At 47.0% G+C, this 286,126-nt stretch overlaps 12 protein-coding genes, 1 long non-coding RNA gene and 1 other non-coding gene across 33 annotated transcripts in view; 6 read left to right on the top strand and 8 right to left on the bottom strand.

The window, feature by feature from the left end:
* wdcp (WD repeat and coiled coil containing) overlaps window positions 1-3,589 on the bottom strand; it is a 4,957-nt gene extending 1,368 nt beyond the window's left edge. Inside the window, exons 1-2 of one of the 3 annotated variants that reach the window (XM_064340744.1) lie at window positions 3,442-3,589; window positions 883-2,786 (exon numbers count right to left, since the gene is read on the bottom strand). In XM_064340744.1, the coding sequence (XP_064196814.1) occupies window positions 883-2,730 (1,848 nt within the window). In that variant the 5' untranslated portion in view covers window positions 2,731-2,786; window positions 3,442-3,589. Of the gene's footprint in view, window positions 1-882 lie in introns of all 3 variants that reach the window. The other 2 variants (XM_064340743.1, XM_064340742.1) reach the window with 2 other exon arrangements.
* A 2,150-nt stretch (window positions 3,590-5,739) lies between these two features.
* Window positions 5,740-20,306, top strand: fkbp1b (FKBP prolyl isomerase 1B). The gene is made up of 4 exons (XM_064340741.1): window positions 5,740-5,983; window positions 11,020-11,067; window positions 17,255-17,367; window positions 17,896-20,306. The coding sequence occupies exons 1-4, from the start codon at window positions 5,947-5,949 to the stop codon at window positions 18,022-18,024; spliced, it is 327 nt and encodes a 108-aa protein (XP_064196811.1). The 5' UTR covers window positions 5,740-5,946; the 3' UTR covers window positions 18,025-20,306.
* Window positions 20,307-20,661: 355 nt separating this feature from the next.
* trnal-uaa (transfer RNA leucine (anticodon UAA)) lies at window positions 20,662-20,744 on the bottom strand. Its single transcript has one exon. It is a non-coding gene; the product is annotated as a tRNA-Leu (tRNA).
* Window positions 20,745-22,389: 1,645 nt separating this feature from the next.
* Window positions 22,390-36,665, top strand: mmut (methylmalonyl CoA mutase). Of its 3 annotated transcripts, none has more exons than XM_064340740.1 (13): window positions 22,390-22,477; window positions 23,128-23,569; window positions 24,345-24,712; window positions 25,164-25,321; window positions 25,955-26,126; window positions 26,506-26,754; window positions 26,968-27,079; window positions 28,967-29,082; window positions 29,946-30,061; window positions 30,780-30,911; window positions 33,395-33,542; window positions 34,009-34,176; window positions 35,884-36,665. In XM_064340740.1, the coding sequence occupies exons 1-13, from the start codon at window positions 22,412-22,414 to the stop codon at window positions 36,010-36,012; spliced, it is 2,376 nt and encodes a 791-aa protein (XP_064196810.1). In that variant the 5' UTR covers window positions 22,390-22,411; the 3' UTR covers window positions 36,013-36,665. The 3 variants fall into 3 exon arrangements, 2 of the variants coding, with proteins under 2 accessions (XP_064196810.1, XP_064196809.1); XR_010330710.1 differs by lacking the exon at window positions 22,390-22,477 and having other exon boundaries at window positions 23,109-23,569; window positions 35,884-36,458; window positions 36,513-36,665; XM_064340739.1 differs by lacking the exon at window positions 22,390-22,477 and having other exon boundaries at window positions 23,109-23,569.
* A 1,068-nt stretch (window positions 36,666-37,733) lies between these two features.
* Window positions 37,734-50,808, bottom strand: opn8b (opsin 8, group member b). The gene is made up of 4 exons (XM_064340733.1): window positions 49,330-50,808; window positions 44,302-44,595; window positions 41,112-41,437; window positions 37,734-39,300 (listed from the first exon to the last, which is right to left on the bottom strand). Exons 1-4 carry the CDS (start codon window positions 49,400-49,402, stop codon window positions 38,851-38,853), a joined length of 1,143 nt encoding a protein of 380 aa, XP_064196803.1. The 5' UTR covers window positions 49,403-50,808; the 3' UTR covers window positions 37,734-38,850.
* Window positions 50,809-63,446: 12,638 nt separating this feature from the next.
* LOC135257704 (zinc finger protein 227-like) lies at window positions 63,447-207,932 on the bottom strand. 4 transcript variants are annotated; one of them, XM_064340736.1, is made up of 7 exons: window positions 207,516-207,932; window positions 94,272-94,423; window positions 79,137-79,275; window positions 74,107-74,182; window positions 65,680-65,820; window positions 65,432-65,572; window positions 63,447-65,034 (listed from the first exon to the last, which is right to left on the bottom strand). In XM_064340736.1, the coding sequence occupies exons 5-7, from the start codon at window positions 65,717-65,719 to the stop codon at window positions 64,301-64,303; spliced, it is 915 nt and encodes a 304-aa protein (XP_064196806.1). In that variant the 5' UTR covers window positions 65,720-65,820; window positions 74,107-74,182; window positions 79,137-79,275; window positions 94,272-94,423; window positions 207,516-207,932; the 3' UTR covers window positions 63,447-64,300. The 4 variants fall into 4 exon arrangements, with proteins under 4 accessions (XP_064196806.1, XP_064196804.1, XP_064196808.1 ...); XM_064340734.1 differs by lacking the exon at window positions 74,107-74,182; XM_064340738.1 differs by lacking the exons at window positions 74,107-74,182; window positions 79,137-79,275.
* On the top strand, window positions 147,397-203,449 carry LOC135257702 (runt-related transcription factor 2-like). 7 transcript variants are annotated; one of them, XM_064340729.1, is made up of 8 exons: window positions 147,403-147,804; window positions 148,061-148,198; window positions 173,601-173,857; window positions 178,396-178,552; window positions 185,074-185,178; window positions 193,195-193,371; window positions 194,751-194,912; window positions 199,411-203,449. In XM_064340729.1, exons 2-8 carry the CDS (start codon window positions 148,141-148,143, stop codon window positions 199,893-199,895), a joined length of 1,401 nt encoding a protein of 466 aa, XP_064196799.1. In that variant the 5' UTR covers window positions 147,403-147,804; window positions 148,061-148,140; the 3' UTR covers window positions 199,896-203,449. The 7 variants fall into 7 exon arrangements, with proteins under 7 accessions (XP_064196800.1, XP_064196802.1, XP_064196801.1 ...); XM_064340728.1 differs by having other exon boundaries at window positions 147,404-147,800; window positions 199,408-203,449; XM_064340726.1 differs by having other exon boundaries at window positions 147,404-147,804; window positions 148,066-148,198; window positions 199,408-203,449.
* Window positions 207,933-216,183: 8,251 nt separating the features above from the next.
* Window positions 216,184-236,089, bottom strand: LOC135257694 (chloride intracellular channel protein 5-like). Of its 2 annotated transcripts, none has more exons than XM_064340712.1 (6): window positions 235,143-236,089; window positions 221,798-221,907; window positions 221,221-221,346; window positions 219,400-219,506; window positions 218,447-218,628; window positions 216,184-218,166 (listed from the first exon to the last, which is right to left on the bottom strand). In XM_064340712.1, the coding sequence occupies exons 1-6, from the start codon at window positions 236,043-236,045 to the stop codon at window positions 218,002-218,004; spliced, it is 1,593 nt and encodes a 530-aa protein (XP_064196782.1). In that variant the 5' UTR covers window positions 236,046-236,089; the 3' UTR covers window positions 216,184-218,001. The 2 variants fall into 2 exon arrangements, with proteins under 2 accessions (XP_064196782.1, XP_064196783.1); XM_064340713.1 differs by lacking the exon at window positions 235,143-236,089 and adding an exon at window positions 226,288-226,632.
* A 1,560-nt stretch (window positions 236,090-237,649) lies between these two features.
* Window positions 237,650-242,833, top strand: enpp4 (ectonucleotide pyrophosphatase/phosphodiesterase 4). The gene is made up of 4 exons (XM_064340718.1): window positions 237,650-237,835; window positions 239,170-240,067; window positions 240,781-240,951; window positions 241,317-242,833. Exons 2-4 carry the CDS (start codon window positions 239,230-239,232, stop codon window positions 241,685-241,687), a joined length of 1,380 nt encoding a protein of 459 aa, XP_064196788.1. The 5' UTR covers window positions 237,650-237,835; window positions 239,170-239,229; the 3' UTR covers window positions 241,688-242,833.
* Window positions 242,834-243,775: 942 nt separating this feature from the next.
* enpp5 (ectonucleotide pyrophosphatase/phosphodiesterase 5) lies at window positions 243,776-262,917 on the bottom strand. Of its 3 annotated transcripts, none has more exons than XM_064340714.1 (4): window positions 262,780-262,917; window positions 247,266-248,120; window positions 246,814-246,990; window positions 243,776-246,591 (listed from the first exon to the last, which is right to left on the bottom strand). In XM_064340714.1, exons 2-4 carry the CDS (start codon window positions 248,098-248,100, stop codon window positions 246,194-246,196), a joined length of 1,410 nt encoding a protein of 469 aa, XP_064196784.1. In that variant the 5' UTR covers window positions 248,101-248,120; window positions 262,780-262,917; the 3' UTR covers window positions 243,776-246,193. The 3 variants fall into 3 exon arrangements, with proteins under 3 accessions (XP_064196784.1, XP_064196786.1, XP_064196787.1); XM_064340716.1 differs by lacking the exon at window positions 262,780-262,917 and adding an exon at window positions 249,260-249,411; XM_064340717.1 differs by lacking the exon at window positions 262,780-262,917 and adding an exon at window positions 248,828-249,199.
* Window positions 249,823-258,932, top strand: fam167ab (family with sequence similarity 167 member Ab). 2 transcript variants are annotated; one of them, XM_064340724.1, is made up of 4 exons: window positions 249,823-249,868; window positions 255,612-256,410; window positions 257,585-257,866; window positions 257,903-258,932. In XM_064340724.1, the coding sequence occupies exons 2-3, from the start codon at window positions 256,051-256,053 to the stop codon at window positions 257,846-257,848; spliced, it is 624 nt and encodes a 207-aa protein (XP_064196794.1). In that variant the 5' UTR covers window positions 249,823-249,868; window positions 255,612-256,050; the 3' UTR covers window positions 257,849-257,866; window positions 257,903-258,932. The 2 variants fall into 2 exon arrangements, with proteins under 2 accessions (XP_064196794.1, XP_064196793.1); XM_064340723.1 differs by lacking the exon at window positions 249,823-249,868 and adding an exon at window positions 250,725-251,049.
* On the top strand, window positions 261,730-266,045 carry LOC135257698 (transport and Golgi organization protein 1 homolog). Of its 2 annotated transcripts, XM_064340721.1 has the most exons (12): window positions 261,738-261,988; window positions 262,270-262,301; window positions 262,410-262,548; window positions 262,847-262,917; window positions 263,198-263,329; window positions 263,477-263,564; window positions 264,154-264,292; window positions 264,821-264,941; window positions 265,041-265,076; window positions 265,220-265,284; window positions 265,664-265,764; window positions 265,847-266,045. In XM_064340721.1, the coding sequence occupies exons 1-12, from the start codon at window positions 261,865-261,867 to the stop codon at window positions 266,011-266,013; spliced, it is 1,215 nt and encodes a 404-aa protein (XP_064196791.1). In that variant the 5' UTR covers window positions 261,738-261,864; the 3' UTR covers window positions 266,014-266,045. The 2 variants fall into 2 exon arrangements, with proteins under 2 accessions (XP_064196792.1, XP_064196791.1); XM_064340722.1 differs by lacking the exon at window positions 263,198-263,329 and having other exon boundaries at window positions 261,730-261,988.
* A 197-nt stretch (window positions 266,046-266,242) lies between these two features.
* Window positions 266,243-266,713, bottom strand: LOC135257701 (uncharacterized). The gene is made up of 3 exons (XR_010330709.1): window positions 266,603-266,713; window positions 266,405-266,554; window positions 266,243-266,355 (listed from the first exon to the last, which is right to left on the bottom strand). It is a non-coding gene; the product is annotated as an uncharacterized LOC135257701 (long non-coding RNA).
* Window positions 266,714-267,084: 371 nt separating this feature from the next.
* On the bottom strand, window positions 267,085-278,932 carry ccm2 (CCM2 scaffold protein). Of its 2 annotated transcripts, none has more exons than XM_064340719.1 (10): window positions 278,553-278,932; window positions 274,223-274,399; window positions 273,263-273,346; window positions 272,683-272,866; window positions 271,409-271,545; window positions 270,887-271,022; window positions 270,551-270,608; window positions 270,201-270,345; window positions 269,767-269,905; window positions 267,085-269,479 (listed from the first exon to the last, which is right to left on the bottom strand). In XM_064340719.1, exons 1-10 carry the CDS (start codon window positions 278,580-278,582, stop codon window positions 269,199-269,201), a joined length of 1,371 nt encoding a protein of 456 aa, XP_064196789.1. In that variant the 5' UTR covers window positions 278,583-278,932; the 3' UTR covers window positions 267,085-269,198. The 2 variants fall into 2 exon arrangements, with proteins under 2 accessions (XP_064196789.1, XP_064196790.1); XM_064340720.1 differs by lacking the exon at window positions 278,553-278,932 and adding an exon at window positions 276,310-276,467.
* Window positions 278,933-286,126: the final 7,194 nt, after the last annotated feature.

Raw genomic sequence — 286,126 nt, 5'->3', positions numbered from 1 at the left:
GGAGAGGGGAAGGGGAGAGTGGGAGGGGGAGGAAGGAAGAGGGGAGAGAGAGAGGGGAGAAGGGGGGAGAGAGGGGGAGCAGGGGGAAGAAAGGGAGAGAGACAGGGGAGGGGGGGGAAGAGAGAGATGAACCAACTTTATGTTTTAGCACAGGTATTAAGTTACAGCAGGCAAAGACAGGTACAAATGTCTGCCAAGGCAACGGAACGCACACCACACGAGATCGGTCGCTGTTAGCAACCGCGGTTTGCGTGCACGAAACAGAGGTCAGTCCCCCCTACCCCCCAGGACCAGAGAACGAGGTCAGCGGTGTCAAAATAATCCGACAGCTGCTGGCATCATCACTTCAGTAAACCCCAGGAAAAAAAATGCTAACCATCGTCTCTCCGAGCCCACCAACCGTTACATTTAAAACTACACATACATCACTTTAAAAATACAGACTGTTTGGATATGCCTATACATTTCAGACATCACCAGCATCATGTTTAATCTACAGATTTAAATCTCACTACTGGCTTTCTAATCAGATGGCTATTGATCAAGCCGTTTATACAGCGATCAGTTTGCCGTTAATTTAATTAATATTGTACCATTTCCTCAAGAGAATTATTTCAGCAGATTATGAGGTGTCACAAACATTCTGTGACAACATACGACGGATCAGTGGGGAAAACAGCACACCTGGACTTTCTCAGGCTTGGTCATAGTTTCTGAACCTTTGAAGAATTTTTCCAAGTTCATAGTCAGTGTTCTAGAACTTGGTGAATCACCAGTAGAGATTGTTCCATCAGCACTAGAATGTTCAGTTAAGAACTTTCTAATCACACATTTGCGATTTTACAACTTCAGTGGTTAAGGGCTTGTAAGACAGACGGGTACCTGGCAGGAGACGATGACGTAGGGGGCCTCTGCGCGGGACGGGTAGCAGCTGGAGGCCCTCCTCCCGTTCAGGACGTAGTCTTGGATTTTGGATACGCGCTGCTGCATCTCTGCGAAGCGGGCGAATATCCGCTCCGTGTCCTGGGTGTGCTGCTCTGCGGGACGGTCTGCGGGCGCGAACCGCGGGGAACCGCACCGGCTGGACTCCCGGCTCCCCGGGCCACGCCCGCCCACCAGCAGGCCGGCCACGCCCCCGCCGGGCTCCGCGGACAAGGTTTCCACGGCGATGGAGGAGGTGCTGGAGGAGACGCGGTCGGAGAAGTCGGTCAGGCTGACGGTGGGGCTGGGCTCCTCCTCGCTCTGCACCTCCTCTATCAGCCTCCTCCTCCCTACTAGGGGGGGCGCCAGCGCCCCGCTCGGCAGCACCAGCTCCGTAATCCCCCCGAAACGCTCCCCCCTGGAGACGTTCTCCGAGCCCCTCCGGGCCCCGGGGAAGCTGAAGCTGGGGTAGTGCGGATTTTGCGCAGGCAGCTGGCCGGACGCCTCGTCGTCGTACTCCAGGTCCCTGGTGAGCAGGCGGACCACGTACTTGTCGGTGCTGGAGGAGGGCAGGAAGGCGGAGTCACTGGCCTTCTGCTGCCCCACCATGAGGAGGAGCCGGCGGTCGCCAAGGAAACGCATGCCCTTCGGCCTCTCGTTCTTCTGCAGCTGGATCTGCTGCAGCTTGGGCATGGTCGCCGCGGATACGGCGTACACCAGCACCACGCTGCAGGTGTTGGACGCCACGGCGACGGCGCGGCCGCTGGGGTCCAGGGCGATGATGTCGGGCACCAGGATGCCGGGCACGGCCAGCCTCCGGGAGGTGGTGGCCTTGCGGTCGAAGGTCACCACGATCAGGTGGGAGGAGTCCTGGCCGGAGCCCGTTAGCGTGTCGCGGGGCCGCAGGTAGAGCAGCGGGCTGGGGTCGGACCGCCGGTGCCGGCCCAGGACGTGCGTCAGGTCCACCAGCCCGGAGGGCGAGGACGCCCGGAGACTGGACAGCAGGGACCGGTCCGAGTCCGCGGAGCGCCGTCGCGAATCCGATGCGGGGTCCTCCTCCACCGTCAGCGCCACGGGCCGGCGGGACGGCACGTCGAACGTCATGCCCGCGTTCAGCCCGCAGATCCTGTCCAGCGGCAGCTCGGTCGCCGCGGCGACCTGCGCCTCGCCCACGGACTCCAGCGCGCACACGTAGCCGCCCACGTCGAACACGGGGCAGAGGCCGCAGGGGGCCAGCGTCCGCTCCGCGTCGTTCCACGCGTAGCAGTGCAGCGCGGTTCCCACGGCGACCACCAGCCGCGCGCCGTCCCCCGTCCAGCAGGCGCAGTGGACCAGGCCGCCGCCGCGGATCTCTGCGCGGACGCGCTGGGCGTCGCCGCGCACGGACCAGAGCACGGACGCGTCGCGGCGCGTGAGCAGGGCCAGCGCGTCGGCCCTGGGGTGCCAGACGCAGCCCTGCGCCAGCAGCGGGAACGGCTCGCCCAGCTCACACGTCTGCGTGCACAGCAGCTTGCTCTGCTCCGCCGTGCTCAGCTGCAGCTGCCACACCGTCACGTGCTTCTTGTGCTGCAGGGCGAGCAGCGCCGGGGAATCCGCGCAGCACAGCGGTCCCCAGCGCAAGCCCAGCACGTGCTCGAACTGCCCGATGACGTTGGTGTCGCCGAACTGGGGCTCCGCGCCGTCGGCGCACTGGAAAGACGTGAGGCACACCTGCTTGCCGTCCGTCCAGGCGATGCCGTGCACGGGGTGAATCGCCTGCTGCAGCGTGTTCAATCCCGTCCTCGGCAGCTTCACTTTTCCCAGATCCATACTTCACCAAAGAGAGCCACGCGGTGCGGGGAACATCGCCTTTAACTCGCGTTAATCTGCGCAATTAAACCACACACGTGCAGATCACAGAAAACATCGTCAGCGCGAGCGGCTGTCTCCTTGGTTGTGAAGAGTGCACCGACAGCCATCGCGCTCTAAGAATAAAGTAAAGCTTCTTTTCTCCTTGTATCTTGGCTACTTAATCCTATGGGCAAGTGAGTGCTGAAACAAGGCCAAACTCAAGTGCAATCTGATTAGGCTTGAATGACCCGATTAATAATTTTAAACGTTCTTTGTGGATATTTATAGGTGGGATCCACCGCTAAATATTAACCTCAAGAGACGTGGCAGCGGAAAGAAATGTTTTTCTTTCAGGGATACGTTTAAAATAGACAAAATAGCTAAATAATTTACTGAAATCACTCTTCTCTAATTCAGAATCGGATTATTACATAATACGACTAAATGCAGTCCGCTAACGTTACCTGTTCATCACATGCACGACATCTGTTTAACTGATATGTAATACGTGCATTATGCTATAAACTCGAGTTGCCGAAATACCCACTAGCTAGATGGGCAAAGGCATACCCATTATTCTGAATTAGCTAGCCTAGCTAGTAAAACCGGTAGTAAACTGTCGAGATAAATGTTAGTTTACAGAATTTGACTGTAGTAAAGCTACCGAATCCATTAGAGCGCTGTATATACCTCGGCATTTAATTAACTACTTGTAGTACACTACACCTGTCGGATAAACTTTCTCACGCAGTACCGTGTACTGTTTCAAAGCGTCCCTCGTTTCGAATGCATTTTCCCGGGGGTGAAAGTTAGCGTCGGGCCGGAAAACGGAAGTATTACCTTTGGCCATTGTGGGACATTGTAGTTTTTTTTTTTTTTTTTTTTTTTAAATAATTAAGTTAATTTCGTATATGAACACTAGAGGGCGGACAAACACAGCGAACGTAACAGTTTATCACAAAACTGGCATCACATGGAAAGAAAAAACAGATTATATTCTTCACATACATAGACTCTTAGAAAAAAATAGTTCTGTAAGGGTTATTTGGTTTGTCTTCATATGGGAACCCTTTTTACTCCAATATGGAACCCTCTATTGTAGGTGTGAAAAGTGAGAAACCTCCTAGATTGAGCCATTTTGCCCAGCATAGAACCCTTGAGCTAGATAAGGGTTCCTCTATGGGAGACACAGATGAGCCTTTTGGAACCCTTTCTTCTGAAAGTGTAGCTCTTAATGTACTTGGCAAATACAGCATATACTGTATCAGACGGGCAGGCCTGCACTGGTGCTTGTGATTTGACAGAGCCAGTGCAGACAGCGAGAGCCACAGAAGGGCTGGAGATCACTCTGAGAGGAGTCGCAGGTGCGAATGGCGGCTGACCAATCAGAGTGCCTTCCAACCACCTTGCGCACTGCTGCCATGGCGACTGCCCATTGGTACCACGCAGGTCTGCACTGTATGAGACTGAACTAACCAGTCTGAACATCAGAGGAAAAAAAGCACTGAGCGCTCCAAGCACAGCACTTCGCCAAGATGGCCGACAACCAAAAGCTCCCTGTTGCCCGTCACCTGTCGCATGTCGCCCGTGGAACCTTCAGCGCCTGGGGCCCACATTCCCCCTGCGGCCGGCCAATCAGACGGCTGCCCCTCTGAAATGCGACAGGCAGGCCAGAGCTGGTCGAACCGCAGGAGCTGAGGGGTGACTACAGGGATACATCACCATTATATCCAATAAATCTTTATTATTATTATTATTATTATTTATTACCATACTTTTAGCCTCAGTTTTAAATTCCATTTTAAAATCTATGACCACTGAAATAATATGTTCCTCTAGTGTCAATCAACAACCTACAACAAAATATGGAGCCCCCCTTCACACCCACTCAGTATTTCGTCAATGTTCTGTCTTAGCAGGCCCATAGTACCATGCGTGTAAAATATCTGAAAAGACTGGCGGGAAAAAAAAGCTGTGAAACGCTTGAATTTCACAGAAAGTTTTAATAAAATTAATATATGATCAAAGTCCTGTAATATAATTTGGGTGTCTGGCCTTCTTCCTGAGCTGCTGAGATCGAATGCAGTCTTGCAGCTCAGACGGTACTTAGAGCTAATCAATACTTATCAGATGCCAGCCTGTAATATTATAATGGACTTGTACTCCTTTGAGGAATTAACTGTGTAAGGTAAAACGATACTTAAAAATTAGTAAGGGACAGAAACGGAATGTATATTTAGAAAAAAAAAAAATTTTAATTAATGAAAAAAAAAGTTTATTTGCGTCAAATGTAATGCGCAATAGCGTGGGACGTTCTTGCTGTAATGATAACCTGGATTGGGTTTCCCTTTCAGCCAATCACCTGACTCCTGCCACTGAGTTGGGCGGGGAAGGAACCGTTCCAAAATAAGAACGCACAGAAACGCGGATAGTGGTATCACCATTTGCCAACCGCACTGATTTTGTTTATAGGGTTGAGATAGGAGTAAAATAGCTCAAACCACTAACAAATTCAGATACACTCCGATAGGCTTAAACACCCGCCATTTACAGTAATCCATAAGGTTTTTGACGATGTAGATAGACTTCGCAGAAGTGAGCTTTATAGCAGAGATACGCACAGTCTTAACGAGATGCATCGTTGACGCATTACTTCAGTCCGTGTCCTGAGAACGTATATACGTTTTCACCAAAAATCTCGATGTTTTGCATAAAAGGTTGAGAAAACAAACAGAATAGCGTTTCATTGCAGTGTAGTACAATGTGACGGATACGTGTAACCCCCCCCGCCACCTATTTTTTGTTCGAATTAGGTGGTTTATTAAAATTTAACACAATGCAAGTTTGGCCAGGTGCGAGTTACAATTTAGCAGCTGTAAATATGACTGGCGGACTACAGTTGGAAAGCGGGGCAGTAAGCTGAGGACGGAATTGGGGAGGGAGATAGTCTTCGCGCAATGTAACTGAGCCGATCTTGGCTCTAGAGTACAATACTGTCAGTAGTCGAGGGGAGGGGGGGCTAGCAGTAGCTGGCTCCGTCAGTAGTGGAGAGAGAGGGTTGGCTGTAGCAGGCTAATTTTCCAGCATATAGTACATTAGTGTTATCAAGCTAGATACAGTTGCGATCTAGCCCATTCTGTCCCATTTTCGGCAAAAAATCAGCTAGCTAGCTAGATACCGTTACTTCAAGTACTAATGGGTGTGGAGGTTGAGACCATATCTCCCGGAGACGGTAAGGTGTAACGCTAGTGTTGAATTAACTAGCAGGTTGTTCGTTATCCAGATTTCACAGGCACTGCTCGATAAACTTGGATATTTGACTGGATATCGAGGTTTCTTAGCCATCTCGCTTACAACTGCCTTACTGGATCTATCTGACGAATGGTTCAATTGCTTTCTAACAACTGAGCTAGACTAAAGCCGGGGAATTATTTGTCTCCTACATTACTAGCATATTAACTTAAATGTAATAGTCCGTTCAGATATGCTACTTCTGCAGGCTGCAGACTGCAAACGAGCATGTCAATCTAGCGCTGGCTAGTTTGGAGTAGTTGTCACTATGCTACCTAGCTATCCATACTATCAGCTAGCTACGAAGCGGCACTGCGATTAAGTTGCTAGATCTAATGGTAATGCATCAAACAGACGTTTTGTTGCTTTTCAGGAACTTGGCTGTTAGCATGTTGCCCAGTTTACCTCAACTAATAGCCATTGGTATCGGTTTTGTGCATGTCCAGTAATTATGCTAGTCAGTTTACCAGATGCCTTGCGTACGTGGAGCGTAATTTAGACCTAGTACCAGCAGAAGCGTTAGTCAAGCTAGCAGCCAACTCGGGGTTACGTGGCGAACATTGCTTGTTAGTCTAGCTAACAACATGGGTGTATTCTCTTTAGTTATAATTAGACGAGTTTTATGTGGATTAGTTTAAGATTATTTTACATTTCCAAAACCGTATCCCTGTCTGGTGATTCATAGCCGGTGTTTAAATGTGTGAGCTGGGTGGTTTGGACACGGTTTTATTGCTAGCCTACATTAGCATGTGTTTGTTACAGTTGCTCGCTGTTTAAATCTGTGGCTGGCTGGCTGGCTGGCGAGCACGCCGTGTGCGCTAAATCTAAAAAAAAAACTGCATGCGAAGTTTGATACAGGGGTCTGATTCAGAGCCGTTGTATTCATTTAGCAACTCCGTTATATCCACGAACTTTAATGTTGGCTATCTAAGTTTGTCGGTAGTTACATTAGTCTACTTCAAACGAGCATAATCTTACACGTTTTACGCTGTTGATCCGCTCCAAATGCAGAATCAAGGCGATTTGGGAGTCTGTGGTGTTTAACCGCTTGCTTCTGCCTGGGTTTCTAGAAGTTTCGTGCCAAGTGGTAATTACCTGGTGTAACGTATTGGTTTTGGGCTTGTAACTAATTGCCAAGGCAATGATTATAGCTACTAAAGCAATTTCTCCCGTTTTAACAGCGTAGCTGTCAGAGGGTGCTTCACGTTTATTTGGCACCAGTTGGTGATTGTATTTAATCCCCGCCACAAATATTTATATTAAATTGATTAGTGTACACAGGTTACCACACTGCATGCGTAGACTTCTCTTCGAAGACAGTGTTCTCTCGGGCAGTGCCTCCAAACTGTTAATTCTTTTGTCTTTGCTAATGACTGCGCGGTTGTTCACTGTCTTCTGTGTCCAGAACGGAACGGAAAACTGACCCCGTTTGGCTATGAAACGCCCACGCATTACCTGGCCTGTCACCAAGCCTGCTTGCGCCGTTTTTTTAAATGATGACTATTTTTTACCATAATTGTTCGGATAAGCAGGAAGCCAGAAATCGTTTCGCCTTCTCTTCGCGTAGTTTTTACGGCCAGACTCTCAAACTTCTAATCTTTTTTCGAGGGGAAGCATTTTTTTAAGCGGGTCACATTTGAGTGGCCTAATTATATCGGAGCCACGTGGGATTCACGAGATTTGCGTTGGCGTGCCAAGCGCAAAAGTAGCCTACAACGCGCCCAGTTTGCATAGCTTAGACTTTTTGAACGGGCCCAGGTAAACAGGACATAGACCAGATGAGCTCGATTCGTGCACCTGAGAGTTGTGTAGAGGTGCAGGGTCCTCATTACTGCTGTTTCTGTCGCTACTGTTAGGAAAATGAGTAGACCATGTACTCTCTGACGCTAAGATCCAGTACACACCACCCTGTGGCCACTCTTGACTCCAGCTGCAGAACACTAGACTAATGTTAAGTGTTCAATCAACTCTGACGAGTTTGAGTCCAGTTAGGACCATGTGTACTCCACTGGAGTAAAAAATCATCATAATTATTTTACACAGGGGTGTGTCCAATGGGGTGGCCTGGGTGGCTCTGGCCACCTCTGGAATTTGATTGGCCACTCTATATTTCCACCAAAAATAGCGCATTATCATTGGCTAATATAACTGTTGCCCATAGTGTCCCAAGCCCCCCTACTGTCTCTGTGACCCCCCCCGGCCACCCCATGAAGAAAATTCTGGTAACAACGCTGTGTTCTCTGGCCAGTGCATTGCTTTACGTTTGGCAAACTGTCTCATCCAGGCCGCCTAAATGAGCTGTGAGCCGTGTTGCAGGAACGGAACTGAATATCCCTGGCAGAGCCAGGAGCAGGCTAACGGGATCATCACATAGGACCGTGTATTCGGGATTAAATGTTATTTAAAAATCAGATGTGTTCTGTTTAAAGGTTGACTCACCGAGAGAGAGGCAGCTGTCACAATTATTATTATTATTATTATTGTTTGTTGTTGTTACGGTCCGAATGGGTAAATGTGAAAATGACGTGTTGAGATTGACAGGTGCAGGAAAACACGGTCTGGGTTTGAATAGGCCACGCTGGCCCAGTGAAAGTGCTTTTTATTTTTATTTCCTTTTACACCAGGGGGGTCTGGAGCCCCCCCCCCCCCCCTCCCCCATGGCATTCCTCTCTCTGACTCACGTTCTCATTCCTGGTACACCCCCCACCCCGTCCCACACACACAGATACACACGCACATATACACACCACACACACAGATACACACGCACATATACACACCACACACACACACAGATACACACGCACATATACACACACACACACACAGATACACACGCACATATACACACCACACACACACACTGAATTTGTGTCACAGTTCGAGTCAAGCTCTTTTCAGGAGCGTTGCCGCGGTACAACGTTTGTTAGAACGTGGTGCTGAATTTGTATTTTGGGCCGCTGCGCTACTTCCTGGCTACATTTTGGGCATCTTGCACAGCTTTATATTTAGTGTACGATCCATTTATACAGCTGGATATTTACTTAGGCAAACCAGGTTAAGTGCCTCGCTCCAGGGTACTGAAACAGCACCCTTACCCCCCCAGCCTTACAAGCCCTGTTCCCTACCCACTCTAATCCACTGGTACCCTGCCATAGCTAGCTAGCTACAGCGACTGTCAAAAGGGTGATGGTCATCTTGCCTTGTAACTCGAGAGAATATTAAAAAGTTAACTTTTTTTGTTTGTCTCTTGTCTGTATTCAGTATTAAGCATCACATGCAGCACAGGATATGAGTAAAAGTGTGTTTCGTTCGAGACACGGCCTGACTGCTTCGCTTTATGGCCTTCTGGTGCTGCTGTGGAACTGCTCAGAATGCTGCAAGTGATATAACTTACTGAATAATGGCGTCTTGCTGGGGAGTTATTCTCTCTCTCTCTCTCTCTCTCTCCCTCTCTCCCACACACACATATTGATTAATCCAGGATTAAATTCTCTGCCCCCCTCCCCCCCCCAAAGAATCCTGCCCACGTGAGAATGTGATAAGACGGAGATTCGGAGGCGGGGGGTGTAGATGGGAGGTGTTGGTGTGATTTTATGGGAGCCGTTTCCGCAGAGTCTTCCTGTTTAACAAAACAAGTTCGCAGAATAGTCCAAATCGCACTGCATTCACAATCAGACATTTACATATATATGCATTTACATATATGTGCATTTATAAATATATACATTTACATATATACGCATTTACATATATACACATTTACATATATACACATTTACATATATACGCATTTACATATATACACATTTACATATATATGCATCTACATAACGCCTTTACGTTCAAGCAGTTACATTTACATTTATGTTTAGGCGGCTATATTCACACTTATACATTTACATTTAGAAAGTTACATTTGCATTTATATTTACCCATTTACATTTACATGTGCGCATTTAGCAGATGCTGTTATGGTGATTGATATGCACAGGCGCTGGAAAAAGGTTTGGGCCACAGGGCGCTGGTGCTGACACGTCTGAGTCACAGCCTGGGGGGGGGGTGAACACCAGCCCCCAGCCAAACGCTGGTACATATCACCTGTGGCTGGTCCGTTTATCTGATCTACCAGCCACTACCAGGCAGGTGACCACCCGTCACTTGGAGGTCCTGTTCTATTCTAAATATCTTGTCGTCTGGAAAAACGGCGAAATTGGCAGGTGAATTTTGGGATGCACCCGCCCCTGTGGCCAGTAGGGTTAGTTTCTTCCCCTGGTCTCTCTTTCTCCCTCTCTTCTCCCCAGTCTGTCTGTCTCTCTTTTCCAGCTTTTCTCTCTCTCTCATTTCCTTTCCCTCAGTCTTTCTTTCTCTCTCCCTCTCGCTGTCTCTCTCTCTCTCTTTCTCCCTCTCACTGCAGTAATGGTAGGTCTGTATTAGTTGTGTCATACGGTGTAGTGCTAACAGAGAGTAAAATGATGTTGTCTCTAATGAGATGTCGTCAGGAAGCCAAGTAACCAGTAGGTTCACGGGTTCAAATCCTTGGCTTGCTTAAATCACTTAAATGGGGCGACATAGCTCAGGAGGTAAGACCGATTGTCTGGCAGTCGGAGGGTTGCCGGTTCAAACCCCGCCCTGGGCGTGTCGAAGTGTCCTTGAGCAAGACACCTCATCCCTAACTGCTCTGGCGAATGAGAGGCATCAATTGTAAAACGTTTGGATAAAAGCGCTATATAAATGCAGTCCATTTACCATTTACCACTCCCCCCCCCCCCTCTGAAGAGACAAAGCCTGCTGTATGTAGAAGCAGTGCTTCTTTGGCATGGCGTCAGTAGCTCTCTGGCTTCATAAAGAGATAAAAATGCTAAATGTATGTAACCTGAGTAAGCACATGAGTGTGTAACAGGATACATTGCAGGATACAGGATGTCCGTACGGAACGGTATTTGTTGCTAACTTTGACCGTTCTCCTTAAAACAGGGAGGACGTTTCCAAAGAAAGGACAGACGTGTGTGGTGCATTACACAGGTAAGACCAGTGATTCATGTCCTGTGCCCAATCTCTTCTTTTTCTGGTGGGGGGGGGGGGGGGGGGGGGGGGAGGGGTGGGGGTTAGAGCAGGGGGCGAGGGGAGCAGGGTGGTGGGGTTACTAGGGAAGCCGCTCAGACTGAGGTAAGCTTCCCTCTGCAGCGCGTTCTCACACTGCTGTATGTGGGGTTTTGGGAGCGGCCTGTCCTAACCGCAGAGGTAATTCTGGGTAAGTGCATTAGGGATTAATGCTGCGAGTTTCACAGCTGCAGTGCTCAGAGGTGTGGGCTCCAGCAGAATTTCTGCTTGCGTTAGTGGAACGTTCTGGAAACGTCCGCTGCGCGTTCCCTACCTTTTTCTTTTTTTTTTTTTCCCCTCTTTTTTTTCTCTCTCCTCGGTCTTGTTTTTTCAGTTTTTTTTTTTTTTTTTGTTCTGTCCTGGGCACGGAATGTTGGGGTGGGGATCCGGACGTCTGCTGGGTAAATAAACAGAGATTATCGCTCTCGGTTTCCGTGGAAACGAGGCGATGGGCGGGGCCGCTGTCGTTTCCTCAGAGGCTGGCCGTGGCGGACAGGAAGTGGAGACGTCTGGATTCCGCCGTGTCTGAGTGTGCAGGAAATGTGTACAGGAAGTTCAGTGTGTAGCGCTCCATTACAAAGGGCATCATCACAAAGCAGCTTCACAGAGCTCTGGGCCTGACCCCCCCCCCCCCCAGGCCTGGGGCGACGGTGGCACACTTGCTTGTTTTCTGTGTGATGCGTAACCCAGGACCCAGGTGACGTACAGGTGTATCCGGGCGTGGCCAGGTAGAGTGAGTGCGAGTGGGACAGGCCTCTGTGCGGGACGTCCTGCTGTGTCGCACCCCCGCCGTGTCAGTCAGACTGATCCAGCTCTTCAGTCCCCCTCACCTCCCTCCCTTTCTCTCCCTCCCTCTTTCTCCCCTTTCTCTCTCACTCCCTCCCTCTTTCTCTCTCCCTCTCTAGAGTGAGAGAGGGACACAGCTGGGCTGAGACAGGGAGAGAGAGTCAGAGAGAGAGAGAGACAGAGAGAGAGAGTCAGAGAGAGAGAGAGAGACAGAGCGAGAGACAGAGAGAGATTCAGAGAGAGAGAGAGAGACGGAGAGAGAGATTCAGAGTGAAAGTGAGAGAGACGGAGAGAGAGATTCAGAGTGAAAGTGAGAGAGCAGAGACGGAGAGAGAGAGAGAGAGACAGGAGAGCGAGTAGAGAGAGAGAGACAGAGACAGAGAGAGAGAGTCAGAGAGAGAGAGACGGAGAGAGAGATTCAGAGTGAAAGTGAGAGAGGCACACATGCTGAACTGCTGAATCGACCCCACGGCACTTTGATTTATGCCTGGGGTTAATTTTACTTCACACTGTAGTCACCCCCCCCCCCACCTCGGTCAGAGGAGGGTCATCTCTCGCTCCCGGGACGTGTGCTGATGCAGGCTGGGGTGGGTGGGGTGGGGCAGGGTCTGTCCCGTTGGGGTGGTGGGGTGTGGGGTTGCCTATATTAAGCAGCTAGCTCCGTGCTGCAGCAGCGTGAGAGGGCTCTATATTAAGGCCTGGGCTGCAGCGGCGCTGACCCTGTTAGCGGAGCGCTAACACAGAATCCGGCCCCCTTGGCCCCCCGCCACTTTCCCACAGCAGGTGCGCCTCTAATTCCCTCTCTCCCCGGAGGAAGACTCAGTTAACCCTCTGATGAGCAGGCTTTATTTGGAATGTTTTTTTTTTCTTTCTTAACGTTCTAAGCCGAGTGTTCTAGAACTCCGTTCCTTTCGGTCGCCAGCGGCGGCGATTGTGACATCAGCATCGGAATGTTCGGTTTAGAACGTTTTAATCACACACGTGATCCTGTGCATTACCGGGGTTAAAGATGTCAGACGTATGCCAGCCTGCTGATTGTGCTTCACAATGAGGGGAGAAGGGGTACTGCAGGGTCTGGCCAGAAATTTAAACAATCACCACACGGGTAGCCTTGATTGACCGCCATTTAGACCTGTCAACACTGATAATTGGTCTTTCCTTGGGGTTTCTCTTATGTGGAGCAAAAAGCATCCTATTGACAATTCAAACTGTTTTATTATATAATCTATATAACAGCTTAGTTTGTCCTGCACTTGGACCCACAATACGAGCAAACCAACTTTAACAGGCCATTATTTAGTCCATAAATTAACACAAATAAGTAACCGTAGTTGACCCTTGTTAGGGTAAACCCTAGCTGGCTGCACTCGTTAGATGGACACCTGCTCCGAGCAGAGAACAGATGGATTAGCCTTGGCTTACTTCAGCAGGACAGATCCTGTTTTAGCAGCAGGGGAAAGCCACACGGCTCAATTAAAATTTCTCCCGGCTGATCTCGCTGCCATAAATGCCAGCGCGGCGGCTGATGGCGAAGGATCAGCCCTTTTGTCAGCCCGCGCCGCTGATGGAAGTGACCCCCCGAGCTCCAGAGCGGCGGGAATCTCAGACAGCGGCGACCATTGTTGGGGGGCGAGAGTTTACGGGCGCCGTGACAACCGATCCCATCGGCTCGCGCTGATGATGTCAGTTCTAAAAAGGAACAGAGCCCCTGTCTGGCATTTAAGGGGGTGAGTTCGCCTCCCCCCCCCCCCTCCCCTTCATGTGCTCAGCCCAACACCTCCATGTCATTACTGGCCTTTATTTAACCCCCTTTACATTACCACAGTGCGTACGAGACGCTGTGGGGGATTTGCTCTGTGTTAATAAAGTGGTGTGAAATGTCATAGCAAAAGCCGGTGTAAATCTGCTTAGTTTTTGTTTTTAAAAAATGCTGCTAGCAGTTTTAATCTGTGTGTATTTTAATGTGGGTTGATTAATTAGCAAGCCGTTAGCTGTTGCTGTTTTACTGGAAGGAAGTCTGTGTTGCGGTGCAGTTACCCTTTCCTGACTGAAAGGCTGTAAATATACCAACGGCATTAGCTACACTCCTTTAAAAAAAATAAACGAATGCTCGGCTTGTTCATGAATGATTACATAAAGGATACATAAATCAATAAAAATGAGTAAACATTAAATATTTAAATCTGGCGGGGGGGGGAGGGGAGGGGGAGTAGAACAGGCTTTGGTATTAATTTTGTAATAATATTGCTGAATTTGTTGTTAAAAAGGCCGGTGCTGTACTGTATTTTTGGGCGGGTTATAGACGGACCCGGCCTGCGTGCGTTATCGCGTTTCACGGGAGTCTGGTGGGGTCAGGTTCACCCTCCGGGCCGGATACAGTAAACTGCTGTAAAAATAGCAGCTTCTGCTGGCAGCTTCAGATAGAGTCAGTTTCACTGAGAGAGTTCGAACTGTGAGAGCACAGCGGGAGGACTGCAGTGTTACAGTGTTGCACTACACCGTTCCGTTACCTTACATTACATTGTTACTTTACGTTTCACTGCATTACGTTGCGTTACATCATGTTCCATTATATTGTCACCTTACATCATGTTACGTTACATTGCACTACATTACATTGCGTTGCGTTACATTATGTTGTTACATTACTGTGTTACATTACACTGTTACATTACATTATTTTCATGTAGCCGAAACCCTTGTTTAGAGTGGTTTACAGTGTGGGTGAAGTGTAACCGTGTTCACTTGATTACTATGGACATTCAGTGCCCGATCTGGCTAACAGCATTTCCAGTCCAGCAAGTATAGACTTTCAGTCATGTGGAGAGGGAGAAGAAATGTGTAAAAGAACAACAAAAGCACATTGTAGAAGCGCACAGGAGTAGATTTACGTAGCATAGCAGTTTTTAACTTTTGTTTTTGTAATTTAGTTTTTCCTCTTTGTAGGGCTTTAAAATTTTTCAGAGCGTTAGCTAACATTAGCTAACGGTCCTGGTGAACAGAGAAACGTTTGAGTTACTCTATGTACAGTATGACTGGCCCTATTGTGTGCATAAATGCCTTCTTAAGGAATCATATTTCATAGGAGAAAGGATGCTTCATAACCCGAGTACAGGAAATAAAACACAGTGAAGGTACACGTGTCTGATCGATGGTGTGGGATCGATGCTCCTGAGCACAGGATGCTGGTTTTGCAGTCTCTCATTGCACTGTGCTTTCAGGAGCTTAGTTTAATCAATTTTACACCATCATCTTCACCCCCCCCCCCCCTTAATTTCTCTTGCCACTTCACTTTCACCGACTCCCCCCTCAAACCTCCACCAAACCTCCAGACCCCCCCGAAAATCTTAAGAAATTGGTTGGGAGACTGGAATGGTTGCTCAGCTCCTTCATTGTGACAATAAATTGTGTCAAAAGGCTGAATGTTTTATAGAGCATTTGATTGTTCAGACAATTATTCATCGAGTAAATAAAGCAAAAATAATTGATAGAGTTGTGGCTCTAGTCTGCTCTTCCCAAACCCTTTCTTAATCTTGCCTAAAATTAAAAGTTTGAAGAATAACAAACAGCTAAGTGTTTGAATGTGGATAAGTAGGTAGTGCTGAGCTGTGGCCTAATTCTTGTTCCAGTACCAGAAAAAAAAAAAAAACTCAAATCCTGGCCTGGAATTTATTAAAACCTCCTGCTTACGGCCTCCGGAATGTCTTTGGGTCAGAGCGTGGACGTTACTGGCCCGGATTTAACCGTCTGAAAAACACAGATCCCAAAAAGGCTCTTATGTAAAGTCCCGCTCTTTCAGCTGTAGTGCCTCAGCGGGGTACATGCAGGCTATTCGGCGCCAGGTTTCGTAAGCCAGTTCAGTTCCGTTTTTCTTTTTTTTTTGTTTGTTCTTTTTTTTAACATCCTGGTCCAATTAGGGATTTCTGCTCTGACAGCAGTACTCTAGGCGACGGCTGACCCACATACCCACAGAACCAGGCGATGGTTTCGGCTCCCGGACCACTTCTCACTTGCTGGTGGTTCACGAGGATGTGAGCTCGCTTTCGAATGGCCTTCCTGTCTCTGGGGGAGCATCGAGTACGACTCTAGTAAACCGAAAATCCCTGAAACAAATTTTAAAAGATTAATTCCAAAAACCTCTGACACCAGTGTTTGATGCGAGATGTATTGCATCTCAGAAAATATGTAGTCTTCTGGCTTTCACTGTGGGCTACTGGACAGTTTTCACTCTGTGAACAGACAACAGTACATGCGTTTTCTTAGTTTCAGGGATTTTAAGTAAATCATCCTGAGCTGTGCTGCCTGTAGATTCAGCCTGAGCTGGTCTACCTATAGATTCAGCCTGAGCTGTGCTGCCTGTATATTCTGCCTCAGCTGTGCTGCCTGTAGATTCAGCCTCAGCTGTGCTGCCTGTATATTCAGCCTCAGCTGTGCTGCCTGTAGATTCAGCCTCAGCTGTGCTGCTTGTATATTCAGCCTTAGCTGTGCTACCTGTAGATTCTGCCTCAGCTGTGCTACCTGTAAATTCAGACTCAGCTGTGCTGCCTGTATATTCAGGCCTGAGCTGTGCTGCCTGTATATTCAGGCCTGAGCTGTGCTGCCTGTAGATTCAGCCTGAGCTGTCCGTGGTGCTGAAGTGTTTGGAAGACAGCAGAATTTAATATCCTACCTGGAATATTTAATATCATCCCTGGCTTGCTTAATGCTGTACTGGAATCTTTAATAGCGTACTTTGATTATTTAATATCGTATCTTGTTTTCTGCGGTCCTGCTTCTTCTCTTGGAATATGATTAAATATGATGATATTATATTTACTCTGCGTTGTGTATTACCGTGGGTAGATTTATTAGGATTTTTTATTATAGGGATTCCACATCTTTTTTGGGAAACTCATTCTAATTCAAACTGCCCCCCCCCCCCCATTTCACAACCCCTTAATTCTTTAATCAGGTGCCATGGAAACTTTTATTTTATTCTATGCCTTTTAGAAACTATTTTAAATGACTGTGCGTTTAGTTTCTGAATCATACGTATTCATTTATTTTCCTTTTTAATTTTGTTGTATTTAATGTGCACATTTGGCGCACTTGTAAAAGAGTACTCCTGCTTTCAATGTGCCTCAGAGTTTAAATAAAGGAAATTCACTCCTGCCTGCTGGTTTGTTTTTAATCTTACAGATGAAACAGTAACAGTAATGCCTCTCCCCTTTTATTGTGTTCTGTTGTGTTTCTAAAGCAGACCGACGGGATGGTTTCTTGTAACCATGACAAAAAAATGTTTGCTGGTGTTGAAATGGAAGGAATTTTATTTTTCCTTCGCCAGGCATGTTGCAGAACGGGAAGAAATTTGATTCGTCGAGAGACAGAAACAAGCCCTTCAAATTCAAGATGGGCCGACAGGAAGTGATCAAAGGCTGGGAGGAAGGAGTCACACAGGTAAGGGGGGGGGGGGCTGGGGTGTGCTACCTGACTGGGCCTCGACGGCAGGGAACGCGTTTGGGTTCGGGTTCAGGTCGGCATGTCTGTTGTTATTTTAAGAATTTATGATCTGGGAAAAAACCATAGACACATTAATGCATGGGTGTCCGGTCTTATCCAGAAAGGGCCGGCGTGGGTGCAGGTTTTTGTATTAGCCTTGCACTACAAACCCTGATTCTCTATTCAGGTTAGCCCTGTTTAATGTGGGATTTTGGGTAAGATGTTCTCTGTGCAGGTTTTCCCAGTTTAATGTGGGATTGTGGGTAAGATGTTCTCTGTGCAGGTTTGCCCAGTTTAATGTGGGATTGTGGGTAAAATGTTCTCTGTGGTTTAAATACTGCAGGTGCTTCTGTGGTTTGAGGTATGAAGCTGAGTGAAAAGCACAGAGTCAGCGAATCTGTTTATTGTTCCAGAAACAGGCTAAAGGTGCCCATTTGTGTTTGTGTGTGTGTGTGCTCGTACACGCGTGTGTGTATGTGTCCCCAGATGAGCCTGGGACAGAGGGCTAAGATCACCTGCACACCAGACATGGCTTACGGGGCCACAGGTCACCCCGGGGTCATCCCGCCCAACGCCACCCTCATATTCGACGTGGAGCTCCTGAAACTCGAGTGAAGACTCCCAGAGAGGGGGAGTGGCCATCCCTGCCCCGCCCCCGGCCCCTCCCTGCCTGACTCCGCCCCTGACCCCACCCTCTGTCCACTCCCCCGAATGATTTCAGCATCTTAAACCTCTTTCTTAACCAATCCTCTGCTTTGCTGCCAACTGTGCCAGTTAGACGCCTTTTTACATACTGATACCACCATATGGCTTCCTATTTACCATGTTTATATCTTACACAAAAAATGTTTGATCTTTGTTGCTTTTCATTTTTAAGTTGTACATTTTTATTGAATCTGCAAAATAGCTGGATCCCTATATATATATATATATATATATATATATATATATATATATATATATATATATATATATATAAATATGAGTATTTACTGAGGTGTAGGCTGCTGCCAGGCTGTTGTGAGTGCAAGTAGGACTTGTGTACAGTATTCTCTGTTTGAATGGGCATTAAGAACCCCTGTCTGCATTGGTGCTTTTTTTCCCAGTGAGCTGAGCTGTGCTGAGTGTTTGCCGCGTTTCGCTCGTTTAGCACGTTTCTCTCTCTCTTACCGCTGGCGGCGAGGTGCGGCGCAGTCTCCCTGCATGCTGACGGGCGCCTCAGCCCAGAGCCCGCCTCGCGCAGTCCTCCGCTCTTAATTTGAAAAAGTTGGGCGCGTGTGTGTGGTGTCTTGCCCTTTGACCTTTGAAAGGGTGCCGTGTGGAGAGAAGCCTGTTCTGCTGAACTCTCCTGCTGAAAACGGCAACCAGTGTTCCCAACTTTTCTGCACTAAAAAATATTTAATTAAACTAGTCCCCCCCCCACCCCGCCCCCTAACCCCGCAGAAGTTGCTTACTGTTACTTACAGATGTTCCTGGGGGTTTGGACTGCAGGGAAAATTAGTCATGTTCTGCATGCTCCATTTTGGATTTTTGGGCGCTCTGGTTATTGCATAAATGAAATGCACGTTAGATTTTTAAAATTATTTTCTTTTGCTTACTTGGGTAGTAAATCCTAGTAATGGAGGCAAAGTACTATGTGTAGACAGGTCTTGGATTCTAGTTCTGGCAACATAAATTGGCAGGTTTGGTGACACTGATCAGTGTCTCTGTGCTGTGGGCTTTACCTGCAGCCCTTTCTCAGGTGTGTGTGGCTCCGCCCCCTACAGGGTTACACAGGTAAAAAAAGTGAGCCAATGAAAGATGTGCTTTTCCAGTTTTTTTTTTCCTCTGTGACTTTTAAAAATTCTCACAGTTGGAAGCACGTAGTACTTCACTTTACACAATGCAACATTAACACGCTAGCATGTGTAATGCTGCACAGAAAAACGGCGTGCACTATACATTAATTCATCATGCCGAACTAGCCATTACCCAGTCAAAAATCACACACTCGTCTTAGGTGGCCATTTTGCCTTCTGCAAGGCGTGGTGCATCATAAACAGCTCAATTTTTGGGTTATTCCATTGGGTTTATTCTAGAATGTTCACAGTGTGCTTCACTGGAAGCTACCCACTTAAAATCCCAGAAATGTCTAAGTATTTTTGTAATGAATATGGAGAATGAAGCACAATAATTGTTTTCTCTCATTAATAAACGTGTAGAGTTGAGGACGAGACAGAAATTCTGCACGTTTTACATTAGCACGACCACTTTCGTCCTAAGAATTTTAATCCGTTTGAAGTTTGAGCGATCTCACCTGGCGCGTCACCTGTGTTTACAAAACTGTACTCTCAAAAAGTGTCACGAGCCTTTTCCAAAGGAAGATGTTCTGAAACTCATCGCTGAAAAGCAAAACATAAAGAAAAGAAGACTCCAAAGAGTGATCATATTAATATATGTCTTGGTTTGATACATAAAAAAATACATTTATGTCCTGTTTTATTTTCCCTCTGGCTCATTACCTCTGAAATTTAGTGTCTGTTACCCATATCCCATCATGCACTGCGGCTTTCCAATGTCCAAGCACTGCTCTGACTTGTAGCCTCTAATTTTCTGATCAATGACTCAAGGATGAAATGACTTTTTACCGACAGCGCTCACTGACAGCTGTAAATCTGTTCGGTTCTCTATGTGGTCCTGTTTGGAGGCGGCGCCAGGAATGCTGGGTAAAACTGGTGCACCATGGGAAACCTGGATGTGGCTGAACAATAATCTTCTCCTCAGTCAGCTTTTACTGGCAGTGGAGATCTCCTGGCCTGCACTTTTACAGTTGTCACCAAAGGCATGCCACAGCTGTATTCACAAACATTGTATGAAAATAAATAAATGATTTATGAGGAATGACTTTAACATTAAAACTGGTGTATGGTGGATTTTTTAAATGCATGTCTTGGAGCAGGAAGAAGTGTTAAAAAAAGTTTGTGTTAACCCACTTGTGCAAAATACAGCATATATACAATTGCGGCAAACCAGACCTTTTTTTTAACATGCAGGAACAGGTTTGTTTTTAGATTGACACTTTTTATTACGCTCAAAGTCATTGAGCAGCCAGTTTTCGACAATGACCAGACTTTCAATTAACTGCAATATCCAGCACAACTGGTCAGTGTCTTTTATTTTTTTTACATTTGAGGCATGTAGCTTACATAACATTAACAGCATTTAGCAGACGCTCTTATCAAGAGTGACTTACACAACTTTTTACAAAGAGATTACCAGGAGTGGGGTTCGAACCCACGCGGACATACGTCCATTGGATCTTAAGTCCAACGCCTTAACCACTCGGCCATCCTGGTACACACAGGATGCTGACAGCCTTATCCAGAATGACTTGTAATTAGTGCACACTAAAGCCTTTTACATGCTCTACGCAAAGACCGCCACAGATTTGGGACATAAGCAGGCTCTCTACTTATATACTATGCGTGCTTTTACCTTTTTGTTTTCCCCTTGCCTGTTACAATCTGCTAATCCACAAGATGGCAGTCTAGGCTTGTCTGGCAGGAGTAACCTTGGTGCTGAGCATTTTATTTAACGGCTACCGTGGATGAACGCTTGCTGTATACAATGCAGTCTATAAGTATTTGGACACTGTCACCACTTTTGCTGGCTTGGCTCTGTACTCTAGCATTTGAAAAAAAAGTGCTTTCATTTCAGAGTATTTATATCCATGTTAGGTGATCCATGTAGGAATTACATCCCTTTATATATGTAGTCCCTTTGTTTTAGTGGAGCAAAAGTAATTGGACAATTGCCTGCTCAGCTGTTGCTTGCCCAACTACATCAGTTAATAAAAAAAGAAAGCTAACAAAAGGTCTAGAGTTGATTTTAGGTTTGGAATTTGCATTTGGAGTGTGTTGGCTGTTGTCTCTCAACATGAGGACCAAAACAGTGTCAATGCCAGAGGAAAGCGGGCCACAGTGAGGCTGAACATCAGAACAAATAAGAGACGCAGCCAAAAGACTTGGTGTGTCAAAAGCAACTGATTTATTTGTGGGTAGGAAGCAAGACTACCTTGGCGAGCTCAGCAATAGCAAACAGCCTGGTAGGCCAAGGAAGACCTCACTGCTGAATGACCAAAGAATACCAAAGACTACACCAGCTTAACCTGAAGTGGTTCACTATAAGATGCAAATCACTGGTAAGGCTCAAGAACAAAATGTACATAAAATAGAATTTTGGAGCATTAACCTGTATTAATCTGGGTGTTAACCAGTACACATACAGTACATGTATATATGCTTGCACGTTTGTATACAGGCATGTATACATCTTCTATGGGGCGACATAGCTCAGGAGGTAAGAGCGCTTGTCTGGCAATTGGAGGGTTGCCGGTTCAATCCCCCACCCCGGGCATGTCGAAGTGTCCCTGAGCAAGACACCTAACCCCTAATTTCTCTGGTGAATGTGAGGCATCAATTGTAAAGCGCTTTGGATAAAAGCACTATATAAATGCAGTCCGTTTATCATCTGTGCATGATGTGTCGTGCTTGGTGTGTGTACATACAGATAAACACTTTTTATTCAGTTTCCAGGGGCAAAAAGGTTTCCACTCAATATGGCTTGACAAGAAGAATGAAAACGCATTTGAAATATACGTGACGGTTTTTCTGCAATTCAAACTAGGCCACACCTCCATCTGGTGGCGAAGCTAGAACGTTACATACGCGGCTAATGCTAGTAGAGTGGTTGTGACAATGGTCATACTCTGTTGTACGGCACACTGTGTGTTGTGTTATACAGTCAGCCTTTACAGACGATGTGTACATATTCAACGTATCTAGCTAACAATACCTGCGTTTCATATAAATCCCTCCTGAACGAGGTGGCACCATCGAGATATGGCACCAATAACACAAAAATAAACACTAAATCGAACATTTCCTGTTCCTCCTAGTTCAGAGGTCAAGGTTCAAAAATTCCGTTATCTCGTCTGTGATTGGTGAACAGCAGGTGTGTTCGTATGCGATTGGTAGTTGGGTTTACACCTACTCCTCCACAACTGTATACGGGAGCAAACAAACGCAAGGTCAGGATAGAGACTTTTTTCTTATCCTAGCGTCTTAATTCAATAGACAACTAATTTTTATCAGATCACATAAGTTATTAATAGACCCACATACCAGAAAAACTATTAAAAGTCATCGATAGTTTCTTATGAGTTTATGTTCGCTTGCTACAAAATCAGTGTTGTGGCTAGCGCTAACAATTGTTTTAGTACACGTCTCTCCCTTTTTGAAACATTGCCTTAACCAGCGGCTATTTTTGTTATATATTTACACCGATGTCTTAGCATTTCTCGTAAAGTCAATTTGGTCATTTGGCTAATCTGGTCAGCCACCTGAGTTAGCTAACGTTCAGCCAAGCGTAAGAAGTAAATATTTACCAAGCCGACCAAGTACAGGTACAATTCTAATTGTGCCATGTATAAAATGTTAGCCAGCGTACCTGAACTTGACCGTGTCTCTAAAATTTTGCTTCAATTTTCCCATAAGTATTCGCGTGCTTTGCATGCACTAAAATATGATATATGTCATTGCCAAATAGTTAGATTGCATGCTTTCTTTCACACATAGTTGTACTTCACTGTCTGTTTTTTTCCCTTTCCCAAATTAAAAGTGTGCGTCCAACCTGGCAAGCTTGCCGAATTATCTGCACTGCGTTTTCCACAATTTACAGTTGCATGTCAAGGTGAGCGGAGTTGCACGACGCCAGTTCGCCATGCTGACAGCACGGAGTGCCTACGCGGCCCTGGCTGCCAAGCAGCTGCTTAGACCGGCCGGTGCTTCACCTGTGTCGGACGGGCATGTACGTCGGTTCGGGACGGCACCACCTTCGCGACCGAAAGAGCTGCACCCCAAATGGGCCGACTTGGCCAAGAAACAGCTGAAAGGGAAAAACCCCGAAGACCTGATCTGGCGCACCCCCGAGGGTATATCGATCAAGCCCGTCTACACGCGCAGCGACTCCGAGGCGGTGGCCGATGAACTGCCGGGCGTTTTCCCTTTCACGCGCGGCCCATATCCCACCATGTACACCTACAGACCGTGGACCATCAGACAGTATGCCGGCTTCAGCACCGTGGAGGAGAGCAACAAGTTTTACAAGGACAATATCAAAGGTATATCTCACTGTGGGTCATCGCGTGGGTTCATAAAACGGTGGTCGATTTGGGGGTCCCTGGGGGGTCCTCATCCAAAGTAAGGGGAATATTTTCATTCTTTGTGCCCTTATTTTTAGGTGTCTTAGACGGCTAAACTGTGTCTGATGTGCGACCCAATGGTAATAATGTCTATAACTATATGATTATATAATTCTAGCAAGCAGCTCTGGCCATTGTACGTTGCTGTCATCATGAGCGACAGTTGTTTTTTTGGTTGTCCCCATAATGAGTGACTGTAACTACAGGTGTTTCTCAGAACGAGTGGCTGTGACTACGGTGTTTTTCTTATAACGAGCAACTGTACCTGCAGGTGTTTGTCTTAACGAGTGACTACCTAGTGGTAACAGCAGGTGTTTTCTCATAGCGAGCGACGGTAACTCTGGTGTTCCTCATAGCGAGCGACGGTAACGATGGTGTTCCTCATAGCGAGCGGCGGTAACGATGGTGTTCCTCATAGCGAGCGACGGTAACTCTGGTATTCCTCATAGCGAGCGACGGTAACTCTATAGCGAGCGACGGTAACGATGGTGTTCCTCATAGCGAGCGAGGGTAACGGCAGGTGTTCCTCATAGCGAGCGAGGGTAACGGCTGGTGTTCCTCATAGCGAGCGACGGTAACGGCAGGTGTTCCTCATAGCGAGCGGCGGTAACTCTGGTGTTCCTCATAGCGAGCGGCGGTAACTCTGGTGTTCCTCATAGCGAGCGGCGGTAATGGCGGGTGTTCTGTTCCGCAGCTGGGCAGCAGGGCCTGTCGGTGGCCTTCGACCTGCCCACGCACCGCGGCTACGACTCGGACAACCCCAGGGTGCACGGCGACGTGGGCATGGCGGGCGTGGCCATCGACACGGTGGAGGACACCAAGCTGCTGTTCGACGGCATCCCGCTGGAGAAGATGTCCGTCTCCATGACGATGAACGGGGCAGTCATCCCCATCTTGGCCATGTTCATCGTGACGGGGCAGGAGCAGGGCGTTCCCCTGGAGAAGCTGACGGGCACCATCCAGAACGACATCCTGAAGGAGTTCATGGTGCGGAACACCTACATCTTCCCGCCCGAGCCCTCCATGCACGCCATCGCTGACATCTTCGCCTACACCTCCAAGGTACCGCCTCCAGCTGTCTGCAGCAGTGTTCTCATAAGGCCTTTACCTCCACCTGCCTGGGGACCCCCACCCTGATAAAACTGTTAATTCTGCACACATTTATCCAGCACCCACTACAGACTACAGTACACCGGCTATTAAACACACTAGTAACTGTAAGCATTTTGAAACTGTGATGTCATTATTATCTCATGGATTTCTATCTGACCTGTCTCAATATTAAATACAATATACCTGACTATACTGATTTAAGAATTCCAAGAATTGCAAAAATGTGTAAGTCAGTCTATTATTTGAAAGCCGAAAGTACGTCTTTATGAAATCTAGAAATATAAATGGGATGTGAAATGGAATGGGGCGTTTGTAAGAATGGGATATTTTGGCGTTGTTGCTTGTGAGCTTGTGAGCTCGGGGAGCTGGTTTTTGGGGTAACGCCTGTGTCCTTCTCCAGCACATGCCCAAGTTTAACTCCATCTCCATCAGCGGGTACCACCTGCAGGAGGCTGGCGCCGACGCCATCCTGGAGCTGGCCTACACCATCGCCAACGGCCTGGAGTACTGCCGCACCGGCCTGAAGGCGGGGCTCTCCATCGACGAGTTCGCCCCCAGGTAACCCGGCCCGCGCGCGGGTGTGTGAGGGGCGTGGCGGGGCGTGGCGTGGCGGGGTGAGGCGTCAGCGTCGTCTGTCTGAACACGTGGCGTTGTTACTGGAGCTGCCGTTCCCCAGGGCATCGGGTAAAAATATGCATATTCAGGCGAGTTCCCCGTACTCTTCACGGTCATCCGTTAATGTGGCTTGTTGCCGTGGAAATTGTCGGGAGCGAAATGGACGCGGTAGATTGTGGGAAGGTTTCTCCTGCTGTAACACAGGAGTAATTTAAGTTACGTTTATACAGCACTGTTTTCCGTCTCAAGGTGCTTTTAGGAAAAGGGGTGAGCTCCCCTCAGTTGCTCCGAAACCCGGGTCTGACTGGGAGGGGAGGCGTTCAGGCTGACTGGGAGGGGAGGCGTTCAGGCTGACTGGGAGGGGAGGCGTTCAGGCTGACTGGGAGGGGAGGCGTTCAGGCTGACTGGGAGGGGAGGCGTTCAGGCTGACTGGGAGGGGAGGCGTTCAGGCTGACTGGGAGGGGAGGTGTCCAGGCTGACTGGGAGGGGAGGCGTTCAGGGTGACTGGGAGGGGAGGCGTTCAGGCTGACTGGGAGGGGAGGCGTTCAGGCTGTGGTTTTCTCGCTGTGCGTTCAGGCTGTCCTTCTTCTGGGGCATCGGGATGAACTTCTACATGGAGATCGCCAAGCTGCGGGCCGCCAGGAAACTCTGGGCCACTCTGATCAAGGAGAAGTTTCAGCCCAAAAACTCCAAATCCCTGCTGCTCAGGACACACTGCCAGACCTCGGGCTGGTCCCTCACCGAGCAGGTGTGTGTGTGAGAGTGTGTGTGTGTGTGAGAGAGAGAGTGTGTGTGTGTGCGTGAGACAGTGTGTGTGTGTGTGTGTGTGTGTGAGAGAGAGTGTGTGTGTGTGTGTGTGTGTGTGTGTGAGAGAGTGTGTGTGTGTGAGAGAGAGTGTCTGTGTGTGTGTGTGTGTGAGAGAGTGTGTGTGTGTGTACGCCTGTGTGTGTGTGTGTGTCTGTGCACGTGTGTGTGTGTGTGTGTGAGTGTGTGCGTGTGTGTATGCGTGTGTGTGTGTGTGTGTGTGAGTGCGTGCATGCCTGTGGATAAAGTGAGTTTTTATAGATGTTTATTCCTAAGTTGTTGGAGCAGAGAGAAGCTCTGATTGGTGGTCTCCTCGGCCGTAGGACCCGTACAACAACGTGATCCGCACGGTGATCGAGGCCATGGCCGCCGTGTTCGGGGGAACGCAGTCCCTGCACACCAACTCCTTCGACGAGGCGCTGGGCCTGCCCACCATCAAGAGCGCCCGCATCGCCCGCAACACGCAGATCATCATCCAGGAGGAGTCCGGCATCCCCAAGGTGGCTGACCCCTGGGGGGGGTCCCACATGATGGAGTCCCTCACCACCGACGTGCACAACGCCGCCCTCGAGGTAAACACACCTGCCCCACACCTGTCCTCAGGTAAACTGCTTCACACACCTGCCCTCAAGGGGGTCCATGCTCGTATTCGGGCCCTGCAGTACTCGGTCTGTAGCCTGCAGCGTTTTACAGGCACTTAAATTTCGGGGGATGGGACCTTCAGGAGACTGAGCTGGGGGGGGGGGGGTGCGGGGTCTGATGCTCTGTCTGTCCGTCCCGCGCAGTTCATCAGCGAGATCGAGGCGATGGGGGGCATGGCGCGGGCCGTGGCCGAGGGGATCCCCAAACTCCGCATCGAGGAGTGCGCCGCCCGCCGACAGGCCCGCATCGACTCAGGTACCCGCCTCTGGCTCCGCCTCCACCTCCTCTATGTGTACGTGTGTGGGCGGGACCTCTTCACGGCTCCGCCTCCACCTCCTCTACGTGTACGTGTGTGGGTGGGGCCTCTTCACGGCTCCGCCTCCACCTCCTCTATGTGTACGTGTGTGGGCGGGACCTCTTCAAGTCTCCGCCTCCTTTCAGCAGCCCTGCACAGCGACACCTTAATCCTTCTCTGTTTGGCCTGGCTTAACATTTGCACGGGTCTAAATTAATGTTAGACTCAGCTTAAAGTTCCCTTATAGAGATGTAAAGTTTGGGCTAGACTTACAGCTCTTGTACACGTGTAAAGGTGCGTGCACACACACACACACACATACATACACACACACACACACACACACACACACACACATACACACACACACACACACACACACACACACAGACAGACAGACGGACTAGCTGGAGACAGGCACTCTCTCCAGGTGGATGGTTAAGGTTTGAAATAATTCAGGGCTCAGGTCGTTCAGTCAGCACGTTTTTTAATGTAAACTGAATTAAAATGCAGATTTATGCAATTGAGTCTTATGTAAGGGAAGTCCAGCGTGCCTCTCTGACTCGAAAGCCCAGAGCCTATCGACGTCGTTCCTCTCTGGAATAAACTGCATTTTCATGGTTCAGGGGTTGCTGAGGTCTGTCGGGGGAAATCTGGTGCGCTGGTTTTGGGCCCATCAAAAAGAGAAAAATCGTTTTTAGATTGATTTGACCCACGCAGCTGAATGCTTTGTGGCTTCGCCGCTGTGTGAATGAGTCCTGCTGTAGCTCAGGTCCAGAGTCATTTCTGGCGCTGTGATGGGATTCTGCTGCATGCAGCACTGCAGTGGCCCTCTGGGGCCAGCAGGGGGCGCCCTAGCTCAGTGGGCCGGTGTGGTGTGGAGTTGGGCGCACTGCTCAAGTGAGTTTGATCTTTCTGTGCAGATGCCCCCCCTGAGCCCCCCCCCCCCCCCGCCAGCAGACACCCCTCCCTCCCCCCTGCCAGCGGGGGTCGCGTGGTTCACCACGCGCCACTGCGCCGCTCGCTGGCTTCCCCGTGCCCTCCCGCCGTCCGTCCGTCCCCCCCCTCCGCTCCAGCCGGGCAGAGGCCCAATCAAAGCAGCTCTCCTGGACCCCCTCACCCCCCCGCCTTGTTTTGTCATTAATCTCCAGACGGGGGTCAGCTGGTGCCGCGGTTCCCCTCCTTTCCCCACGTGTTGCCACCGCCGCTGCTGGCGGATTAGCGATGGCGGGAGGGAGGAAGTCCGCCAGTCACGCGCGGCGTACTGCCGTTCGCGCTCCGCCTGGCTCCGAGCTCCGAAAGGGCCCTGTTGTGTAATGGCTTGTCATGGGACAGGAAAGGAAAATGGCCGTCTGCAGTGCGTGCTAGGCTAATTAGCGCTAAGTGTGATTACACACGGGAGCCGCCTTCTGTAGCATGTAGTCCAGGCTAATTAGCGCTATCTCTGTTTATGGGTTGGAGCTGTGCTCTGTAGCATGTAGTGGTGGCCAATTTGCACTAACTCTGATTACTATTACTATTATTATTAGTGGGAGCAGCCTTCTGTAGGAGGATGTGCAGGCTGATTAGCGCTAGCCGTGATTACAGGGTTGAGTAGTGCTCTGTAGGAAGTGCTCTTCTTTCACAAGCACTAATTTGCGCCGTCCTTATTCCACGTTTCTGTTCTCATGCCTGTTCACTTGTCTTTGTAATTTAAGTGGTTCATTTTTCAGAGTATTCAACTCAATCCCCTGAATGTTAATTACAATTTTTATTCGGCCGGTGCTTTTCCTGTTCATGTCGCAGCCGCTCTCATGCTCGCAGTTGCTCGAAGGGCTCTTAGCATTGCCGGTGTTTTGTGCTTCCAGGGTCAGAGGTCATTGTAGGGGTAAACAAATATCGGCTGGAGAAGGAGGAGTCCGTGGACGTCCTGGCGATCGACAACACCGCGGTTCGCAACAAGCAGATCGAGAAACTGAAAAGGGTGAGCATCCTCTGTTTGATGCCCTGAGTGTCTGTGATGCCCTGAGTGTCTGTGACCCCCTGAGTGTCTGTGACCCCCTGAGTGTCTGTGACGCCCTGAGTGTCTGTGATGCCCTGAGTGTCTGTGACCCCCTGAGTGTCTGTGACCCCCTGAGTGTCTGTGACGCCCTGAGTGTCTGTGATGCCCTGAGTGTCTGTGATTAGCCTGAGTGTCTGTGATTGCCTGAGTGTCTGTGATGGCCTGAGTGTCTGTGATGCCCTGAGTGTCTGTGATTAGCCTGAGTGTCTGTGATTGCCTGAGTGTCTGTGATGGCCTGAGTGTCTGTGATGCCCTGAGTGTCTGTGATGGCCTGAGTGTCTGTGATGGCCTGAGTGTCTGTGATTGCCTGAGTGTCTGTGATGCCCTGAGTGTCTGTGATGGCCTGAGTTTCTGTGATTAGCCTGAGTGTCTGTGATGGCCTGAGTGTCTGTGATGCCCTGAGTGTTTCTAAAGAACGCTGGGCCCTGAGGGAAATGGCAAATGATTTACTCCTTTTGATTTTTAATTTCCTCATCCTAGTATGTGCACGTGTACCAACCCCCAAGAGAATGTTAGGGTTAGGGTTAGTCCTGCTGGAACAGGTGCTGTTCCTCTGGTAAAGAATGGGTCAGGAATGTTTTTACCTCTGTCAGCTGTGCTGCTTTAATGCTGCACCCTGCGAAAAGAGAGGGAGACCTGTGTTTCTCTGTTTCTCAGGTGAGAGAGACCTGTGTTTCTCTGTTTCTCAGGTGAGAGAGACCTGTGTTTCTCTGTTTCTCAGGTGAGAGAGACCTGTGTTTCTCTGTTTCTCAGGTGAGAGAGACCTGTGTTTCTCTGTTTCTCAGGTGAGAGAGACTCGAGACAGCGAGGCGGCGAAGAAGTGTCTCTCGGCCATCGAGGAATGCGCTCGCACTCGCCATGGCAACCTGCTAGCGCTGGCGGTGGAGGCAGCTCGGGCCAGGTGAGGTGTGGTAAGGGGTGGTTTGGTGTGCGTGGTTTGGTGTGGTGTGGTGTGATGAGGTGGGGGGTGTGGTGTGGTGTGTCGTGAGGGGTGTGGTTTGGTGTGGCGTGATGCAGTTTGGTGTGGTGTGGTGTAGTGTGGTTTGGTTGTGGTGTGGTGTGATAATGTGTGGTGAGGTGTGGTGGGGTGTGATGAGGTGTGGTAAGGGGTGGTGAGGTGTGTTGTGTGGTGAGGTATAGTCATGGGTGGTGTGGTGTGGTGTGATGAGGTGTGGTAAAGGGTGGTGTGGTGTGGGGTGGTGTGATAATGTGTGGTAAGGGGTGGTGTGGTGGGGTGTGATGAGGTGTGGTAAGGGGTGGTGAGGTGTGGTGTGTGGTGAGGTATAGTCATAGGTGGTGGGGTGTGGTGTGATAATGTGTGGTGAGGTGTGGTGTGGTGGGGTGTGGGTGGATAGAGGGGTTGTCTGTAATGGTGTGAGGTGTGGTGTGGTGAGGGTCTGGTGGTTTGTGTGATAATGTGTGGTGAGGTGTGGTGTGTGGTGAGGTATAGTCATGGGTGGTGGGGTGTGGTGTGATAATGTGTGGTAAGGGGTGGTGTGGTGGGGTGTGGTAAGGTGTGGTAAGGGGTGGTGTGGTCTGGTTTGATGTGATAATGTGTGGTAAGGGGTGGTGTGGTGGGGTGTGGCCGGACTGAGCGGTCGGCGATCCCCTGGCTGCAGGTGTTCCGTTGGCGAGATCACCGACGCCATGAAGGCGGTGTTTGGCGAGCACAAGGCCAGCACGCGCATGGTCAGCGGGGCGTACCGCAGCGAGTTCGGGGAGCACCAGGAGATCACCAGCGCCCTCAACAGGTGAGCCGGGACACCGCAGGCACAACATGGCCGCCTCTCCGTCCGTCCTCCCCCGCTTCTCTCTCCCATCTTCTCCATCCTTTGGTCTTCTCCCCTCTCCTTCGTCCTGGTCTTTTCGTTCCTCTTGTGTGGGAGGATGTGGGGGGTTGATTGACAGCTGGTAAATGGAAGTGGTGAGGTGCGATTAAGCTGTAATCACAGTTATCTCCCCTGAATCAGGTCAGGTGTGAACAGGGACGTAGCCGCCATTGAGGTTCACTGAGGTCATTGTCCATTTCCAAAGCCTCTATGTGATTTAATTCTTAAGGGACAACATCAGTTGCGACTCATTTACGATGGGGAAGTGAACATTCCTTAATATTTTGTCAAATTGAAGCCTGATCTAGAGCCACATGTACAGCGTTTACATCTGAATGCATCCACAGTTAAATGAAGAAAAGGAAAACCTAAAACTAAAAGGAACCTCGCCCTGGCCCAGTCTCTTGACCTCTGTATTTTTGAGGTCCTGGTTACACCCCTGTGTGTGAAGGGGGAAGTGGGTCCCAGGTTTGATGCCAAAACCGGGGAAATCAGAAGGGGATATGGTTATTGGGTCGTCTTGACTGAGACCATCCAATGATCAAGCTCTTCACCCGTCCAGCTGGTTCTTATTTTTTCTGCAAGTTGTCATGGTTACCGATGGTATATAACTCCGGGCCCGATTTACTAAGACCTTAGACCTTTACCGTGCGGAAAACCTTTTAGTGCACTTAAAACCAATAACATCACCAATGACTGCTGCAGAACGAAAAAAAATTGGTCATGTTACTGGTTTTGTGTGTCCCAAAATGTTTCATGCATGCTGAAGCTCTTAGTACTAGAAGAGCCAGTGTAGAAGTTAAAATGATTTGACTGCTGTAGAGCACAGCTGAGGCTGAAGACTGGAGAGCACAGCTGAGGCTGCAGACTGGAGAGCAGAGCTGAGGCTGAAAGGCTGTAGAGCTTAGCTGGGGCTGAAGACTGGAGAACACAGCTGAGGCTGAAGACTGTTTAGCACAGCTGAGGCTGAAGGCTGGAGAGCACAGCTGAGGCTGAAAGCTGGAGAGCACAGCTGAGGCTGAAGGTTGTTTAGCACAGCTGAGGCTGAAGACTGGAGAGCACAGCTAAGGATGCAGACTGGAGAGCACAGCTGAGGCTGAAAGGCTGTAGAGCTCAGCTGATGCTGAAGACTGGAGAGCACAGCTGAGGCTGAAAGCTGGAGAGCACGGCTGCGGCTCAAGCAGTGGAGCACAGCTGAGGCTGAAGCAGTGGAGCATGGCTGAGGCTGAAGGCTGTTTAGCACAGCTGAGGCTGAAGACTGGAGAGCACAGCTGAGGCTGAAAGCCAGAGAGCACAACTGAGGCTGAAAGCTGGAGAGCACAGCTGAGGCTTAAAGCTGGAGAGCACGGCTGAGGCTGAAGACTGGAGAGCACAGCTGAGGATGAAGACTGGAGAGCACAGCTGAGGCTGAAAGCTGGAGAGCACGGCTGAGGCTTAAAGCTGGAGAGCATGGCTGAGGCTGAAAACTGGAGAGCACAGCTGAGGATGCAGACTGGAGAGCACAGCTGAGGCTGAAGACTGGAGAGCACAGCTGAGGCTGAAGACTGGAGAGCACAGCTGAGGCTGAAAGCTGGAGAGCACGGCTGAGGCTCTGGGGCTGAGGTTTACTCCACCAGGGTTAGAAGTGATGAAAGCTACACATGAGCTTCTCCACTCTGCTTTCCTAAAATGAATAAAGTGGCTGGTGAAAGCTCTGCTTCGTTCTGCCGCTTGGTTTGATAGGGTGCATACGGGGAGGCGAGTGGCTCATTACTGTGCGATTAGCATAGCATTGTGCGCTCATTCGGGAGGGGAGATTTCTGCGGCTAAATCAGGCAGCCGCCGCCGCCGCCATTCCTGGTGAATGAATAAATGGATGAGCTGAAGGGAGAGAAAGTGCGCTGCCTTTCTCCCTGTGTTTAACCCCTTTGCGCAGATGCCACGTCTGGCCAATCCTCGTCCATTTAGTGGGTGTTCTATTTTAGGCTTTAACTCTCCAGATGTGAGCATTGCAGAGACTTGGAACCAAAAGGCTTAAATGAGGCAAGACAGTCATACCATTTAAAAATATGAATTTAGATGAGATTAAATTCCTTATTCATAAAGCTAGAAGTAAAAGTGCCACAAATGCAATTATCTTGGCGAAAATGCAAAAACGAAGTGGTTTTCCTTCAGTTTGAAATGAAATACTGAGAGATCGCATATGTATTACAGGTAAAACTATACGTGTCCTGGAACTGTACGTGTCCTCTAAGTTAGCATGTTCAGCTGCGGACCCTGTTAGCGTAGCGTGCTTGGTCAGTAGGTGGTGAAATAAAGGCTAATCAGCATTAGCATAAAATCAATTTAATGTGATGTAATGTGCAGGGTGTTAAAGCCAGTGGTGTGTCCATTAAATACTCACTACATGCTGCTGTCTCTCCTAGAGTCGTGGAGTTTAAGAAGCAGGAGGGCAGAAACCCTCGCCTCCTAGTGGCCAAGATGGGACAGGACGGGCACGACAGGGGCGCCAAAGTCATTGCCACGGGCTTCGCTGACCTGGGGTTCGACGTGGACATTGGCCCCCTTTTCCAGGTGTGTGTGTGTGTGTGTGTGAGTGAGTTTGTGTATAACTGTGTGTGTGTGTGTGTGTGTGTAACTCTGTGTGTAACTGTGTGTGTGTGTGTATAACTGTGTGTGTGTAACTCTGTGTGTAACTGTGTGTGTGTGTAACTGTGTAACTGTGTGTGTGTGTGTGTGTGTGTAACTCTGTGTGTGTGTGTAACTCTGTGTGTAACTGTGTGTGTGTGTAACTGTGTGTAACTCTGTGTGTAATGCACAGACTCCGCTGGAGGTGGCGCAGCAGGCTGTAGATGCTGATGTGCACTGTGTGTAACTCTGTGTGTAATGCACAGACTCCCCTGGAGGTGGCGCAGCAGGCTGTAGATGCTGATGTGCACTGTGTGTAACTCTGTGTGTAATGCACAGACTCCCCTGGAGGTGGCGCAGCAGGCTGTAGATGCTGATGTGCACTGTGTGTAACTCTGTGTGTAATGCACAGACTCCCCTGGAGGTGGCGCAGCAGGCTGTGGATGCTGATGTGCACTGTGTGGGGATCAGCACCCTTGCCGCTGGACACAAGACCCTCGTCCCCGAGCTCATCAAGGAGCTCCGCAACCTCAACCGGCCCGACATCCTGGTCATCTGCGGGGGCGTCATCCCTCCCCAGGTAACGCGCTTTAATTAGCCCAGGTAACGAGCTTTAATCAGCCCAGGTAACGCGCTTTAATCAGCCCAGGTAACGCTCTTTAATCAGCCCAGGTAACGCTCTTTAATCAGCCCAGGTAACGAGCTTTAATCAGCCCAGGTAACGCTCTTTAATCAGTCCAGGTAACGCTCTTTAATCAGCCCAGGTAATGCTCTTTATTCAGCCCAGGTAACGCTCTTTATTCAGCCCAGGTAACAAGCTTTAATCAGCCCAGGTAACGCTCTTTAATCAGCCCAGGTAACAAGCTTTAATCAGCCCAGGTAACGTGCTTTAATCAGCCCAGGTAACGCTCTTTAATCAGGCCAGGTAACAAGCTTTAATCAGCCCAGGTAACAAGCTTTAATCAGCCCAGGTAACGAGCGTTAATCAGCCCAGGTAACGCTCTTTAATCAGCCCAGGCAATGCTCTTTAATCAGCCCAGGTAATGCTCTTTAATCAGCCCAGGTAACGAGCTTTAATCAGCCCAGGTAATGCTCTTTAATCAGCCCAGGTAATGCTCTTTAATCAGCCCAGGTAACATGCCTTAGGTAATGTGCTTCAGTGAACCTGCATGACAACTAGTAGTAATAATAGTAGCAGCAGCATACTCAGTAGTATTAATATTATTACCATTGTGGGTGACTCTGACAGTTCAGTCTTGTTGCTAACAGAAAGTGGTCCTCAGTGGGCGGGGTTGGGCTGCTCTGATTGGTGTACTGCTGGCTGTTGGCATGGTGAGGGGGTGGGAGGGCCAGTGACCTTCCTTAGCTCCAGGGGTGACTCACGGCGATCAGGTGACCAGGTGTCTGGTTCTCACCCTCCAGGTGTAAGGTTCCATCAGCTCTTAATTGGGCCTGATTGCCATTCCAGCTTCTGCTGAATTTAGCATCAGTTTTAGACTAATTGGGTAAGAGTGTCGGGTTTATTTATGTTTGAAAAGGAATGTGAAGATTTTCCATTAGTGTTTCTAAGCAACCCTGTGTTAATGAGGGCTAGATCTCCAGTGGTCTCATTTTAATCGAGATTTTGCGAGAACAGGATTAGAATAGACATTTGATTTAATAAATAAAACATTTGATTTTATTGTGAGAGAGTTCTTATATTAATATCCAAAGGGTTATTATGGGATGCCATTGCACATCAACCACTTTATTGAGTGAGGTGTGATGGAAGAACTTCTGAAGGGTTTCTGAGTCACACAGCAGCTCCCCCCCCCCGGCTCAGCCCCAGGCGGTCCTCTCCTCTCCTCTCCTCTCCTCTCCTCTCCTCTCCTCTCCTCTCCTCTCCTCTCCCTCTCTCCTCTCCTCTCCTCTCCTCTCCTCTCCTCTCCTCTCCTCTCCTCTCCTCCTCTCCGGTCGACCACGAACGCAGAGGTCCGGCACGGTGAAGCGGCACAGCGACCGCGGCGTGGGAGAGTTCCGGGGGCGCGCCACCTCCTGGCCCAGTGTTCCGGGCCTTTCCGCTCCGTCGTTCCGGCTCCCGGGCTAATCCCGTTCGGCTTCGGGGAGCAGAGCTGCTCTGATTGGTCCACGGGGCAAATGGCAAGGGGGCGCGCGGGTAGCTCTGTGTGATTTGGGGCTCGGGGGGTCATCGAGCAGTGCCCAGTCCCCCATGGCGATAGCTCGTGTGTGTGTGTGTGTGTGTCTGCGTGTGCGTGACGGACGTGTGTGTCCTCTGGGTGCGTTTCAGGATTACGAGTTCCTGTATGAAGAGGGGGTCTGCTGCATCTTCGGCCCCGGGACCCGCATCCCCCAGGCGGCCGTCGAGGTGATCGACAACATCGAGAGGAGCCTGGAGAAGAACCAACAGACCATCTGAGAGGGCGGTCATTTTACAGACCGATCTGAGACCGCGGCGATTTCACAGAGTGTCAGAGACGGCGACCATTTTAAAAGCATCGAGTTTCGCCTCTCACCTGTTGCAAAAAGGATCACACATCACAGAATCCAGGCCTACAGCACTTCACTAATGATGCTGCATATTATGATTTCTCCAAGTTTCATACGTAGGAAATAGGCCTATCAATAGTGCCTGTTGATTTATTTAAATAAAATTTAAAAAAAAATTTTTTAATGTAACATCTGGTTGAAATGTAAATCTACGTGAGTTGAGTGAAATGTATTTCAAGCTGTCGAATCTTTTTTGGTTTTGGCTGGTTTATAAATAGTTGATTAAAAGAACTTTATTGGGGGGGGGGGTCTGTTCTGAGATGGTGGGACAGATTGGGATGAGGCCATCGTATGGCTGTTACAGACAGAACCGCTGTTTAAAGTGTTCTTGATTGTTTCAGGAAAAAAAAAAAATTGTATTGTTTCAAGCAAATGCGGTCACATCACATGAAACCTAAATTGTGTCCTTCAGTTTTACTGTCTAGAGGGGGCCAGGGTTTACCATCAATAAAATAATGTTCTAAGATTGGCTTTTTTTCTTCAAGAAGCTACTGAATAAATTACCGGTGTGTTTAAGACTTACCAGTAATTCTGCTGTTTTATTTTCCAGATTGTGTTTTTCCACACACGGTGTTCTGTGTCAGTGAAATGACCGATTTGGGGTTTTGTGCCCAAATCCTTTCGGCTTTAAAAGCCGTGTGTTTTCTAGGCCGTGGAGTGGAACGTCCCATTTAAACCGGGATTTTAAAAAAAAATCCTGTCTTCCCGTCTGAGCGGGCCTAGTTTGAAGACCTCCTTGTTTTGAAAGCTGAGCGGGCGAAACGCTCGAGTCGCCCCGAACCCTTGAGCCGGTGGCGGGTCGCGGAAGCGGACGCAGCGGGCGACCCCTGGATAAAGGTCGGGGGGGTTCTTTTTTTTAATGTTAAAAAGGCCGGCTGCAGTCGACGTCTCGTTTTGTTGACCTTCTCGCTCGCTCGCTCGCTCGCTCGGCCGTTGTGGTAACACCGGGCCTGTCAGAAATGATCCGTTTTAATCCTTTATTTATTTCCCCCGATGGTGCGCCGCGCCGCGCCGCAGACTTCTACATTTTGCTCATTAGCGCGCCGGGACTTTTCCCTGGCGTCCTGCGATGTGGGGAACGTACTCTACATGGCCAAAAGTATGTGGACACCTGACATCCATCGTCTCATCCCGAAATTATGGGGGTTAATATGGAGTTGATCCATCCTTCTTCAACCTCCACTCTTCTGGGAAGGCTTTATGCTAGTTGTTTGGAGCGCTGCTGCAGGGATTTGCTTCCATTCAGCCAGAAGAGCTTTGGTGAGGTCAGGCATTGATTGGGCGATTACGCCTGGCTCACAGTTGGCTTTCCAGTTGATCCCAAAGGTAGGATGGGGTGGAGGTCAACTAGACTCTGCTTTCATGTTTCACTAGACTATGTCATGGGGGTGACATAGCTCAGGAGGTAAGACCGATTGTCTGGCAGTCGGAGGGTTGCCGGTTCAAACCCCGCCCTGGGCATGTCCTTGAGCAAGACCCCTAACCCCCAACTGCTCTGGCGAATGAGAGGCATCAATTTTAAAGCACTTTGGATGAAAGCGCTATATAAATGCAGTCCATTTACCATTTCACATCAAAACAGACACCAGGTTTAATAATATAATTTATTAAACATACAAAAATACAGGACATCATCTACAGAATAATCTAACCGAGGAAGCTAACTAGGAGGAGGTATGATGGTTTGTATGCATGTGCTTGTATGTGTGCGTGTGCACACGTGTTCTTTTGTCACTTTGTGGAACAAAGGCAACTTATCTTGTCTGATGTCAACAAATTTGCTTTGTAAAATAAAAATGTTGTGATATGTTATTACTAGGCTGATGTTGCACGAAGACAAACGGAATTACTTCCAATTTTCCATTGTAGGCTGAAACTAGTGGTGGATCACCACAATGGAGACTGTGACATCGTCATGTCCTGGAGCCAAGCCAAGAACTAAGCAGCTCCATTACTTTGCTAATTTTGTGTCAATGCCTGTGTTAAACCGTCTCTAGAAGTCTGTCCCACCCTGATTTTAACTGTCTGTCAAGCCTTAACTCAGACCCACAGGCTCTTACCCCCTGATTGAATAACTCTGATACAAACCCATGTGACATAAAACGCAAAAACACTCACAACACACACTTTTATACACCGTGTATTTGGAGGCACAGACACATGTGGAGTGTACAGGAATACAGCCTTCACACTTATCATAAGTATCAGGACAGAAGGGGAGATGGGACAATGCATCTTGTAAAAACCACAGTGACTGCAGTACAGACCACAAAGAGCAATGCATGCAGTCACAGATACGAAAACTTAAATATCTAAAACATCTAGTAGAACACTAAAAAGGAAATAAAGGCTGATCTTGTTAAATTGATGTCAGCAATCAAGTCAGTTTTTCTTTTCAGAACTGGACTGCCACAAGACGATATTAGCTGGAGAGGTAACTGCAGGATGCTGTACTGGGGGTGGGGGGGTGGGGGGGGGTGGGGTGGACTGTATTTGCACAGAAGCCCAGATTTGGTGCTGCACCCTTAAAGGGTCCCCGTGTGATGAGCAGACAGGGAGAGTTCTTGTGAGGACCGTCCTCTCTTCCTGTCTCTCTGTCCTGACCCCGTCCCTGCTCTGCCCCCACCCCAAAATCCAGGAAGAGAGTTGATGAACCGGGGGGGGGGGGGGGGGGGTTGGGGGGGACCAGGTCTGTCTGTCAGTGACGTCACAGTCTCCTGTTTCCGGGTCCTTCCGGGCGGCGTGCCGACTGGGCGATGGCGGCCGGCGCCAGGCTGGAAAAGTCTGCTCTGCTCTCCTCGGTGTCGCCGCAGGGGGGCAGGAGGCGCCCCCCCCCGTTCTGGTCGCGCGGGGCGACGCCCCGGTCGCGCGTGGCGTAGGGGCGGTGGTGGTCGTCGGCGCCGTACTCGTCGTCCCGGTCCGCCAGCGCGTCGGCCTGCCGGCACGCCCACAACAGGCTGCGCACCTCGGTCCGGAAGGTGTTGCTGAACAGGTAGTACACCAGCGGGTTGAAGACAGTGGACGACTTGGCGAAGAGGCAGGGCAGCAGCGCCACCACGGCGGGGAGGGCGTCGCCGGGGTGGAACGCCGACCACAGGCTCACCGCCGAGTACGGTGTCCAGCTGCCGACAAACCCCGCGCTCACCAGCACCGCGATCTGACAGAAACATTTTTAAAATGTCATTTTTTTATTTTATTTTTTTTGGGGGGCTTTTTCAGCTTTACTGGACAGGACAGTGTAGAGAGACAGGAAGAACAGGGGAAGAGAGAGGGAGAGACGAACAGGGTAAGAGAGAAGGAGAGACGTGTGACAAAGGGTCGCACAGTCGGGACTCGAACCACCAACGTGCTCATGGCATTGGACGTCTCAGCACACATGGACACCGAAAATTTTAATTCTGGATGGAAGTTCTATAAAACAGGCGAATAAATGAATAAACGGTTGAGGAATTTAGTGAAAATGTTTCATGAAATTACAAATAAATAAGCTTAGGTCTAGCTGAACAAAGCAAATGTAAAATTTATTTAATACATGGATAGAAATATGTTCTATACGACCATGGGAATAAATAATATAATGTGTGAGGAATTTTATGAAATTTTCATGAATTGCTTAGGCTATCAAAGTTGAATAAATGCAAAATTTAAATTATTTTAATTGACATGGATAGGCAATCATTTTTCTATTGCAACCATGGCAAAATAAATTAATATGAATGTGTTTGAGGAAATTTATGATTAAAAAATGTTTTCACTGGAAAAATTGCAAAATACATAAGGCTATAGGCTTATGTCATAAGCTGAACAAAATGCAAACAATGTAAAAATTTTATTTTTTAATTTACATGGATAGGCACGTTTCTATAACAACCATGGTGAAATAAATTAGTATAAATGTGTTTGAGGAAATTTATGATTAAAAAATGTTTTCACTAGAAAGCTATAGCTATAGGCTTATGTCCAAAAGCTGAAAAAAAAAAGCTAAAATATTTTAGCTTTTGAAGAAAGCCTCCTTTGGCAACCCTAACCCTAACCCTAACCCTAACCCTAACCAACCCTAACCCTAACCCTAACCCTAACCCTAACCCTAACCAACCCTAACCCTAACCCTAACCCTAACCAACCCTAACCCTAACCCTAACCCTAACCAACCCTAACCCTAACCCTAACCAACCCAACCCTAACCAACCCTAACCCTAACCAACCCTAACACCTAACCCTAACCCTAACCCTAACCAACCCTAACCCTAACCCTAACCCTAACACCCTAACCCTAACCCTAACCAACCCTAACCCTAACCCTAACCAACCCTAACCCTAACCCTAACCACTAACCCAACCCTAACCCTAACCTAACCCTAACCCTAACCTACCAACCTAACCCTAACCCTAACCAACCCTAACCTAACCAACCCTAACCAACCAACCCTAACCCTAACCCTAACCAACCCTACCCTAACCCTAACCCTAACCAACCCTAACCAACCCTAACCTAACCAACCCTAACCCTAACCCTAACCAACCCTAACCAACCCTAACCCTAACCCTAACCAACCCTAACCCTAACCCTAACCAACCCTAACCCTAACCCTAACCCTAACCAACCCTAACCCTAACCCTAACCAACCCTAACCCTAACCAACCCTAACCCTAACCCTAACCAACCCTAACCCTAACCAAACCTAACCCTAACCCTAACCAACCCTAACCCTAACCCTAACCCCTAACCCCTAACCCTAAACCCTAAACCCTAACCCTAACCAACCCTAACCCTAACCCTAACCCTAACCAACCCTAACCCTAACCCTAACCCTAACCCTAACCCTAACCAACCCTAACCCTAACCCTAACCCTAACCAACCCTAACCCTAACCCTAACCCTACCCTAACCCTAACCCTAACCCTAACCCTAACCCTAACCCTTTTAGCGTGAGCACACGTGAGCGAGCGCGCCGGCGGGACACTCACGAGCACCAGTTTGCGCTGGGTGCGGACGACGTTGGGGATGCGGCCGCTGTTGTTGATGGACCTGTAGGCCAGCCGCAGCTTCAGCGCCAGGCCGAAGTAGCAGGCGATGATGACGGCGGCGGGGAGGACCAGGACCAGGGAGAACACGGCGAAGACGAAGGAGGGACCGTGCCGCCCCAGGTCGCCCCAGGCCAGCGTGCAGGACGTCCCGAAGGGCTCCGGCCCGTACTGCCCCCACCCCAGCAGGGGCAGCAGCGCCCACAGCAACCCGTACAGCCACGTGCACGCCACCAGCACGTGCACGCTCCTCTTGCTGATCTTCTCCTCTGTGGAGAAATGAAACGTGTGAAAAACACGGTTCACAACGCTGAACACAAAACCACACACAGAAACACGCTAAGCACCAAAACCACACACAGAAACACGCTAAGCACCAAAACCACACACAGAAACACGCTAAGCACCAAAACCACACACAGAAACACCAACCACACACGCAAACACCAAAACACACACAAAAACCAGTAAACTACCAGAGACACACAAACAACCAACCACCAGAAACACCTTATTTTGCACACAAAGCTCAACAGAACATGCTAACACCAAAACAACAAACACAAAACCGCAACACCAAAAACAACAGAAACACGCTAAGCTCCAACACTACACACAGAGACACACTAAACACCAACGGCACTCACAAATCAACACTTAATATTTTATGTGTCTTCACACAGCTCATACATGTCACTAATCACCGGACAAACTTTTTAGGTCGGCTAGATTACATTACATTGGGTCATGAAAACATAAAAATATTAACAACCTTAATTGTTCAAGAGATGCAATGTACACTCACATGGAGCCTCTGCTCTAGGTTAAGATGTGAGATGTGTGTGCCCTAATTAATTATTAAATAACCCATCGTGCATTTGGTTTGACACCTGCATTTCTGGGTATTTCTTGCAGCAGTCCACCACCAGAATATTTAATTGCAGTGTATCTTTATGAATCTCACAGGAGGAAATTCACATTGTTAGAATTAATTAAGTGAGAAAACAAAAGAGTAAGAAAAGGACCAAAGACTGGCTGCACACATTTAAATGCTTTTCATGATTTCCAGACAGAAATAGCTAACAAAGGAAATAAAAATTAACTTTGTTGGAATAACCAGCAAACAAGCTGCAATTAATTTGCATATGCTAATGCACAAATTAAATTGAACAATTTTATATTTGCTTCGTCTGGGCCCTCCCAAATTAAGAGACGAGATGGAGCCCCCCACTTAGGGGTGTCCCCTTCTTCCCATGTGTGAGCCCCCCCCCCCCCCCCCACTGTGAACCCCCTAGGCTTCAAACCCCTTTCATTATTTAACACTTTCATGCACAGTGTCCACTACAGTGGACAGGGCTTTCAAAGTCTATTTTTGCCCGGTCAAACACATATCTGATCTCCAGATGGCAGATTCCTTGGACCTTTGCCAAAATTTTGATATGCTCCACATTGCTCCATAAAATGCTCTATATTGTTACATTTGATTGGCTATTCTAGTTTTGATACATTGAAGCTCAAAATGGTGGGAGGTGGTGGAAACGTTCAAAGTACCTCAATATAACTGCATATGAACCAGCTCTGTTCTTCTATTCCTAGAGAACAGAGCAGGTTAAAAAACATATTCTTGTAAGGTAAGATACAAGGAGCACTTTAAAATAAAAAATGACTTTAGTTCTTATATTGCGTATCAGAAACCTTCTGTCCACTCTAGTGGACATCATGCATTATTAGTCTGGATGTGTGTCCAATGTTTTCAACAACCTTTCACATGTCCTTAAAAAGTAATAATAACAATAATAATAATAATAATAATAATGATAATAATATTCCACCTGACCACTGTACACAAGGCATCATAGATAATTCGACATTCACAGATAACGCTCTTTGTGTGGAGTGCGATTAGCGTTGCACGCATCGTGGCTCGGAGCAGGGGTACAGGCGGGGGGGGGGGGGGGGGCTTTCGTACGAATGGCCAGGACATCATACGCAGCTGCTCCCCCACCACCCCCACACCCCCACCCCCCTCCCATGTTCCATTGATTGAGGTCCAGAGCAGCTGACACCTGCAGATTATTATTCCGATGTTACCTTTGGCTCAGGCCTCAGAAACGCCCGGGCGCTGGGACTCGGGCTCGAGCGCCAGTTTGGAGAAACATAAATACGGTCTCGCCGTTTCACCTTCAGGAACCTTCCGGGCTTTCTTGACAGCGCGTTGGCATTGGTACTCCGAAATAGCTCCACAAAGCCGCCCCCCACCCACCCCACCACTTATTTCCATTGCCCCCCAACCCCCCCACACCTATTTCCACTGCCCCCCCCCTGCCCCGCACCACCAGTGAAGCACTGGAGCAGAAAAGATCAGGGGCCGGTTACTTGATTGAATTGGACCGAGAACACAATTTTTTTTTTTCAGTTGATGACAACGCTTACTGTGTCAGGCTCAAGGTCGGCAGTGAACTTTCTTGGAAGTTTGGGAGACCTGGGGGGAATGGGGAAGTGGGGGGGAGTATGGCTTGGTGGGGGTCAGGATAATTTCACCCCTCTTCTGCAGGTCTATCAGAAATGATAACACACAGTTCACCTGAGCGCACGCCTTCCGCGCCGCCTCTTTAATCGCAGACCATCTCGCCTTCCTTCCACCGGCGGTAACCTGGCAACTAGCAGTGGGACTGCACACATGCCTGGGGGGCTTAATGGGGGAAGCTCACTTGTGGCCCCCTTTGCACACTTAGAGCTCCCAAGTGTTCACTCATTGGTAGAGAATAAGGAAGTGTTCACTCATTGGTAGAGAATAAGGAAGTGCTCACTCATTGGTAGGGAATAAGGAAGTGTTCACTCATTGGTAGAGAATAAGGAAGTGCTCACTCACTTGTAGGAAATAAGGAAGTGCTCACTCATTGGTAGGGAATAAGGAAGTGTTCACTCATTGGTAGAGAATAAGGAAGTGCTCACTCATTGGTAGGGAATAAGGAAGTGTTCACTCATTGGTAGAGAATAAGGAAGTGCTCACTCATTGGTAGGGAATAAGGAAGTGCTCGTTCATTGGTAGGGAATAAGGAAGTGTTCACTCATTGGTAGGGAATAAGGAAGTGCTCACTCATTGGTAGGCATTAAGGAAGGGTTCACTCACTGGGAGACTGCACACTCAGGGACACGATGAACCGCACCACGGCCATGACGGCGAGGGTGGCGATGCTGGCGACGCCGAAGAGGAATCCCATCAGGCCGTAGTACAGGCAGGCGGGGTGCCCCCCCACCCAGCGGTGGCTCCAGGACGAGGCGATGGCCAGGGGGTACATGGTGAGCGCCGCGCCCAGGTCCGTCACCGCCAGGTTCACGCTCAGCAGCTCCGGGGGCTTCATGTATCTCCGCCTCTTAAATGCCGTGATGAGGACCAGCACGTTCCCCACCAACGTCAACATGGCTGAGCGGGGGGGGGGGGGGGGGGAGACACGCCAGGAGCAGTCATTACACTGGGAGTAAACCAGGAGTAGCATTTACACTGCACAAACCCAGAGTAACCACACTGTGAGTAAACCAGGAGTAGCATTTACACTGCACAAACCCAGAGTAACCACACTGTGAGTAAACCAGGAGTAGCATTTACACTGCACAAACCCAGAGTAACCACGCTGTGAGTAAACCAGGAGTAGCATTTACACTGCACAACAGAGTAACGCTGTGATAACCAGAGTAGCATACCGGCACACCAGTAACAATGTGAGTAAACCAGGAGTAGCATTTACACTGCACAAACCCAGGTAACCACTGGAACAGAGTAGCATTACACTGCAACCGAGTAACCACGAGTAACCAGGAGTAGCATTTACACTGCACAAACCTCGAGTACAACGTGATACCAAGTAGATTTAACTGCACACCAGAGTACCACGTGAGTAAACCAGGAGTAGCATTTACACTGCACAAACCCAGAGTAACCACGCTGTGAGTAAACCAGGAGTAGCATTTACACAGAAGTGCAGAGCATACGTCATGTAGAGTTCGGTTAGCAGAACACCGGCTGTGTAAGTGGACAAATAGAGCTACATGGACACAAATCGGCACTGACGATCGGGAAGTGATGTGTGGACCAGTTTCCTGGCAAAATAAAAAAAAAGCAAAATAATGAACTGATGTGCAGCTATTTTCATCATCGAATGTTCTCATCCCCTTGTGTTCCTGCAGGAATGGCTGCTTGCAATGCCCGCTCTATGTGGTCATTTAGGGCTAACTATCCACGCACCACACAATTCAGCTTCTAAGTGATTTTTTATTTTTTTTTTGGTTTAGTTTTTGAAAGCAATTTCAGTTGTGCAGCATTCACAGGATGCAAATCGTTTTATTTTTTGTGTTTTTTTTTTGATACAACTGACCTCTGGTGCCCAGATTCATGATTGCTTATAACCCTCTCCCGCCCAGTTTGTGATTGCTTCTGCCACTACCCCCCCCCCCCCCGTTCATTCTTGTTCAGGACCTCAAAAATGCCAGACCTGGCTCTGTGCGCTTGTAAAAAGCTCTGATGCGCAGGTAACCGTTGGCCGCTGTTTTTCCGCGGTCTTTATAGCACCATGCATGCCTACGTGTGTCTGGGGCCTTTAGATATGTATCAGTGTGTGCACAGCTGGAGCTAAAAGCCGTTCACACAGGCTTGGTTTTGAAAAGCCTGTGTGAACACCCAGTTCACCATTTAGCTGAGGCTGTTATTCAGGGCGAGTTACACAGCGTATACATTTTTTGCAAACCGTTTCATAGAGCTGAATCTATACCAAAGCCATGCAGATTGTGTGCTTTTGCTGAAGGGCATGACAGCAGTGTCCCAACTGGGAATCAAACCCGCATCCCCCGCATTCCGAACCGTTACTCCACACTGTTGCGCAACAACGGCTGATAAAGGCACCCGCCAAAAACTGATACCCTACAGATTTGCATAATCAAAAAAACATCATCAACATAATTTAACCTCAGTCCACTTTCGTCCACCCTATTCAGAGAGAGACAAACACATTGAGATATCAAGGCCCCAAACAGGCCCCCACTGGTGGCTACTCAGAAGATAATCACAACCTTTAGCAGTTTCAAAGAGGCCGGGTGCAAATAAAGCATGCTAACATTCTTTAATAAATCAGCCAATAAAGATGTGCAACAATACACATATGTGCTATGAAAACACTAGAATAAACAGTGCATTCGTACCTCACACATACTAAACCAGCACAATTCCAGAGCACACTTCACTACATGCTTCTTTGAGTTCTTCAGACAAAGAAAACTGGTCTTCTGTTTGTACTTAATGTCTCACATTATTCTGTTGAATGCTTAAAACTGTTAGGCACTAATAAACGCAAGTTTTAAAAAATACACTCCCGAGATGCAATGTATAGCCACCTCCCACACACACCCCCCCCCACCCACACACAGTGACCTATGACCTCTAGCGTGTGTGACACAACTTAACTACGTTATGAAAGTGCATTATAACTCAGGATGAATAGACGTGACGTGTACTACTTACTGACGCAAGCAAATACATTAAATAAAAACATAAATAAATTAACCTCTGAAATGAATGAGATGAAATACTTGGATTCAATGCTAATACGACTTATGGCCACTCAAATATAATTATAAGAGATGCGCACAACCTTCTGCATGAAAGCATATTCATATGCTGAGTACGATCAGCTGGATTATGGGACACACACACACACACACACACAAAAAAGCTATTATCAGTAAGCCCCTACCAGACACAAACAAGCCCTTACAGATGAAAATTTAGATTGTGCCGGGGTTTAAATAACCTGGCGTACGCACACACAAACATACGCAAACGTACACACACTCACACACACTTATTTCACGATTGGAAATGATGAATCCATAAGATTGAATCAATCAAATGTTTTACATCCATGACTCAGCTGCAGCCAATGTGCACACACCCCCGCACCCCCAACCCCCCCAACCCGCCCCCCCCCCCAAATATATCTCTAAGTATGTACATACGGTACTGTGGAAAAATCAGAGCCCATCCTTTCTTCTATCTACTCTCCAGTGAAAACAATCATTAAGTTCAAGTTATTTATTTTTTTCAGTGTCAGAAAATAATGCAGCAAACATACAGTATATTCATCAGAAAAATGATACAAAAACCTCCACGGCCATGTGCAACATCAAATCTTTCACAATTCAGTGTGTCTACCCCTCACCTTTGCTACTTCTTTCACTCTTTTGTTGAGCTGGGTTTCTCAAGGAAATCTGCAGGAATACATTTCTGTGCCTTTTGTGAAGACCTCCACAAGCGCTGTATTGGAAGGCGGTCGCATTTTCTTCTTCTCTCGATCCAATCCAAGGAAACCCCAGGCCTGTTCAGCGAAGATGAGGTCCTGAGACCACCAGCAGCGCAATCATCTCAGCGACGTGCCCAAGGTCATTATCTTGCCGCAGAATGAATCTGCTCCCAGTCGAACGTTGCCCAGAGGGTATATTGCATGATACAGTGTGTTAAGATTTCTTTGCGTTTATCAGCATTCGTGATGCCTCCAATATAACTCAAATCTCAGACTCCAGGTGTTGCTATGCAAACCCCCCAGACTTGCTCTGATCTTCCACCGTACCTTGTAGACATGGTTACGAGAGACTGCCATCGCTTCGACCGCATACATAAATGCCTTCTCTTACTTCAGGAAATATAAGATTTAAACTCATCGGTGCATGAGACCTTACTCCACCTTATTTCAGGTGTCCAGTTTCGGTGTAGACGGGTACAAGCTTTCTTCACTTTTGTTTCTTTTGACAGCTACACATCGTTTCAGACCCACAGCGATGAATTTGCCTTCTCACAGCGGAAAAGCTGACAGAAATGCATGTGGATTTCTTCATATCTGAAGCAAGAGTGGAGCTTGATTTTTCCTATCTCTCAAAGATAAAATCTTTTAAGTACTGCCATTGTGATGGTCAATTTTCAATTCCATGTATTTGTACGGAAAACTGTCACAAAGACACTTTACAGAGTACCAGCAAAAGATCAAAGACCAGGCCTGAGCCCCCAAAGCAAGCACATGAGGTAAAAAATAAATAAATAAAAATAAAAAATAAATAAATAAACTCCCCATTGCGGTGAAAATTATCTGACACTGAAAAACAATTGCACGGAATGGCAATTGATTTGACTGGAAACAGAATAAATGTAAAGGGTGGTCTTCGACTTTTGCAGATTACAGTACAAGTACATACACATTTGCCCCCGACAGTGGCCCACAAGGACGATTGTGTTTCAAAAAAACATAAAGGAAACGCCCTCCAAATCAAAAAACGACGCGAAGAGCAGAATCGCCGCAAAATCAGTTCATACAACGGAAGCTCTCCACGCACAATGAAAGAACACGTCACGACTGCTTTTGGTTGGGCAGCGGGAAGAGACCAGAGAATGCCCATTTGAATTATTATTTTTAATTTTTTTTATTTGGAGGGTGTTTCCTTTCTGTTAGTGCTTTCGTTTTTGAAGCGCAATCGTCCATTGGCGTCTTCTCTTTGATTTGGAGCGCTTTTCCCTTTTATGTATGCGCTTTTGTTTTTGAAGTGCGATTTTCCTTATGCGCCACCGTAGTCCCCTGTAGCGGCCACGAGACTCGGGTACTAATCATGCCACAAGAACCACATATTCTGCTATGCTGAAACGTACACGACAAGGGATATTCAATAAAAAAAGAGAAAATTAAATTAATATTTTCACGCAGCATGTTTTGTCATCCAAGACACTCGTACTATGTCAAAAAGAATTTTTTAACAAACTTTTTTTCTGCTGGATCTCAGGGGCAATACATATCAATGTGTGTTTACCAAAATTAAACAATAAATGGACTGCAGATTTGAAATGTTATTATAAACTGATTACGGTTTTTTAAGCCAGTGTTTCTTAACCCTGGTCCTGGGGACCCACTGCCCTGCATGTTTTAGATGTCTCTCTGCTCCAACACTCCTGATTCAAATGAATGGGTCGTTATCAGGCTTCTGCAGAGCTTGATGACGACACATTCATTTGAATCAGGAGTGTTGGAGCATGAAAACATCTAAAACATGTAGGGCAGTGGGTCCCCAGGACCAGGGTTGAGAAACACTGGTTTAAGCACAATTAATCAGAAAAGCACATGCTTACCCACGACCAGGAGGAAGGCACCGGCTCCGTAGTCCACGACAGGGGACAATTTTGAGGAATAGCGGTCATCCATTGGGCAAGGTATATTCTGCTCGCGGTTCTGTGAGACACTTACACCTGGAATTACACCAGAAGCGCAGCGAACGCTTGGCGGGAGCGGCGTGGAGCCCGCTTCCTGTCGGCCACCCGTGCTCGTGGATGACAGCTGTCAAGCCGTGGTACTTCCAGCGTCAAGTCTAATTTATCCCCGCTTGGCGCGCTGATTGCACAGAAATGCACAGTGGACGCGCAATGGTGACGGTCATATTCGTTCCATGTCACCACAGAAGCACAGTCGTGGACTATATATTTCATGAGAAACCTATTATACGCGTGCCTTTATTGTCCTTGATGTTTATTAGCAGGCTACACGTGCACATAAAAAAGCGGTACGACAGCGATGATAAATACCCGATGTGCTATTGAAATACGTCTTTCCAAATAAACATTGTGTGTGTCACTGAACTAACACCAACATAAATGAAAATATGTGTTTAGTAAATGTTTAGGCAGCTATTCAAAAACATAGCCTAAATTAAGGAATACTATTTTATAGGTTATCTGTGCTTTACGAAAGAATCATAAATCACAACGCAACCTTTAAAAAATGCAAAGTAAACACGTTACGCGAGAATCTTTCGAGAAAGGCGAAAAGACGGACCAGGCAAAGCTAGCCTACTTGTAGAAGTGGAGAAGCACCGGGAGCATTAGTACCAAACACCGTTTACAAGAACACCCTAAAAAAAGAAAAGGCTTCGGGTGAAAGTGCCGCGGTTGCACGATGCAGCCTATTTAATTAATACGGCTAACGAGACGAGACACTCCACCTCTTTGCACTGTCTTCTCAGGGAAATCAAAGCTAAAATAAAACGTTACCTATCACAATGAACGAGTTACTTAACCCCGAAAAAAACATTAAGCTGCAGCAAATAGGCCACTGTCAAGAGAAACAGTTCGTTCGTTAAAGTTACCGAGAAAGCACACTTTCTAAAGCAGTCTACTTAAAGCTGTTTTAGAATTGCTAGCAGCAAATGCAACGTAAACAATAATACGAATTAACACGACATTAATGTTAACTGTGATGTGATGACTGTGATGTTAACGAAAACTTAATTAGCAACAATAGAATGCGCACGGATTGTTAACCAGGTCTCTAAAGGCGGTTTCTGAGCAGCTCACAAGAATCCCCTAGAGGAGAGCGCGTAGAAAAACGCTTCTGGTGCACCCGGTCTTGCGCTCTAACTTCTGGTCCGCTTTGGGTGTAAATTCCAGCCGCTTCACGAGACATGCTCTTCTTTTTCGCGCCCTTGGCTAAAGACTGCGCGCGAAACGTCCGTGAACAGTTCCGGACACCGTCTTGCAGCCTTGGCGACCTGCGTAATATGAGAATCGGTGAAACGTCTGCGAGTTATCCACACTGACAGGTACGGTGCGGAGACGTCGCGGCAGACTGTGGGATTACTCCGTGGCCACCGTCGCCCATCACCTTTCAGGCTGACACCATCCGAACGGATCTCTTCTAAGCGAAATTTATAATATCTGACTGACGTCATGCCGGAGTGTTGACCGAAGGTGATTGATTTTTACACAAAACAGACTGCACATCTAAAGCAGTTTGGTTACGCGCTGTCGTTCTCAAGCAAACCCGGAGGGTTATACGGTCAGTTTGATGAATTAACCCCAATCACAGAGCGTTTTGTAGTTCTGTATCAGCAACGCGCACTTGCCTGAATGAATTTAGCTTTCTATTAAGACACAATTTAGGCGCTTATCATATCGTTGCAGTTTCTCGTGATCTCATGATCTCTTAGCGATTTGTGTGTGAATTTACAGCGAATCTGGAACAAATTAGAAATAAGTGTTGGTTGTGGCCTGTTTTATTAATCACTTCGAGAATTCTTATTACTGATGATTTTATTCTTTTTATTTTTATTGTCTTTTTACTGTTTTCAGTGTCTTTTATGGATCTTTTTATCTTTACTATGTGAAGCACGTTGTATTACAATCTTGCATTAAAGGTGCTATATAAATTAATTGTGATTTGATTTGCTCTCACTATATTCTCTTACAACGATCCAGACAGCAGACTTGCTGTCCATCTTCAGATTGAGACTAAAGACCCACTTAGGATGTCCTGTAGATGTAATCTGCATGTAATCAGGAACTAGATTTTGGTTCTTGCTTATTAATTTGCATTGGTTGGACCCATACTCAGTGGTCTGGGAATTTTGTTAACCAGGTCTGGCACTATTGCTTATGTAAACATTATGAATGCACTTATGTTTTGCATACATCGTAAGCCACTCTTGCTAAATGTGATTGATAGCATGATATATTCACATTTGATTACATATATCATACGCCTAGGCAATCCCCATTAGCCGACTGGACGCCTGAAGAATCCCCCGCTGGCCGATTGGGCACCAGAAGTCCAGCTGCCGAGCCGGACACAAAGTGTGTTCTGCGGACTCATGTCTGCGAGCGTCCAGCGCCCGAACGGCGGTGTCACAGCGTGCCGCTGCGGTGACGGGGACGCGCCGTGCTTCAGAGGAACGCACGCACGCGCGCGTTCGTCTGCGTTCTCCGGGGGCCGGTGATGATGAACGGCGAAAAAAAGGCTGACTGAGCGTTTCAAAAAGCGGCGGAAAAAGCGTGAAAAAGGAAGGGGGGGGGGGGGGGACACTCATTCTGCAACACAAAAGACGGGATGAGAAGAAGGAAGAAAGAAAAGCGACATTGTGCGGATCACCTTCTTTCATCCACCGCCAGCCTTTCGGAGTAACTTAAAAGGCACCTGTGTGTTACCATGGTCACCCCGTAACCCCGGCGACACTAGGTGCCCCGTGTCCGCCCGCTCTTGGAAAACACGAGAAGGAGGAGCTTCCAGAAGAACGTAATTCTGGTTATTCATAGTTCATCCTTCCCGCCCGGTCCTCCATCTGATCTTTTCACCTCCATGGCGATGGGATAACAAGCTTTTTCTGAAGGACACTCGAGATTGGAGGAGGGGCGGAGACTGGGGGGGGGTGGACATAAGTGGCAATTGCACATCGCCATGTGGGGACTGCTGGTCACAGTTGGCACTCCGGAATCGATACCAACGCGGAAAAACAACAATTCCAGGAAAGAATGTCTGAACAAAAAAGAAAACATGGTTTATTTAATAAGCTGACGCGTTAGACGCGTTTGAATTACAAAAGAACGCACACAACACTTCGTTTTTATCCGTCCTCTTTAACGCGTGCATGTTCCGCGGAGTGCAAACTAATCATAAAAGGACTTGTGTCTGATAGTAATTCCGCATTCCTCTCAGTTATTACTGCTGCGTGTTCAATTCATTCGGGGGGCGGGGGGGGGGCATCAGAAGCACTGGACCGTTTTCTTTCTCTATAACCGCTGATTGGGCGAAAGAGAGCTGAAATCGTGTTGCAGAACGGGCTAGAATTGTACCAGTGACTGCGCAGCTCTGTTATTATTATTATTAATAACTATGCATATGAAGGCAGTCGAAGTTCGTTGTCTGTTCCAGGACGCTGGGTGGCTCTGAAGGTTCTGGAGGTCTGCTGTTGGGGACGCCTAGCACCCGCCAAAACCACATCCTTCCCTCGTTATCCCCAGAACTGCACAACCACATTTTTTTTTTGAGGTGACAGGAGGACACGGGAAAGCACGGGATGGAAGAACAGCAAAATGTCTGTGGAAAAGAACAGTGCCTGAACCAGATACCAGACCATGGGGTTCATCCATACCCTAGAGTCTTAACCAGATACCCGATCATGGGACCCATCCACACACTGGAGCCATAACCAGATACCCGATCATGGGACCCATCCACACACTGGAGCCATAACCAGATACCAGACCATGGGGTCCATCCATACCCTGGAGCCTTAACGAGATGCGCCACCCAGAAGCCCCATCTCCATTTTAACCCTGTGTTGACCAGTGTTAGTATTAGGAGTGCCAGTAGCACTTTAAGTAGAACAGCACCCTCTCTGTTTAACGTCACCCTGTCGGCACCTGTTCTCTATGCTTCCCTATGGAGTTTTAAACCCCAAAGATTCAAACCCAGAGATCACCAAACTGCACTACAACTGGAAAAGCTATCCGAATCTGTGAAATAAGGATTAACTGCTCCAGTTACAGTATAATGCAATTCTGTGACATTTAAACTCCATAGAATAGCTCTGCAATTGACCATATGTGTCATTTATTTAGTGGAGAATAATGTTAACTTCTCTTTAGTTATAAGCTGTCTGTACATTTTTTTTTTGCTAATAAAATTCACTCATGTTTCATTGTACAGATTTTAAGTAATGTTGTCTTTCGATTTTAATGCTTTTAAAAAAAAAAAAAATCCAAAGACAAACACTCAAACATCTGACCAAAGATATTAAGATTTCACCTCTGATAAGTGCACTTACATCACCAAAACATCTGGCATTCAAAGGAGCCCATAAAATCCGCTTTGATGAAAAGCCTATTATTTCCCGGCTAGCGGTAGCGACATGCAGCACATTTGTTTGTCAGGCGGCTCGCAGATTTCACCTCGGCCGCACGTGTCGAGCGTGTCATGAGCTTGGAAGGGACCGTGTACTGAGGGCATGAGAGAGCCCGGAGGGAAATGTTTATTCATTATATTCAGCTGCTATTCACTGGGATTACATAACGTAAGCAAGCTACCATAGACTATGCATGCTTCTGTGGCTCAGTCTGCAATGAAAATCAAGTCAAGTGGCAGTATGTTGTTCCTTGCGGGGAAATTCATTTGCCACTTCCATGGCTAAAAAAAAACTAATCACGGTTCACAAAGCAAAGTATGAAAATGACAAGCATCACGCTGTCACAGTAACTCCTTTAGTTTATCATTCTTGATTCTGAATCCTTGTGTTTGTAGGAGTGAGTCACCTTGACCACCATGTCTTATAGAATTAAAGTTTGCTTTGATTTGACTTGACAAAAACACTGCTTTTTTTGTGCATGGATAAAAGATCATACGCTTTCTGTTTTGTTTATATTTTGAACAACGTTTTGTTGCATTAACTGAAAACAATTTTGTGATTGGTCCAGAAAAAAAAGTTCTTGGGAAGTGTAGAAAAAAAACAAAAAACAGTCATCACCCATTACATTAATTCCATATTAATTACCCACAATTTACCATTCAAATAGAGATTGAACAACATCCCCAGCGGCCCCTGCAGTTCCAGACAGCTCCACTTCCTGTGTCCGTTGGACACGCAGTCCAGTTTAATTATGGCGCTAACCGGAGCCGTATGTGTTTTTTAAACGGCATCCCATGATAGAAACTGTTCTTGCTTGGGCAAGCAGGAAGTTCTTGCGTAGATATCAGATCAAATCAAATCCATTTGATCTGTATAACTTTTTTTTATTTTTTTTTATAGAAAACTGTCGGAGAGACGCTTTGCAGAGTAACAGAAGGGGCAAACGCTGTACCAGGCCTGAACCCCGAAATAACAAACACCAGGTAAAAAAAAAAAACTCCTCGAATGGGGACAAAAGGCCTCAAACAGTAGTGAGAAAAAAGGCAGGTATGTACCTTCGCCACCACGACCTTGATCTGGACTAAGTGGTTAGAGAATGGATGGATGGATGTACCTATGTACCAGGAAAGTATTCCAGGTAGCAGAAAAATAATTTCCCTCTTTAGGAATGGTTCTTCACCCGCCCAGAAGGGGGAGGTTCCGGGTTTGAATCTCGACCGGGGTTCGAGCCCTGCCTGCGTGTGGAGTTGGCATGTACCCCTCTGTGGCCTGCGTGAGATTCCTCTGGGTACTCTGGCTCCCTCCCAGGGTGAAAGACATGCATGTCATGTCATTGCCCTCGCCCTCGACCTAAGTAACTCGGATGGGTCAAATGCAGACGACAAATTACCCACCGCTTGTCGACACGGGCTCTTGTCCCCTGACACGGCTCTGTCTGATCCGACGTCCGGCGTTCCCGGAGCCTCCTTAATTCCCGGTCCAATCAGAGGCCGCGGCGTGCGGGATCTGAAGCCGGGAGCCGCGGGTAATTTTCCCTGAGAGCTCCGACCCCGCGCTGCTTCAGGTATAATTATAATATTAATAATATTCATGTACATGAGACAACATCTCCGTGCGCTGGCTCTCTCTCTCTCTCTCCCCCCCTCCTTCCCGATCTCACCCGCCCTCCCCTCCCCTCACCCCCCCCCCTCACCCCCCCTCCCCTCCCCGTGCAAATGGGACTCCCTCCCACGGCCTGTCAGCCTGTCGGCTTTGCAATTAATCTTCTTTCTCTCATCAACAACCATCATACTCCAGCACATTTCCTTCAATGAACACCTGTTTACCTCTGCTCTTCATGCTGCCCTTATGATTATATATACATATGTATATATATATATATAGATATAGATAGATATAGATCCTCTCCGAGGGCGCACACACTAGTCTTTTCATTTCTCTGCAGCTCGTGGAGAAGCAGCATTAACCACCAAACCGATTACCAACCTAATTATAACAATAATACACTCAGATTAATCTAGATTTATCAATTTAGTTCAATTTTTATTATGTTATATGTGCAGCACATGTCTGTGAAAAGGTGAACTGTGTAGGTATATATATATATATAAGAAAAAAACTTTTTCTTGCAGCAAGAAATCACAAAGCAGGAGCCAAATTTATCTGAGATTTTAAGTCGAGCCACTCACTCAGAACGAGTATAGGCACACATATTCTGCTTAGCGTGCACAATTACTTACGGCACAATTCCTTTTAAGAGGGCAAATAATTCCTCAATAGGTGTGTAAAAATTAATTAACTTCATCAATTAGTGTTCAATTAAGTGCTTGTTAAACTCGGGGGGTGGGAGTCAGGTACACACGGGGGTCCTAAAAAGCCTTCCCCAGGTTCTGCAGCCACCTGTGCCATCGCCTTCAATAAAGCAGCAGAAGCTATTCCCGTCGCCTAGCAGGTTGCCACTAGCAACAGGCCACTCCCACTGCTGCCTTTTTTATTCAAATACCACCCCCCCTAGCCAGTACATTACATTACATGCATTTAGCAGATGCTCTTATCCAGAGCAACTTACACAACATTTTACACAGCATTTACATTGTATCCATTTATACAGGTGGATATATATACTGAAGCAGTGCAGGTTAAGTGCCTTGCTCAAGGACACAACGGCGGTGTCTTACCTGGGAATCGAACCTGTGAACCTTTAGGTTACTAGACCAGTTCCTTACCCATAATACTACACTGCTGTCCTAGCCCCACTCCCAGTCTCAACCCTAGGTGTCTTACCTGGGAATCAAACCTGCGAACCTTTAGGTTACTAGACCAGTTCCTTACCCATAATACTACACTGCTGTCCTAGCCCCACTCCCAGTCTCAACCCTAGCCCCGCCCCCTATCTCCAGCCCCCGTCTCCACCCCTCCCTCCAACGTTTATTGGGTGTGTCCCATATTTTACTAGCGGCTCTTTTTACCTCCTTTAGCTACTGCAGAAAACAGGCTTTCCCCTGAACGTGAGAAGTGTCTGAATGCTCAGATTCATAAGATTGGGCAACCCTGATTTAAGTCGTTGATTGGCTAAACACACTCCACACACCTTGTCCTCCACGATAAGCCCGCAGGCACTGCGGCCCCCTGGGAATTCTGTGGGCTGAACGAACCGGCGAGAAAGAGCCGCGTTTCCGCCTGGGCTTTCAGTCCACGCTCAGACAGGAAGGATTCAGCGGCAGAGGGGGGGAAAAAAAGAAAAAGTGTATTAAAAAGATTAGATCTTAATTCCCCAACTGTCCTGCATTCAGGGAATTAACATGATTGGTCCTTTCCAATTTCACATTAACCCAGCACCCATTAAATCCACGCAAGCGAGCGATTGACGCAAACAATGAACCAAGAAGAGAGTGCCAGGAGGCCTCAGCAATATGCTTTTTTAAAAAAAAAAGAACTCAACACATATCAGCACAGCTCATCACAGTTTCCCCAGTGTAAGCCCTTGTGTGTTGCCGAGCAACCATCTCATGGATTATTTACAATCATTTCATTCATTTCCTATGCCCGGTTCATTTTCATTACTTCTTACTTCCAAACCTGGCGCAATTTACACGTTGACAGGGAGACGTGACCGATGTACCAACATGGTGACACCATGTCACAATCAGAGAGGTCATATCACGACATGATGAGACCATGTCACAATCAAGTGAGGTCATATCACAACCTGATGAGACCATGTCACAATCAGCAAGGTGATGTCACAACCTGATGACACCATGTCACAATCAGCAAGGTCATATCACGACATGATGAGACCATGTCACAATCAAGTGAGGTGATATCGCAACCTGATGACACCAGGTCGCAATCAGTGAGGTCATATCGCAACACGGTGACATCATATCACAACCCGAACAATGGGAAAGCACACAAGCTGAAAGCTCAGACTATCAAACTGGATTCCGACTACAAACAACTGGATTCTCACCTCCCAACCCCAACTCCCCCCCACCCCCCCTTTTGCTCTGTAACCCATTTGTAGCACTCTGCCTGTGTGGTGGAAGGCCAACTCCTCTGATTGCTGATCGCTCAAATTATCGCCCTCCGATGCATCTGGAGAACAGCGGTAATTAGGCAGGAGTGCCGTAGCGCACCAGGCTCAACCTGCGCAGGCAAAAGCATTCGCATTTGCGAGGTACATTTACTCTGCGACGGTTCACTCAGTCCACTCTGAACTGAGGAAAGCTCCCCGCTCTCTTTGCAAATAATGAAATTACACTAACTCCGTGAACGCCGGTCACTGGCGAAGTGGCCTTTTTTTTCCACCCGCGACGCGTCGCAGTGCTTACGTTAGACCTCAGTGGAAAATGTAAACAATCCCCAGCCTTCATCAGTGAAAAAGCGTTGCGCACGAGTTTCGAAAAACATCGAACGCAAAATATTTACATCATAAGGCGCACACTGTAGCGCAGCCTGTTTGTACTGTAATACGATAATACATGTCATTTGTGGAACATTTGTTGCGCACAATACTGAAACAGCAGGTCCATTACAGAAGTAACAATGAGTCAAAAGGAAATTATTTTACTGCAGTGCTACGCTCTATATGCTTTGTACTAAATCAAACAAATCATAACCCAGAGAAACACTGCCTGTTTTAAACTAATATTTGCCACCTTTGTTTTTTTCTACTACAACAGAAGTATTGTGAGACACTGTCAGTGAAGGGCAAACACAGATAGCATTTAAAAGCTTTTAAAGATGTTTAACCCTTTAAAGAGTTGTTTTTTTTTATTTTTTAATGTTGTTCCAAATTATAAATCAGTGTTCTAGAACTCCATTGCCTTCAGCATTGCCTTGTGACATCAGCCTTGGAATGTTCAGTTAGCAGTAGTAATGATTGTTACATCAGCATTAGAATGTTCAGTTAAGCTCATTCTAATCCCATTTCTTATATATTACACCTGAAAGGGTTAAAACCATCCTTTAAATGGCAATGAGACGGGTAACCTTCAGGCGCAAAGGAGGAGCCAGCAGGACGTTTGTTTGTCGAGAGGAAGGAACAGGTCACGTATCACTTGGGGATTACGGTGGCTGCTTCTCCCTGAACAACCTGTGTGATTCGGATCACTCTGAAGTCCGAACATACTGGGAATGGCTTTCTTTCATCCTAACAGCTGGAATACCAGGCAGATTCCACATCCAAAGAAAGTGTGATGTGACTCAGTACTCCTGTTTCATAAAATACCCCCCCCCCCCATAGACCTACTGTGAGATGCTGGGTGCTGCTGTTGAAACTGTGCAGCAGAACTGTAGTGTGTGTGTGGTGAGGGGGGAGGTTGGGGGGGTGTGTGTGTGCGGGTGGGTAGACCTCTGATCTGAAGTGAAGGAAAAAATAATGTCTGAAATGTCAGGACACCAGAAGAGGACAAAATCGATGGATGTATAATGTCAGAATGACCCCTGGGGGACCCCCTGTGTATGCAGGTTTTCAGTTCTGGGGGGACCTCCTGTGTATGTTTGTTTTAACTCCAACCACAATTGCAATCCCAGAATTTTAGCACGCTCTTATTTTTTCTTAATTGGCTGCTTTTCATGTTCAGAGGGTGTATTTACCCTATTGAGCCACGGAATCGGAGAAGCGTGTAAAACGCATGTTTGTGACACGCTCAGCCATGGGGGGGGGAGGGTGGGGGGGGGTCATGTGACCCTGTAACGCAACAATGAATGAGGCACTCAGGCTGCTGAAAAGTGACAATTAAAATCCCCCCCGCCTCCCCATCCCCACACACTACACTCCAGCCTCTCAGCATGCAACAGCCCCCCCCTCACCCCCATCTTTCAGAGCCATCCCCGTGACATCACAAGCACCCGATAGCCTTTTGTGAAACAACACACAATGTCTTGGTAAACAGTTTTCACAACCAAAGGGGGAAACATTAGCATAATAGCGTCCTAGCGCTAATGTCAAGCAGGTATTATTACATCCGTCTATTTTTGTTGACGCCATGCGATGTAGTTACTTGCTCACATGCTAATTTGCATGCTATTTCTATTAACAGCCAACCTTATCCTGCAGTTCATTAAATGAACTGTGATAAACACATTTTAAATAGGAATTCATTTTGAAAGGGGGGGGGGGGGGAAGAGTAAAAGAGTAAAAATAAATGAGTTGTTTAATACGCCTGCGGTTCTGGTCAATTTTTTTATGTTTAATAGATGCAAAGGAACACTGGTTGCTAGGGGGCAATGAATAATGTGTCAAGGAAAGAGCTAAAAAGAGATTTTTTATTATATATTTTTTTTCTTTCTGGAAGATTGAAGATGTATTATCTGATGTATTATCTAAGTGAGGTATTATCTGTCTATGTTTGATGTTACTGACGCTGCTGTATTGAGCTTCCCACCATGCTGTACTGAAAGCAAATAAATAATGACCTTGGTCGCGTGGTCATTAAAAGTGATTGGTTGATTGAAAAGGTACGAGCCATTAGAAGGATTATAAAACCAAGAAAAAGTGTGAAATAAACAGAGCCTTCAAGTTGGGTCCATCAGTACATGAATGAGAACGGAGGGAAGATTGCGAATAGGAATTAATTTGAAAGCCCTTAGGTCATTTTCGTCATTGCACATTTTTTCACTTTCATGAGGCTAGCGTAGCGGGCCTGGCGCCGCCAGTTCACTAGCGAAGCTCGCCGACCGGCTGCAAGGCAAAAGGCCTGGTACAGAGCCGAGTCCACACGGACGTGTGTCTACTGCCCTGGGGGCTGGGGGGGGGAACCTTCAGCCCAAGCGCATACCAGCGCGGCGGTAACCACGGAGACAGATCAATGCCGCAACGTCACCAGCAAGAAAAACTGCCCCATTTTAACAAAAAAAAAGTGAACAAATGTATAAATCTGACGGGGAGATAATACACAGTGCTACTCCGCTAAAGCCCTTTGGCAGAAATAAGGATGCTGGAGTTGCGTCATCCAGTGCGACCTTTGCAAGTAAAAGAATACGCTTCAGCTCTTTCACCGCTTCCTGTGAACTTTAAGTATTTTTACGTGTAATTAAACTGAGCAGCCAAAAGGTCAGAGCTCGGGTGACCCCTCCTCTCACACTGACTAACCCTGACATGATGACATCATGAAGCACTGTGACCTATATCCAAAAGTGAAGCACTGTGACTTAGAGCCAAAAGTGAAGCACTGTGACTTAGAGCCAAATGGGAAGCACTGTGACTTAGAGCCAAAATGGAAGCACTGTGACTTATAGCCGAAAGAGAAGCACTGTGACTTGGGCTTTGCAGGCAGCGTGAAGCGACTCGAAATGTGATCCCCCTTCCCCCCCATGTAGCCTATCCGATACACATCTGATCTTATCCTGAAGCAAAAAATAATCTCGCTATCTCCATTTGCCATTTTCCAATTGCGATTGGGACCACATTCGAATTTGATTCTCAATTCAATACACATCTGTGACGCCTGGCCGTCTGGCCAGAGCGTCTGACTGGGCAGAATTTACTCACTTATTTACTTCGCTCACCCTCTCAACTGCCATTTTCTCCCTCCTCACGCAACAAAGCACTGACTCAAATCATCATTTCACAACAGAAAGAAGAAACATCTTGACCTTTTTGGTCTGAACACTGATGGCGATGAATAGCCTATTGGCCAGTTGTTCTAAACAAAGGTAGAGGTCGCAGACTTTGAGCGCCAGAAGTGCAGAAACCAGCTACTGGCTCTCGGACGTAGCCTGACGTTGCGCGAAAATGATGTCGTAACGCTCGATGCTCACGAAAGCAACTGAACGCCACGACCTGCACCCCCACCGTCAACAGACAGGCGCTTATGTAACTCTCACGAACCCTGGCCACGGTCCACACAGATTAAATTATTCATTTGTCAAAAGCACATCAGTGCTTGTCAGTTATTCTTTTTTTTTTTTTTTAAAGAAAGAAAAAAAGGCGGGGAACGCAGACATTCCATCTGAACTGTAAAGACAGAAGGGCAGACAGACGCTGTCGGCAAATTCGTATCCCAACTGCTGTATTACACTTCATTACCACAAACAGCAGGGGGCAGCAGCAACCGAATCCTGTCGCCAAACTGCCAAACTTTACTTATCGCCACATCAGAGTCCCTCCATGATGGTTAAACTCCACGTCTGGAAAACTAAGAGCAGCTTTTAAACAGTCCTTGAAGCCACTTCTTGTCCTCTGTCTTTTAAAATTACACTACATGGCCAGAAGTATGTAGACACCTGACATCTCATCCAAAATCATGGCCATTAATATGGAATTGGGTCTACCCTTTGCTGCTATAACAACCTCCACTCACCTCGGAAGGCTTTATACTAAATGTTTGGAGCATCGCTGCAGGGATTTGCTCCTGTACAGCCAAGAGCGTTAGTGAGATCAGCCACTGATTGGAGCGACTGTGCCTGGCTCACAATTGGCTTTCCAATTGATCCCAAGGACACCCCCGAAAAAAGAGTGCTGATTAACAGTCTGTTACATCAGATTAAAAAAATTGAATCGCACACTTCTCTCCGTGTAATTACAGAACTTTTTATCTGAAATCGACCAACGTGCTTTGGCGGCACGCCTTCAGAGTGAAGCCATGCTGCCTGGAACACGTTAGCGACCTTCAAACAAAAAATAAAATGAAACTTCTTAATTGCATGGAGAAGACGTGTGAGATACTCATTTTCTTTATCGGACATAGCAGCTGTTACACAGGGCTTTAACGCAATTAAATAAATTACAGTCCAGGACTATACACAAATTGAAGTTTTTACAGTAAATCTATCGCAAATTGTGGCTAACCTTAAGCATTTAATTTAGGTCGTCCGAGTAACAGGCGGCTAATTAAAGCGTGCCGGATAAAATCGACGACAGAATCCATGCCGTTTTGTGAAAAGGTGTGTAAAACATACCCAAGACCGACCATACATCATGCATATTGCATAACGGCGATTACCGCGGATACAGTTTTATATTTAGCTTCCGTGCGAATAATTAATTCATAAACATCGGCCCCACCGCTCACGGAAAAAAAAGCGTAAGACAGCTGTCAACCTGACCTATGTGAAGCGTAGCGGAAATTAAGTCGCATCTGGCACGTCTTCACGACTTCCGAAAGAAACTCTAATTAACAACAGCACAATTCCGCAGAAAACAGGAATCCATGAGACAACCTGATTGCGCTGCTCACACCCATAATTTAACAAGCCGGAGATCTCAGGGGTTGCTGAGATCTTGCTGACATCGTCCGTAAACAAGGCATACTGCGTGTGGAATAAATAAGGAATATCGGGAATTTCGAACTGGGAATTTTTTTTACATTCCTGGTGGATGAAACCATTAGAAAGCAATGTTTCTTCACCTCTGCACACTTACAAGGAATGTTTTCCTTTCAATATTAAAGAAAATAATCCTTAACGTGACAAGGAATTTTCATTATAACATTATTTATATTACCATTATGATGGAAGCACTGTGAATGGATGAGTCAGAAAATTTTAACAGCTGGCCACAACATTAAATCCATTAAAGTACGCTTGGCAAAGCAATTGCTGGTAAAAAGTTCACACTGCCATCAGGTGGTCATTCTCTTCATTTTAATTGGCTGTCATACCTGCACACATTAACTCAATTCACAGAGGAGTGTTAAGATTGACCTTTGGGTCCAAAGAGGTGCTATACTGAACTGGGAGAGGGGCTCCAATTTTAACACACACAATACACAACAGAAAAACTTGTCAGACTTTGTGGAAGGATTTGATCATTTCAAAAAAATTATAAGAGCCAACATCCTAGATTAAGGGAAGGGGACTGAACTGCACTCTTCACGCAAACTTTCATTTCAGGCTACTGGAGCATTTTCGTAACAGCATTAGAGAAAACTCAAAAAATCGAAAAATTGCACTGATAAAACAATTTCTCGATTCTCGATTTTTACTTGTATCCAGGAGGCCCAGCTGGGTCCGCTGGATTTTGAAGTGTTCCGGGACTTAAGTTCTAAATTTAACGGTCCAAACTGGCAGCCTTACAAAACAAAAAGCAGAGTCTGTGGCCCTCCAGGACTGCAGCTTGTGTTCCACTGCCACTCTATACGATCCACTGCCTCTCTATATGATCCACTGCCACTCTATATGATCCACTGCCACTCTATATGATCCACAGCTGCTCTATATGATCCACAGCTGCTCTATATGATCCACAGTTGCTCTATGCATTCCACTGCCACTCTGTGTGTTCTACAACCACTCAGGGTGGCTGTGGAACACATAGAGTGGCTGTAGAACACACAGAGCAGCTGTAGAACACAGAGTGGCTGTGGAACACACAGAGCAGCTGTAAAAACAGGAGCAGCCAGCGGTGCTGTCTCTGCTCTGCTCCTGCTCACGGGTCGGCAGGGCGTGCCGGCGCGGGTACGAGGACGCCACGCCCGGGCGGGTCAGCCCACCTGCTGCCGGTGGCAGCGCTCGTGGCGGTACAGGTGGCTCTGCGTGCGGAAGGTGGAGTGGCAGCTGCCGCACCTGTAGGGCCGCTCGTCGGAGTGCAGGCGCCGGTGCACCTTCAGGTTGTAGGCGTTCGGGGTGGAGTAGCCGCAGTCCGCGCACTCCAACGCCCGCAGCTCGGCTTTGGGCCCGGGGGCGGGGCGTCTGGCGCCCCCCGCTGGCCTCAGGCAGACCTGCGCCTGGGCGTGGCGGTTGAGGCTGCTGCGGGTTCGGAAGTGGAGGCCGCACCCGGCGCAGGCGTAGGGCCGCTCCCCGGTGTGTGTGCGGGCGTGGCAGGCCAGGTTGTAGGAGCTGTTGGTGGAGTAGCCGCACTCCTCGCAGGTGAACTCCTGCCCCCCTCGGGCGGGGCTGCCCCGCCCCCACCCCCGCCCCCGCCTGTTGGTCACGCCCGGGTCCGATTTGACGGAGCGGCTGTCGGGTTTCACGTGCGAGGTTTTGGTGAAGGGGTGGAGCTTGGTGCGGCCGCCGCCCTCGTCTGCACACCCTGACCAGTTGCTAGGATACAGCCTCCGGCCACACCCGGGAGGTGGCTGAGACGAGGTCTTCCCACGCAACTTGTCGCCGCCGCCGTCGAGCCGAGGGTCTTTGACGTCTTCACGCGTCGCCCTGGCAACGCCGGTGCCTCCATCACCAGGGTCCTGCGTGTCCTCGCTGGACTTTCCACGCGTCTCTGTGTGCAGAGGGGGAGGGAACATGGCTGCCATTTATTTTTAACCCCCCTACTTCTGTTTCTTCGTCTCTCGGTTTGAAATTCACAGGCCCGCTTCACAGCTGCAGCAAAGCGCGCGCTACCAACCACCGCTAAATTTACTGCAAAGACCGCCAGCCGAGCTGCGCAGTCACGCTGCAGTCCCCCAGCCGAGCTGCGCAGTCACGCTGCAGTCCCCCAGCCGAGGTGCGCAGTCACTCTGCAGTCCCCCTGGCTGAGCTGCGAAGTCACTCTGCAGTCCCCCAGCTGAGCTGCGCAGTCACACTGCAGTCCCCCAGCTGAGCTGCGCAGTCTGCAGTCCCCCAGCTGAGCTGCGCAGTCTGCAGTCCCCCAGCCGAGCTGCGCAGTTGCTCCATACCTTTTGTATTTGTATGTCGGCCTCTTCCTTCCTTTTTGATAGAGGGAAAGTTTTTGTCTTCATTGCCATCAGCCTCTTCACCATCATCATCATCATCATCACTAGCGAATATAATAGTGACTGGAATAACAAAACGATCCCCTGGAAGACAGGTAAAAGAACATCGCTGAACTACACACAAACCAGGTCAGCTATAAAAGAAACGTCTGAGATATTAAATTGGCATTGTGGGTAAATAAACAACTCACCACCAATCAACCAATCAGCTTCTTCAGGCTCAGCACTCATTTCTTCAGAGTGGTGTGATATTATTTCAGGCAGAGCCCCAGACAGTGTTAGGTCAGCTTTGTTTTCAACCTTTCGAAAGGTGTTCAAGGTGTTTTAAGGGCCTAAGGGTAATAGAAAAATAGCCTGGGTATCACAGTAACATAAACATAAATTGATTTTTACACCTACATTACAACTCCAAATATTGAACATACAATTGCTGTATATCCACCCTATAAAGACCCCAAGCAACTAAAATAATAATCATTTCACTGTTTAATCATTAATATAAGTTATAAATAAACACCGAAATAAAATATATAATACTCTTGGATTTTGTATTTTTTAACGAGTTTAACTGTCCATATACACGCTTACGTCCGTCGGGTACCTTTTGCTGGGCTGTTGCGGTCGTGAGTGCTCTAACAGCTATTAGTAGCCAAAGACTTTCAAAGACATCGAAACAGTTGAACCGTTCTGAACGCACGCAGACCGTATCTTAGGTAAAACATAAAGTCGGGCGAGGTTTTTTGATTTGTCTTGATTTGCCAACTCCTTCGCTTGCAAATACGCTCTCTAATAAACAATTAGGTCAACCAACTTAGTTGCATATCTTGGTCACGCCAAAACAATTAGCCAGTTAGCCGACGCTGGTTACAATGGTTTTAAACGAAATGTGCAAGAAACTGAGTTGCTGAAACAAGGACACCCCATCTAACATAACATCCCACATGCCACTGCATAAGCTAGGTCTACATGTGGTCCGTAAGCACATATTAATAAACCGAACTAAAGCCGGGCACCCACCGCACGCGTCGCGTATGCGTCGCGTAAACAGCAGGGCGAAGCAGCACGGCGCGACGCGTAGGGTGTCTCCACTGGTTCCGTTTGTGTCGCGCAAAGGCTTGCGTAAAAGCTATATATTCCTAGTAGCTCTCGCAGTCTGCAGTGGGCTTTTACATCGTGTATTTCACGTTTGTTCACGACTGTTGATTATGGGTTAAGTGAATACTTTGGTGAGAGACCTTTTTCAGTTTGTTAATTTGGTAATATTTCGTTAACTCGTAAATAGCCTACGTGAGAAAGTAAACGCTTTCAAGAAGTACCATAAACTTAAATCGCAACGTAGCCTGCATAACAATCAATCTCAAACTGTATTAATTTATTTGCTTGGTTAACAAGCGTGCCAATTTCATGAAGAATATGTAATGATCATAATAATAATAAATAATCCGTAATCAACCATTGGGAATTCCCGTGTTGTTTTGCCATTCACGTCAAAACATTTATAGGATCAGATTTAGTAAAATCAGCTAATCATGAAAAAGTCAGTAACAGTTTTAATCTTGAAGGGATATGAACACCACAACGCCATGAACACCGGAAGCTTTGAAGTACAAGTGCAATAAAGGCTTGCTTACAACTTCATTTATAAAATAGGTGCATTTTCATCGGCAAGACCACTAAATAATCTGATTTTTTTAAAGCTCTGTGGATTATCTGATTTTTATTAACAAGCCCTTTTTGAAAGCACGGCGAACGAAGACATCGGAGAAGTCAAATAGTTTTTAACCAACCATTGCTCAGCCTATCTTCCAATACTCGTGCTAACAAACCGCTGCTCGGTGCATTCCCTTTTACGTCACTCAATAGCCTACGTCTTTCTGTGGTGTATTTTCAAATTTACCCCACCCCCTCCGCAAAATAAGACAGCGAAACTAAGCCTTTCCCCCAGGTTCCAGTTATTTATTTATTTTTACAAAACGAAAAGGCTTGTATTTTTTTTAGCTGCTTAAAAAATATCTGGGAGGTAACTAGGGACACACCCCCAGTAATATAAGAATGAAATATAAATCAGAGCATGTATACCTAGCATTTTAGAGCATATTTCTGTGTATAAACAGGCCAACGTGACGCGCGACAAGCCGAAAAAATAGAACAGAAGCGAAAAACTACGCTTCAGTTCGCTTGTGTCGCGCGAGCTTCGCAGCCGGTACGCGACGCATTCGCATCTGGTGGAGACGACGTCGCCCGCTGCCGTTGTAATAACAGTACTTCAACTACGCTTCAGTTACGCGCGTAATACGCGCGTAGTGCGCTCGCGGCCGATACGCGTGCGGTGGGTGCCCGGCTTAACTGTTTTCAACCCTGCCAGGTGAACAGCCACGACGGAAACCGGAAGTTCTTTTGGTTAACCAGAACTTTACTTTGTCAAAATAAAAGTTATGGCCGCGGTTAATGATAAAGGCCGTTTGGTTGGGCATTTGAACAGGAAGGAAGACCAGTGTATTTCCACGTTGTGGTTTATATATCTGCCCGATTTATAAATTCCCCCATTATCATTGTATGTTTGCTTAGAAATCTTAACTCCTATCGTTGCTACTGTCACTTACTCGTAAGTCACTCTGAATGACAGTCTCTACTGAATGCTTACTAAAGTTACAATCCTGTATAGAATCTGATACCTTGCTAAACTAAACAAACAATTTAAACCAGAATTTCCATTGCAGTTGGAGGTATTCTCTGATGATGGTGGACATCAGAATCAGAATCAGACATTATTGGCCAGGTGTGTTTTTATGCATACAAGTAATTTGGCTTGGTGAATAATTTTTCTCTCTGTGCAGCACTCAAGACAAAGAAAATCCGTGAGTGAGAGGAAAAAACTATGAAAATAAGTAAATTGTATTGTGTGTGGTATTATCTATGAAATATAATGTTTCTCTGTGCAGTAAACGGCAGGATGTTATTTGAACAGATGGATTGAATGGACAGGGTGGAGGTCTGTTATTCCTCATACTGTTTCTGCCAGTGTGCAGGTGAGTTTGCTGTGAGTTCCTGTGTTGGAGAAATCCTTGTGAATGTGGGTGGTGTGGGGGAAAAAACCTGCTGAAGCAGTCTGTTTTAACATTTAAAAAAAAAAAAAAAAAGTTCCTGCAATGTTTAATCTCTGCTTTTCAGTGCTGAAATGTGCCTTCTCCAAACTCCGGACCCCTGACTAATTTTACGCCTCAACTGTTCCCAAGTAAAGATTCAGTATTTATTTTATGTGTGAAACATCCTCCTCTGAAAATATAGAATCTCGGGAGAGAGAGATATATGTGCAAATGTAGTTTCCACTAAAGAGGGTAAAAACAGCTCTGAAGTATTAGCGCTGTAGAAAATACCGGCCCCAGGTTCACTGCCAGGTTTTCTTTTTTGTGTGTGTGTGTGTGAGGGGGGGGGGGGGGGGGGGGGAATGGGGGGGGGGGGGGGCACATATGGCCAAAGTTTGAGTTAATCAAGGAAAAGACTAAGAAAGGAGGTGTTTGTTTAATGATTCTTGGCTCAGAAGACTGGGTGGGCGACTTGGATGTTATTCACACACAGCAAGAATGGGTGGCCATGGGGAGGGAGGGGGCGTGTGGATGTGGGGGTTGCATTGCAGGTTCTGTGTGACAAGGTTTTTTTTTTTTGGGGTGGGGGGGGGGCAGGATTTAGAATGTTCGCAACAATGTGGCACATTTCTAGGATGACCCCCACGACCTCATTACAGCCGCAGAACACAGAGCTGCTCACCTGAACAAAGGCCGCCAAACGCATCACTGTAACCACGGATACCAACGCCACCGAGCGGCAAGAGAGCAGCGGCGGTCCAGGCCGACAGGCTGCTGCTTTCAGCCCGTTCTTACGGGACCGCAGAGAACCACGTTTACGGTCGGCGCCGCCGCCCTCTGGTCCACTTCCTCAGACGGACCGAGCGGCCAGAACCGGGCTGCGTTTCTGAAGCTCGCTTCCTGGTCTTGTTGAGAGGCGTTGCTCACTAGCGCCAGTGCGGTTGGCCCCAGTACAAGTGTTTCAGCCACCCGTTTCAGTGTAAGTCAGCAGTAACAATACAGTCAAAGTACAAAGTCAATAAATATTATTATTATTATAGACTCTACCACATTTGGCATGGTCAGGATTAGACTTGGACCAGGGAACGTATTCAGCGCTGAGTTGAAGTGCAACATTCACGCAAGCACGCGCAAGCACGCACATAAGTCTGGGTTCCCCCCCACATGCTAAAGTCTGGGGTGTTTGATTTCCATGTGGATCTAACCTCCAGTTATGAAACCTGCTCTTGCAATCCTGAAATAACCACTAGGTGGCAGCCACGTGCCATTTCTCAGTGCACACTGCCCAGCCAACAAAACGTACTCTCCAACTGAGCTGTTTTATTGTCAGGGTAACTACAGTTCCCCAATTCCAGCCCTACTGAATATTACTTAGCATGTTAGTTAATTATTTAAACTTGCACAAAAACACTGAAAACATCAGACATAACATTAATTAATTCAATTAATTAGTCTTAACAGTCCAATAATTTACCCTCAAACACAACTCAAGCATGGCCATAAGATGAGGGGCGTCTTCCATATCTCCATAAAATTCATAATAGCTAGTTTAAAATAAAAAAAACGCAGGGTCACGGAAAAGCAGCTGTATAAACAAGCTGCATAATTTTAGCAGTTTGTACTGTATGTGTGAGCAAAAGCCATATGTTAAACAAATTGCAGAGGGAGCAAATTAATTATCATCTGTTTAATTTTTACTTGGAGGAGTCTGTTCCTGGTCTGGCGGTGACTGCTTTTGAGCGATGTCATGTAAGATTGCGGTGAATTTCTGGAGAATGAGATCTGCGTATAATTTGAAGTCTTGAACAATGCCAACTATGATTTCCTGCCGTTGTCAAACTTGTCTGAAACAATGTAACAAAAAAGTGAGAAAAAAAAACACTTTAACAAACAACCCCGACAGAAACAATGTAACGAGCAACACCAAGGGACACCATATGACAAACGGCACAGAAGGAAACAATAACAGCCAGAGACGAGGGAAATAATGCAACCACTTCGCCTCTTCCTCGGGCAGACTCGTTCCGATGCAGTCAGCCGTAACCAGGCCCTTGTTACCATTAGCTTTTAAATATGTCCAACCTCTGCGCTCCAGGGATGCCAAAAAAGTAACTGGAGCGCTACGTACACAACGTTTAACTGCAGTATTCCAAAAAAGCCCTGGTGCCTGCCGTCTCCTGGGGCTCGCGAAGCGCCGCCGTTTTGGGACCAACAGTATAAACAGCCTGCGCGATATTATGCGGATCGAATGCCGAGGGGAAAATACCGCGGCGAGGCTCTCCTCCGCGCGCGAAAACATTAAGGGTCTCATTACCGCTACTTACTCGCCGCTGATTTTCTCAAATTGCCATGAAATTGGCCCCGCTTGCCGAGGTACTGTGCGCCGGCGCTAGACGCAAGTTAATTGCACTTCCTGCTTTTCTTTTTTGCGCTGACGCACGTACAAAATAAGGGTAGAGAATAAGTTAGAGAAAAAATATTGCTTTATGGAGAAGGCTGAAAGGAAGGTAAAACAGGACGTATTTAAAAAGTATTATTTACTTTGGAGGAGGTGGGGGTATATAGATAAAGAAATGGTTTGTTCAGTTCCTGCACGCATTTCTGTACTTGTCTGACTGTGGGTAATTCAGTTTGACTGTGAGTACACTGACTACTGCACATTAAAACAAATAGAGTAAAATTCACTACATTTACATCACATTTAAAATCAACCGCAATCTAACAATTTGCATGTGCACACAAAATCAACAAGCAGAACAACATAGAATTTGACAGGGGAATTACAGTAAAAAAGCAGAGAATTTGTACTGGACAAACACAGCCTGGCTCTGCCAGCAGCCCCAGCATTACTGTACTGTAGCTCTCAAGTGGGGTGGGTGGGAAGAACCTCTAACACACAGAGGTCACTCAGATTTTCTCTTTTTAATGCAACCAAATCAAACTTTAACTCTTAGGTGTGAGATCACAAATGTGGGATTACAGTGTTCTTAACTGAACATTCTAATGCTGATGTCACAATCGCTGCTGGCAACTGAAAACAGTGGAGTTCTAGAACACAACAATTCCAAGAAACCTACCCTTCAATGGGTTAAAAAGACATGAACTCTCAGACACCGAGGTTCCACACTCCGTGAACCCCGATGGTTTTTTTTTTTTTTTTACCTCAGAGAGTGAAATGAATGAGAAAAAAAGGGCAAAAGATCCACACATGTTGTAAATAAACGCAGCGCGGAATAAACGCTCGTGCGTCTCGGATCATGATAATGAAAGCCGCTCGGGTGGGGAACAGAAAAACCGCTGCATGTGCACTCTGGATGGCAGTGATTTCGCCTAAAAAAACGTTTCCTCTCACATCGCGCACAATAAAAGGGGAGAAGGCTCTGGAAAGCGGCCCGCGGCAAGGCGCTTTGGCGGGACGCGGAAACTGCTGAGGTTTTTTCCAAAATCAACCGTTAAAAACTGTCACTTTGCCTTAAAGTTCCAGTCACGTTATATAAATGTTCCAGGAAGCTGGGGAACCAAGCAGGGCCTCAGGCTTGGGGGGTATTGAAAAAGGGGGGGGGGGGGGGGGGGGCAGGGCCAGCACGGAGGTGAAGGTGGAAGTGGGGGGAGAACATTAAAAAAGTTCTCCTCCCAGCATCCAACCAGAGGTCATTGCAGGTTTCCATTTTCACAACAGCCGAACGTAACCTGTTTGTGAGATGTCACGCAGTAAAATGTTCAGGTGTTAATTCAACTCTTGACGGAGTACACGTGCGTCCAGTTGGAACCATGTGTGCTCTGTAAGAGCTGATTTTAGACCTGTGCACCTGTCTGGACCACCGAAACGGGAGACTGTTTATGAAGTCCCGCTTTCACGCGTGCCTGATTGGAGCGGGCTGCGAGCGGGAGTCGCCATGGTGCCCCGCCGCTACGTTTACCGCCACTGCGCCATTACCCACAATCCCACCGGGCCATGTGACCTCTGGAATACCGCCTCCCGTCATGCTGTATTTCTGAGAACCCTCTCAGGAAAGAAAGGGTTCTTTGGCTTGTGTCCATAGGGGAACCCTTTCTAGTTCTTTATGGAACCCTCTATAAAATGACTCCGACACCTACAGCATACCAGTCTCTACAATACCTGCAGCGTAGCTGTCTCAGCAATACCTGCAACAATCTTACCTGTATTACACCTGTAGTACAGGTACATACTCCTCACCAAATGTGTATTGAGGTTGAACGGCTAGGCTTCACAAATCCCTAATGCGTTCATTGCACTCATGAACCAATCAGAAGGCTTTACTTCGTCCACAGTGAAACAGTGATTGGTGAAGATCTGTGGGGGAGATCGCTCCATCCATTTTATTGGTTGGAAATATCCTAAATGTTATAGCTTATGAATAACTGTGTAATGACACCAATATCACTCCACCACAATATAATCTGCAGACGTAGAGTGCGTGAAAGGCCTTCCTGTTCAAAAGGAAAACGAGCAGTTTGCCATTATTTGGGCGTAAAAATCTAAATCTGACCTGGCATTATAGACGCCCGTGTCAAAGTAAAGTGGGAACGCAGAGATATTATCAGAGTTCCGCACGTCAGGCGGCTCGTGGCTGGTCCTCTGTTGAGTGACTGACGGCTAAACGCTGCAATTTTCAAATATTTATTTACGGTTTTTCCAGGGAATTGGCTGTGAAGTTTACCAGCCCCGTTTGGGGTATAATTTTACCCCCGTTCAGAGGTAAGAGGGCGGATAAAGTGGCAGCTTTGCCAGTAAAAGCCCCCCATGTTCCCCGGTTAGCGCCCCGCTAACAGTACGCAGCGGCGCGTATAAATAAAGCCACTGGCTGCTGGGGAAATGGCACGGAATGAACCACAGGGAGCTTAGATTTCAGAATAAGAGAAAAACGGTTCCAGCGTCGAACCCCCGGCAAAAACGAAGCAGCATTGCCCTTTCTACAACTCCCAACTACTACTACTACTACTACTACTACTACTACTACTACTACTACTACTACTACTACTAAAGCTGTGATTGTGCTTAATGTCATTCCTAAGAAATGGGGTGAAATGAGTCTCTCTGGTGCAGGTATGAGAGGAATGGAGTCATGGATCCAGTCAAGGTCAATCCAGTCAAGGTCAGGGTCATTACTGCGGGACAGAGCGCCGTCTACAGAGGGCAAACTGCGAAACGGAACCAGGGTGCCCCCACGCGCCTTTTGCACCCCCCTCAAGCCCCAGCCGTGTGTGTCTACATCAAACTTAAACAAGGTCGACGTCGAGCCCAGACAGCTGTTATTTTGCTGCTGAGTCGGCATGGTGTCTTTTTCCTGTCTTTCACAACTGAAAAAACCCGTAATATATAAATATAAAAATCGTTTTTTTTTAATGGTGCAAAAACTCCCATTAAACCTCACATCCACTGATTCCAATCCGCTATAAAATCGGTCCTGTCATGTAATTACGTCTCGCCCAGCGGCGGGCAGCCCGGGAACACGTCCAGCAGTCACACGGGGGAGAGAAGTGCATGCTGGGAAGTTCAGTAAAACTCACACGAGCGACTCGTAACCCAACTTTGGCTCTGCATGCGAAACCCCGCCTGCCCCTCCCAATCCAGCGGGAGCCGTCCCTGTTTGAAGATGTTGTGACAGGAAACAATAGGGAAGACCCCTTTCATTAGAAACAGAAGGAAACTCAGAGGTCAGACAGAGGAGAAAAATCCACAACAAGAATACAAAACTTGCCGCCGTTATTGACAATGACATAGAAAGCAGTTCAGGCGACAGTGAATACTGTTTTATGATTTTGTGTTTAAAAAAAAATCTTGATGTTTATTCTGGAATATGATCATTGTGCATGGGTGTCATTCCATTAGAGTTATGGCCCCATGTCTCTGTCTGCAGTGGAATACAAGAGGGAAGCCACAACAATGGCAATGTTTCCAGCACTCTCATAAGTGTCATTGAGACTGCCCAAAACAGAATCTACATGAGAAGCACGCCATAAAAAAGACTCAAATTAACATATTAATGGAGGTTGGTTTAAAAAAAAAAAAAACTGGAACCACAAAGACCCTTTATAGAAACAAAGTCATTTAGTGTTTCATTTTATTTTGCTTTTGTTGACTTTATTATTTTGTTTTTTTGGGTGAGGGTGGTAACTTAAATCTCCAGCAACACTTCATAGAAAACCACTGAGGGTAACAGTGTGGTTTAAGAGAAAGTCTGCCCCCCCTCAATCCCGCACCCCCCTATAGTTGCTGAGGTCTTTATTCACAGTGGTGTAGTTTCAGGTTTTGATGCACTTAGTGAGAACGTTTTTTTTCACTCAGCCCAGCCAATCGGGATCTGGAATCATAATACGTTCACTTGACAATCATAATACGTTCACCAATGACCAGGCTTGGTCATTACTGTGGAAGCTGAACCCGGTCATAGAGTCTACATGACGAACACTGGGCCCAACAGCTTTTCTTACGAAACGCAGGAAGCAGCGATTTAACGAAGCTAAAGCGTGAAGCGACATGCTAGCGACAGTAGCATCAGCCCAGAGCCAGCCTGCAGGGGCAATATCTTTCCTTTAACTCAATTCGTTTTTTGACTATTTATACATTACTTTCCTGTCACAGTTCTGTAATGACTGGGAACGTGATAATTTTCGCACGCCCGTTTGACAGAACTCAGGCGATTAATTTGAAAGCTCACCATCCAGTTTCCTCAGCTACTACCACTGAGGCCCATGCTGAAGGACGTTAGCATAGCTAAACGAAATGTGACATGGACTGCATGTACCGATACAGAGAATTTTAAAAATGTCAACTGCATTCATTCTTCGTTCCTGCACTGGATCACATGGAAGGGCCGGGTCTGCTTTCTGTGTAAAGTAAATTATGTGTTTAAATGTAAATATGCAGATTAATTAAAACATATTAGGGAAAGAAAAAGTGTCATGTTATGAAACACAAAAAATGACACCCTGACTGACTGTGGTAGAATGCGTAAGATCCAGTCTTCAGAAGTTTCCAAAGAGACTACACAGAGAGAGAGCAGGGGATGAACTTTTATGCACAAAATATAAATAATTATACTTTAAAAAAAAAAAAAACATCAAAGGGTAGACTTAAAGGAGAGAGTACAAAGAGAGGAGAACAGAGAAAGAGAATAGCGAATTTGCCGTGTTGCCAAAGCAATGGAACTGTGGCTTAAAAAAAAAAAAAAAATTTTATGACAGTTGACACAGAATTGGACCCGATTTCCTTTTATGTTTGAGAAGCAATAACACGAAAAGAGCGGGAACGCAAACGGGGCTCCACGAGCCGGCCGAAACCCCGCCAGGGGTCAGACGAGTTCTCGAAAATTCGGGGTCCAAAGAGGAGAGAGAAACGCGAAAGCAACGTGCCAATAACAGGTCTGCAGTAATGGTTCATGTCGATTATGAATCTGTTTATGAATCATAAGAAAACCCACTACAACCCTCACAATGCTCTCTTTGTCCTTCCAACATGTAAAAAAAAAATCAGAATAGTTGGCTTTATTTTATCTGAATTCTCAGAATGCATCCGTTTCATTTCGTTAGGACCAAGCGACGAATCTGTTTATTTAACATTTTTCTGCAGAGCTAATCAAGTTGTGCAAGTGAAAACCACAGAAAGAAACCCAGGCTGCTTTTAGGGGCACGCATTGCAGGATTATAAAAGTCTCCTTTTTAGAAACTGGGTGTGTTGTGCTAGCAACTTTCCACAAGCAGTCAAAAAAAAACGTGGAGAAAAACAATGTTTTTCACATTAAATGATTTTTTTCCATAATTAAATGGTGGAGCTGATCCACGCGCTAGAGCGGTGCATTAACAGGATGGGCCACCCAGCAACACCCAAACATAGTTTTAATTCATCCAGCACACGTTACCCTGTGATTACTCAGTAAATGTATATTCATGTTCTTGAGGGGTCGAATGCTGCATAGAACTGTGTGGACGTATCTGCATCGTCGGAGCGAACAGGTTCTGATTTGATCACTGGTTCTACGAGACCTGTACGGCCAACCAGAGTTGGCGCTGGTGCAGACGGGGTTCCATGCCAGACCAGGTGGGAGCCAATCAACACCCTGGGAACCGGATAACATGGCGTGTTTTATGGACACAGCTCCACACTCGCCATCAGAAGCACTCGGAACATAAACAACTCTTCCTTGGCAACAAACCGAGAGCAGCCGTTCTGTTCACAAACTGGCTTGCGGCGCAAAGTCAGCAATTGCTGCCTGTACTGAAATACAGGGAAATAATAAGAGAAGACGCCGCGACTGCAGAGTTTGGGTCCGACACGTTGGGTTCTCACGTCAGAGGACGATCACACATCGCCGTGAAGGGTAACAGAACCGTGAAGGGTGACGGAACGCACCGCTACCGTGCCGTAGGACCCGCTTAAGAACCCGACCCGATTATCCAGGACGGGCCTGGGGGCCTCTTACAAATGGAGTTTGCCGCGCTGCTCAGCTCCCTGGAACCCAAATATTGCAGCAGCTGAGTGAGGAGGGAGGCTTCTGCCCCTCAGCCTGGCAGCGACGGCTCGTGTGGAAACACGACTCCGAGCCCCGGATCGTTATTTCCAAACGCGGGGAAAAACGAGCCGTTTTACGGCTTCGCCGCGAAATTAGGAGCGGCGTTCACAACCGCGCCGGCGGCGGGAATGCCGAGGATTCCCCCGGAACTTTCCGGAACCCACCGCGCACCCGTCAGTCACGGGCTGGGTTTTAAAAGAATCTGAGACCGAAGTGGGAGATGACTCCTGTGGTTCAGCTGGGTGGCACTGAGCTTGCAGCTACCCCGTCCAACAGCAACACTCTTTTTATTTCAAGGGATTTTAAAGACTGAAGGAAAACTAAATGAAATAATAAAGGATTTATATGACAGTTTTCATCTCAGGATTCTAGGACTCCCCACCCCCGCCCCCTATTTGTCATGGTTTTACAACTAAAAAAAAATCCAACCTGGATTCAGGTGCAATTGTAACCCCCCCCCCAGTCCCCATGTGAGTGAGTCTTACGCAGGGAGGTCGAGAGGTAATGACATCTCATGTCCAGCAGGGGGGGATGTTGACCCAGCCTGCTCCATCTATGCTGCGTTTCTTCAGAAACAGCCGCAGGAAAACTAGCTGAGTAGCTGAAGACCCTCCTGGTGTGGTCTGGAGTGAGCAGTGCTGTCCAGCTGGTACTGTGTTAAAGGTTCTGTGTTTGCTATGGTGTTAAGGGTACTGCGTTTCATACAGTGTTAAGGGCACTACAGTATGTTAAGGATACTGCATTTTGTACAGTGTTATGGGCACAGCTATTGGCGCAGTGTACAGGGCTACTGTGTTATGCGTACTGCGTTTGGTACAGTGTTAAGGCTACCATGTTTTCTATGATGTTAAGGATACTCCATTTTGAACACTTCTACGGGCACTGCGCTTGGTACAATGTTAAGGGTACTGTGTTTCGTAGGCGTTCAGGGTACTGCATTCGGTGTGGCGTTTAGGGAAACTAGCATCTTGCCATCCTGCTGTGTTTTGACCACTTGTGGAGAAATATTTAGAGTGGTAGTTTGGGGGACTGCTTCCCCTTAGAGCCTGGGGGGGGTTTTTGGGGGATTGGGGGGGGGTTGCTATATAGCTCCCAGCTCCCCTCAAGCAGAGATCCCCCTGCAGTCTGCCTGGAAAAGCCTTGTTTCCATGGCGAGTGAATTCTACAGCAGGGACGGGGAGAGACGTCTCAGTGTCACTCCCAGCTAAGCCTCACTTGAGCCTTACCGCTTCGGCATCGGGGGAATTTTCCTAATGGGGAACACCCGAAATTCAGCTTCGGATTCCCTCACACTGAGAAACCCAAAAAAACACGGGGGGGGGGCCCACAGTGAGCACCGCCCCGACCCAGCCTTTCACAGACACATGGGCCCTAGAGAGAGAGGCTGTTCTGGTGCAGTGTTTGTTTGGAGATCAGCTGTTGTGTTTGGTGCATTAGGTGCAGTGTTTGGGTTTTTTTGGGGAAGCGTGTGCCGTTTTAGGTGCAGTGTTTAGGTGACACGTTTGGACTTTGGTGCTGGTGTTTAGGTGAAATATTTTCATATTCATAGAGGGCTTTGGTTGTGTTTTTTTGGCTATGTGTGGTGTTCAGATAGAATCCCTGTGTCTTGTGAAAAGTCTGTCTGCTCCAAAACAGATTAACTAAAAAATTTACTGTATATCAAAATATTTTTTTCCAAGCACCCACACAGCGGCTACTTATTTATTTACCTCCTCTGTATTGCTGTCATATGTCATGTGACTGAGACTTGGACCAATGAGACTGCTCAGATCCCCTGGGTGTTTAAAAACAGCAGCTGTGATTGGAGGATCGGGACCGGATGTTCGTGTGTAAGTGTGTTCCAGGCGGAGCCGTTCCCGTCCGTGCAACTCATCACTAACGCGTTCCACTGAAACGGAAGAACGGGGAAGTGCTCGCTCCGCTAAACAGGAAGTGGCAGGGTTTCACAGGAAGTGGCAGGGTTTCGCCACGTTAAATTGGAATGGATATATGTATTCGCAGAGCACAGAAACATAATCAGGGTCTTACCGTGAAGCTCTAGCTTCCTGGATCCTTCCGAATAAACAGAGGAACGGTGACTAAGGCTTCAGGCCTTCTCCTCTGCATATGAGGCAGTTTTCTTCATTAAGGTGATGGGCCCTTCAGCCTTACTGTGCAGTTATTAGACCTAATGAATGTAAAAATGAGACGTACATTAGGGTTCTGTTTGTGCTGGCCCTACGCCAGCCGCTTGCTCCTAAAATTTGATCTTTTTTTTCCTGCTCTGTTACACGGGCTGTGCACGTAGTGGGGAGTACTGAGGGGGTGAGTATGCGTGGGCTCAGCACAGACCACAACACAGACCACAGACCACAGCACGACCACAACACAGACCACAGCATGACCACAACACAGACCACAACACGACCACAACACAGACCACAACACAACCACAACACAGACCACAGACCACAGCACGACCACAACACAGACCACAGCACGACCACAACACAGACCACAACACGACCACAACACAGACCACAGACCACAGCACGGCCACAACACAGACCACAACACAGACTACAGACCACAGCACGACCACAATACAACCACAGACCACAGCACGACCACAACACAGACCACAGCACAGACCACAACACAGACCACAACACGACCACAGACCACAGCACGACCACAACACAGACCTCACAGCACAGACCACATAACAGACCACATCACAGACCACATCACAGACCACAACATGACCACAACACAGGCCACAGCACAGACCACATCACAGACCACGACACAGACCACAGCACAACCACAACAACAGAACACATCACAACCACAGTACAGACCGCAGCTCAGACTGCAGCACAGACCACAACACAGAGTGAAGCACAGACCACAGACCTTTTCCCTGTAAAATAAAAAAAGCATCTTCCCTAAGCCATCTTATTTACCTTAGAGGGGCATAGAGCAGCTCTAACATTCACATCTTCTTTTAGGGGCTATTTTCCATCACTACAGCATGAAAAATATATTCATAAAGGGTGTACATTCATGCAGGGCATTTCCATTAGAACCCTCCCCCCAGCCCCCTGCCCCAAATGCACAGCTTTTACACATTCACCCTCCCTGCATGGGATGGGGACCAGCAGGGGTGAGGTGTGTGTGTGTTTGGGGGGGAGGGATAAAGGGGTACTCTGTGTAGAATTAGGGCCCCTGCCCCTCCCCCCACTCCTGAGTGCAAAGGCCAGAGGAAATCTGGACTCTTATCATATGACCGATCCCGCCTGTCTGCCTCTTAAGAACTGTTTGTGTATCTATGTCAGGGAGTAAAAAGTGAGCTACCCGAGATTTCCTAAAAAATACGAGGTTTGGAGGGACGTGGGGGGGGGGGGGTATAACGTAAACACAGGAATGATCACCGGTAATGTAAGGTGGGGGCGGGGGTGGTGGGGGGTGGGCAAGAGGCGATTTGGGGATAAGTGCTCTCACGCACAGACAGAGGTCCCCAAACCTGGGGCATCCTCTGGACGGTGCTCCCACAATGCACCTCTCTTCGCTCAGGTGCTGAGGTTAGACTGGTTTCCTGTCAGTATGTGTGTAAATGTCATAGCCGTTTCCAGTCAGTATGTGTGAGAGGTTAAACCTGTTTCCAGTCAGTATGTGTGAAAGGTTAAACCTGTTTCCAGTCAGTATGTGTGTAAATGCCAGATCTGTTTCCTGTTAGACCTGTTTCCTGTCAGTCCGAGTTAAAGGTTAGACTTGTTTCCTGTCAGTATGTGTGAAAGCTTAAACCTGTTTCCTGTCAGTATGTGTGTAACTAGACCCGTTTCCTGTTAGACCTGTTTCCTCCCAGACCTGTTTCCTGTCAGTCTAAGTTAAAGGTTACACCTGTTTCCAGTCTGTATGTGTGAAAGTTTAGACCTGTTTCCTGTCAGTTCATGTAAATGTTAGACCTGTTTCCTGTCTGTGCATTTCCCATTTCCCATTTCCCACTGATGGACACTCACGTGCTCTCTGTACTTGTTTTATTTTTAATTTTTACCCAAATTCAAGTTCTGTCACCAGACTTCACCTACAAGAGGTGTCAAATATCGCAAACCTGTCCACAGTGCCAAGCTAAGCACACCAACAACAACAACAAAAAACCTGCCTAAAAGAAAAACTGAGACAGCAGCAGTGCAAACAGGCATGGTGTCTGCATGCATCCGAGTTTCTGGCAGGAGCTGAACTTCCTTACATTCCGGAATTTAGAATACTCACGAGAAACCCAGTTACAATGTAGCGATGGCGTTCTATTTTTAGAACAGAAATGGAGAGTGTTCATCCATCCATCCATTATCAATACCCACTTATCCTGGGCATGGTCGCGGGGGGTGCTGGGGTCTATCCCAGCATGCACTGGGCAAGAGACAGGAATACACCCTGGACAGGCCGCCAATCTATTGCAGGGCACACACACCATTCACTCACACCTATGGGCGATTTAGAATCTCCAATTCACCCACACAGACACGGGGAAAACATGTGAACTCCACACAGAAAGGCCCAGGCTGGGATTCAAACCCTACTTGCTGTGGGGTGACAGTGCTACCCACCCCACTGCACCACCACAGAGAGAGTACATTCTGACAACTCATTTCACCCATTTCACATAAAAAAAGAAGTTATAGGACACAAACATTTCCGGCACAAAAGCAGTCTTCTCCTACAATTTAAGAGGCGTGCCCTTCTCCTCCTTTTCGGACCCTTTCTGAGAATAAAAGAAGATGGACGCCACAGATATTCAGGAGACGCGATTCAAAAAGTACATATTTACACAGCCCGTGACTTCTGTGGTCTCTAATCGGCCTGATTGCCATCTGCTGTCCGTGAGAGCCTGCTTGATTCAATTACCTTCATCAACCTCCTCCTCCTCGTCCTCCTCACTATAATCGGCAGAATCTCTCTCTTTTTTTTTTTTTTAAGTATCTTAAAAGCTTTGTATCGGGGCTGCGATTCCGTCGGTGTTCTGTGACGTGGGATCCTCTTGAGCTCAGTCGGAGGGTTCGGCTCCGGTCAGCACGCACTCCAGACCGACCGAGGTTTCTGTCTCGCAGTCATTTGAGCCGAAATGCGGTTTTCCCTCAGGCCAATCCACCGGCAAAGTGCTGACATCAAGCTCTTATCTCATTGGCTGTCATGTACAATTTAGAGTGCCCTCGGACAGATCAGAGATGTCATCTCAGCATTTTAAGGGCACTCAAAATGCTGCAGGAAGCTTGCTTTACTAATTTCCTGGGCAAAAACGTCTTTTTTTTTTCTTGTGAAGATTCAAGAAAAGGGAAACCCTGTTGGAAAAAACAAACCAAAAAAAAAAAAACGAACTTGGAAATGAGAAGTCGAAGAGGCATGTCGCGTGCCATCGTGTCCTGCTAGCATTTCCTTTAGGGTTTAAGGGTTTCTGAGGATCAGAGGTGCCCAGCATTTAGAAAAAAAATCAGCTGACAAGCTGAATGCCAAACCCTCATAAATAAAGTGCATTTTTATTAATAAAACACTGTAGCCTTCATAATTAAGGCCGTTGGCTACCTGAAATTTAACAGCAATAATAAACATTAATACACTAATACAAAAATATGTGGGTGAACAACTACAGGAGAGGCCACTTTTTGACTGCATATTTTCTGTAGTTTTAATTTTATGTAACACGCACTTCCTTATAGGACTGAATGATGCTATGACAATATGTAAGTTATAAGCTATTAACATGTAACTTGCATATTGCCATAGCTCCAGTCCTAATTATATGGTACATGCATTCTTCCACACACCACACATACACACACACACAGCACTTAACACAGGTACTAGTCCTAGTCCTAAAGGGAAAACAATTATTTTCCGATTACCAAGTCATACTGCTAAGGATACACGTCTCAGGTGTTGGAAGCTTGTGGTTAAATAATGTGAAATTGAACACCTGGCTTGTTCAGTGAGCAGATCAACCCTTCTGTAAATATGAGTGGTGAAACAGTGGTCCTGGCGTGCTCCATATTCAGATTATCCCAGCAATAAATACGTACGCAGTATAACAGCTAGGGGGGCCAATGCTAGTGTGTGGGGGTGGGAGCTCCCCCCCCCAAATCTGGAATGGGTATCAGTGGTGATCCCGTAAGGCCATCGACCCCCCCCCCCCACACACAGCCTTTACGAGCTGTAACTCAGGCCCGTGACAGTCCCACAGAGCAGCAGTGTGGCCATGATATCACATGAGCTGTGAAGCGCTGTGCCTGCATTATAACTCCCTTGTGCATGTGTTATAACTCCCCTGTGAACGCATTATGACTCCCTTGTGCCAGCATTATAACTCGAGTTTTGGGTTCAATAGAACTGGAATTTTGGGGTTTGGGGGAACTGGAATTTTGGGGTTTGGGGGAACTGGAGTTTGGGGTTCAGGGGAACGGGAGTTTGGGGTTCAGGGGAGCTGGAGTTTGGGGTTCAGGGGGAAATAGAGTTTTGGGTTCAGTTCTCAGGTCTGGCACAGCTGTCATACTCATCCTAAGCTCCTATCACCGTGGAGACAAGCAGCTGCTAAGCAACTACATTTTGCGAGTCTGGTTTACTGGCCCCTGTTTCCTCTTCAAGGACACACTCAACTGCAATGTCACAGGCGTTTCCCCCCCCATAAATGATGTCACATCCTGTTTCCCCCCTCCCATAACGCACCTCTTTTCGGCGCAGCTCGGCGAACCGAAGCTAAATGAGTAACCAGACGCAGGTGCGGGAGCCAGCTCTCCGGCGAGATGAAAAAACAAAAAAAGCAGATAAAAGATCTGAACTGCCAGCTCAATGTCGCATCCATAAATCTGTCTGTCTCCTTGGAGACAGAGAGAGAGAGAGAGAAACAGTGAGGAAGCCGGTCAGATTTTTAAGAGTGACTCCAGAGCCAGAACGTGAAGGTAGGTGAGGCAGGTGATTGAGGTAACGGGCGGAATCTTTATTGTGAGTTCCACTCACAATAAAGGGCTTAAAACATCAAACCTCTCCTGTAGGTGAATTTCACACAGATTCCAGGTGAATTCCACACGTAGAGCCCAGGTGCATTCCACACGTAGAGCCCAGGTGAATTCCACACGTGGAGCCCAGGTACATTCCAGGTGTGTTTCCCGGTGCATTCCAGGCGCAGTTTTTCACACGGCACGGTGTGGGATTACAGGTAATTGCAATAAGGAGACGATCCAAACATGAAAGCAAAAGGCTGCAACTCATGGAATTCAGCATAAAATTAACCTGTGACTGTTTTTTTAACAAAAAGAATGAAATAATTGTTTATTGTACAGGTACAGACAGGTACAGGTATATAACAAAATGCTGGTTTTCTCAGGAAGTAATAATAGAAATGTATACTTGCCATTTGAAAGTTGTTAAAGATTTATTGTGCTTCATTTCAAACTGTATTGCAGTTTTGCACAAACTCAGGGGATTCTTTAAGAAAAGATATCACAATGGAAAAAGCATGTTGGCTTGATGGCTATCCAAAAAAAATCCGTAAATAATCTGCCCTCTGCAGAACTTTGGGACTGATTTTCTACACTCGAGCAAAACCCATTAAGATAGAGCCATTCCAGATCACGCGTGACTGGAGAGGAAGATATAATTACTTTCAACATCCACACAAGTCCAGCAACTGAAAAATTAATCAGGGAGTACGGGGGTAATCTCTGTATGAATAAGACATTAAGACTCTTAGGCGAAATCCCTACACGAATCAGCTAGACATTAAACCTTTACTGGTAACTCCTGAATGAATTCGATTCCTGAAACGACCATTCAGGATTAATATCTGAATAAATCAGACGTAAGATTTTGGGGGTAATCCCTGAATTAATTAGACTTTACACTTTTAGGATTAATTCCTGAATGAATGAAAGGGCTGTACGGAACCACGTGCTCTCCCCCAGCGCGCCAACTTCGCCATCATCAAACGCAAGGCCGCTGCTTTTAACGGGCCAGTCCCTTTAACGCGACATCCACGGTTCGTTTGATATGCCTGCCGCAACCGCTTCACTTGTTACTTTTTTGGCTGGACCGCAGCAGCAGAGCCAGCCCTATAAACGCGAATGTTTGTGACTGAGTGATGAAGTTACACCATTGGTCGGCAGAGTTATGAAGTTACATCATTGGTCGGCCGGTCCAGCCATATACTAGGTTTTGACCTGGTATTGTTTTATTACGCACAGATTCTGATTCGTTCGTGCGGTTCGGTTGTTAAAGCGCTCTGAAGTTTCCAATCGCCGGTAAATGTGACACAGCTGCGTGTCTAAACGTACTTCGGAATTACTCCGTGACAGTGCTGAAGGGAGATTTTTCTCAGCGTCATCCCGACGGTTTTTAATATCCGCCATTTCAAAAACAGCAGCTATCCTGTGTGATCTAGGCTTTGACGGCCTGTATGGCACGTGGACGTATATTAGACAGTGCTTTGGAGCTGTTACTCGAATATAGTTATGATGTCACAACTGCTCTGTAGATAACCTGAGAAACATAATAGATTTGAACAAAAAACTGAAATTTCCTAAATTAAATGTATTTGTTTATTTGACTGGGACAATGCACATTAATAACGTTTCTGTACAGGTTTCAGAGTTAGCCAGGCTCATTTTCATTGGCAGGAGGAAACCACAGCGCCCGGAGGGAACCCACGAAAACACAGGGGAGAACATACAAGTGCCACGCAGAGAGGATCCGGGCCGGCCGGGACTCGAACCCAGAACCTCCTTCTTGCGAGGCAACAGTGCAGACCACGGGGAATCGCTGATGGGACACAAACATATCTAATATATACCTTTATTTAGGTATGGTTATCAAGTAGAATAACACATGCATGCTAGTGGTGGCTCATTTGGGCCTAAGAAAATGTAATATTTCTCTGGGGCTCAGGATGGGTGGGTGGGGGGGGTTCATAGAGTCATGATCCTGAATCGCTGCTGTTTTCCTGGTCAGGGAGGGGGAGAGGGGTGGGGGTGGCAGGAAGGAGGGGAGGTGGGGGAGGAAAATCTGCTGTGAATTATCACTCAAACTCCTCAGATGGGCAAATGGAGGGGGGGGGGGGGGTTCAGCCCTGTTCTCAGTTCCTGCAGACCATGCTTGCAAGAGGGCCAGCTTTTTAGTGCCTTTCTAATATGAGCTTTGGGAGGATGGGGGGGCAGGAACGTGACATGGGGGTGATTACAAACTCCATTTGATATACAGCATGAGGAAGAGAGAGAGAGAGAGAGAGAGAGAGGAAGTGGGAGAGAGACACAGAGAGGAAGTGAGAGAAAGAGAGAGAGAGAGAGAGAGAAGAGGGAGATGTGAGATTCCTCTCCAGTGTGGTAAGCAGAACCCCGTTTATAGGCCTGTTTGATGAACACAGTGGTTGCATTGATGTCACAGAATTTGGAGTCTCTATTTAGAAATGGGCCAGTGTGCTGGATGAGGGACCCGTAGATTACACAGCCAGAACACTGGAGAAGAGGTCATCTCAGGTCATTTTTAAACACTGGGGTTTTGGGGTAGCGATGCACCCCCAAGATGAACCCCCCCCCCCCCCTCCCCCTTTGTGGCCTTTGCAATTCCACAACCAACAGTAAATTTTCAGTTTAATCTGAATAATCCATGTCTGTCCCTAACGCCCGGTAAAAAAATAACTTCCTCCTCCACCAAGCAAATCATTTTCCTGTTTTCACTGCTTTGTACTTTATCTGATTTTGGGAAAATACAGTGAAGTATCCTGAAATATTCCAATTATGTAAATTAATTTAAAATGAGAGACTACAGAAAATATGACATTATTTACAGTTTCAACGCAAAAATCGTCAGAAAAAACAGGTCCGGTAAAAGACCTACTTATATGTTTGTATATGCAGCCTATGAATGCGCATACTCAGCTTTGAAGTCTGGGTATCAGTAGGCACCATTAATTTCACAAAACTGTGCAATGCATATATATATATAATATTATATATAATAATATATATATTATATATAATATAATTCTATATTAATCGAATGTCTCCTTAACGATAACGAAAAGTTAAATTCATAAATTAATTAGTAACACTTTCAAAAAATAACAAAACCAAAATCCGAAGAACTAACATCCGGGGAAGTCCGAACATGTCCGCACTTTATTTATTTTTATTTTCCCCCTCGTGCATTTTAATAGACTCATACGCTATAAATAACTAAATGTACCCCAAAGACCGGGAAAAGACCGAACCAAGATAAACAAGCGCAGTAAGGCGCAAACACAGAGGCGGTTTGTTTATTATGATTTTAATTATTCAGTCGTTACATCAATTAGTCAGAAGCTGACAGCTGCGTTAAAATGTAGAGGTTATGGTAATCTTGCGAAAACTCTCCTACTCCGCCAAGAGCAGGCACTTACAAGGACGGTGTGTGATTTATATACTGAAAAATGTTACCATGGGAATATTCAGCGACGGAGCAAACACACTCTGAAGGGGAAAATTGTGTGTCAAGCTCCCGCGTCAACTCAAATAACCAACTTTAATTATAGCGAGTTTCGCCGACAAATTTTATTTTATTCTCCTGGACCCGTGTTGAGCGTATATTCTTGAGTACACAACGCGAACGCCTCGCAGTCTGGCGGAGAGAAGGGTCCAACTAGCCTGTAACATAAATACGAGCTCCCGGCGTTTAATTGCGAGCGGCGGGGGGCCCAGATCCAGATTTCGCCTCGACAAGTTTATAATACGCGGATGTTACAAAGGGAGCAATGGGGAAATATGTAAAGCATTCTTCTGGAGGATGTTTTAATTTAGACTGCGAACTAAGTTCTGTCAGTCTTTCATGTCGCCCCTTCCTCCCTGGCGTTAACTATTTATACTTCGCGAGAGGAACAGAAAAACAAATTGCTCTCATATGTGGTCCGCTGTCATTCCTCAAATGCAGTCCCCCCTTGGGAATATCACACATCTGCTAATAAAGAAAACGCTTTAAAGTGGTTGATTACAGTGGAGCATGAACGAGCGCGAGCACCCTCCCTCCCCGCGCCACAAGATCAAGGGAGGCTCGAGCCGTGCGGCTCCGCTCTGCGCGCCAGTTGTATCAAAGAACTGACAAGATGTCTCTACGCCGTTGAAAACGATGAATTAGCCTATGCAGCCATTTTCATTCTTGGAGAAACAATCCTATGTAATCAACCGCGTGCCGTGAAACGAATGTATAAATTATGAAGGGAAATTAAATGGGAACATACTAATAAAAATCCGCGCGCCACTGGCTCCAACGTGTAGCTTTAGCGTATTTACAGATGTGCGCGCCATGTGGCGCGTAACCGCACAGGACCGGCAGGACCCCGCTCCCGACTGTCTCATGGCGCGGTAATGAGTTATATGAATTATAGCGGCTTGAACCTTGCCTCATTGTAGCGCCCACGGGAACATTTACGGGCATTATCCCCGGGGCATTTTTACAGTAAAGGCATCGGCGGTCAGGGTCTTTATTTTTAACCATAAGCGCAAGTAATAGTGACATGTTTTAAGGTTTCAAATCGCACACTCTGTCTCCCCATTCCCTGACCTTGGCAGTGGGAGGCGTCCGGCTCACGCCCACCCCCCTCTCTGCAGGACAGCTACTGCTGGTGAAATCCAAGAATAACCTGTAAATTTGCGGCGGTTGTGTGGGGGCGGGTTTAGCCGACAGGCCAAGCGCGTCGCTGCGAGGGCTTTGAGTTACTGCCCCGCTGACAGGACCAGACGGAAGAGGTGGTGCGGTTTTTCCCCAAAAAAAATAATAAAATAAAAAACACGATAGAGGCCTAACTGTGAAAACATTTTCACCGTAGCCGACCCTCGCTGTTTTTATAGGCTGTAATCCTCGCGCTGAAGACGCTCCGCTGAGATCCTGAGGAGAAGCGTCCGGACGCCGCGACAGCGCTCCGAGTTCTCTCGCGAATGCGTTTACTTTTTTTAGCTTCATCGCGGCTCGTGAACTCACTCGGCTGTATCGAGGGGTTCTGTCCACACACGCGCGCTGGTTAGTTATCCACACGATGAAACAGGCCAAGGTTAAAAATGTGTATAAAAGGGGAAATGTTTGTCGAGCAGCGTTTGGATAGAATGACACACTGACAGTTTAATCCTGTTTGTGAGTCTTTCTATCCAAACACTGCTACAGCATATCTGTCTACATGCAGAAGGTTTAAAGAGAACAGTGCCCCTCTAAAATCATACACAGACACACACACACACAGTCTCTGTTACACACACACACACACGCTGTCTCCCATCCCTCTGAACACACCACACTTTAATTAGGCCTCTTCAGCTCAAAGGAATATCCCACACGTTTTGTATTAGCTGGTTTACAATTTCCTTTTTATTTCTGTTTGTTTCCTTCAACACTACAGCTAAAGTTGATTAAGACACAGTTTCTCTGGGACAGGACAAGTGCATCCAAATGTGACAGTGGTGTGTTCCTAACTGCCGTTCCTCTCAGATCTACACTGGAGAACTTTCAAAGATCCAAGCCCTGTTTTAATCCAACCACAATACGCTTTCTTACACATTCAGTTTTAGATGGTTTTTAAATGAGATTTTTTCCGCAGACCATGACAGTCTTACACATTTAATTGTGCATTTATATTCACTTACTTTGGAGAATCTCACATGTTAAATGAGAGAATCTGACACTTGATTAGAGAATCTCTGACTTGATTAGAGAACCTCACACACTCAGTCATAGAATTCAATGGTCCCGTAGGCTGTAAAATAGTCACTGGCTCTCCTGTAGTACTGTGTGCGGCCTGTAGGGTGTAAAATAGTCACTGGCTCTCCTGTAGTACTGTGTGCGGCCTGTAGGGTGTAAAATAGTCACTGGCTCTCCTGTAGTACTGTGTGGCCTGTAGGGTGTAAAATAGTCACTGGCTCTCCTGTAGTACTGTGTGTGGCCTGAAGGGGGTAAAATAGTCACTCACTCTCCGGTAGTACTGTGTGTGGCCTGCAGGGTGTAAAATAGCCACACACACACTGTGCACACACTTCCTGTGCAGTGCTTCTACGCACTAATGAACACACGCAGCTCTGAAGCGGTCGGCCCCGATGCCGTTGTTTGTGACGGCCATGTTTTGTGGTGAACGCCACAAGGCCGACCCGCCCGGCGGTGCCCTGTGATTTACACACCGGACCCCCTCTCCGGAGGGTTCTGTGGAAGGGATTAGAGATTCCCGAACCTGGATTCCATCACGGAGCGAGGCTGCAGCATTACGGTTGGTCCTAGCAAGGAGGACCCCCCCCCGCCCCCCCCCCCCACTGAGCAGTTTAAGGGCCCCAGCTCACCGCCCCCCACCCCCCTGCCCCCAATCCCTGGCTGAAGACCAGCTGTTTTGTTGGGGTCCACAGGCAGAGAATCTCCACCGCCCCCCTCCACCCTATCCACCCCCACCCGCACAGGTCGCAACTAGAGCATCTTCCAACTCAAGCAAAATGTGGAGGTAAAACATTCGGAAGCGTTTTCTTCCGCACGGGCGGAATGCCTAAAATGAAACACCTAAAACTATAGAGAACCTCTAAGCTTTGATGGTTAAAAGCAGTGGTGGGAAGCGGTCCATCTGCTAGCCTTGCTGTTCTGCCCGGTGACTCATGGCTGTGGCCAAACAGGTGAGTGTGATCTGGGCACTCTGGACTCAGACGCCCTGCTGGGCCTGGAGCTGATGCTGCTGCTTTCACTGTACACCCCTGAAATTCAATTCACCATATACCCCTGAATTATAATTCACTGTACGTACACCTCTGAGAAATGATTTACAGCGCACCCCTGAAATACAATTGACTGCACCCCTGAAATTTGCTTCACAAATACACCCCTGAAATACAATTCACTATACACCCCTGAAATATGGATTTACTGTACACCCATGAAACACGAATAACTGTATACCCCTGAAATATGATTCGCTATACACCCCTGAAATACGATTTCCTATACACCCCTGAAATACAATTTACTGTACACCCCTGAAATACAATTTACTGCACACCCCTGAAATAGGGATTTGCATACGCAGATATGGAAACCTTCTATAAAGACAATGGAACTCATTCCGGTGCCAGAGATAAAAACATGTATATCGATATTTCCATTTATAATTAATATGCATTCCGGTCATTTATATATTTGGAAATTTACATGCATAATTAATATAATATGTGCACATATTGGTTGATTCCAAAGTTGCCTCATTTTGATGTCTCATCTGTTTCTGAATGCTCATAACCGCGCACAAAATCATTAATAACATTATTAAGGAGGTGCTGAAAGAAGAATCGGGGCTGTGTGTAATTATCCAGTCTGAATGCCACTTTACTGCACGGAAAAGGCTTAGAGACTGCATGGTTATATGTAAATGATATTCCAAAATTAATAAAACACATTATTATTTTTATTATTATCTCATAATAAATATTTTTCTTAGTGTACGTGTGGGCTTATGACACCCTTATGTTTCTCATTAAAAGCAGATTTTTTTTCGCTCTCATGGCGCTTTTGATATTTGCAGCTACCCAACGCTGAGGTTCCGGTCTGATAATGCGTGTTGCCACGTGGAGTTCCTGTTGAAATGCTGTTTCTCTCTGTTGTTTTCCTTGGCCTGCCCTGATGACCCACTGCTGGTGAAGCACCCGTGGGCCAGAGAGAGACAGACAGAGACACAGCACTCTGCAGGCAGAAGATTTTCCCTCCTGGAAATAGAATTCTAAATTTTTAAAAAATTGCCAAGAGACAAACAGATAGACAGAGAGACAAATTTCCATGGTTTGAGAATATTTACTGGGTCATATTTAATGCCAATTTGTGGACAAAACAGAGAGCTCAGGGAGTCAGAGAGATGACAGCACTGCATATCTCAGGGTAGTCTTTTCACTGTCAAATATTTTGACAGGTTCTGTTACTTAAGAGCACTTGACACATCACCTTGAAGAGGAATGGACATGACAACTGCCCGTGAAAGCTTAACCTTTCACAGAACGGCCATGCAGTCGAAAGATGTTTACATGTCATACGGTGCGACCTGCTTGGGTAGAGCGACTCAGCGGTGATGCGAAGTTTGGCTTCACGTGACAGCCTCGTGTCTCTTCCCTGCAGATAGCGCATCGGGGGACAGTGATGTCACACATCAGCGTGATCCACACGGCACGCGTTGTCGATTTGGACACACAAAGCTGCCTTAAACCCGCCCCCCCCCCCCAAGTGTGCTGGTTAAGGGAGAGCCAGAGCTGGATGAAGAGAGGAGGGGGACAGTCATTAGAGTCTGTTTGAGATCAGAGACCGCGAGGCTGTGATTGCTGAATGCAGGCCTTTGATTGGCCCAGACCTCAGACACTAACACGGCAGGAACCACACGCGCAGCTCCTGCCCCGCCATTGGCCCCTTCGCACCCGCCGCTGCCATGGAAACGCTAATCACGGGCCAATGAGTCACGGCGGGAGCCATGTCATCGACTCGCCCACCAGCATCACCCCCCCCCCCCACGCCCCCACGCCCCCCACGCCAACATTTTACTCTACCCTATAATTATCATTCAATCCTGCTTATGAATTTCAGAGCTTGAATTTAATCCAGTTTTTATGGGGTGGAGGGCTGGGGGGGGGGGGCAATAAGTGCATAAACAAATGCTTAATAGTTCAGCCTTTGAACATCGATTGTGTAACTCCATCTGAATTGTGAATGTGGAACGTTCTTAGCTTGGGTCAGCGTTCAGTTAAAATCATCCCCAGGGCCGTTTAACTCAAACAGAAACATTTCAGCACATTTCGTATTTTAATAAATCCATTTCACGTTCAATGCAGCTTAGACCAGGGAGTCGTCATGTCAACAGTCCAGCTGGGTGTCCCACAACTGAGCGACTCTTAAAAATATCCAATAGATTTAAATATTTCACACTCGCACACACACATTTGTAGGCACACAACACAGATCCTTTGTTTTCTACGACTCAGATCTCTGTCAGTGTCATAAACTGTCAGTTTATGAGAGGTACATGGTAACACAATGAAATAATATCTTACAGAATGGATTTCTTGCTACACAATTCATATATTTATTCAACCATTTCTGCCAGTTTGGCAAGCCCAGTCGTATTTGTAAGACTGGTTTCAGTACTGCGGCATCCGGCACATTTTGTCAGCCATGATTCTCTCTTCACTTCAGAAGGACAGGAAATTTGATTGGTTTATGACACAATTAAGGGCATCAAATTTAAAACAAGCCCTGTGTAATTATTGTGCAATTACTGTGTCATTACTGTAGTTATTAATTAACTTCACATCAATGTGACCAAAGGGTTTATTAAACCAAATACATCGAAAGGGCCAAGATACAGTACCTACAATGACCCAAAAAAAAGAGGAAAGTGATCAAAAAGAGGGCAAAACTGTTTGCATAACTAATATAATTTCCTTTTAAATGTCAAAATGATATATTGCTCTCAACTGAAATATGAATGAACTTCAAAAAAAAACAAAAAACCTCTGTTGTCTTTCCAAAATTGACAAAAAAGAATTCTGTTTAATTCCGCGGCAGAACTGCGCCAGTCTCATGAAGAACATTACCCCGACCACAAACTGCTCTCAGCCGCTCCAGAGCCAGGGCGCTGCAGAACAGACCCGCTCTCCGCTTATAAATATAACGTTTTATGGCGCCGTTATTCCAAACCATGAGACGGCTGAGTGGGAGGGGCCTTTGGCTCCTTTCTTTGGGAGAGTGGGCGGAGCCTTTAGCCCTGATTCTGATACAGGAGGAAAAGAGTGGGTGGAGCCAAAGCTCTAATTCTGATACCGGAGGGAGAGAGAGGGTGGAGCCTCTAGTCCTGATTCTGGTACAGGAGGGAGAGAGCGGGTGGAGCCTATTGCTCTGATTCTGATAGAGTAGGGGGAGAGTGGGTGGAGCCTATTGCTCTGATTCTGATAATGGCAGCCTACATGATTTGTATAGGGGTGAGCTATGCTCTATTCTGAGAGTACCCAACACTGTATCAGCCTAGCTATGCTCTCTAGAGAGTACCCAACACTGTGCCCACAATGCACTGCTCTCTAGAGACTACCCAACACTGTGCCAACAATGCACTGCTCTCTAGAAGAATACCCAACACAGGGGATGGGCTTATCACTGATACCCTAGGCCACTCACCCAGCTGTAGTCTGCAACCCTTCATTGCCCAGGAAGTTTAGGGGAAAAATCCAGAATAGTTTCTGCGCTAGACTTAGCCCGGGCCCTGGAGCTCTGCAGCGTTGGGGCAGCGGTGATTTTCAGGGTCACGTGTCGTTCCAAGTCAGCAGCACCTGAAATGGAAAACAGAAGTTTATTTCGGGGAGGAAATTCTCGCGGCAGACGGCAGTCGCCACGGGAGACCGGCGGGATTCATACGCCGGGTCCCGATTGGCCGGCCGGCCGCCGGAGAAATAAAAGGAGCGCTTGAGAACTCGCAGACGTCTGTGGCGTGTTTTACTGTACCCTAAATATTTTGAATATGTCGGCGCTTATTTGGGATCAGACATCACAGGGCGGGGTCGGGAGTAACCCGAGAGCTCTGCCTGCTCCGGGTGCGTTTGCACGGGACAGTACGGCGTGGGGCGGGGCCGGGCTGGGTGGGGTGAGGTGAGGTGCGTTTTTGGTGTTGGGTTACAGTGATGTTTTTGGGGGGGCTAGGGAGTGGTCATGCAGAACATCCAAAGGGATGTCCAGCCTGAGGGAAAAAAGAAATGATCTTTCATCTGTGCTTCTCTCTCTCTTATACTTTCATGAAGCACATCTGGCACATTTTCTGAAATCTGCAATATAAATAAAAGATCATTGTATTTTTATCATTATTGTTATTCTGCACTGCATACCCCAGAAGTGTTTACACTGTTGAGTCTCACTGCACGTGTTAAATAATGCTCATCCATCGGCACGGCATCGGTTGATGATGTCGCATCACATGACCCCCCCCTCAGATGAGTGACCAGCTTGTAATTACTTAACGGCTGCCCCAGGCTGTGACCTCTGGCCCCTGAGGGTGACTCAGCGCAGGGGTGGTTTTTGAGGGGAGCGTGAGGTGGCCCGGGACAGCTGCGCTCCCGTGGAGGGCCTGTTTTTGTTTTCGGACGGTTCCAGTAAACGGCCTTTCTGTGCGCTGGAGTGTTGCAGTGACAGGAATTCAGGCGCTGTGTCTGAAGAGAGTCTGTATCACTGATCTCATACGGCCTTTTAATGAGGGCTCTGTGAGACCAGCTGACTCACTGCCCGCCCGCACACACGCGCATACACACACACATGCATACACACACGCATACACACACGCACACACACGCGCGCACACACACACACACGCATGCACACACGCATGCACGCATACACACACGCACACACACCACACTCTCTGCTGTGCTTTTGTAATCATGACCCTGAATGGCAGTCTGTGTCATCACTGTGGTTTTCAGTGCTTAACAGATTTCCCTGTATTTACGGTTTTATTATTTAAAGAGTTTTCATTATCATGGGTTGCATGAGAACTGTTATTATTACACAGAGTTACCTCATTGCTCAATGAGTAAGCATGTTACAGTAAATGGACACTATTTTTTGACACTATTTCAACCTTTTGATTTTTTCTAAATTCTAAGTCAGTGTCCTAAAACTCTGTTGCTTTCAGTTACCAGCAGTGATTGTGACATCCGCATCAGAATGTTCAGTTAAAAACATTCTAATCACATATTGGTGACCATACACCTTAAAGGCTTAACTATTATTATGTGTAATACAATTTTAAAAAGTGTAATTATATACATAGAAATATAATAAAATTAATTATTTACGGTGTACAAATACATATTGTTTAAGAAATTAAAAAATGGAAATGTTTGAGTCAGTTTGCTGTATGAATCAATGATTCATCTCCTAAAGATAACAAACAGGGCCAAGACAGTCAACTGAGAGCTAATCTGGGAGGTTTTGTCCACTGAATTGGCTGGCAATGCTGCTAATAAACTGTAATATAGAAAACATATATTTGACAGAAAATAAAGCTCAGCCTTGCTCTACAAAGCTCCTCATAAATAGATGTTAGATCACAGGAATTTATTATGAGGAATATTTGGGTGGATTGACCCCCCCCCCCCACCGAGATCGTGGCCTCCTCATATATTCTGCTGAGTTACACCGATGACTCATCCATTTAGCCGTTTTCATTCGCTGTCTGTTTTACACAGAATGTCCTCCCTCTGCCACCCCCCCCCCCACAAATAAAGGAATGAATTACTGCAGAGATAAAACGAAGGTTGTTTGGGGGAAAAGGGACCAGACATTTCTCTTTCAGCACCAGACCGTGATGGTGTTGAGCCCTGGTTGGGCTCCCATAATGAAACGGATCAGACCCCCCCCCCCCCAATTGTGTGTGTGTGTGTGTGTATGAGTGTGTGAGTGTGCGTGCACGGGTGTCTGTGTGTGAGAGAGTGAGAGTGACTGTGTGACTGACTGAATGTGTGTGCACGCGTGTGTGTGTGTGTGTGTGTATGAGTGGTGCTGCCAAGCCTGGGCAGTCCACAGCCACACAGGGCCAGGGACAGACTGACAGACTGGCGGGGGAGGGGGGAGGGTGGGTGGGTGGGGGGGTGGTTCTGGACGGGTTTTGGGCCACCCAAACTGGGCCGGAGATGTTTTATTTGGTTAGCTGGCAGCCATTGGAAATTCCATCATTTGAGACTACGCATTAATGATGCTGAAAATCCAGAGCTCCCTCCCTCCTTTCCTCTCTTCGTCTCTCTCTCTCTCTCTCTCTCGGTCCGCCAGTGTGGCTGGGATTTCTATTAGCGCTGTTAAGCGTGGCAGAGCGCGTGGAGTCTGGTTGGCGCTCGGACGGGGGGGTGGTGGGGGTGGGGGGGGGGGGGTCGGTCTGGGTGTCTGGCAGTGTCCTGGCCCTTGGGAGCAACAGAGCCAGAACAAAGCAGGAGAGACAGGGGGTCCTAACATCAGGGGAAACCCCCCTGAGACAACAGAGAGACTATCACTGGGGGCCTAACATCAGGGGAAACCCCCCATGAGACAGCAGAGAGACTACCTAGACCCACAGAGGGAGAGAGAGCAAGAGGGAAAGAGAGTGAGAGAAGGACAGAATGAGAGAGGGAAAAGACAGTGAGAGGAAGAGAGGAATGGGAAAGAGGGAGAGCGCAAGTTCAAAGAGAGTGAGAGAGAGAGGGAGAAAGAAAAAGAGAGAGTGAAAAAGACAGAGAGGGAGGAGTGGGAAAGAGAGAGAGATTCAAAGTGGAACTTTAAGGGCAGAAGACAGTGGACTGTCACTAGGGAGCACAGGACCTCATCTCCCTGCAGTCAGACACGATGGCTAAAGCAGCCGTAACAGACCTCATTAAGAGCGAACCTGAGAGAAACGCGATCCTCTGGGCAGCGTCCAGCGCGGCTGGGGCTTCCGTCTGATTCGAACTAGACACAGGAAGTCTCCAGGCCGTACCCAAAATCATTTATTTTATTTGCCCCCTTTTTTTTTAGATTTTTTGAAAAAACCCAGGTTCTTGTCTGGTGTCGCTAATTGGTTCTTACAGCCAAGGTGAAAAAGGGCCGTTTCCACACTCAAACTGAATTCAATCCCTCTCTCAATTTTCACCTTTTCACATTCATTTTTTTTAAATCTGGAAAAATACGAAAAAATAACTCTCAGTAAGGTGGGTAAAAATAATCTCCAGTTCAACTCTGCGGAAAAGTGCAAAAAAAGGGTCATGATTACCAAGTCTAGAGTCTCTTTAGGTAAGAATGCGTAAGCGTCACCACCACCATGAACCTAACAGACTACGTATCGTGAATGCTTCATGATCATGCTGCACACACAAACCCTGTGGATCCCAGACTGTGGGTTTTGAGTCCTGGTTCTTGAGACTCCAGGTGTTTAAACTCGTTTTGACTCGCTGGGTGACTGTGGTTATTGCCTTGCAGGTTTGACTCCACATTCTTGACTCGTAGTTTTGACTCCAGGTTCTTGGCACCCAATTGTCAATTTAGACTCTGTTTTTTGCCTCCAGGTTTTCACTCTGGGGTTTTGAACTCAGAAACACACACTGACTTACACATGCTTGCAATTTATTTAATAAAAAAAAAAAAATCAAAAGTCCATGTCCATTGGCTGTCACAATACTAGCTGTACATTCAAATTATAAAATGTTAACGTGTGACATTTCTAAATCCCAGCAGTAAAATGTTAAAAACATTTTACTGCAGGGCCTCTCAATAAAATCCTAGTAAAAACTCTTCCTAAAAATGCTCTTCTGTTTGGAGGTCATGCTTGGCCAAGCTTCTAAGCCTTAAATCTTTAACAGACCCCTTATTACTCAACTCTTGCATAAACACAACAATTCAATAAAAATCACAAAAGGATTCAAACATGCCGGTACTTCATATCTGTGTTTCTGGGGCATCCAAAAACATGTAATTTGGAAAAGCGGGGTGTTTACATGGAGGGGGGGGGGGGAGTTGGGGAGATCTCAGTTTGCGCAAATAACAAACACTGCTAATCACTTTGATGAAGATGTACATTAAAAAAACTGCTCCAGTAAACAAGCTAAAGCTCCCAACAGCAGTGATCCTAAAACTCGGAGGGGAAAAACTTTTCCCCAGAGTTCGTCTGTGGCGGGTTGAGGGGGTCGTGTCTGGGTGACTTGGGGTCCTTGGATGGCAATGAACCAGCACACTCTGCTTAAAAGAGCACATATGGATTTCACTCAAGTCCAAGTCATCTCCCATGTCTGGTCACAAATTAAAATCAGATTACAGAGCATTAAACAATAAAAAAGGGGGATTTTGAATTTTCCCATGTCAGTAACAAACAAATCTGAAATTGCCAAATAAGTGCTGATAAAAAAACAGTTGCGAGGTCGCTTTACATGGCCATGTTCAAACTGCATGTGACATGTTGTTATGTAAACATGCAAAGAAAATGGCTTCAGAAAAATATCAACGTCTGGGCAAAGTGATTGGATTAGTCAGTGATAGCAGTTACAGTATAGTACACACACAACGGGGTGACATACGTGCTGTGCTGATCGGGCATTTCTACATATTCACACGGTCCGTCATCCGTTCTGTTTATACTTCCGAACATTTCTGCGCAAAGCTCTGGGACTTCTCATTGGTCCGTCGTGGGCCAATGTCGACCGCATGTGACCTAGCTTGAGTGTGTCTGGAAAGGGAAGGTACAGAATTGCGAGATTGGTTTCCTGCGATCTGATTGGTTCTGGCAGAGTTACGCAGAAACACGAGTGAGTTGCTGCTCTGCCTGAAATCACTGCAAACCACTGGAGCCAGAAGTGTAAGTGACGCTACCCCAGATTCATTAATCAAAGCTCAAACTCATTTGCATTCAGATTGTATCAACCCCCATAATGCAACAGCCAAAATGGAATTTTCCCCTGGATTCAATCAATCTTTCTCCTTGTTCATAGCTTACAAGGCCCAAACAAATTAAATACAAGCGTTTCCGTTCACATTTATGTCCATTGTTTTTGTAGTCACTGAAGTGGATTAAATGTGTTTTCTGAAATAAAATGAAAACTAGCGTTTGTATTTAATTGTACGTTAAGGCCCACGTTCTGAAGCCAGAGGCTGGGGCCCATTTTCCACCGGAGTTAACCTAGACCTGGAGCCTGGGAGTTTGATATGAGTAAATGTAAAAAAATGTTTAAAATAAATAAATAAATAAATAAAAAGTTGAATTTTGACAAAAGACACATGGGCGTCTGGAGCGGGAAGGGCACAGACAGTTCCGGATCAGTTGCTCTTAATGCGCTGATTGCACGTGCAGTCCGTGTGGTTCGGTTTCACCCGCGAGCAGCGAACGCTGGGAACACGCTGGCCGCCCCTGACACGGTTCGGCTCCAATACGTCGCGAAACACAAACGTAAATGTGCAGCCACAGCGCAATTAAATTCTAAAGTTCCTCTATGGCATCGCCCCCCTTCTCAACCTCTTTTATTCAGAAGACAAGCTTGGAAAGACTTACAATAATCAACTCAAGAGAAGTTTATTCTATTCGCAATTCTATCCGATTCCAGCGCTAATTTTAGCGACGCCGAAAATGCTGCACAGCGAGAACGCATGCTCGCTCCTACTTAAAGCAGAAAAAAAAACCCGCTTCAGCGCAGACACGCAGACAAGCAGGCTCCAGCGCGATAGTCTGTGAGACGGTTCTCTCTAAATACAGCGTTTAACATTGTTCCATGGTTCAGTTTACAGGGGGGACGGCAGGGACAGCATCCCGACGGTATTTATCACGAGATAAAAAGCGGACTCCCTCGTTTTCAGATGCGCCCCACACAATCCCCCCACGCCCCCACCCTTGCACTTTTTATGAGACATTGTTGAGCGGCAGTTCGCTGCGGTCGCGAGACTGTGGAGGTTAGGCTAAGCTTCTGTGCGCGTCGCGGTAGTACGTCAGGATGGCAACGTTGATTGGCTGTGGCATGAAAATGACCTTGGCTGACTCGGTGCAACATGTGTGCCTTCATCATTTAAAGCCATGACTAAGCGCTAAAATGTAATTCATAAGGCATATATATATATATATATATATATTTATATATATATATATATATATATATGCATGTCTGTTTTCATGCACACCACTGTTTTAATCTTTAATATTTAACCGATGACTTCACAGAGCTGTCATTTTGGACCAATTAAACTTTTCCTTTTTGTGTCCTTGTGTCCTTTAAGAATCCGACAGACCTACAGTGTTGTTCTGTAATTAATACAATATGAGGATTGAATTTAATAATAGAAATACAGGGTGGATTGTAGCATTTATTGAATAAACTCAGCTTCGCAAGGCTTCCCAATCAGTCAGGAAGGCAAATTCACTGGCTGACAATCTTTTAGAAAAATCCATCTTTTCAGACTACACCTCAGTGTCGCTATTAAATAACGTAAAAAAAAACATGCCTCTTCTCTCTGTTTATCTCACTAATACTCACAGATATTAATCACAGGCGAACACACACTGAGACAAGAAAGAAGGCGCGTGTTAGGTATTCAGGACCGGTGGAAACGAACACGCGAGTCACTCACGGGCGTGTTGGGGACGCGCAGCGCGAGCGGCGGCAAGGCGGGAAAGGTGCTTCACGCATGGATGCACGGCCATGAGCGCGAATAAGTAATGAGCGCCAGGCCCGCCTGGATCCACAGAGGTGAAGAATAACATCTCCCCCGCTAATAAATATTATTTCTGCTAATATTTCCACATGAGAACGGCTGGAGACGGCTCGGCGGTTCTTCGGTAATTGATCATTTTTCCTTCAACCTTTCAAAAATCACACCTCTTCACGGCCAAGCGAGTTATAAATCACTCGACTGATCCGGCTGATATGAAACAGGTTTTAAAAACACTGCAAATGTAGTATAGCCTACTCAACGTACTATACACACAGGCTACTATACAGGAAAACACCAAATGTACTAAATGTCATGTTATTTATAATCTCATATGAGATTCCGGGGGCTAAAACTTTTTTAGTGAGAAACAAATTTGAAAGATGATCTTTCGTGTTTTAATGATAGGTGCAGGAAAGTGCACGGTTTCTACTTTTATGCCACAGTAAGATGTCCAGTGTTAATTCAGCTCCAGCACGGCCTACATATGATTCCAATAGGGATCATATGTAGTTGATTTAACACTGAAAATTGTACTGTGTGGGATATTGAAATTTTTTACACACCGCCTCGTAAATTTTATCATTATCAATGAGCACCAACTTGGCTACACAGCTTCCAAAGCATATTGCATTTTAGTGTTGCAATGGGCGGGGCACATTGATTGATTAATTGATTGCTCCAGAATGAGATTAATGAATGTTATCATGATCAGAATTTAACACGAAACTGATTGTAACGATGTGCTTGCTTTGTGCTCTTGTGTGGCCGATAGCTCTCATCAGCGACGCTAAGCGCGGATGTTTGCGATTATAAACGTAATTTCCCATGCAGTAGCAACGCGTCCCCCATAACCCCCTTCTTCTCTGTTAATCAGCAGGAGCAGCGGAGCTTTCTGGCGGTATTTTTTGATGTTGCCGGCCGGGACAGGAAGTGGTGCATTTTCTAATTGCTGCAGCCGCTCTCGGTCGCCCGAGCATCTGGGATGCACTCCCCAAATCTCTGCTTTGATCCCCCGAAGCCAATCTCATACCTGCCACACGTGACGAACACGCGCGTTCGCGGTTTTTCTGTGATGATGTAGCGTGTCGGCGTACAGCCCGTGACAGTCAACGCTCGCGGATTTTTGCGCTTCTGTTTTTTTTTTATAGGCAGAAAACTGTAGATGCAAAAGAAGGTTGAGACACAGAAGTTCAGTTGAAGATGGGACGTGTAACAAAACGACAAAAAACCCACACTTTCATCCCTCCAGAGCAGAAAAATAATAATTTTTATTTCCAAGAGGAAGACAACGCGCTCTTTGGATTTCGAGAAGGGACCCAAGACGACTTTATTAATCTTTCGCGTATTATGTCACAGCAAATTACGATTTAAAAAAAAAAACGGGAACCGGTTGCAGTCATATGGAAGCAATCTTTACTACAGCCTCGCGTAAAGACAGAGGAGGCTGGGGTGGGGGGAGGAGGGAGAGGTGGGGACTGAAGAATGTCCTTTTCAGCTCCAGCGGCGAGGCTGAGGAGCCGAAAACAGCCCATTTATCACTGTCACGCGCCGCACAGAATGATAGCTGTCCGCATGCAAAGCAGCCGGGAATGAAATGAGCGCCTCGCCGTGAAACGCTTACAGTGTCGGCTTACCCGACCTCTTTAACCCAGCGTCTCTGTGCGTGTGTGTGCGTGTGTGTGCACCTGTGTGTGTGTGTGTATGTGTGTGCGCATGTGTGTGTGTGAGTCTGTGTGTGTACGTGTGTGTGCGTGTGTGTGTGAGTCTGTGTGTGTACGTGTGTGTGTGCACGTGTGTGCTAAGAGCGAGAAGTAGAAAAGTGACTTATGAAACGTGCTGTAACAGAGCTGATTAAGCCTGAGATTTTCCCAGCTCCTGCGCCCCACGGAGAAGAGCGATGAGAAGGAAACCAGTCTGGGAAATGACCGAGAACCTGTCTGGGAAATGACTGGGAACTAAAACTAGTGGCCTATTTTGTGTTTACGGGTCTATCCATAAGTAAGAACAGAAAAGGATAAAGATCGACAACTTCAGTGTTTCGGTCCGAACAATTTGTGCATCAGCACCTTTTCCTTGGCACTCCTCAGTCCAGTCCAGTCCAGTGTTTACCACAGTATTATGATGGTTTCCAAAGCAACAGTTTAATTTCATAGCGGGGAGCCGTGCTCATGTCAGTGGATTCAATCAAATGCATCAATAATCGTAATTTGCAAATATACACAAAGTGTTTTTTCTTCTTCTTTTGAAACAAAGGAAGTGTTGAGTTCAGCAATCACCAAAATTAATCTACCAAACTACATTTGTTGGGGGGGGGGGGAAGAACAATGAACACTTTAGTTTACAGTACTCATTAAGGACAAATGCTGATTGAACCCCCACCAATGTGCGTGTGTGCTGAAGTGCTTTCCCAGGGTGTGCCAAAAAAGCCAATTCTGCTTCGATAAATGATGTGTGCAGCACAGGCCTACTGAACACACACTTGGAAACTGGCATCTCCAATTCAGATGTCGGGGGAAACACGGACTAATGGACTGCTTGTGAAGAAGATGAAAGGATCATTTTGAAAATCAAATAAAATTGCATAAGTCATAAAACAAAATGTCAAACATAACTTCCAACACAGGGTCTTACCCTGTGCTCGTTCCAGCCGAGTGCAAGCAGCTGTAGTCGTAGTTACATTACACAGCATTTATTTGGCAGACGCTTTTATCCGAAGCGACGTACAATAAGTGCACATGCTGTTGTTTGTGTGCTGTCCACCTGTATAGAGCGCTTATGGCAGTTAAGTTTAAGTAATGACTACTGCTGGCCTTTTTCATGTAAGGCAGGCTGCATGATAGACTTTCCTCAGCTAATGAGGAGAATGATCTGGGGGGGACCACAACGCAAGCACACCGAGAGGGAGTGTGTGCGTGCACGTGCGTGTGTGTGTGTGTGTGTGTGCGTACACAGGCACACGCAGAGTATAACACCTGATTTAATAAGACCTTCAGCACATGCAAAACCTTTTAGCACACACAAAACTAATAACACAACCAATCATTAGTGCAAAACAAATACCACAATCAATCGCTGGCCATGTTATTGGCTTTGCGTGCGCTGAAAGGTTTTTCCACACGCTGAAGGTCTTGTTAAATCGCTCATGTATAGCCACAGAACTCCTGTTTCCACATAAAGGCTCGTGCAAGCAGACTCCACCGGGGACGGACACAGGTGTAGCTGTCAGACATGTCCAGCATGCGAGCGATCACTTCACACCTACATACACATCCTTTCTTTGGCTTGGCAGCACCCCCGGCTGGGTGTGTACTCAAGACACCGTTTTCACCCTCTTTACGGGGTAATTAATCTTCGGTTAAAGATAAGAAATCTTTCAAAATGCCCCGTTGTAAATTCCGTAAATTTATGCCAGTTCTTTTTTCTAACCTTTCATTTGGTGTTTTTGAGGACACAGCTGGCGTTTTAGGGGTATACCCTCCAGCCATTCCCCCCTTTCCTGGATGGATTTTTTCGGAGGAGGGAAACTATATTTATATACTGCACAGAACCACTGTGCTTTCCTTTATAAAGTACATGGAAAAACACGGGAGACAGATTTTCTTTGGGGAACTTCGTAGAATTCAGTATCGTGGATCTGACCACTTGGTGAAAACAATCTCAGTAATACAAAAACTGACAATAATAAAAGATCTATTATTATTATTGATATGATTATTATATAAGGAGAAGGGCTCTACCCTGACTTCCTGGTTTAATTTTTCCTCGATTTCAGTCTTCACTCTCCCCGACCATTCTGAGATAAATTTTAGTTCCTTCAGTAACTGCCGGGGCAGTGACGTCACATACATATATCATACTCATAATGATGACGGACCTATGATGCCATCAGTCATAGCTGTGTGACACACGCACGCACAAGTGGGTCCTGTCTGTTTGGGGGCCGTGGTGTTTGTCGTCGGCCCCCCCCCCCCCCCCCCCCCCCCCGCATGAACGCCAGCTCTGAGTCAAACACAGAGACCCGTGACTTCCCCAAAGCGCCGCGGTGCGTTTGATCCACACGGCCATCGCAGAAAAACACAGGCTGACATTCTCCCGTGCTGTTATTGGCCGTTTATGATGAATACATTAATTTCTCATTCCTATTTCTCACTTTGCCCGCCCCCCTCCCCCCGCCACACACACACACACACACACACACCCCAGTCACTCCGGCACCCGACCTACAGTCTGGCACGACATGATAAATGACAGATTTTTCCCCCCACCAACTACGCAACTTTTGTTGCCAAGTAATATAGCCGAGCACAGTGTGACACTGTGCTGTGTAACATTATACGCCCTAACACAATGGAACCTTGAAGCAAAAACTCGCCTTCTCTCAAAGAGCCGCTCCAGACCACACAGGCATTATTAGACTTATTAAAATGCCATAAAGGCGTGTGTGCAAAGCTCAGGCTCTCTGTTCGACTGCAGGCCCAGAACAATGCCACGACTGTGTCTCACTCCCCGACTCCTCACAGGGGGAATTTACATTTATGATTCTGATTAAAAATGTCTCCTCTTCCTCTTCCGCCGGCACCGTCCTTCCTCTCCTACGATTCCAATTTCAAAATGTATGTATTTGCATATCTTAGGTCAGGAGCAAGCGTTGATGAACAGGACATTTGTGCACTTCCAAGGATTTAAATAGCATTTTTTTTTTATATATGATGTGTTGTTGACAAAATGTAATATCTGAATTTTAAAAACAGCAACAAAAATACTTGAATATTTGTATCTTCATATTAAATGTTAAGTTGCCAAAAATGATGCAGTTAAAAAATATATCATGCTTTGGAAAGGAACACACATGCATATAAATATGGGACTGCTACTGATTGGCTCAGTGAGATCAGCCTAGGGTGTGCCTTCTCATCCTCATTTTGTCATTGCTGAGGATGATCTGTTAGCAGGCGTAATGAAGCTCGCCCCCTTGTGGCAGGAGGCTGCAAAACCCGGAGTGATGGTGCTCGGGAAATGGCGGGAATGGCCGTCTAACCGCCACTGCGCTACCCCCAGCTCCACAGTGCGGCTGCGCTGAAGTGGACGTCCGTTTGCCAGCTTTCCACCCCAATTAAGCAGCTTATTATGACATCATCAGCGTGTGGCGCGCAGCTGCTTAATGTCACATTCGTCCGAGGAGGGGGGGGGAGCCGGCCATTCATGCGCAATGGGACAGAGAAAAATAATAAGCAAGCCTGTTGAACACAATTTCCTCCGCCGAGGCTGGAAATACCAAGGACCGTAAGCACGACTTAATTACAGCGCAGGAGAAGGGCTTTTTTTGCACTTCACAACATCCAAATTGACCAGTTACGCAACTTCTTTGCAAGAGCAGCGGAAATGAAAGGGACAGTCAGTGTGTGTAAAAAACATACGGACGTTTTAGACAGAACACGTCTTCCTGCCAGACCGCTGTGTTTCCACGCAGAGGGGAGTATTTTTTAATGTCCCAGTTAATTTGGCGCTTTAGCTATCCAAACCCCTGTGGAAAACTGCGCGTTAATGTAGCCGTTAGCTTAGCGGAGCCGGCGGAACGAGCCGGACGTCGCGGCGCGCTGTGGCGCCGCTGTGATTTATCATAACTGGCAAACGCGTCACTAACGAGACTTCCCTTCAGGTTCTCCGCTTCTTAACTTTCAGTGGAAAGAGGAGAAAGGCGGCCCTTCAGACCGGTCTCAACATTTTTTACATTTAATTTCGTTTTTAAAATACGCCTCCTTGATTTCTTTTGTGACAGAAAAATATATTTTACTGGTTAAAGTAGCCTATATTTGGATTAGATTGAAGGCATAAATAAAAATTTTAATGAACAGAAAATCCTTAAGTATATACGAGAGAGGATTAGATAAAAACAAGCAATCCGTTTTCTTATAGTAACATTTCTTAATTTTAAACTCTTCTACATTACATAATTATCATCATTATAAAAAATGATGGGCTTATATTCATCAGAAACTTCTGATTTATGATATTCATCAGAAAATTAACATTAATTTAACAGCTCATGTTGATCTTAAACAACTGCAAGCTTTAATATTACACGGAAGAGCTGAATATGGCATTACTATTTATTATTATGGGCTGTCAAAGTAAACAAGTTAATCCAAAACTCTTTTACACGCCAGTTTAAAAAAACCAAATACAGTTAACACACGTTATCATCATTCCAGTATCATTTAAAACTAGCTTACACCACAAACTGTCTGTTACGACAAATAACGTGGCCCTGCTGCCGCAGAAAAGAAAGCTCACATTCCTGAAAGCGGAGAGACACAGAACAGCAGCGGACAGCAGCAAACCCACCAGAGGAAAAACATTTACGCAGCCGACGCGAGACGGGATGTGCGCCTACGCACCGCTCCGTCACATTTGCGAACCGCTCAACAGTCGTGTTTATTGACCATGGCCATCTGAGTAACCCCGACTACGCCAAACACTGCCAGTACAATCCGCACATCCAAGCAAAAATGGAAACATTGTTAAAACAACCCCCCCCCGCCCCCTTCCCCTTTCCGCCGCTTCGCTGTTTCACCTGCACGAGTCCCCAACTGGGGCCTGGAGTCGGGCAGATGCTCAGAACAAACGCGCCAACGCACGCGCCGGTCGCCAAGTCTATTCTTTTCGGCAAGGCACGGCCTTCAGAACACACGCGTAAACCGTCCAAATATTAAAAATCAAACATATTAAAAAAAAAATAAAAATAAAACATTCCGCCAGTATTGAAATGTCCCGGTTGTTATTAGCAGGCCCAGATCCCTGCTGTAGCGTGCTCTGTTGTCTTGAGAGCGCGCGCACAAGCGTGACCTCGGGATTCGAGGCACAAACCGCCCGCCTGTGTTTGTTCACGTCCCTGCTGACTGAAGCCTCTCTCTCTCCGGGTGACTTAATCCGCGGACTGCTGGCAGCACGCGCTTCAAATGAGTTCTTCCCAAACTGGCTCTATCTGGGCCTTTCTGTTTTTGTTTTATTCATTGTGGAGAAATGACCACTGTGAAATTTCATTGATTGACTGATTCATACATACTGCTATTAATAAGCTCAACAAGAACAGCATAAAGAACAGATCATACATAAATATAGATTTTTTAAAGCCACTTTTTTAAAGACACTCAGTGTCTCAGGTGCCATGCCTGACCTGTGATTTGAACCTGCAACCCTTCAGGCTAAGACCCCAAGTCCTCTAGCTGCTGTGCCACACAATAGAACACAGCTGAGCTTGAGACCTGAGCACTACTGAGCACATATAAAAACAAGGTTTATTAAAGCCCCTAATGGACCCAATGAAACAGGCCTGGTTTAAACACAGCCGCTGGGTCCCGTCCAGCACGGCGGTTAAACCTGGCTTGGGATGGAGAGCAGAAGCCAGGAGAAAAGAGAAAAAGAGAGAGAAACAGAGGGAAAAAACTCGCTCACCGTCTCCCAGAAGGACATTTAACAAGCTTTTCTGCCAGTAATTAAAAGGGCCGTGTGCAGTGACACACTGCGGTGTGACTCGTAAATATTTTACAGTAGCTGCTCCCTGGGACACGGGGCGGGGGGGCTGGGGGGGGGGGGGCTGGTCTGAGCTCCTAACTCCGTTCCGAACAGCAGCACACCTTGGAGGATACAGGTGACGCACTGCTGCAGTTCCAGGGGGTCTTTAAAATTGCTGATTGGCAGAATTAGCAGATCGTTAGCAACCAGCCCTAGCACCTGAGCACAATAAAGAACTCCAGTAACCGTGGAGACAGGCCTTCCTCGGTAACCACCAGGTGTCCTAAACGACAGGAGTTGACACCTACACCTGGGCCAAACTTAAGCAGCACAAACGATGAGAGTCCAGGCAAAGGCGCCTGTTCCTAACAAAATGCTTTCCCTCTGCTTGGCTTGGTATTCCTGAGTGGTTCCCAGTCAGAAATGCGTAGTTCTTTCTCCTGAACACTAGATGTCAGTGTTGGGACCTTTTCCTGCCTGGGCTTTCGCCTGATTGGGTGGCCATTCCATCACCCTGATTTTCACTGGCAGTCTCTCAAGGACATGCAACTATTTTAAAATTTTATTTTGTTTATTTATTTATTTATTTTCCACAGAAGCTACCACTTAAATGTTTATCTTATTTACCTTATCGTTACATTTTATTACCCCGACCTTGGTGCATAGTTGTCCGGACAGATTCATCTGTGCTGGACTAGTAGCCATTATGAAATAAACTGCTGCTAAAATTTTTAAAAGAATATATAACCGGGTGAAACATGTGTGTGGAAAAGAATATGCATACTTTACTGAAAAAATGTTTCACTACCAGAGTTTAAGATAATAAAAAAAATTAAAAAAAACTCAGCATCGCATCTGGAGCACTGTTTGTGACATCCCATAATTATTTCAGAAAATACCTACACTGATGCCATATTATTGACATCAAGTTACGCAGTGACCTTTGGCATAGTCTGAGCTGGGAATGGCCTTTTTACTGCAAACGTTCACCAGCGTCATCAGTGCAGCTGCTCCTTACTGTGAGGCCTGCGGAACTCGTTTTTGTGATGTCACAGACTCCGTGCCGTTTGATGTGTCTTTGTAATGTCACAGGATGATGGGTCTTTGTGATGTCACAATTCCCAATTCAGGAAAAAAACAAATGGGCTTTAAAAAGAGAAAGTTTACATTTTATTGACAATTTGCTTTTAATGCAAATCATTTCTTTTTTTAGCAAAATTTATTTTTTGTTTGAAAGTATTTATTTTTAAATAAATGTTTTCAAAATATTGTTAATCTCACCTTCAAAGCAATGGTATGTGTAGAATAATGTCCTGAAAAGAGAAGCCTGAAGTGGGCCTGAGCTGGGAAACACAATGATGCCTTTTCATAAGAGAGAGAGGGGAAAACCTTCAGAGACGGACGAGGACTTCGGCAAGGAGACACACCACCGTAAACACTGTCCACCTCTCAACAAAAAAATCACAGAGTTTTTGGGAATGTGAACTTTTTCTTGGCTTCTTACGAAACTTTGTTTTCACCGAATTCAGCGAGCCATCAAACTCCGAACGCTGAATATCGAAAGGAGCAGTTGCACAAGAGGGCGAGGCCCAAATGTTCAGCCGGAATGCTGGCTGCAGTCTGCGTGATGTTGTACAACAGCAGTGAGTTTGTTCAGGATGTGCGGGCTGTTGTATAAGGGCGGCCTGTGTGTGTCAATGTGTGTGCTGCGTGGGTGTGTGTGTGTGTGTGCGTGTGGTGTGTGTGTGTGTGTGTGTGTGTGTGTGTGTGTGTGTGGAGTGCACATGTCCAGTGTGTGTGCAGTCCGTGTGTGCTGCGTGGGTGTGTGTGTGTGTGTGTGGAGTGCACATGTCCAGTGTGTGCAGTCCGTGTGTGCTGCGTGGGTGTGTGTGTGTGTGTGTGTGTGTGCAGTCCGTGTGTGCTGCGTGGGTGTGTGCACGTGTGTGTGTGTGTGTGTGTGGAGTGCACATGTCCAGTGTGTGTGCAGTCCGTGTGTGCTGCGTGGGTGTGTGCACGTGTGTGTGTGTGTGTGTGTGTGTGTGTGTGGAGTGCACATGTCAGTGTGTGTGCAGTCGTGTGTGACATGGTGTGTGTGTGTGTGTGGAGTGCACATGTCCAGTGTGTGTGCAGTCCGTGTGTGCTGCATGGGTGTGTGTGTGTGTGTGTGTGGAGTGCACATGTCCAGTGTGTGTGCAGTCGTGTGGCTGCTGTGTGTGATGTGGTGTGACATGTCAGTTGTGGCAGTCGTGTGTGTGTGGTGTGTGACATGTGTGTGTGAGTGGTGCCTGTGGTGGAGTGCGTTGTGTGATGCAGCGACAGTGCAGGTTGTGTGTGTGTGAGTTGTTTTGTGTGTGTGAGCATGTGCATCTGTGTGTGTGCAGAGTGTGTGTGCGCCCTTGTGTGTGTGAACGTCTCCGCACGCTGCACACACTGACAGGCAGGCCGGGATTTCAGCAGGACATCTGGGAAGGATTTATTGTATAATTTGCTCTATTACTGCTGTGGTCTTTGCTTAAGTAGCGTGCTCACAATTACACTGCGCTCCGCGCGCGGGCCCAGAGCTGGCTGCAGCTAACCATAACACGCCCGAGGCAGAGGAAGCGGGGGATTAATTTAGGGTTATCACCACCCGGGCCTCTCGCGCTGAAGTTCGGCTTCCAGTGCTGCTCACCTCTGCTGTTCGCCTCCCAGTGCTGTTCACCTCTGCTGTTCGCCTCACAGTGCTGCTCGCCTCTGCTACTCGCCTCCCAGCCCTGCTCTCCTCCTGCTACTGCAGGAAAAACCGCCTCTTGCACTACACATAGAGTGTATTTATGCACAATTCAAGTTAACTCTGAGTATGGTTCTTTGGAATGTTTTTTTTTTTCAAAATTCTAAGCCAGTGTTCTAGAACTCTATTGTTTTCAGTCACCAGTGGTAATGATTGTGACATCAGCGTCAGAATGTACAGTTGAGAACATTGTAACCACATAACCGTGAACCTAAACCTTAAAGGGTTAAGCACTGTAGGGTACAGTGAGACAGCCCTAACTGAACCCTGTGGGATGCAAGCCCAGTTCTCTATCCACTATACTACACTGTGCACCCGGAAGGTGGGGTAAGGGGGCTCGTACACGGAGGGGTTAGAGGGTTATAGGTTCGAGTACAACACAGGAAACCGGGGTCGAGACCCCACCCCAAAAGGGAGAGGCCCAGCTGTAGAAATGTTGAGAAACACAGGGCCTGTAAGTCTCACTACATGGAGGTGTCTGTTAAGTGCGCTCACGTAATGAAATTAGTCTTGGAGCAAGTCCTGAAGTCTCACAGGGGACTTTCCATAACAACTGCTTTCCTTTCTTGCTAGTCTTTCTTTCTTTTTTTTTGTTGACAGCACATTTCTTGGTTAATTTATCATTATTGTTATTATTTTACGTCATCGACTCCTCTGCCTAAGATAATTTACAGCAGGGATGAAATATGACTGAAGTCCCCTCTCAGTATTTATGGACCTTTCAAGCTGGGCGTTATTCATTTTTTCTTTTAGATTTTTTACTTTTTTATTTCCTCCCCTCCTTTCATTGTTCAGAGCAGGAAATGCTGACGGGACGTTTGGGCAGAGAGAGCAGGAGGGCACGTCCCGATCTGACGCTCACCCTCGGGGGCGCTAGCCGAAATACAGCCAATGACGAGTCGTTTCGGACGCCAGCGTCTGCTCAGCGAATCAGCACGTCAGTAAATTAACAAGACGGGACGGTCCCACAGGATTTGTGTGTGTGTGTGTGTGTGTGTGTGTGTGTGTGTGTGTGTGTGTGTGAGAGTGTGTGTGTGTGTGTGAGTGTCTGTGTGTGTCTGTGTGTGTGTGTGTGTGACTGAGTGTGTGTGTGTGTGCCAGGGCTCAGTGGGTGTGAGTGTGTCTCTGTTTGTGTCAGGCTCAGAGTGTGTGTGTGTTTGTGTGTGTGTGTGTGTGTGTGTGTGTGTGTGTGTGTGTGTGTGTGTGTGTGTGTGTGTGTGTGTGTGTGTGTGTGTGTGTGTGAGTGTGTGTGTGTGTGTGTGACTGGTGTGTGTGTGTGTGTGCCAGGGTCGTGGTGTGTGATGTGTTGTGTTTGTGTAGTGCTGTGTGTGTGTGTGTGTGTGTGTGTGTGTGTGTGTGTGATGTGTGTGTGTGTGTGTGTGTGTGTGTGTGTGTGTGTCTGTGTGTGTCTGTGTGTGTGTGTGTGTGACTGTGTGTGTGTGTGAGGTAGTGGTGTGTGTGTGTCTGTGTGTGTGTGTGGTGAGTGTGTGTGTAGTGTGTGTGTGTGTGTGTGTGTGTGTGTGGGTGTGTGTGTGTGTGTGTGTGTGTGTGTGTGTGTGTGTGTGTGTGTGTGTGAGTGTGTGTGTGTGTGTGGTGTGTGTGTGTGTGTGTGTGTGTGTGTGTGTGTGTGTGTGTGTGAGTGTGAGTGTGAGTGTGTGTGTGCTGTGTGTGAGTGTGTGAATGTGTGCGTGTGTGTGTGTGTGTGGGTGTGGTGTGGTGTGTGTCTGTTGTGTGCTCAGGTGTGTGGTGTGTGTTGTGTGTGTGTGTGAGTGTGGTGGTTGTGAGTTGTGTGTGTCGTGCGTGGGCGTGTCGTGCTGCAGGGGTCAGAACAGCCAATAAAAACAGGGCCCGCTCGACCGCAGAGCCTCGAGGTGAAAGGTTCAACAAGCAGCACGTGTCACGCTCCGACCTTTAACCCCTGACAGCTTACTCTCCTCCAGCTGCTGACAGACGGCACTTCACACACCGCGGCAGAGCAGCAGAGAGGGGCAGGGAGGGAAGGGGTGGGGCGGGGCGCGGCAGGGAGGGGCAGGGCAGAGAGGAGAGGGGCAGAGAGGGGTGTGGCAAGGTGGGCGGGGCGGGGCAGGGTAGGGCAGAGAGGGGTGGGGCAGGGCAAAAGGGTATGATCCTCTCCTTCAATATAGCTCTCTGTGCTCTGAGTATTTTCTCTCAAACTCTCTCTCCTTCAGTGTGTGTAACTGCAGTCCAGCGTGAAACTCACATCACAGCATCTCTGCATAAGACAACAGCCACTGTTCTGCCTACTCCTGTCCTTCGACTCACAGTTAAATACAAGAGCTGAAAGTTAAATCCTCTGTTTCCTCTTTCTCCACAGATATGAGCCTAAAAAATTACCCCACGGGGTTTAATAAAGTATATCTTAGATTCCATCAAAATCTTTCATCAAAGCGTTCAATTTTTGAATTCAAACTGCTCAAAGTAATTTCAGCAACTGCCAAACTTGCCAAACCACGCTCTTGCAAAGAAAATCAAAACACCGCGTCAAATTTAAGGACAAACATCGACTGGGATCCAGACAAAAGATCGAGCCCAGACCGCACCGTATTTGATGGGTAATCTATTGATCCTCCTGTCGGTGGCACAATGAGTCTTTTAGGGAAACGCGCCTTTGTGTCGTTTTCTTTTTTTAAATATAATCCACAGCGCACATCAAAGCACCCATTACAGGTACAATACAGCAGGCCTTGTTTCTTTCAGAAGGTTGTTGTGTCTGGTCTGGGAGGTGCTGGTGTCTGAGGAGCGCAGCACACGTTTGCTCTTGCTTTTGGTCGTGAGCCACATTCATATTTATTATGGGATGTAATGAGCTTTATGACTGCTGGATGTGGAATGCACTGGAGGCAGATCGCCGTGGGCGATAACACCTCTCCCTTTTCCCTCTGAGTCACGCTCAGCCTCTTCTATCGTTTTATTAATGTCTGTTACACTCAGCTGCTTCTTACTGTCTTTGATGTGTCCTGGGTGTGTGTGTGTGCGTGTGAGAGAGAGTGAGCGAAAGAGAAAGCAAGAGAGTGTGTGCATGCATGTGTGCATTTGTGTGTGCGTGCGTACGTGTGTAAGAGAGAGAAAGAGAGTAAATGCATGCGACTAAGTGTATGAGTATTTCTGGAGTAGGTACTCTGAGTAGCTGTGTAGTAGGTACTCTGCATACTTTGAGTATCTCTAGTGTAGGTACACTGGTCCCCATGGAGACCGTGCTAGCGGCTGACTGAAGTGGCTGGGCGGCCAGCGGTAATGGCGGCCAGCGGTAATGGCGACCAGCGGTAATGGTGACCAGCGGTAATGGTGACCAGCAGTAATGGCAGCCAGTGGTAATGGCGGCCAGTGGTAATGGCGGCCAGCAGTAATGGCGGCCAGCGGTAATGGCGGCCAGCAGTAATGGTGACCAGCGGTAATGGCGGCCAGCAGTAATGGTGACCAGCAGTAATGGTGGCCAGCGAAAGGGTATCAGCCAGCGTACGGTGACTCGAGTAATGGTGACCAGTAACGGCGGCCAGTGGTACACTGACCATAGGCGCCAGCGTATCGGTGTCAGCGTACACGGTGGCCACTGGTAACGTGGCCAGCGGAATGGTGACAGCGGTTGGTGACCAGCGGTAATGGTGACCAGCGGTAATGGTGACCAGCGGTAATGGTGGCCAGCGGTAATGGTGGTCAGTGATAATGGCGGTCAGCATTACTGGGCTGTAATCAGGGCTGCGTTTTCACTGGCCCGTGATAAAAGGCTGAAAATGACACACATTACCGCTGACCAGTCCAGTGTGCGCTGCACCACAAAACCCAGAGTAGGATATCTGGATGTAATGATTATCACTTCACTTCGGTTCGTCCAGCCGTTAACATAACAAAATCACGTCAGTATCATAGACACACACTCGTTCAGCAAGAACATAATGGGGTTAACTGTCCCCCCCACCCCAAAATTCACTGATTACTGTGAGAAATAAAACAGGACATCATCACAATAAACCGATTTCGTGTTCTCACCCGCGCAGATCTGTAAACGCTGGCTACAGTTCCCTCCACATATTTCCGCACAAAATATTTCATCCCACTTCTGCAAATATTTGTCTGAGCAGAAAAGGGGTGCTTCCATCTCTTTATGCGCGTGTTTACGCAGAGAGAACACGCGTGCACTCGCGCGCAGTCGAGCCGAAAACGCCGTGCCCTCTCTCTCCGCCGTCGTCTGTAATCTGCGGTAATCACGGCAGAGCTGTTTACGCGTTCCAGCGATATGCCCGGGCGTCACGGCAACCCATCTGCATACATGTTAAACGTGTTGTTTGTAGCCACTTACATATCGCTCAGGCTTTACAGACATACACACGCTTACTTAACCCTTCTGGGGGTGAAAGCACAAATGAATGTGCGATTAGAATGTTCCAGAACAGAACGTTCTGACGCTGATGTCACAATCGCCACTGGTGACTGAATGCAGTGGAGTTCTAGAACATTGGCTTTAGTAGAATTATGGGGAAAATAAAAAAACATTCCAGAAAACGTCCGCTTCAAAGGCTAAAGAGTTGTGTTTAGGGAGCATCGTTACCTCAACTGTCAGTTACACAGCTAAAGAAGGGACCCCCCCCACCCAGACTCAAAGGCATACAAGGGACGCCCCCCCATAGCTGAAAAAAGTAATAACATTTTTTTTTTTTAAACATAATTTTTTAAAAAAAGATTTGTTTTTCCAAAACTATATAGTCATTGCATATCGAGTCTGGTCAGGGACACTATACAGCATCTTTAAGGACCCCCAAGGGTCCCTGTTCAGAACTCACCGTCTAAGGAGAAAGGTCTGAGGCAGGGTCGAGTAAGAGAGGTTTAAAAAAAGGCTGGAATGTTCTTTCTGGATTCTGAAAAATGTGAAACTGAAGCCCTGGAAGCATTGAGGGAGTCGGGACCCCAGAATCATCCTGAGCGGTAATTTAAATACTACGGCGCTCGAACACTGAGCGCTTTGTGCACGCTGCTCCTCAGAAACCTGCCATCCCTGCATCGGCCTCCACAAGGCCGTGGCCCAAGCAGAAAGGGAACCAAGATGTGGCTGGGAAGGTAGGTGTGTGTGTGTGTGTGTGTGTGTGGTGAGTGTGTGTGTGTTGAGTGTGTGTGTGTGTGTGTGTGTGTGTGTGAGTGTGTGTCGTGTGTGTGAGAGAGAGAGTGTGTGAGTGTGTGTGAGTGTGTGTGTGTGTGTGGGGGGGGGGGGGGGGGGAATGAAATTTGACATGTATCCTGGATTCAAGTTTCCTTGTGTCAGGTCCATGCTGTGTTGCCAGAGTGAGAGATTACTCCCCCTTTTACCACCAACAGCTCAGAGCACTTATTGAATAACGTTCTGCAATTCTGCATAGGCAATTCCATCAGTCATAACTAAAGGTACAAATTCTGGCAAGGAGTGAATGTCGGACAGATTCCAGTAATGTAGGAAAATGTAAAAATACAGTAGATGCAAAAGTCAGCTGACAAACATATTTGAATTGGTTCTTCAGAAATTATTGCAAAAACAAAGTTTGCTTCTACCAATCTAACAGCCCTATTTGTCAAAATTTGACAGTTAGGCAGCTAAGAGTCTTTCCGTGACCCAACCGGCAACCATTCATTAAACATGTATATGGAATGCATGTATGTATACATGTACTGAAATATAATATAAATTGCTACAGCAATCCAGTTGTACTACAAACAGCAATATAGCCTAAATATTATTACACGCGGTTGATATATGACATTTTGTTTTCACACAAATATAATCACACACTGTCACAGACATTCGAGCATTTGTGTTTAAATTTACAGTTGAAACAAGGGCATGCTGTTCAAACAAACATAAGGGTTCATCGCTAGAACAGAAGTAGCCAAAGTCGACTAAAACAACCCTAAAGATTTGCAGCGTTTACCCTCCTTATCCAGTAAAAAAATGTAGGAGAACATTTTTCCCACGCAGCCTCAACTCATTTAATTTTCACCCAATCGCAAACACGCCGCGTATTGTGAAATTTGGACCAACTCAATTCACAGACTAGTTTAAATTTCGAATGGAAAAACCCTCTTCTGGGCGAGCATGCGTTTTAAAAGAAGTACATGGCAAAGTTCACTACATAAACAACAAAAACAACAACAAAAAGCAACTATTTCAAAGAGAAAGCGAGCACAAAGAAACGACAGAACTTTATGGTATAAAACTGAAATGGTGTAATGAAACCGCGGACAGTTTATAGTGCAACATTTAAGAGTGATTCATAAACAAATAAAACGCTTTACACGCGTTTCGGAGAGGCAACAAACCAGACAGGAAGCGATCGGCCCATCAAAGTGCGTTTCAAGTAATTTTTTCTTCCAATTCTCTGTCGCGTAAAAACATAGAACGTCTTTATTTTTTCCGCGCGCGCAAAAAGAGCAGTATTTTTAAAAAAGGTAAGATAATTGTAGTAAAAGCTAGCAATGCATGGCATAGCATAGCACCTGCAGTTGCTCCGTGCCACGCTTGGCCCTGTTAAATGCGACCCGGGCATGTTAATTCCACCTTCACCACATAAGAGAACCGCGCGCGTCTTGTAGATGCAGGGTTGGGCCCTATTGTAGCGAACGTCGAGCATCTGTGCAAAGCACAAACTGCACGCGTGCGAACGGGACCGGGCCAATTAAGGCCCTGCGCACTGTTTATCGCAATCGCCGGTACAGAGAGGGCTGTACTGTAAACGGGTTTATGACAGAATGCTGACAGCCCTACTGCATCCCGAATGTACCGCCATATTTATGTAAATATTACATATTTCATATGCCGGCTCTGCAGCTCGCGCTACCGCGTGTGGGGCTCCAAGCAGCGGCGTCCACAAACAGCCGCGTGCTCTGAGGGCGCGCTCCTGACTGGCGTCCGTAAACAGGAAGCAGGGTCACCCCCGTGCGCTGCTGATGAAACAGATCTCTGTGTAGGAGGCTGTTTGTTAAGGGGCAGGGGGGAAAAAGTGTTCTGCAAACTTCAGAAAGACAATGTGCGTGACCGGAAAATCAAACGGCCCTCTCTATCGGGTGCACATACTCTATGATTTTTGTAGATCTTATATATTTTTTAAACGTGCCAACAATATTTACAAAGTTATTGTGTAAATAACCACACACACATATATGCCAACTGCTTCCAATGATATCATGATTATGGTCTGCAATAGAAAATTGTTTCATTTTATGATCCAGAAAATTCTAGGTTTTATGATTAAAAACTGAAATAATGCAAATGCAGTGCAGAGGATAGGGTACTGGTCAACCCAGAGAGCGCACACTGCACATGCTCAGTATACGAGCAGTATTCTGCAGTGGCATACGTTCAGTTTATATACTGAACTCTACTCTTGAAAATGCCTAAATATTCTACTAGGCCCTTTCAAGAGTTCCCTTCACAAGGAAAACGCACTGCTTTCATCTGCTCTCTGTTTCAGCTCTGGAAAAAATGAAAAAAATTTTTTTTTTTTTTTAAAGGAATGAAAAAATTTTTAAATCGTTTGACCCTTTGGAGGACGCCCGTCGCGAACGTCTGAATGAACTTTTATTGCTTCCCCGTCTCATTTCTGCTCTTCCCATACATACATTTGTAGAGTAATAAATCCCAGTGACTTTCAGAGTGAGAGAGAGGGAGAGACAGAGAGAGAGGGAAAATCTGTAATTTACTCCAGTCTCATAATGTATTCCATTTGTTTAGTCACAAAGACCTTTCAGTCATGACCAGGAAACTATGGAGACAACTGTCTTTCTTGCGCTGGTAGACTGGACAATGATCAATCATTTTTCCCCCTCTCCGAAAAAGGAAAAACTCTCTCTGTAGTCTCAACAACGCCTCCGAAATAAAGAGCAGTTTATACCGCTGGCGGAAAGTCAGCGCTCTGAGGCCCATCTGTAGACTTTGATAAAAGCAATCAGGGAGAAAGATGAAATGTATCAGATACATGGTGCAATAAACACAGGCGTAATTGCGAACATACGTCCGGGAGTCCTGCCGGAATACCCTCTCTCTGACTCGCGCGCTGTTGCTATACCTTCACGTTCGACTGCGCTGCTCCGCTAATAAGCGGGTCTGAGCCGCGCGGCGGTCGGTCACGCGGACGGACGGACCTTCCCTCTTCATTATACACACGCGCGTGCACGCGCCACCCCCAGACCACTAGCTCCCGTCGTTTACCCTACCCGTATTTATTTTTTAAAGTTTCCGCGGTGGCGAGTCTTTTGCACGACACGCCGACACAAAAAGACACGCTAAGTAGATTCAGACAGTGTGGGCGAATGGTATATTTTGAAAGCCCTTCGATGTGTACAATAAGACATTCTGCAGTGAATATCGGCGCGTAGTTATTTGCGGAGTGGCGATAGACTTCTGTCCGTCTCGCTCAATATAAATGGAGTTAAACTGAGCCAGATGTTTTCAGAGCCCTGAATGGCAGACGCTATAAACACCGTACATGTGTACTGATAAAGTGGGGACAATAGAAGCTAAATAAACTGGTGACTCAATCCCAAATACTCAACACCACTTAGCACAGTGTTTGTGTGTATTCTCACCTCGCTCCAAGTGCATGTTTTTTATTTTAAAAATCCATCTGAACACACCCTGTCCAGGCCTGACTCTGCTCCGAGTTATTGTGCACTAAACGACAGCCCTCCGAATAGATTTGAAGCAGCAGTCCAGACCACCATTCCTGTGGGCCAGAGTGAGGAACAGGTTTTGGGGTAATGCTATGCCAGATCCAACACTTTAACCCTTTAGATCAGTGATTTTAAACCTTTTCTGACCCCCCATCCAGGCTCAAAGGCATCCAAGGACCCCCCGTCAGAAGTTAAATAGGGTTGCATTTCAACAAAATGCCCCCCCCCACCCTACCCTGTGTGTTCTGACACCCCCCACACACACACACACAGCTACTGAGCTACAGATGCTACTGAGTTAGAAATGCTACTGAGCTACTGATGCTAGTGAGCTAGCAAAGCTACTGGGCTGGCAATGGTACTGAGCTAGCGCTACTACTGATCTAGGGATGCTACTGGGCTAGCAAATCTACTGAGCTAGCAATGGTATTGAGCTAGTGCTGCTACTGAGCTGGCTATGCTACCTCACCAACTCAACTTCTGTTCAAACATCTGTCTCCAGCAACAGTCAAAATGAAATTCTTCTTTCATACTATTGCATATGTTTTTTGTAAATAACTTTTTTTCTTTGAAACATTTTTTTTTTTTTACATTTATTTTACTGCAATCTAAACGGTTTAAACATTTAAAATGTGTTTTTTGATCCAAGTTTGTATATATTACATCGGTGTATATTATATCGGTGTGTTGACCAAAGCAAATTCCTCGTATGTGTAAATGTACTTGGCAATAAATTCGATTCTGATTCTGATTCTGATTCTGATTACGATATATCAAATTGAAACAAAAAAAAGCGCATTAAATCTCAGCATATCCAAAAGATAAAGACACACAGACAGACTTCGTAAAACAGGGAGATGAACGGGAGACGTTGTCGATTTAAGATCCAGCGCTGCTGTTCCAGGATTTATGACCATGGTGAGCGTGCGGCTCGTGATCTTTAACCAGTGAGTGACTGAGCTTCAGCCCTGCAGAGCCAATGAAAGAGCCCTGCTTGACCTCACATGACAGGCCAGAGACAATATTTCCCGCCCCCGTTCAGCCATATCCCTCCCAGCGGCTTGCCGTCCAAACGTTAGAGTGGAGCTACAACGTCTCTGGAGCTAAACGCTAACGTGGAGACCGAAGGAGAGAGAGAGTGGGGGGATGGAGAGAGAGAGACAGAAGAGAGTGGGGGTAGAGGAAGGGAGGGAGAGGGGGGGAGAGGGAAAGTGGGACGGGGGGAGGGATTGGGGGGAGAGGTGGCAATGAAGCGGCACTTTAAATAGTCCGTGCAGTCGCGTCTGCCAGGGAAACAAAGCGAGCTCCTGGAGCTCTCCACATCCTGCTCCTCACACTTCACCAGGAAACAAGTCTATAAAATAAAAATAACCAGCTACTTGACCCTGCTTGTTACACACCGCTAATAAACTACAGACCCAGTAAATACTCAAAGCAGCTGAATTAATAATGCACTGGCAAACAGCGTGTGGTGCACTCAGTACATGATACTAATGAAATAATGTGCTTTCCATTTGATTGTCTGATGCTACTGAACGAAAAAGCTTTGACCAAAAAAGCCACTTCACTTAACACAGGCGTACCTACGTATCACCGTAGAGCACGCAAGGTATCTGGAAGCTACAATTTGTGGTCCCACTTCAGTGAAGGTATGAATTATATCATTAATTTAAAACACCATCATTCACGCTTGCAGGGGCAGGATTTAAACCAGTAGTATTAATGATATGATAAAAGTCTCTTATAAGAATATGCATAATTTATATATAATGTGTGTATTGTATTGTTGTAGCCTTTTTAGTGCGGAAGGAGTGGTGTTTTCGCAAAGGAAAAATATTTCCTTTAAGGAGATGTAATCCCCTACTACTGCAGATAATCTCTCAGCATTTGAGGCCTTCAAATAATGGAGTTCTTTTAAAATAAGTCTCATTTGAATAGAGCCATCCTTAAGAACAGTCTTGTTTTCCAGAATATTCCTGCTTTGATGAATCGCACAGTGTTGATGAGGACGTTTCTGGGGACAGAGTTGGCGTTCGAGTGGAAGCACTGTCAGAGGAACTGTGGGATTCGTACATTATGATTCAGGCGTATGGTACGGTGTCTTAGACGCCCAAAAAATAAGACTCACCGGAGAGAGGAAATGGCCGACAATAAAAGTTAATCACACATTTAAAGAACGGCACAAACATTTAAACACTCAACCCACAGATACCTACATTTAAACATTCAAAACTGCATATTCATGCAGACAGAACTGCACATTTAAACACTCAAACCCACAGATACGTTTAAACATTCACAACTGCACATTCAGACGGTCAAAACTGTGCATTTAAACCCTTAAATGCGCATTCAAACACAGAACGGCATCAGCCATCAGTGATGACAATGACGATGGTGTTGAGGATTGTGATGATGAAAATTACGATGAAGGTGGTGATAATGATGATGATGATGATTATAATGATGAAGATGATGCATGTGATGACGATGATGATAAAGATGATGAATGTGATGATGATGATAAAAGATGATGAATGTGATGATGATAATTCAGGTGATGTTATGAGGAAGGTGATGATGATATGGTGGATCTCTGTATCTGAGTTTATCACAGATGAGGTTTCAGGCCTCTCCTTCCCCTCTGTTTGAGGCGCTCCTCTCTCTCTCCGGGGCCCGTTCCAGGAGCCGGTGCTCAGCACACTGCAGGCTTATTTAATCTGGCAGCTGCGCGCCTCACTGAACGCAGCCGGGGCCAACCAACACAAGCCCAGGATGAAGGATCACTCCGGGACAGATAGGAGAACGAGGCAGCGCTGCCTTTCACAAAAAAAAGAGATATTTCACTACAGCCTCCGGCCGCTGCCCAGACAAACACCGGAGCGATCGGAGGAACAGATCGCGCTCGCGCACGCGGTCCTAAAACGTCTCCAACTCACACAAACCCGTCGCTCAGACAATTTACGGCCGAGCGCTCCTCTCAACAACGCTCTTATTGTGCGGCGACGGCTCGTTCTTTCAGCGCAGAGTCCGACGGAAAGAGAGAGAGAACTTAACACCGCCGTCAAAAACCACGCGCTGTGACGCCGTTGCTATCCCGCTCAGCTATTGGCTGTTTCGCGGCTCAAACAAAATCCCGGTTCAGCGGCACGTTCAGATCCAGCGGAGAGGTCCGTTTCGCTCCGCGGACGGTTCTGAGCTGGGTCGCCGCGGAGACCCAAAGTTCTGTTCTGGACCGTGGTAGACCCAGATGCAGGGCTGGCCCACTTCAATGCGGGGTGATATAGCTCAGGAGATAAGACCGATTGTCTGGAATTCGGAGGGTTGCCGGTTCAAACCCCGCCCTGGGCATGTCGAAGTGTCCTTGAGCAAGACACCTAACCCCTAAACTCTAACTGCTCTGGCGAATGAGAGGCATCAATTGTAAAGCGCTTTGGATAAAAGCACTATATAAATGCAGTCCATTTACCAATGCACTAGTTCACTATTACCCATTGGGTTACACCTGAGCTAGCCACTGTTTTACTCTAGGCTGGGTCATGCATGAGGTCCGGACTGCTCACCTCTGAGAGAGAGAGCGTTGTCCGCTTGCTGTTCGCCTGTCAAGGCCTACGATCAAAACCATCTCGTATTCATTATTAAAATGGGACGCGCTCACAAACATGTGACTACACCTGGGCTGCAGGTGTGTTTGTTCTCCACCCTGCGAGATGGTTGTGCTAACATCCAGTGTCTCTACAGCAGCAGGCCAGCAGCGCTTCACTGCACGCACAGACGGAGAAGTCGACAGGCGCTTTCTCCCCCATGTTTATTTCGCTTTTGTTAGGTTTTTACTACAAATAATTTTAGCCCGCCAGCCAAGTCTGAAAATTTACAGGCATGCATGTCTTGGAAAATAAACAGATATTGTGACCTCATTCATAACTCAGGGCAGAGGTGGTTATTCTGCTCAGCCATTGGTCGTTCAAGGCTCAAAGCAGAATGCTGATTGGACAACATTTCAAATTGAGATTTATGACAGCGGATTAAACTGTAGCACAAAAGCAACTGGACCTGAGAGTGTCTCTATAGAGAGCTTCCGAACGGGAGAAAAATAAGAGTGACCCATCCCATTTAATATGAACACAAAATCAAAGAATCAGTTATGCATGAAAAAGTTTTTAATAAAAATATAACTGCAACCTCGCTCTGGTGAACATCTCTTTATACGAGTATGTTTCCAATCATGCCTGTTTGTGGTGGGGTTTTTACTGGCAAAATACATTTTTGAACAAAGCACTGGGAAGAACAATGTACTGTATAAAACAAGGGACAAAAGACAACTGAACAACCCATTTAGAATAACTCCACACTACCGTACACGCTTTACAAATTTAGAATCATTCAGCATCGCACAGCCCTGCTGGAAGATTCCAGTTTAAACCAGTCTAAGCTGGTCAAGCTGATTTGCACTACGCTGTGTTTTTGACTCTTCTAGCTGGTTTTAGCTAGTCGACGAGCTGTTCACCCGCTGACCGGCATCTTGTCAGCTCATGCACCAGTTTGGCCACCAGCTTATTCTACCAGCTTAACATCTTTGACTAGCTATGACCAGCTTTGACCAGTTGGTTTTAGCTGGAATTTTCAAAAGGGAGTATCTGTATGAATTTTGTATAAATCTAAATCACACAGTGATTCCTATGTACTTACATGCAATTATATTTATTGGTAAATGTACAGCATCTGGCAACTATACGCATTAATTGTGAGATTTTATTTCAACTGAGATAACTGATGCTCACACCAGAGATGAACTTCAGTCACAGTGTGAGTCTCAGAGATAGTGTTGCGTGTCCTGCTCACAAACCAAACATGTTTACCCGTAACTAAGAAACGCACACAGCGTTTTGATTTTGTGTGTGAAACTTAAACAGTGACCTAGCCCATCCACATGCACTGAGTCAACAAAAAATAAATAAAAAAATACTCCACCCTGTCCTGGACCCCTCCTGAACACAGCGCTTCCATCCTGTAGGCACTGGAGTGATTAATGCGCACAGGAAAAAGTTCAGGATATTAAAAACAGTTTCAGACGCTCGCGTGTGAGCTCACATCTCACATCTCTGATCTCCAGTACACAGGCGTTAAGCATGCGCGCGTATTTCAATACACAACAACCGGTAAACTTCAGGCCAGAAACATGTAAGATTGGCTTTACTGTCGTAGCTGCTTGTTGGTAAACTGCATGCATGTGATTTTGTGACACTACAGAGCTGCGGGGGGGGGGGGGGGGTTACCGGGGGCGACCGGGGGCGAAGCGGTTCTGGGGAGTGAGTCCAGAGGGAGCAGGGTGGAGTATTCCTGCGAGGATCGGCTTCGAGCGGCCTGTAAAGTTTCGCCCCGCGTCGCCGTGGAGACCGGGCAGGAAGTGGCTCTGCCCCAGGGCCAGGCGGCCAGGTGGGCAGCAGAGGGGAACCGGGAACTTCTACAGAAGTCCTGCACAGAGACCCGAGGAACACACAGGTGACCCGATGCAGGTCACTGCAGCAGGACAGACGGCGTGTGTGTGCCTGTGTATGTGCGCATGTGGTGGGGGGGGGGTGTAGAGGGTCACGGCTGTTTTCTGGGAAGAAAAGGGGGGCAGGGGGTGGTGGTAGTGAGTGACCCAGGGCGAGGGCGTTAGCGGGCTCGTAGGGACCGGGGGGGGGGGTTTTCTACAGAAATAGCTCCGGCGAATTCCACAGCGGCACAACAGGCCCCATGTTGCAGCAGCACCAGGCCGCAGAGAATGCCTAAATTACCAGGCGCCCCATTCCAGGGCCCGCCCCGGCTGACCACCGCGTCCAGATGCGACGCCGCAGCGACATCAGGTACCGCTTTTCCCCCCCCCCGTCCCACGTCCCGGCGGGGGCTCCCGGCCGTGTGACTAAACGCCTCGCCAGGATTCCGCATACCTGCGCGGCGACGCGTCAGGTGGCGTGCGCACGGAGGCCGTCCCGCCCCGTCCCGTCCCGTCCCCAATAAACACGCCGCCTTTCTTCAATAACAGGATATGGTCGCCGTTCGTAATTTAGAAAATACGCACAAAACAGCACTAAAAGAGAGAGAGAGAGAGAGAGAAGAGAGAGAGAGAGAGAGAGAGAGAGAGAGAGAGAGAGAGAGAGAGAGAGAGAGAGAGAGAGAGAGAGACCGCAGCTTCTGTCTGCGAAACGCACACTTCGCCGCCCAGCTCCTGGGACTTCCTCACTTCCCCCCGGTTTGTCATTATTTTAAAAGCTATTTTTTCCCCGTGTTGTGGAGCGGCTTTTCCCGGGCCTGGGGACGCAGGAATGCGCTCGGTCTGACGAATCGATTGTTTTTCTCAGAGAGAGAAAAATAAGGGAGAAAAACACCAGTGGGTACGTTGACACACACGCACACACACACGCACACACACGCATACATGCACACGCATGCTCACACAAACACGCACACACACGTACCCATACCCACACACACACACACACGCACACACACGTACCCATACACACACACACACACACACACACACACACACACACACACACACACACACACACACACACACACACACGCATACAGGGGCCTAAGGAGAGAAAAACACCAGTGGGTACACTGACCTAACAGACACACACACGCAGACATGCACACGCATGCTCACACAAACACGCACACACACACACACACACACACACACACGTACACGCACACACACTGTGAGTGCGGGATCAAACAAGCACACAGTGAGAAAGTGAAAGGGTCTCGCTGAGGCTAAGGCTCTATCTGCCAGAAGCAAAATGCACAGCAAACGCGTTCGGGGCACCAAAGGAACTCGGACTGAAAAATGCACCTCGCAGACATCTATCGGTTTTGACAAAGTTCTGGTGCATTAGACACAGCAAAGGAAGCAGATTTAAATGGGAGGACACGCACACACAAACACACACACACACACACACACACACATAGCATGAAATGGGAGGACACCCGCACACGCACCCTCACACACACACTCGCACATGTTCCCACACACACACGCACACACACACACACACACACACACACACACACACACACACACACACACACACGCGGCTTTGAAACGGAAGGACGCAGGTTGCACAGAAGGGGCTCGGGATGAACCCCGAAAGTGCAGCTTCAGTCAGACCTGCGGTGTGGTTTGCGTTAGCGCGTCGAACCGCACCACATGGCGCATGTGCACGGTAAATAAAACATCATACAGGACTCATACTTCCAGCACAGCCACATCAACCGTGAACCTGCTTACCCCTCTACCGAGTCACCGATGCAGTCTGTCTTTAGTCCATAACCTGCACATTACCTGCACCCTATCCGCACCGACAGTGCGCTCCTCACCGGTATTTTAGGCAAACAGAATACATGTGTGGAAATTTCTTTCATTATGAGATGCACGCACGCACACACACGCACGCGCACACAGACGGATGCACACACGCACATACACACACTCTCTCTCACACACAAACATACACACATACATCCATATATTTCATAGAATAACAACTTTAATCATTTATACTGCATGTTTGGAAATTTTGAAATTTCATTGCTGCCATTTTGCAAAACAAGAACCTGAATAAATAATTCAGTAACTCAATGAAACCATACTCAATGATGCCATATTCATTTCCTTTTATTTTTAATTTTCAGTCAGTCCTATTTAATTAAAACTGACTTTTATCTTGTACTCCTTTAATGGAATAAACCTCCCCATTTCTAATGAGCAGGACACGCAACGTCGCAAGCAGGGAAAACCTCAAGAGGCTTCTTTTTCCAAAAAACCTTCTACAGCTAAACGAAAGGATAATTAATTTAGTTTGGGCACGCGCTCAGTGCTGCAGCTTATCTGCAGCAGATAAAACTCCACGGTTAGAGGGTTTAAGACGGCAGTGAGACGGGCTGAATTAGGAACAGAAGCGCTGCGGAGCGAACGCAGACGGGCCCGATACGATCTCCGCCATTATCCCAACGTGCAGATTTATGGGATATCGGCAGGGCTTCGCTCTGTCATGAAACACTCACTTGGCTTAATGCGGAACAGTGGCGCAGCCGGCCCGATACCCGTCTGTAAACAGCGCCTACGACCGGCCTACTCAAGTAATAAGTCCTTAATAACTTCCAGAAAATGGAGATTTCACATTTCAGCATGTTAATAATCCGAAGATCACAGGCATATGAATGTGTGTTTTTCCCCCCCTCTTTTTTTTTTTTTTTTTTTTTTTTTTTGTCGGAGGGATCAAAGACTTTGATTAGCCAGCGCTGTCAAAATGGGCTACAAGCAGGATATCTGCAAGCCAATGAGAACCAGTTGTGGCAGGGATCTGCTCGTTCTTCATAACTCATGCACCGGGGAGACTCTGCAGGGCCTTATTCAGAGCTAGCCGTTGCAACGATCGGGGGTTGCGGGTTCGAACCACGCATTAAAAGCCACCGTACAGAACTAAGACTCTATAGTGCGACACCGCTCCGAGGCAAAGCCGAGCAGACAGAACAGAAGGCCGTCTGCGCACCGGCAACAGCGCGGCTTAAAAAAAACTGAAGCACAGCTGCGCACGGTTTGTTTTCCTGCCCATAGCAACCGTGTTTGGTTGCTTCAAGGTTTTCGAAACCACAGCAAGTAAAAAAAAAAAAAGTGCTCGGTATTGTGCAAACGTAAATAGCACAGAGCGGCTTCAGCACTTTTTTGTTTTTTAAGAGGACGTGGAAGCCAGCCGCCAAAAGAAGGAAAAAGAAAGGAAAAAAAACATAAAATACACATGTGAAAACGTACACCTCTCATATTTCCCCACCATGCACCAGCCCGGTACGTTCACCTGGGACCTGAAGATGAGGTCACGGGTCCCGCAGACGCTCTCCTTCTGCAGAGCCGGGCTCTCTGTGTTACCGCATTCTGCGTCCCACACGCGGGCCTGCGATTAGTAACTCCAGGTCCAGGTTAGTTTGTGCCACTCCAGGTTTTGCCAGAAGCAAGGAAGTGTGCACGGAGAGGCCGCTGCTGACTGGAGGATTACGCCTCGGCGCGCAGGAGCCAGAACGGTGCAAAACCCGGAATGGATCTTTGCCGCACTGCATTCTGGGAGTGCCATTTCTACCACTGTGAAAATTTACAGAGAAACGCTGAAATAACCAAGGTTTTATCCGTCATTAATTTTGGACTTTTTCCCAAAATTCCTGGCCCTTTCAACGGAGGGCCTTCATCTGAGTTTTTTTTTTTTTGCAAATCACAGGACCATCTTAACTCCATCTTCATTTGCAACAAAAAAAATGTCATATCTGACAGCCGTACACAGGGTGGTCCGGTCCCGTTTCTTACACCGATTCCATCCTGCCAAGATTCATAACCCGCATATTCCAAAAAAACATAATGCAGCTCTATGTGACCAACTCTGGATTCGCTAAAATTAAAGTTAAAAATCTAATTGCACGCACTTCAGCAGTGGGTTCTGGCCACAGTTAAACAGACATACTGTCACACCACGATCGGGCAACTCTTTAACGTAGTGCAGTCATGGTCCTATAAAGGAGACGGCAGTTATTCAGAGAATTCAAATCCATGTCTAACCTGCACAGATTTGATGGTATCTTCTAGATTTCATGTGTATTCTCTGATGGTGGCATTCTGATTAGCTGATGGTGTTGGCAAGAATGTGATTGGTTAATTGTATGTGATTGCCCTTCAGGTATGTGACTGGCTGATGGAAAGGTCTAACTGAAACCCTCCCTCCCTGGCTGGTTCTGCAGTTAGTGACGTAGAGGCTACTGAGTGCTTTCAAAAAAAAAAAAAAAGGTCAATTCAATCTAAGCACAAGGTGTTTCACTGTTACTTTTGAGCAGCACATTTATTTAAAACAAGTTAGCTTTTGTATTAATTTATATTAATTTTAAAAATTCACAGTAAACAAAACTGTAATGCTCCTGACTCTGTATGTATGTGTGTGTGTGTGTGTGTGTGCTGATCTCAGTCTTACCCCCCAAAAGGATAAAACTGCAGAAGACATGGCAGGGTGTGGACGTGTGATGATTCTTCGCGGGATCAAGCACGCCCCCGAACGCTTCCCCCCCGCTTCGCAAACTTGCGGTTTATCATATAATTTACAGCCAGCCACCCTCTCAGAGCGCGTAAGGTTTAAAAACACGGGCCTCAGTGCGTGTGCCCAACGCTGGCACGCAATGGGGTCATTACCCCCGACTCTCACCACCGAGAAAAAAAGTTAGGACGAGTTACGATTCGTTAAAAATAAGTACAGGAGCGATAAATGACAAATACGTATTCTGGGTGCACCCATCCATCCCAGTGTCCTGGGATGGGACGGGGGTCAGCCAAAGTGCTGTGGGACAGGCGGGGGAGCCAGGAGGGTGGGGTGGGGGGGGGCTTTTTTTCGGTGAGCCGCGTGGCCGTCTGGCCTCCATTACAGAGATTATCCAATGACTCTGCGGCTCACAGCGATGTCACTCCCTTTCATCAACACCCGCGCGGCCTGGACTGCGGCCCTCAGACAGGCAGCCAGTCATCACTCCCACTGAGAAACACATGTGGGGGGGGGGCGCGGGGCGGGGGGGGCGCGGGGTACAGCGAAGGGGAGGGGGGCGGCCAGTGAGTCAACGGGACTCACAGGACACAGGAAAGGCCAATGAGTGTGTGTGTGTGTGTGTGTGTGTGTGGAGTGTGTATGTGTGCGTGTGTGTGGGTGTTTGTGAGAGAGAGTGTGTGTGTGTGTGCAGGTGTGTGAGAGGGTGTGTGAGTGTGTGTGAGAGTGTGTGAGAGAGAGAGTGTATGTGTGCGTGTGAGTGTGTGTAAGACAGAGAGAGTGTGTGTTTGTGTGTGTGTGTATGTGTGCATGTGTGTGAGAGTGTGTGTGTGTGTGTGTGTGTGTGTGTGTGTGTGTGCATTTCTGTGTTTGTGGACCAGAATGGTCCAGTTCTGTATTTGTGGATCTGTGTTTGTGGTAGAAATTTGATTTCTACAGCCAGGCATATTTAAAAAAAAGAAAAGAAAAAGAGAACAATTGAGGATGGGTAGGGAGCATAAACCTTGCTTGGGAAATTACAGACTGTAATTTCAGTAAACACTGAGCTCTGGTATGGAAAAATAAAAGCCAATTTTACCCAAATCTGGTCCAGATACTGAAAACGATAAACATCCATAGAAAAATCCATGCACCAATCAAATGGAAGGACACGGTGTACCTCAGAGCCATCTACCAATGGTCACTGAGCGTTCACACTTCCTGAAATCTATTTAATTACCCTTTGCATTTGTTTGTTATTTTTGTTTTCATACAATTGCAGGGTTTTGTTCAATATATATATTTTTATATTCTCTTTAATTACTATGAAACCCAGCCTATTAGTTTGATCAAAAATAAAATTCTATCCCTTTAAGGTGTAAGGTCACAGTGATAAGAATGTTCTCAACTGAACATTCTAATGCTGATGTCACAATCACTGCTGGTAACTGAAAGCAACATTCCAAAAAACCTACTCTTCAAAGGGTTAATATACAGGTTGCATACATACATACAGGATTTCCCCACGTTCTTCTCTAGGCGCGCTCAGTAACTCACTGTCAGCAGGCCATTAAGGTGGACCTCTCCGGGATGTTTGGGGTCCTGTCTTAAACGGGGTTTATTTTGATTAGCGCGGTACTGCTGACCGTGTCTGCTCCAGGGTCTGCTCTGATTGGACACAGTCCCACTCGAGGAACACCCACGCCCCACACTGCCCAGACGCACCCCTCACAGCTCGCTTTGGGGGTAAAATACCTCTTGACTTTATACCTTTTTACCCCATTTACAAGTGAGGAAAAGTGAGGAAAATATAGGCCCATTGCTAGTCATGAATAAAAACAAGACACCAGTATGGGTTATAATGCCTCTGGTACTAAAATAGAAATGCTTTCACAGAACATTTATGAAATAGATGTGTACCGTCCAGAGCTGCAAGGCCACTGCTTTGACCACACATTGTCAGGGGGGGTTATTAAACTCTACAGTATGCTGGCCAAGTCCCCCCCCCCCCCCGCACCCCCACCCCCAGCCAGACCGCACCCACACAGAGCCAAAAACAGGAGAAAACTGAATTTAAAGAGAGGAGGAATCCAAGTTCTCGGACGGGCGGTAAGAAAACCTCTCTCTGAGCGCCCGGACATTACCACAACCTCTGGCACTCTGAGCCCCCCCCCAAAGAGACACCAAACCTGCTGCCCCCATCGCTGCGTTAAGCTCAGCAGACTATACGTATTAACACCTCACGTGTCTTACGCGTTTGAGCTCAACGTTCCAGCGCCCAACACATAGGGATGCTGTGGGAGGCTCTGACAGAATCCGTCAGGACTGGAGAAATAAACAGCACACATGCATTTATTTAACAGAGCAAAAGGACACATATTCGCAAGAATATAACTCGTCAGGGAGTCCATAACACAGGACACCGTTTCGCTGGGTTATCGTTAAGAAATTTTCCATTGGCTGTTCATGGACCAGAGCTCGGTGTAATTCTGTAGGCCCTTGGATGTCTCGCTTTGTGCGTTGCTCATGTTCCGGAGCATAAGAGCAGGGCTTTCATACGGCCTAACCCCAGCCTGGGCACAATCAGCTAACCACACAACCACACGGCTAAAATCTTCCATCGCAGGCCGCTCCTCGGCCACGCCCACTTTACTCACCCAAAAGAGGTGATGTCATTCGTCGCAAAAGGCTTATTATACATACAGCCCTTCATATAAGAACTGTACTGAATAACACCCTACACAAAACACTTGGTGTAAGCACACGCTACATGCATTCAAGACTAACAAACCCATTTATAAGTATGTGGAAAACTGCATAGTTTATGACATATATCAAAATATATTCTCAAAATTCTAAAATAATGTTTGTTTATTTATTTATTTGGGATGATGAGAGGAGCTGGGGGTGGATTATTTACTAAGTATACAAAATAAATATAAATATTTTTTTTTAAATGTCTCAAATTATTTTTAGTGATGGTCCACTCATTATGCCGAGCTTAAAGAAAGAGGCTCACATTGACTGCGCGAGTCCGTCCCACAGAGGAGGGGTGTGTGTGTGGCGCGCTCAACTCCAAACACTCCTACGGTTTATGTCCAGCAGACGACCGATGCGCACAATTAGACGGCTTTCTCTCTGGCCGATGAGCAGGCCTAAATATAGAATGGTAAATATGTATGTTGGACGGCTGTATTAAGAGCCGTCGACGCCGCGCGAGTGCCTGTTTCGATTAACCACGCGCGTGACACGACTCGTCCGCTTTCCTAACCAAACACAAAATCCAACAAAACAAAGCAGAGTTGACTGCCGCCAGACAGGACATGGGTTTCAAAACCCCGTATTAAAAGTATTATGTGATAACAGACCATGAAAAAGTTGTGGAAGGCAAGAAAGGTTTCTTTATGGCCAGAGTAGTTCTGCGCTCTTCAGAACGCACGCTAAGCATGCCGGTAGGCAGCATCGTGATCATATTTCAAAAGTTACCCATTAAAACACTTAACATGGGGATTACTAAAAATCTTGAATTTCCACAAAGTCGACATCAAACATTACTATGCCACACAAAAAAACAAGTGAAATGCATTCCTGATTTATATTTCCCCTCTAATTTAGCCTAATTTCTACAAAAAAAGAAGCAGAAAGCAGAGAGCTGGTTTAAGTGATTAAGCGATTGGGTTTCGCTCATTAGAGCTCCGGGGTCGCTCACTTTCATCCCGAACCGCTTCCGTGGCTTCGGCCCGTGGTTCAGCATCTACGGACGCAGACGAACCCGCTCCCGTGGACCAAGCGGATGGATTTCTGCCGCTTTGAAACTTTAACTCGCGCATAATCAAGCGCGAGGCCTCCGTTTAGCCGTTTCTATGGACTTCTGCGCCAGCATCTCGAGCCGACTGCGTAACGCACCAGTTACTCATTTTACGCAATTATTCATCATTACAATTCAAATAATAATTATGGTCGACTTCTCTGAGGATCTGCGGAGATTCATTGTGCGGTTCTTTGACGGCATCTCCCGTTTCCATCCCATAATAACCGAAGTAGACTACAGACGAGGAGAGGGCGGGCGCTTCCTTCCCAGTGCCATCGTGCTGTAGGCCTACATTTGAAGTTATTTATTTATTTATTTGTTTATTAGCCTACTGCTACTGTTACTACTACTACTAGTTACAATAAACTTGGGCAGTTATAATTCTTCAAACTCACATTTGAATAATTGACATATAATACACATTTACGAAAAAAATTTTAAAAATTCCCATCATAAAAAATGAATCTCAGGAATATACAAAGAAATGTGAAATTTTCCTGAAAAATGTTTGTTTGGCTTCACAAAGAATCCCCTCACCTGACCTCAGGTTTAACTCAGGTTTTTTCTTAGGCTGCAGTTTTGTCTGCCTTTTTCACAGTGTGTTTTTTTATTTTTAAATATTCTGCGCGGTAGTTTCCTGCTGGAGATCACACAGTGCTGTGAGCTACGAGCCTTTTTACGTCCGTCAGCGTGTTTACGTTCCCAAGCAGTTTCTCTGACCCGACATCTTGAGAGGATTCAGCACCAGAACTCAAAATGACGTTCTGTAACCAATGAAATACTTTCACACAAATATGTACAAAAGTACAGCAAAGTATATAATGAAATGCCATTTCTCTGCCGTACAGCTATTATAGAACATCAGTACAATGCACACACGCACGAACACACACACAAACCGCCAGAAACCACTCCACATATAAATCAAAAAAATATATAAACAATGGTTATGGTGTGCGGTTGGTCGTGTGATTACTCCTAATAATGCCGTTAATTTATCACCCGCTCACCTTTTTCAATGTACATAACCTACAGTATGCATCCGCAAAACAAAGGATTAAATTTGTCATGCCAATAAAGCACTCTGAATTGAATTTTGAGAGAGAGAGAGAAAGAGCGAGAGTGTGAGAGAGAGTCCACCAGTTTCACATTCACATGTAGAGACAGAACGAACATGTGCACTAGTTTCATAAGTGCACGCAGATAATGCGCTCGTGGTGATATGTCCCTGCAGGGCATCAGTCCCACATTAAAGCCCCCAGCTTCAGTAACATCAGTACAGTTCACTCAACTGCTTAGCCTTTAGAATACTTACATTAGCAGATGTGGGGTTTTTTTTTCACATAGCTACATAGCTACATGCACCAAAGGAATTTCGTGACATCATTACAGCCAGCGGTAGCTGTGAGCGTGAATAACTGTGACTCATTACACTAATCATAAAAAAAAATTAATAATTAAACGCAGCCCTGTTATTTACTTTTTTGAACGCCGTTCAACAGAGGCGGTGCGATTGCTCCCTAACGGCAGCGCAGTCACATTAGCAGAATGTTGTTAATGTTTCAGTTAATTTTTTGGCAGAAAAACGAGAGTTAACAGGAAAAATTTCCCCATTGAGTGCGGGAAAAATGCATAATTTCTACACAGAAAAAAAAATCTGTGCAGAACTTTATATTTTATGGGAGGTAAAGCTAACTGACATCGGCTCTTTCATACCACATGGGTGTCCCACGGTTGCGTTTGAAGTAATATCCTCCAAACAAAAAGTTTTAAGTTTAAAAAAAAAAAAAATTTACATTACGCAAGTGTCTTGGATGACAAGAACATGCTGGAGTGAAACTATTTTGAAAAATTGTTTGTTTTATTTTTATTCAATGTATTTTTTATTGGTAGTGTAGGTTTCACCAGAGTGGAAATATATGGTTGTTGAGATTAAAGACCAGAGGATCATGTCCCCTACAGGGGACAAAACTGAATTGCCGAGTATATTGTTGTAAGTTGTATTCAGCATCATATACTGCAATGGGACAGGCAGTGCTCATTCAGGAGTGCAAGCTATAGAAGTGGCACTAGAGTAGGGAGCAGAGTCACCGTCACAGCTGTGACTGAACCACTCTCATCCTTCTCCCCTTTTCATTCTTCTCTCCTCTCCTCTCCTCTGTTATTCTTTCCACGGTGACAAGTGTACAAACATAAAGTGGCACTGACATTTTGTTTTATTTTTAAACTCTAATCTTGAAATGCAGACGCCCCCCCCTCCCAACACCGACCCCGCCCCACCTCGCCCAAGTCTAAAATAGCGTTTAATCTTTCGACGGCAGTTTCGTTCCCCACTCCAGATTGAAATGAAAGGTTTGTGTGTTTACGTGTGTCGTACAGTGTGTCAGAATGAGGTCTCTCTGTGTTTGTGTTTATGGTTCTGGCCTCAAAACGGTTTCTTTTTTCCTGGAAAAATGGGATTCTTGCAGTTTCTCCATTTGCATGTTTTTTTTTTTACCCTGTGTAACGAGAGGAACGACAACGCCTCGATACATCAATATACAATGTATATATATGAAGATTCGTAAAGCCTACCCATAAGGTATGGCAGGGGAATGTGTCATATCTTGTTTAGAATCCAGTTTTTATTTTGAAAATACGGCAGGGCCCATTTTGAATGAGTGGTAGGGTCCATTTTAAATGTATGGTAAGCGCATTCAATCTCAGAAACATCTTCCCTAAAATCAGGAGGTCTCAGACTAGCACACACGTTCTCCAGTGGATCATCTGCTGGCAACTGCTTTTTCCGATAATCATATAACTGCGATACTTTTTATTTTTGTTTCCTACTTCCGTAGAACTTTCGAAATCAGCAAACAGCTGAGAGAATCCTTGCCCTGACGACGCACGTACTCGCACACTGTACACGTAAGTCCGCTTCCTCGTCCAGAACACAACTAAAACCTAACCGCGATAAACGTATAAACAAGTGGGGATAACTCCTGAACTCGCACTGTCCCCTGATCCAGACGGAGCCTCACCGCAGGGCAGCCTGCCTGCTTGCCTGCTCATCTGCCTGCTCGTACACACACACACACACCGCCGTTGATTCACACATTTTTCACACGAACCTGTCATTACGGGCGCGCGGGGATCCCCGGGGCTTCTGGGAGCCGAGCTAGGCCCCGCCTCTTTTTCACAGCACCGCCGCCGGAATGCGTGACACTGCGCATTCCAACATTCCGAAGAAGCCTCCGGAATCCGAGGATAATGAAAAGCACTCGCGTGTTGATTAGCAAACACCCCCCCCCCCCCCCCCGGGCATGGCGATTAAATCATCACCCCGATACCATCTTATTATTATTTTTTTTAACTTTATTTATCATTTATATGACTTGAGTCATTTATTGAAGTGGGCAACTGTTTTTCTTGTGCAAGCTGATTTTGGTGGGGGGGGGGGGAATCACAGACATTACAGGGCAAAGGAAGTAGAGAGCAAAGTTTTAGAAGAATACTGTTCACCACGTCTGGGGATTGAAGTGTACCACCTCTTCACCTCCCGGGGAAATTTTCCATATCGACCTAACGATTCCTCATCACCACAGTTTGATTTGTGAAGCAATGCTGCAAGTATGGACTGGTACGCACACATGGAAAGAGTGTGTGTCTGAGAATGCGTGTGAACAAAATGATCAGGGCTGATTACACAATGTGGTAAAAACACCGGCATTGCCTAACACTGCTCAAACATGGGTTTGACTCCTCAGACCGCCACTGAATGGACAGTCTGTGTGAGCGTGTGTGTGAGCGTGTGTGTGTGTGCGTGCAAGTGTGTGTGTGTGTGTGCGTGTGCGTGCGTGTGTGTGAGCGTGCATGTGCTTGTGTGTGTGTGTGTGTGTACGTGTGCGTTTGCGTGGTGGTGTGGTGTGAGATCCCCCAGCTCAGACACCACATTGAGCCTGCAGTGTCTAAAACAGCTACCGCAAAGCAAACACCAGAGAACATGCAAATATTAATAACTTAGAAATAGATTAAGCCACAGCAGAATAAACAGGAGAAACATCTGGAAGAAGAAGGCTCTAATGTGCCATTTACGTACTCAGAAGACGTTCATTAGTACCGTGTACACACAACGGAACCAATAAGCACAAAGCTGGATCTCAAGTTCAATTATGGACAGCACAGGTCAACTCTATATACTCAGAGGTCAAACAATAGGAAGGTAGGAAGTGGCAGAATTTAAAGTCTTAAAAGTGCTCGATATTACCACTGGGGACACTGGGGTGGCGGGTGGCATTTTGTGGGTGACGTTTGGCGAGTGGTGTTTGGCGGGTGGAGGGTGGCATTTGGAGAGTGATGGGTGGCGTTTGGAGGGTGGAGGGTGGCGAGTGGCGGGCAGGCGGTCGGCAGGGGGGCAGAACCCAGTGCCAGCAGGACTCTTGGCACGTGTCCAGGACAGAGCCATCTCGTGTGCAGGGTCTGTGACTCACGGGGGGGATTAAAACTGAACGCCATGCGCCCGCGCCCGCGCCCACGCGACTGTGTCTTTTCTTTCCTTTTTAAATAAAGTTCAGTTTAATCTGCCACACCTCACTGTGTTTAACATTGGAATATCACTGCGCACTGCACTGTCTGACACTGGAATATCACTGCACACCCCAGTGTCATTAACACTGGAATATCACTCCGGGTGATTTGTGCCCTGCTGAAAGCGAACTGTTACTCTTGAGACCTCTTCTCTGTTTCACACCCTGCACATTATAACCTGCTCTCCACAGAGCTCAGTGTCATTTCCTTCGTTCAGGTCTGTATCAAGCTGAATCCCGATTGGCTGACGCGAGACTGCGTGGGTGGGATCACAGGACCCGTCCTCCTCCAGTATCTGACAGAGTGGCGACAATTCCTCTTTTGTCATCCTTTGTGTGGGACAGAAGAAAGCGCTTTCACCTGTAGAAAATACCTGAAGATAAAGCGTACGCATGCACTCTTTATTTGAATGTGGTCGTCTAACAGTGGAACTAGTCTGGGCCCTACATTAAGCTCTGTGCTGTATTAACGAAGCTTTGGTGTAAAGGCAGTTATAAATGTGTTAAACTTTTCCTGCAGCATCTACAGGTAGAAAAGAGGGAAATATCCAGAAGAAACTGTACTGTAAGAAACCAATTTCGGTGTATATTACACATAAAAGAATAAGATATACATCTTATACTTATCAGATTCGCATATACTGTTTTTTCTTTAAAAATCTCTTTCTATTTCACAAAATGTTGTGTGGACTAAGTGTTAGAAACAAACATTTTCATTTTGCTGTAACCTTTATTTACATAAATGAGTCTCTCTCATTTTTTGGTTTTTGGTTGAAATTTACCTCCTTCAGAATGTGCAATTCTAAATATGTGCTTTTTTACCAAAAGTCATCCCTTCATCTGTCCATCGCTCCTCATTTAACGGTCCCGAGTATTTGTCAGTTGCTTTGGAAAAGATCACTGGCGCACTAAATATAAATGCGACTTTTAAGGCTTATTTAAAGTCGGAGTATACAATTATGTTTGCAGTACACAAAGCTGACTCTGCTCGTCTCCGTCCCCGTAACCACATGAAACAGAGGACACATGTTGCCGAGTCATTAAAGGCTTCGGGAACAAAAGACACACGAAAGCACGACGCGCCTCGCGCACACACACACTAGGCTGCGTGTATGACAGGTCGCCGGATTGATCCGCGCGCGCAGACCTCGCGTTGGAGTTTCCAAGAGAAAGTAATCATCCCCGCCCACTTAAAACCCATTATTTTTCAGCTGACAATTCAACTCATGCTTTTTTTTTTCTTTTCTAAAATCAGTCCCACCGACAACTCTCTTGAGCATTCTGGTCTGAGCGCATTTAAAATGCTAGACAGAAATTGTTTTTTAATGCTACCACTGCCTCCGCAAAATGTGCCCTTACCGCAAACGTCCTCTTGCATGATTTTTCAAAGGGTATGCTTTAAATATGAAAAGAACTCGCTGCTCCCCACTTTGAGAGAAAGAGGGAGAAAAAGTAAATTATTGCGCATGGTAGAAGAGTTAAGCGTATTTATTTTGCGTCCACCTCGTCAAACACTCCAACCTTATTTTCAACCACCACATTATGAGGCGTGTTGGCGTTACGGAGCGTTTAGCATATTGCAGTTATGCTGTTCCTTTTTGAATTTTTAGGGCTATTTATCTTGGACATTCAAAAGCGAACGAATGTTCGAACGAAACTGATATTTCAGTTAAATAGAACAATCGCCAAATGTGATACCACCATATAAAATGAAATCGTGTGCCTTTCAGCAATATGTGATATTTGATTAATGTAACGACTCAGAGCCCAAGACGGGTGGAAGTTTACTGTATCAAAGTAAAATTAACTCTGTGTTAATATTACTGCGTAATTGGGACGGCTGGGAGAACATCGCGAGACACACTGGTTTGCGCATGACGGCTCAGGCACGTTTCCTTAAGGCCTGTTTTGTCTACTGTCTTAAGTAATATACTGTATGTATATATTCTTTTAAAATTATACACCACACTGAATAAAATACTCATTTAAAACAATGTCAAAATTCTATATCGGATCCCCCCTGCGCATATTGAGTTACAGCAGCAGACAAAACTAGTGTCCTACTGGCCCATTGTAAAAAAAAGTTCAGTGTGCCAACAAAATGACATAAAAGCAGAGCAAAAAAAAAAAAAAGAAAAAGAAAAAAAAGACTGGAGTAGACAAAGACGCCGTTGTTTGTCTATTGTTAACGGCAAAATGTTGGTCTCAGTTCCACAATGGCTTGTTTTTAACAGACGGGTAATTGCTCATCCGTCTTTTGTAGTCCTATAAGAATAAACTGTATTTCGAAATACATGATGACGATTATTATGTACAAGTCATGCTGTGTTACGTGCCGTGATTAAGGAGTCAGGCGGTTACTGTTCCACGACATCCCATAGGCTTTGAGTTATTTACTCTAAGATCGCACGCTGCAGTCAACGGAAGCCTATTAGCGTAGGCTATTGCGCCAGAGACGGTGACCAACCGTATGTAATTAGGCTATGCTTCGCACATTTCTTCCACCGCTTAAAAATGTAATGCGTGGTTACGCACTGACCGTAAATGAGTCATGACCCTTCGCAGTCTGTAAAGCATCGTTTTCAACATTTCGAGGACTTTGGAATCAGCTTTGCAATATGGCCCAACTTGTGATAACCGTGGCCACAATGACAGGCTGCCCTCCCTTAATTGCCGTTTCGAGATGTGCCATGCCACAAGCGAAAACCGAGCGTTGAATGACCAGAACTGCCGGTCGCAATGCGATGTGACTTTACGCGTCACACGCTCGGCTGCCTTTTGACGCACAGCGCGCGAGAGCCGCCAACACAAGCCCTGGCTGTCCTCGGCCTCCCACAGCGCGAGATTGTCTATACATCAACGACATCAAGCCGAGTGTGGGTGTGAAAATATAAGAAAACAGCTTAAGGAACCCAACCGTTTTTTTTCCTCGCCCACCAAAGCCACACGTTGAAATAATGCAAGGTCTGAACACCGAGTAACGTAGAGTGAACATATAGGTTATACAGGTGTTTCCCCATCCCCACGTAGGGTAGAAAAGAAAAGAAAACGAACTTCTGACTAAGCCTTTGAAACTCATCGCCTAAAACCCATCATAGACCCTCGTGATTGAGCTCCAGAGTAGGCAGTCGTGTGTTTACAGTGGACCCGTTCCTTGCATAAAATGAAGAGGTGGGGGGGAAAGATAATGCATAATTTGCAACGGTTAGCCACCAAACCAAAATATATTCTTTCAAAAAATAATAATTCCATTGTAGTTTCATCCAACAAATTCATTTGCCAATTTTAAAATGTGATGTGATCTAAATTTTAAGGGCTATTTTTAATTTGTGTTTAGCTTGAAATAATGCCACTGGGCATTAAATATTTCCCCTTGCTCCTAAAAAGGTCCGTTTTATTTTTCCCTCGAAGCTGAAGCTTTGAGCTTTCCATATGAAAAAACTGAAGAAATATTTTCAAAACCACAAGAAAGGACGTGGAAGTCACAAAACGAAGTAGACCTGCTATTAGGCTCAAAAATAAAATATGTATTTTCATTAAGACTCTGCCATACTAAACAGGTCAAGGCTCTTCCACGTTTGACCAGCTTTTAACGTCTGTGAGTAGGCTATTACGTTTCCCCTCCGAAGCGGCATTGGGAACGGCTTAAATAAAGTTAATTACAGCGTGTTCCCCGGCTCGTTCCTCGTTGTTTTATCTCCGCTTTATGCTCGTTTGATTTTCACTGACATGAAGCGTGGCCCGCGTTAACGGATATTTACATTCGCACCAGAAACACAGCGGCAGAGCGAGCGGTAGCTGATTTTCAAGCGGTGTTTGTTTCCAATAAAAGCACGTTAATTCTCTGTCAACCGCAGTATAAACTACCTTGGCGTTTTACAGCTGCGCTCTGTAGAATCTGACCGCTGTACCTGCGGTCCGTTGACTGTGTACAATTTAGGTGGCCACCCGGAGGGTGTTTGAAACGCAGCAATTAGCACACACGTTTAATACACAGTAAATGTTGTCTGTAATTCATTATTCCAGATTTTAGTATATTAAAGCCCAAGAATAAACATAACGTATTTGAGACAGCCTGCAATGAGGTAAATAAACAAGACAAATGTTTTAAGGAGTATATTTTTCGTATTCTGACAATAAAATGATTTGAACTGCATTTCATTTATTTTTTAACCAGAGATGCGCTGGTTTAAAAAAAATGATTTTTAATAGTATAGAGGTGCCACTAATTAAACTGCCATACCATATACAGAATATTACATTGAATTATGTTAGCATTTGTGAACTTGCTAAATTGTTTCGTGAAGAAAAAACTATTTAACTATAATTGTAAATCAACGTTTAGCACAAACGATTAAATCTAGACTGATGCCAAATAAAAATCTGACACCGAGGAAATCATCGATGACGTCATACAAGCTGACAAAAGCCTGAAGCAAACGTGATCTAAATACTCTTAGGGCATAGACAGATTCTGGCCAGGGGACAACTAGATGATGATAATAATAATAATAATAATAATAATAATAATAATAATAATAATAACAACAAGCACAGCAACGATAAAAAAAACACAACAACCGCAACAGACCTGCATAGTTTCTTTCACTTCCCTTTAAAGAAACAGCCCACCGTGAAGTCCGATCGCAGACTGTTAAAGTGTAATCTCACGGAAGCCAGCAATAATGTTTTTTAACTTAAACGCGCTTTAATGCATGTGTGGTCCAGTGTGGTTACAGTGTATTTGGCAGCGCGGGTTTTTTTTTCGGACCAGAGAAGAGCGCAGCCACTCTCCGGTCTCACCTGACACCTTCCTGCGGCCGCGCTGCCCACTTTGGACCACCTGGGCGCACCGGGGGTCGCGGCGGGCGAGGGCCACCATCAGCGCGCGCTGCACATCGGCAGCACGCGGCTCTCAAAAGCAGAGAACACCAACAGGACTCGATAGAACGTTATTTAAATATATTTCCGAGTCAGAGAGCTGGGAATTTAATGCGCTACAGTATTTAATATTTGTATGAAGGCGCGTGCGTCTTGATACATTCAGAGTTTGCGCGAGGCCAAAGAGTCGCTATCAAAGGTTTGATGTCATGGGTGTGTCCACGTGCTGGACAAATATTTATCGAACGTGCAGCCAAGACAAATGGCTCTTTTGATTAAACTGACCACAGGAAGGGTTGGGATGTTAATTCTAAAAGTGCAGTACCTCTGTAATCTGGGTAATTTCATCGCAATTTAATTGTTTTGACACAAATTCAGATTCGGATTTATGATTTATGCGTGACATTCGCTGTAGTGTCACATTCACATGCATGCGGTTTTTTTACTTCGTAGGTGGAAGAAATACATGGAAGGACTTTTACTTTCCGACCCTTGGAATTTCCACCTCTGCTACATTTAATTCCTAAATGATCATTGTTCATTTCAATTCAAATTATATAGAAAACATATGCAGAAACATATACATAAAATGTGGTACCCAATGCCAAGCAGTATTACCTCAGTTTCCTTAATTCATCTGTTTCCACACACACACACACACACACACATACTAATAAGTACAATTTTACAAAAATAATTCCTAAACCTACAGTTAGTGCATTCTGCTTGTCTGCAACTACAACTTCCCCAATGCTGTACATGTTAATTTAACTAATACTGCCAATCGGTTATAGACTGCTCATGAAACCACTTGATTATGAAGTGGCCCCATCCACATACCACGACAACAGACTACAGAGCAATTAAAACGTTAACTGGCTTAGAAATACAAAATTATATAAAAACTGCTGATTTTTCACAAAGATGGATGTAGACCGAAGGTTGGAGGAGAGGTACCTATATTTTCCAAAATGGAAAATGTTGAATAGGCTAATTTAACATTTTCAATCTATCAGCATTGGAATAGTAATATAAATGTGAGGATAGTTTTACTTGGGCACAAGATTATGCAACAGTTTATTAAGTACGCCATAGAGCGTGGCATTATGGGTGAAGAGAGTCCTCTTAAAGCAGAGCCACATCCTCTACTGCTACTTGAGTTGAGTTTTCCATAACGTTTATAACCATCCCTGGAAAGACAGCCCAGAGAGGACAGAATGGAAAAGTTCTTTTTTTAAAGCCTGTTCCGCGTCGTTCTCTAAAGGAGAGATTAAACAGAGAACATTCTTAAAAGTTCTGTTTGTTTAAGAATCCGTAATTATGGCCATTAAAAACGCCAGCATTGCAGCTTCGCGAGATCCTCGTTCCAAATGAGACGCTCACGCCCGTGCGGATCGTGAAAAATGAGCCAATTCTCCAGGGAATGAGAGAAAACGGCAACATTACAGCAAACTCCCGCGCAATTCGCGCGTAGAGACATGCAGCCCGCGAGATTAACTGGAAACATAAACTAGAAGGGGATTCCAGCTGAATATTTTAAATGTTTTATTTTTCTAACTGGCCTTGAAATTAAATTTATGGAAGTACGTTTTAGACATGGTTATATTTAATATATACATTTAATATTTCCCCAGAACTAGGAGGACAGTCTGTCTGTCTGTCTGTGTGTGTGAGAGAGGTAGCCAGCTGAAGACTGGAATCCATTCAACTGGTGGGTACAGATCCCATACGATTGCTGCATTCACACAAGAGCACACGCACACAATACATACACACACACACACACACACCCACGCACCCACACACGCACACAGTACATACACACCCGCACACAGTACATACATACACACACGCACACAGTACATACACACACACCCACCCACACACGCACACAGTACATACACACACCCACACACACACACATGGGTTCACTTATCAGGCTGAATTGGTGGATTGGCGGCGGCGCAGCACTATGGCTAGCGGGACGCTGATGAGACGGGCTCGCACACAGCGGATTTCGCAGCGAAACGCTCAAACCAGACCGAATGAAAAAGTAATTATTTAATGGCTCTGTGGTGTGGGTCTCGGGCTTCTTCGGGCCACAGACGCTACGATGATTTCGGTCTTTCGGCGCACTCGAGGAGGAGGTCTGAAATATCATCGCCGCTGGATTTAATTTCACACGAGCGAGCCCGCCTGCCGCTGATTTCATAATCAGAATAACCGCGCGCGGCCACACGAGAACAGGAAGCTAAAAAAACATCACCCTTTACAGCGTTAATGAACAGAAAAGTGTTTTTAAAAACATGCTACGAACGTTACTCACAACCTCTTATCACTGCATTTGCGGTATTTCAAACAGTGTGTGTGTGGGGGGGGGTGGGGGGTGGGGGGTGGCGGCTTTCTATGAAAACTAGGCAAGGTGAAATTGGGAAGAGCAGGAAGGTGTGCTGTTAGTTTTTTTGTACATGATGCAATGGTGTCAGTCAGCACTAGATCTGAAAACCACACACATGCACGCTCTCTCTCTCACACACACAAAGGTGTGCACATGCACACACATACTAACTAAACAAAAAAAGTTTAAATATTCAGCATTCTCCACATTCCACTCTTGCCGTTCCACCTAAATATCAGCATATCATAACATCCACCCATGTACATATCTACTGCCAGGCTGCTGAACTGCAGTGAATGGGAGGGAACGAGGGAGAGGGAGAGAGAGAGAGAGAGAGAGAGAGAGAGGGAGAGAGAGAGGGAGAGTTTCTGACAAATCACAGCTCTTAATTCTCACTCTGCCCACCCTGGAGAGCGCTCACACTTTGAGGAAGGAAGTGTCGAAGCAGAGGAGGCCAGGGCAAACCTGACTAAAGTCTTTCAACAGGAACCCCCCCACATCCCCCTGACGCCCGCCCGCCCCCCCGCCCCGCACCCGCCCGTCACTTCAGCCGGAGCCAGTAACACTGCAGGGCCCTCAGCTCTGTCTGCCAATTACAGCGCAAAGAGCCTCAAATCAGCAGCCAATGACAGCGCAGAGCCCTCCAGTGACACTGCCAATCACAGTACAGAGACTTCCAATCAAACGGCCAGTGAAAGTACGGAGGGTTCCATCCAGTCAGCCAATTAAAATACGGAGGCTTCTATCCCGTCAGCCAATTGCAGCGCGGAGACTTCAACTCAATCTGTGAAGCAGCCCCAACCACAATGAGTAACAGAAGTCTTAGAGAGAGAGAGAGAAAGCCGAGAGAGGGAGAGAGAGAGGGAAACTATCCACAGTGAAATATGCAGTGGAGGCAGACTGAGCAGCTGAGATGTAATTTGGAGAGAGGCACCGGTGTTGGCTCAAAACCCCACCTCACACTGGGACTGCACCATCACCCCCAGACACTGGAGCAGCAACAGGCCTGGGCTTACACAGAGAGAGGAGGAGAGGGGGAGACAGAGTTAGGGAGAGGAAGAGAGAGAGGGAGACAGTGAGAGAGTTAGAGTGCCAGAGGGAGCAAGAGACAGATTTAGAGAGAGGCAGAGTGTTAGAGAAACAGAGTTAGAGAGACAGAAAGAGTTAGAGTGTGTGTTTGTGAGTTAGAGAGAGTGAGTAAGAGAGGAACAGAGAGAGAAAGAGAGAGAAATAAAGAAAGAGAGAAAGACAGAGCCCTGGTCACCACACGCTCCTCAGTGAGTCAGCCTGCTCTTCACTAGCCTTGTTTCAGTCCTACTGAGTCACTGATATTAATCAAAAAATAAAATAAGAAAGGGAGAGAAAGAGAGAAAAAAGAAAGAAAAGAAAGGGTTGCATCACCGTGGATGACAGAAGCCGGTGTGCCACAAGCCTTTCAGACGCACAGAGGAGCCACACGGGCTGGGGGGGGGCGAGGGGGGGGGCGGACAGCCCACTTAACTCCCGCGCTCTGATGTCACGGACACATGACCCGGCCCCCTCCAGTGACAGCGCGCGAGGGGGAAACAGGGCCGTTTAAAGCCTACGCCGACACGGCAGGGCGAGCAAGGCGCTCCGCTCGTCCCCCCGCGCGACCACAGAACCACAAGCTGCTCCGCGCGAGGCCAGGAGAGAGAGAGAGAGAGAGAGAGAGAGAGAGAGAGAGAGAGAGAGAGAGAGAGAGAGAGAGAGAGAGAGAGAGAGAGAGGAGGAGAGGAACGCGAAGAAGACAGGAGCGCGGAGGGGAGAGGAGCGTGGAGAGGAGAGAGAGGAGAAAGGAGGACGACGACGCCGGCGCGTAAATGGTTAATCCGCACGGGTCAGCTGCAGTCACTGGGACCGGCCGGGTGGGTAAGTGCACCCGCCACACGCTACACGCTAACCACACGCGTCCACCCAGAATATTCCACTCTGTCCAGCATTTACACACACACTCCTTTTATAATTTTTTTGACCACCCCACCCCCCACCTCTCTACAGCTCTTTACACAAACTTGCTTATTACTTGTGACCAAACAAATCATTGATATGAAATAGCATTGCTTCCAGGATGGCAGTTTTTTTTGTTGTTTTGTTTTAGCTGCTCTGATATGGTGCGTATCCTTAGTTTAGGACTTCTCAGAAGGGTCAGAGAAACCACAGGAGGGATTTGAGCGCTCGGGGGGGAAAAAGAAGAACTGACCCAGGATGGCGTCGAACAGCCTCTTCAGCTCAGTGACCCCCTGCCAGCAGAACTTCTTCTGGGGTGAGTCTCCTCAAGGAATATTCCTCTTTTTATGAAAAAAAAAAAGGTTGAGCGAAAGTCCGTTTGAGGTTTGCTTGCCTCTAGTCTTCTGTGAATCCAGTGAAATTCTGGGGTCCCGCAGACAGAGTTTTTTTGATCTTATCTCAAGTAGAGGTTGAAATTAAAAGAAAAAAGAAAAAAAAGGGAGAAACTTCAGAAAATGGTCATGTTTTTTAAATGTTTAGGTTTCTGCAAAAACGCACTCCGGGACTGACATGTTTGTACAACGCGCGCCGGCGTCTGTGGACGGATGGAAGCACGTATAGAGCGAGATTCTGAAGGACTGTAAACACACTCCCTCCCGGGCAACTTTACACACTTTTGCATTAAAACAAGATGTGCGAAATCGCCTGTGCCAATCACAGTTCTTTGATATTTTGGGCTGGATTTGCGGGTGCACATTTGGTGCTCCGACATGGCAAGGGGGGGGTCACCAGCATCCCCAAAACTGCAGGACCCCCCGAAACGTGAACACGGGGGGGGCTCCATCGTTTCATGGAAATTAAAAATATTTAAACCAGTGCAGACTTTCAGCCCACATTCAATATGCTTCAAAATCTGCCAGGCGGGTGTATTTTTTATTTCTTCTTCTTTTTTTTACATTTAAATACCAGGTCAGTTTTGATTTCTGCTTTTGCAAATAAGAGCAGGAAGCAGGCGTGGGAAATGAGATGAGTTTTGTCGGAGCTGTCGGGGCGGCTCACGGGGGAAACTTCAGCGGGAGCAAAAGGCTGTTTGTGCGAGACGGAACGGGGGAATAAACATTTTAAAGAAAAATATCTGGCCTGGAACAGCCAGGAACGGGTGAGAACGGAAGAGAACTTAAAATAATTACAAGATGTCGCAGGACTATTGCAACGGGGCTTTTTCGTTCGAGATTCAAGTTCAGCAAATAGGGAGAACCGGGCAAAACGTTAAATCAACTGGAAGAGAAATAAACCCCCTGACCACAGGAAAATAATCCCGCTCTCTGACTGTTTTAAAAGCTTAAACAGCACAAAACTGAACACAGACCATCAGTCAGCTGAAGGCAAATTTCCCTGAATGTAAAGGATATGAGGTTTGATCACACTGTACCTCACTTTTTTTATTATATCAAAGAAGTCAGCATGGATTTCACTGAGCGCTTTTCTCAGCACCAAGGTCTTACAGATACTTTATATATGTTTAGCAATAAAGAGGTAATATTCTGGCATAAATACAGAGCAATCATGCTTTTCCATAAATTCTGACAGAGGAGCATAATCTCACAGATACACTGCAGAATAATGTTTCTATAGATACAGAAAAATGGTATACTGCTATAGATATGGAGAGGAAGACTGTTTCTATAGATACGGCGAGGTGGTATGTTTCTATGGATACGGTGAGGTGGTATGTTTCTATGGATACAGTGAGGCATGTTCCTATAGATATGGTGAGGTGGTATGTTTCTACGGATACAATGAGGTCGCATGTTCCTGTAGATATGGCGAAGTGGTACATTTCTGTGGATACAGTGAAGTGGTACGTTTCTATGGATACAGTGACATTGTGTGTTCCTATAGATATGGTGAGGTGGTATGTTTCTATGGATACAGTGAGCATGTTCCTATAGACACGGCAAGGTGGTATATTTCTATGGATACGGTGACGCTGCATGATTCTATAGATACAGCGAAGAGATATGTTTCTGTAGATACAGTGAGGTGGTATGCATCTATGTATAAGTCACGGTGGCATGTTTCTATGGATACAGTGAGGTAATATGCTTCTATAGATATGGCTGAGGCCTTGAATGCTGTGTCTGACACTGTAGCAGGAAGTGTACCAGTGAATAGTACCAAGAAAAGAAAAAAATAAAATACACACTACTCCAAATATTATACCATTATTATGTATATTACAAACATTACAAAAAATAAAATATCCCAAATAATTTAAGTAAAATACGTCTAGAGATAATCTGCAGCTGTGCCAACGTATTTGCAGACATCCAACAACAAAAAAAATAGAGTTCATGCGTGCCTGTTCTGTATAAAATAATTATTCTGGTACAGCTTAAATATGCTCTGCTAACAATTCATTTTTTAAAAGTTTGTTTTTAAAAGGTTTGATTTTCAATTTCTGGTTCTGGATTTCCCCCCCTCTTTTATTTAATGAATCAAAGTTCCAATTACACACATACCTGCGGTACCTTAAGTTCCACAATGGCGCAAGTAGCATATTTCAAAGCGCAGGAACAAAGCTATTTTCAGCGGTTCGGGCACAAGGCATTATCGTGTTAACATCAGACTTCAGAGTATCGCTAGGGGCAACGGCAGAAAGAAAAGATGGGCAGGGAGACGTGCAGTCCTGTCCCCCCGAAACTCTAATCCCGCTTTATCGCCGGGAAAACGGAGCGCAGATGTTAGCCAGCCAGCCAGCCAGCCAGCCTGCCCGGCGTTCGTCAGCCTCCCGTAATCAATCGCAAACGTGTTCCTAACCGCTCCGCCGTACCATGTGCTTCTCGTTTAGAACTTAGGTGGTCGCGACTGGAAGGCATCGCCCTGAATACGGAGGGGTTAATTTGTTTAATTTGCTACCACAACTCCCGCTCTGTAGAAGAAAAACAAAAAGAACCCAGAGAAACATGACCTGTGGCTCGCAGGTTATGAAAAAAAAAAACAACAAAGTTTGACACGCTTTCCAAAATCATCCCGTGTTAGCGTAAAGGCTAAAGGCTAATGAAACGTTAGCATTTTATTTAAATTCACACAGCAGGTCACCGCGACACAAAATTACACCGAAGCCAAAGGAAAACATTGGTTCAACTCCATTCTGTTATTTTCAAAGTTTTAAATGTAATGACCTGCCTGTATATTTAAATATCAGCCAGGACAGAATGCTCAGTCCTTTAATATTAAAATCCTGTCATGATAAATAAAAATAATATATAAATAACGGTCATGATGAATTTTCACCTTTCATACATAAAACTTAATGATGGATAAAATCAATAATGAAACATGAATATCGGTCACACAAGTTACCCTGTCAGGATAAACAAATCAATCATGACATAAATATCAGGCATTATAAGCGAATGTTAGGATAGATTAAATCTTGATTTATGGAGATACAAAGCAGTGGTTGCAATGTCTGCCTCCTCAACCATGCAATCTATGGAACCTCCTCACCAAATAACTTTGCTGGGTTTCCATATCACTCCTTCAGGGCGATGCTTTCACTTGCTTTTGACTACCACCTACAAGAAAAATAAATTGTACACACAAGCTAGTGTGCGCATGTCACTTTCATCACTTCATATCAAGTCAGTGTCGATGTGGCCAAACAATCAATCAGGTTTGGTGTACAGGATGTGACATCATGGGCTGCATGTGTCCCCCCCCTTGGGAAGGAATCAGACTCGAGGGGAAGCCCACCCTACTCTGATTGGCTCAGGGTGTGCGTATTAATGACCGACACGGTCAACGGAATACAGAAATATTTATAAAGAAATACAATGTGCTGGATGTGTTTTACAGATAGAGAAATTGAATTTTCTGGATGTGATTAGCAGCCTATGGAGATACAGAATGTGCTAGATGTGATGAGTAAAGCTATAGAGATATAGAATACATTGGATGCGGTTAAAACACTATAGAGATATAGAAAGTGTTGGATGTGATTAAAACACTATAGAGATATAGAAAGTGTTGGATGTGATTAAAACACTATAGAGATATAGAAAGTGTTGGATGTGATTAAAACACTATAGAGATATAGGATGTGTTGGATGTGATTAAGGGGCTATAGAGATGTAGAATGTGTTGAATGTGATAAGCAGGCTATGGAGATACAGAATGTGTTGGATGTGATAAGCAGGCTATGGAGATACAGAATGTGTTGGATGTGATAAGCAGGCTATGGAGATACAGAATGTGTTGGACGTAATTAGCAGGCTATGGAGATACAGGATGTGTTGGATGTGATAAGCAGGCTATGGAGATACAGAATGTGTTGGATGTGATAAGCAGGCTATGGAGATACAGAATGTGTTGGACGTAATTAGCAGGCTATGGAGATACAGAATGTGTTCGATGTGATAAGCAGGCTATGGAGATACAGAATGTGTTGGACATAATTAGCAGGCTATGGAGATACAGAATGTGTTGGACATAATTAGCAGGCTATGGAGATACAGAATGTGTTGGACGTAATTAGCAGGCTATGGAGATACAGAATGTGTTCGATGTGATAAGCAGGCTATGGAGATACAGAATGTGTTGGACATAATTAGCAGGCTATGGAGATACAGAATGTGTTGGACATAATTAGCAGGCTATGGAGATACAGAATGTGTTGGACATAATTAGCAGGTTATAGAGATAAAGAATGTGTTACCCGGTTGCCGTACCGACAGTAGACAGCACAGTAATGTCCTCCATGTGCATGCACACTGTCGCATGCTACACTGCCGGCTGCACCCCCCCCCCAAACCGCCCCCCCCCGTTCCTCTAATCACGCGTCCTAATTAAGCCTAGGCGCCCCCGTCTCATCGCGCAGTACGGAGCGAGAAGGGGGGGGGGGGGAGCCTGGAAAAGATGCCGTCTGATTAAAGCTCGCTGATTCATGGGGCACACTTTCAAAGCATCGAGGGGATCCCCTTACCCCTTCACCCCCCCACACCCGAAAAAAATGCTAAATGATCTGAGATGGAAACCCAATATGTGCATCACAACCCCATCTTAAACCCCCCCCCCCACCTCCCAGTGGCTGAGACAGAGTGGGGAGCCCCCCGCTCCCCCAAATCCACAGCGACAGTAACCTTTAGAACACATGTACACATGTTGAAAGAAACTCTAGTGAATCAGTACAAACTCCCCATCTCTAAAACACCCCCTCACACAGACATGGTGCTATATTTGCCAGTGTTTGGTAGTATTTTGGGTGTGGTCTTATTCTATGGGCGTAGCCTCATACCAGGTTTACCCAAGCCATGGTAGTGAATCACCATGGTGTTCATATAGCCCTATTCCCATATTCACTTCACTGGGGGGGGGTTTCGCCAGGCCTACCCGAAAACGTGCACGCATACCTGCATCCAAAAAACACCTGAGGTGCGAACACTCCGTTAGCCCAACTGCTAACGAGACAAACCGATGTGATCTAGATGGCCGCTGGGCACTGGCGTGTGCGTGCCACCTGAGCTCCACCTCGCGCTGAGATGTGGGCACCAGCCGAAACACACCCTTCACCTTCTCCCTGCTTGGGTGAACGCACCCCTCTCAGGCTGTCCCCGTGCACCCCAAAACTCCAGAGTCCCCCGAAAAACCCAGAAGCTCCCTGGAAAACCCAGAGTTCCCGGGAATTCAGTGCCACAGAGGCTGAAGGGAATGGGAATGCGACGTAACAGCAGGCAGAGACGTTTTCCTGATGGAGAGACCGTTTTAAAAATTCACACAAAATGCACTCCCCATCTTTTTTGCCAAATGGGTGGGGTTGTTGTCTTCCACTGTAAGAAATAAATGCGATAAACGCAGAATTGAGTATGAAAAGGCAAGCTTAAACTCCACAGGGGCGCAGCCCGGACTGGACTGTGTGATGCAACGCACCCCAAGAGGAGATCCTGTAATCTCTCTGCATCAGACTCCCAAATCTGATAAGACACCCAATAAGCCGGCTGCACAGTCGGGACTTAAGGACGATTATTTCCCTTAAAACAGTTCAGTAAAGCGGGCCGCTTAAAATCTAATCGCGAATCTCAGAACCTGAGAGAGAGAAGCAGTCGTTTCCTGTCGTTTCCAAAGCAGAAGACGAACACTTCCAAAATAAAACAACAAACTCTTTGACCGAATGCAGGACTTAATCGCTGCTTCGCATCTCCCCATTACCGAGCTCGGCTGCCATATTCACACGTGTCGTTTCTTCAAAGTTCGCAAAACAGATTTTCTTATTGAGGAGAAACAGAATATGCTTGAGCTTCACTGCTGGTGTATGAGGAAGGGGGAAGGAGGGAGAGGTATAAATAGAGGGACAGAGAGGGCAAGAGTGAGAGAGAGTGAGAGGTAGAAATACAGGGAGTGGAAGAGAGTGAGAGAGAGTGAGAGGTATAAATACAGGGAGAGCGAGACAGTGATAGAGAGAGAGAGGTGGAAGTACAGAGTGATAGTGAGAGAGAGATGGAGAGGTGGAAGTACAGGGTTATAGTGAGAGAGAGAGGGAGAGGTGGAAGTACAGGGAGAGAGAGAGACAGAGAGAGAGGGAGAGGTGGAAGTACAGGGAGAGAGAGAGGAAGTGGTAGAAGCAGAGGGAGGGATAAGTAAAGGTAGAGAGAGGAAGAGAGGAAGAGGGAGAGTACAGAGGAAATGCTACGAGCCGTCAGCTCAGAGTTAGCCAGCGGGCCACCATCGCTGTGAGCGGAGGGCAAAATATTTGAAGTTGAAATGAGTGTCTGTTTGGATGCTGAGCTGAGGGGGGGCTCCCAAACAAGGGCTACCTGTTCTGCCCCGAGCAGGAAAACGGGTCAACAACACACCCCTCCGCCCCCCCCCCCCCCAAATATTGATTTAACCTGGGCTGGAATGCCAAACATCCTCAGACAGAGGCACAGCTTTAAAATGTTTATAATGGGATTCGCTCAACTAAAACAAAACGTGCAGAAGACGTTAGTGATGAGGAGAGCGTTATGGCATTGAGAGAGAAATAAAAGTGACTGCATTATGGCATAAATTACCCACAAGAGAGGTATTAGGGAGTGGGGGGGGGGAGAGAGGGATGGACAGAGAAAGTGAGGGGGGGGGGGATAGAGAGAAATCTTGTGACCAAGTCTGCTCTTTAAGGAAAGTTCCGGAAGGGGGGGGGGGTTAGCTGTGTGGAAAACAGATAATTAAATCCGTGACACCATGTAAAACATTACTAAAAACATCATGAATAAAAAAAAATAAACAAGTAAGGGCTCTGTTGGTGGCATGAGGAAATGTATTTCTAAAAATTATTTCCAAAGACATATTTTGGAATAGCTACACTATTTATTTATATATGAATATTGGCAGAAAATCGAGTTCAAACCGCTTCCTAGCGCCGTGGACTCTGATTGGCTCCCCAAGGCCTCAGTCGGACCGCAGAGGTTCCTAAAACCGTTTGCATCAGACTTCACTTTCACACCTCGAGCTGTTTATGCGCTTCTGCTCAGCGGGACAGAGTTCAGTACGCTGCAGCTCCAGTGTGTGTGTGTGTGTGTGCGTGCGTGCGTGCGTGCGTGCGTGTGTGAGAGAGAGTGTGTGCGCGTGTGAGAGAGACTTGTTTCTGTTAACAAACACATTAACTAAAGCGTGTACGAGAGACATTTTTAAAAGGGTGTACAAGATTATTTTTATTATTATTACTATTATAATTATTATTGAGTAGCCCATCTCTCCTGTATCAGGTTCCCAGTGCAGACGGCTTCTGTCTCTCACCTGAGCCCGCCTCTCTACCTGTGCACAGGTGTTCCCTGCGGCACTCCAACGCACGTCACACCAGGGCTTTTCATGTTAGACAAGCACCGCGGCAACGGTATCCATGACAAATGTGACTGGCACTTTGATTAATGCACTGATAGGTACAGCATCTGAGAGACCACCCTCACACCTGAGTACCTGAGCAGGTACAGAGAGAGGGGCAGGGAGGGAGAGAGGGAGAGAGAGAGAGAGGGGGGAGGGGGAGAGTGGGAGAGAGAGAGCGAGTGAGAGAGAGAGGGAGAGAGAGAGGGAGGGAGGGAGGGAGGGAGAGAGGGAGCAAGAGAGAGGGTGGTTGAGAGAGAGAGGGAGAGCGAGAGCAAGAGGAGTGATAGAGTAACAGAGAGAGAGAGAGATGAACAGAAAGACAGATAGAGGGAGAGATTATCCTGATTAATCTGCATTAATGTCCATTGCATTTCTGTATCTCTATGTACACTTTAACAATATTTAGTGTATTTAATGCCTATAAAGCATTTTAAGAGAGAGAGGAAAGAAAAGCAGAGAAAGGGAGAGAGAGATGAGCGAAGGAGTGACAGAGTAATAGAGTAAGAGAGAGGGATGGGGATGACAGCACAGAGAGGATGAGTGATAGGAACGTGTCAGGATACCTGTGAGCCATTTCCTAATTTGATCGTGTTACCTGGCCCCACCTCCCCCCCCCAGAACACAAAGGTGCTCAGTGTCATAGATCATGTACTCAGCTGAAAGAAATCAGAGTCAATCGAGACGCCGTCCCGCCCCCTCCAACGCCCACGCACCCATTTTAATGCAACCTGAGCGCACGGGTGACAGTGCATTTAAAACACACACATACACACACGCACCGACATACACACTCTCTCTCACACACAGGCACACTAACGCACACACACCCTCACACAGACACGAGCACACATACACATTCTCTCTCTCTCTCTCTCTCTCTCTCACACGCCCACCCCCATTTCAATGCAACCTGAGTGCATGGCTGACACGCCGGTCTGCAGCTGCACACTGATGCTGAGGCTCTCCTGTATCATCTGTCTGAAAGTCTGGGGGGGAGTGAGCATGCGCTCGCAACAAACAACGCTCAGGCCTCAGTGTTCAGAGCACAACATTCCGACAAACAATTCTCCAGTTGTAAAGTTCTGACGGCAATGCTGCTTCTTTTAAAAGTTCTGATGGTAGTTCTCCAGTTTGTAAAGTTCTGACGGTAATGCAGTGGTTGTAAAGTTTCTGACAGCAATGCTGCCGTTTGTAAAGTTCTGACGGTAAAGATGTGGCAGTGAAGCCCTTACAGTAACTCTCCTGTTGTAAAGTTCTAACGGTAACTCGCTTGTTGTGAAGCTCTGACGGTAACTCTCCGGTTGTTAAGTTCTGACAGCAGTGCTCCGGCAGTAACGCAGTACCCTCAGTAGCCGGTGTCTTTGTTCCTGGGGTGATGCTATAACTGAGTCACCCTGAGCTGAAAGAGGATCACGGGTCCCACATGTGGGGCCTGCTTTATAGCACTGAGTGGGCGTGCAGGGCTTTTTGTTAGCGGCTAGTGGCTAGCGGCTGCGTCTCCGCTATCTGTCTCTGAGTCACTCTTCCGGGAAGGCAGCAGCTGGCTCGTTAGGCTCGTTAGATGGTAAATAAAGAAACTTATGCAGAATTAATAGGCTGGCGATCCCATAGGAACCAGAACGACACCATAAAACGTCCCACCCCCCTTTATCAGTTGTAGGCTACTCACGTCAAGGGCTTTTACACCAAGAGAAATCGCTTCAGAGTTCTTTTTAACTTCGGGTTAAAAAAAAAAAGTTAGTGATTCACTGGCTTTTAAGAGCTTCTCTCTGGCGACTGACTGCTGTTCTGTCGGTCAGACAGAGAAAAAGGGGGAGAGGGAGCCGAGCGGACAGTAAATCCTTGTGCTTTCAGCGCGAGGCCGAACCGCTGGTCTCGCTGACAAAAGCAGAACGAGAGGGCGGCTAATTAACCCTCGCCTCTCCCTCCTGTCCAAAAATCTGCCTAAAATATTTCATAATGACCGTTCAGTTTAAACAAAACTACAGTTCTCACAATGTGAAAAAAAAATCATCCCGAGAGTTAGAAAGTAATAGCAAGCAAAATAAATAAATAAATAAAACGAATAAACATATAAATAAATTTAAAAATCTGGTTTTAAAAATGTATTGTTTGATGCCTTGCAGTCCTCTGACAAAACTCCACAAGAATTCAGAAAATAAAATAATAACTGCAAAATGACAATAGAGTGGAGTGAATGAAATAAACAGCTCTGATTGGCCGGGGGAGTGAGAGAGGCACGCCACCCGCCCTCAGAACACACAGACTGCGTGGAGGCCGTCAAATTATTCGGCCATTTTATTTCCCCTTGAACGCCCGGGATTAAGTATATGACTTTTGTTTCCAAACACGCAACAGTTTCCTCCTCGTTGAAAACACCCTGAAAAAAAAACAGAACAGTGCTGCTGGGAGAAATATAAAATAAAATAAAATAAAATAAAACGTGTGACAGAGGATTTATGGCCACTTACAGTTTCTTTTCTGAGAAAACTCAAGAAAAGAATGCGCTTACTGATGAACTGGAATGTTTTACATCCTAATTGGAAGAGCCCTTGAGGCAAATCAAATTTATTTAAAAACAAAAAACTAACTATGGTCTTTTACGTTTTTTGGTTCCTTCTTGTTTCAGGTAAACTTGCGTTACGGTCTTATGTTTTCAAATCTGTCATAAAATCAATTATACTAACAATATAACAATTCGGCTGAGAATATCAAGTTTACCTGAAACAAGAAGGAACCACCTAACTAAAAGTTACTGAATTTATAAATAATTTACGTGCATCACCAATATTCAGATTGAGGGGTTAACTTCTCTCTTGAGTAAGGAACCCAAAACTGTGGCGCTGAATAAGAGACCCCATAATCACAAAGCAAATTCCCCATATTTGAATGGTCTGGCTCTCTTCGGCTCAGGCAAGAGCACTCAAACCCAAACCGCTACCCTTAGCGTTAGCGTGACCGCTAGCGCTGCTGTAAATCTGCATTAGCGGGTGAGTTTTGTGCCTTGGTCTCCTCCTAAAGGGAGCGCTCGCGACCTGGTGGGACATTATCGGCCATTTTGACAGCACAGACTCGCGCACACTTACTCTGTGTAACTGCATTAATCACACATACACCGTACAGCCAGCCTTTCCCCATCGAGCTCAACAGACAGAGCTTTGTCCTTTTATCTTTATTTTTTAAATAAATAAAGTGGGACAGCACACCCCCCTTTTTGTAGTTGTTTTTTTTAAATTTATTTAGACAGGTAGAAAGCAGAGAGGGTAAGAGACAGAGCAGGGTTATGCCGTAAGCGGGGTTCGAACCCCGACCCACACGGGGCGGTCGCGTACGGCCCAGAGTCAGCGGCTCCGCAGACCACACCAGACGTCCCGGCGGCCATTTTAACACGCAGCAGCCCGGGAGGTCTGTTCCTCACACTTTTGGGCTGGAGTCACACGGAACGCTCCGGTTTCTCCGGCGGTCGCCGTATATCACACAGGTTTCACACCTGTGACCCACGCTCAGTGACCCCCCCCCCCCCCCCAAAAAAAAAAAAGACCTCCAGTTACAGCCATTCTGCAGACTAGAGCGGGTCTTTACGGCTCGCTGGGCCAAGGCTAATATTGTTACATGAACGCTGTGGAAGATTAAGTTCAGTTTCACGAGCGGGGGAATCAGCTGAGAGGCTCACCGAAGCTAAACTGTATATTAAACAGGGTCGATCGCGAGCCCTTACTGACAGAAAACACTTATCACACATCAAAGCACACCCACACACTCACACACACAGGCACACACTCGTGCGCACACACTCACACGCACGCACTCCAAGTGCAGAATAAGATTCACGGTGAGATTCAAATGCTGAGAGAGAAAAATCGCTGTGAAATTGAGAACGAGATCACAGAGAGACTCAGAGATTCTGAAGATTCAGGGAGAGATTCAGAGCGAGATTCAGAAGGAGATGGGGACAGATTCAGAGGGAGATTCAGAACGAGATACAGAAGGAGATCCAGAATGAGATTCAGAAGGAGATACAGAACGAGATTCAGAAGGAGATACAGAACGAGATTCAGAAGGAGATACAGAACGTGATTCAGAAGGAGATACAGAACGAGATTCAGAAGGAGATTCAGAAGGAGATTCAGACGCATTCTGAAGGGCATGCAGAGTGATATTCACGGAGAGATTCAGGGTGAGGTCTGGGAGATTTAGACGGAGATTCAGACGCATTCTGAAGGGCATGCAGAGTGATATTCACGGAGAGATTCAGGGTGAGGTCTGGGAGATTCAGACGGAGATTCAGACGCATTCTGAAGGGCATGCAGAGTGATATTCACGGAGAGATTCAGGGTGAGGTCTGGGAGATTCAGACGGAGAGAGCGCCGACTGCAAACGCAGCAGAAAACACTGGAGCTGAACTCCGGTAAACAAATACCCAGCAGCTCAGAGTGGGCCATTTTAGTCCCCAAATTACAGACTGGTAAACCAGAGGCTCCCCCTGCCAACTCATTACTGCTGTTTGTTTCCACGGCAACTCGTCCCAACCCAACTCTACACACACACACACAGACAGACACACACAAGAAAACACACACACACACACACACACAAGAAAACACACACACACAAGGAGGACCCTTCTGGAAATAAGTCTAAATTCGGACCCCGTAAAGACAGAAGCGCCAGTCGAATAAACACCCACAGGGCACCCAATCAATGGACGGAGTTTCACACCCCGTTCCGTTCAGCAGAGGTAATTACCGTAAATGAGCTTTTGGGCTCGTTTTGCGATTGTCGAGACGTCTGAGCGCTATGCTAATCGACGCCCCCTCCGTCCGATTCAAAACGGCTGTTGCGATTGAGAGTCGGGCCAATCAGAGAACAGGCCTGGTGTGCAGCGGAAAAGTTTGATAAGTTTAATTAGAACTTTGGCGTACATTCACTGTTAACGAACTGTGAGATGAAAGAGGACGCTTCTGACTCTTACTAATTTAGTATCTCTTTAGTTCCACATTCAGACACAGGAAAAAAAAAAAAGCAATGATTGTGAATATTTTCTGTGTCTGAGACATATATACAAAGGCGACAGTTTTTATGACTACTGTATATAGAGTGTCCATTTGCAAAAGGCGTGCCCCGTTGCATTTAAAACGCAGCACCCTCGATTTCAACTTTAATGTTACATTTTTTTTGGTGAACGGCACAGAGAGCAGCCGTAAAGCTGGGTATTTTTAGAAGTCCAAACGCATTATTTTAAGGAATATGGTAAATATTTGTGTAAGCGTCTGGAGCGTTTGGAGTCGGTCAGAAGGGGGGGGGGGAGCGGGGTTGGGAGGGGGGGTACAGAGGCGCTTGTCTCCGGCGCTTTTTTGGACAGGAACCCGACCCGACGCACAGGCACAGGCACAGCGTCCAATCAAAAGCTCTCAAAAACAGCGCAAAAAAAAACCCCTCACGCTCCCACCGCTGTGCAATCATGGGAAATTTTCGCGGTTCCGCCAGCAGGAAGGCGCTGTTTTTCCAGCGGGTTGCCAGGTCTTTCGCTCCAGACCCCACGCAAACGGGGAGCGGAGGCGGATACACAGGCCTTAAAAACACGACGACGAAATACAGCGAATAAAGCGATGCGACCGTAATTACAATACAGCAGCGCGGGACCGAGGTACGGTGTCAGAACCCGCCATCGCAGCCCGCCCGCGGAGCGCAGGAATCCGTCCAGCGACGCGTTTCGCATTCCGCTCGACGCCACGACTCCCGCCGGGACTGGAGCGCGGCTCGGGGCGGGGCGTGGTTCTGGGACGGGGCGTGGATTTCGCCCCCGTGGTAACATTTCAGCTCGACGAAAGTGACTCCATGAGGGGCTGATTCAATCTAACCGCGTTCGCTTACTGGAGTTCCCGCCGAGCTGCAGCCCAGCCCCAACACCTTTAATTAATGCTCCACCTGGACCCCATCAGCGGGGATCGTACCATTTTGTGGGTAGCGGGGGGATTTCTCCTCAGGGACAAAATATAACAAAATTCAACAATAACATTTTAATGCAATCATAATCATTTTCCATCTACAGACCATCAGACAGATTGCTGACTTACTGTAATAATAATATTAACATGAGGCCCAGAGAGCACGCTCCAAACAAAACTAAAGAACTGAATTAGCAGACGCTCTTATCCACAGCAACTCACACAAAAAAGTTTTTGCACAACCTTTCACACTGCATGCGTTTATACAGTGGATATGTACTGAAGCAATGCAGGTCGGGTACCTTGCTTCCAAGGCAGCGTCCCACCCGGGAATCAAACCTGCAACCTCTTTAGGTTCCCTACCCGTTATACTGCACTGCCACCAAGGTGGGCGGTGGTTGAGTGTGAGATCACTGACCCCCTTAAGGTACCACAGATGCCCAAGGTGAAGACCCAACCTTCAGATCCATCGCCACTTATGGAAGAACGACCAGAACCCCCTTAAACAAGAGACAGCTCCTCCACAACAAGGCAGGCTGACAGTCAGGCAAAGGAAAAGAAGGTAAAACACAAAAGCTCGTTTAAATGTTCATTCAGCGCATTTTCTTTCTTTCTTTTCTGAAATGACACGGCGCGATGTCCCCAGATAACACGCGACAAGCTCCGTCTTGCGCTCCCGAGGCAAAGCGAGAGTTCCAGCGCGCTTTGTTCCTTTTTTTTTACTCTCTGCACGTCAAACAATTTGCATTCCGTACAAAACAGGCCCCAGGATGCCATTCTAAGAAAAGCACAAAAAGAGAGAGAGAGAGAAAGAGAGGGAGAGATCGTGGCGCGTTCTTACCCACAAACATGCGCGTGTGAGATTTATGTGGACATGCACATTCCACAAGATTAACACCCGACCACAAATAAATATTGCCCAAAATTTCTCAAATAATTACCTTCGTGCCAACACAGTGTTAAAAATAATAGTTGCATTTAATTTTTTTTATGGATACTGTTCTTCAGCAAATTTTCCTGGAAACAGAATTTTTTTTTGAAGCCCGATAATGCACACTAGAACCTTCCAGGACGATGAACATGAAATCACGAAATTCACGCTCAGTACCATCTGCATAAGCAGACCGTGAAAATAGCACAAATTCAATAATTTAATTTACACGTCGTTACACCAGTTACCCAGCGTAAAACCCGATATTACAACATTTGGATTTTAACGTGAGGTCTACCGGTCCAGCATTAAAACGCCTCTCACGAACTCGTCCTGAGGACTTTCTGAGCTCAGAGAAGCTGGACGTGGTCCACAGAAATCAGGAGAAAAGGAGAGAAAGAGAGAAAGAATCTTATCCAAATCAACAAGAGCTTCCAGAGCTGCAACAGCATCCATCTTATTTACCCTGTCAGTCTGAGCCAATCAGACTAACTACACACCAAGTATTCTCACAAAGCTACCTACTTATTAATAAACTATTATTACCATAAACTAACTATTCTCACTGTAACTACATATCAATAAACTATTATTACACCAACTTCTTACTAAAGTGTTATTACACGGGCTACACATCACCAAACCAACTAATCTCACAACACTAACTACTTTTTCAATAAAATATTATCACACTGAGTGAGTGAGCGTGACAGAGACTGAGTAACAGTCTCTCTGTTTGAATCCGAGTAACTTCAACTGACTACATAACAGTAGCTGGGCCACAGTACCAGTGGGTGTGTGTGTGTGTGTGAGTGTGAGTGTGTGGCGTGGGCTCTGGCCTTGTTTGTATTATCATGAGCACCGATGCATGTGCAAAAGAGCCCCTGCCCTCCTTCCAAAGCAAGCACGTCCCAGGACAGGCTTTCCGAATGTTACATATCTGAAGAGCCAGCGACCCGCTCAAAGGAACAGCTCTTATTTTTCTGTTCAGGGTGTCAGTTTCAAAACGAGCCGTTTGTGTGTTTGTGTGTGTGTGTGTGTGCTGACTCAGACAAGTCACCCCACCCTGTTGGTAAATCTTTTCGTATCCTTTTGAACGCAGTGACTCTGCAGCCCCCCCAGCTGAGCTGCAGTCACTCTGCAGCTCCCTAGATGCGCACACACGCACACACGCACACACGCACACACGCACACACACACACACGTTTTTCCAGGCATCCTCAAAAAAAAAGCACACAAACTCCAAAAAAGTTTCTGTCTCCCTCTCATTTTTATCTTACCCCAATGAAGACCCCCCGCCCGCCTCCCCTCACTGGCACACCGTGACCGCCATCAGCCCCGGCCTGACCTCTGCCCTTTCCCCGACAGCGAGCTCGCCCACTGGGCACAGTCCACCGCCCCCGCCGCCCATCGGATGCCCGTCGTTCACACGCGGCACAGCCATTCCTTCCCGCCATGAGCCGCCCGGCGATTACCGCTACCTCAGAGGGGAAAAACCCGAAAAAAAAAAAAAAAAAGGGCACCGTTCCTGTCATGGCCCCGTTCCTGTCATGGCTGATGTCATCGAGATAGCCCGGGCGAAAGCTATAATTACGGGCCTACGCGGCCAATCCTGGCAGATCGGCGGGGCAGGAGAGCAGGAGACGCGCAGAGCGCTTTCGGGGATGGGAGAGTGGAACTCGATTCGCTCAGTATCATCGTTTCTGCTGGGCGGGCGCCTGCCGGGGGGGGGGTGTGGGGGGCGCGTGGGGGGGGGCGGTTTAGGTTGGCAGGAGCTCACAGCGCCTCTCGGAACGCAGCGCACGTAAACGCTGTAATTACACGTCTCGCACACGGCAGGGCTGCACTGGAGCCTCGGCCTCAGCTTTCAGCCCCAGAGCGCTGCTCTTTATACAGCACAGAGAGTGTGTGTGAGACTGCTACGCTCTCTCTCTCTCTCTCTCTCTCTCTCTCTCACACACACACGCATGCACACACACACACGCGCATGCACACACACACACTATATGCACACAAACGCGCATGCACACACACACACACACTATATGCACACACACGCATGCGCGCGCGCGCACGCACGCACATTGTACACACACACTGCACACACAGGCACACACAGGCACTCACACGCACACACACACATACACACATGCACATATATGCACACACACTGAACATGCACACGCACACACGCAATGTACACACACACACATACACACACAGGCACACAAACGTATGCACACACACACTCACATGTACACACACACATACACACATGCACATATGCACACACACACTGAACATGCACACGCACACACGCAATGTACACACACTCACATACCCGCACAAACACATAGACACATGCATGCACACACACACGCACAGACACACACACAACTGGCCATGCAGTCTGTTGCATAACATGCTTTAAAAACACAAATACTCAGCTGAAATTAAGCATGACGCTTCAAAGGAAACAGACCCAGGGGGCGTTATGTCTGAGTGGCTTTCTCCTCACCCTTATAGGTCTGTTCCACTCTCTTTGCGAGACTACCGTCCAATGAACTCCAGACATGACCGTTGCCGTGCCGACGCAAACACAGAGAATGTGGCTCCTATATATCTGCTGTATAATGCTGCCACAGAATCACACTGCAGTCTTCATGCTGTATGACATCTAAGTGTAGGATACAGGCAGGGTTTTTATTACCATTTTACAAAGGTTCTCTAAATGCAGTATCAGAACAAACCCGAACAAACAAAACCCTTCTGTAGGCTCATCTTGCCTCGTTTACATTTTCATAAAACTTTTTTTTTTTTTTGAATCACAGAAAATTTCATAGCACTGAACAGAACAGCGGCCTTGAAAAGAATGTTTTTATTTCATTTCCTGCCTAATAAAACTTGATTTTACATGAGAGAAAGTTAAGGAATGAAGAATGAGGCAGAGAAAGAACACACTTCTGCCGCTGTACTGTAGTCAGTGTGCAGGGTGAGGGGGGAAGGGAAAGGGGTTCGAGAGCTGAGTTCATAACCAGGGGGTTGCAAGTTTATATCCTGGGCATGACTTCATATAAGTTGCTTCATGCAAGTTTGATGATGATGATGATGATTGTGATTATGATAATGTATGGCCTTGCTATGAAGCTTGGATGCGCCTCAGTGTGGAGCCTGTATGAGCCTCTACATGCAGCTTTTATGGGCCTCAATGCGGGACTTGTATGAGTCTCAGTGTGGAGCTTGCATAGGCCTCAGTGTGGAGCCTGTGTGGGCCTCAGTGTGGAGCTTGTATGGGCCTCAGTGTGGAGGCTGTATGGGCCTCAGTACAGAGCCTGTTGGCAGGGTTTATTTTTGTAAATTTGACTGAAGTTTCATGTCGAAACTTGGCTCACGTACGATGCAGGTCTGACAGGTGTGAAAACGGCATCCAGGTGTGAATGCGGAACACAGGTGTGAACACAGGTGCGGCTGGGAGAGGTGTCAGGCTGGGCGAGGTGCCAGGATGGAGGCGTGGTCCAGTGAGCGTGTGACAGACAGGTCTGCAGAGGCTGCTGAGTGGCTCATCCTGTTAAGGCAGTGTTCTGGTGTGGTGGATGAGTACAGAGTGCTGACTGTGATAGGCAGCCCCACAGGACAGCATGTCGTGCCCAGAGAGAGAGGAGGGGGGGGTGGGGGAATTTGGGCAGGAAGACTCAATGAGGGGGTGAAAACCAGACGTATGGCAGCCCAAGGCCGGTAGCAAGCAGTACGTTCAGCGTATGTGTGTTCTGCTGCCATTGGAGCGTCTTACAGCAGTAAGACAGGCTTTTAAATGGAGATTTATCCTGTTTTTAAAAACAAAGAAACATTTTTAAAAAGTAAAGACAGATGGCAGAATGCTTCCTATGGGAAGTTGGATCACTTCAGTTGCAATTCCTCCCCCAGCACTGCAGGGGGTGCTAGCTCCGGCATGACCGGGCTGTTTCTCATCTGTTTCACACGGTCTCAACACTGTAATTACCGAAGCCACTTCACACACAAACTGCTTCCTGGTGCTTCTCTGATGGGAAACTCACACCACATGTTAGAACCGGGGGGGGGGGGGGAGCACTTTAGCTCTTTCAAAAAGGAACCATCACGAAGAAATGAACGTGACAAAAAGCCATTACGGTGATGCCCGTCCTTTCAAAATGGCGGTTTAGTACCGCGCCACACAGCGAGGCCCTAACTGTAATTAGACTTCAGTCTTGCGCATAATCACCCCCTCAGTGCAGCGGACACAACATTTCCCCAAATCCTGCAGATGAAAGTCAACTGGTTCAAATCCAAGGAGGGATTAAAAAAAAAAAATCTGGTGTTTCGTATGTCCAAGACTTTCCGAGGCAAAGCTAACGCTAGTAAAACGTCTCACTGCTTATTCCGCGCTCTGGTGAGGCCTGGATTCCGGATGAAGGCCCCACCGCTGTACTGGGTCCTGAAACCCCGTTTTTTTTTGGGGACATCAAAATGCACCGATGTAATCCCTGACAACCTCTGACCTGCTCAGAGAAGAAGAGAGACGTTCAGAAACTCAGCCCAGGTAATTCACCTGTGCGCACCAGGTAGAGCCTGCTGAACTGTGTGTGTAGTGGGATAAAACAGCCGTACAGGCTGTAGGCAGGCAGCACAGGTGGGGCCGTTAAAGCCCACAGGTGGACGATCAGGTGGAGGCAGGTGTGCCGGTCGCTACCTGGCAGCGCGTTGCTAACGGTTTCCACACTGCGCGGTTTCTCCCCCCCACCTTTCGCTCTCTCCAACAAAATATCAAAACCAGCATAATCCACACCCCCACCCCCAAACACCTTTAAACCCCCCCACAACACCAAACCACCCCCAACTTCCCTGGGGAGGGCGGGGCGGGGGGCTGGGGGAAGCAGTTTTCCTTTGAAACGTTCAAGGGCAGGGGGTGTTAAAATGAACTCAGATGTACCCAGCGGATTTTCTGATGATTTCAGCATGTAAAAGTTTAATACGCTGCTTTTCTGGAGTGTATAGTATAAAGGATGGGGGGGCTGGTGGGGGGGGGGGGCTTTTCCTATTTATCACGCTTTATTCTGTAATTAAGCTGGCACTTCAATGTCGCCCTCACAGACGGCTGCTTACGTTTACAGGACCGTTCAGGCTCCGAGAAACGCAGGAAGTGGGACCCACACCACACCACAGCACTTCCTGTTGTATTTTTTTTTTGAAAGATTAGATGTCTCGTAAATTTTATTATATGAAAACATTAATACGGGCGGGCAGCAGAACACACATACGCTGAAGAAGTCGCGTTGGCTCTGAGCTCGCTGTCCAAGACAAAACAGTCACTCGCATTTAACTAAATCAGGACGGGGGAATAAAAAAAAAAGAAATTTTAAAAATGTAATTATCACGGAAGGACGCCCACACACAAAAACGCAAAACCCAAATCCTTCGGATCACAAAAACGCCCCATCATTTCAATATGCTTTTATTTACAGTATAAAAAATGGCAATTTTTCCAATATGTCTGTCAGATAAGTTTGCAGTCATTCTTCATCATTTTAAGGAAATTTAAAACACTTGGCGTTCCAAGCAGGGTTCGAGAAGGAGGGGAAACAGAACTATCTACTCTCTGTATTTTAAATACTAATGTTTCACATAAGCCTACTTCTCTTCATCTTTAATAATTATTTTTATTATTTATCGAGTGTGCACTTTACAGAAAAGAAAACTCAGAGTTCTTTATAGTGTGCGTTAGTGAGTTTTATTTTACCAAAGCATCTTACTGCTTCCCTGGATCCTGATCTCTCTCTCTAATGGACATTGTTGGGGTGCAGGTGTCACACCCCATGAGCCCCCAACTCTCGCCCTAGGGTCAGGCTTGAAATTATTGTAAAAAAAAAAAGTATGCTTATGTTGCTTATTTTCAGGTTTGCATACTTTTTTTTACCTTACTTTAAGAGTAATTCGCACCTGTGTTCATTTGTATTTTTCCCAGTGGCTTAGCACTGGACCTGTCGCCTCCGTAGTCTGGAGACCCTTAGCCAGGCCGCGAGCACACGTTGTCCCAATATCGAACTCACTGCGGCCGTCAGGAAGACGCTGTGAGCTGAGATACGCTGGGTGTTTATGGTCCATATGCTTTTATTATTCTTTTTTAAACAAACAAAAAATCCCAAGAACCGAAACTGCTTTTATACTATGAAATGTGATTCCCTCTGCACATACGTAAACACAATGCAAAATTGCTTTAATGTGTAATCGTTTTATTTAAATAAATAAATAAAAAACACACGAAATCACGATGTGAAGACAGACATTCCCCACTATTTGACTCGTGTCACCGCAAATTCTACACTTGCTAATTGGTCGACGCAAATTAAAAACGTAATTCTCCATAATTTGTTTGTAACGTGACCATCTAATCTTGGTATACCTGACGAGCAGGCCGCGGTTTGAATACTGCAGTCTGGGCTCTGACTGACTGTGTACATAAACATAAACACGCTGTGGAAACATAGCTGTTCTGGGAAAAGCTAAAGTAAGCATTGTTATTCTGAGAGACGGGTGTTACAGTGGAATTCTTAAAAGCTGGTCGACCTGGGTCTCAGAGATCGGAGGGGGAAAAAAACAGAAACTGAACACATACCTCGGCATTCAAGGAGACACGATTTCATTCCCGAAAGAAAGGCCTCAGTTCATTCCATTCCGACTGCGACGAACGTCGAGCCGTCGCGCCTTGCGAAAGAAAGCCGGTGCAGATTAAATGCGTAGGAGAAGTAGGCCTGCTAACTGCATCACCTCCGCTAAAACATGTTTTTCCGTCTCTCCGAAAGAAAAACCTGGCAGCATACCTACGCGAGTTTACGCGGTTCTTCTCACGTGACTTCAGTCAATCAGCCCCCCGAGATTAATAATTGTGTGCAGATTTAAGTGGCCGAAACCCCTCATTATTCTATTTAAATACACAAAGAGAAACCCGTGATTAAAGAGCCGCTCCACTGGCTCTGCACGCCAGTTAGAATTCTAACACTCAAAAAATAACAAATGCAAATAGCTGTGTGTTAATAATGCACTGCATGACCAAAAAAAAAATCTTTCAAAAAAATCGAAACAGATGTATTTGCTATTTATTACAAATGCACTTTCTTTAACGTAACCTACCTAAAATTAATAGACAGAACTTCACATTGGTTGTCATCTATTTTGATATTTCCAGAGAAATGTTATTATTTTTAAAATAAAATAATATATTTTATTTATATGTTTAACATTGTACAAGTGGCTCCATGTGTTCAGGTCCTGAAATGGGAAATGCAAAGCTGTGACAAAAGAGTGTGCTTTTCCCTCAGCTGAGCTTAAAGCAGGGGATTTGGAGTCTTTTAAATCATCACAGACTTCTCTTAAATTAGAGGGAGAATTACTATTACGAAAGAAATCATACAGAACCAAACAGCCTCAGCAATTATCATCCTGACATGAGGGCAGCCAATCAGGCCGTCTCATTTGTTGTGCCCTAAAGTAAACAGCGTGTGATTGGTGCAGATCCTGCAATCACTGTGCAACTGAAAGAACAGAGAGAGAGAGACTGAAAAGCTCTGCCAGAAAAGCAGTTGTAATTTGACATGAAATGCAGATTTAGGCTCACTGTAAAAAAAAAAAATATATATTTTTTAAATAAGCATTGTACAACTCATCTAAACTATTAGACTGACTTCATTTTGGTCGTAACACAAATTTGTCAGTCACACAGAAATGAAGACTGACTAAAGTTCTGCAGTTAGCCTCCCAACCCCTGAGTAGGACTCCTTACATGGCCTGTTTTGCGTGGAATTGTGGGTAAATTACAGCACAGAGCAGAGATGATACTGGTGCTCTTGTGTTAGGCCGCTAGACTGTCCTGGAGCAGGACAGCTTCGGGGGTAAACCACAGACCGACTGACCGTTCGGCTCACAGACCCCACACGCTTCGGTCTGTGCTCACACAACCGGTTTCCGCGGAACGCTGCTAGGCCTCAGACGGCGACGGAACCATAGGCCGCGATCATGTGACTGCTGCCGGAACCATGAACCATTCCGTCCGCAGCTGTGGATTTCAGGGCGCACATTTGAACGTGTAGCTCACACTTCACACACACACATATACTTAACGCAGGCCACTCTGGGCAATTGCCTTGCTAAGGGGCAATGCCACAACTGAGATTTGTCCCTGCAACCCCCTGAGGTCACACACTCTATTATGCACAACAGCAACAGTCACCAGAGCAGATGTCTTGACTTTCATACAGCGATATAAATGCCATGGGACAGTGCAGGGAGGTGATTTTGGTGGCAACACAAGCTACCCTTGTTGATCGACTAATACTGTACAACAAAGCTTCAATGGATCTGGGGAGTTAGGCCACTTGCTACCTGAATAATGACACAAGAACGCTTTGATGTTCAAAGGTGATGTTGTGAGCAGTGCCAGTGCTCACCTGTTCTGCCCTTGTGTGTTCTAAGGTTGCCAGGTTGGACCGCCACCTGTTTATTATTCATTAAGGAAATGCTGTTGCGTAGTCATTTCCCCCTAATATAGATTGCTTTCTTGCCGCTGTCGTCAAGATACAGAGCTTTGACTGAGCGTGTTTCCATTTGCTCCGAGATGGTAGCTAGACAGATGGAGCGTTTCTTTTTTCTTGTAGTGGCTTGCCGCAGAAATCTGCAATTAATAATATTTAACACAGGGCAAGCCAGACACTTGTCCTAACTTAAATTAAGTTAGGGGATACACTAAGCACATGCTTTGCTCGTTATTTGTTGTATAACTTGGAAAAGGCCGAGCAATAGCGCGACTGTGCGTTGTAGTCTTCAGTTTCCCCTCATGTCGCACGTGAAAAGGCGCATTGACGCTTACACAGCCGCGCGCCCTCGCCTTGCCGCCTAGCAATTTTATGTAGGCTACTTGTAGTTCCGCGGAAACCGTACGCCTGGCTCTAATTTTCCCACTGCGGACATTGCGTAGAATGACATCTGACACATGTCAAACAGGAGACCGTCAACGCAGATGTCTTTCATACCATTGTGTATTAAAATGGTGACGATATATTAGTCAGATCACTGCAAAAAAAAAAAAAACGAAAACAAGAGTAGCCTACTGCGCGCGACCTCTTCTATTAATATCAAAAGGCCATTGTTTTGTTAATGCCGTTTTCGGAGCGTTCTCGTTCTGCTCAGACGTTTTCACGTGTAACTCCGGGTGTGCGGTTCCGCGGTTCTCGCCGCCGAACTGAAGACTCTTTCTCGGCCTCTCCTGACTCAGCCCAGGGACGGTGACTCACTCGTTTCGCCAGTGTATTATTTATTTGTGTCTTTTCCAGTTACAGGCTGTGCGAAGCAGGCGGATTACGCGAAGTCTTGTCCGCAAGGGTTTGGACATTCCTATTAAACTGTTTGAATAGCATTTAACCCAGCCGACTGAGGACAAATTAATCTTAAATCGAAGCCAAAATGTAGAGTTGTCAGTCTCTCCTCCTGTTTTATACAGACAGGCCCGTGGAGCTCTCCCAAGGTAGAGGTGTAGCCTACAGCCCGTGTCATATATGTCATACAATTAAAAAATATAGGCTACGAGTTATCATTTCAACATCGTAAAATGCCCGTGGATCCACAAATGGCCGAACTAGGCATCGAAAAAAATTAAATTCCACGGGACTTAACTCTTGGTTTCATTTTCTACCGTCCCCTTCTGGTGAGCCAACGTTTCATTCATTCGCGAAAATGTTTGAAACGCAGAGGTAAATGCCTTTTTTTTAACTCTATTTCGTTTTCCGTCAGAGCTGAAATTGCCTACTTTCTGAGACGTTCGATTACAGCCACGGGGTCAGTTAACGAGCGTTTCTTTTTCTTTTTCGAATGGGGCGACATTATTTATTTTGAACGCACTATGATACCAGGCTGCAGACACCACGTGCTCCAGTCTCATCAGCATAATGATTGCCCAGCGCCGTATATAAACCACAAAAACCAGAGCGCGAGAATCCCCTTCCTCCAAAGTCTAACCACATCTTAGGATACCAAAAAACTGCGACGTTCTTTCTGGCTCCTTCATCTTACCGACCGCGACTTTTTTTTAAGGATCAACATAATTTTTTTAACCCTATACGAATACGAATTATTATTTTTGGTTCGAGAACTTACATTGGCGTGTTGTCGGGGCTGAAACGATATGTCGAATTCACGACGAAAGGAAAACACAGAAACAAACGCAGAAATAGGCAAAATAGACTTTTCTGCTTCTATTTTTCCCCCTTTCGAATACGTTTTAGAGATTCTTTCGAGGTATTGTTAAACTAGGCAGTATCACGTTTGTGAGACTGTTAACTGGATAAGAGCTTGCCTCTGGTAGTTTGGCTATTAATTCATCATATGAGATTTATGGCACACTTGGTGTGTGTGTGGGATTTTGGATACGCACAAAGACATTTGTGCGTAACGACTTATGGACTTGTTTCTGGTAACAGAAAACTGAAATGTCCGCTTCAGAGGACCTACAGCACACGCGTCAGACATTAATTTGCCAGACTGATTTCCTTTCGGATAAGGAAGCATTTCAAATTCACGCATGCAGAAACCTTTACTAATATATCTCCGCAAGTGTAGGCTATGCCCGAAGAAGTTTAGTCGTTTATTGATTACATCTCCTTTAACTTTAGTAGTCGATGTAGGTTTTTATGTCGATTTCACAACTATTTTTCTCCAAGAGGAAGAACTACGTTAGTATAAACTCGTCTGCCTTTTCTGTAAATACTCTGGAGGATATAGGCGAGCCGTTCTCCAACTTTTGTTTCCAACTGTTGCGCTGTTTCGATCCTCAAGTTCTCGAGCGTCGCTGACTTTTTGTCTGATCCGAGTAGACCGATATTTTTTGTCGTCTCAGCTGAGGACACCATTTTAGTCTTTATTTCCGCCGCTTTACCTTTTCTAATTTAGTTTTGTGATGCGCATTCCCGTAGATCCCAGCACCAGCAGGAGGTTCAGTCCCCCGTCAAACAGTCTACAGCCTATCTCGGGGAAAATGAACGATGTGAACGCTGCTACGGGACAGCAAGATGCCGCCGTGTCGAGACTCCGGCCGCACGAGAACCGGAGCATGGTGGAAATCATCGCTGACCACCCCGCGGAACTTGTCCGGACTGACAGCCCCAACTTCCTCTGTTCTATCCTTCCGTCTCACTGGAGGTGTAATAAGACGCTGCCCGTCGCGTTTAAGGTAAGATATTTTTATACGTACGTTATCATTCACGCCGTCCTTTTTAATGCCTAAATTCGCAGCCAATTCTTAGTAGCTATATGCTTGTCAGGACAACTGTATAGGAATATAGGCTACCTTTATCTCAGATATTGCGATTGCGCTCTATTTTGGGGGTGGGGGGAATTAGCCGTTTGAGTTTTATGTCGCTGTCCTTGTTTGACCGAAACGCGTTCTATTGTGAAACGCATTCGGTTCTTGGCGCGTGGAAGAAAAAAAGGTAAAGCGAGGGCCGTGGTCTGCTCAAGTTGCTTTTGTGTTTTTTTTTATTTTTTATTATTATTGTCGCGCGACATATGCGTAGCGCGTCCCAATCCCAAAACGCTATACTGTGCAAGGGCCATGTTTCGAACAGGATAAACAATTAACTTTACCTAACCCCCCTGTAGAGACGGAAGCGCCACCGCACGCGGTTCCTCGCGTGGCCGGGTGACACCTGAAAAACAGACCTGCTATATATAGCAACACTCACTCACCGTGAATAATCGCCGCGCGTGATCTACCGACCAAATATACACGTGTTTCACCTGTTAATTGTGGATGAGAATGATCCTAACGCTACGAAAGGACATTCGTGTTTCCGTGTTCCCGTGCAATGTCAGTGTAGTATATGTAGGCATTTTGCAACAAGAAGACTAACCAGAAATACCTCGCGTATCGGCTGTGCAATATTAAAATATTATTAGGCTATTTTTTAATCTCTCAACATTTTGGTTAGAATATTTTCGTGCAAATGTAATCATTTTTGCGATACTGTTTTTTTTAAATAATAATAAGAGACAAATAAAATGGGCTACCGACTTAAGCTTTAACACGAGCAAAACTATTTATTTATCCATAAATTATTTTTTATATAACTAATAAAATAAATTATTGAATAGCTGCGGAATAGTTTTCTGGACGTGGCATAAAATATATATTTAAGTCTTCCTAATAATACAGTGGCGCCTAAATTAACAAAATAGCGAGAAGCATTATGATATTTAATTATAACGAAATGTGCCATTGATGCTATTGCATGTTACTTTTTATCATTGTGATCTCCTTTAGCTTTTTTTTTTTTGTATTTTATATCCTTGTATAGAAGCAATAAAATAGAAAAAAAAACAGTTTAGAGATTTGAGTTTGAAATCCAGGATAAATTTACTCTTGATAAGGCGCACCTTAAACATTGATATTGGGACATAATTTAATCTCTAAAGGGTAAATTGAGTTCAAGAATAAAGTCAGAAATATAAATGGCATTCCATTTGATATTTTCCTGAATGCAAGTGATTGGAATGTTTCGCACGCACGTGCATTATCTTACTTTGCAGGACAAATTCGGATTCTGCCAAGCGATTTATGACAACAGCATTGTTTAATTTTGTGTAACACGTTTTCCTTTTCTATATGATAAAGGTAGGATAGTGACACGTTTTACAAATAGTGTGTTCACTGCATGTGTCCATTTTTTTCCTGAATTGCGCAATTCTCGAAAACAAACTACTTATCAAAATATAACGCAGTAGCCTACTAACATAATCGCATACAGTTGGTATTTTATTAATTTAATATGAATGTGGCACAGTATTCTGAAGTCAAACACATTCGTCATATTTTGTCGTGCTTTTTTAAATAAAACTGTTAATCGCTTCATTGAAAGTCAGTGTTTTCAAAACACCACGAATATTCTGTCACCGGCCCATTTATTAACAGTCTATTCAGCGTTCAGCTGAGCTACCAGAAAATCTTTTATTTGATACCGACACGCTTGATTTCTCGCAAACTGCTGAGCTGTTGAAAACATCAGTGACGCCATAAAATTAGAAGGGTGTCGAAAACATATTCACTCTGCAGTGAAAAGAACACTGGCGTACTGTGCGATGTCATTTCGTTTCGTTGTAATCACTAGCATTCTTATGTAAGCACGAGATGAGTGTTCGCATGTGGTGGTAATTTTAAAAAATAAATTCAGATTTAAACTGAATGAACAAGTCGAACGCACACAGACTGTACGTGTGGCTTTTGGGAATAGATGAACAGTAGATATCAGTGACGGACACGGCGGACCTCCCCTACAAAAATAACGTACAAATATGATGGGGTTCCTAAAGGATACATTTGTCAGTAAACACGCAAGTAAAGCCGTTTATTACCCGGTATGAATTGGGCCTAAAAGAAGAGCGGAATGAAAATGAAAGCGGGCAAAACTAACCTATTATAATTAATGAAAACAAAGTCTCATTTGTTGAAATAAATGGTTGGGTCTAAATTGTGCTAGTGTCAAAATAATGTCAGTTTAAAAAATGATTTTAAAAAGGGGGCACCTCAACACAAACAGAACATGTTAATTAGATTGAGGATTGTGCTCAACTGAGATTCCATTACATGGAATTGAATGCCTTATTTCAGGGAGCTGGTGTGAGTTTGTATAGTCTGACAGGTTTTAATTTAATACTTTTTTTTTGCGTGGTTTTAGTAGTTAAGTCTTAAAGCTTGTTGTCATTTCTGTATATTTTAAAGTTGAATCAGTTGTCATACCCCTATAAATGCATACAATAAAATACTATTGTGTTTTTGTTTTTCCAAATTATTTTTTCAAAACTATTTAGCATTATTAGCTAATCCATCCATATATTACAAATATAACAAATATTATAACCTACATTTTTCATATTACTAATTTATAAATGTAGCAATATTTAGGAGAGCATCTTCCTATGACATATGATAGTGTCGCACTAATCTTTCGGATTCCAATGGCATGTGTTTGTCCTCTATTGTACATGCGCAGTGAAATGATCATTATTAAATGAACTGATAGAGTGGATTTTACTTTGATAGAGTACATGTGATCGCTCATTGACTCAGACTGTGTGAGAGGTAAGTTGACCGTGAACAGTTTTACTGTGTTTATGAATATGGGTGGATGAATATGGGTTTAGTATGTATATCAGCAAGCTGTGGATGAATATGGGTTTAGTATGTATATCAGCATGGTGTGGATGAATATGGGTTTAGTATGTATATCGGCACGGTGTGGATGAATATGGGTTTAGTATGTATATCGGCAAACTGTGGATGAATATGGGTTTAGTATGTGTATCAGCAAACTGGATGAATATGGGTTTAGTATGTATATCAGCACGGTGTGGATGAATATGGGTTTAGTATGTATATCGGCACGGTGTGGATGAATATGGGTTTAGTATGTATATCAGCACGGTGTGGATGAATATGGGTTTAGTATGTATATCAGCACGGTGTGGATGAATATGGGTTTAGTATGTATATCAGCAAGCTGTGGATGAATATGGGTTTAGTATGTATATCAGCAAGCTGTGGATGAATATGGGTTTAGTATGTATATCAGCATGGTGTGGATGAATATGGGTTTAGTATGTATATCAGCATGGTGTGGATGAATATGGGTTTAGTATGTATATCAGCACGGTGTGGATGAATATGGGTTTAGTATGTATATCAGCACGGTGTGGATGAATATGGGTTTAGTATGTATATCAGCATGGTGTGGATGAATATGGGTTTAGTATGTATATCGGCATGGTGTGGATGAATATGGGTTTAGTATGTATATCGGCATGGTGAGGATGAATATGGGTTTAGTATGTATATCGGCATGGTGTGGATGAATATGGGTTTAGTATGTATATCAGCACGGTGTGGATGAATATGGGTTTAGTATGTATATCAGCAAGCTGTGGATGAATATGGGTTTAGTATGTATATCAGCACGGTGTGGATGACTATGGGTTTAGTATGTATATCAGCAAACTGTGGATGACTACGGGTTTAGTATGTATATCAGCAAACTGTGGATGACTACGTGTTTAGTATGTATATCAGCAAACTGTGGATGAATATGTGTTTAGTATGCATATCAGCAAACTGTAGATGAATATGGGTTTAGTATGTATATCGGCACGGTGTGGATGAATATGGGTTTAGTATGTATATCGGCACGGTGTGGATGAATATGGGTTTAGTATGTATATCGGCATGGTGTGGATGAATACGGGTTTAGTATGTATATCGGCATGGTGTGGATGAATATGGGTTTAGTATGTATATCAGCGCGGTGTGGATGAATATGGGTTTAGTATGTATATCAGCACGGTGTGGATGAATATGGGTTTAGTATGTATATCAGCACGGTGTGGATGAATATGGGTTTAGTATGTATATCAGCATGGTGTGGATGACTACAAGGCTTTAGTTTGTGGTTGGCTGGGGCACTTGGGGGTTTGAGAGCTTATATACACTGTCAGGAAAAGGGGTCCAGTGGGGGGGGGTCCATTTCTGTTCTCCAAGGTACCATTCCTGTTAATGTTCCCACACAGGGACATATTTGTACCTTAGAATACTAATCTAAAAAGGTGAAGGGTACAATGGGTGTACCTTCGAGGGTACTGCGCCTGTAACAAGTCATTGTACCCCCTAGAAGTAAATTTTTTGCACATTTTTACTGACAGCGTACCTGCCCCCCCCCCATACAGGTGGTGGCCCTTGGGGAGGTTGCCGACGGGACGGTCGTCACGGTGATGGCGGGCAATGACGAGAACTACTCTGCGGAGCTTCGGAACGCCTCGGGCGTGATGAAGAACCAGGTGGCGCGCTTCAACGACCTGAGATTCGTCGGCCGCAGCGGAAGAGGTGGGTGCCCCCCCCCCCCCACCTCCTCCCCCCCCCCACTCCCCTGACAGACGTTCCCAAGCCGTTTCACCACCACACGCTTTCAACACGCAGCACACGCGCGCGCGTCTCTCTACGCCGCACACGCCTCGAATGTCGCGCTAGCCGTGTGCGCCGCCGATGGTTCGACCCTCTCCCGCCAGCCCGTGTGCACAGGACGCACTTCGAAGCTCGACTGTTTGCGTGCGTTTGTGGTCTCTCTGGCGGTTTTCACAGGTATACGCAGGTATACGCAGGTATACGCAGGTATACGCAGGTGTAGCAGAAGCGTCAGTGCCGAGCGCGCTCTGTAAGAAGCTGTCCTGGGCGCAGTCCGGCCCCTCTACCCCTTTAGCCAGGAAGCCCGTGCAGCTCACAGACGTTTGATTTGCAGTTTATACGGACAACATGGCGGCTGCCGCCGTTCTTGGCCTGATCCCGCGAATATTAAAGTTCTCCGTTTCACCCCTAAAAGCAAAACCTACGGACTCAATCTACACAGGAAAGAGCATCTGACTCGGGTCACTGTAATATTGTTGGTTTATCATAAAAAAAGACAGCAGTTAGTAAAATTAAACTGCACTAAATAACACTTGCATCCTTTGACCACTAAAGTGCTTTACTAATTAAAAATTTTATTTAAATAATTTCGAATAATTTTATTGTTTTTAGGTTCTTTTTTCTCAAGCTTCAGCGACGCCTGACATCTCACTTCAGTAAAATAAATTAAAACAGTAGCAGTTATTATTTACTTACTTCATTTATATAGTTATTAATGAGTTACTCAGTTAAGAATCCAGTTTATGGTAGTTAGATTAAACTGGGGCCTTAGTCTTGGAAAAGAGCAAATAAATTTTTTTGTGATATGGGAGAAGGCCTTACTTTCTTGCCAAAAGCCTTCTGTACATTTCCATATCCTCCTAAAATGCTAAATATGCTTCCAGCGGGAGCTGAATAAACCCATGAATGCAGCGCTGATTCCTGAAGCGATCCCTGTGAGTTTGGAAATGCTGTAGATCAGTTCTGACCCCTGGAGAAATCACACACACACATCACGCACGCACGCACGCACACACACCAGTAATGTGAATCTGTGTGTGCCGCATTCATGTACACACTGTTTTTCCCCATAAAGCCAAGTTACTAACGCGTCAGAAATCGAGGTCGACTCAAACTATGAAAAGTTGGTAACTTTGTATAGCATGTCAAAAAAAAATATGGACACTTAAAAATTCCAAATCCTTTACTTGAGTGCAATTGTTACTTACATCAACAGTAGTCTTGCTAAAATAGGATGCTCTCATTCTGTAGATATAAACCCCTGTTAAATAAATAATAAATCTAGCATTAATCGGACCTCTACCGCATAGACCGTTTTTTTTCCTGCATCGGCTTTCTCAACTTTACACCTCTGTAGCAAAACGTTCAGTTTCGGCCTCTCCTCTGCATCAGACGCAGGCGATGTTCCCACGCGAGTTCTCTGGAAAGAGGTGCCGGGGCTTGCCCCTTTGCTCAGTTTTGGTAGTGACTCATTTTGGTTTTAGTGCTCGCCGGCGTTTCGCCTCGGTTGCACCGCGGAGCACGGTGAGCGGTTTCTTACGCACCCGTCCGTTTGCTTGCTCAGCCCGTAACTACGCCCGTAACTACGTCCGTAACTACGTCTGTAATTACGCCCTCAGCGACGTCAGTCGTCGTCAGAACAGCCGAACGGTCTCTGTAAACCTGCCCCCCCACCCCCACACACACACACACACACACCTCTGGCAAAGGTCAGACAGAAGCCCATAGAAAACGCTGGGGCATCATGGGGGGGGGGGCCTGGAGGTGTTGAAATTCCAAGGTGAACTGACAAAATTTTGTCCTGGATGGAACTGTCAGGTGGTATGCAGACAGACTGTCAGTCAGGAGGAGGGGGTGGGGGGGGGTCATATCAGCTTTTCCGCTTCTCCACTTGTCTGGTTTGGGGGCGCTGTACCGTAACGCCCAGTTCAGACCGAATATTCGCGACGCGACCAGCTGCAACCGGCGACGCTTTGCAACGTTCTAAAACAACTGGCCAGCGGCGATCAGACGACCTGAATCGGCTGCAGCGGCGCGCGCCGGCATCAGAGGTTCTGAGCCGAGCGGTTCCCACCGTGGACGTATTCTATGGTTCACACCGTAGACGTATTCTATGGTCCGCGCCGCCGCAGCTCCTCTCAGCAACACTCCGAACGGTTTTGCTGCGTCGTGGCGAATCTTCGGTCTGAACGAAGGCTTTAAGAGTCCGACGTGCCGTCGCTGTTGCAGGGCGGATAAAGTCTTCGCTTCTCGGCATTTTTGGTTAAGTACGGTTAAGCGTAGCGTTCGCGTTCCGTACGAGGACCGCTGTGAGCTCACCGGCCTGGAGAAGCTTCTGAACGACACGACACAGATCGGCCAGGGAACGTCACCCAGGAGAGCGCTCCTGCTCAGGAGCAGTTGCCTAAAAGGGCCATAGGACTGGTTACCGTGAATGGTGTTGGGTTCGGCTGATTTGGCTTTGCATTGGATTTTGGATTCGGTTTATAGGATTGGAATAAAGGAATGGTTTGTTATAAAAAATGTTTAAAATTTTTTTCCCCAAATAGCTTCTTCTCAGACGTTCTCAGATCACACCCACTTGGCATTTCAAAAGTAGCCCGAAAAACGGCAGACCTGCAGCTTTGCATTTTCATTTTAAATTTTCTTCCGCCCATGGGATCATCTTTAAAGTAGCACGATTGGGCAATGAAACCACAGACATTGCCACACTGTCTGCATTTAGATAGACGGATCATTATTGTCTGTTGCCCACAGAGATTTTTTTTGTGCATCACAGCTGCCGTGTCTGTAGCGGTCACAATAAAAGACAAAACAAAAAAAAAAAAACCTGATTTTAAAACAAAGGCTATTATAAAGGACAAGGAGCTGCATCATCAGAATCATAACCATAACCTGTGTCTCATGCAACCCTGATCTAATCCAGCATCATCCAGGCTATATGCACGGTGTTCTAGGGTTCTATTATATTAGTAAAACACCTGGACCCAGGCCATTGTGAAACAAGGTGCGATTTACGACCCAATCTGGCAGAGAATTAATATTAAAATGCCTTTTATGTCCCTTTGATCTCATCCCCAAATCTCCCGCCCCGTTTCTTCCCCTGACTCGCCTGGCAAGTTTATTTTTGTGACCGCCGAACTTGCCAGCCTGCATTTCTACCGAACGCTTGCATTTCATTTTTAGTCGGAGTTAAAGACAGATGTTTGGCCAGAGAGAGAGAGAGAGAGAGATAGATAGAGAGAAACTGAGAGAGAGACAGAGACAGAGAGAGACACACAGAGAGAGAGAATGAGAGAGTGAGAGTGTGAAAGAATGAGAGAGAGAGTGAGAGAGAGAGAGACAGAGAGAGAGAGAATGAGAGAGAGAGAGAGAGAGAGAGAAAATGAGAGGCTGGTTCTGCAGTGAACAGCCCAATGTGTCCCTTTACAACTTTCCGGGTTGTTTGACTGTGGAGAATGTTAGCTTAACCTCTGACCCCCCCCCAGTCGAGTTCGGAGTTCCCCTCACTGCGTAAAACAGAGCTCACACACTCACTCACTCACTCACGCACAACACACACACACAGCCGCAGAAGCCTGTCCCAGGACGCTCAGCGTGTGAACAGGTCACCAGGCCGGTTGTAAATACAGCTCCTTGCTGTGCTTTTTCAAAGCACGTTTCCCGATTGGCTGGTTTAACTGTGACACGCGGGCCGCATCCAGTTCTCTCAGGGCAGCCATTTGAACACTCCAGAACTCCAGGGAAAGCATCTGATTGGCCATCAGGAGTGCACAGTGAATTACCACTTCCTTATTAAAAAATAGCACATCCAAAAAAATGGCTTTCATTGGTTACACTCATTGGGGTTTATAGTGCTGGTGTAAGTGCTGTCTTTCTGTCAGGGGTTTATAGTGCTGCTGTAAGCACTGTCTGTCTGTCAGGGGTTTACAGTTCTGGTGTAAGTGCTGTCTGTCTGGCAGGGGTTTATAGTGCTGTGTAAGGTCTCTGGCAGGGTACAGTGCTGTAAGTGCTGTCTGTCTGGCAGGGGTTTATAGTGCTGGTGTAAGTGATGTCTGTCTGGCAGGCGGTTATAGGGCTGGTATAAGCGATGTCTGTCTGGCAGGGGTTTATAGTGCTGTGTAAGTGCTGTCTGTCTGGCAGGGGTTTATAGTGCTGGTGTAAGTGCTGTCTGTCTGGCAGGGGTTTATAGTGCTGGTGTAAGTGCTGTCTGTCTGACAGGGGTTTATAGTGCTGTGTAAGTGCTGTCTGTCTGGCAGGGGTTTATAGTGCTGGTGTAAGTGCTGTCTGTCTGGCAGGGGTTTATAGTGATGTGCAAGTGCTGTCTGTCTGGCAGGGGTTTATAGTGCTGGTGTAAGTGCTGTCTGTCTGGCAGGGGTTTATAGTGATGTGTAAGTGCTGTCTCTCTGGCAGGGGGTTATAGTGCTGGTGTAAGTGCTGTCTGTCTGGCAGGGGTTTATAGTGCTGGTGTAAGTGCTGTCTGTCTGGCAGGGGTTTATAGTGCTGGTATAAGCGATGTCTCTCTGGCAGGGGTTTATAGTGCTGGTGTAAGTGCTGTCTGTCTGGCAGGGGGTTATAGTGCTGGTGTAAGTGCTGTCTGTCTGGCAGGGGGTTACAGTGCTGGTGTAAGTGCTGTCTCTCTGGTAGGGGTTTATAGAGCTCAGTATGGTCATATGAGGTCACTGCCACAGAATTTCATGTAATTTATGACCTGTGCATTTCCCTGGAACAGGTCCCTCTCTCTCCCTCTCTCAGCAGGACTCCTGTTATACTTATCCACAACCGTTTCATACAACATCTCTCTGTCCTGAGCAGTATTCTCTCTGTAGATCTTTCACAAACACATGCACATGCCTGAATGCACATGAGTCAGAGAAAGAAAGAGTACGTGAGAATGTGTATGAGTTTGTGTGTGTGTGTGTGTGTGTGTGTGCGTGTGTCCGTGGGTGCATGAGAGACAGAGGGAGTGGGCGAGTGAGTGAAAGAGAGAAAGCGTTCTTGCATGTGTGGGATAACCGTGCCTACACATGCCACACAGGGAGATAACTCCGCCCACACAGGGAGATAACTCCGCCCACACAGGGAGATAACTCCGCCCACACTCCCCACCTGGGGTAATAATAACCCCGCCCACTCACCCATGCGGGGAGATAACCCCGCCCACACACCCACACGAGAAGATAGCCAAACACTGACTAAACAGGAAACCCACAGACAAGGAAGCTGATGTTCCATCTCGCCTTCACCATGAAAGAAAGTCAGGATAATACCCATGATGCTCTGCTGTTAGGTTCAGTTCCAAGCCGCCTCCCCATGTGCATAGACTGAGCAGAGTATAAGCAAACAGTAAAAGACACAGTATCAGAAAGGTGAAGTGTAACTGGTGGCTGTGTAGCATAGTGGTTATGGACCTGGATTTATAACTCAGAGGTTGCCGGTTTGATTCCCAGCTGGGGCGGTGCCGCTGTACCCCTCGAGCGAAAGTACTTGAACTTGAATTGCTTCAGTAAGCAGTTCGAGCTTTTTTTTTCTCATCACCTCAGTAAAAAAAACTATCCAGCTGTGCAAATGGAGTGCATGTAAAAATGTAATCTGTGCGAGTCGTCCTGGGTAAGCGTTTCTGTTAAATGCCAAAATGTAATTCAAGAAGCAAAGAGCAATGGGAAAAGTTTCTGGGATTTAGTGAAATGATGGCGCAACTTTGCCTCCCCCCCCCCACCCCCGGTAAACAGTCAGAGACAGCAGAGAACTGGGGGTTTAATAAACGAAAACCTGAGAACCTGGAATCTGACTATTGGCCCACAGAGTCGGAGGCAGCCAAACGGTTTCCTCAAACTGAGTAAATTAAATTAAATTCAGTTAAATTATTGTTTTATTTGTTTTGTAGCGTAGGTACTTGCAACACAAGGCTGTGCTGTGGCTACAGACTGTTGTCAGGAGAGTATAATAATAATAATAATAATAATAATAATAATAATAATAATAATAATAATAATAATATGACAGAGTGTATGTATAGCACATTTTCATGAAATGAATAGCAGCTCAGACGTGGTCATGTGATGTAATAAAACCTGGTCATGCTGAGTGTGCATGTCCTACTCCTACCCGTCGCTATTTGGGGGGGGGGGGGGGGGGTGAGGGGGGATGGGTGAAAAGGGTTTAATGTCCAGCTCTGCTGATGCTGCACAGGACCATGGGTAACTGCAACGTTAGCAGAAATGGCGCATGTGGGCGTTGAGTTCGCACGAGCGAATTTAGAGAGATAATTGTGGGGCATTAACCGAGTGAGGGCCGGATTGTGCATTGTTCTCCAGGGAGGGGGGGGACCCCACGGTCCAAAACATGAGCAGCAGGAGGTATGCAAATGAGCGCTGGGCTCTGAATGTGTCACATTGTGTCCGGACGCTAATGGGGCCTTCGACCCGTGTCATGTCTTTCAGGCAAGAGCTTCACTCTGACAATCACGGTATTCACCAACCCGCCACAAGTGGCCACTTACCACCGAGCCATAAAGGTCACCGTGGACGGCCCGCGCGAGCCGAGGAGTGAGTACCCACACTGCACCAATACATTAACCTCAGCCCCACACTGGACTACAACGCCCATGAGCCTCAGCTCCACACAGCACTACAATACCCATGAGCCTCAGCTCCACACAGCACTACAATACCCATGAGTCTCAGCACCACACAGCACTACAACACCCATGAGCCTCAGTCCCACACTGCAATACCAATCAAGGCACAATCCACACGATAACCATCAGCCTCAATCTCTTATTAGACTACAATACCCATCAGCCCCAGTCGCGTATTGTTTGACAATACAATGTGAGAATCATCCGGCAGGGCAGTGTGGCTCGTCCTACGCCGTGTAGCACCAATGGGGCCGGGTCAGGGCGGGGCATGGGTCCAAGGCCTGCTACCCGTGTTGGCACGGCGACCCGTGTGTGCGTGGCGCAGTGGGAGGGATGCAGATATTCCAGGAGTGGGTTGAGAGGATGTGTTGTGTTAAGTGGCAGCGTTAGCGCGCGAGGCCGCCGCGGAGAGGAGCCGCACACAATGTGGGGTATTGTGTGGCCGCGCCGCGCAGACGGAGCGGAGGAACACAAACGGCCTTTCAGCCGCTCGCCCTAAAGAAATGTTTACCTTCCTGAGCCCTGCCGCATCCCTGCTGCACGCGCGGGACCAACAGAGAGCGTGCCGCGCGCGTGCACACACGCACACACACACACGCGCACGCACATGCACACGCACACGTACATGCACACGCACACACTCACACACACACTCGCACTCGCACACGCTCATACACACACACACACACGCACACACGCACACACACACACACACACACACACACACACACACTCACACACGCTCGTGCACACACACGCACGCACACACACAAACACACATGCACACGCACACGCACACACACACACACACACACACACGCACGCACGCGCACGCACATGCACACGCACACGCACACACTCGCACGCGCACGCACACGCACACACTCGCACAAACACACAAACACACATGCGTACACACGCACTGTGAGGATCCCCACGCACAGAGCAAGCATCCCTGAAACGCGGAGAGCTCGTCCCTGAAAAAGCTTTCATGCGTTTTCCCGCTGCATGTTTTTGTCATTTCTCCTAATGCGAGGCTGCAGTCTTCAGCTCCCGAGTGAAGAGCTCTGTCCTTCCCGCAAACTCCAAAAATAGCGGAAATAGCGGGAAAACGTGAGCAGCGGAGCGTCTGAGCTCTGGAGGGCGTGAACGGGAGCCCAGCGTTGGCGGACCGCAAGGATCAAAGACGGTCAGGGGGGGAGATCATGTGCAGATGGCGCCTTTCTGAACGGGGTTTTTACAGGCCACGCCCTTGTCCCCTGATTGGCCGCTCCATTGAGCGGGAAAACCGGCCTTCCCGCCAAAACCATGGCGCCCAGAGGCAGCTCAGCACGCCGTCCGCCATGACGGCCTTTCATGTGGCAGGAGCCCCGCGAAGGCCTTACCGCCATAAAGCACCAGAATGTTTCCCGCTAACGCTCCTTCATCCCCCGTGAGGCCCAGTGTTTCCAGCCCGTCTTATTTTTTTCCCTCCAAATATTCCGGTTGTCAGAGAGGACACTGCAGAGTGCCACAGGTTTTATAAAACAGATTTAAGCTGCGGGTGCTCTTTGGGAAAGGAGCAATGCAAGTCTGTATTATTGGATTTAACCCCCGCATTTTGAAATTTTATGAACCGCTTTTTATATTCGGGGTGATATTGAACCCAACGGCTTAAGCCGACACAAAGTTTTTGTAATATTAAAAATGTTGACGCTTTGTGTGTCGGCATCTTAATGTCTTACAAATAACTGGCCTTGTATCCCTGAATATTAAAAGTCTTTGAGAAACTGTGAACTTTAAAAAGTGGCGCCAGCGTCGCCCACAAAATATCATTAAAAAAAAAAAGGTTCATTTTTCATATGTTTTATACAGCTAGAGAGCCTGGGGGTCAAAATGACCTCAGACAGAAAACATATCATCATGTTCATTCCTATTTAGTGTTTACTGTTCAGTCCCACCAAATTAGGAAACGTACAGTATCAAGATGAAAAAATTTGGTCGACTCCTGTTGTCAAACACTGAAGTGGGTCAAACATAAATATGAGGGTTAAGGGGGGAAAAAAAAAGAGGTAAAAATAGAGAAAAAAGTGAAATAAAAACAATACACAATGAGGGCAGGCTGTCTGGTCGTCTTCCAAAATGCAAATATAAATAAAAGCGCTGGAACCGTTTGAACCCGGGACATGCAGTATTTGAGCGTCCCCCCCCCCCCCCACCCCCCCACCCAACCCCATTATTGTTAATTCCCGGGGGGCCAGCATGGAGCACACTCCTCTGTTCCAGTCAACAGGGACCGCTGGGGCTGAACGTACTGACAGGTACAGTGAAATATTGTGTAAATATATATATATATAATATCGCGCTGTTATTATTATTATTATTATAATCAGGTTCCGTTTCACTGACATTCGGGGGCGGGTGGGTGTCCTGTTCTGGGCCCAAACCAGAGATTTCAATTTTTTTCCTTCTGCATGATTAAATTAATATTTCCCCAGCTCCATGGTTAGCCTACGTAGCATCGCGCTAACATCCGCTGTCTTTAAAGGAGCATTCTGTGAAACAGAAGAGAGAAACACACACACACACACACACACACACACACACACACACACACACACACACACACACACACACACACACACGGCTTTACAACGCCAGCCGATGCCAGCCAATCTGGCCGGCAGCTGTTCGCAGACAAGCTTCTCTGTTTTTTTTTTTATTCATAAAAATATTTTGTCCTCCTCCTCTCCTCCTACTCATTTTTTTTTCTTGGCATGAAACTGAATGCTATCGCCCCGCGGAACGGCCACCCCCCCCCCCGCCACCCCCCCGGTCCCCGTAAACACATCACGCATTAGGGCCGCATCTCCTGTCCACACCGGTCCAGAATCGTCACTCGTTACTGGATTAAACCGTACCCCCCGCCCCCCACCCGTGCCCCTCCCGTACCCACCTTTGATCTCACACACACTTCCTGTTCCTCTGCCCACTTCTTAAAAACTCCCTTCACAGAGAAACGACTGCAGATGACTGCCAGACACACTGAAGACATTAAACTGAAGGCGCAGGGGAAGGATGGCTGGGGCAGGCTTGGTTGGGTGCCGCTGTTTTGCCCCTCTTTGTGTTAAACGGGCGATTTTTATAACACACTGTCTACCAGGCACAGGCACAGGCTGTGGTGTGCCGTCCTGCCTGTGTGCGATCTTAAGCAGGTGGAGGTGCCCTGCAATGAGGGGGGGGGGGAAAAAGCCATAAATGTTTTTGTTAATTTGAATATGATGTCTGATTATGGCAGTTAAACCACAGAAAAATAACACTACTGTGTGATTAACAAGATAAGGGCTAGCATTAGCATGGCTGCAGCTAGTCGCTGGATGTGTGATGGGACCGTCCCCTCAAAAATTACACCCCCCCCCCCCCCACACCTGATGGACCGCGCTCCGGACAGAGTGAGAGCGGGTTATTAACGCTCAATTAGGCCTAACGACCCTGGGGGTAATTAGTGAGGACGGCCGAGGCCCAGGATGCTGTGGAGCCCGAGCGGGAGAAGGCCGATCGGTCGGTTGGGCGGCGGGATTTGGGGAAAAGAGTCACGGGGTTTTTACGAGCTCTTCATGACTGACAGTGCCCCCATTTTCAGCCATATTTCCACCCCCACCCCCACCCCCCACCCCTGAGCTGCAGTATATAAAAATTCCAGATGGGAATTATAAATAAATTGGTGCAGAAGCGGGAGTGTTCCGTTTCAGGTATTTAGACGAGGGGCGCGGGGGTGTGTGTTTTAAGGGCAAGTGAGTTCACACTGGGCCTTTGTGTTCCCCATTAAACTGCCCCCCCCCCCCCGCTTCCCCCGGCCCCCCCCCTGTGGCTGAAAGCCTTGGGTTCTCAGTGCTTCTCAGTGTTTATTTTCAGTGTTTATTTTCAGTGTACTTCTGACATACTTAGCGCTGGCTGAGCCGCGTCAGGAAGTCCATTAGCCCAGTATTTATGTGCTCTGCGTGGCCCGTGGGGGGGTCGTTAGAACCCAGAGAGCGTGTCCCCCCACCAAACCTACCCCCCCATCCCACAGGGGCGGAGAACACAATGCATTTTGTTCACTGATAGACACTGAACAGGAGAGCTCTGTCCACACCCAGTGGAGGGGAACACACCTTTCTCTGTGTATTTGTGTAGGTGTGTGTGTGAGCATGTACAAGTCTACGTTCATGTATGTGTATGCATGGTAGTGTGTGTGGAAGATGTTTGTGTGTGTGTGTGTGGAAGTCTGCATTTACATGTGTGTGGAAGTGTACGTATGAGTTTGTGGTAATGTTTGTGTGTCTGTATAAGTCTATATTCATAGGTGTGTGCACATGGTAGTGTGTGTGCGTGTCTGTAGAAGTCTGCATTCATGTGTGTTTGTGTGCGCGTGTGTGGTAGTGCGCGTGTGTCTGTGTGTGCGTGCGCACACGTGTGTGGTAGTACACATAATGGGAGCGATTAGTTGGAAGCTGGTTTGGTACGAGGTAGGCTGGAGGTTATTAAAGTTATTAAAAGCAATTCAAGAGTAAGAGAGGGGGCGGAGCCGATTAGCCTAGCGGACGTCTACAGGACGGCCTGTGTCTGTCTGACAGGGCGGTTCTGTACAGGACGGCCTGTGTCTGTCTGACAGGGCGGTTCTGTACAGGACGGCCTGTGTCTGTCTGACAGGGCGGTTCTGTACAGGACGGCCCGTGCTGCTGACAGGGGTTTGTACAGACGGCCGTTCTTTGAAGGGCGGTTCTGACAGGACGGCCCGTGTCTGTCTGCAGGGCGTCGTGTCTGTCTGACAGGGCGGTTCTGTGTCTGTCTGACAGGGCGGTTCTGTACAGGACGGCCTGTGTCTGTCTGACAGGGCGGTTCTGTACAGGACGGCCCGTGTCTGTCTGACAGGGCGGTTCTGTACAGGACGGCCTGTGTCTGTCTGACAGGGCGGTTCTGTACAGGACGGCCTGTGTCTGTCTGACAGGGCGGTTCTGTACAGGACGGCCTGTGTCTGTCTGACAGGGCGGTTCTGTGCAGCCCGATTCTCCGCTGCCTCTCCGGCACATTCCACACAGAGCAGGCCCAGAACCGCCCCGGGGGGCTAACGTACAGCCTTTTATTGAGCCTGACAGCACGTCAGAGTGACAGCCTAATCGTTATTCAGAGACAGGCAGAGTGTCTGTCTCTGAATAGAGAGAGTTTGGTACAGGGGTGATGGGGCCGGGCGTCTCAGGCAGAGGTTGCAGGTTCTAATCCCAGGCAGGGCACAGCGACATACCCTTGAGCAAGGAAGGTACTTAGCCCGAAATAGAAACACTGTAGAAACAGAGTATGGGTTTGTTTTTTTTTTTTAAGTAAGTCACTTGCTGTGCAAGTCTCACTGGATAAAGGCTAATTCTAAAACAAGTAAATGCTGTAAGTACTGTAATTATTTCATTAACTCTTTCACTTGGGCAGTAGACTTGTGTAACATTTTTAAATGTGATCCTTTTGTATACAGCTGGAGATTTTACTGAAACGATTCTGACCCTACGACCAATCACATGCTGACCTGCAAGGCTGCTCTGTGATGCTCTAGTAGAGTGTAACACTGTCTGTGTGATGCTCTAGTAGAGTGTAACACTGTGTAATGCTCTGTGTGACGCTCTGGCAGAGTGTGACGCTCTGTGACGCTCTGGTAGAGTGTAACACTGTGTGTAATGCTCTGTGAGATGCTCTAGTAGAGTGTAACACTGTGTAATGCTCTGTGTGACGCTCTGGCAGATCAAGCACCCTTTCCTGGGCTGGGCTGTTTCCTGAACCCTGGAGCACACACAGACCACACAGACTCCTGGCACAAGCCTAGGCTGCCTGGATCTGATCGCTCTCTCTCTCGCTCTCCCTCTCTCTCGCTCGCTCGCTCACACCCACACACAATCTGTCACCCCCCCCCCACTTTCTTTTCATTCCTTCTCCATGTCCCGCCCTCCATCCCCCTCCTTTCCTCTTCTCTCTGTCTGTCTTCCTCAATTTTCTCCATCCCACTCCTTCCTTCTTTCTTCCTCTCCTCGGATAATTCTCTCTGATCTGACTCTCTCTCTCCCCTTCTCTCCCTCCCCCTCCCCCTCCCTCCATCTTTACCTCCCCCCTCTCCCTCTCCTTTCTCTCCCTCTCCACCTCTTTCTCTCTCTCCCTCCCTCCCTCCCTCCCTCCCTCTCTCTCTCTCTCCCAGTGGAAGCGGTGTCGTCCGCCCTGCTCCTGGGTCTGTGGCTCAAACGGCCCCATTGTTTCAGAGCTCTGAAATGAAAGGGGGACAGCTAGCCCTGCTGTCACCATAGCGATTATAAACTGAAATAGAAACGGATGTGTATCCCTCTCTCCCTCTCTGTCTGTCTCTCTTGCTCTTTTATCCATTGTGTCACCCTTGGAGGACTGATGGGAGCTGACAGGGCAGACACATTTGATATTTATAAAGCGCGTTTAGTATTTTTTTTTACATAAGCCAGAGTCTGCATTCTTTGTATTTTTATTACACTGTAGGTGGTAATGCTGGGAGTTTGAGTTTGGCAGACCCCACCCCCCCTCCCCCCTACAAACTGCCCCTTGAGCAGCGAGCCACAGCAGTCACCTGCGAGCCGGTACCTGGCCCCTACGCCATGCGGCCGCGATGTGGAAGCGCTGGCTGGGCGTGGGGGGGGGTGGTGGGGCGTGGGGCAACCCTGCCGTGACTGGCGGGTGTTTGTCTGAGGCCGAGCCGTTTTTACCAGGACGGGGTGAATAAATGTTGGCTCAGTTTTTAAGTCAGCAGGATGTCACATCCCTCTCGGTGCTCATGCTCATGTTCGCTGGGGAGGGTGGGGGGAAGAGGGGTGCTTTCAAACGCATGTTTGCACAGACGGGCCGACCACACCTGTCTGTCTGTCTGTCTCAGAGAGGCTCTTTCAGGTGCACAAGAGGATGAGGGGGGCCTAAAACATGGGCTGTTTCTTATTGACGGAAATTCAAAAAGGGGGTGGGGTCAGGGGTCAAGGTTCACAGATGCCCTGAGCTCGTTTTTTTTGCCCCATATTAGCACTGGGGTCCCTCCATTGCGTTGGTGTACTTTGCTTTGACTGGAGTTCAGCGCGCTCACCAAAAACGGTCCCACAGAACGTCGTCTGACTGCAGCCAATCACAGGTGTCGCTGAAACCGGAGCAACCTGAAATTCGGGCGAGGCGCTCCGGTTATAAATCTCGCCGTGTCCCCGTCAGTCAACGTCCCGCCGCGCTCTCCGGAATCACAAAAGCGGCCGTTAGCTAAAAGCAGCGCCGCGCCGCGCCAAGGGCTCGTCCCGCCGCCCATTCAGCGAAAAGCCCTGGAACGGAGCGATGCTGGTTCAGCTGCGATGCTAACGCCTGCTAACGGCAACGCTGGAGAATGCTTCTGGCACCGCTCCTGCTAGGGTTTATCCTGTCTTTTGTTCAAAGTTTTCATTTGAGGAGGAAGTAAGGAGAGTGCAGGACACAGGTGTACAGGAAAGCAGATTTGAGTTAAGCACATTAGCTAAGTTATAGCCCTGCCCAAATGGGCATGCCCTCCATGCTAATGGGCATGTCTATGTACTAACGTGCTATTGGGTGTGTCTCTGGGTTAACGTGCTAATGGGCATGTCTGTGCTAACATGCCATTGGGCATGTCTATGTGCTAACATGCTAATGGGCATGTCTCTGGGCTAACGTGCTAATGGGCATGTCTCTGGGCTAACGTGCTAATGGGCATGTCACTGGGCTAACGTGCTAATGGGCATGTCTCTGGGCTAACGTGCTAATGGGCGTGTCCCTGTGCTAACATGCTAATGGACGTGTCTCTGGGCTAACGGACTAATGGGCATGTCACTGTGCTAACATGCTAACGGGGCGTGTCTCTGGGCTAGCGTGGCACGTCTCCATGCTAACGAGGTGCATCTCCGTGCTCCTGCAGGACACAGGCAGAAGCTGGAGGACCCGCCCAAAGCCGGCATGTTCTCAGACCGCCTCAGCGAGCTGGAGAGACTCCGACACACCACCATGAGGGTCACCGTGCCAACGCAAAGCCCCCGCCCACCATTCAACACGGGAGCGAACTCCTTCCCTTCCCAGGGGCAGACACAAATATCAGGTGAGAGGAGAGAGGAGAGGGAGAGAGAGAGAGAGAGAGAGAGATGAGAGGGAGGGAGTGAGAGAGAGGGTTGAGAGGGAGAGACAGAATGTAAAATATGCAAAAGTAAAGTTTAATATAATTGTATTATTGGTACAATAAATCTAGAAGTTATATAAAGGTATTGTATCTATCAGTTATAGCAAGTCTCAATGACTCAAAATGCGAAATAAAATAAAACACACACTTTGCATTTAGTTGGGCTTTGCTGGATGAGTAAATGTTTACCCCAGAGCAGGGTGCAGTAAATTAGGCTTTTGTAAGCATTAAAGGTGTATGAGGACACAGCGCTGTAAACATCTATAACTGGGCACGTCCAGCGCCCCGAGCGTGCACACGTATCCCACGGTGCACTGCACCATTACCTCATCAGGAAGTGCCCGAGGTGCTGAGTCAGACGGAACCCTGGTGGCGGCGGCGGTGTCGTTGGCATGGCGACGGTCGGGCGGGTGTTCCGCCCCTCGGAAGAACCCAGCTGAGTTAATCTGGAGCTTTAATGCCCTTGAATATAAAACTTTATTGTGCCATTTTTACGACACTTCCTCTGTGCATTCTCACAGATGAAGTACTTCTGCCGAACCGGATAATACTTTGTGTTTTTTGTTTTTTTTTGTCTGGGGGAGGGAGTGCAATTTGGAGTAAACAGTGAAATAATAGGGAAGTATTGAAGTAAATATTTGTTAAGCTAAAGCTGCTTCCAGTCATGCTACCGTAGTGGACTCCCTCCTGCTTCCACTGAGCCCTTACAGGAAAAGCTCTCGTTTGCAAGCTGTGCCACACAAAAAAAAAAAGCAAGAAAAGGATGTAAACACATTCTTTTCCAATGTGCTCTTTGCAAATTAAAGTATTTCTGCAGTTAATCCCGTATTTACGTCCGCTCTCGGGGGTTCCTGTCGGGAGTCCGTCCGTCTCTCCGCGCGTGTAGATCCTTTGTTTACGGTGACCGTATGTTGCCACGCAAACAGGAAGTCGCGTCTGGCGCGGCGCGGCGCGTTGTTTTCGCGTTCGCCTGCGGAACTCCTGCGTGCGCCGCGTTCCATTTCAGACGAGACGTTCTCAGGCCGATGCAAAACTCGCGCGCTAAAGGAACTCCGCTCTCGGGTGTAATCTGACCGTTCGCTTAACAACGTTACTTATTAATAGTGCATGATGTGCAGAAAAAAAAAAATACACATGAATCATTTCGTAGACAGAACTGCGATTTCACGAACCGAGGCCGGGTGAAATCCAGATCGGTGGATCGGAGACGATGAGACCCCCGGTCCTGTAGGTGGCGCCGTGTGTGTGTGTGTGCAGGTGTAGTTCTCACCCGGGGTTTCCCTCTCTCTCTGTTCCCGCAGACCCGCGGCAGGCCCAGTCCTCTCCCCCCTGGTCGTACGAGCAGCCGTACACGCCCTACCTCAGCCCCATGACCTCCCCCTCCATCCACTCCACCACCCCCCTCTCCTCCACCCGAGCCACCGGCCTCCCCGCCATCAGTGAGGTGCCCCGCCGCCTCTCAGGTAAAGCCCACAGCGCCCCCTAGTGAATCCCCCCCGTGAGCTCACGGCAGGAGGCAGTGCTGGGGTCAAGGAAACAAACGGAAATTCACCTAGTTCACTGATAATTCCTCATAAAACATAACTGCCGTTCTCAACTCATTAACGGAACTTCAGCTGGTTCCCTGAATTGGCTGCAGTGAAATGGAATTCACCACGACCCCGGTGAGAGGGGGAGGCATTGTGAGGTCACAGCAGTGACTTGTTTGAACCAATCAGCACTTTGCTCTCCACGGTAAAAAAACCTCTATGATTGGTTTCGTAACACTCTCCTGTGGTGGTGTAGAGTTGAGGTGGGCGTTCCAAAATAAAAAGAACAGAAAAACGGGGGGGGGGGACTAAAAATGAGAACAATGACGACACGAGTAGGTTTTTTTTTTTTTTAGCCCCGCCCTGAATGGGGGGGGGTGGATTAAAGCAGGACTCCCCCGGGCTTTTGATCTTCGAGGCCTCTGCAGGAGACAGCAGACTGTGTGTGTGTGTGTGTGTGTGTGTCTGTGTGTGTGCGCCACTTCTTCCATGAATGCAGCTCTCTCTCTCTCTCTCTCTCTCTCATTTACCTGCTTCTACCTGAGCGCTCCTTCAAAGCTGTAACCCAGCCCAGCTCCCCGTGCACCTGTCTGTCGGACTGCCAGCTCACTTTCAGCACTACTCTCCCCTGCCCCCCTCCCCCCACCGCCACCGCCTCCGCCTCCCCCCTCCTCCTCCTTCCTCCTCCTCCTCCCTTCGCCCGGAGCGGGTGGCACACCTGGCAGTTGGCTGCTCGCTGGCAGGGTTTGAACCCGGGCCAAATGCCGTGTCCGATTCGATCGGTTTACATTTCATCCGTCTTTTCATCTTTCTTCCCCCATCTTTTTCATCTACGGGGAGGTGTCTCTCCTGGCATCGTTCCACCTCTCAGGTAGATCTGCACACCCCTCCACCCGACAACCCCCCCACCCCCGCCCCCACGACCCCCATTCCAAAGTACATCAGCCATGGCTTTTCTTTTTAACATGATAAAAACTGACAGATGTGCTGGGATAATAGAGAGCTTGAAATTCCTAATGCTTGAAACTTTGAAAAATTATAAAAACTGCAAAACCGCACCGCAGGTAAAACCTCTCATTCTAGGGCAGGGCTGCCCAGCCCTGTTCCTGGAGGTGTACCATCCTGCAGGTTTTCACTCCGACCCAGACAAAGCCACACCTCATTCAGCAAGCTAGAGATCTCATTCGGCCGCTAATTGGTCGAGTCAGGTGCACCAAATTGGGGTTGAAATAAAAAACCTACGGGACGGTAGATTTCCAGGAACAGGGCTGGGCTGCCCCGGGACAAGATGGTGGATTTCCAGGAACAGGGCTGGGCAGCCCCGGGGTTGGCTCTCGAAATAAAGCAGAGTGCCAAGTCACGGAAGACGCAATGGCCTGTAATCGCATACGGTCCGCAGTCCCTGTGGGGTGATGGATTAATCGCGGGAGACCCGCTAAAAACGCGGTAGCGCTGATGGGGATGCGACGCGTGGTGGGGTAGGTGGGGGATCGGTGGTGGGGGTGGGGGGGGGTGGGGGGTGGCAATAGCGCGTTGATGGAGGGATGGCGATCGCTGGTGGTAGGGGGGGGGGATCGCGTGGTGGGGGGTGGGGTGGTGGTGGGGGGGCGATCGCGTGTGGGGGATGGCGTTGGGCGTATTCATATGCTTTAGGTTTTCGGGTTTGGTAGACATGGGCGTGAGGGGTGGGGGGGAGGGTGAGGTGAGAAAGAGGGAGAGTGGAGAAGGAGGGAGGGAACAGGGGAGAGAGAGGAAGGAGGGAAAGATAAAAGGGAGGTAAGGGAGGAGGGAGAGAGAGAGGAGAGGAGGGAGGTAAAGGAGGGAGAGAGAGAGAGAGAGAGGGAGGTAAAGGGAAGGAGGGAGAGAGATAAAAAGAGAGGGAGGGAGAGAGAGAGGGAGGTAAAGGGAAGGAGAGAGAGAGAGAGAAAGGCAGAAGGGATGCTAATTAGCCGCATGTGTTGTGGAATCTGTGCCGATGAACGCGGGACTCGAGCCTCTCGGATCGGCGACACGGCGACAGAGAAGACGCCTCGTGATTTACGATCAGAGCGGGATGGGGGGGGGGGGCGTGCGCAGAGGAGAACGGGGGCGTGCGCAGAGGAGAACGGGGGGTGGGGTGCTGCTTTTCGGGGCCAGGGAGTTCTGGTAGCCGCAGCCTGTTAGTGGTTTTTAATTTTTAGAAAAGCCCAGAGCCGGGCCCATCCCCCCCCCCCTCGCTCTCCGGTTAATGGGACACACGGCCACATCTGAGCCCAGCCCGTCTCATTATGCATCCCAGGGAAACTGCCTCCCTCAGAACGCTTCCATATGTGCAGCCCCGCATTTACCCTGCGCACACACACACACACACACATTTTATACACACTCACTCACACACACTCACTCACACACACACACACATATTTATACACACACACACACACACACACACACACACACACATTTATACACACTCACACTCACATTTATACACACTCACACTCACACTTACATTTATACACACTCACACACACACACACACACACACTCATATTTATACACACTCACACACACTCACTTACTTGCACACACACACACACTCACACTCACACACACTTTTGTTACACAATGATGCACTCACACTTATACACTGATACACTCATACTAATACACTGATACACTTACACACACACAAGCTCTCTCTCTCACACACACACACACACACACACTTTACTGCCTCTGGATCAGGGATGTGACTTCTGAACACTGCTTGTGTGGCCCGTTCTTAAAGACACAGTCTCCGGCTTCCAAAACCTAAGTCCCAGAGTACTATCAGTTTTCAAAGAGCTGCTTTAAACAACAACAACAACAGAAAAATGTAATCATTGCAATATTTCCACATAGAGAGTCTGCAGCTTCAGTCATATCATTGAGGAAATACTATATTTTAAGTGTTCCTTTCAATCAGAACTCTTTTAAAACACACAATTGCGCCACAGTGTCGCACTGGAGGAAGTCCACTGGCATGCAGGAACCAATAAGAGCATTACTGCTTACTGTCCTAACTTGCATACAGCCAGGGAATATATATACACGTCTGTAAATATCAAGAAACCAAGACTAATGCAGTACTCTGTGTGTGTGTGTGTGTGTGTGTGTGTGAGTGTGTATTAATCACTGCATACCTTCATCTGCCTTTTAAAATATCACATTACATCAAAGCAAAAAAGATCAAGAGGCATTTCATAGTAACATGCCAACCCTGTCGAGCAGCTTTCTCCAGTACCATCCGTGTGCTGTGATTGGTTAAGGTTTTCCAACGCGCTGCGATTGGTTAAAGCTCTCCAGCATGCTGCGATTGGCTAAGGCCTTTTCATCATGGTCTGCCGGGGATCACTGAGACGGCAGTTAATTTAACCAGACTGCATTTCCCAGGGATCCCGGCTACACCACCTCTGAGTGTCTAAAAGCATCTGCTTTCTACGCTCTGGGCCAGATCCTCCAGAAGGAATTCATTTTCTTATAAATCGAGACACAAGGCCTTTTATATTCTGGGCTTTGGCCATTCAACACCACGTCTCCTGTCAGAACTTTAGTGGAACAGAATCCTGTTCCTCACCTGCAGTGGATTCTGTGCAAGAACAAGCACTTCCATTCCAAGCAGAGGGACAGCAAGTAAAGTTTTAACAAAGAAAAGGCCCTCTATCCATCTACATTAAGTTGACAAAATAGCAAGATTTATTTCCCCTCACATTTCACCACTAAAATACACACTTAAATCTCACCAGGATCTGAGTCCCGCCCCCCATACACAGCACTCATGACTAACCCTTCGAACAGTAGGTTTCCTTGGAACGTCTTTTCAACATTCTGAGTCCGTGTTCTAGAACTCCGTTGCTTCCAGTTACCGGCAGCGATTGTGACATCAGCATTAGAATGTTCAGGCGAGGACATTCTAAGCGCGCATTTGTGACGTCACACCTTAAAAGGGGTTTTAAGCTGCCCGTTTTCCAGCAGCGTGCTTGCGGCCCTGTGGTTTACGGCTAACCCTTGTCACATGGTTTTGCAGCAGTTGTGCGTTGTGTGTTGTGTAACAGTGTTAGCACTCCAACCCTGATAAACACATCTATTACACTTCAGTCATTCTGACATCACTGCCTGAGTTTACCGGGCCTCTCATCCTATTCAAACGCAGCCCTTAGCTACACCACAATATTTATTTGCTCAGCAACCGTCCTTATCCAGGGCAACTCACACAAATTATTATTATTATTTATTTATTTTTTTTACACACTTCCCATTTAACAGCAGGATATTCCTTTGGTGCCACATTGCTGTTTTTTGGGTCACAGGGATACATTATTTGGGGTTACAGCAGGGAAGTGGATTCTGTACTTTGGGGGTCACAGGGGCACTTTGGGTTTGACGGGTTGTTGCTCCTCCTCTCCAGCAGGGGCGTCGGACCTCAGTCCGTTCTCGGACCCGCGGCAGTTCGAGCGGCAGTTCCCGGGGCTCCCCACCCTCACCGAGACCCGCTTCTCCAATCCCAGAATGCACTACCCCGCCACCTTCACCTACACGCCCACGCCCGTCACCTCGGGCATGTCGCTGGGCGGCGCCCACTACCACACCTACCTGCCGCCGCCCTACCCCGGGTCCGCCCAGAACCAGAGTGGGCCCTTCCAGACCAGCAGCACGCCCTATCTCTACTATGGAGCCTCCTCCGGGTCGTACCAGTTCTCCATGGTGCCCGGGGGGGACCGCTCGCCGTCCCGGATGCTCCCGCCGTGCACCAGCGCCTCCACCGGCGGCTCGGTGGCGAACCCCGGCCTGCCGGGCCCGGCGGACGGCGTGGAGGGGGACGGCAGCCACAGCAGCTCCCCGACGGTGCTCAGCGCCAGCGGCCGCATGGATGAGTCCGTGTGGCGGCCATATTGAAGCGCGCTCGCCGCGCTCCGACGCGTCCGACTCTTACTGCCCACGGGGAAGCACAACATTCCGCAAGGATTCCGTTCGCTCGTCGCTTTCTCTTTTTTATTTTATTTTTTTACCCGCCGCTCTTCTTTCTTTTGGGCAGGAATGATTACGTCCAATTATGTATTTTTGGTTTTTTTTTGTCCCGACTTTACATTTGGGATAAGATCGAAGAGACTTTTTTTTTTCTCTCAAATACGTACAGACTGCAGTGGTTCCAGACCAGGAAGCAGGCGGTGGTCTGGAGGAGGATTATGATGCTTTCCTGGATAAAACAGCCATTATTTTACTATTTTTATATATTTGGACAAACGAAATGGACCAGTTAGCCAAGCGAAGAAAAGAAAGCAAAAAACAAAAAAAAAGAGCTTCCATTTTTTTCATCCTACCAAACTTATTATTTTCAAGCCTATTTGCTGAGACTTTTTATATTAAATTTAATGCTGCAAATTTAGCACTGACAGACAGTCTGCTTATTATATATATTTGTGTGTAATCTGTGGCACTCGACACTAACTGCAGTGTGGAGGTCTATTATTGTTCATTTAATTTAAAATTGTAAATTGTAACTACAAAGTTGGTACTGGTTGAGAAATAATCTCTTATAAAAGCCATAAATTATATTATGTTTTGAAAAATATTTTTGGATTAATCTCTTATTAAGTTAACAGTGATCTTCTTAAGTAATTTAAAGATTATGTCTATCTTGGAGTACCCAAAATCGCAGTGTTTATTGACTTTCTTTTAGTTGGAAAAAAAAGATGGAATAAGAGGTTTTAAATGACTCAGTTTCCAAATTAAACAGCACAGCTTTCTGAGCACCACCGTTCCAGGAGATAAATCTAAATCTGAATCACTGTAATTCACACACAAAGATCCATTATGCACCAGGAGCATCGTAAAAACATGGACTCTTAGACAGCCCTTACTGCAAGACTGGGGGAAAAAGCAACACTCCGATAATGTTTAGTTCTTTTAAAATATCACACAGAAAAAAAAAAACACACAAAAAACTTACGAGAGGAAAATCTACCATATTTTAGAAATTATTTTTTAAAAACGTGATGTTTTCTTTGGTGAATTTTGTCAATTTAATTTATTTTGTTTTTATTTTTCTTACTTATGTCTGTTTGTCTTTCGAATAAGTCCAGCACATTTAAACATCCCCGCCACTTAAACTCATTCACAGTAACAGAAGCTGTAAACCCTTATCCAGCCTAATGAAAATGCACAGCCAGCATATAGATCCACGTGCAAATATTTCTATATTTCCATAAATATGCAGTGCATTGCCTTGTTGCACCTGTATAAAAAAAAGCTTTAATATGTCATATGTGTACGTCAAGTCTCCAAATAACATGTCTGTCGACTGAATGACATTCCAGCTGCAAATCACCCATTTAGCCCTCTTATTAGCTGGACTGAAGCTCAGGGTTGCCAGATTTAGAATTTGTCAATGCCGGGAAACATGCACAGATGAAAGCATCGTTGGTCCAGGGCGTCACTGATAGGGCCTCAATAACGGGGCATCAAAGTCGTAATTCATTACAAACTACCAGCAAATTTCTACCACAAATCAGACATTGAAATGTCTGGTCAGGACCGCAACCTGGACATTCTGGCTGAAAAAACTGGACATCTGGCAACCCTGAATGCAGCGTGTCTGGCGCCATTTTCTCATTCTTCCTTCCCAAGTGCGTCACAGAGGAGGCGTCACTGATCGATGCACTGTCACTGCCTGTGCCAGAGGGGGCGCTGTGGTACTGGGCCTTCGCCTCCCTCCCCCCCCCGCTTCTGAAGTTATACTCTTGCTTTAGCACACTCAGGGCATGCCCTAATCTCTAACCCATTCAGGCGATGCTAAATATCTGCTCACGTGCTGAAGTTTGTCTGTCAAGCTCGTTATCACTAATCACCTGGACACTCCATAAACTGGATGCGGTTTCCATGAATTATGGGTAATGGAGTTCTGAGTCATTAAGAAATGAGTCAGCCTTTTTCCCTGCAGTATAAAAACCTGTATTATTGCAATACCAAAAGAGAGAAAAGTTCACCAGCCCCAGGCCCCACAACCTGCCTCAATGACTCTCTGAAGGAGAAACAAATTTGGAAAGTTAACTGTGCTGAAGGGAAGTAGTGCTGATTTACTGTGCAAGGTTTTGCTCTCATGAGTTTTCGGTACAGATGATGGACAGACGTTCTCTTCTGAGATGAAAAGCCATTATTGGGCAGGCCACACCCACCGCATTGGAGTATCGTGTAAAAATACACTATCTTTGAATCTCAGTTATTGTAAATCAAAGAAGAAAAAAACTGAATATTAATAACTTAATTTGTGTTGTGGGAGAAGGGCTTAGACAAAAATGTATTTGTTTCTGGTATCAACCACAAAAAAAAAAAGGCTGACTAAAACGTTTTGTACAATCTGATTCAATGGCTGCAGGCAGCAACCTCGGGGAAGCTTTTGTAAGAATTTTTTTTTTTTTTTTAAACTGAGAAAAATCACGTCTGATTTGTTATTTTTCCCTCGTTTTGTTTTGGTCCGATAATCGTTTAACATTCCACGTGTTTTTCATCTGATCAAATAAGGCAAGCATTTTATCATATGGAAAATCAGACATTTCAAAAGCCTTAAATTCTGCAAAACAGCACTTGCTACCGGTGGACTCATTTATTTCTGCACACGAGGTGAACTTCCTTAAAACATACCTTAAAGGTTTTTTAAAAAATACATTTCATATTTTCACCCTTGGTTTTAACTGCCATAACCTCAGTTTTATGACGTCCAAGTTTGTGCCTGTTTGGCCAAAGTGCCCGTAGCTTTTTTGGTGGAAATGTGCTGGGCAATAAGTGCATTTTGGGGGACTCTGTGTCACATGCATTAATCTGGGGTTTCTGGAGAGTCGTTGAAGTAAATGTATGTCTGTGTGTATACAAATAACTTGTATACATATATTTCATATATATAAAATATGTGAAATATATACACAATATACACCGCCTGCACATCCACACACATACTTTCTTTTCACTGTGATAACAGCTGAACCTTGTTTACAAAATGCTAAGTGTTTACAGAACCGCAAGAATATATACATAAATATATATAAAATATATTTATATATATATATATATATATATATAATGCACACACGCATGTATCATTGAGGAATCATACTCCGTACTTTTTTAATCCATTTTCGGGCAGCTTTCCTGTTATGCTGGTCGTCCATCACACGGCTGAGGTACGAGAGGGGATTTCTGTTCAGTTTGTAAACCGAAGCCCTGCTTTCCATTCGCGTGCTGTACACACACATCCTTTTTCCTCTTCGTTTTGTTTGTTTGGTTTTGATTTGTTTTGCCATTTTGTTTTTGCCGCGTAAAAATTCCATTGATAAGGAGAGGAAACATTTCAGGTGATAAGGGATCGACGTTTTGACAACAATTGGCAGTCACTGCCGTCTTCTTCTGCCGGTATTGTTTGTTTCGCATCAATAAAAATAAGGCTTTTTTTTGTACATTTGTAAAAGCTGTGGGATCTTTTTCAGACTGTGTACTTAGCCTGTGTTTGTGTGTGGATGCCAAATGAGTTGTCACTGTGCGATTGACATGAACTTTGCACACACCAACTATCATTCACATTCACTATCAACCTCCATAAATGTTTTATGTGTATGTAGGTGTGCATGGGGGGGGGGGGGGTCATAGCGATGTTCACAATAGCACAGAGCAACACGGCCACTGCCCCTTGGAGTAAGGTTGTATCTTTATTACAACAGCATCAACGAGGAACGCAAACGTAAAATAAATAAATACATTTTTTTTAAAGTTCAGCTAGAATCAACGTTTGATTTGGATGGCTCCGGGCAGGAAACCACCAAGAGATATCTTGCGCTCCTGGCAGGTATCTCGCACTAACGGCGTGCCCCGTGGCCCCGGATCTGAGGCTTTTTTCGGCCTGTTTTACATTATTTCAAGACATAACAGACACACCGTGGACCCGCGCGCCGAGACGTATTTTTAAGAAGCTCTGGGAATATTCCTCACGTTTCCTATAAGCGGGAGTGGAAAATAAGTAGAGCCGGGCTGCGCGCGCACACGCGCACCCCAACTGCCCGCGCACTGTCCCTGCGTCTCGTTCCTAACGGAAAATTAAAAAAAGGGGCCAATGTTGCTCTTCTACTCGGGCTTTATTTGTTTGTTAATGTACAAACAAGCTCGTAAGGGCAGGATGTAGCTTTAGCATCGCTGAAGCCAGAGACCACTCCAGCAGAGTGGGCTCGATACAGTGCCGGGTACTCCAGACAACTGGTCTTCACTTCCTGTTTACTTTGTTCTGTAAGCCGCCGCAAATAATTCAACATTAAATTAAACTCTTGACATTGCGCATGACTCACTAGATATACAGTACAGTATTTGTAGCATATCATTTCGCCCCCTTTTTTCTTGCTCTATTGTTTGGATAGTTTGGTGGCAATTTAAAAAAAAATGTTTTTCTCACAAGCAGTCTGATGAGTGTCCACAGGTTGTTTCTGCAACCTATTGTCAAAAAAAAAATAGTTTCAGGATTCACAACATGCCTGAGAAAATCTTTTCCGAAACGCGTACAAAGATTGAGACATGATTCATACAAAGATTCATGTTTTGTTTTGACATTTGTGTTTGCGCAAGCGCATATTTAAAATGATTTTCTGCTTTTTTTCTCCCCAGTTTGGAATGCATAATCATTTATATCAGTTCTCGTGATTCACAATAGTACACACAAGCCTATGCTCTCCTCCGAAACCCACGATGTCAGCCGCCGCTCTGAGTTTCATACAAATGTTCTGCAAACATTTACTCTGAATATAAATTAGCAGTTTTAACACCTAGCGGAAACAGTGCTGGTGTCGTTTTTGTCGTCACCACGAGGAGATGTGAGGTGTAGTATTCTCTTTAGCCCAGCTCGTGGGACTCGGGTTCCGGGAAAAACCCACAGCAAACAGACGACGAAGATCAAAGCAAACAGCGTCGGCAGGTCCAGCGCGTTTACAGATCAAAGTCGGAACTTTAGCTGCCGAATATAATACAAAATAAATGCGCCGGGCTCACAGTCGGCTGAGCGCTGGTGGGAACCGCTAGCTAGCGGCTCTTCCATCGCTACGGCCAGCGTCCAATAAAAACACCTGCACATATTCTCCGGAGCCCAGCCCCGGTGGAGGAGCAGTTAAACACGGGAAACTTGAATGAAGAACAAAAAACATCACCAAGGAGACTGACTGGCCTGGTGCGAGGGGAACCCACAAGGCCGTTGATTCGGATCGGATCACCGCGAGACACACTCCAAACCAACCGTTTACCAGCCATCAGAAAGCCGCTCGCTTACAAAGCCACACACTCTAAATTTCTCTCCATCCTCACTAGAGGAGGGATCAATTCTCACTCCAGGGATAAAGTAAGGAACTGCCATTTGCTGAAAACCAACATACACACCCGTACATATCCCCACATATATTTCTTTTTTGTTTGTTTGTTTGTTTTTATCACAGATGTAGTCTTCTGATGCTACACAGAGCACCCTCCCCCCACTGAGCAGGTTTAGGTCAGGGGTGTCCAATCTTATCCGGAAAGGGCCTTTGTCATAGCCCAGCACTAGGACACCTGACTCCACTTATCAAGGTCTTGACTGAAGACTGTGATTAGTTAAGCAGTTGAATCAGTAGGTTTCGTAGTGTGGCCCTTTTCGGATAAGATCGGACACCCGTGGTTTAGATCCAGCTGTGCTCTGGAACACTGTGGTCCTCACATTACTGGAATGGTGCCAAACTCAACCCCCACCCCAATTCGCTTAGGGTAACAGCGCTGTTATTTACGGGACAGTTCTGACGCATGGGGGAGTGGGAGAAATCCAGGGCCTGATAGATACCCAGTGCCCTTGCAGTCTGGGAGGGGGGCTGGGGTCTGGGGCCTGACTGATGCTCTGTGCCCTGCAGTCGGACCTGATGAGAGATCTGCTGCTGCTGCTGCTGGGAGGGAAGCACTAATCAGACACAGGAAGTGTGAAAGCCCGTCCAGGAGCGAGCCACCACTCACTGCACAGTCACACTACAGCACACAGGCTGAGGGAGGGGGGGGGGGTGGCTGTGGTCAGGATGGAGCTGATCTTCACTGGGGGGAGGGGGTGGGGGGGGTGTGATTGCCATGGCAGCTGTTCCCATGGCACCCCAACAGGCGCCACAAACTGTGGAAGTGCAGCCTGCGGCGTATCTGCGGGGTCTGTGAATATTAGGGCAATTATAACTCAAACCAAACTGGGGTTTGGAGCCTTTCAACGTTTACATGTCCTTGGGTTTTCCTCCTTCCTACACCCCCTCCCCTCCCCTCCCCTCCCCTCCCCTCCCTCCCTCTCTGTCTGGATGGATGGATGGAAAGAAGGACGTGGCCCGTTTTTGCTGAGAGTCAAGGTGGGCCAAGGCTTGTGAGCGCACCGCAGAGCCACGTCTCGGAAACCGAGGAGGCCCGTGGCACGAGTCTGCAGTTAAACCCGCGCGCACACGCGCTGCGGCCTCCCCACAACCGGTGAGCGCCCCTGCGCGAGCCGCGCCGCAGTGCGGGCAGCCAGCGGTTTATGGGGAGCGGTCTGCTGTAAAAGAAAAGCCCTCCACGCGCGTAAGGAAACTACGAGCGCCGAGGCAACCTAGCCGCTTCAGTCATGACAAATTCACGCTCTGTGAAATAAAATAGTTGGGATGTGTTATCCGGTCCAAAGAAAATTAAATCTGACCAGTCTGGCACCGCCGCTTTAATTAACGTATCCTATGACAACTCCCCAGGAAACAAATTATTGCCACTGGTCATTCTGCTGATCATTTCGTAAATATTTAAATCTGGAGTCTGGGCTTAAATCGTGGACCGTTTTTGAAAATGCGCTGCCGCCTAGAGGTCGTCATCCTCACAGATGAGCGGCTTTACTGGACATTAATGCGTCGGAGGAGACCAGTCTGTCTGAAATTACAGCCCTATAAAACGCAATGTGGTTTACGGACGTCTTCCAAGACTTCGCTTCCTTTCTGCAACAACACGAGACCTTGGGCCTCCATCATCCTTCTTTCTCTAGTTTTATTCCGAAAACACATGACAAAAATATGATTAATGCGAGCAGGAGTGAGCCCACGGGGTAATTACACGACTCTGAGAAAACAAATAACAATCCGAGGAACTTCCCTGGCGCTCGCGCCATTAACTTTACTGTCTTCATTCCATTGCCCGTGATGAACGAAAACGGGCGTTTTCTGCTTCATAAACAGCGATGACACGGATATATATAAAAAATAACATCCATTAAAGTCTTTTTCTTTCAATCTTTAGTTAGTTTTTAAAATAGAATAAAACACTAAATACTGAATTATGCAACCACTCCCCATCACAACACTGAAACATTCACTGTGCAAACCTGCAGAAATTCAGTGTCACGAATTTGCCCTTACCTCCTCAACAGGTGAGCGATATGGGTCGAGGTCGGGGGACTCTGAGGGGTCTGGCAATGGTGTGTGCGCGTGTGGAGTGTGCAGCCTCAGTACAAAATAATGAAACGAATGGACTCACCCGCGCAACAGTAAATGGTTCTCCTGTCCAGGTCGGTCCAGTCTTCAGGCCGTGTCAAGGGAGGCCTGGCGCAGCGTCTCTTCTCTCTGTTATTTTGGGAGCGGTTGTCCACGAAAGACGGAATCGTAAAAAATAACAAAACAAACGCTTAGTCCTCTCGAGACACTTAAAACGGAAAAAAAATTAAAAACTAAAATGGCTGACGCTTCACCTTTGACAGCACGAAGAAGATCAAAAGGGCATCTCCACAAAAATGTGTTCGTCACAGTTCCCGCCCAACGCACGCGGTATATATATAACCTCAAATATTCAAACCACCGTATTTTGGAAAAAATAAAATCGTTTAATTCATATTTTCCCTCCACTACACATCACTGGCTTCCCTACCCTTCATCTCCACCCCCTCTGTTCTTTCAAGAGGTCACAGGTTAACTACGTAATTTTTTTAAATAATTTGACGCACAACGTGCGATTGCGTTAGTCTAAAGTCCCACCCTAATTTGGAACACATCTTCGTCGTTTTCCAAGAGGAGTGGCTGGGTGTTGCGTCATCACGTAATTAATGACGTACAATTCTAACCCTGGGCCCTGATTCAGCCAGTCTATGGGCTGTACCACATGATCTTCCCAGAATCCAACAGTTTTTTTATGTGGGACTCACACATCTACCAACCTCATGATATTCCACTCCAGACATAGTGCTGTAAAGAACGTAGCAGTGGCTGAACTGCAACACAACTGAACAGTGCATCTCTATTAATAAATACACCTAAAAATAGACATAATACACTAATACACATAAATGAAAAATACATGTAAATACATACAAAATAGATACATAAATATATACATACACACAAAAATACACAAATATAATAAAAACACAGGTACACAGGTGAGCTCCCTCCTGGTTTTTACCTGTGTGTTGCAATAATAATATTTCTGCATGGAATACCATGTACAGGAGCCTGTGATGTGGTTATCCGTTACTTTTTTAGCTTGCTGCAGTAGTGCAGAGAGGATTTTCTTTTTTTCTTTTTTCTTTAGGAGTGCGAATAATCTGCGGTTTTTGTGATGGATAGTTTAATGCCTCCCAGGCTCTTCTTGCCAGGCGAAGTCATTTCATCCTGATAAATCCGATTGGCTGCCGTTCCATCTTGGCGGCGTGCCGAGCCATTAAAGTTGCGACATCAAGCCGACGAGCCTCTGCTGAGCTGATATAAATACCCACCGTCGCCGTACTCTCAAAAGTTTTGAATTATAGGGCGAAAAAAAAGCATTTATTTTCATTCCACGGAACCTGCTCTTTTTTGTGTGTGTGTCTGTGTGTTTGTGCGTGTGTGAGTGAGTGAGAGTGTGTGTGCATGTGTGTGGGTGTGTCTGTGAGTGTGTGTGTCCATGTGAGTGTGTGTGAGTGAGTGAGAGTGTGCATGCATGTGTGTGGGTTTGTGTGTTTGTGCGTGCGTGTGTGTGTGTGAGTGAGTGAGAGTGTGTGTGCATGTGTGTGGGTTTGTGTGTTTGTGCGTGTGTGAGTGAGTGAGAGTGTGTGTGCATGTGTGTGGGTTTGTGTGTGGGTTTGTGTGTGTGTGTGTGTGTCCATGTGAGTGTGTGTGAGTGAGTGAGAGTGTGCATGCATGTGTGTGGGTTTGTGTGTTTGTGCGTGCATGTGTGTGTGTGAGTGGTGAGAGTGGTGTGCATGTGTGTGGGTTTGTGTGTGTGTGCGTGTGTGGTGCATGTGTGGGTGGTGGGGTGTGCGTGATGTGTGTGGGTTTGTGTGTGTGTGCATGTGTGCGAGTGAGTGAGAGTGTGCGTGCATGTGTGTGGGTTTGTGTGTGTGTGCGTGTGCATGTGTGCGAGTGAGTGAGAGTGTGTGTGCATGTGTGTGGGTTTGTGTGTGTGTGCGTGTGTGTGTGTGTGCATGTATGCGAGTGAGAGTGTGTGTGCATGTGTGTGGGTTTGTGTGTGTGTGCATGTGAGTGTGTGTGTAAGTACGTGCGTGTGTGTGTGCCTGCGCGCGTTCATGCATGTGTGTGTTTGTGTAACTGCTGATAAACTAGCATTCTAATGGACCGGCCGTGTGAGAAAGACTACAGGCCGGTCCTGAGTCCTGCCATTGGTTCTCTAGATCCCCATTCTGACCGGTGTGAATTCAGACCCTCACAAGGGTAAATCAGCTCAGCAATGAAGGCTGTCCTTTTTTTGGGGGGCAGGGGGGGGGCATTTGATCCTGAACCAGCCCTCCATTCTTGCTCTCAGAACTCCGACTGCGTTCCGTGACACACTCCATCCGACGGGAAAATAAAACACGTGATGATTTATAGAATTGATCAGAAGAGTAAATGATTCTGACAGCTACAGTACAGTTGGGTGAGGGATTAGGAAACGCTAAGGAGGCCCTGCCAACATTAGAGAGAGAGAGGGAGAAAGAGAGGGGGGGGAGACAGAGAGAGGGAGAGAGACTGAGAGAGTGAGAGGGAGAGAGAGAGGAGAGAGAGAGACTGAGAAAGAGAAAGAGAGAGAGAGGGGGGGGAGAAGAGAGAGAGAGAGGATTGAGAGAGAGAGAGAGAGGGAGACAGAGAAAGAGAGTGAGGGGGAGACAGAGAATGAGAGAGAGGGATTGAGTTTCTATTTGTGTGTGAGAGTGTATTTTTGCCTTTTCTGCTACTCTGTAAAGCATCTTTGTGACAGTTTTCTGAAAAAATGTGCTATACAAATAAAACTGATATATTTTTGTTTCAGTGTGTCGTATGTTGTCTGCCACTGGTTGAATATTCAGTATTTTTGCAGAAGCAGCTATCTAGACAGACTTACATAGTTTACATTTAAAGCTCACATAGTCCTGTCTATTATATGCTTGGCTCTCTATATAATTACAGTCATTACAAGTAATTATGGGATTTTATGTTTATAGAAAAGTACAGATACTAAAGAAGTGTATTGTGAAACAACAATACACGTTGTAAAATAAAAAGAAAAGACAGCCAACACTGAATTTCTATGCTTGTTTTGGAAGCAGAACGTTTTGGGGTTTTTTTTTTTCTTCCTTGGATCCAACTGTATACAGCGCGTTGTGTTAACCCTTAGATTTCAAAGAACTGTCTGGAAAACGGCTCAGAAAATCTGCAATGAAAATAAGTTGAAGTCGTGTCAGGATTTGTTGGCTTTAATAAGATCTGAACTCACATCAAACACGCGAACCACTTCAAAGAGCTTCGCCCTCCCTCCTCTGCCTGCAACTCCCCAATGGACTTCTCACATTGTTTTAAAGTTCAACAAACTGGGACTACTGCTGACATATTATTACTGCGATTCAAAAAAGATCGTTTCTGCAAAACACACAAAGGCTGTGACCACACTTCAGTACTTGTACCGATGACCTTAAACCTGATGACCGTAAAGTTTCATACCATCACAGATTGCGTCATAGTATGAGGCATAGACAGTCTATTTATAATACAGAGGATAGTCGTCAGCATAAATGAAGAATTACGTTAATTTAGGAGTTTCATAAAAAACGTTCCTTTAGAAAAACTATTTGCCCACACTGTTTGCCTGTCTGGTTTAGCGCCGCTCTGAGAAACACGAAGTAGCCTACGCTCTACTGACAGTAATTTGGCAGAATTAACAACTGTTAATGTGTCAACTGTAAACGTGTCGAGCTGCAATCTTTCACCGAACTTCAAGCTCCAGTCGTGCGCAGACACCGCCGTGCCAGCGCGCCAGGTAAATCAGCCTTTGCGCACATCCCTCAAAATTCCTGTGGACGGGTTTGGACAGGAACGGAGAACAAAGCCTCAGTTTACGACGGTTTTGCACCTGCTCTCTGACACAAATCAGATTTTTTTATTGAATTACTTTTCAGGATATTTCAAGGCTTTAACCAGCTCCGCGTCATTCTGTTGCATTTTAATGAAAGCGAGGTAGATTTAGTGTTCACCATTTGGTTCATTCTTTTACGCTATCCATTTGAATTATTAGGCTACACGATAGCCATAGGTAAAATTAGCTCTATAAATGTGGTAAATTAAGTGAAGGCTACTTGTGGCTATCTCTCTGTGAGCATATTTCTATTTATTTATTTGCATGAAAATTTGTGAAAATCCCGCCGATCGTCTTTAATATGTAGTTATTATAATATACATAAATTCTATGCTCGTCTGTCAGCGGCTGCGTCGTATCCAGATAGTCTGGTCTAACCATTAGCGCGTGCCTTTTGTGCGGATGGGAGAGCGCGAGACGCCCAGTGGCGGTAGTGGGTTTCCAAGTAAGGTTACCTGGCGTTGACAGGTCTACATTACCCAGCGTATTCAGTGCAGTTATGTGTTCACTGGCACGCACGGAAGCCAGGTGGCCGCTGTCTCGCTGGCAGGCAGATCGCATGTAATAAATGTATAAGGGCTGTTTTTAAATCAAGAGTGGGTCCTTGCCTTGTCTGTCGCTCCCGAGGGGCGCAACGTATACCATCGCTTCCAGAGCCCGCCTATACGTCCTGGATTTCGGGGGGTTCTGTTGCTGCCGAGGTATGGACAATACCGTAAACTCGTGCCAGAAACGGGCCGTTTGGAATTCGCCTGCTTTTCTCGTTAAAACTCGCATCTATTTGATGCATTATGGGAACACACAATGACTGAATTGTGTAGGCTAAGCTTTACACTGCTTGTAACTCCCTCGGAGTGAAACGCAAATCAAAACAGAATACCCTAAAAGCAGAGCGCACAATTAAAATTTCAGCCTGAACACGCACAGCCTGTCGGTTAAGAGCTGTTCTAAACTGGGCCTAAGTTTTAGAAAAAATATCCAAAACAGTTTTGAGGAATTCAGTGCCCACACAGTCCTACCCTGGCTGATTTATTATAACCATTCATCCAAAACTGCAAGATCCACCAAAAACCTCAGAAATGTACAATTCAAAGGGTACCCTAGTACTTGTACCTCATGACTTGCATGCCAGTTCCTAGCCTTTGAGATATGATGCAATGCAGTAACATTATGACATCACACAACGACATCAACACTAAAACAAGCTGCTGTCAATGTTGGGGGGTTAACAGTATACTGTAACCAGGAATCATTATCATACATTGTAAATGGGGGTCTGCTTTATCAAAAAGAAGACCGTCCATTTTACAACAGGCCTGGAGCAGCCACTGACAACAACCTGCTAGAGCAAATAACTATTACTAATACCGTAAAGTGTCATTTGTCATTATTGTTACCGTTTAGTCACAAAATGTTTTTTTTCATCCCTTATAAAGGCTTATTGTATTACATATTAATTTAAACAAAATCCACAGGAGTGGGAAGGGAACTATTGGTTCCACACTTTGGAAAGGAAAGTAAGAAAGTAATGAGAGTTTTGTTGAACCTGGGCGGGGTGGTTTGGCCCCGCCAGACTGAACACGCGCGTGAGAGCTGGGAGACTCAGCGGCCTCTGCGGGTTTCGGGCAGACGGGGGAACAGCCGAAATCTCTCCGGTTCAGCGCCGGGTCTGCAGTCTCCTCCGAAGACAATGCAGCTGTGTGTTAAGGGACTATTACACTGTACAGCCCGCAGAGATCTGCTGCCTGTGCGTAACCCTCTTCCCCTCTCTCTCTCTCTCTCTCTCTCTCCCTGACTGTCTGTATAAGAGCGAAGAATTGTCTCCAGTGCGGTTTTTGGAAGACGGCAATTCTAAGAGTTTTCTTAAAAGTGGCGCGTATCTTTACTGGTCTGACCACACAAGTTCCAGCCCGTACAGAAAACTCCCAATACCCCCGACGCACGCGGTGTTCTGAGGGAAACGGCCGATCGTTCCCTGTCCGTGTTCTGACCCAGTACGTGTGTGTCTGGGTGTGTGCGTGTGTGCGTGTGTGTGTGTGTGTGTGTGCCTGGGTGTGCGCGTGTGTGTGTGTTCTCCCCAGTAAGTGTCATCCCCAGAGAGGGGCAGCAGACAGCACTCTTACACACTCAGATAAAACACAGTACAGCACACTTACCCATTTTTTCTTATTCAAGGACTGAGCCTGGCTTGCTTTTTACGTACCGGCCAATCAGACAGCAGGAAGCTCAGGTTAAGATCCTTGTTGCCGGGTAGAGTCTGGGTCAGTTCCGCTCCAGATGAGGAAGTGAACTGTAATTAAATGCAGGGATTGACGAATGGCTGTAATGATCTACGAGGACGTCTTGGTTAATTAATCACGTTTTAGGTGAATTTTCTCAGCTGGAACCCAGCAGGGAGATCTGAGCACAGACCCAACACCCTCCTGGTGGCTAACACCCCTGTGTGCTATCCCTGAATTTGGAAAAATTTACTAGCTTCTGTGCTAGAAGTAAAGACCCTCGGGTGTGGAGGGCCTCTCTCTGACAGGGTGCGGGACATCTCTCCAGAAAGGAGGTAAAACGTGAGCCTGGATGGTCTGCTTACCTCATCAGACTCGTTCCTACTCTGGGGCGCTCCCTGTGACCCTCTTAACTGTGATAGCTGGTCCCATTGGGCCATCTCTGTTACCTACCTCCCGAAAGTTTGGGGGGGAAAAAAGGCTCCTTAAGTCAGCTATTTGTGTCCTCTTTGTCGTCGGACACCTCGACAGGAAGTGACTCCCGGTCGCGCGGCACGTTTCTTGTCTTCTCTCCAAAACTCGTTCTCCGGTCGAAATGAGAACCACGTGTAAGGAAAAAAAAAAAAGACCTTCTTCAGATTATGGGCAGGAAGCGGAGGCTTATTTAAACGCACGTGCGGCACCTGCGTTTTATTTGCAGCCGGTTATAAAGGTCTCCTCGCTTGGTACCGCGCTGACATCCTCGAGAATTTATCCGGGGGGGAAGATGCGGAACAGCTGGGCGTTGGCGTAAATGATTCCAAGATGGCCGCCTGTCACACCTGGATTACAGACGCCTTCATCGCCTGCGCCACTTTGAGGCCCGTCTGCCCGTGAAATCCAACATGACAGCTCGCAATATTCACCACTTACTGCATGGCTGCCATTTATACATTTATGCTCAGAGCAGCCAGGTTAGAGTTTGCTATTTAAAAAAAAGTACATTTAAAAAAAAACGCACAGTAGAGTTCTGGAACAAAGTCTTATGAACAGTTGAGGCGATTATTAGCCTGTACCAGAAGTGATGCAAAGAGAAAGAGAAGTGTGAAGAGAGGAACTGCTCATAATCCAAAGCATGCCACCTCATCTTTGAATAAGGGTGGAGGCATGGATCACCGGATATGAATGTAAAGGCCCTTAAAGCTGACAGTCTTCACTTTAACCTCTTATTAGTAGCTTCATTTCAAATCCAATCTGCTGCAGTATAGAGCCAAAACAACAAAAAAGGTGTCACTGTCCAAATACTTACGGTCTACACTGATGAGATACACGTACCTCATCTGGGATAGTGTGGGAGCTTTATCCCAGATGACAACAGACTACAACTGCTTTTCACGGGAAGTCAATGTCCTTAGTTACCACTATTTCTCATCTCCACCCTAATTTACACGGAGTCTGTAATCCTGTACGACCAGAGGCCAAAGCTGAAAAGCGATCTCAGCCTTCAAGTCGGTAAGGAGTGCAGAGGTTTGACATGCATGAGGAATCCGAGATCATAGGGAAGCAGAACGGTCTGAAATCCTATGACCATCCTTAATCGTCTGGCGGGAAAGCATCGGGGATAGGCTGATGACAGGGGACAGATCAAAGGCGCGCGCTAGGCTGTTAGCCCGCATTCACCCTTACCGCAACGCAGCGCGTGCGGAGTCCCGCGGACTAACGGATCAACCGCCGCCTCGGTTTAGAAAAATGTGTCTGGATCTGTTTTGGACGTGCCTGGCATTAATGTCCATCTGTATATTATTCATATGTGAAAGCGTCAGGCACACAGGCGACTGTAGCCTGTTGTGAGACTGCAGATGTTTAAACGCTAAAGAACAACCAGGAAAACTTCGCGTTACACGTTTGCCTGCCCCTTGTGGAAACGAATGGTCTGACGCGCACATACCTTTTTAAGAGGACCCCCTTACCTTTGGGAATAAAGAGGAGGATTGGGTGACTGCGCAAAATATGGAGAGAGAGAGACGGCTTTGATCCTTTCCTAGTAGGAAGGTTTTAGCAGGTGGCCCCTGTAATCCCCAGGGGAGGGGCGATACAGGGTTATGTCGATTTTATTGTGATTCGTCGGCGCTAACTTCGGCTCCTGGGCGCTGAGTGGTGGCTCACATCGGCCGCATTGAAGTTCAGAGTCTTTCTCCCCCGAGGCAGTCTCGTGACCATTCTTCTAAAGCACGACTGACCGCCATCGAGTTCCAGTGAGTAGGCCGACGTATGCATGTTTTCGTTGTCACCAATTAGCCTGGCTCAGCTAGCTAATTAGCTGTCTACACCCGCTGTAGGGCACAACAAAACGTTTAATAGCCTGTGTGGACACATGATCCGTCCTCGGTTGTCATTCTTTAACTTTTCAAGGAATTTAATTACAGTATTATGTCAAATATTTGGGCTAATTAAAAAGATAAAAGCAGAAATTAGCATGCAATCCTGACAATGTTGCGCCAGTTCGCCCCAACCCTGTGTTAGGACGAAGCAGTTAATTGTGTGATGTGATACTCTGAATATATAGTATGCTGTTTTTTCCGTAGCATCGTCACTGAGTCAGTGCATAAATAAACATTTCTTTATGGGGAAAAAATGAGACGTGAATCAGATTTTGTGAAAATATAATTTATTTAAGTAGCAGTCAGTGCACTCCAAGAGGACCCCCAAGCCTTATCGTACCGTTACTGATCTCCTTTCAAATCGAAACGGTCGTAGAAACCACACAGGAGCAAAGGTTTTCTGAAAATCCAAGCGAGGATCGGGTCAGGGCGGCCGTTAAACAGCTGCAGACCTCGTTGAAAGAGACAGTTATACGAGCTGTGGTTTTTGGGAGATCCACCGTTTAGTGATTCGCAGAACTCCTGACGCGCGCCGTAAAGCCTCCCGAGTCCGGCACGCGCGTGCCAAAAACGTCTGACGCAACAAAGAGGGGGTCTGCGGTGCGCGCGGGATTTCCCCAGGTTCATCGTAATGCAGCCCAGACGTCGTTTTAAGTCAGACCACTGTTCCATACTCGTGAGCATGGCTATAAGTGTGATTTACACATTGTTTGGTTAGTAATAGTAACCTGATGTCTAACACTGTCCCTGATTTAAAATGATATTTGTATGCTACTATTACTGCTACTGCTGCTACAACAATTCCCTACCCTTATAATAATTGTTCAGCCTGATTTCAGTTTTATTTATATTCGGTAGATTGTTGAAAGCAGTGCATATAAGGGGTTACATTGCTTTGTCCCAAAGGCTTTTGATCCTCACACACTAACGTAATTGCAAATCAATCACCTGAACAATGATTCTTTATCAGTATACACTGTATAATAAAATAGAGTATCATATGTAAATATTGATAATCGGCATATTTAGAAAATAAAACGCCTGATATAAGGCATTCATTCTGCTCTGCATGGCTAATGACGTATAAACTTAAACTTTATTTTTTTAGGATTAATGTTGGCGTGAAATAGGGATAGAAGGATAGAAAAAGAAGGCACTTGGTTTACAGGGCATGATTTTTCTCAACATTTTGACAATTAAAAAATAAAATCTGTGAAAATTCTGTGGTATCATTTCGATGCAGCATGCCGATGAAAATGTTTTCCCCGAATGCCAAACAGAACTCGCATGACAATCACGGCAGATTTTCATGTGTGAAAAAGAAGAAAAAAAAGAAGAAGAAATTTATACCACATTTCTGACAGCAGATGGCGCTGTCTCCCCATTGAAAGAGCCACCCCAGTCTTTGACCGTTCTTCACTGCTCCGAACTGTCTCAAAATACGTTTCATTGCTCATCCAAGTTGTGATTGTTTTTCTCAAGCCACTTAAAAAAACAGAAATGTCGGCTACTTACACAGCTATATATATTCCCAGATTTGGACGAAATTCAGCCGAAAGCAGAACTAACGTACTCACAACACAAAGTCGGCAGCGCCGTTTTTCGTGCTGGTGTCATGCGGTGCAGTTTTCAAAATCACAAACACGAAACGCGAGTGTCTTCAACGGCCAAGTCGTCATACTCGACACTACGGTCACGCTACAGTCAAAATCGAGGACGATTCTAAATGAAAAAAAAATAAATAAAATAAAATAAAAAAATTACTCTTAATAGTAATAGTTTAAAAAGAATTTATCGGTCACACCACGTGTCAGCAAGCAGCTAGTATGACTGACCAGCATCTGGTCCTGAACTACGCGACAAAGAGAGAGAGAGACAGAAAGAGAGATAGAAAGAGAGAGAGAGAAATAGTAAGTCAGTCTGGAGAGATTTTTTGCACGGGTCGTTCTCCAGGCTGCAGAACGTCGACAGTCGAAACTCAGAGGTCAGGAGGGTGGGGCGGGGGGTGGGGGGGGAGCTAAAATGGCATCAGCACGCAGTTTTTTTTTCTCTCGCGACCGAACCCCCTGCTTGGCGGCCAGGCCCAGCTCACTTGGACAGCCTCTTGGCCACGTCCACGTAGGCCAGCTCGATCTCCTTGTCGGCGGCGCAGGTGTTGGTGAACTCGTCCCGCGCGTGCGCATTCTGCAGGTAGCGCCACACCCCCGTCATCTCCGCCGGGATCTCGAAGTTGCGGTATTTCTTCGCCACGATCTGGTGGAAATCAGCAGAGAGAGTTTTATTTTATTTTGTTTACTTGAGCTCCGCCGGTTTTTGTCTTCACCTTAAATTCAGCACCCAGTTCAGACCCAGGTAACCAGGCGAAGTGAGATACCTGTGTAATCAGCTGCTCCGATTGGTTAATTAAGTGCAGCGTGACAACAAAGACCAGGGCTGCAGACCACTGCCTTAAACCCTGGGTACCGCTGTCAGTATCAAAATTAAAATTCTCCTGCAGCTCCCCCCTCCGGCCACCAGGGGGGCACGGTCCTACCTTCACTATGTGCAGCTTTGGCAGGAGGTTGCAGTCGGCCAGCGTCAGGTCGTCTCCGTCCAGGAACTTGCGGTTGGAGGTCTTCTCCTCCTCCATGCTGTCGGCGTTGATCTCCTCCGGGAGCGGGCTGTTCAGGTAGGAGTCCAGCTTCCTCAGGGCCTTCACTAGGCCCTTCTCCAGGCCTGCAAAAACAAGACCCGGTCAAAACCTAGTATATGGCTGGACCTAACACACGTGATCCGGTCGACCAATGGTGTAACTTCATAACTGGGCCGACCAATGGTGTAACTTCATCACTCACTCAGTCACAGGCATTCGCGTTTACAGGGCTGGCCCTACTGTTGCGGTCCAGCCAAAAACACACAAAGTGCAATACCCCGGTATGACCACTAGATGGGAGCAGAGCCACACATTTTGACATCCCGGTGATCTGGCCAGGACTTCAGTTGATCTGCTTTAACACATTGGTAACACAGTTCCCTCCTCTCCTGTCGGAATTCACAGGCCATTACAGAAAGGGCTCATAAAATATGTTAAATATTTAACTGCGGCGATTGGGACGTGATAATTCATTTTCGCCGTGATTACATTACATTACATTACATTATAGGCATTTAGCAGACGCTCTTATCCAGAGCGACTTACACAACTTTTTACATAGCACTTTACATTGTATCCATTTATACAGCTGGATATATACTGAAGCAATGCAGGTTAAGTACCTTGCTCAAGGGTACAACGGCAGTGTCCTTACCGGGATTCGAACCTGCGACCTTTCGGTTACAAGCGCAGTTCCTTACCCACTGTGCCACACTCCGTCCTCCCGACCGATTCCTTTGCACTGCGGTTATTCAGAGAGCACCGTAGATTAAATATGTCGCAGCGCGCTTTGCCCGGTCCCGTGCCTTCCCCTGAGCTTGGCCGAACCACCGGAGAGCGAATCGGGTCCTTACCTGCGTTGGCGCCCGGGTTGGTGTTCTTGATGTAGGCGGAGAACTTGGCGAAGACGTCGTTCCCCGCCGTGTTGGACTCCCTGTTCTTTGCGGCGAGTTTGGGATACCTGAGGAGAGACGCGGCGTGCGACATCGTTTACTGCATTATTCAGCGACAGGCACTCACTCACACCTTGATGGGGGGATTGGCCTAGTTTCCTGTGCTCAGGATGTTACACAGAGGTTTTCTCTTCCTGCAGTTCATTTAGCTACCAGCAGGGGGAGGGTGGGGGATCTGAATCTAAAGCCGGTGCTGGCGTTAGCATCTTGGCTGGCCGTACAGCACCTGACACCTTTACCCAGAATCCTCTACAGGCTCCAGTACAGTGGGCTCATTGCATTGCAGTTCTGCTTAAGACATGCCACCATTTAGTACAAAATAAATATCCTATAATTCCACTGATCACAGTGTTACCCAGGATGAGAAAATAAGACAGAGTTTACTTCATTTGGTAGTGTAAAATATTGTCATTTAAATGATATGTGTTCTGGACCGGTATTAGTGTAGTTCTATTTTTTAAATTTTATATATACATATACAGAGCTGGTTCTGGGTGACAAGGGCAGTCAAGGGCGGAACCCCTCCGATCCACAATCTGGCCCAGGGCAGCAGAACAGCTAGAGCCCTGCCTGTAAACATATTTTTGTACATGGCAGAGCTTTCTCAGATAACTCCAGTACAGAGTGCTAAGCAACTGAGCAGAGCAGAGTGTACCCTGGGCCTTGCACACTGAGCACTGCTCTCTGCTGCCCCCGCAGGCACTGCAAGGAGTCGCAGAGTCAGCTGGTTTCCTTCTTTTACGCTTCAGAGCGTAATTGCTTAACGAACATGAAGTCAGAACGCACAGTTCTCGGAGGCGAAAATCAGCTTCTGATTGGGAATTGGTTCTAACCCCCCCGGGGACTCTGTAGCCAACAGAGCAAGAACCAAACCAGGTAGAGATGCGTAACCAACAGCAACCAGCAAGCAACAAACAGGAAGTGGGCCAGAACCAGGGCTTAGCCTCAACTGCAGCTGCAAATTTTTTAAAGTGACACATTTAATTACATGAAGGTCGCATGTGGTGTAATTTTTGGTGTCATCAGACAGAGGTAAGTCAAAAGGATCCAAGTGAACAGGGGATTTCTGGTAGATTTCTGGGAAGCAATCAATCAGAGAACAAACTTGGGCTCTAATATCCACCAATAAATGCACTCAGTCAGTGTTGATTAACTGCCTGCCTGTACAGGAGCAGTCAACCATGAAAAGCCCCACCCCCCATATAACATTATGGACAGGTCCCCAAACGGACCTGACCTCTGATGGTCTACGACAGTGGTTCCCAACCCTGTTCCTAGAGAGCCGAAGTGTTTTCACTCCCTAACCCTAACAAAGCACACCTCACTCACCAGCTAGAGATCTGCACTGAGCTGCTAATTAGTACAGTCAGGTGTGCCAAAGTAGTGTTGAAAATTGAAAACCTACCGGAATGGTCGATACCCAGGAGCAGGGTTTGTCACCACTGGTCTAAGAGCAGATGCACTTCTGACACACATACACACACACACACACACACACACACACAGATGCACACACACACACGCGCACACAGACACACACACACACACACACACACACACACACACACACAGACGCGCACACACACACACACACACACACAGACGCACACACACACACACACACACACACAGACGCGCACACACACACACACACACACAGACGCACACACACACACATGCACACAGACACACATCCCAGCGTCACATTTTGGGACGGCCTACTTTGGGGGCGCCAGCGACTCCTCCAGGAACTCCTCTATCTTGTTGATGTCGGTCTTCACCTCGCCGTTGAAGGTGAGGAATGGCGGGTGCGTCCCCGGGGCCAGGTTATGCAAATCCGCCGGCTTCCTGTGCAGGGAGGAAGTGGGGGATTCAGAGAGATCCGCCGCCACGGCGCTCGGGCCAAAGCCACACGCACCTGCCGCGGCTCACAGGCACGCACCTGGGTTCCAGCGTGACCACATGACCACATGATGTCACACTTCTCCCAGCATGCACAGCTCTGCGGTCAGCATATTTTAAATGTGCTTCTCTGAGCTAATGGAGGGAATATCTTCAGACTTCAGGTGTTTGACTGTGACGCTGTCAATCTCAGGTGGTTGTCTGTGACTGTCTCAGGTGGTTGACTTTGACTCTCTGTCTCAGGTAGATGACTGTGACTCTGTCTCAGGTAGATGACTGTGACTGTCTCAGGTGGTTGACTGAGACTTGACTGTGACTCTGTCACAGGTGGTTGAATGTGACTCTATCTATCTCAGGTAGATGACTGACTCTGTCTCAGGTGGACTCTGTCTCTTACCTCTTCAGGTCGACCGTAGTGACGTTGAAGACGACTCCTTTCAGCCACAGGATCATGAAGAGCCTCTGGGAGAAGGGGCAGTTCCCAATGCTCTCTCCATCAGTCCCCGCCTGCAGAGGACACGCCCACATATTAAACCAACCAATAAAGCTCCCCATTGACAGGACACACCCACATTAAACAAACCAATAAAACTGCCTGCATACAGAGGATGCACCCACATAATCAATCAACCAATGAAATTCCATAAAACACATATAAACATCAACCCACATGTTAATATCCCACAACTGGCTTGAATATATTGAATATAGATTTGATTGATTAAATCTGAACAAAAACTTGATAACCCAATCATAATATAAGGGGTCAGGTGGGGGACAGGGTTTCATTAATGAATAATGTGGCAGTGACATTTCCATCTGCACAGAGCACGCAAACAAAAGCCGGACTGAGATCTGCTGGGCTGGAGACGCACGCGCAGCACATCGGACGGCGCGCTTGCAGTCGTCGCTGTTTTCTGTGGAGGTTCCTTGCGAATAAACCGATGAGCCCAATCTGGGACACGGACGGCAGGCCCGGGACCGGGGGGGGCCGACTCTTTTCCTTTTGTTTTCGTTTTAAAAAGGGAATCAAATCCAAATTTCCACATCAGGTTATTCCGGCGGCAACCTAAGACCAGCGGGGGAAACCGGACCCCGCCGCCCGTCACCCGACCCCCCCGGGGGGGAGAGGGGGGGGGGGCACTGAATAATGCAGAGCGTTCCATTACCCGCTTCATTAGCCGCTGCGTGAGGTAGCGCTGGGTCTGCAACAGGGTCTGCACAGGGTCTGCATGTTTTAGCACAGGGTCAGCACAGGGTCTGCGTGTTTTAGTTCTGGGTCTGCACAGGGTCTGCGTGTTTTAGCACAGGGTCTGCACAGGGTCTGCGTGTTTTAGTTCTGGGTCTGCACAGGGTCTGCGTGTTTTAGTTCTGGGTCTGCACAGGGTCTGCGTGTTTTAGTTCTGGGTCAGCACAGGGTCTGCGTGTTTTAGTTCTGGGTCTGCACAGGGTCTGCTGTTTAGTTCTGGGTCTGCACAGGTCTGGTGTTTTAGTTCTGGGTCTGCACAGGGTCTGCGTGTTTTAGTTCTGGGTCTGCACAGGGTCTGCGTGTTTTAGTTCTGGGTCTGCACAGGGTCTGCGTGTTTTAGTTCTGGGTCTGCACAGGGTCTGCGTGTTTTAGTTCTGGGTCTGCACAGGGTCTGCGTGTTTTAGTTCTGGGTGTGCACAGGGTCTGCGTGTTTTAGTTCTGGGTCTCCATGTTGCAGGGCTGAGTGATATCTGATTACCAGGGATATTTAAATGCACCAGATTTTGGGGAGACGGGCAGATGTCAGACACAGACACGCCCCTGGCTCACGGCCACGACATCCCCTCAGACGTCAGACACAGCCTGACTCCAGACACGCCAATCACCCGCACGGCGATGATGTCACTTCCTCTGCTGGACACCCAACCCGTTTGGCCAAGAAACAAGCCATTTTAATGCAGTGAATGGGCACACCGCTACCACGGAAACACAATACAGGCTGCTGATAATAGCCAATCGAGATCGAGATCTAGGGAGGACAGAAGAACAATGGCTGGCGGGGGCATCGCTTCGATGCTGATCAGATGAGTGTCATTCGTGAGGAGGGATTAAAAGCATGGATTTAACGTTTCACCTTTTTCCACTGAAAAGTGTCTGTCACCGGGTTTTGAATTTTGAATGCTAAGCTCTGCCTGGATCATATGAAACATAAAGGTGCCATTGATACTGATCCCCCCCCCCCCACCAAACCGCCATACATTTTACGTGATAGACTTCAGCTCAGAAAGCCAGTCTCAGCTACTCTGTTTTCAAACTGTCTGTGATCTGCATATGAGAGAAATCTCGGAGATATATCACCAGACAATTGCAAAAGTACACTGCTGTCAAATATAGTTATCAATATATTTTCAAAATGTCTGCCTATTTAGCAGAACATTTCTGTATTTCTGTGAGGGCAGCATCTACATTAACTTGCATAATTACATTCATAAAGACACTCAATTGCATACAGAAACACGCACACACACACGCACCAGTGCACAGGAACACACTAATGCACACACACACGTGTGCAGTCAGAGATTATGTTACAGCTGAGTGTGTTTTTCCACTTCCTGTTCCACCTCCCATGGCTCTGCTTTCACCTTACAGTCACCCTTGAAGGTGTGAGGTCACAAATACGTGATTAGAATGCTCTTTAACTGAACGTTCTAATGCTGATGTCACAATCGCTACTACTGGTGACTGAAAGCAGTGGAGCTCTAGAACGCTGACTTGGAATTTTGAAAAAAAACCTATTCGGTTAAATGGGACAGGATGCTCTGTTGTATTAGAGCCATATTTCTTTTTAAAAAATAATTTTAAAATTATTTTAATTGGTTATTTGTGAGCTTGTGGGGTAGCAGCGGTACAATCAAGGTCCACTGGATCCATTAGTTCAGTTTGTGCTGACTGACAGAGTTCAGGCAGAGGCACTAAACGCTCGTTAAACTGAAGATAAGAATAGCCGAGGGAGGGAGGGTGCACTGCTGCTGGATCTCTGTCCAATAGGGAGAGATTACAGGGGTGATGTCATCTTCAAATCAGGCTACTTTCCCTACTAGCCCCATGTGACAAAACAAATGTTAAGTTACAGTTAGCATTACCAGTTCAGCTACATTTAGCATTACCAGTTCACCTTCAGTGAGCATTACCAGTTCACGTGCAGTTAGCATTACATTTGTGTGTGTGTGTGTGAGTGTGAGTGTGAGTGTGCACGTGTGTGGGCGTGCACACGAATATATGTGTGTGCACATGAATGTATGTGTGTGCACATGTGTTTTTATGTGTGTGTGTGCACGTGTGTGTGTACAATTGTGTGTGTGTGTGTGTAAAGCCACAGAAACATGCATATTCAGACACAGGTGATATTTCATATTTCACTAAATATCGCACTCTCACAACATAGTGTATAACCAGCACTCTGAATCAGTGGACACCTGCGGGGGGGGCGGGGGGGGGATTCCCAGCAGCCCCACCCCCTTGAGGAGGAAACCCCAGTGCTCTTTAAACCAGGTCACAGGTCTCGCCCCCTCTCTCTAACACCCTGGCGCGCTGGGCAGGGTACTGTGGGTGTATTTTATCAGGTCCTTATTACAGTAGCATCCACTGAACAGCACTGCAGATACAGCTGTGGGATAACAACCAATCCGCACGGCCAGCTAGCTCACATCCCAGAGCGCAATCAGAACACACACCTGCAGTAGCGTAGCAGTAGCGTAGCATTAGCTGGTTCTGCTGAAACAAAACTGCATAGCTACAGTAATATGATGTTAGCTGACTAGCTAGAGACGCAACAGTATGGCTACAGTAATATAACGTTAGCTAACTAGCTGGAGACACAAGAGCATAGGACATTACTATTAGCTGGCTACCTCTTGCCCTAAGACAGTTGAAGGGCACAGCCTATAGCATGGCATACTGGCATTTTCAAAACATACCCCCCCCCCCCCATACACCCCCACCCCCAATCAGGCACACCCCCCTACCCCTAAATCCTGAAATCCCTCTCCTGAACCGCTGCTGACCACAAAACCTGTCCAAATAATTAATGAGTAAATCTGCTGTCCACAGTGTCCCCCCCCCCACCCTGATACCCCCCCGGTGCCCCCCCCCCGAGGCCTCACTGTCACCCCGCTGGCCAACCCTGGCATGGCGGTAACTCGACCGCGAGGATCATCTTACACAGCCCCTCAGAACCACCCGCGCACAGCAGGAACACTTTCCCTCTGCGTACAGGTACTGAACACACACACACACTCATACACACACACACACACACACACACTCATATAAACACACACACACACACACACTCATATAAACACACACTCATATAAACACACGCATGCGCACACACACACACACACACACTCATATAAATACACACACGCGCACACGCACACACACACACACACACTCATATAAACACACACACACATGCACACACACACTCATATAAACACACACTCATATAAACACACGCACGCGCACACACACACACACACACACTCATATAGACACACACACACACACACACACCCACACACACTCATATAGACACACACACACACACACCCACACACACTCATATAGACACACACACACACACACACTCATATAGACACACACACATGCACACACACACACACACTCATATAGACACACACACACATGCGCATATGCACACACTCACACACACGCACACACACATGCAAAGTCAGACACACACATAGACTCACGCACACAACTGACATAAATCCACACACCCAAATGCTACGACACACTGCACTGCCCGAACTGCTCTCTACACCCCTAAAAACAGCATAGACACACACACACACACACACAATCACTCACAGCATGCACTCCCCTCTCACCTTCACAAACAACTCGATGTCCGGGTCCTTGTCCTCTCCATTTGCGGGGTCGGTCATGGTGGATTTACTCTAGAGCTTTCCGTGAAGTTGTAATGAAGAGTCCGTACAGCCTCGTGAAAGTCCAGTCACAAGCAAGGGAGGCACAGAAGCCTCATCTCTCTCTCCCTCTTTCTCTCCCTCTCTCTCCCTCTCTCTCCTTTCTGACACAGGTCTCTTACAGTACCCTCTCTGCCCCTGCTGCCTGTGCAGGTAATTGCCCCCGGGGGTAACAGTCCTGGTTCTGCGGGGGGCAGTTTGGTTTGACTGAAGCGCTCTGTCTGCTGCTGTCACACTGAGGGGCAGGAGTCACAGGAGCTGGGATAGGTGACACTGTGGGAGGAGCTCACCCCCCCCCCCCCCACTCCACTGGTGCGCACCACAGAGACACTGTCCTCCTCATTACAATATTACACCTCCCCCCCCCCACTCTCTACTGTCCTTTCCTAAATCACAGCCTCCCCTCCACCCCCCTGACAACATCCACCACAATCTACTTCATACCCTTATTCCCCCCCCACCCCTTTCCCCAAACCCATTCCCACTCAAATCCACCCCCCTCCAAACCTACAGGTCCATCCTCGCATTGCTTTTATGAATATTATATATCGTATTCGTAAGCTCAGTATATGAACATAACAATAACATGAATATGTCCTCTACTTTTCCTCCATTCATTTAATTATGTCCATATGCAAACACACATATGTGTGTGGTGTGGATGGAGTAGTAATAGCTTATTTACCTGTCCCATGGGAGAGGGTTCTCTAGTATTTTCACATTAAAAGTAGATCATTTTCATTATTCCCAGACGGAAATATTAAATCCACTGAGGCTTTCTCAGACAGATTCACACAGAGCACATCTCTGGGTCTTTGTTTTTTTTGGAGCTGAATGTACAGCCGAACAGCAGACTGAAGCTTGTGCAGATCGCTGGCATCAGCCCAGTGGCAAACAGTCTGGATCATGGGAATCACGCTTAAATATTAATGACCTGTTTAATTTGACGGGCTCAGTGAGGCTCAGCGGTCACATGACTGCATGTGTCAGCCGCAGTGGAACCGTACGTTCCCCTAGAAGTGCCACACTGCTGATTCTGGGGACAGAACGGACTCCTGGGCTGAAAGGACGGGGGGGGGGGGGGGTTGTTTGTTTGTTTTTATACTTTGCCCAGCCTGGTCAAACTAAATTCTGACATTGTGGAATGTTCAGTGATCACAGTCATTTCACACAGTCAGCTTATTGCCTTTTTAAAATGGCCTTTTTCAAAAACTTCAAAGCACCCTGAAAAGTCTCAAAATCAGTGATACAGGATGTTTATCTGAGTTTTTCCTACCTGTGCTACAAGGGGATATAAATTTTTTTTTAAATAATTTACAGGCAGAACAAAAGGTATGATGAAAACTGAACACTGAGTCAAACACAGACAAAGCCTCTCTCTCTCTTTTTCCTTCTCTCTCTCTCTCTCTTTCTCCCTCTCTCTCACTCTCTCTCTCTCCCTCCCTCTCTCTCTCTCTCTCTCTCTCTCTCTCTCTGGGTGATCAGATGTGTTAATCTAATCTCAGGTGTAAATCTAATCAGTGGACCTTAGTAAAGCACACAGCTCTGTGTCAGCCTGTTCGCTGTTCCCTCTGATTGAATGACCCTACAGTACAAAGCCGGTGTACAGAGGGGTGTGATCTCAAAGGCCTGAGCGCTTCAGAGCAGCACTGAGAGTGATGGAGTTAAGAGGAACTCCGGGAGGAGACCGCAGACTGCTATTCAGAAGCTGGGGAGGTGGTCATGTGATTGGAGGTAAATCACCGTGGTACTGACCTCGTCATCGTCATGGTTATCGCCGTCCCTAACTACCGCCCGGGTAGCAACACGGGACGGTGTGTGGGGCGTGAGTCAGACACGGAGAGGGAGGGTTTTGGGCTGGGGGGGGGGTTGGGGGTGGTGGTTAGACAGCACAGCCCAGTCAGGGCACTGGGACATTCCAATGAGTCCATTTCTAAATTTAGAGCTTCTAGAATTATCTGCTGTAGGACGGTGAGTGCTTGCGTGTATGAGTGTGTGTGTGTGTGTGTGTGGTGTGTGTGCGTGCCTTTGTGCATGTGTGTGTGTGTATGTGTGTGTGCGTACATGCGTGTGTGTGTGCAGGGGTGACATCACATAACTTCCAGGTTGAGTGGGGGCTCGGTACCTGGGGGGGGGGAGGGTTTGGTGTCAGGCTGCTGACTTCCTGAACTCAGCAAAAACATAGAAAATGCTCATGCTAACTAGGGAATGCTAATGATAATGAAGGGGGCAGTATTTGGCAGGGCAGTGAGTGTGAGGGGGCAGTATTTGGCAGGGCAGTTTCAGTGTGATGGTGCAATATTTGGCAGGGCAGTATGAGTGTGAGGGGGCAGTATTTGGCAGGGCAGTTTTAGTGTGATGGTGCATTATTTGGCAGGGCAGTTTGAGTGTGAGGGTGCAGTATTTGGCAGGGCAGTTTTACTGTGAGGGGGCAGTATTTGGCAGGGCAGTTTGAGTGTGAGGGTGCAGTATTTGCCAGGGCAGTTTGAGTGTGAGGGTGCAGTATTTGGCAGGCCAGTTTGAGTGTGTGGGTGCAGTATTTGGCAGGGCAGTTTGAGCGTGAGGGGGCAGTATTTGGCAGGGCAGTTTGAGTGTGAGGGTGCAGTATTTGGCAGGGCAGTTTGAGTGTGAGGGGCAGTATTTGGCAGGGCAGTTTTAGTGTGAGGGGGCAGTATTTGGCAGGGCAGTTTGAGTGTGAGGGTGCAGTATTTGGCAGGGCAGTTTGAGTGTGAGGGGGCAGTATTTGGCAGGGCAGTTTGAGTGTGAGGGTGCAGTATTTGGCAGGGCAGTTTGAGTGTGAGGGTGCAGTATTTGGCAGGGCAGTTTGAGTGTGAGGGGGCAGTATTTGGCAGGGCAGTTTGAGTGTGAGGGTGCAGTATTTGGCAGGGCAGTTTGAGTGTGAGGGGGCAGTATTTGGCAGGGCAGTTTGAGTGTGATGGTGCATTATTTGGCAGGGCAGTTTGAGTGTGAGGGTGCAGTATTTGGCAGGGCAGTTTTAGTGTGAGGGGGCAGTATTTGGCAGGGCAGTTTTAGTGTGAGGGGGCAGTATTTGGCAGGGCAGTGTGAGTGTGAGGGGGCAGTATTTGGCAGGGTAGTTTGAGTGTGAGGTTGCAGTATTTGGCAGGGCAGTTTTAGTGTGAGGGGGCAGTATTTGGCAGGGTAGTTTGAGTGTGATAGAGCGATGCTGGTTGCATTATTTACAGCGCTTCACACACAAAGCACAGGACGCGTCGGCCGCTGTATTTGATCGCCTGCAGGAAACCCAGGAGAGGAAGGTTCCTTCCTGAATTATTGATGCCCCCAAGTCAGTAGTGGCCTGGGAATATAGGTTTTCAAGTTTTTAAAAATTCTCCTTCCGTCCAGGGGTTAGCGATATGGGTCAGCAAAAAAAATAACTGATCGCAACATGTTCTTTTAATCAACAACAAATGTAATATACTCATTACATTACAGGCATTTAGCAGACGCTCTTATCCAGAGCGACTTACACAACTTTTTACATAGCACTTTACATTGTATCCATTTATACAGCTGGATATATACTGAAGCAATGCAGGTTAAGTACCTTGCTCAAGGGTACAACGGTAGTGTCCTTACCCGGGAATCGAACCTGCGACCTTTCGGTTACAAGCGCAGTTCCTTACCCACTGTGCTACACTCCGTCCTCATACTCCTCATACTCATGCACGGGGCAGCAGTGTGCCTGCAGAAGGACTGCACGTGAGTGTGAAGACTGTCTGTTTCGAAATGACTGCATACCTCAAGATTTGACACAGGGGTTGGGATTGGGGGGGGGATGACAGTTATGGGGACACACTGGGGTTGGGGGGCGACATAGCTCAGGAGGTAAGACCGATTGTCTAGCAGTCGAAGGGTTGCCGGTTCAAACCCTGCCCTGGGCGTGTCGAAGTGTCCTTGAGCAAGACACCTAACCCCTAACTGCTCTGGCGAATGAGAGGCATCAATTGTAAAGCGCTTTGGATAAAAGCGCTATATAAAAAAAAATGCAGTCCAAATGCGGGGGGGGGGGGTCCTGACAGCAGGTCAGGTCTCCCTTCAGCCAGCGCAAGTCACTGTGTGTCCCCATAGCTGTCATCCCCCCCGCCACCCAACCCCTAACCCCCATCCCCCATCCGCCATCCGCCATCCACCATCCCTATGTGTCCCCATAACTGTCATTTCACCGCCCCCCCCCCCAACCCCAACCCCAACCCCCAAATGTTGCTGTCACACAGGACAGCATACCTACACCACCCGCTCCCCCCCCCCAAATAAGTCACACACAGGTCAGTATAACTGATTCCCCACACACAACCCCCCGCCCCCAACCCTCAACCCTCAACCCGACCACCCACCTGCCCAGATTCAAACTTTCTCTCTCAGAATTAAACCTGAGTTTCCAGAAACATCGCAAGCTCTGATTTCACAAAGAGAAGCGGCGCAGTGCCGGTGGATCATTAACTCAACCAGGGGGCTGGGTGAGCTGCACACGGTGTACGGCAGGAATCAAGCAATTATTAATCTGGGCCAGCCAATCACAGCATTCCAGTACAGGGGTGACCCACCCCCTTAGCCAATCAGCTCACCTCTCACAAAAAAATTCATTCACGCATTTCAGGAGCAAAATTCCTCATAATGCTACAGTTTTATATGCAAAATGTACTGCAGAGGAGAATATAATGTCCAAAAAGAGATGGTGTGTTTGTCACAATGGAATCTACACACATTACATCTGCAGACTGGCTTTAGAGTCTGCTGTACGCTTCCCCTAAAGCCAACTTTCCAGGCGACCGATTTCCTCTCAGATTTCCAGATTTTTTTCTTATTTTCTCCACAAGACTGCCATGGTTAGTTTTGTTTATGCATTACGGTTGTAAATTAAAATGTCAAATTACCTAATCAAAGCATGACAAGATGAAAAAGTCAATGAGGGAAAAAAAATTAATTAAAAAAAAAAAAAACTATTCACTGTCAGTGACCTCTAACTGTACTCAGAAAAAAAACTCCCAGTTGTTATCAGTTTAAAGAGCAGATTCACCTTCAGCTTCAGTTTGTCAAGCAAACAGCGTGGAGAGAGCACGAGAGCCCTCTTGTGGTGAAACATGCAGACTGCGACTTAATTCCAACCGTCAGTCCTTGTCCCTGCTTGTTCAGAACATTTTTCCTGTACATCAGAAACAGGGCGGCCCAACCCAGCTCCAGGAAGTTCTCATTTCAGCCCTAATTTTGCACAACCAGTTCTACTAATTAGCAGCTCAACGAGATCTCTGGCTTTTGAATTATTATTTTTTTGGGTTGGAGTGAGATCTTACAGGAAGGCAGATCTCAAGGAACAGGGTTTGGCAGCCCAGCACTAAAATAACTTTCAAGATGACAGTACATTTCAACATTGTTACAATCGTCATTTACGTAATGTTAATTCAGCGCTCCTGCGTTGGACAGAATGAGCAATTCCACGAGAAAAGGTACTGATTGGTGTTTCTATTTGCAAAACTAAACTTTTCATTTGATTTAGTGGGAATGGTAACACTATGAAACTACAATTCTGTCAAACAAATATCCTTTGGGGTCAGATGTGAATAGACGCTCCACTACTGCATAGATTACTATATATATATATATATATATATATATATACTGTATATATTATATTTCCCCAGAAATTAGAATGATTTCAGGCCTGCAAGGAATGCATGGACTTCATAATGGCCTTCAAAATGTTGTTTGAAAGGGGGGGTTGGCAGGGCACCTTATTCAAATATTTACTCCAGGCAACTATGTAAAATTCGAATATGTGTGAGTGTTAATACATTCTTCAAATCTTTTAAAAATCCATTTCATCAGACTTACGGAAATGAATACCAGCTCACAGAGAAGCGGGGGCATGTTTTGTTTGTGCCGTGATGGGTCTCGGCTTTCTAAATGACTAACCCAAGAATCCCACCGCTACGGTTAGCGCACACCTCCGGAACACACCTTTGAACCTGTCGCAAAATGCACTCTTAAGCAACCCGGAGAAATTCCTTCAGCGACACCCCTCCCCCCCTCTCACTGCACCTAACGACTAACCTCTCATAATCGCACGCCAGTTTCATCTTTTATACTTAATAACGATTTATTATGTCCGATCTATCCTTTATCTCTAAGGTTCTGATTGAGCGTGTCCACTTGCACATTGATTCAGCTACGCACTGAATGATTTTTCACACGTGTGAGAGACGATCGGTTTTCGCGATTCGTTTCGATTCCTTGTTTCTTGGTTAATGTTTCTCAGGTTTATACTCAGCTGTGGAAAGAAGGCCCAACCCTCATCACGCTCTGGAAAATGATTTCCCAGAATGCTCTCTGCTGATGTGCCTGTGTCAGAGGGAGGTGAAGGTGTTCCCAAATTGCGTGTTGGGTCTCAGTACCCACTCAGAAGGGCCTGAGGTCACTCCCGAAAAACATGAACACTTCTGCGGCAGATGTCACACACACGTACGAATGCACACGCACATGCACGCGCATGCACAGACACACACACACTCACTCACACACGCATCCACAAACAGAGTGAGATTTATTGTGGGACGGTTTTATGATACAAAGCTGCTATACCAGCCACACCCTGTCATAAAGACCCAGAATCCTCAGCTGCCCTTCAGTAAGAGTAAATCCTCTCCAGCCAGCTTTCCCTCTCCCTGTAAGACCATGACAGCCCGGAGGCTCGGAGAGCAGTAAGCGCGGGGGGGGGGCACTGCAGAACAGCCCCCGCCCCCGGGGCACCGATCTTTCCAAAGTCCAGGACGGGCTGATTCCATGCGCGATATCCGCACCTTTTTAGGGTCCAAACACGATAACATCAGACACGCCATTGAGTATGATGGTGCGCATACAAGCCTACAGTCCACAGAGGACGCACAGACCCTGACAGACTGCAGGGTCCTGACCGACCACAGGAGGCGCTACTGAGCCAGGAGGTGGAGGATATAAAGTCAGGAGTGGGTCTCAGTATGTAAAGAGTGGGTCTCAATATGTAAGGAGTTAGTCTCAGTGTGTAAGGAGTGGGTCTCAGTGTGTAAGGAGTGGGTCTCAGTGTGTAAGGAGTGGGTCTCAGTGTGTAAGGAGTGAGTTTCAGTATGTAAGGAGTGGGTCTCAGTGTGTAAGGAGTGGGTCTCAGTGTGTAAGGAGTGGGTTTCAGTATGTAAGGAGTTAGTCTCAGTGTGTAAGGAGGCTTGGTGCGTAAGAAGTACCTCTCGGTGTGTAGGTATTGGCAGCAGGTTAATAATTAGACCTTTTCTCTCCACAGTAAAGGCCTTTAAATGTCTGAGACGCCCACTGCTGAATAAAACTTTTCCACCATATTAGCTGGAGAGAAGGATCTCACAGAAGGATTTCAGGTTAGGCACTTTGTTGGCTGTAGGCTGGGGGCGTAGCTAGGAATTCTGGGTCCTTGGAAAGAATTCTGCTCCGGCCCTGCCTTCTTAATAAAACAAACTGAATTTCTGTAGCTCTACCCCCACCCCAACAACCCCCTCCCCCAAAGCTGTGTGCCCATGTAATTGTCAACACCTTTCACCCCACTACAGTAACTGTTTTTTTGTTTTTCAACTTTACTACACCACAACACCGAAAATTTGCACAAGGCCATATTCCATCGGGTCTGAAGTGCAGGCACTTCGACCCCATGCACTTTTTTTTTGCGCCATGAAGAGGAGTATCAACGCGTGCGTCTCGCGATCTAGGTCCCAACTCTGTGAGTGTCGTCACTCTTGTATCACAACCCTAATTTCGCAATCAGATCCTGGCTGTGAGGGCCCTCATTGTTAACTCCTAGTGTACCTCATCGGTAGTCTATTAATGAACACAATGTACACGCCGATAACGGTAAAAATATGCTTTGTTTATTTATTTATTTTTTTTCTCATATGGGTCTCCAGTGCTCCAACAGACTTCATCCATTCGATCTGATAACGGTTAATAATTACACACAACAGCGGGGCCTCTAACCAGCGCAGCCATCAGTCAAGACAACGGCAAAGTCAAGAATGCGCGTCTCTCTCTCCCATACCCACGCCCCCGCGCGCTGTCTCCGTTAGCAACGCCGTGTGACCGTTACTGTAAACAGCTGCCCGCGATATGATTGTGGATCTTGACTTCCCCTTCTGATTGCATTTTAAATTGATTAACCTCCGTCACCTGGGCTGAGAAAGCCGCTGTGTTTTTCGTTTGGAGTCTAAAGAACACACAGGGAATGGTACATTCTATTCTGCGCGGTATAGATAACGTTTTTACGTTTCGTTGACCTACAGACTGTCCAAACTCTACGCCAGCTTCTTTGCTTAGCGTTGCTGTTAGTCAGTGAGTATTTGCTTTTTAGCACTTAATTATCATCCATCTACTGTGTTTTCTCCCTCACGCTCATTCCATTGCATAAAGTCCACAGCGCAAACGGCGACGCACGGGCTTGCGAACCAGGCGTAATAGCCGCTTATCAGCCACACCCCCGTGACCTTGATCAGCAACGGAAAGGTCCCCAGCAAACTCTCCACTTTTTAAACAGTGGTTCCAACAATGACAATAGTTACTGCGAACAGTTACTACCACCAGGCTCGCTTGCGCACAACTGCATGCAGAGTGCATTGCTATTAACTTTTGTCTCTTCAGTGATAGGCCTATACAATTTTAAGTCATATGTAGGCTACGAATTAAAATAAATAAATTAAAGGACAATGCAGGCGATGTTATGGTGAATGTTGATGCGTAAGCGCTTTTCTTACCCGGACGAAGAGAGCGATTTCCGGCTGATTCGGGTCTGCACTGTCCTCCGCGGTGTCGCTGTCGGTGGCTTTGAGGCTGTAGTCCACCGCCTCCTCCGATTCGCTGGCTTTGCCGTCGGACAGGCTGTAGGCCATCAGCATGTCGCTGTCCGCGCTGTCCACGTCGATCGGCGACGCCGGCTCATCGCCCTGCTCGGAAGACGAGGAGGAGGAGGAGGAGGAGGAAGAGCCTCCTGGCTCTGCGGCATCTCCGTTCACCTCCAGCGGGACCGGGACCACCACCTCCTCCTCCTCCTTCTCCTCGACCTTCTCCTCTTCCTTTTCCTCCATCTTTTCCTGCTCCTCCTCCTCCTCCTTCTCCTTCTCCTTCTCCTCCTCGTCCTCCGACGAACTGGACGAGCTGGAGCTGTCCTTCTTCACCCGTGCGGCCTTCTCCTTCTTCTTCTTCTTCTCCTTCTCCTTCTCCTTGTCGCTGTCGCTGTCGCTGGAGGAGCTGTCGCCCCCCGCCTTGCTCCCCCCGGCGTCGCCGTCCCGCGTGTCCATGTAGTCCGGCGAATCGCGGTCGCCGCCGCCGCCGCCCGCCGCCGCGTGGACCTCCACCTCGCTGTAGATCGCCTCGGCCCCGTCGCTGAGGGTCTCGTATATAGCGCCTTGGTTCTCGTACTTGGGTTCCGCAGGCGGAGCGGCGCCTTTGTCGTACGGGGTCTCGTACACGTTCTCCTCCCTCACGCTCTCGTAGACGTTGCCGTTGTTCTCCATGTTTCTCTCTCCGCCGATGGGGCTTTTTTTAAAGAAAAAATCCGGGGTGGTAAGAGGCGAGCAGGCGCTCAGAGTCGTTCGCTCTGGGGGGGACTTTGGACGCAGGCAATGCTGGTGTCTCTGGCAGGACCGAGCGCTGCGCATGAGCGGTTTATAGCTCGAGGAGCGAGGGGACTTTGATCGGTCGGCCCTGCCGCCCCGACTGTGCTGGTGAGGGCGTGCTTCAGAGAGAGAGAGAGAGAGAGGAGAGAGAGAGAGAGTGAGCGATATCACTGAATGTTAAAAAACAAGGTCGTTTTCCCGCGTTCATTCATTTATTTAAAAGAGAAATGTAACCAACGCTACAGCGTAAATGCAAAGGTTCGCAGGTAGTGCCATTTTTTGCTCTGCAGAAGCAAATGTATTATTTACCTTAATTTTAAATGCCTATATTTAAGATAAATGTTCCATACACCACCCACTTGTATCTGACTTTATGGTACGGCAGCCCTGTTCAAACTGGGATTTGAGCCTGCAAACTCCAAGATCCTCATTACAAGCCCGGTTCTTTGGTTCCCCTTGTTCCTCAATCCAGAACCTCCTGGTCTTCCTGCACATAGGTTGTTACCAGTATGGGCCACTAGAGGGTGTAGAAGGATCAAGAGTCTCAGACGTTCCACTTTTGGAAGGGTAGAGCCAGCGGTATCAGCTGAAAATGTGAAATCACCTTGAATAAACATGGAATGTTTGGAAAGTGACAAGATAATAATAATTATAATAATAATAATATTATTAATCATAACAAACATATCCGAACAACAACACTAAAAAGAACATTCAGTGCCAAACTCCTCATTAAATCCAGCACAGACTATTTGTGTAAGAACGCTTGATTACAATACACATTGTAGGCAGATATGTCGATCTCTCTCTCTCTCCCAGCTGTTACAGCACATACAGGTGACTGAACCTGTGTATTTACCTGTATAGACTTTTCCCTCCCCAGCTGAAGGGCCATTCTCTGATGTTGACTCCATGGTGAATAATTACACATGTCTTCAGGGTTCATGGTATGTGTACTCAAATAGATTTTCTAAAGGTGAAACCCCACCTTGTCATTCGTAATCCAGAAGCACAAAATTCCAATGACAGTTGGAATTTACAAAAAAAAAAATAAAGTTCTTGCGGAATGCGGAACAATTCATGTCAGTATCACAAGTATGACGCAAGATGGCAATATTTAGCTGGCTTTAGCCTGGTCCAGCTCGTTCGAAGCTGATTTGGAGATGTTCAAGTTTGTTCAATAAATGGTTGAGATGGCAACCATGGTGGCCGACCATCACTAATTCCGGATAGTAGCCCATTCAGCTGCAGCAGAAGCCATCTTAGACTGGTAGCAGTAATTTCCACCAGGAGAGGTTAATAATGTTGATACTCAGAGAAGAAACTGTCGACATAATGTCGTTTCACTACATTAAGCACGTACGCACTAATTTATAGTTAGGAAAATGGCCAGCATTGTTGTACTGAACGGCCTGTTATGTTATGTTTCATAGTAAAGAAGTTGGAAGGTCAAAACTGGGCTTAAAGGAGAAAACGTGACACAATCAGTAGACTAGACAGGAATTATAACACTGTGCATACCATACAGAAAACCGTACAATTAACGCGAAAAAGGGAAATCGTCTGCAAGAATGTTTATTTTGGCATCGATACGCCCACAACCCTCCAAACTCCGCCCACTTATTTTCCCCTTACCAACCATGCGCAGTTTAGAACGAGCTGTCAATCAGCTGTGGAGCGTCACTCAAGAGTCGAAGTTGAGGAAGGCTGAAGTAGCTTGCGTAACTTTTTGTTTTACACCAGCGCGCTACAAACAACAAACCCTCTATATGTAATGTATTAGCTGCATTATATGGGAGTAAAGTACGTGTGTCGGGTCGTAGCGTCGTAAGGTTAGTAACGGCTTTTTATTAAACTCGTACTACTACGCACTTAGCTGGCTAGCTGACGTTAACGGTTTCCGTAATCTTGGGTTCCCGTGCCTTTACAACTTGCGAGTGAAAGTGGGTCTTTGGAAGATTATTCGGATATTATTGTCGTACGACGTGCAGTTAACTAGCAATCTTGATGGTTATTATGACCTATTTCCCCTTCAGATCCTGACGAAATTAAAGTTCCATGTAGTGGGTAGCGCGTGTCTTAAATCATGGAAGTGTTGACTTTGGTTGCGTAGTTCATTTTGTGGAGTCTTATATTTCACAGTCACTTTACTGCAGTCGATGAATGCTTTCTTTCTTTAGTCTTGCGCACTTTTAATTTGATGGCTTGTCTAAATTGGAAAGCCAAATGCTGCAACTTTAACGTAATTTCTGAGAAGGCTTTCCTTGTAGCCCTTCACAAAGGACTCTTTTGTACGCCGCCGGCTGGTATTGACAGTACTTTTTCTCGGCGATAGCTTTATGGGATTAAATTTTCTTCTTCTAATACAGACGAAGAGAGACGTTACAGATCGAGCCATCTCAAAGCTTCGGTCCTTACATTTTTACTGTGAAAGTATTGATCGGGCCTCGTCTGTCCATATAGTCCTATAACATCCACATCCTTACTGCGCTTCCGCAATGGGTGTGTTCATATTGTTTGACAGTTATATTCGTAATATATTATATATATTCGGCCATATTCGCAGTACGCTTGCACAGTTTGTTTTAGAATTCGAACTGAATTCCGGTTTGTGGAGCTGTCAAGAGGACAGGCGTCACCAAACATTGTTCCCAGTTTAATGAAATGCCTGCCATATTTGCGATCTAACCTCCAAGTTTAGATCACACCGGGTGGGGCTTGACGTACGTCTCTTGTTTCCGGGATGGTTTCAATTTAATAACTCGTGTAGCAGAACTAATCTGGCGTCTAGTGATTATTCATTCAGTGCTGTAAGTGCATGGGGTAAAACTCATTAGCTGTGAGTGATTTAAAATCCTGTCATGAAACTGTATTTTGTTCGAGTTCACGTACGTTATATTTTTGGCTGGACCGCAACAGCGGGGCCAGCCCTATAAACGCGAATGTCTGTGACTGAGTGAGTGATGCAGTTACACCGCGCATGTCTGTGACTGAGTCACTGACTGATGAAGTTACACCTTTGGTCCGGCGGTCCGGCCCAGCCATACGCTAGGTTTTGACCTGGTCTTGTTTTTATCCGGGCTAAAACGATACTCTGCAAAGCCAAAGGTCCCTGTGGTTTTGTTTGTCAATTTGCATGCCACTCAAACATTTACCCGTGTTTCAGCGTCACGTGTGGAGAGTTGAGAGGGGTGACCTGCCCGGAGTCCCGCCCACCTGTTGGAGGATGTTCCGCGGCAGCCTGCTGCTGTTCTTCCTGGCGGGCCACGCGGCGCTGGTCGCTGGCGAACACGGGGGAAACGGCACGGCAAGCCCCGCCCCCTTGCTGCTCGTGTCCTTCGACGGGTTCCGGGCGGACTACCTGCAGAAGTACGACTTCCCCAACCTGCAGAGGTTCTTCTTCTCGGAAGGGGTGCTGGTGAAGGAGGTCACCAACGTCTTCATCACCAAGACCTTCCCCAATCACTACAGCCTGGTGACGGGCCTTTATGCAGAGAGCCACGGCATTCTCGCCAGCAACATGCACGACGCCGCCACCGGCAAGAACTTCTCCGTCGCCGACGACCGCGACCCCTTCTGGTGGAACCAGGCCACGCCCATCTGGGTCACGGCGCAGGAGGCGGGGCTCGAGACGGCCGCCGCCATGTGGCCCGGGACGGACATCGCCATCCAGAACCGCACCGCCAGCCACTTCCTGCGCTACGACCCCCGCGTGACCTTCCGTGAGCGCGTGGCCAACGTGACTGGCTGGCTGGAGCGGGACGAGGCCGTCCGATTCGCCGCCCTGTACTGGGAGGAGCCGGACCGCTCCGGCCACCACTACGGGCCGGACAACACCACCGAGATGGGGCGTGTCCTCAAGGAGGTGGACGATCTGATTGGCCTGCTGGTGGAGCAGCTCAACAGCTCGGGCCTGTGGGGGCGGATCAACGTCATCCTGACCAGCGACCACGGCATGGCCCAGTGCTCCCAGGACCGGCTCATCCGATTGGACGGCTGTCTGCACCCCGAGAATTACACGGTGGTGGACCTGACGCCCGTGGGGGCCATCATCCCACTCGGCGGTGAGGGGGTTCTTTATTTCACCCTTTAAGGTGTGAGGTCACAATCATGCGGTTAGAGTGTTCTTAACTGAACATTCTAACGCTGATGTCACAGTCACTGCTGGGTGGCCGGAAGCAGTGGAGTTCTAGAACACCGCAGCCAGTAGTGGGAGTTGGATAAAGGTGTAGACAGTGGGCAGTTATTTTTTTTTCGGGGGGGGGGAGGGCAGTCATTGCAGGAGATATTGAAATAAAGTTTTGGGGTTTTGGGGGGTTTTTGCGGATGGCATGCAGCTGTGAGTACGCCCCAGTGATCTGGAGACGTGTGCAATGTGACGTGGAGTCTGCTGCTCTCTCAAGCAGCTCTCGAGTGGCACTCTGCCAGAGCTCAACGGTAGAGCCGCAGGCCTGTGCTAAATACCGCACCCCCCCCCCCTCTGCGGAGGGAGGCGTTCACGCCAAGCTTCACACCGTGCCCTGACAGAGGCTAACACTAGTACTAGTGGCTGCATGGCAAATGAGAGGCTTCTGGGATGTTAAAAAAAGGAAACGTTAAAAAAAAGGCTAAATACCATAGACATTTTGAATTTTTTTATGAGCTTCGGTTTAAACAACTGACTAAATATCGTGGCGAACCTTAGAGGGGGTTGGGGGGCTTCCTTGTTAATTGTGGCCAAGTGCTGGCAGTGAATTTTATGTCCATTGCTGTAATTCGTGTGTGTGTGTGTGTACAGACCCTGCACTGGTTTTCAAGGCCCTGAGCAAATGCCACCCCAACATGAAGGCCTACATGAAGAAGGACATTCCTGATAGGCTGCATTACAAGAACAACGAGAGGGTTCAGCCAATCATGCTGGTCGCAGACGAGGGGTGGACCATCGTCCAGCACGGGAACCTCTCCCGACGTGAGAACCCACAGCGCCAAATTACACCACCCTAACGCCAAATTACACCACCCTAATGTCAACATACAGCCAACATACACCACCCTAATGCCAACTTACACCACCCTAATGCCAACTTGTACCACCCTAATGCCAACATACAGCCAACATACACCACTCTAATGCACACTTACACCACCCTAACGCCAAATTACACCACCCTAATGCCAACTTGTACCACCCTAATGCCAACTTGCACCACCCTAATGCCAACTTGCACCACCTGGGGTGCTGCAGTCATACTGTCAAAAATAACAAATCAACCATGTGTAATAATAATAATAATAAGGAAGGATAATAATACTTCTTTTCTTTACAATTTGCAGTTGGTGACCACGGATACGACAACTCCCTTCCCAGCATGCACCCCTTCCTGGCGGCGCGGGGCCCGGCGTTCGGGCACGGGCTGCAGGTCGCGGGGCTGAGCAGCGTGGACGTGTACCCGCTCATGTGCCGGCTCCTGGGGCTGCAGGAGAGGCCGAACAACGGCAGCCTTGCCCGGGCCCGGTGCCTCCTGGCTGGGGAGGCCTGCTCGAGCCTGGCCCCGGTGCTGGGGCTGGTGGTGGGCGTCCTCCTGCTCCTCTCCACCCTCACCGGCCTCTTCATCTTCCTCAAGAACAAGGTCCCGTCCAGGTCCCGCCCCTTCTCCCGCCTGGAGCTGCAGGAAGACGACGATGACGACCCTCTGATTGGTTGAAAAAGGGGGCTAGGGGGGAGGAGCCTGGATTTGCCCCGTTGGACAATCGACAGGAGGGAGTGGTTGTCACCATCTTCTCCGCACACGTTGAATGAAAACGTTTTTGTTTTTTTTTCTCGAAAAAACCAATCAGATAAGGGCATGGCAATTTACAGGAAATAAAGAGCTCAGCGCCATATTTACACTGCAGGCCTTAATGTTAGGTGCGACGAGGCACGGGAAGATGTATACCTGGGTTTACTTGAATCGATTGATATCACCATGGCAACGATGAGCAGGAGACAGGGAGCGTAAACGAAGCGTCGCGGCGCCTTCCTGCCACAAGGGAAACCAGACCGAACAGGGAAGCGAAAGTGACACTTTATGGCGCCTTGACTCTTCTGGGTACGGCTTGTTATTTAGACTCCAGTTACAGGTCGGCGGTGATATTTACTCTGTGCGGCTACTGATGGGCGTGTTGTGTTGGCATGCAGGATGCACGATGAGACGCGTGGCACAGTCCATAGGACGGCCAGCTCTCGAACCTCATATATCCCCCCACCACCCCCCTCGGCTGCGGGTTCGATTCCCCCAACATGGCACTGCGATCTCTCCTCTGTCTGTTACACTGTCTGCTGTATGAAGCAAAACGTAAGAAAGGAGGCCTGACTGTTTGCTCTCATTTAAAAAAAAAAAGAGGAAAGGATTTGTCTTTGTAAAATTTCCTTGTGTTTATTTGTTGAAAAGTGGAGGGGGGGGAAATTGTTAATTTAAGTTTTATTCACTTAAATGTGGGTTAATTATTGTTTTATTCTCATTTTCAAAGGTCTTACTTGTTAGTGTGCAATCTTGGTCAAACTCAAATCTATGCAAAGAATGATATTTTTCTAAGGGTTAAGGTTAGAATCGTTTTAAATGCACCGAAGGGCTTGTCACGTTTTGGTTGATGTGTCGTTTTTTTTTGTTTGTTTAAATGTGACTCATCCTTGCCTTTCTGTCTGTTTGAATTATCATCTTACTAGTCGTGGATTTATTTATTTGCTTTGAGGTAGCGTTACGGGTACGTTTCTTGTGTCGTTGTATAAATTAAGACTTTTTACGTAGTGGGGAGTGTTAAAATCGTCGTATGTTTGACATTGTGAAATAAAGGAGGTTTTTTCTCGTTAAGTGTTGTGTTTTGGATTGAATGAAGAAATGAGAAATGTGCTCAAGCGCTGAGATTTGCAGAAATGTGACTTGTGCGGCGTGTGCCTGTACATTTCACCAAAAATAAATAAAAAACGTTACATTTTCATTTCTGCTTTTTTTTGTTCCTTCTTGCCTCTCGCCCAGTGCATGCTGGGACAGGTTCCAGCACACCCCCCTGCTGCCCTGCCCAGGATAAGCGGATATAGATAATGATAGATAGATAATGGATGCGCCTTTTCTGCTACCCTGCCCAGGATAAGCAGATATAGATAATGGATGCGCTTTCTGTTCCCCCCTCGTTCTCCTGGGTCTGGAACGCCCGATTGTGCTCAGGCTGTGCTGAAGTACTCACCCTCGCCCCCCCCCGTGGGTTCAGCAGACCGCAGACGAACTCTTTCCCCTGAAGCGTGTGACCGAATCCCCCCCCCCCATCTCTGGCCAGTGCTGGAGCGGGGCTGTCAGCTGCAGTGCGGATTTCAGCACCGCCACACGTCCCGTCCGTGCCCTACAGCCGGGGCACTCAGGCTTTTTCGATCCCGGGACCCCCCTACCCAGGCTCAACAGCATCCAGGGGACCCCCATATTAACTAAAAAAAATGGTTGCATTCAATAAAAAAGGTTGAAATAATTTCCCAAATCTATAAATGGTCATTGCACTAACTAGTCTGGCTAGAGGGCCCCCGCTGCAGTACCTTCAATGACCCTTAGGGGTCAGTGGAGCGCCTGTTGAAAACCAAGGCACTAGAAGTGTTTAACAGGGTGAGCCACTCGGAAGCACCCTGTCTACGCATTATGCAAATTCAGACTCCACCCCTTTCACCCACCAATTAGGAGTCAGGCTCATTAAGAGGTCAAATGCACACGTTGTCCACTTGCCCCATTAGTCCAACACAACAGAAACAAATAGAATCAAGTAACAAATAATGGCCAAAAAAGAAAATTTTTCATTTATTTTTTTTCTTACATGTTGAATTTGGGGAAACGTTTGACATTTGACAATGCCACATGCCTTCCGGTACTTTTCAACAGGAGCTTCTGAAATATATTCCCCGCACATGCTTTCCAATGAGAATCAGCCACATCTTAATGGATTTAAACAGGAGCAGGACGACGACAAGGCGACAACAAATCATGAATTATTATTAGTAAGGCAGCCACTGTCACACACAATGCATAAAAAATATATTATTTTAAATTTCTGGTACTTGTAGCTGATAGAACTACATCACAGTGCTAACGTCCCTTTGCATGGGAGATTTCACTGCTGTGGACAAAGCTGTCAGAACACTTCAGGTAACTAAGTGACAGTAAGATAATAAATCACTTAGGGAAGGTCTGCCAAACGCTGCTCCTGGGGATCTACCATCCTGTAAGTTCTCATTTCAACCCTAATTTGGCACATCTGACTCTACTAATCGACGAAATCTCCAGCTGATGAATGAGGTGTGCTTTGCTAGGCTTCATTAGGGTTGGAGTAAAAAACCCACAGGACAGTCAATCTCCAGGAACGAGATTGGCCAGCTCTGATCTAGGTCATGGGTGTCCAATCTCATCCAAAAGGGGCCGGTGTGGGTGCAGGTTTTTATTTTTGCCAAGCACTACAACACCCGATCAAACCGATTAATTAATCATGGTCTTCAGTCGAGACCTCGATACGTAGAATCAGTTATCTTCGCGCTGGGCTAAAACAAAAACCCTGTACACACACTGGCCCTTTCCAGGTAAGACTGGACACCCCTGCACTAATGTTTTCAGCCAAGCCAAAGTGTCGAGCATAAACAGCGCCACCTGCTGGGTTACATATGCGATCACCTCACAGTGTAACAAAGCCTTTAATTCCCCCCTGTTCATGCACCATTTACTTTGACACAAACAAGATTTAAAAAACAAAAGGCAAAACACCAATAACATCGTCAGCAGTGCTTGGGACACGATACTCTGTGACTCGTGTCATGTGACACTGGCCAACACCTCAACACTACAGGTGACCCGAGCTTCTGAGACTTTCTGAGACACTTTGCACACAGCAGGGCAGGTCATTCCCATTCTAACATTTAGTGCAAAACAGAAAAGTAGCTCTTAAAACACTCTTTAAAAAAATAAATCAGGACACATGTAATACTAATGCCAATACCACAGGTAAAGCAATAAAATGCCTCATTTTTAAAGGACAATAAAATGCTTCATGAAGGCCAACATGAAAAAAAACGTTACGCGAAACACCATCACTAAGGCGGCGATTCTACAAGGCTTTGCACTCCCACTGCAGCCATTATCGGTCCGCTCGAGCCGCCATTATGGCTCGGTTTCCACCAAACCAAGGTTCTGCAGGGCAAGGCATGTCCGCATACTGTACGCAAAACCTGCACAGCAATCTCCAACAATGGCTCTCTGTTCTGGGAAAAGGAAGCCACGTCTATTTTTAGTAAACCATTTAAATGAAAGTAACGGTTCGTACTTAGGTATTAAAATTCTTTAATAGTTACAGATCGTCCTCAGAATGTGTGAATTTGATGTAAGTAATGCAAGGTAACCAAAGAAATACTGTGTAATTCTGTGACACGGAGACGGACTGGACAACAACCAATCAGAAAAGGCAAAAAGGGTACTTCCTGTTATTTACTGTTAAGTCTCACGCAAGCAAGGCCTCATTGCACACACAATCTCTACTGTACTTTACTATACTCCGCTATACTCTACAGCACTCCACTATGCTCTACTATACTCCACTACACTCTGCTATATTCCACTGTACTCAGCTCTGCCCAGCAATGCCTTATATCACAGTGAGGAAAGTTCACATTGGATAATTTAAAGTGTGCAAAGTTTTCTCAAGGTTTCTGGGAGCAGACCTTCTGAACACGTGCAGCAGAATTCAGCAACAACTGACACGTACGACATTCTCTTTGCCACAGCCTATCAAAACCACGCAAGCCAGCGAAAAAACTGTAAATTACACCACACCCCCCTTGTATCTTAATCTGAGTTACACATCTCCCTCATACTGAACCCCGGGAACAGAACTTCATTCCATTCTGAAAACTGGGCCCAGTTAGAGCTGAGCAGCCTTTCACATTAAGGCAGAGACACATATATACTGATAGTGTGTGGCTACGCTGTTTTAATGGTTATGACATTAAACCTGTTAAAATGATCATGTCCAACACACACACACACACACATACTCACACGTACAAATCACACACTTACACACAGACACACTCACACTTGCTCACGCTCACACACGCTCACACACACTGACACACTGACGCACACTGTCTCACACACACACTCACACACACACACACACACACACGAGACGAGGGGCCTGAGGGTAGGTTAAATCTCCAGGTGGTCCTGCAGGAGGGGCCTGGCGATTTCAGGGTTGCCGGTGGGCGTGGCCGGAAGCTGCCGGAGGGTGACATACTTCAGGAAGACCAGCAGGAAGCCGAGCACCAAGACCACGCCCAGCAGGGCGCCCAGAACACGGGCGTAGGTGGGCTCCGGGACGGGGGGCGGGGCCTGCGTGGGGGGCGGGGCTTCGCGCAGCAGGTCCCGCACGTTGGCCAATGAGCCGTTGTTGGGCGCGGGCGGCAGGGCCAGGATGTGGCACATGAGCGGGTACAGGTCCACCGCACGCGCCGACGCCTTGCTGTAGGCCCGGCGGAAGGCGGGACCTCGGGCCACAAACACGGGGTGCATGCTGGGTAAGGTGTTGTCGTAACCATGGTTACCCACTGGACCAAGAGAAGAGGGGAGGGGAATGCGGGTGCACGGTGGGAAACGAAGGGGGAGAGACAGATTACAGGAGTCTGCATCAGATGACAGACAGCCCATCTCATTTCTACAGTATAATCAACTTACTGACAAATGCGTTTAGTACACATTGAGGTCTTTAACAAAACTGGGTTTGCTGCACGCGCCCACACAGCAGGTCTGGCGGCTGATCCAGCACTTACGCATGAAGCCGTCGCTCTTGTTCTGCACGATGGTCCAGCCTTCCTCAGCGGCGACGATGATGGGCATGATGCGGTCGTTGTGCTGGTAGTGGAAGCGCTCGGGGATCTCCTCCTTCCTGTACACGTGCAGGCTGGGGTGGGCGTTGGCCAGGGAGCGGTACACCTCCTCCAGCTTCCCTGAGAGCGGAAACACACAGGCCAGCATGAGCGGAAACAAACCACCAGAGGGCGCCAGTCTGACACGGCAGTCAGGGTCAAACTGCCATAACCCTGACCAAAGTGTCTTCTATTTCAACTCCAATTGTTCCTATTTATTACAGTCTCTATTTAATTTTAACATTTACAATAATCCATCATTTTTATTTGTTTTGTAACTCATTTGTTTACTTATTTATTGGTGCTTATTCATGGGGGGGGGGGGTTATGGCTCGACATGGGCGGTGCGGCCTGACCTTCCTGGGGCAGGATGCCCACCACGGGGCTCTTGTCGATCCAGGTGTAGGCGTCCCGGCTCAGGTACGCGTCCAGCTCCACCACCCTCTCACCGGACATCTGAGCCATGCCATGGTCGCTAGTGACGACCAGGTTGAGCCGCTCGTACAGCCCCGCCCTCTGGAGCTCCCGGCGCAGGAAGCCCAGCTTGGCGTCGACGTCGGCGATGACGGCGTCCATGAGCGAGCTGTCGGGCCCGAGGGCGTGGCCGCTGACGTCAGGCTCCTCCCAGTAGAGCAGCCCCAGGCGCACGGACGGGTCCCGCGCGAACCACCCCACCAGGCTCCGCACCCGGGCCTCGAACTCCACCGAGGCGTTGTAGGGCAGGAAGTGGGTGGGGTAGGTCCCGCGGATCTCCACGTCCGTGCCGGGCCACATGGCGGCGCCGCTCCCGTGCCCCGCCCTCTGATTGGTGGCCCACAGCGGCTCCGCCCCGTCCCACCAGCGCGGGTCGCGGGCGCTGGGGTGGTCCATGCTGAAGGTCAGGTTGAGGTCGGGGTCGTACATCTCGTTGCCCACGATGCCGTGGCTCTCCGTGTACAGCCCGGTCACCAGGGTGTAGTGGTCCGGGAACGTCTTGGTGATGTAGGCGCTCTCCACCTGCTCCACCCGCACCCCTTCCTCCATCAGGGCGTGGAAGTTGGGCGTGGCCACGCGCTGGACGTAGTCCCAGCGGAAACCGTCGAAGGACACCAGCAGGAGGCGCGGCGGATCCTCCGGCCGGCAGCTGGGGAGCATCGCCATGGCAATCACGCCCAGCAGGCAGCTGGCCTTCACGAGACCGTCCGCCATCATGAACCAGGAAACAGAGCAGGCTGGAGCACAAAGCACAACATTACACACTGAGTACACAAACATCACATCACACACTGAGTACACAAACATTACTCACTGAATACACAACCACACACCACAGTACACACTGAGTGGAGAAACACAAAGACAAACATTGCACACTGAGTACACAACCACACACAACACATTACACACTAAGTACACATTACACACTGAGTACACAACTGACACAATGACTCTATATATTCAAAATATGAAATAGAAATAAAATGAACATAAATTCAAAATAAGTACATTTAAAATTGGTTTTTAAATGCGAAATGTCATACGTGAATGCAAAATCTACCATATAATTAAATTACTTGACAAACATGAATATTTTTTTATTGCTTTTACCATTTTTTAAGTAATTACGAAAGAAGAAGAAGCTAAGTTAGATTTGCGAAACAAACAGCACAGGACCCGTTCTCACGTATAGCTCCATGAACAAAAACAATATGAAAAAATACTGAACATAAATTATTCATAATTTCCAACGGCATAAAAACTTCAGGCTTATGTAACTGACGTTAGCGGTGTAACTTTGTAAACAGATGTCACAGATACGTAGCTAAGCAAGTCTGTTATTTGGATGACAACATGCAAGATCATTCTTGATAATTGACTCCATACATCAATTGCAAATAAAATGAAATTTGACAGTTCGGTAGTTAAGCTAGAAAAATACATTGTGCTGTGTAACACGCTATCAGGTTGGTCAAATCGTTGATAAATTACCTGTTCCTCAAAACCGTCCTTGAAGCGTATAGCGAATGTTTGCTGGCGAATTAGCAACACGCAGCCTGCTATCATATGATCTTGCCTAGAAAACAGGTTCATACGAGGTAAGGCTGTATAACTGCCGCCCTGGATTAGCTATCCTGGTAGGCGAGAGCCAACGACGAAGCTATAATCATTCAACGTTAGCGAGCCTGCTAACCCAAGCTATTAAGCTAGCCAGCAATCGTGTTACAAGAAATATGATATTTAATGCAGCTCACGTCAGTAGCGAAAAACATTTAAACGGCAAATTGTACTTTATTTGTTACAAAAGACCTTAAAAACTAACACTGTAACAGATGAAAGGACATTAATGTAAAATGCAATTTGACATGCCTACCTTGTTAATGCAGTCCTGCACTTGCTGAATATAAACAGACGTTTCGCACACCGGAAGTCCCGCCCATACCCTATTATAACGGAAACTGCAGTAGAGGTTGGCCCACAACTTCGAGACATTGCAAATAATGAGTCTGTAGAATTACCTACATTTACCTTTGACCAGACAAAGGACATACTGTATGCCAAAATAAGGTTTCTTATGTTACCAAAGGAGACAAAACTATAACCCTTTGTCAAGCAGATGGATATGCTTCTCTTCAACAGCACTAAAACAGTACTTACACAAAACCCCCATGTGCATGTAAGACTAGAACAAGAATAAATGACTATCCTCAGCAAAGCAGGGTCTCTGGAAAATGACAAAGAAAGAAGTCATTTATGAAGTGCAAATATTGGGGGGGGGGGGGAGATAAACAGACAAGGCTACTCAGCTCCAGGTCCTGCAGGCCACAGGCATTTGCTGCAACCATGCAACCACTACACCATCTGATTTCACTAATGAGCTTTACTTCCTGAAACAAGGAGGCAAAACATTTCGTCAAATTTGGTAGCTTAGTGCATGTTTGGAGCAAATACCTGCAGACACTGTGGCCTGCAGGACCAGGCGGTGAGCACCACTGAGTTATGTTTTAGGGCAGTGCTGATGTGGGTGCAGGTTTTTATTATAGCCAAACACTACAACACCTAATTCAAGTAAATTAAGTAATCATGGCCTGCAGTGAAGACCTTGATAAGTAGTATCAGGTACCATAGTGCTGAGCAAAAGAAAAAAACAAAAAAACCTTCACTGACCGAATTACCTTTGGGATATTAAGCTCCCCTGCTTCAGGGTAAGTGCTTCTTAAAATTGTAGGGCAGAATCAGTAAATGCTGTGGTCGGAAGTGGCACGGGGCTCTGAAATTGTGGCGACGCTATTTCCAGACTTGTGCGGTGTGTCCTTAAAGACACCATTGCCAGCCCTGACAGACTGCACGGGAAGAACGGCGAGACTAGACCACTGGAACTCTATGTTCTTGGACCGAACCACAAAATTCCGTGACCTCTCGCGGCGCTGCGCGTCCTCGTTGTGGCCACAAGGGGTCAGACTAGTGTAGTTTGATTCCGGGCTCTCTTCGAACAACCTATTGATGTTGTGCCTAAAACATTAAAACCTTAAAACATTTCAAATGCTGTAACTACCTCTACAAGTACAACTACGCCTACAACATTAATAGGAAATAATTAATAATGAGTAATAATAAACAACAACAACAATAATAATATTACCATATGTTGATTTTAACCAAAAATAATCGAACATATTACTTATGAATTATGAATAGTATAAGTTCCGTACTATTAGCACTGGCATTCAAGTAGAAATGTTTGTCGAGAACAATTGCACTTCGAATTATTGTTTCATATGAGCAGTTCCTGTTTAATCGGAATGATTAGCCCGCTACATCCAAATCCCATCTGACAGTCCACTAGGCGCACAATTCCGCACAAGGTGTCAGTCCCGTAGACTTGTCCATTTCGATGTTGGACGCGTCCGGACGTGGGCAGTAGCACATTACGCCTCAGTAGACACTGAGCACGGACCTGTCCTGGAATACAAAACCGTATCCAGGCAACAAAACCCTGACACAACCCCCACCCCACCCCACCCCCTCTTTCGAATGGTCCTCAACCTCAAAAAATGCCAAAGCAGTGCGGGGAAGCGGACTTGTCTTTTGGAACAAACCAGTTGTGCCTGAAGTAACCAGTAAGTGAATCGGAGGCGAAACGGAGCATATGTTCTGAAGCAGGTGAGTCGGCGTTGTTGGAGAATAATGCAGTCTATTAATTATACAGGGCTTAGAAACCAGGATGAGTTTATCCCTCTCAACTCTACAGTTATATTCAAGCTGCTAAGTTCTCACAACTTGCATTCCAATAGCGCGGTGGTAGGTTGAGCATTACATTCAATTAGTATGTTATGTTGCTAACCTAGCCCCTATTTTTCTGTGCGCTGGTTTTAAAAAAAATATATATAGTCTACGTTGCTGCTTCAGTACTAATGTTTAATTAACATCGAACAATATTAGCAAATATTTGGTCGCTTTTCGCATGGCTCGATAATGGAGATTAGGGCTAATTAAGGCAGTCTTTTTTGCCCTGCCGGCTAATTAGTTCCGCCAGTGCGCCACTTTGTATTTGATGTTGGGGGTGGATAGAGTTGAGAGTTGTATTTATCGCTTTTTTTTTTTTTGGTTGTTCCCTGCGATAGGATTGTGGATGGTTAATTACATACGTCTATAGTATTGCTGGCGGGAAGGGGGTGGAGCGGGATGCGCGCGGCCAGACGCACAAAGCCACAGGCGGATGGCCAGTAACCGTTACCAACAGCAACAGTTTTTTTTCAGCCTGCAGTTTTTAAAAGTAACGAAATGCGCCTTCCTCTTGCTAATGGGACGGCTGGCCGTCTGATGCACGTTTCCTTTCTAGAGCTTCTGGCGTTTGAAAACTTGTGAATTTTCTTTGTTATTTCTTGGCACCGGGTACTTCGGAGCATGGCACGTGCTCATCTGCTTTCACCTCCAAATCATGCAACATTAACCCTGAATATGCTGTTAAGATAGTTGACTTCCATATAGAATAGTTTAGTATTTGTCATTTTCGTAGAAAACGTTTGCCACAACACTCTGGTATACTGTCAGATCAGTTGAATGTTTGTCAGGTGGTAGTTCTTGTTCAAGCACTTCTTGTTACTTCCGTTACTGACTCTGAAGGGCGTTATCTACTCACTCCTGTACGTTTCCTTACCTTATGGCCATTTAGCAAATATTCATATCGTCAGACTTACAAAGAAAGAAAACGAGGAGTGTATCCACTGGAATTACTTGCGAGAGCAAATGTAATATCAGAGGAACTAAATGTAAGTTGACCTATGTCAACCTAGAACCGCAAAATCTTCTGTACAGGTGGCATCCATACTAAGCCATAAAGCACGTTATAACAATCCTAAAATAAATCCATGATGACTTCTTGATTGCAGTGACATCCTTGTGCTTGAGTTGTGCTATTCACCCTGGATAAGCACAGCGGCTCAATGGGTGTGTGAAGTGATGCACTGTGGTTGCACCATTCGCCATATTTTAACCCGTTAACGCGTGACATCACAAATACGCGATTAGAACGTTCTCACCTTAACATTCTAATGCTGATGTAACAATCGCGACTGGTAATTGAAAGCAATGGAGTTCTACAACACTGACTTAAAACTTTGGAGAGAAAACAAACGGCACTCTTCAAATGGTAAAGCAGGGAGATTCTCACTCCCAAGACCTCTTTGTCGCCTGGAGTCCCCCTCCCAGGTTTACAGTGGGTCTAAATAGCAGGCCTAATAAATAATTCATGACAGGGATACAGAGGGGCCTCCGAACAGGGGGATAAAGGACAGCTTTGGTACAACAGGAATAAAATAATCAATTGGATCACATTACCTGCAACACAGAGGGCACGAGAACACAAACAAGTGCCTAGGGGGAGAGGTACAGAGCACTGGACACATCATCCATTACATTACAGGCGTTAACAGACGCTCTTATCCAGAGGGACTTACACAACTTTTTACACAGCATTTTACATTGCATCCATTTATACAACTGGATATATGCTGAAGCAATGCAGGTTAAGTACCTTACTCAAGGGTGCAACGGCAGTGTCCTATCCAGGAATCGAACCTATGACCTTTTGGTTACAAGCCCAGTTCCTTACCCACTGTGCTACACTGCCGCCCACATCCACGATCACCGATATATCTGCACGCAATTCAATAAAATAAAAACCGAAACTCATTTCAAAAGAAGCGCTAAATAGCGCTGACATCGGGGTTGCGTGCATCTCTGAACAGGGCTGAGTTTCTGCAAAGAGCAGCCTCATCCAGATAAGCGCGTTTGCCTCCGATAGCTGATAGCGGACAGATTACATTTAGATCCGCCGGTGATTACGCTGGCCGGGGCCGGCAATCAGCGGAACGGCGGGAGGTCCACCTTTTTTCCCGCGGTTAATTGGAGCTCTGAGCGGTAACCATGGCGATAGAGCGTGAAGGCACCGGCGATCCGATTATTTCAGGCTCGGGCGTAACTGTCGATTAGGGAACTGGTCTCGTTCCTCAAAATGTTTTTTCCAGCGAAAGCGGAGAGCATCCATAAAGTTACCCCAGCACTCTTGAGCCCTGTGCAGCGCGCCCCCCCCCCCCAACCCCCCAACCCCCCAACCCCCCAGAAGCCTGTCAGATAAATGCCGGGATTACCCACAATGCCTCAGCCTTCTGCATTATTTAGCGAGACAATGGCAGGACATTTCCCGTAACATGCTCGAAAAGATGATCGATGCTTCGCACGAAAGCCCCCGACCCCAGTAACGTGCACCCCGTGGGCAACTGCGGTAATAAAAGATGCTGTGACACACAGGATAGACACAGGAAGTCCTCTCATTAAAGAGAAGCGCTGAGTTCCTCTCTTCCTCTGCCAGCATCTTAACGTGCCTTCACCCGGCCGACCGTACGGTACGCTAACAAACATCTCCATTTAAAACGCCCGTCTGCCGTTTACTGCACACCAAAATAAATCACCGTTTTAAATGGCCACCTGCTGAGGGAAAGGGGTCATGTGACAATGCAGCAAATCTTCAGAGGGAAACTCCCATGGCTTTGTGTACAGGGCGGTCATAGGCTTTGGTGGGGGGGGTGGGGGGAGTTGAAAGAAAAGGGGCGGGGTTTCGGCAAGTTGGTTTGTCTACCTCGTGTGCATTGTGCTGTACAGACAGACAGACAGACAGACAGACCAACCAGGCCCACTCCTGGCACAGGTTCTACCACTCTGAGACAGCCCGTCACCCATCACCAAATAAATACCTGCTGTTCTAACGGCCTCCACCAGGGGGAGCAGCTGGCTCTGAGCCATCCCCTGGTTCCCCTCTCTGTCTGAAAGTGGGTTTAATGAGCACAGCGCTAGCGCTAACGCTAACGGCACTGCAAAGCAATCAGAAGGGTGGGCTAGGCTCCTCACTGGCACTCTTAGTCTGCGTTTCTCATTTGGCACGGTGGGGAAAAGCCACACAGCTTAAATCCCAGAGTTTTCCCAGTGTGCCCTTGGAGGACGGAGACGGCGGCTTTTCCGTAGTCCGGAACGCCGTGTTCCCGCTGTACTGCTGGGATGCGAGCAGCGGAGTGGGAATTTTGGGCTGGATGCTACACTTTAAATCCAGAACCAAAAGTTTCTCAAATTCTAAATGTGTACGATGAGGGCATTCAGTTTTATTCCAAAACAAAAAAGCCCCATAACATCAAAATATAACCATTACAAAGAACCATTTTCTTGCTTTAATTAGCACCGAAAAATTATTTTTTTTGTGTAGTCTTCTCCGGGAACCGTGCAGAAACACTCGCATTAAATCTTTCTACGATCCTAACAACGCACCCCTGAACTGTCTAACAGCCGGGGTTTGGGCTCCTGTTCTTCCGAAACGTTAGAAATACCATCTGGAGATTTAGGATTTATTTTTTAAATTATTATTATTATTTTTTAAATCCTCCCCTTGGAAGTACGAGCCAAATTTGAACTTCTAGCCTTTGAATGGACAAAATGCTGACAGAGCGTGGCTAATTGCGAAGATTGAATGTGAGGTTAATTAAGGTGATTTAAGGCTAATGGCGCTTTGATCTGCAGATAAAGGACTGTGTGTGTGTGGGATTAGAGAGCCCAATGAAGGCCTTTCCAGCCGGACCGGCCCCAGTCCCGACTGCTCGCTGGCACCGGACCACACTCCCCTCCTCAGAGGAGACCGTTTTTGGGCAGCTTGGCTCTTGGCAGTGCATTAAAGTGTTTCTGTGCTTGTAAGCGGCGTTATTGAAATCGGGCTTTCAGAACGAGGCACTACGGGACATCACTGGGGTGGGGTGGGGGGGGGGGGCAGTTTGCATTCACACAACCCTTGAGTCTCTAGTGCTTCCCCATTACAGGAAACGGTGATCTTTAATCCTAGCAAGCGGTCAGCAGACCAGCCAGGGCAGAAACTGACCAGCCGCACAGAACCAGATCAGCTGCACAGAACCAGAACACATCAGCTGCACACAGCGGATCAGCCGCACAGAACCAGATCAGCAATCCCACTGGCCAGCGGGTCGTTGCAGAGAAAAGATTATTATCATGTTATTATTCACAGACACGACCAGGCATTGATGTGCTTCATGTGCATTAGCATAGCCGTGTGCAAACATCACGAAACCCCGCAAACAGAGTGAGGGAGTGGGGTACGGGGGTGCTGGTCTGCGCGGTGTCGCTGACACTGGCGCTGAACTGAGCGTGAGATTCTGTCATTTCAGCTGCTGCCTGCCGAACACACCCCTGGTTTGCGGTTTTTGGTTGGAGGCGATGGAGATCTTTTCGGGCTCTCTCCTCGTCGGGATGTTTCTCCCGTCCGTCTCCATGGCAGCCACAATTTCGGCGGGTCGCTTCGCAGGACCGAATGGGACCGTCCCATCGATCTGAGAGCTGCACGTTTCGGACACGCCCCAGAGAGCAACGGACTGCTGGAGCACCAGCAACGATAAAAATAAACAAAAAACAACCAATAATCTCTGGACAACAGCGCTGATGCTCTGAGGAACTCACACTCTCTAACTAAAATATCCGAAACAAAACAGAAGCGAGAAAGAAGATCTACTTTGAAAACCCTGATAATAACGGCTGCAGTTTTTCCAGTTTTTTCATTTTGGTCGAATTTTGGCAGATTTTTGGTTGTTTTTTTTTGTTGTTATTGTCATGGACACCATGTCCCCACCCCTCATCACAGTAGACAACGTCAGCAACCCGCCGGAGCAGCAGGGGATTGTGGGGGTTGCCCATGACGACCACCTGGGCAGTCTGAAGGCCCTGACGGAGAAGCTTCGGCTGGAGACGCGCCGGCCGTCGTACCTGGCCTGGAAGGCGCACCTGGAGGCCCGGGGTTCGAGGGGCCCCCGGGCCGCGGAGACGCCGCTGGGGCCCGGCCAGCAGGAGGCGCTGTGTCCCCTGAGGCAGCCCGAACCCAACCCCCCCTCCGCCGACACCCGCCACCCCCCCACCGGACTCAAGGGGTTCGGGAACATCGACGAGGCCCTCGTCTGGCTCAGGAAAGAACTGGTAAGGACCCCCCCCCACAAGAAAAAAACCACCCCATAAGGCAGTGGTCGTTCCCCAACCTTGTTCCTGGAGATCTACCATCCTGTAGGTTTTCATTTCAACCCTAACAAAGCACACCTCACTCAACAGCTAGAGAGCTCGTTGAGCTGCTGATTAGTTGAGTCAGGAGTGAAATGAAAGCCTACAGGATAGTAGATCTCCAGGAACAGGGTTGGGCAGCCGTGTCATAAGGGGTTTCCGAACAGGGCCCCTAAAATGACCATCTGTGGCAGGGCTGGGGACCACCTCTAAAAAATGGCTGAACACAGAGAGAGGACAGAAGAGGGGTGTCCAGTCTTATCCGGAAAAGGTCAGTGTGAGTGCAGGTTTTTGTTTTAGCCATATGCATTAGCAATATGACACCCGATTCAACCAATTAACTAATCGTTGTCAAAGCCAAAGCCTTGATAAGTAGAATCTGGTGTCTCGGAGTGCTGGGCTAAAACAAAAACCCGCACCCACACCGGCCCTTTTTCGGACAGGGCCGGACACCCCACCCCTGGGACAGAAGCCCAAAACCGATGTGTGAGCGGGAGGTCTGTCCCCGTGAGCGCTGGCGTTGAGGATCTCCCCGGGTTCGTTTCCCAGGGCCCGTTCCCACCGCTAATAAGCTAGTTAGATACGACGGAGACAAAGGGGTGAACCCGCGGTGCCCTGTGCCCCCTGTGCCCGCTTAGCCGCGCCGCGGTGGCATTCCCGTTTAAGTGGGCAGAAGTAACGTGGGCAGGAGAGTGTGAGCGATGAGCCGTTTCTGCGGGTGCGATCGTCGCCCTCCCAATTATGCCATCTGTTAGCGTGGACCGCCCGGCCACTGAGCACAGAGACATGCACACACACGCACACGTGCACTTACGCACGCACATGCACCGGCACACATACTCAAAAACATGTACATGCACACACACACACACACACATATACACAGACACTCACACACATGCATATACTCACATACAAATACGTACACACTCACACTCGCACATACACAGACACACGTGAGCACACACACACACACACACACACACACACCTTGAAATAGATATATTAACATGCCCCTGGGAATGTGGAGCTAGAGACATCTCCAGCTAACTTCCCCTGATCCACTGCTTCCCCCCCTCCCCCCCGTGCATTGCAGACGGAGATGCGGCTGCAGGACCAGCAGCTGGCCCGGCAGCTGATGCGTCTGCGCAGTGACATCATCAAGCTGAAGATCGAGCAGACGTGCCACCTGCACCGCTCCATGCTCAACGACGCCACCTACGGGCTGGAGGAGCGGGACGAGCTGTCCGACCTGCTGTGCGACTTCCCGCTGACGCCCGGCTTCGGCCTGTCCACCCCGCTGCGGCTCATCGGCGTCACCAAGATGAACATCAACTCCCGCCGCTTCTCCCTCTGCTAGTGCCACGCCGCAGCGCTACTACAACACACAATGCTAACACAGCACTGCTACAACACACAACGCTAACACAGCACTGCTACAACACACAATGCTAACACAGTGCTACCACGACAGTACCACAATGCCAACAGAACAGTACCATAACGCTAACACAACGCTACTACAATGCTAACACAGCACTGCTACAACACACAATGCTAACACAATGCTACCACGACAGTACCACAGTGCTAACACAACAGTACCATAACGCTACCACAATGCTAACACAACAGTACCACAACGCTAACACAACGCTACTACACTGCTAACACAATGCTAACAAAACTATAACGCTACCACTGCTCTACCACAACGCTGCTGCAATGCTAACACAACACCACAGCGCCAACACAACACCACACTGCTACAGCACCAACACAACACTACAACACCACCACAATGCTAACACCACAGTACTACAACACCGCAACACTACCATAACACCAAACTATCACACTACTTGCCTATAACATCACAACACTGCTACACCACCACAACAGTATAAGTGACAGACTTGTTGACAAGTGCCCAATTCCTGTGCATGTTCCCTGGGATCCCTGTGGGTGCCAGAATCTTTCATAACCCCCAACCCCCCCAACAGGTCATGATTCACCTGTGAGTAAAGCAACTGGACAAATGGTTGCGTCCCAATGTTATGGACAGAGATGAGAGATTTCAGGTACACCCCATCAGCAAGGCTGCGTTTTCATGTCTTGGACTACAGTTCCCACCATCCTTTGGGAACTCCATCTCTGACACAGGAAGTATATGTACAATGCTGGAGTGACACTGCCAACTGTTCAGCCAAAGTCAGGTACTGAAACCCTGGCAAATTACTGCATTATGTTTTTATGAGACAATCTGTGCTACTGAGACAGTACTTGTTTATAAAGGTTTTCCCTGTAACTAAGCAATTTTGAGAGAAGCATACACAGAGGTACAGCTCTATGCTTTTTATAGTACTACATATTATATTAAACTACAGAAAATATTGTCAAATGAGTTTGTTGATATGTCATAATAAATAGAAGTAGTCTCTTCAGTTGGATCAATAATGTTCTCCTCTGTTCCACCCTGTTAGACAAATGGGTAATTTATAATCAGGGAAATATTACGAGCGGGCTGCTGTTTTATTGTGGGTTTATATTGTTTGGCTGTGTTTTTTAATGCCGTTTGGTTTATTGCAAGCTTCTGGGGAAATCGAGCCGTGGTTTTGAAGGGCTTTGAGTAGCATTTGGTAACAATAACGTTCTTTTCTGGAAATAATAGGCGGGATTGTTTGAAACGGTTCAGCGTGGAAAGGGTCCAAATCAGTGTGATGCTGTACCCTGCCAATCATAAGGCACAGTCTGCTCCGCATCTGAAGACGGTTTAAAGTTTCTTTATAAGAGTCAGCTGCTCGTTACTGCCGATGCTCCAGAGAAATGGCGATGCTCGCTGTCTGTCTGTGGGCTGGGGGTTCACGCTCAAGTTCAGCCAATCACAGTTCATTGGTTTCATCGTTATGTCATCAATTATGTCTTCCTGCATATAAAGCCATCATAAATAGTGCTGTGGAGCAGAGATAATCCCATACACACACACAAACGCATGCACGCACGCACTCCCACACACACGCGCCTAGATGCCTATGCCTCCATTCAATCTACAGGAACCAATGAGAGGGCAGCATTTAGCGTAACCCCACCCACATTTGCATTCCTGATGTTCTGTGATTTGGATGAATTATTTAACGTGTTTAGAGTGTGCAGTCCCAGGACAAGGGGGTAGGAGTGGAGGGCGGAGGGAAGAGGCTGGGAAAATTTTCGCCGTGGCACTCTGCACTGAGTTCCGGAATTTTCCGCGGGCTGCCCCCCCTACGTGCACCTGGACCACTGTAGCTTCCCCTTAGCGGCCTTCAAGAGACCCCTTTCATTAAGAGCGATCCATCACCCCCCCCCAATTGATCGCTACAGTTACCGAACATCTCCATTAGCCCCCGAGGCTGGAGAGGGACACAGTGCCGGGAGAGGATGCTGCGCTTTCAGTCTGGCTCTGTGGTTACGATCGCCGTGGGAACGCTCATGGGAGCTAATGGGGCTGGCTCTTATTTCACCTCCATAAAGACACAGGAAGTAATCAGTAATCCATATGTTTCCCATTCCCATACAGATCACATTCCCACTGGGAGCACCCCTCCTACTGCTGCACCTCTCTGTCTGCACCTCCTCCTCCTCCTGCACCTCCTCTCTGTCTGCGCCTCTCTGCACACAGTTTCAGGGGCTTACAAGTGTCAGACTGTGCTCCTCTCAGCATTAAAAACAGCATTTGAGGAGGAGTACGGGACCTGCCCATATAGTGGGAAAGTAAGAGCAGATGAAGTTTCAGCACGGACTGGGGAGGGGCGAGGGGGGTAGAGGGAGGGAGTGAGGGATTAGGTGCAGAGAGGAGAGGACAATAGCAGGGCTGAGCTTTTATCATTTCAATGAGAAAAAGACCCTCTGGCACTCCCCCTTTACAATGCTTCACCCTCCTCTTTCTGTCTGTCTCTCCCCTCTTTCCTCTCTCCCCCCATTCCCCTCTGTCTGTCTCCCCATTCCTCTCTCTCATTCTCTCTCTCTCTCTCTCTTTCTGCAGTACTATGTGACTTGTGTGATGTAGTTATGAATATGCTTTTTCCATAAGGGTTTTAATGTCCTTTGTGAAATTCAAATCTCTTATTATTAGTATTGTGGCTTAGTAGCCATGAAGCCTGAGTTTCCCAGGGTTACCGGTGTCATGTGATCTGGACGATGCGTACCCCAGCGCCCCATACACACCGTTACACAATACCACCTTCACCCTAACCTGCCACTCCTTTCTTTTACTTTCACCCAGTGTTTTCAGCTTGTGAAACAATGCTCAATATTTCTTTCAAAATAGTGTGTGTGTGCGCGTGGTGTATTAATGCAAATTTATGAGCATGGCATGTGCGAGAGTGTGTGTTTTTCTGTGTGAGATTACGCGGTTTACGAATCAAAGTGAGCATGTTGAGCTTGGCATCTCTAGCGCCCCCTCTCTGTTGGAGCCAGAATTACATGCCATGAATGACTTCGCTAAGACGCGTTTTCACGCTTCAGATAAAGCAGCTTCATGCGAGATCATCGCCGCCGAAATCTCTCTTCTGATCACGGGCCGGCTGAAACGGCCACGGACGTTCCGGAAGACACGGCGACACAATAACTGTACGGAATCACACAAAACCACACACACAGCTGCAGACTAGAAACACACAACATTCACACGAACACACATTCTTGCCGTCAATGTGTTTAATTCAGGTGATGAACACTCAGAAAAGTTTTTAAATTTTTTTATGAAAATTAGCATTAAAATACTAATTTCACTGGAGTCGACCGGTTACGTTTGGATACTGATCTCACGGATACACGATATAAAATGTGTATTTTAAAATGTGTATTTTATATCAAACGTTATTAGCCTCTGCAGCAATGTTCGTTCCAGCCAAATAATACATGAGGCTGGAGCGCCATCTACAGACCACAAAAGAGCATAGTTTACTGTTAGACACCAGTGGACGGGGCCGTTCAATTGCGCCCTGAAAAGATTTTTGGTGTCATCGTGACAATATTTGACAGGCCACAGTTGGAACTACTTAAGTAGCCAACGACAGCGATCTGTGCTATTGTAACGTACGCTTATTTTTAAACCGAATTGAAAAAAAATGTTGTTCAAATGTCACAACAATCCACAAAATCAAATTCACACTGACAGGACAGGGAAATATGGCACTGTGACATCACACACTAAGATCGTCATAGAAGGAAAAAAACAAAGGGTCTTGAATTTATTTGTTCACATTTTAGTTTTTTGCCAGTTGACCGTGTGGATATTCTTCATTGGTTATAGTAATGTAGATGTGCTCATTACTTCAGTGTATGGTTGCCTTACTCACCGTCAAGACAACGTTTAGGGCCGCAATGTAAGTTGCCAATATGGCAACGGTCCTCACGCGGTGTTTGTACATCTTGATTTTGTTGTGTCATTTAAGGGTACCTCATGTCACCGTGGATAACGCGTTACTGGACCTGAAACCATTCTCCGGACCGGAACATACAGGTAAACAACGGAGAGACGTTGGCGACCCGTAGGCTCCAAGTGACACAGTATCACTGTTGTCTAAATGACGAGCATTTCGTTATTAAATATGTCCCGACTAATTATGCTTAAGCATGCTGATATGTAGCCTAACCTAGTGGAATAGCAGTTTTCTACAAATACATTATTATAATAATCCTGGCTCCGAACCCTACGTACGTAATAGAAACCGGCTGTGAACTCTGCACAAACTACATTGTCCATAATTTGGTTGACTAACGTACGTGACTCTCTACCTATAGTGTTGCAGGATTGGGGGACAGGAAATGTTTCGGTAAGTGTAAAGCGGACTTCCACTGTGTAGACCCCTACATCGCCGCGTGAGTTTAAATAGGCCCCCACATCGGTGAATGGAGTTGCACATGGTGCGTGTCTCTTGCAGGAATACGCATTCGCGGTTGAGGACCGAGACGCCGAACCCCTGCCATCTTTCCCCCCTCAAACTCTGGAACCACGCCGAATTTCCGAGGACGCGGGTCTGAATAGAGACTTCAGTTTTGACGCAGATCGACCACCGGCAGGTACTCTTTGCCTGCTCTGTTTTCTGCTCTTTCTTCCGTGGTACTGTTGCCACGGTGATTGGTTCATGTTTAATCCTTTTAGGTGTGAGATCACAAATGCATAATTAGAATGTTCTTTACTGAACAGGATTCTTTTCTGATGTCACAATCACTGCTGGTTAATTGCAAGCGGTGGAGTTCTAGAAAACTTGCTTAGAATTATGAAGAAAAAAAATATTCCAAAAAACTTACTGTTCAACGGTTTAAAGGAATCCTCAGGGCGCGTGGATAAGGTTGATGTTTCTGACTACTCCGGCAGGTAAACGCCCCTCCCCGTTCCACAGAGCTCTCCTACTGGTTCGGAAGCATTTGGAGACACTCCCTGACACGGTAACTGCATCTTTCTCGCTCAGCGATTAAAACCTCATTGAAATGCAGGTTCTGATTGGTCCAGTGTGGTTCCAGGTGTTTTCAATGTGGGTGCAGTGATTGGTGCAGTGTGGTTTCAGGAAGCAGGTGTCCTCAATGTGGGTTCTGATTGGTGCAGTGTGCAGGGGTTTCAAATGCGGGTTCTGATTGGAGCAGTGTGCAGGGGTTTCAAAAATGCAGGTTTTGATTGGTGCAGTGTTGTTGCAGGCAACAGGTACTATAACCCTGGCTGAACTTTCAGATCATTGGCAGCCTGCCAGAGGCATGGAAACTAGGCCCCGCCCCCTTCAAAGTGCCCCTGGGAGCTGTAGTCTTCACCACCGCCATAGAGATCCTCCTGTTTCTAGTGTTCACCTGGAGAACCGTCCGCACTGTGAGCTTCATCATAGCCATGCACACGTTTCCTTACAGAGTCCTGCTCATTAATGCACTGTGAAACCTGTTCATTAGCCTGAGCTGCTCTGAACTACTGCAGCTTAGCTCACACACGTGTTTGTTTTTTTTTCTTTGTGACCGGTAGAAGACACCCGACCAGGAAGTGGAGAATGAGAGACGCCACTACGTGAGGAAACTTCTGGCAGAGGAGAGAAAGATCCAGAAGCTGCAGGGTACATCACACGTAACCCATAATCGCCATGACATAATTATCCGCATATGAAGTGCCCTAACAAAACATGCCATATTGACAGTACTGTATGTACCACAGAGCGGGTGGATTATTAAAGGTGTGTGTCTCTGTACCACAGAGCTGGTGATTATTAATGGTGTATTTCCTGTCTGTACCACAGAGCGGGTGATTATTAATGGTGTATTTCCTGTCTGTACCACAGAGCGGGTTGATTATTAATGGTGCATTTCTTGTCTGTACCACAGAGCGGGTTGATTATTAATGGTGCATGTCCTGTCTGTACCACAGAGCGGGTGATTATTAAGGGTGTATTTCCTGTCTGTACCACAGAGCGGGTTGATTATTAAGGGTGTATTTCCTGTCTGTACCACAGAGCGGGTTGATTATTAAGGGTGTATTTCCTGTCTGTACCACAGAGCGGGTGGATTATTAAAGGTGTATTCTGTCTGTACACAGAGCGGGATTATAAAGGTGTGTGGTCTCTGTACCACAGAGCTGGTGATATATGGTGTATTCCTGTCGTACCAAGAGTGTGATTATTAATGGTGTATTTCCTGTCTGTACCACAGAGCGGGTGGAGGCTCTGGAGCGCGACGGGGCTGCTCTGGAGGGGCAGAGGCTCCAGCTGAAGGCCCAGGTCGAGGCCGGGGAGCAGAGGCTGCAGGTGCTGGACCAGCTCTGCCGGGAGAAGGACTCCAGCCTGCAGCAGTGAGAACCAGACCAGGCCTGGGGAGGGAGGGAGGGATGAGGGGTGGAAATGAGGGATGGGGAGGAGGGATGGGTGCAGTGATATTTGGGGAATTACTGGGGCACCAGGAGATGAGGCAATGCGATAAATTAACTGAATTACATTACATTACATTACATTACAGGCATTTAGCAGACGCTCTTATCCAGAGCGACTTACACAACTTTTTTACATAGCACAACATGAATTGTGTTTAGGAGGGAGGCAGGGTGGTGTTTGGGAGGGGGACTGGACTTTGTTTGGGGTGGGGGGGCGAGGGGCAGGGCTGTGTTTGAGAGTGAGGGGTGCAGGGTTGTGTTTTTGGGGGGGAGGCAGGGCTGTGTGTTGGGGGGTTGGGTGTGTTTGGGGGGCGAGGAGCAGGGCTGTGTTTGAGAGTGAGGGGGTCAGGGCTTGTGTTTGGGGGGGAGGGTAGGGCAGGGCTGTGTTTGGGAGGGAGGGGCGCAGGGTTGTGTGTGGGACGCTGAGGGACCGGTCTGTCTCTGCTGCAGGAAGCTTATCCAGGAGCAGGTCGATCGGCAGGAAATGGACACGGTCCTGAACACCTACAAACTGCGCATCCAGGAGATCAGACAGGAGAAGCAGAGGAGTGAGCACTGCTACAGGGGCCAGGTGAGCGAGCCGCACCTGCAGCTTCACCTGTGGCGATATGATCAGTACCAACGCTAATACCCCACCCCACCTAACCTCACTCTCTCTCTCTCATTCTAGATTGACTACGTTCAGAGGAGAGCATATGAGAACTCGGTAAGGGTAGCGTCCGCAGTTGTGTGTGTGAGTGGAGCTGTTATTGGCGGAGGTGGTGTGTGTGTGTGTGTGTGTGTGAAAGAGAGAGGAGCAGTTTTTGGCAGTGGCAGGTGTGACTCTCTCCCTCTCTCTCTCCCCCCCAGATGAAGGTGTGTGCTTTAGAGCAGGCTCTGGAGCAGGAGAGGAGCGAGGCCGAGAGACTGCGCCAGTGAGTGCCCTTACCCCTCTGAAGAGCACGTTCTTTCGGAATGTTTGTTTCTTTCAAAATTCTAAGTCAGTGTTCTAGAACTCCGTTGCTTTCAGTTGCCCAGCAGTGATTGTGACATCAGCATTAGAATGTTCACTTAAGCTCATTCTAATCACACATTTGGGATCTCACACCTTAAGGGGGGCACTTACACACAGGGAGGGGCACAAGGCACCCCTTAAATGGGTCACACACACACACAGATTGAGGGCTGAAGTGCAGGTAACTTTACCTGAGGACACAGATGTGAATATCTGAGTGAAAGAGGGAGGGTAGGGACACACAGAAAGGGCTGCGATGGCTCATATTTCCACGTCCTCATTGATTGGTGGGTTTACAGGCTGCTTGCGATCAGTGTGAGACTGGCCCAATTCCAGCTCTCCATGGACACCTCTACCGGCTCGGACCACCTGAGCCTCATACCTGAGACAGGGGAAACAGGTGAGGAGCAGGACCAAAGCCCATGTGCTGGTGACCACTGTGCTGCCCTGTGATTAACAGATCTCTCTGCTCTCTCTTCTAGATGTTTCTATGGTCCATTCTCAGCCTTCTCCAACAGACAGTCTGTTTCCTGACCTGGCCACGCCCCTCAGACCTACTGCAGTAAACACATCCCTGATTGGACAGACTCGTGCCCTGGCCACGCCTGCAAACAGATCCCTCCCAACCAACCTGGGACTGCACATCTGAGTACCCAGCACTCAATGAATATGTGCTTACCTGTTCACACACCCGTCCCATGCTTTAGAGCACCACTCGTCTGTACTTACCTGTTCACACACCTGTCCCATGCTTTAGAGCACCACTCCTCTGTACTTACCTGTTCACACACCTGTCCCATGCTTTAGAGCACCACTCCTCTGTACTTACCTGTTCACACACCCGTCCCATGCTTTAGAGCACCACTCGTCTGTACTTACCTGTTCACACACCTGTCCCATGCTTTAGAGCACCACTCGTCTGTACTTACCCATTTACACACCTGTCCCATGCTTTAGACCACCATGTGTCTGTACTTACCCGTTTACACACCTGTCCCATGCTTGTAGACACTCTTGTCTGTACTTACCCATTCACACACCTGTCCCATGCTTTAGACCACCATGTGTCTGTACTTACCCGTTTACACACCTGTCCCATGCTTTAGACCACCATGTGTCTGTACTTACCCGTTTACACACCTGTCCCATGCTTTAGACCACCATGTGTCTGTATTTACCTGTTCACCCACCTGTCCCATGCTTTAGACCACCATGTCTGTACTTACCTGTTCACCCACCTGTCCCATGCTTTAGACCACGTGTCTGTACTTACCTGTTCACCCACCTGTCCCATGCTTTAGACCACCATGTGTCTGTACTTACCTGTTCACACACGTCCCATGCTTTAGACCACAATGTCTGTACTTACCTGTTCACACACGTCCCATGCTTTAGAGCATAATGTGTCTGTACTTACCTGTTCACCCACCTGTCCCATGCTTTAGACCACCATGTGTCTGTACTTACCTGTTCACACACCAGTCCTACTCTTTAACCAACACCCTGATGTGTTTACAATCTGTTCAGATCTTTAAGAATAAATCCCATGCAAAGCACTCTGGTCAGTGTAGTCTCTGAGTTTAAAAACTTCAATGTTTGTAAATGAGGCAAGTCTGACTCCTTACCAGGGGGACCTCTTAAACTGAAACGGAAACAAAAATCCTAAAAATCAGACATTTTGCTTCCATTGACACCAAAACCAAGGACACGGACAGCCGACTCGCGTATCATAAGATCTTTTATCACACTAAACAAAAGTAAAAACAAAAGAAAAAAACTCAAAATAAATGAAAGCGTGGTTATATATACAAGATCATATATATCAGTGAACAAAAGGCCAAAGGGAAATGCTCAGGACTGTAAGGGGCCTGTGCGTGTATGTGCAGGTCCTGCCCCCTGGTGGTAACACATGGCACTGCATTCCTAATGCAGAACTGAACTCCACTCTCCACAGCACCAATACAAATCTGCCTGCTCAAAATCGCAATATAAATAAAAAATAAAATACATATATATAGTTTTGCTTGTGAATTGTGGATATTATATTGATAAGAAGAAAAAAAAAAACTCCTTCCTAAAATAACATTATTGCTTCCCCCACCCACCCACCACAGGCACTCTCGGTATTCTCACCCCTCCCCCATTCCCCCCAGATAACCCAGGGGTCACTGCGTCCTCCTAAAGGGTTCTTGGGACACTGTATAAAATTTAAAATGGGGGGTCAGCTCCAACCCTACAGACCTCACAGCCTAGGTCCAATAGGGCTAAGACAGTATGGCCCACAGGGTAGGACACTTGGATGTAGGACAGGATGCTAAGACATAAGACAGGACACTAAGACGTAGCATAGGACACCAAGACCTAGGATAGGACAATAGGACATGGGGGGTGTGGTGATCCATCAATCCAGATCAATGTATCGGTTCAAAGGGCAACAATTCGGTCCAATCGATACAACGTGGATAAATCCATATTGTTATCACTCATGGCAAAAAAAATTTTTATATGTCCATAATCTTACAGCAGTTTGCTCTTTAGCGACACCGCCATCATCATAATTTACGTTTCCGTCTTGACCTCATGATCACTCAGACATTTTGGCTGTATGTGTATATTGTAAACAGGATTGCATCAGCTGGATCATACGTACTGATAATTTCCAACTATACTGGATCGTTTTGGATTTTCCAAATATCGAAACATCGCTTGAAGAATCAAAATGGCGTCCAATCACGGCAAAGCCTGAAGTTTGCACTCTGATAGGACGTCTGATAGGACATGTGACTGAAAGTGGCTTTTCCCCTCACAGCCTGTAACAGCAGCCAGGAGGGAAGAGCCAATCAGTCGAGGTTAGCCCTCTCCTGCACTGTCTGATTGGTACACACACCCTAAGACTCTAACTTCCTGTTTCAGAACTGTTGGTGAGATATGGGTGGGGCTAAGGCTGACTGGGAACCGGGGTGTTTCAGTAACCAATCCAAAACACTAACGCTACCACTAATGACAATAAAAAAAAAAAATACAAAAATACCTTCCTGAAAGCTGCCCTTCCATCATGGGAAAAAAAACGAGTTAAATCATAAAATGGACGCCCCACAGTCAACGAGCCCTGCTGCAGGACCGCTCTGTCCTGCGGTGAAATTATGATCGATTGACCAGCAATTCCAAAAGGGTTCCTAAATCAGCCACGAGACACACGCGTGCTACAGAGGCCCCTCTGGGTCTCTGAGATCCCAACATCAGTCACGAATACAGGACAGAAATCCTCCTTAAGGGGGATCTAAGGGGAACGCGGTCATTTAAAATACTCACGTAGCTCCATAGAAGCCCCCGCCGTTGTGTTCTGGCTCGCACGCAGACGCGGCAGGTAAGAGCTCGTTAAACTGCACAGCTGGGTGTGATGTATAACGAGAGCGCGCTCTGGGGCAAACTACTTACCGGAACTGCCCCGGGAGGAGGCATTTTAACCATAAGGAGGGGCAATAACGGAGCTCACACACAACAGTGCACAGCCTGAGGCTAGCAGGCTAACACCACGGTTCGCTACTGAAGGTTACCCTGCGTTGTCCAGAGTTACCGGGTTGCCAGAGGCATCGTGACTCAGGTGCTTTCTGGCAGACCCTGCCAGGTGCAGACAGATGACGAGCCCATCAGCTCAAGGGGTTCTCACATTGTGCTAAGCCAATCAAAGCCACCGACTTTGCAAACGGCAACAGAGATTGGGAGAAAACGGTGGCCATGTTTCAGTCTAAATCCCCCGTCTAAGAGGAGAGTCCAGGTCCAGCAATCCCCCTCCCCCCTTTTAGGAGGACTCCTGACCCGTAAATCCCCCCCTCAGGAGGAGTCCTGGTCCATGCTGCAGCCCAAGGCCTCGATGTCGTTGCTGATGTCCGAGATCATGCGGTCCCACTCGTCGCCCCCGGAGGGCGCCAGCCGCTCCTCGCCGTCCTCCCCGGCCTGGCTGCCGTTGGCGGTGGAGCCGGAGGCGGAGCCCATGGCCCGGCGGTACCGCCCGAAGCTGTCCGTTATGATGCCCCGCCCATCCTTCACGCCGATCGTCTCCAGGAAGTTCTCGAAGTGCTGGCTGTCCTTCTCCGGGATGAAGGGCCTCAGGCCTGCAGAGAGAGAGAGAGAGAGAGAGGAGAGAGTGACAGAAAGAGAGAGAGAGAGCACGAGTGAGAGAATGAAAGGAACAGAAGAAGAATAGAGGAAGAAAGGAGATGGAGGAGAATAGAAGGAAAATGAAGCCTGTAAAATGGCGGAAGAGCACAATAAGTGTAGCTCACAATGATCAATTTAAATTCTACAGGATGGCCCCAGTGAGCAGTGAACCCGATGGTGGTGTGTGTGTGTGGCAGGGCGGTGTGTGTGTGTGTGTGTGTGGGCGGTGCGGCAGCCTCACCCAGCAGCAGGAACTTCCTGCTGTCGCCGTACAGCTGGCGCAGGTTGATGCAGAACTCGTGGATGGAGGAGCCGTCCCGGTACTCGTGCAGCAGCATGGCGAACTGCTGGATCTCCTGAGAGGACAGCTTGGTGCGCAGCTGCAGGAGGGAACCAGGAGCGCCCAGGGTCAGGGCACAGAGACACACAGCACACAGGGACTAAAACTAGTTTTTATTGTGTGTGTGTGTGTATTGCATTTGTGTGTGTGTGTTGTGTGTGTCCGTGTATATGTGGGTGTATGTATGTATCTGTGTGTGTATGTGTGTGTGTGTATACGGTATGTGTGTGTGTGTGTGCATACAGTATTTGTGTGTGTGTATACAGTATGCGTGTGTGTGTGTGGATGTGTGCAGTGCGCGTGTATATGCGGGGTCCGGCCAGTAGGGGGCGCACCGTGGTCATGTAGTCCTGCAGCAGCTCAGCGGCGGTGGTGCTGAGCTCCCCCTCGCTCACGGTCTTAGTCTGAGGAGACGCCGGGTTGGAGGAGGACGAGGAGGGGGGGGAGTTACCCCCCCCATCCAGACACCCAGGGAAGGAGCTGGAGCAGGAGAAAGAGGGGGGGCAGAGAGACAGAGAGAAAGAGGGGAAAGAGAGAGAGAGAGGGGGAGGGAGAGGGATGCTAATTAAACATGGTTTAGCTTAGGATGTCAGCAGGCTATCATGTATGAAGACTTGGTGTAATCACACGTGCGTATATTTAAGCAGAGCCCCCCACAGGGCAGTCAAACGCTGGCTGTACTTACAGAGTACTCGCTTCCGTTTCAAACGGCTCCTTAACATCCACTTTGCTGGAGGAATCATCTGAATCATAACAGAAAACCTTCATAAACATCACATCTACCAGAGCAATCCACAAGCTACAGATTGCTCAACTACCTCAACGACTGACCTCCAAATACAACAGCCCTTCCTAAACAACTGACCACTGCTCAGAGATGTGTATGTACAGCAGTCACCACTGCAGAGAGAGAGGTGTCTGTACTGCACAGAGAGAGGTGTCTGTACATCAGAGAAATATGTCTGTACTGCACAGTGAGGTGTCTGTACTGCACAGAGAGAGGTGTCTGTGCTGCACTCACCACTGTAGAGTGAGAGGTGTCTGGTGGGAGTAGACGCTCCATCGAATATGGCCCTGTCTAAGAAGTCGATGGTGGACTCCGTGTAAACGATCTGGAAGACCTGACTCAGGAGCATACACAGCTCCTCAGCAGCAGCCTGGAGAGGGAGTGGCACCGCAGTCAGAGTGCGTGTGTAATAGACAGGAAATACATTTATAAACAGAGCCAAAGGGCACAGAAATATATCTGAACATTACCACATGTAAGAAAGCTGTGTGAGTCTGTGTGTGTGTGTGTGTGTGTGTGTGTGTATGCGCGTGTGAGTGTCTGCCTGTGTGTGTGTGTGTGTGTGCGTGTGTGTGTGTATGTGTGTGAGTGTGTGTGTGTCTGTGTATGTGAGTGTGTGTAGTGAGTGTATAGTGTATGTGTGTATACTGTATGTGTGTGTAGAGTGTGTATAGTGTGTATGTGTGTATACTGTATGTGAGTGTGAGTGTATGTGTATGTGTATGTCTATAGCCGATGTGTGTGTACACACTGCACCTTGTTCTCCACAGCGAGCACCAGCAGGCTGCAGAGCTCCAGCAGCACGGCTCCAGTCTCAGTCAGGCAGCTCAGCGCTGGGGACTTAGACCCCTCTGCACCGGCACTGGGGCTCGGCGACGCCCCCGGCTCCTGGGCTGCACACAGGTCAAAGGTCAAAGGTTAACCGTGCCAGTCTTCCAATGCTAATCACAAATCTCTTAGCACTACAATTATATGGAGAGGGGGGCAGGGCAGCAGTGAGGCTGGTGGCAGGGTGGGCGGGGCAGAGCGGGGTTTTGGGCGTGGCAGAGATGGGTTGTGGACGGGCAGAGCGGAGTTGTGGGCGGGGCAGAGAGCAGGGTTGGGGGCAGGGCAGAGAGCAGGGTTGGGGGCGTGGCAGAGCTGGGTTGTGGGCGGGGCAGAGAGCAGGGTTGGGGGCAGGGCAGAGAGCAGGGTTGGGGCGGGCAGAGCTGGGTTGTGGGCGGGCAGAGAGCAGGGTTGGGGCAGGGCAGAGAGCAGGGTTGGGGGGGGGCAGAGCGGGTTGGGGCGGGGCAGAGAGCAGGGTTGGGGGCAGGGCAGAGAGCGGGTTGGGGGTGGGGCAGAGGCTGGGTTGGGGGCGGGGCAGAGAGCAGGGTTGGGGGCAGGGCGAGAGCAGGGTTGGGGGCGGGCAGAGCTGGGTTGGGGGCGGGGCAGAGAGCAGGGTTGGGGGCGGGGCAGAGAGCAGGGTTGGGGGGGGCAGAGAGCAGGGTTGGGGGCGGGGCAGAGAGCGGGTTGTGGGCGGGGCAGAGAGCAGGGTTGGGGGCGGGCGGTTGCAAGAGGCAGGGTTGGGAGGCGGGGCAGAGCAGGGTTGGGGCGGGGCAGAGCTGGGTTGTGGGCGGGCGAGCGGAGGTCCAGCTGGGCGTGGCAGAGCTGGGATTGGGGCGGGCAGACGGAGTTGGGGCGGGGCAGAGAGCAGGGTTGTGGGCGGGGCAGGCGAGCAGGGTTGGGGGCGGGGCAGAGAGCAGGGTTGGGGCGGGGCAGAGCTGGGTTGTGGGCGGGCAGAGCGGAGTTGGGGGCGGGGCAGAGAGCAGGATTGGGGGCGGGGCAGAGCGGAGTTGTGGGCGGGGCAGAGCTGGGTTTTCGGCGGGCAGAGCTGGGTTGGGGGCGGGGCAGAGAGCAGGGGGGGGCGGGGCAGAGAGCAGGGTTGTGGGCGGGGCAGAGCGGAGTTGTGGGCGGGGCAGAGCGGAGTTGTGGGCGGGGCAGAGAGCTGGGTTGTGGGCGGGGCAGAGAGCAGGGTTGGGGGCGGGGCGTACCCGTTTTGAACACCACCAGGTGCAGCGAGTCGTCGCGGATGTAGGACACGGCGGCGATGTCGTGGATGGGCACGCGCAGGATGATGTCCTCGCCGTCCCTCCACACCAGCTTCACGTTGTACGCCGACAGGCTGACCACAGCGTCCAGCTCCGCCGTCAGCTGACCCGGGATCTGGTGGCATTTCTGCCGGGGGCAGGGCATTTCCTGTCACATGACCGCTCTCAGAGCACAGCTCAGGTTCGAGGGTGTTAAGCAGGGGTGGTCCTGGGGGGCCAGTGTGCGATTGCAGGGATTCAGGCGACACAGACGCTGAGATCTACTGCAGTTTACCGCTCACACAGACCAGCACTGCACACTGGAGCAGCACCAGCACCAGAGCACATCACTCTGAGCAGCTCAGAGATACTGAGGAGGCACAGAGAGGGTGAGTAACTGAAGGAGAAAGAAGGGGAGAGCAGGGCACAATAACAGAAGAGGAGTGGAGGAGAAGGTCCGAGTAGCTGAAGAGGAGGAGGAGGAGAAGAGGAGTAGGTTAGAGTAACTGAAGAGGAGTAGGAAAGGGACAGGAGTAGGCCTCACCCTGGCGTTGTCGATGAGCTGCAGGACCTCTGTGCGACTGGACGGGTTCAGGTACCCCGGGACTGAGGTCAGCTGCCCTAAATACTGCAGCCACAACACAAACAATACTCTGAGCATACTGAAACACACAATACTCTCAGCACACTGTAACACACAATACACTGAGCACACTAACACACAATACTCTCAGCACACTGTAACACACAATACTCTCAGCACACTGTAACACAATACTCTCAGCATACTGTAACACAATACTCTCAGCACACTGTAACACACAATACTCTCAGCACACTGTAACACAATACTCTCAGCATACTGTAACACAATACTCTCAGCACACTGTAACACACAATACTCTCAGCACACTGTAACACACAATACTCTCAGCACACTGTAACACACAATACTCTCAGCACACTGTAACACACAATACTCTGAGCACACTGTAACACACAATACTCTCAGCATACTGTAACACACAATACTCTCAGCATACTGTAACACAATACTCTCAGCATACTGTAACACAATACTCTCAGCACACTGTAACACAATACTCTCAGCATACTGTAACACAATACTCTCAGCACACTAACACACAATACTCTGAGCACACTAACACACAATACTCTCAGCAACCGTAACACAATACTCTCAGCATTCTGTAACACAATACTCTCAGCACAGTGTAACACAATACTCTGAGCACACTGTAACACACAATACTCTCAGCACACTGTAACACACAATACTCTCAGCACACTGTAACACACAATACTCTCAGCACACTAATGCAACACAATGCTCACACTACAACAACGCTCAAAGTGCACCAGCACAATGCTCACATTGCAACAGAACAATCTCACACCATAACGCAACACTCACGTGTACTAAAAACACACTAATAAGAGCGAGCGCTCAGCGGTAGCGCTCGGCCGCAGGGGGCGCCGGTACCTTGACCTCCTTCTCGATGTAGTCGTTGAGCAGGATGTCGGGGTCGACGCGGTGGTCCGGCAGGGACAGCGGGACCGTGTGCAGCGCCCGCCGTTCCGTCAGCTTCTCCGGGGCCTTCTTGTCCCGCCCCTTCTCCCCTTTCAGGAAGACGCGCTTGAACGGCGACACGATGCCAGGCTGCAGGGGGCGACAGAGAGACCGCGCCGCCGCAGCGTTACAGCGTCCAATCAGACACAGCTCACAGCACAGCGCTTAAATATTACTGCATTCAATATTAGCATATTATTTAAATATTACAGCATTCAAAATTAACATGTTATTTAAATATTACAGCATTCAATATTAACATGTTATTTAAATATTACAGCATTCAAAATTAACATGTTATTTAAATATTACAGCATTCAAAATTAACATGTTATTTAAATATTACAGCATTCAAAATTAACATGTTATTTAAATATTACAGCATTCAATATTAACATGTTATTTAAATATTACAGCATTCAAATTAACATGTTATTTAATATTACAGCATTCAAAATTAACATGTTATTTAAATATTACAGCATTCAAAATTAACATGTTATTTAAATATTACAGCATTCAATATTAACATATTATTTAAATATTACAGCATTCAAAATTAACATGTTATTTAAATATTACAGCATTCAGTCAATATCACAGTTCAATCAATATTACAGCATTGAATAATAACATATTGAAATATTACAGTATTCAGTCAATATCACATTGCACATTAGTTAATTATATTCCAATAATCCCAATATTACTTCTGAATAATTCCACAGCAAAGGGTTGATATTAAGAATACTTAATAGTCAACGGAATCAAAATACTTCAAAAACAATAACAAAAAACAATGTTGGTTTACGTCAGCAAGTTTCAAGACAACCCTCTCACATCATATCTAACCACAAACCCCAGACACACGCACACACACACACAACTACCCCAGACACACACACACACACACAACTACCCCAGACAGACACACACACACACACACACAACTACCCCAGACACACGCACACAACGCTGTCACAAACCCCAGACACACACACACAACTACCCCAGACACACACAAACACACACACAACTACCCCAGACACACGCACACAACGCTGTCACAAACCCCAGACACACACACACACACACACACACACAACTACCCCAGACACAAGCACACAACGCTGTCACAAAGCCCAGACACACACACACAACTACCCCAGACACAAGCACACAACGCTGTCACAAACCCCAGACACACACACACACACACACACACAACTACCCCAGACACACGCACACAACGTTGTCACAAAGCCCAGACACACACACACACACACAACTACCCCAGACACACGCACACAACGCTGTCACAAAGCCCACACACACACACACACACACACACACACAACTACCCCAGACACAAGCACACAACGCTGTCACAAAGCCCAGACACACACACACATACACAACACTGTCACAAACCCCAGACACACACACACACACAACGCTGTCACAAACCCCAGACACACACACACAACTTCAAGAGAGGTAAGAAACTTGAGGACAGCTGGCTGTTCATCCTGGCCAGGTGACACCAGACTGAACACAGAGCAGAAACACAACAGCACTGACCACAGCATAGGAACACCGCAGCACTAAACATAGCAGCACAGAACACAGAGCAGAAGTGACCTAAGCGTTTAGGAGTGACCTCCTTTCCTTCCTCTTATCTCTCAAACAGGAGCTGCAAACAGCCACAGCACCTGATACACAACCCATCCACCTGATACAGCCCTTTCACCTGACACGCACTCACAGCTGACACTGCAGTCACACATGAAACAGCACACTCGCACGCTGCCTTAGACCTCCGCGAAGCCGCAGAGCTGCAGCGCTACTGCAGAAATACCCAGCCGCACGCAAACATGGAACGGGAGGAGGCGTGAAGCTAACGCTAGGCTAACACCAGGCTAACGCTGGGCTAACACCAGGCTAACGCTAAAGTGCTAAAGCTCGGAGCAGAAGCCTCTCCCGGCAGCGGCGGGTCCTACCTCAGCCTCCATGAAACCTCATACGGGGCCTGAAATATGCAGGAGCGGGCGGGGCCAGGGCGGGGGCCGGGAGCCGGAGCTGGAGCCGTGTGGAGCAGAGAGAGGGTCCGCGTGCGCAACACTCGCTCCTGACTGTATGCTAACACAGACTCCTCCTCCTCCCCCCACCCCCTCCCGCCCTCGCTCTCTCGCGAAACAGGAAGAGCAGCCACCACCACTTCCTGTAACGATGCTCACTGCCTGCTCCTCTTCACAGACACAGCTGTGCAGCGACAGCCTGCCTGCCCCCCCCCCCCCACCATTCAATCACACCCAGCCGGAAACTCACCCGGAGCTCCCTTTAAAAACACGGAGTGCAATTACAAACACTACATACGACAGGGAAATACCAAACAGAACGATGAATGCGCAAAACTGAAAGCAACTCCACAAAACACAAGAGTGTGAGTTTTAAAGCTGGCGAGAGCTCGTTCCTCAAGTGTTAAACGACACACTAAAGTACTTTTTTTACATTTATTGCACAAAAATGGGCGCGCGTCATTTTGTTTCATTTCACTGTTCCATCCGTAATTTACTGCCCTCGATGAACCTAGCCCATATTATAAATGTGAAATTCTCCACCCGTTCCATTTCAGAATGAATGTGACTAGTCTCCCACCCGATCCCAGGTGAGTTTTTTTTTTTTTTTTAAACCTGTATCACGTGACCATGACACCTGACAGCACGCGAGCAGACAGTAGGGTCATGAGGACATTAATGTGTCACCACCATCTGTACCTGTAACTCGAGAGTCGAGTGCAGCACGGGCGCCCTCTGCTGGACAGCTGACAAACTGACATCGAGTTTAACAATCACAACTTGGAACACAACTTCCAAAAGCCGTACCAAACAGTGCTCCACTGTGATTTGTGCGAAGGTTTAGCAAAAACAACACCTGATCAATCATGACTTTGACTGGAGGACGAAGAGTCTTGAAATTAAATACAAAATGAACTTATTTATGAATGAAAAAACACTTATCCCCCCCCCCAAGATGCTCAAGTGACCAGTAGACTTGAATGGGCTCAGGAGCGAGTATGAAAGCATGTGCACCAGCGCCACCTGGTGGTCACAAGTGTCCTACGCCACCAACACAGGAGTGATTTTTGAAGAAGCACAGTAAATATCATTGCATTTAGCATAAATCTACCGGAGGGAAATCCTATTCCTACAGAACAACTGTAGCTTGTCTTCTGAGCCAAAGTAATTGGATATTTAAAAGGTCTCACACTGTATGAGGATATGTGATGAAATCGAGCACAGGTTTACACTGGGACATTACATGGGAATACCAAGACCGTCTACCTAAAATACCTTTTCTGAATGCAAAGTTATTTAAGTTATCGTTTTCTATGTTAATTTATAACTGCAATTACTACAGTAAACAACACAGGCAACAGGAAGAAATAGTATATATATTATTATATTATACTATGCAAATATGTTATTTTAATATTTGAACTTAGTGTATAAACAGAAAACTTATCAGAATTCTTTTTAAAAGCACAAAGCTGTGCAAAACCTTGACGAAACACTTAACTTGGCTACTTAAGGGGCAACAGCACAGGTAGTGCTGTAGTCTGTTAAAACTAAACAAAGCCAGTTTATCTCTGAATTCCCATTGCGGGAGTATTTAGCCTCATCATCAGCATCTCCAAAACCTAAACTCTTTTGACAGCTGAGTTGGGCCTTTTTACTGCCCAGTTCATTTACGAGGCGGGAGGGGGGTGACTTAGACAATAGCAGACTCAACTGACAAGCAAATGGGCAGGCAAGCCATATTCAGAAACTAGAAAGGGCGACGTCACCCACGCATCTAGCCGGTGTTAGTGAAAAGAAGCTCGTTGCCACGGCATTGTTTTGTTTTGCTTTGCTGGAGTTCCGGAGACGCGAATGACACTTCTCGTGGACAACAACGAACGGACAAAGCGCTATGACACCAGTTGAGCCAGTCCACAGTCTTACAGTACTGCAAGTGGAAATATTATTTAAAATGTGACGCACATAAAACTAGCGTTAGCTTGATACGCAGGAGAACATTGTCAGTTGAAGGTTAGCGCCCAGCATTAGCCTTCGGAATCTGGCCAGCTACCAAGCTAACGGTAGCTAGCTTTAATGCTAGCTCCCTATAATGTAAATCAAGGCGCCCCCGCTAGCCAGCTAGCAACTCGCTATTCAGCCCTTGAAATAGTCGGCAAAGTCACCTTTTTTGCTTTTTTCACATCATCCTCCATGTCTATCCGAAGATCCTCGTCATTGTGGATTCAAGGGATGTGGCGTCGGATCTCTCCGTGTTACTGGCATCGCTGCGCCGCCGCCGATACACAATTCAGCCCCACTTTCCCGAGAGCAAAACACCGGACCCGGGCAGGCACAAGAGCGGAGATTACTCACGAACTTCAACTTCCGTCTGCTTTCATCACTAGCTCTACTGCGAGTCTTTATTGTCTCCCAGTAATCGGGACCTTTTTTACATTCAGAAAACGCGGTAATTCAAACATGAGGAGTTTTCAAAGTGGGGTAAAAACATCACCAACTTTTCAATCCTGCCGCCATTTTGGGCGTAGAGCGATATCCCAGCATGCATCGCGCTGGAGAGACTTTTTTCTGTCGCGCGCTGCGCTCCCAGGTGACAGGACCAGTACATGACAGGTTACAGTAGAGCAAGTTGCCCATCAAACCAGTAAAAATAAAGTCACACAATTTCCCCAAATCACAGTTTATGAAAAGCATGTTTAAAATTTCCATGCGTTTTTGGAAAAAATATGTAAGTACTGGTTAATAGTCTGACATTGCTACCCAAACAAATGTAGAAAAACCAAATACACTTATTTTGGGATCTGTGGTGGGTGGCTTATCCTTTATTGGGCACATGGCGATGTCGAGGGGGTAAAACAAGATATCACAGTGCGAGAACTCAGCGTTTACTGCTATATAGATATGTCGCATCTGTCTATCGTTAAGGACATTTATTGATACCTCTGTTGATTAGAAATAGCCATATGTGTTTGTGTTTTAGGAAGTTTGCATTTGTTTGTTGTGTTTTAACAAGTAGCTATATCTTTATTTTTCTTATGCAGGGTTAATTCCAAAAAATACAGAACAATAGTGATTTGGAGCGTGCAGGAGCGTTTTGTGTTGTGAAATCAGTAGCAAATGTTCTTGAATCTCACTTCTACTTTTCATCTATTATTCAAATAAACCTTTTTCATGTTAAAATTCAAAATCTGCACATCCATTTCCATTGCAGAAAAATATATATTTAAAAAGAAACGCCACACAGAATATAATAAAATGAATTGTTTATATTTTTCATTTCAGTCACAACATTATAATGTATTAAAATGGAAAGATACAAAATTGAAATAAATACTGTCTGATTCATGTATAAATCATATCTCTTTGTCCAGGTGAACTGAGTAAGTACATGTTTTTTTTCATTGTTTTCATTACCAAAACCTCTGATATTTTCATCATAGCAATTCTCGCAGAAAAAATATAACAAAAGAAAAAAACAACAATCATAATCATGTTATCAGTTTTGTTATGAAAATTATGCTAGGTTCAATAAAAATACATGACTTGGTAGGTAAATAAATGTTCTGTAATCCCTTTCTCGTAATGTACAATTGAAGAAGAACGCATAAATCAGGAGATTAATATTCCAATCAGTCATTCTGTGTAATTTTTTTTTTGTGTGCAGTAGATACATTCATTATTGTCCCAAAGGAAGACAGTCTCAGATTAAACTCTAGTAAAATGGAGAGTGATGCACATGTCACATGACAGGAAACAGGAAGTTACAACCAGGCAAAAAAAATAATAATAATAATGAAAAAGACACTGATTGATGGGAATTCAGATACAATAATTTTTGACCCTTTTTCTTCTTTCTCTCTCCACGCAGAACATGTCTGTTAACAGACAATTAACTGCACAACTCCTGCTTAAGTTATTCACCATTAGGTGCTTTAAATACAGCACTCAGTGCCAGATTGATACTGTGGATCGTCAGGAATGTATCATTTGAGAGGTGTCGGATTGGGAGTGTGTTTAATCTCTTCTTCTATGAAGCTGAATTTAAAGTCCATGTGTGTCTAACACACAGACTCAGATGCAGTACATTCAGTATCTCACATACTGAATTCATAACTGGCCATGTAATACAGGAAGTATTTTTTAGTCATAAAATACAGTCTAATTGTGGGTAATTTCCATAGAATAAATACAAGCTTATTTAAAAAAATGACATACAAGCTGCTGATGACCCATATGTCCGGGTCATGATGTCACAAACGTAAGAGAAGAGACTGTGCTCGGTATTTGAGGGCAAGTAGCTATACAAACAGCACATTGGCAAATCGCCTAAAAATAGCACGCTAGTTGGCTGGCACTGTACAGCCTGCTTTAAAGAAAATTTGTGTTATTTCTCCAGTGGTCATTCAGCCTATATGGGTAGAAAGGCTTGCACTAAACGGATCAATGCATTTATGTATTTTATGCATAAATGATAGGACAAAGAAGGCCAATTGGTAAATTACTACTGCAACTGCCAAAAAAAACATTGCAACAATGTTGCACATTCTTTACATTCATGAGGATTTGCTTAGTTTTTACCTCTAAGATTTACATATTTAAAGCAACAGGACATCGGCTGCACCTCACAGTGTGAAACACGTTCAGGTCTCACGCTGTTTCACCCGTCTATTTCTGTGTGTTCAGGCCACAGATCAGTTGGAATAGATGGAGGATTTAGACTATAAGAAATTAGTTTTTTTTAATTAAATGACTTGACTTGACTTTTTGTAAAAAAATGAATAAAAACCGCAAAAATGGATGTAATTCCAAAGTAAATTAGTAGTAATGGGGTAACGAGTGGGTAGTGCTAATAAACCAAAGAACAAAAGATTCTGCATTTTTATTGCTCCTCTTTTAGTCTTCTTGTACAGTGCCCTCATGATGCCCTTAAGATGTCCTGATGTCATTTCATAGGTCAGGTAGGTTTCTGCGTTTGGTTTTATTTCTGAGTTCCACTCCTTTTTCATTAACTTCCCAAATTTAACTTAATTCCCAGCGTCATAGAGGAATACGGGCCCTAGATGTCCCATGTGACATGTCTGGGCCAATCGCAGATGCGTGTCCTTACAGTACAAAGAGAAAATCGCATGTCACGACTGAAGTTTATTTAGCACCAAGCTATGTGTTCAGATGTGATTTTGTCAGTCTTTCGAACAGTGCTGTATTTAAAAAAGAGATCAATAAAGATGTTATGCAATCTTTTTTGCAATGATGATACTGTAGCCAAAGAGAAAATTACATGAATTTCTGAAATATCATAAGCTAATAAGTGCAACATGTCCCTGCATACTGGGAAGTAAAAAAAACCATACACACAAAATATTTTAAATGTAAATTTTGTATGAGTAAATGTTTTTCTTAAAGGGTAAAGTAATGAACCAACCATAAGCATTTTTACCACTTTTGTCATTCATACAGACAGCTAGTTTTCCGGTAAAATGAAAAAAAAAAAAAAAACCTCAATCTTTTTTTATTGAAGGTGATCAGTGGGTCGATTAAGTAGACTACTGAACAATGCAATGCAAGGGTGTTCACAGGGAGGGTGTTGAACTTGCTGTGGGTCCAGAGTAAAAACTGAAAAAAAGGAAAGAACTGGGTGATGAAGACGATGATGAAGACAGACACCTGACGAATGGGGGTCGATGAAGGAGAAAAAGAATCCAAACCACTCCTTTCACAGAAGAGCTCAACGACAATTCTCATCTTAACCATGCAAGAGTACACAAACATCTTAACTAGAGTTTTTCAATGTATTTTTTAAAAAAGATATTTAAAATGTGTTTCAAAACACTGACATTATGCATTTCTGTTAATTACATCAGTTAAAGACACAGCCATCATTCGACTGGCAGATACGCAACACATCATTTACATTTTTGATTTTTATACAGAATCCGGACAACACAACATTACACAATCCGAGAAAACAGGTTTTTCATCATTATTCTTCATTTGTTTTGAATATAACTGTGAACTTAATAAACAAATTAACAAAATCAGCAATAGAAGACATCGATCAGTGCAAATTATATCAAACATGACCTGAAAATAAATTACTATGACCTAAAACGCTCCAAAATAACAGATAAAAAAGATTTCCAGTCACAGTACTCATTAAAATGGCCTAAAATTAGCTTGACAATGAATGACTATATATTCATATATTTTATTCTCTTTTTTAAAAGCTGAAGAACACCAAGACAGCAAACACAGCAAGGTATAGATGTAGTATAAAAACACAAAATAAAAATCCTGCTGCCACATATTTTCTAATTCATTTGTTTTTTCTCTCTCAAATAAATATCTTTTTGGGGAAATGTAGTTTAATATAATAATATTCAGTAATAAGCGTCACTTAACAACCCAAAATCACCTCCACGAGAATGAGCACTGTAGTTAGGTACTATTAATGCTTCTAAAATAATTAGGTGTCTAATGTTCTTTTAAAAAATGTTAATTATGTTTTTGTACCTTTATAGCCAAATGTTAATTGTCATCAGACAAGAACACGCTTGTGTTTAATGAAAAAAAAACCCATTGATTTTCAAAAATATTAAATTCTTGCTGAATTTATAAACTGAGCTTAATGTTTGTAAAATGTTTTGACTTGTAAAACCTTGAGAATATAGTGGGCAGAGTCGATGGGGAAATCTGCCTTTTTATGCATTTACAATTTATTATTTATTTTCTTTTGGAGCAGTTCTTAGTTGACAAAATGTCACACTATCTCACCAAAATGTAAACCAGTGTATTTAGTGGTGACTCACGTCACAAAAATGATGCATGTTTAATGTAAGTACTTCTCAATTCAAATTTGGAAAAAGTCCACATTTGCGATCAGATTGAATTTGGCCCAAAATCTGACTGAGAAAGTATCTGAATGATGCGTAACTGTTTTTCCTTAGGCGTGATGCATTCGTGTGTGTGTGTGACTAAACTTTGCCGTAAACAGGGTATTAGAGATGTAATTCTATCATAATTTCTAATTATGTTAAAGTTATTCCCAACGACAATACAAAAATAGACAAACAAAGCTACAATGTTGTCTGTAATGACTTTAGATAGCTGGATTTCATGGTATAGAACCAGAGTGAGTATTGAGTGATAGATGAAGACTAGCTGTCTGTAAAGACACGTTTTTTTGTAAACTGCCACCCACATGCACTTTTGGTGCTTGTGGTCCTGAATGAGATTATTTAAATTACATATATATATAAGGGAATGAAAAGAGCCAGATCCTGAGCTACAGGAAGTGGTGTAATCATCAGGCTGTGACACTGTTACTGTGAAACTATTCGGCACACAACAGAGTGATGTCACCCTTCCCAACCGTAAAGTCAGGTGGCAAATGGCGCACTGTAACGGTTTGAACATGTTTACACTTTAATTCACTGAGGGATTTTACTGTTTGTATAGAGGGGAGAAAACATCAAAAAAAGAAAACAGTAAAACAGAGAGAACAAGATAAATGGATGGACCTGACAGAGGAGAATCTGGCTATGAAGGAGTGAAAGAGGTGGACATCAGTCACCAGATAACCACATCAGACACCAGCCAACAGTGTCAGACACCAGCTAACAGTGTCAGACACCAGCTAACAGCATCAGACACCAGCTAACAGTATCAGAAACTAGCTAGCAGCATCAGACACCAGCTAACAGTATCAGACACCACTAACAGCATCAAACACCAGCTAACATTATCAGACACAAGCTAACAGCATCAGACACCAGCTAACAGCATCAGACACCAGCTAACAGCATCAGACACCAGCTAACAGCATCAGACACCAGGTAACAGCATCAGACACCAGCTAACAGCATCAGACACCAGCTAACAGTATCAGACACGAGCTATGAGCGAATTGATACCAGTTCATCGTGCTCACAAAAAACTCACACCACTGTGGTCCCTAAAACTGTGTTACATCAATGCTTTATGCATGCAATGCTTTATTAATGTAACACAGTACTCCAACTTTGCGTTGCAGTACTGTGCACCATGGTTTTGTTAACAGGAGTGGTTTCCTTCAGAGTATGGCCATTATCTGCAAACATCCAGCAGACACACACACACACACACACACTCTCAGACAAAGCACAAAAAATAAGGAGAAAATACAACTGTTCTATCAGACAGTGAGAGCAGGAGCCAGTGATGGATGGTAAACTCAGACACACACCACTATAACAAATTAGCGAAAGAAATAGAATTCTCTTGATAAGAAAATGTTTAACAGGGTCTGCTGCTGTGTTGCTGATTTGTTGGCGATTTTGATTTAATTATTTGTTTACGTTTCAAATGATTGATCTGAGAAATCTCACCTTGAACCTGTTATTGAGTAAGCTGCTGTACATATTTTTTGAAGAGTGGAAAAGAGTGTCAGAATTTCAGGAATAATAATAATAATAATAATAATAATAATAATAATAATAATAATAAAACTCATTGCATAGTTGAGTGGTGGCTTTGCATCAAGGTGAGAAAGTGCATTTTGTTTCCTGTTTAAATTAAACATTTAATGTTTTGTTATTTTTTTCTTCTTTTTCTTTACTCTAGGCTGCGTTGGCTGCTGTATTATCTTCTGAAAGGTAGTAACACCAAATATACACACACACTCACATACTCACATACACACACACACACGCGCATGCATGCACACACACACACACTCACAAACACACACACTCACACGCACACACGCATGCTTGGATCAGACTCCCTGTTTACATTGTTCAATCCAGCCATTGTCTTCATGCACTTATTTTTTTTAAACAACCAATAGATTTATATGCACTTCAGTCGTATTTGTTTTAGCACACACAATCTGATTGCGTTTGCCTCTCTTTGTGTCACAGAAAGCACCTAGTGCAGAAATAAACACACATACACACACCATCTGCTCTCTGTCTGTGTGTGTGTTTTTAAATATATGTATTTCCTCATTTTCCCATTTATCTTTTGAGGTAAGAGACGTTCACTGACATGTCACAAAGAGACCAGAGAAGTTAAAATAGATTCACAGTCAAAGCTCAACGTTACAAGCTCAATGTACAGCCTGCAGTCGCCTTTATCAGATGCTCTTGTGGTACTCATTTCTAGGAAATTCCCAGAAAAGGAAAGAAATGTAACAGAAAAAAAAAACAAAAGAACAGAACAGAACAAAAGTTACTTCCTGTGCGAGGGGATGTTTTCGATCTATTCACACGCAGAGCTGAGAAGTCAGCGCATCTGTTCGGAAATATCTCTGAGGCAGTGGCCACTCAGCCAGGGATCACCCAAGATGGCACCCAGCCCAGTTTTGCAGATTTGGTGCTTTTGATTGGACTTGAGATTCTCGCTAAAGTTGTTAACTTTGGCTGCGTGACGCACCAGTAGGCGTTTTTCCCTCTCTGAATGCCTGGGAGCCAGACTGGTAAGCTCCGGATTCTGAAACGCACCGTACGTAACTCAAATTCCCAGAATCCCCCTGGCTCCGAAGCACACTGGCCTTTATTTGCATACTGTCGCCGCCAACCAATCAGAGCAAAGCAAAACTGGCTAAGTAACCATTGCCCTTGTGTAACTACAAATCAAACAAACAGCATTTCTTATGACTGGAAACACCATTAATATATATATTATATGTATATATTTCCTATCAGCTGTATTCACATACATATGTATTCACACATGTGTGCGTAAACACTGAATGTGCCAA

This window comes from Anguilla rostrata, chromosome 6 (assembly GCF_018555375.3).
Source record: "Anguilla rostrata isolate EN2019 chromosome 6, ASM1855537v3, whole genome shotgun sequence".
Lineage (NCBI taxonomy): Eukaryota > Metazoa > Chordata > Actinopteri > Anguilliformes > Anguillidae > Anguilla > Anguilla rostrata.
This window is presented reverse-complemented; position numbering and strand designations above follow the sequence as displayed.

Excerpts from the sequence above, each read along its gene's own strand:
- fkbp1b (XM_064340741.1), top strand. The coding sequence starts at position 5,947 with ATGGGTGTGGAGGTTGAGACCATATCTCCCGGAGACG. Across the intron at positions 11,068-17,254 it reads GTGTGTGGTGCATTACACAG|GCATGTTGCAGAACGGGAAG; the intron begins GTAAGACCAGTG and ends TTCCTTCGCCAG. Across the intron at positions 17,368-17,895 it reads GGGAGGAAGGAGTCACACAG|ATGAGCCTGGGACAGAGGGC; the intron begins GTAAGGGGGGGG and ends ATGTGTCCCCAG.
- mmut (XM_064340740.1), top strand. The coding sequence starts at position 22,412 with ATGCGATTGGTAGTTGGGTTTACACCTACTCCTCCACAACTGTATACG. Across the intron at positions 26,127-26,505 it reads GCTGGTCCCTCACCGAGCAG|GACCCGTACAACAACGTGAT; the intron begins GTGTGTGTGTGA and ends CCTCGGCCGTAG. Across the intron at positions 29,083-29,945 it reads AGATCGAGAAACTGAAAAGG|GTGAGAGAGACTCGAGACAG; the intron begins GTGAGCATCCTC and ends TCTGTTTCTCAG.
- opn8b (XM_064340733.1), bottom strand. The coding sequence starts at position 49,402 with ATGGATGACCGCTATTCCTCAAAATTGTCCCCTGTCGTGGACTACGGA. Across the intron at positions 44,596-49,329 it reads TGCCTTCCTCCTGGTCGTGG|CCATGTTGACGTTGGTGGGG; the intron begins GTAAGCATGTGC and ends CCCCCCGCTCAG. Across the intron at positions 39,301-41,111 it reads CCCAGCGCAAACTGGTGCTC|ATCGCGGTGCTGGTGAGCGC; the intron begins GTGAGTGTCCCG and ends TGTTTCTGTCAG.
- LOC135257704 (XM_064340736.1), bottom strand. The coding sequence starts at position 65,719 with ATGAGTGCTGAGCCTGAAGAAGCTGATTGGTTGATTGGTG. Across the intron at positions 65,573-65,679 it reads AGCTGATTGGTTGATTGGTG|GGGATCGTTTTGTTATTCCA; the intron begins GTGAGTTGTTTA and ends CCTGTCTTCCAG. Across the intron at positions 65,035-65,431 it reads CCGACATACAAATACAAAAG|AGACGCGTGGAAAGTCCAGC; the intron begins GTATGGAGCAAC and ends CTCTGCACACAG.
- LOC135257702 (XM_064340728.1), top strand. The coding sequence starts at position 148,141 with ATGGCGTCGAACAGCCTCTTCAGCTCAGTGACCCCCTGCCAGCAGAAC. Across the intron at positions 178,553-185,073 it reads CGTCGGCCGCAGCGGAAGAG|GCAAGAGCTTCACTCTGACA; the intron begins GTGGGTGCCCCC and ends CATGTCTTTCAG. Across the intron at positions 185,179-193,194 it reads CGGCCCGCGCGAGCCGAGGA|GACACAGGCAGAAGCTGGAG; the intron begins GTGAGTACCCAC and ends GTGCTCCTGCAG.
- LOC135257694 (XM_064340712.1), bottom strand. The coding sequence starts at position 236,045 with ATGCGCAGCGCTCGGTCCTGCCAGAGACACCAGCATTGCCTGCGTCCA. Across the intron at positions 221,347-221,797 it reads ACTACGGTCGACCTGAAGAG|GAAGCCGGCGGATTTGCATA; the intron begins GTAAGAGACAGA and ends CTCCCTGCACAG. Across the intron at positions 218,167-218,446 it reads CAAAGCTGCACATAGTGAAG|ATCGTGGCGAAGAAATACCG; the intron begins GTAGGACCGTGC and ends GATTTCCACCAG.
- enpp4 (XM_064340718.1), top strand. The coding sequence starts at position 239,230 with ATGTTCCGCGGCAGCCTGCTGCTGTTCTTCCTGGCGGGCCACGCGGCG. Across the intron at positions 240,068-240,780 it reads GGCCATCATCCCACTCGGCG|ACCCTGCACTGGTTTTCAAG; the intron begins GTGAGGGGGTTC and ends GTGTGTGTACAG. Across the intron at positions 240,952-241,316 it reads GCACGGGAACCTCTCCCGAC|TTGGTGACCACGGATACGAC; the intron begins GTGAGAACCCAC and ends TACAATTTGCAG.
- enpp5 (XM_064340714.1), bottom strand. The coding sequence starts at position 248,100 with ATGATGGCGGACGGTCTCGTGAAGGCCAGCTGCCTGCTGGGCGTGATT. Across the intron at positions 246,991-247,265 it reads GGGCATCCTGCCCCAGGAAG|GGAAGCTGGAGGAGGTGTAC; the intron begins GTCAGGCCGCAC and ends TTCCGCTCTCAG. Across the intron at positions 246,592-246,813 it reads CAAGAGCGACGGCTTCATGC|TGGGTAACCATGGTTACGAC; the intron begins GTAAGTGCTGGA and ends CTCTTGGTCCAG.
- fam167ab (XM_064340724.1), top strand. The coding sequence starts at position 256,051 with ATGGACACCATGTCCCCACCCCTCATCACAGTAGACAACGTCAGCAAC. Across the intron at positions 256,411-257,584 it reads TCTGGCTCAGGAAAGAACTG|ACGGAGATGCGGCTGCAGGA; the intron begins GTAAGGACCCCC and ends CGTGCATTGCAG.
- LOC135257698 (XM_064340721.1), top strand. The coding sequence starts at position 261,865 with ATGGCAACGGTCCTCACGCGGTGTTTGTACATCTTGATTTTGTTGTGT. Across the intron at positions 264,293-264,820 it reads AAGGACTCCAGCCTGCAGCA|GAAGCTTATCCAGGAGCAGG; the intron begins GTGAGAACCAGA and ends TCTCTGCTGCAG. Across the intron at positions 265,765-265,846 it reads ACCTGAGACAGGGGAAACAG|ATGTTTCTATGGTCCATTCT; the intron begins GTGAGGAGCAGG and ends TCTCTCTTCTAG.
- ccm2 (XM_064340719.1), bottom strand. The coding sequence starts at position 278,582 with ATGGAGGATGATGTGAAAAAAGCAAAAAAG. Across the intron at positions 272,867-273,262 it reads AGCTCATCGACAACGCCAGG|AAATGCCACCAGATCCCGGG; the intron begins GTGAGGCCTACT and ends TGCCCCCGGCAG. Across the intron at positions 269,906-270,200 it reads TGCAGGACTACATGACCACG|CTGCGCACCAAGCTGTCCTC; the intron begins GTGCGCCCCCTA and ends TCCCTCCTGCAG.